This window comes from Triturus cristatus, chromosome 1_1, assembly GCF_964204655.1.
Source record: "Triturus cristatus chromosome 1_1, aTriCri1.1, whole genome shotgun sequence".
In the NCBI taxonomy this organism is placed as follows: Eukaryota; Metazoa; Chordata; class Amphibia; order Caudata; family Salamandridae; genus Triturus; species Triturus cristatus.
The window spans coordinates 73,634,135-73,922,492 of record NC_140579.1 but is presented as its reverse complement, the minus strand read 5'-3'; the positions used below and the strand labels follow the sequence as shown (position 1 = coordinate 73,922,492).

Genomic DNA, 288,358 nt, shown 5'->3' with positions numbered 1-288,358 from the left:
AGACGGTGGTAGTGGCCCTTGTGTTGTCCAGTGTGGCCCTTGTGTTGTCCAGATTGGGCTACTGCAACGCCTTGCTGTTAGGGATAAATAAGACTTTGATGAAGAGGTTGCAGACTCTTCCGAATGCTGCAGCAAGACTTCTGAGAGATCAATCTATCTCTGTGGGAATCAAAACACTACATTGGCTCCCTGTTCAGCAGCGTATAGATTTTAAGGCTATATGCTTATTACATAAGGCTGTGTTTGGGGAGGGAGCCAAGGATGTTCAGAGAAGCTTCTCATTCCTTATTCTCCGGGTCGGGTGCTAAGGTCCACCACTCACAGTCTTATTAAGATAAATCGGATCAGGAAAGCTAGATGGCGCGGTAGAGCTTTCTCTTTCCATGCTGCGGTCTCTGGAACAAGCTTCCTTGTCCATTGAAATCAACAGATAATCATCAAACGTTCAGAAAACTGTTAAAAACATGGCTCTTTGATGAGAACCGATGCTGAGGAGGGTGTCCTCTCTCTCTGCTGACCAGCGCCAAGACGCTTCGGCAATCGTTGCGCTATAGAAATGTTTATCCTATCCTATATAGGTGTGAAATCATTATCACTGAAGATATAGGTGTGAGATTACCATCACTGCAGATGCAGGTGTGAGATCACTATCACTGCATATATAGGTGTTAGATCTTTATCATTATAAATATTGGTGTGAGATCACCATCACTGAAGACATTGGTGTGAGATCTCTATCACTGTAAATATTGGCATGCGATCACCTTCACTGCAGAAATTGGTGTGAGATTACTATCACTGCAGATACAGGTGTGAGATCAATATCACTGGAGATACAGGTGTGAGATCACCATCACTGCAGATATAGGTGTGAGATCACCATCACTGCAGATATTGGTGTGAGATCACTATTACTGCAGATATAGCTGTGAGATCACAATCACTGCAGATATAGGTGTGAGATCACTATCACTGCAGTTATAGGTGTGAGATCACCATCATTGCAGATATTGGTGTGAGATCACTATCACTGCAGATATAGGTGTGAGATGATCATCACTACAGATATAGATGTGAGATTGCAATCACTGCAGATGTAGGTGTGAGATCACCATCACTGCAGATGTAGGTGTGAGATCACCATCACTGCAGATACAGGTGAGATCCCTTTCACTGCAGATATAGGTGTTAGATCACCATCACTGCAAATATTGGTGTGAGATCACTATCACTGCAGATATAGGTGTGAGATCGCTATCACAAAAGAAATAGATGAGATCACCATCACTGCAGATATAGGTGTGAGATCACTATCACTGCATTATAAGTGTGAGATCACCATCACTGCAGATATAGGTGTGAGATCACCATTACTTCAGATATATGTGTGAGATCACTATCACTGTTGATATTGGTGTGAGATCACTATCAATGCATATATAGTTGTGAGATCACTATCACTGCAGATACAGATGTGAGATCACTAGCACTGCAGATAAAGGTGTGAGATAACCATCACTGCAGATATAGGTGTGAGATCACTATCCCTGCAAATATAGGTGTGAGATCACTCACACTGCTGATATAGGTGTGAGATCTCTATCACTGTAAATATTGGCGTGAGATCACCATCACTGAAGAAATTGTTGTGCGATTACTATCACTGCAGATATAGGTGGGAGGTCACTATCACTGCAAATATAGGTGTGAGATCACCATTACTTCAGATATATGTGTGGGATCACTATCACTGTTGATATTGGTGTGAGATCACTATCAATGCATGTATAGTTGTGATATCAATATCACTGCAGATATAGGTGTGAGATCACCATCACTGCAGATACAGATGTGAGATCAGCATCACTGCAGATACAGGTGTGAGATCACTATCACTGCATAAATAGATGTGAGATCTCTATCACTATAAATATTGGTGTGAGATCACTATCATTGCAGATATAGGTGTGAGATCACTATCATTGCAGATATAGGTGTGAGATCACTGTCACTGCAGATATAGGTGTGAAATCATTATCACTGAAGATATAGGTGTGAGATTACCATCACTGCAGATGCAGGTGTGAGATCCCTATCACTGCATATATAGGTGTGAGAGCTCTATCACTATAAATATTGGTGTGAGACCATCACTGAAGATATTGGTGTGAGATCACTATCACTGTAAATATTGGCATGCGATCACCTTCAATGCAGAAATTGGTGTGAGATTACTATCACTGCAGACATAGGTGTGAGATCACTATCACTGCAGATACAGGTGTGAGATCACCATCACTGCAGATATAGGTGTGAGATCACCATCACTGCAGATATAGGTGTGAGATCACCATCACTGCAGATACAGGTGTGAGATCACCATCACTGCAGATATAGGTGTGAGATCACCATCACTGCAGATATTGGTGTGAGATCACTATTACTGCAGATATAGGTGTGAGATCACCATCACTGCAGATACAGGTGTGAGATCAATATCACTGCATATATAGGTGTGAGAACACTATCACTGCAGATTCAGGTGTGAGATCACTATCTCTGCAGATATAGGTGTGAGATCACCATCTCTGCAAATATAGATGTGGGATCACCATCACTGTACATTTGATGTGATATCACCATCAATGCAGATGCAGGTGTGAGATCATTATCACTGCAGATATAGGTATGAGATTACTATCACTGCAGATATAGGTGTGAGATCACCATCACTGTAGATATTGGTGCGAGATCACTATCTCTGCAGATATCGGTGTGAGATCAATATAACTGCAGATATAGGTCTGAGATCCCTATCACTGTATATATTGGTGTGAGATCACTATCAATGCATATATAGGTGTGAGATCACCATCACTACAGATATTGGTGTGAGATCACCATCACCACAGATATTGGTGTGAGATCACTATTACTGCAGATATAGGTGTGAGATCACTATCACTGCAGATACAGGTGTGAGGTCACTATTACTGCACATATATTTGTGAGGTCATTGTAGATGTAGGTGTGAGATCAAAACCACTGCAGATTTAGGTGTGAGATAACAATTACTGTAGATATAGGTGTGAGATCACTGTCACCTCAGATATAGGTTTGAGATCACTATCATTGTAGATATAGGTGTGTGATCACTATCACTGCAGACATAGGTGTGAGATCACTATTACTTCAGATATAGGTGTGAGATGAATATCACTACAGATGTTGGTGTGAGAATCCCATCACGACAGATATAGGTGTGAGATCATTATTACTGCAGATATAGTTGTGAGATCACTATCACTGCATTATAAGTGTGAGATCAACATCACTGCAGCTATAGGTGTGAGATCACCATTACTTCAGATATAGGTGTGAGATCACTATCACTAAAGAAATAGATGAGATCACCATCACTGCAGATATAGGTGTGAGATAACTATCACTGCAGATACAGGTGTGAGATCACTATCGCTGCAGATATAGGTGTGAGATCACTATCACTAAAGAAATAGATGAGATCACCATCACTGCAGATATAGGTGTGAGATAACTATCACTGCAGATATAGGTGTGAGAACACCATCACTGTAGATATTGGCGAGAGATCACCATCCCTGCAGAAATTGGTGTGAGATTACTATCACTGCAGATATAGGTGTGAGGTCACTATCACTGCAGATATAGGAGTGAGATCACCATTACTTCAGATGTAGGTGTGAGACCACTATCACTGCAGATACAGGTGTGAGATCACCACCACTGCAGATACAGGTGTGAGATCATCATCACTGCAGATAGAGGTGTTTGATCACTATTACTGCATATATAGGTGTGAGATCTGTATCACTATAAATGTTGGCATGAGATCACCATCACTGAAGATATTGGTGTTAGATCACTATCATTGCAGATATAGGTGTGGAATCACTATTAATTCAGATATCACTGCAGATATAGGTGTGAGATCACCATCACTGCAGATATTGGTGTGAGATCACTATTACTGCAGATATAGGTGTGAGATTACCATCACTGCAGATACAGGTGTGAGATCAATATCACTGCATATATAGGTGTGAGAACACTATCACTGCAGATTCAGGTGTGAGATCACTATCTCTGCAGATATAGGTGTGAGATCACCATCTCTGCAGATATAGATGTGAGATCACCATCACAGTACATTTGATGTGATATCACCATCAATGCAGATGCAGGTGTGAGATCATTATCACTGCAGATATAGGTATGAGATTACTATCACTGCAGATATAGGTGTGAGATCACCATCACTGTAGATATTGGTGCGAGATCACTATCTCTGCAGATATCGGTGTGAGATCAATATAACTGCAGATATAGGTCTGAGATCCCTATCACTGTATATATTGGTGTGAGATCACTATCAATGCATAAATAGGTGTGAGATCACCATCACTACAGATATTGGTGTGAGATCACCATCACCACAGATATTGGTGTGAGATCACTATTACTGCAGATATAGGTATGAGATCACTATCACTGCAGATACAGGTGTGAGGTCACTATTACTGCACATATATTTGTGAGGTCACTGTAGATGTAGGTGTGAGATCAAAACCACTGTAGATTTAGGTGTGAGATAACAATTACTGTAGATATAGGTGTGAGATCACTGTCACCTCAGATATAGGTTTGAGATCACTATCATTGTAGATATAGATGTGTGATCACTATCACTGCAGACATAGGTGTGAGATCACTATTACTTCAGATACAGGTGTGAGATGAATATCACTACAGATGTTGGTGTGAGAATCCCATCACGACAGATATAGGTGTGAGATCATTATTACTGCAGATATAGTTGTGATATCACTATCACTGCATTATAAGTGTGAGATCAACATCACTGCAGCTATAGGTGTGAGATCACCATTACTTTAGATATAGGTGTGAGATCACTATCACTAAAGAAATAGATGAGATCACCATCACTGCAGATATAGGTGTGAGATAACTATCACTGCAGATACAGGCGTGAGATCACTATCACTGCAGATATAGGTGTGAGATCACTATCACTAAAGAAATAGATGAGATCACCATCACTGCAGATATAGGTGTGAGATAACTATCACTGCAGATATAGGTGTGAGAACACCATCACTGTAGATATTGGCGAGAGATCACCATCCCTGCAGAAATTGGTGTGAGATTACTATCACTGCAGATATAGGTGTGAGGTCACTATCACTGCAGATATAGGAGTGAGATCACCATTACTTCAGATGTAGGTGTGAGACCACTATCACTGCAGATACAGGTGTGAGATCACCACCACTGCAGATACAGGTGTGAGATCATCATCACTGCAGATAGAGGTGTTTGATCACTATTACTGCATATATAGGTGTGAGATCTGTATCACTATAAATGTTGGCATGAGATCACGATCACTGAAGATATTGGTGTTAGATCACTATCATTGCAGATATAGGTGTGGAATCACTATTAATTCAGATATAGGTGTGAGATCACTCACACTGCAGATATAAGTGTGAGAACACCATCACTGCAGATATAGGTGTGAGATCACCATAACTGCAGATATTGGTGTGAAATCACTATCACTGCGGATATAGGTGTGAAATCATTATCACTGCAGATATAGATGTGAGATTACCATCACTGCAGATACAGGTGTGAGATCACTATCACTGCAGATATAGGTGCGAGATCACTATCACTAAAGAAATAGATGAGATCACCATCACTGCAGATATAGTTGTGAGATCACTATCACTAAAGACATAGGTGTGAGATCACTATTGCTTCAGATATAGGTGTGAGATGAATATCACTACAGATATTGGTGTGAGATCCCCATCACGGCAGATATTGGTGTGAGATCACCATGACTGCAGATATAGGTGTGAGATCACCATTACTTCAGATATAAGTGTGAGATCACTATCACTGTTGATATTGGTGTGAGATCACTATCACTGCAAATATAGGTGTGAGATCACTCACACTGCAGATATAAGTGTGAGATCTCTATCACTGTAAATATTGGCATGAGATCACCATCACTGCGGAAATTGGTGTGAGATTACTATCACTGCAGATATAGGTGTGAGGTCACTATCACTGCAGATATAGGTGTGAGATCACCATTACTTCAGATGTAGGTGTGAGATCACTATCACTGCAGATATAGGTGTGAAATCAGCATCACTGCAGATACAGGTGTGAGATCACCATTACTGCAGATAGAGGTGTGAGATCACTATCACTGCATTATAAGTGTGAGATCACCATTACTTCAGATATATGTGTGAGATCACTATCACTGTAGATATTGGTGTGAGATCACTATCAATGCATATATAGTTGTGAGATCACTCTCACTGCAGATACATGTGTGAGATCATTAGCACTGCAGATATAGGTGTGAGATCACTATTACTGCAAATATAGGCGTGAGATCACTCACACTGCAGATATAGGTGTGAGATCTCTATCACTGTAAATATTGGCGTGAGATCACCATCACTGAAGAAATTGTTGTGAGATTACTATCACTGCAGATATAGGTATGAGGTCACCATTACTTCAGATATATGTGTGGGATCACTATCACTGTTGATATTGGTGTGAGATCCCTATCAATGCATATATAGTTGTGAGATCAATATCACTGCAGATACAGGTGTGAGATCACTGCAGATATAGGTGTGAGATCACCATCACTGCAGATACAGGTGTGAGATCAGCATCACTGCAGATACAGTTGTGAGATCACTATCACTGCATAAATAGATTCGAGATGTCTATCACTATAAATTTTGGCGTGAGATCACCATCACTGAAGATATTGGTGTGAGATCACTATCATTGCAGATATAGGTGTGAGATCACTATCACAGCAGATATAGGTGTGAAATCATTATCACTGAAGATATAGGTGTGAGATTACCATCACTGCAGATGCAGGTGTGAGTTCACTATCACTGCTTATATAGGTGTGAGATCTCTATCACTATAAATATTGGTGTGAGATCACCATCACTGAAGATATTGGTGTGAGATCACTATCACTGTAAATATTGGCATGCGATCACCTTCAATGCAGAAATTGGTGTGAGATCACTATCACTGCAGACATAGGTGTGAGATCACTATCACTGCAGATACAGGTGTGAGATCACCATCACTGCAGATGTAGGTGTGAGATCACCATCACTGCAGATATTGGTGTGAGATCACTATTATTGCAGATATAGGTGTGAGATCAATATCACTGCATATATAGGTGTGAGATCACTATCACTGCAGACTCAGATGTGATATCACTATCTGTGCAGATATAGGTGTGAGATCACCATCTCTGCAGATATAGATGTGAGATCACCATCACTGTACATATTGGTGTGATGTCACCATCACTACAGATGCAGGTGTGAGATCATTATCACTGCAGATATAGGTATGAGATTACTATCACTGCAGATATAGGTGTGAGATCACCATCACTGTAGATATTGGTGCGAGATCACTATCATTGCAGATATAGGTGTGAGATAACTATCACTGCATATATAGGTGTGAGATCACCATCACTGTAGATATTGGTGTGAGATCAAGATCACTGTAGAAATTGGTGTGAGATTACTATCACTGCAGATATAGGTGTGAGGTCACTATCACTGCAGATATAGGTGGGAGATCACCATTCCTTCAGATGTAGGTGTGAGATCACTATCACTGCAGATATAGGTGAAGATAACCATCACTGCACATACAGGTGTGAGATCATCATCACTGCAGATAGAGGTGTGAGATCACTATCACTGCACATATAGATGTGAGATCTCTATCACTGTAAATATTGGTCTGAGATCATCATCACTGAAGATATAGGTGTGAGATCACCATTACTTCAGATATAGGTCAGAGATCACTATCACTTCAGATATAGTTGTGAGATTACCATCTCTGCAGATACAGGTGTGAGATCACTATCACTGCAGCTATAGGTGTGAGATAACCATCACTGCAGATACAGGTGTGAGATCACTATCACTGCAGATATAGGTGTGAGATCACTATCACTAAAGAAATAGATGAGATCACCATCACTGCATGTATAGGTGTGAGATCACTATCACTGCAGATACAGGCGTGAGATCACTATCACTTGAGGAAATTCGATTTTCGATCTCGATCATATTGAGCCGCCATTTTGTGTTTCGCAGTCATTTTGTGTTGCCCTCACTCAGGCAGCACGGCGAACGAAGTCTTTTCTGCTTTTTTTGCGGCATCGTGTCAAAATAGCCTTCTGCCTCTGTTTACGAAACTGGTGTCAGGGACTGGCCGAGTCCACTTATCCCCATCTGGTTTGACTAATCCCTGTCTCAACTATCTGTTGGTTCACACTATTCTCTTCTGACTTTATCTTATCTTCTGGCCTTTGCTGTTCTCTGCTCGTATTCTCTCTTTTCACAACTGTCCTTCAAAACACACAAATGTATCCTGCCACCTGCAAGTCAGCTGCTAGCAATAATTGATTAAACCTGTGGGGAGGGGTGACAAACACAGTTGGAGGAGAGGCTTATTTGGGTTACTCGATATCTTCTTTTTAAACTCTTTCTATTGGCTATGTCTTGTTTTCGAACTTTTCTTATTGGCTCTTTATGTATGCATTGGGAGTGTTCTTTGTTAATCTATATGTCATCTATGTACTATAAAAGATTGTGCGCCACGGAGTAAAGTGGCAGTCTCCTGAGAACATACCGTGTGTACTTCTGGGACAAATGTGCTAGCTGCAGCTAATAAATCTGATCTTATACGCCTAACAGAGTGTCCCGTGTCTCTGTTAGATAAAGCAGGTGAACCCAGGAGATTAAGGCGTACCCTGCGCCGCCAGGCCCATAAGGTTCTGGTTGTTCGCACTGCAGATATTGGTGTGAGATAACCATCATTGCAGATATAGGTGTGAGGTCACCATCACTGTAGATATTGGCGTGAGATCACCATCACTGCATATATTGGTGTGAGATCACTATTACTGCAGATATAGATGTGAGATTACAATCACTGCTGATACAGGTGTGAGATCACTATCACTGCAGATGTAGGTGTGAGATCACTATCACTAAAGAAATAGATGAGATACGTTCCCATGGTACCTTTTACAAGGGACTGACATGTGGCCAGAGAGATGCTAATTGGGAGTGCAAGGTACAGTTTAGGGGAAAGAACATAGGCCCTAGAAACCTGATTAGCAGGGACCCATGGCACATCAAGTCAAAGTGCATCAGTAGTATGTAGGGGTGGGCGGAATTTGCGAAATTCACTTTCGCAAATTATCGCGAAAATGTTAAAAATCTCCGCAAACACGCGGAAATATCGCGAAGATGCAAACGTTTTTTTCCCACCTGTTCGCGGTATTTTCAGCATGGTCGCAGCTCGCCAACTTACCCATGCGGTTGCTCGCGGGCGCGGCCATCTTGTTTTCACTTGTCTCGCGGTGCATGATCGCGAGAAGAAAGACGTGATCGCGCGACGAATGACGTTACTGCGGGTGCGAACTGTCGCGAGACAGCGCAAATGGCTACCAACAATACAACATCTCGTGGAGAACGCGACCGGATCGGGAAAACTTGTCGGCGAACGCGGTGATTCAGGTAAGGCGATCGCACGCACGCGAGAATGTATTATTTTACAGCGCGAGCAAGCAAAAAAATTCCAGTAAAATGCGGATTGCGGATATTGACATTTTCGCGCTCTCCGCGGAACGCGAAAATGTCAAATTATCGCACTTTCTGCGAGCGGAATGGATTTTTAGCCCAGGCCTAGTAGTTTGCCAAAAGGTGGGGGGGTTACTGCAACAGAAACACAGCTTCCTACACAAGCCCCCCCAGCCCAAAGGCCAAGAGACTCAGCCAAACCTGGGAGAGACTTTCTAGTCTTTCAGGCGAGGAAGAGTAGAGAAAGTGGTTTGAAAGTTGCAGTGCCTACTCTGCCTTACATCCTTCTGTCCAGGTCAGTCCCTTTGGGGAGTTGGCCTACCTCAATAGTTCCAGGACATAATTCCCAATGCTGCTTTCCTAGCTCTTCAGTGTCTTTACCCCATATTTTTAGTTTGCCTTCAGAGGTGCCTACCTCTGCAATTTCTAACTTAGCTAGGGCAAAGCCCAGCTTACCCGTAGAGGTTACCCACAGCTTGAGTAACCCCACCATGACCAATAGGGTCACAGGGCCTATCTTGCTATTTGGCAGGGGGCTAGGTCACCATGCCAAGGACAGTGGTGCCATGAAGGTTAACACCCAGCAGAGGTTACTGACAGTTGTCAGTGCCCAGAACCACACCTTTAGCTCTTCACTGGTAGGTGAAGTGGCTAACTTACAGGCTTCTTTGGGTTCTGGTGGCCTGTCTGCTGCTTTAGGGTAGGGGGTCACTACACTTGGTAGTGAACACCCTCCTTCCACCCTCTGTTCTGCCAGCTGAGGAGCCACCAACTCAGGCTGGACAGTGGCCCAACTAGTCAGGTCTTTTGGCTGGCTAGGGAGGACTTCACCAGTGCCAATTTTACAGTTCTTCCTTACTGGGATAGAATCTCCCTGGCCCACTGGTACTGTGGCTAACAGTTGTCCACCTTTCCTACACTGTCTCTTCTTTTTCTTTTGGGACTTAGCTGCACTAACTGCAGGTTCAGCCCTCCCCCCATGTTCCTTGGATGAGGTCTGGAACTGGACCAATACCTTTCTTTGGCTCAGACCAACCTCTGGGTAGTCATTCCCAAGGAGACAATCAAGGGGGATGTCTTTATTGACTACCACCTTTCTCCAACTAAGGGACCCATCTATTTCTAGGGACACTATAGCCACAGGCCTAACAGTGACCTTTCCTGGGATAGCCTTTACACTTTTTGTTTCCACTGGGACATACTGGTTTGAGAGTACCAACCTGTCATGCACCACAGTGTGACTGGCACAGGTATCTCTCAGGGCAGTGGCTGGGATTCAATTCACGAGTAGGTGGTGGAAGTGTCTACTCCCCTCTGGAATCTCCAACTCACCTTTTGGGCCCATATTCCAATGGAAGGCTAGGAGGACTTCCTCACTGGCAACCCATGGAGCTACACTAGGGGCTGTAATATCTTTAGGATAGCTAGTTTCCTTGGTGTGATGTCCTGTCTTTTGACAGTTGTGACACCATACCTTGTTGGGATCCCAACTTTTACCTTGGTACCCAGTTTTAGTTTATGAGGCATCTTTGGGCCCACCCTCCTGCACACGTTTTTGGGGGCTACCTGGGACTCCTTACTCTTATCTTTTAGACGCTCACTGTCTTTCCTCTGGGGAGGTTTTGTAACCCTTTCTTTTGGTCACCCCGAGTGGACGTCTTAGTCACCCTTGTCTTGACCCAATAGTCTGCCTTCTTTCCCAATTCCTGGGGTGAAATTTGACCTAGGTCTACCAGATACTGATGCAACTTTTTATCAATGCAATTACTTAATATGTATTCTTTAATGAACAAATTATGAAGACCATCATAATCTTGCACTTTACTTCCAGTCAACCAGCCACCTAGTGTTTTAATTGAGTAGTCTACAGATTCCACCCAGGGCTGACTCTGGGTTTTCTGAGCCTCCCCCCTCCCCCCCCACATCTAATTCTATACTCCTCAGTTGTGAGTCCAAATCCCTCAGAGTTCTCTTCATGAGGTCATAAGACCCAGTATCTGCCCCACTAAGGGTCAGAAGTCTGTCTCTGCACTTACCAGAGAACAGTTCCCAAAGTAGTGCCCCCATCGAGTATCTCCACTTTTCTGGCTTCACAAGCCCTCTCAAAGGCTGTGAACCACTTGGTGATATCATCACCATCCTCAAATGTAGGGACAATCCCTTCGGGGATTTTGGGATCATAGGATCCTTCTTTTTCTACATTTTTCAAATTGCTGCCACCATTGATGTGTCCTCTGCTCTTTCTTTTTCTAGAGCCAGGAGTCTAGTTTCCAGGTCTAATCTTTTGGTCAACCTGGCTAGCAGGATGTCCTCCTCATTGAGGCTGTCCTCAATGTCCTCAGTAGTGCCTGAATCAGCTCTGTGGGCTTCAGCTACTGAGAGGTTTACTCTTGGGGGGGGGGGGGTTGGAAGGTATCCTCATCCCCTTCATCTTCTTCCCCATCTGAGAGGTCTTCACCATTCTCAGAGGGACTGGTCCTTAGCATACCCAGCCAACAGCTCCTGGAGCTTTTGTTTGGTGGGATGGGACCCCATGGTTATCTTTTTAATTTTGCATAGGGACCTTACCTCCTTGAAAGACAAGTGAAAGTAAGGGTGAGGTCAAGAACCTCAACCTGGTCCTCTATGTCATTGTGGTTATCTGCAGATACAGCTGGGTTCTTGGTAAGAGACATAGTTAAAAAAAACTATCCATCCTTGTCCCTAGCTAAAGTGACTTTTTATTTTTCAAAACTTCTAAAGCGCCTTAACCCAGGACCTAACAACTTTGAGTCATTTGGATAAAATGTGTCCATTCAAAAATCTGAATTCTAAAGACAATTTAAGAGTTCTGTCGTGTGATCAGGGGGTAACCAAGCTAGTCCAACAAATGCAAAGTTGTATATCCCACCGCTGATCCACCAATGTAGGAAGCTGGCTCTGTATATACTATACCAAAGTGAGGTAGAGTGTGCATAGAGTCCAGTGGAACCCCAAAGGTAGGCAGAGGTAAAAGTAGATAGCACCTTACTCTCTATTTGTGGATAGTGTGGTCGAGCAGTAAGGCTGTATCAGAGGGTAGTGTTAAGCATTCGTTGTACACACTCAATCAGCAAATTATATCACACACTCAAAGACTGAACTTGGTTTTGTATAAAAAATATTCTTTGTTATTTTATTTTCTAGAACCAAGCAAGCCTGGCACAGGTAAGCAATAAATACATTACAGTAGTAATGCAGTTTGTAAACAGTTTGAATTGCAACTGTATATGCACTTTGGTTTGATTACAGTAGAGCTACTAGTAATGCAATGCTTTTGATATACTGTACATGTACTTTGTATTGGCTTTTTAGTAGAACGTCAAGTAAATTACTTTACAGATTACTTTTCTTACACAGTGCAGTATACCTTGGTACTGCACTGAGACATTTTCTGTAAAAAGGTAAGAAAAAGTGTTTTTGGTATTTAGTTACTGTTTTAAAGGGCTTCTTAGATTTGCCAAATTCACACTTACAAACTTTTCACAGAAAAACAGTCAATGTTATCCTATGGAGGAAAATAGGGTTATCGATTCAAAGGTAAGTATTCAGTTGTGGGAGTTGATATTCTGGGGTTACACTCAGGGATCCCCCAGGGTCAAGGATGCACTCTTGTTACACCCTCAGCGGCACTAGTGCTGTTTTGGTATCGGGCGCCCTGTAGCGTTCAATGGGGAGTCTTTGGTTTGCAAACACACTGCAGGCTCGGGACGAAGGTCTTCTGGGTGCGACCACCACGTGGAGAGATAAGTTGGGATGTTGGGGATTGGTTAGGCACTGTTGGTTGGGCCACACAAGGGCGTGGGGCATTGGGTGCAGGAGTGCCTTTTAGGGTCTGAACTCCTGGTCGTGGTTAGAGGAACCTTCCGGTTTGAGGCTGCAGGCATCAGCTGGATGCTTGAGGCAGGACAGGGGCCACCGGATCTTGGGTCAGGATCGTGGGGAGACCTCCTCGTGGAGTTGGGCAACTCAAACTCGGGCTATGGGCATCAGGTGCAGAGTGGTGCAGACTCACGGACTTTGCCGGACGTGGAGCCTGTTGGTGAACAAATCCGGTGTTCACGGGAGACAGAGTCTTTTCTTTTGAAGGCAAGACAGGTCCTCGAGGTTCTTGAGGCTGCTGACTGCAGGACACACTGGAGTTTCACTTCTGCAGGTTCGAGGTGGGGCCAAGTCAGTGGGCGTCTTCCTCTTCTTAGCTTCGGCACGGCTGTTCGGCCCTTCTTTTTTTCTTCTTGTAGTTTCTTGTCTGAGTTCTTGGTTCAGGGCTGCCCCCTGAATACTTTATTAAGGGGGCATTTTAGGGGTCTCGAGATCAGTAGCCCATGGGCTTCTGACCTTAGGGTGACTACACCCTTAGTGTGCTCTCCCCACATGGGGGAGAGAGCACAATCCCAAATCCTGATTAGGGAGTGCTTACCATCTGCAAGATGGCAGGAACTGAACAGTGGGCTTCACCTTGCCTCTCCCACCTGAGTGAAGGGGTTGGCAGAGGTGAGAACACCTTCTGGGCCGGCTAAATTTTCCCGCCTGTCTGCCCGCCAAAAAGGAGGGGAAACAGGAAGGGGGCCTGCTCCTGATAGCAGGAGAGGCTGGGGGTCACATTACAAAGGCTGCAAGGCCTTTGAAGCTCCCCTGACACAGATGGCTCTTCCTGGCCTGGGGAAGTGTTGAAAACCTCTGCACAGGAAAGGCTTTGTTTCTGGGCTCAGGGAGTGAAGGCTCCTACCTCAGGAGTCCAGAAACATGTCTCGTGGTGGCAGGCTGGTGTGTACCAGTCAGGGAACACACCAGAGGCTGGTCGTTTTTCAGGGGGCATCTCTAAGATGCCCTCTGAGTGCATTTTTCATTAAATCCCACACTGACATCAGTGTGGGTTTAATGTGCTGAAAAGTTTGATACCAAACTTCCCAGTTGTCAGTAAAGCCATTATGGTGCTGTGGAGTTCGTAATGACAACCTCCCTGCACCATATACTCTTAATGACAGACAGACAGACACTGTAGGGGGAAAGGGCTCATGCACCTGTACATTCACCACTGGTATAGTGCACCCAGCTAGAGGGGGGGCTGACCTATGCCAGTGCAGTGGGTTGTAGGCTTGGCACACAGGGATGTGTGCCATGTCGACTCTTCACTTTGTTTTGCACCAAAACACCCAGTCTGCAATGACAGTGTGTGTGAGAATGTGTGTGTGTGTGTAAAGGGCCAGGGCCTTTTACAAAGAACTGACATGTAGCCAGAGAGGTGCCATTTGGGAGTACAAGGTACAGTTTTGGGGAAAGAAAACAGGCCCTGGGAACCTGATTGGCAGGGACCCAAGGCACATCAAGTCAAAGTGCATCAGTAGTCTGGCAAAAAGTCAGGGGGTTACTGCAACAGAAACCCAGCTGGTAGTGGTCAGGCTCCTCCATTTCAAAGATAAGGACACCCTCCTACAAAAAGCTCAGACCGAGGATCCAGATGCTGTGGACAACAGTAGCATCTCTATTTTCCCTGACTACACGTTAGAGGTCCAAAAAAGGGTGCCTCCTTTCTGGTGGTCAAGAAAGCACTGAGGGAAGTGGGTCTCCAGTACTCTCTAATATTTCCTGCCCGATTGCATATACTCCTTAATGGGAAAGCACACTTTTGTGAGGATCCAAAGGCTGCGTGGGAGTGGATAGAATCATACAGCACTGGGGATCCCCAGACAGCACGAGTAAGTATGACATCGCCACAAATCCGGGAGCCCATGAAATGATCCAGGAGGTGCTCCCGACGAGGTGCCCCAAAGAGGCCGACCTCCTCACAAGCCGAAAGAGAGTGAATGGTGGCACTACAGGCAGTACTGACGATTATGCAGGATAGGAAAACCCCTTCAGAGGCCGGGACACTCTTTGTGGGGGGGGAGATAGAATTTAATCATACTCTTCCCGCATCGATAGTGTAACATTACCAGTGGTGACCCTGAAGACGGTAGATGAGATTATTTGATGTTGGGTCGACCTGTGGCCTTTAAGGGCTCCCTGTGGGGAGGAATGCCCTTGTGGACTGTCCGGGACCAGAGCTGGCCTGTCCAGTTTTTGGCCGGTGCGCCATGTGCAGTTTTCTCTTTTTTGGCTACATCTCTGGTTTTGCCATATCCCCTGAGATCCTTGCCTTGCTGGGTTTGGGCCTCATCTAGTGCTCGATGTTTTACAAAAACATTGGGCGACCGGCTGTTGTCGGACTGCCCTAGGTTTGGGGAGCTGTTCAACATGGGGATTAATTTCCTGGTTTATTTAAAAAACTTTGTGGAATAGGGTGGCCATACATGACTTGGGGAGCAGGGATAAGGGGGAGCCCAAGAGAGTGGCTGCCGAGAGACCCACTGCAATTATGGTACACAAGCACAATGCAATAAGGTTTATAACCTGTAACATGGGAGGGATGAGGTCCATGGCTAAGCACCATAACATCTACTCCTACTTAAGACGCTGAGATGTACACATAGCCTTCCTTCAGGAGACCCATTTAACCAAGGATGAAGCCGTAAAATTAAGCAAAAGGTGGAGAGGGCAGGTTTTTGCAATAACCTTCTCAGCCTTTTCCAGGAGAGTGCTGATTTGGATAAGGCCTGGGATTCCCTTTGAGTTTACACATACCTTAATGGACACCGAGGGCTGGTATGTCCTCTTGACAGGGAGGTTGGCGGAACGGGAGATAACATTGGGTAACATCAATGTGCCTAATCAGGACCAAATTGCTTTCCTCACCTCCCTCTCAGCTAAGCTAGCCGACTACATAAGTGGCCAGGTAATACTGGGGGGGGTACTTTAATTGCATCACGGACATTGTGGCTGACCACCGGTCACACCCCCTGCTTCCGGGTGCGCAGTCTCACTGCATGGCAGCAGGGTTCTGGGACTGGATACTCCACTGGGGCCTTGAGTACATTTAGAGGGCACAGCATGAAGGAGATAGGGAATATTCCTTCTTCTCATTGATCCATCAAGTACACACCAGGCTTGACACCTTCCTCTGCACACCGGACTTCAATAGTTCCATCATACACACTGAATACTTAAGGTACACTCTGTCTGATCATAGTCCATTATTGATGACCCAGCAACCTCTGGGGAGGCGGCCTCCGATCCCTTCATGGAAGCTTAACCAGCTGACACTGGAAGACGCTCCCTTTCGGCCATCCTTGAATACGCTTATTGAAACCTTCTTTCCCATAAACGCTCACACTGCATCTTTTGCCCAATTAGAGTGAGAGGTGTTCAACCTAGTAGTGAAAGGTAACTGCATGGGGCAGTCGATTGGGGCGAAGCGAGAGATCCATCAGGAACTCCTGGTTCTGGAGGGGAAAATACCCCAGTTAGACAGTGTTCAGGGAATGGATCCTGTCTCCTTACTAAGATTGCAAGAAACGCGTGCGAGGTAAAATGAAGTACTTGGAAGGTTACGGTGCCACAGTTATAAGGAGTACCTGGACAGGATACAAAGGCAAGAAGGGAGGGCTGGCCGGCTCCTGGCATGGTTAATTAAACCAGAGTCCCGTGGGTCAACGATTACACAGCTGCAGATGGAAACAGGTCACCTAATTTATAAGCAAACAACTAGGAGCTATAGAGGGAAAAAGACACCAAGTCGCCCTCCACTCTTTTGTACCATATACGCCTCTCTTTTTTAATATGAGGTAGTCACCATCAGCTTTTCACCTTCAATTTAAAAAAAAAAAAGAAAACTACAATTTTCTTTTACAAATAACAGTCCCCACTTTTTATCTCCCCTGACCAAAATACAGAAGGATCAATCAGGTCACCTTTTAAAAACAAAATTTTGAAAAAATATGTGAAAAGACGAGATGACATCTCACGTGCGCACCACCGATCGAGCCTGCTGGTTGGTACTCACCAGCTATGCCCACTTTTATCATCATTGGCTGTCATCTCGCTTATAAACATTTTTTATATATAAAGTGTCCAAAAAACAAACAAAATGTGGTGTTAGATAGTGAATCAATCACATCCCACGATGCGACCAACCCTGGCAGAGTGAGGTTTAATCAACAAGAGAAGAATAATGAAGATTTAAGTGCCCTTCTTCGCTCTTTTTTAGGACAAAACCAAAGGGGCAACAGAGGGGGTAGTCAGGGCGGCAGAGGCCGTGGGCGTGACAATCAAAACCAGCAGGCGTGGTGCGTCCATTGGGGCGTAGCCCCCCCGCACCTGCCCGTGCCCGCAGCTCCCTCCCGGCTCCTCGTGAATGTCAGTCAGCATGACGTCGGACCGTGGGCGGTCCGGCGTCATGTTGACTGACATGCATTGTCAGACGCCAGGGAAAGGCAGCACAAGTGCGCATGAGTAGGCATGGAGCTTAATTTTTTAGCCCGTGCCCAGTCATGCGTACTTGTGTTTTTACTGCCTTGCGCATGCCCATTAGGAGCCCCTCGGTCTCCTAATGGGCAGGCGGCGGGCGAGGAGTAGGCTGTGCCCTCAGCCAATCCTGGCGCTGCAGCAGCGCCAGGATTGGCTGAGGGGTTGCCACGCAGTGCTGACGTTGTGCTGTTCCAGCTCGAAGAGGGAAGAGTCCAACGCAGACCAGGAGAAGAGGCGGTCAGGTAAGTGTCTTTTAATTTTAGTTTTAGGGTGGTTTGGCTGGGTTGGGGATGGGAAGGTTTGGCTGGATTTGATTTTGATTTGTTTGGGTTGGTGTTGGGAAGGTTTTCCAGTGGTTTGGCAAAATTCGATTGTGATTTGGCTGATTTTGGGGTGTTTTTGTGGGTTTGCGGGGGCGCGTGTTTGATTCAAAAGTCGTACCCCTTCCACTGGATGGATTTGTGTAATTCTTGGTGAGATTCTTCGTAATCGCTGGAACTACTGTCCCAGTGAGTTTCAAGAGAATCGAAGTAGGGGAAGTGCGAAAAAAACACTTTTTTTTGAAGGCTCGAAATGCAATGTTATCCAATGGGCGTTTTTGAGGTGGTGGAGAAGTGGTTTTTAGGGTGTTATAATTGCTCGAGAGGAACGGGGCTGCTGCGAGTGGTAGGGAGGGGTAATTCATGGGTGTGCAGGAAGTTTGGGAGGAATCCATCAATGGGAAGGGTGTTTTTCGTCAAAGTCGAGGAAGGAAGGAGCTGCCATAGGAGCCCATGTTAAATGTGAGTGTTTACATGTTTTTGGGGTTGGATTGTAGGGTGTTGCAGATGGTTCCGAGTGGATGTACTTAGCTGGGATCAGAGTTGGGAAGGTCTAATTTTGATTGCAAGTGTTTTGAAGAAAATCCATGGAGGGGAAGGGGTGTTTTGGTCCTAGTTTGAGAGTGCGTTTTGACGCGACTTTGTTATGGGGCACTTTTACACCCCGCCATTTTCATATGTCACCAGCCGCCACTGAAAACCAGCAATGGCGAACTCATTCCCCGAGGATAACACGCAGTCGGGGCGGAATCAGGTATGAAGGAAAATAATATAGTGGTAAACCTGTCAGATCACACCCTCACCACGAGTGAGGAGAGGGTTTTGAATAAAGGCCTTGGGTTTGTTCCCACCCCAACCCATGATGCTTTTAAATGCAGAGTCGAATTTCACGAGACAATGCGAAAAATAAAACATAAAAAATGTTTTGCTAATAAACCACAGGATCCACTCCCAATGTTCAACACGACAGTAAAGAAACCTTCGAATTTCTGTCCGCCTACCACGATGGTGGGTCCAGAAGTTGTTGTTTTTTTAAAGTAAGGTGTTACAAGACATCACGACATTTGAACAGAATGGTAAAACTAGAAAATGTAATAATATGAGTCGTGAAGATTGGGATGCAGTTAAAAGTTTTCAGAATAACTCTTCACTTACTATAAAAACTGCTGATAAAGGTGGAGCGGTGGTCGTGATGAATTCTACAGATTATGATACTGAAGTGATGAGATTACTGGGAATGCGTAATAACTATCGCCCACTTCATCACGATCCGCTAAATGAACTACAGGAAACCATTAAGAGTATGGTAGGCATTGCAAAAGAAAACAAATGGATAACAACTAGAGAAGCGGAGTTGCTAGTTAACATCAAGCCCAGGACTCCGGCCTTCTATATTTTACCTAAAAGACATAAGCCACAACGTCCTCCTCCAGGTCGGCCGATTGTGTCAGGGATCCAATCTGTGTTGGAGCCCCTTTCACAGTTCACCGACTTTTTTCTGAGAGAGTCAGTAATTAACCAAAAATCCTTTGTAAAGGATACTACTGAGATCCTGAATATCGTGGAGGATTTGTATTTTGATCCGAGTTGTGAATTGTTGGTCACAATTGACATAGTGTCACTCTATACCTGTATACCCTAGGATGCCACGCTGGTGGCAGCAGCGCAAGCTCTCAGTGGCCAGGAATGGTTTTATGATGCACCACAATCATTTGTGCTGCAATGTATAGAACTTGCCTTGACGTGAAATTACTTCAGTTACAAGAACAACATGTATTTGCAAACTACAGGCACTTCAATGGGCGCTACTATGGCGCCCAGTCTGGCCTGTATTTATGTTGGCCAGTTTGAAGAACACGTCATATACCATCAGTCTAACCCCTTCCAGAGGAATTTGCGCCTCTGGAAGCGGTATATAGACGACGTGTTCTGCATGTGGTCAGGGGGAGAGGACACTCTGCTTGAGTTCTTTAACTGGCTCAACCAGCAAGATGTCAGTTTGAGATTTACATGGACATATAGTAGCCAGACGGCGGTATATTTGGATCTAGATATCCATGTAAAAGAAAATACTTTGTGTACTGGAGTCCACCAAAAACCAACTGATAGGAACTCACTTTTGTCATATCAATCATACCACCCCAGAGCTCTCAAAGATAATTTGCTGGTGAGACAGTTCTTGTGGTATCGGAGGAATTGTTCCTCCACCGCAGCATTTCTTGAACAATCAGAGGGGCTATGTGAGAAACTTGAGATGAGGCAATATCCCCGGAAGATCATCAGACAAGCAAGAAAAAGAGCGATAAACACTCCACGGAGTGTGCTGTTCGAAAAGAATGAAAGGGCAAAAGAAGAATGTGTACCCGTGGTAATGACTTTTGATCCATTAGCAACACGTATTCGAAAATCAATACGAAAACATTGGTCATTATTGTCTACGAAGGAATTCACAATGCCACCCCGAGATTTGCGTTTAAAAGATTTAGCAATTTAAAAGACAAACTTGTGCATACCCGGGCAGAAACATTTCAGAAATCAAAAGAGACAACGGCTCCCCCAGGGCACTATCCATGTGGGTCATGTTCAGTGTGTATTCTGACTAGGAAGACATTGAGGTGCCGATTACGATCCTGTAAAAAAATTCCCCGTACGACTCGTATCCGGTCTTTTTTCTGTACGAATCGTACAAGTGCCGTACAAACTGCCAACTACGATTCGCATGGGAAAAAGTCCATACGAATCGCATTGGGAATAATTCCCCACACGTCCTCGGGTCGGAAAATGTGTCCGACACGTCCCCGGACGATTTACCGTACAAATGTGAAAAGTGAAGTCCGACCGCGCAAGTACGATCCATCCCGTGCATCCGATGTTACAACCGTATGGAAAAAACACCGTCCGCACCGAACTCCCATAGCAACCATGGAGACATGTGCCCGCATACGCGCCCAACACTCCCCCCAGCCCTCCTATGTACGAGTTGAATCCCCACCCGTGTATGTACACCCGTGTATGTACAAGACGTACCCCCACCCGTGAATGTATGGAGCGTACCCCCACCCCAACAGTGTATGTACGACCCGTACCCCCACCCCAACCATGTATGTACGACCCGTACCCTCACCCGCGTATGTATGGAGCGTACCCCCACCCCAACAGTGAATGTACGACCCGTACCCTCACCCGCGTACGTATGGAGCGTACCCCCACCCCAACCCTGTATGTACGGACCGTACCCCCACCCCAACCGTGTATGTACGACAAGTACCCTCACCCGCGTATGCATGGAGCGTACCCCCACCCCAACCGCGTATGTACGACCCGTACCCTCACCCGCGTACGTATGGAGCGCACCCCCACCCCAACTGTGTATGTACGGTCCGTACCCCCACCCCAACCGTGTATGTACGACACGTACCCTCACCCGCGTACGTATGGAGCGTACCCCCACCCCAACAGTGTATGTACGACCCGTACCCCCACCCCAACCGTGTATGTACGACCCGTACCCTCACCCGCGTATGTATGGAGCGTACCCCCACCCCAACAGTGAATGTACAACCCGTACCCTCACCCGTGTACGTATGGAGCGTACCCCCACCCCAACCCTGTATGTACGGACCGTACCCCCACCCCAACCGTGTATGTACGACACGTACCCTCACCTGCGTATGCATGGAGCGTACCCCTACCCCAACCGTGTATGTACGACCCGTACCCTCACCCGCGTACGTATGGAGCGCACCCCCACCCCAACCGTGTATGTACGGACCATACCCCCACCCCAACCATGTATGTACGACACGTACCCTCACCCGCGTACGTATGGAGCGTACCCCCACCTCAACAGTGTATGTACGACCCGTACCCTCACCCGCGTACGTATGGAGCGCACCCCCACCCCAACCATGTATGTACGGACCGTACCCCCACCCCAACCGTGTATGTACGACACGTACCCTCACCCATGTATGCATGGAGCGTACCCCCACCCCAACAGTGTATGTACGACCCATACCCTCACCCGCGTACGTATGGAGCGTACCCCCACCCCAACCGTGTATGTACGACCCGTACCCTCACCCGTGTACGTATGGAGTGTACCCCCACCCCAACCGTGTATGTACGGACCGTACCTCCGCCCCAACCATGTATGTACGACCCGTACCCTCACCCGCGTACGTATGGAGCGTACCCCCACCCCAACCGTGTATGTACGACCCGTACCCCAACCCCAACCGTGTATGTACGACCCGTACCCTCACCCGCGTACGTATGGAGCGTACCCCCACCCCAACCCTGTATGTACGGACCGTACCCCCACCCCAACCATGTATGTACGACACGTACCCTCACCCGTGTACGTATGGAGCGTACCCCCACCCCAACAGTGTATGTACGACCCGTACCCTCACCCACGTACGTATGGAGCGCACCTCCACCCCAACCGTGTATGTACGGACCGTACCCCCACCCCAACCGTGTATGTACGACACGTACCCTCACCCGCGTATGCATGGAGCGTACCCCCACCCCAACAGTGTATGTACGACCCGTACCCTCACCCGCGCACGTATGGAGCGTACCCCCACCCCAACCGTGTATGTACGGACTGTACCCCCACCCCAACCATGTATGTACGGCCCGTACCCTCACCCGCGTACGTATGGAGCGTACCCCCAACCCAACCATGTATGTACGGACCGTACCCCCACCCCAACCGTGTATGTACGACCCGTACCCTCACCCGCGTACGTATGGAGCGTACCCCCACCCCAACCGTGTATGTACGACCCGTACCCTCACCCGCGTACGTATGGAGCGTACCCCCACCCCAACCGTGTATGTACGGACCGTAGCCCCATCCAAACCGTGTATGTACGACCCGTACCCTCACCTGCGTACGTATGGAGCGTACCCCCACCCCAACATTCTAAGTACGGAGCGCACCCCAGGCCCCAACACCAGCACCTCCACACAACATCGCGCATGTACGAGTCGTACCAAGCCAGACACAAGGACAGCACTGTACAACAAAATTCCCGAAGTACACACCGTACACACGCTAAAAACGCACGTACACAACCAGGACAAAGCAAAACAACACAAGAATACACCATTCGAATGGCACAAAGCCACAAAACATGTCCAACAAGCACAAAAACAACACATTCACTGACCTGCAACTGCCAAAATCCCAAACAGAGGCCCAAAACACAACCACTCCTTATAACACACCCACCCAAACTTCAAACACAGCCACACCCACCAATGGACCAATAAAAAGGGCCCACACACACAAACCATGAGCCTTTGCAACAGACTCACTGCTGCCAGACCCCACAGACAACCTACAGTACCATACTTGAACCTTTACTACACCTTACACTTGCACACCTTCACACACACACCTTCACAAACACCCCCTCATCACATTCACACACACACACCTGCACAACCACACCCACACACCCACAACCATCCACACACACCCCCCCCAACCATCCACAGCCACACCCCTCACCATGCCCACTAACAAGAATCCAAAGTTCACTAGCCGAGAGTTGGAGGTCCTTGTCGACGAAATCCTCAGAGTCGAGCCACACCTCTTTGGAACATTGGTCAGACAGACCTGCATGTCCGAAAAAACAGCCATGTGGCTGAGGATTGTCGATGCTGTGAATGCTGTTGTGGCCACCAGAAGGACCAGGCATGAATGCCAAGCCAGGTGGTACGATCTGCGGAGGAGGGTCCGAGCCAAAATGACCGACGACCACAACCAGGCCAACGTCACTGGAGGAGGGCCGCCCCGCAGACCCGTACGCTACCATCCCTGGGAGGAGAGGGTGATGGCCATACTGCCGGTGGTGTCAGTGGACGGATTAGAAGGACTCCGAGACCCGGGTGAGTACACAAAAAACTCACCTCACATGGGGGGAACGTCATCCACAACCAAACTCACAATCAGGCACGCAACCACCCCAAGCTATCGCATGACACAACCACACTCCATGAACACGCACATGCCACTGGCACCACCATGCACCATGCACCCAGCTGGACAATGCAAAGTCACAGGCCACAGAAAACACCAACACAAGACACGGTAAGCCGGATGGCGGGAGTGTGGGCCCCAAAAATCACATAGTGCAACTCAGAAGCAGACAACAATGCCCTCTGCCCATATGGCTTAGGTCACAGCCAGACAAACAGTGTGTCCCCACACAGGAAAGACTTGCCAGCAAATGGCGGACGCCTTGCATTAACACATGGGGGTGACGGCACGTTTTTGCACATGACAGCAGCTAATGAACAGCCAACACTGTGAAAGAGTGGCAGCACACACCACCACAGCAGCAGCGCAGACACAGACACTACACCCAATGGGTGCCTGGAGATCAGAAACAAACTCACATCAACAAGCCAAGGGCCATTCAAAGATCTGCAAAAAGTGTGTGCCTAGGAAGCTGGGCTGAGGTGACAGAGGGTGACACACAGAGGGAGGGAGAGGGGGAGAGAGAGGGAGGGAGACACAGGGAGACGAACAGAGGGAGGAGGCTGACACACAGAGGGAGGGAGAGGGGGTCAGAGAGGGAGTGAGAAAGGGACACACAGGGAGACCAATTCAGCCTTGGGGGGTGTGGGAATGTCTGCTCGTCAGCAGGTGGACTGCGTGCATGTAGACAAGGGTGGCCAGTGCCTGAACCCCCCCTCTTCTCCATGGCAAAACACTGGGCCATGTCTCAACCTGTGCACGAGCACAACGCCAGCTACCTGCATTATATAAGTGTGTGGAACAACTCCATGTGCCCACCTACAGTGCAACACAGAAGGCGCCAATGCATGGCTCGCCACACCTGCTCACTCCACTGCTGACTGCAGTCACAATTGACGCAGCAAGTAAGACTGTGCCACACATAGGTAAGGTCGCAAAAGCTGTGGCCAAGGGACATACCCATGCACAAGTGCACTGTGAGTGGAATGCAAGACATATCCAAATTCCCAGAGGAAATGTGCCAACTTAGAAACGAATGAAACATGGATGTTGCATGGAACAAAATTAACATTGTCTCTCTCACGCACAGGTCAACGTCGTGGATCACCCCCCAACACTGGGGGGGAAGACTCACTGGACCCGGCTCGGCGGGATGACGGACCCACCGGCAGCGACGACTCTCACCACTCTGTGGACGAACCCGACCCCGACCAACCTGGCCCCTCTGGTGTCCAACCACCTGCAGCACCTGCGTCAGGTACAACTGGGCCAACCACCACCCCCACTCCTGCCACATCCCAGGAGACACCCAGGATCCCTGCCCCACCACCACAATGCAGCCAGGCTGGCCAGGAGGGACACGGTGTACCGGGCACCCAGGAGGAGGCAGGCGACAACGCCAATGCCACCCCTCAGGGGTCCCGGAGACCCGATGTGCCCACAAGGGCAGGCCAGGTGCAAGTGGGCAGGGGTGGTGGGAGTGGAGGACGGCGGAGGCGCGAGCCTGACCAGTTGGCTGCGGAACCGGTATATTCCCATGTCAGAAACATCCTGGACACATACCGGCAGGACACCACGGGCATGGCCCAGGTTGTGTCCATCCTCGAGGAGATCAAGACCCAGCAGGCCCAGCAACATGCGGAGCAACATGCCTGTCTACTGCGACACCAAGGGCGGATGGAGGACAGACAGGCTGAGCTCGTGACGGTGTTCACGGGAATTCACAGTACACTCCGTCGGATAGCCGACAACATGGCAACCCTCCCTGTGCCACCAGGCGTAGAACATCACCACCCACAAGGAGGGATCAGGAGGAGGAGGAGGAGACATCCGACGGAGCATCCCAAACATCGTCACGGCCTGCTTCTGAGGGTCCCCGCAGGAGGGCGGGTCGTCCATGGAAAAGACCGTGAGGGTCAGCGCAACAGCACCATCTCCCAGGACACCTGGCCTGGCACCTGGCCCACTGGACCAACAGCAGCACAGCAGCAAAAGACATTCTCTGCCACATGGACTTGCTGGTCACTGTCTGACCAATGTTGACAAAGACTGTGGCATGGACTCTGAGGATTTCCAATGGCAAGGACACCAACTCCCCTAGTGAACTTTGGATTCTACACACTCGGAAAGCCCCTCATGTCATACCCCCCCACCCACGTACCCCAACCAAAATAAATATGCGTACCCATAGTGATAGTCAGCGTACAGGCGTGTGTACGGTCCGTATCACTATGGGTGTGCTCGCGTATGCGTACCCATAGTGATAGTGAGCATACAGGCGTGTGTACGGTCCGTATCACTATGGGTGTGCTCGCGTATGCGTACCCATAGTGATAGTGAGCGTACAGGCGTGTGTACGGTCCGTATCTATCACTATGGGTACACATACGCGAGCACACCCATAGTGATACGGACCGTACACCCGCCTGTACGCTCACTATCACTATGGGTACGCATACGCGAGCACACCCATAGTGATACGGACCGTACACACGCCTGTATGCTCACTATCACCATGGGTACGCATACGCGAGCACACCCATAGTGATACGGACCGTACACACGCCTGTACGCTCACTATCACTATGGGTACGCATACGCGAGCACACCCATAGTGATACGGACCGTACACACGCCTGTACGCTCACTATCACTATGGGTACGCATACGCGAGCACACCCATAGTGATACGGACCGTACACACGCCTGTACGGGCCGTTGCTATGCATTTGGGGTGCCCTAGGGCCCCGGTACGCACCGTACCTGTGTGTGAAACTCCAAATTACATAGGGGACACATGAGGGACAAGTATAAAGGCCTACATGCATGCTGGTTGTCATGGAGACCAAGTTTAAAGTTTGAATTTTTTTCAGCAGGTGCACAGCAGTAGTCAGTTTGAATGAATCTACTTTGTTGCAATGTGGTTCTGGGGTTGACATCATGCTCAAGAAAAAAACACAATAAGAACCCACTGACTGTGCTAGGTTTGAAGGGATTGGAGGAAACATAGGATGCAAATGTGAGTGACCAATCACTCTCTACTCCTGTGCATGAAACAGGCCAGCAAGGCAGATATAAGGCAGCCAGGTCCCATGAGGGAGCACTTGCCTGCACATCTTTGGATTCTACGACCCAGCTGCTGCTACTGATTCCCTGGAACCATGTCAAGGTCTGTGGAGAGGTCACAGCCTTTCACCCTGGAGGAGAACCTGGCTTTGCTGGATGTGATCCTCCCACAGTACCCCCTGATGTATGGGCGACCAGGGTATCAGGTGAGTGCAGAGTCTACTAGCACAGACTGTGTCCCTTGTTTGTGACTGTGACTTCTGGCATTGTGTCCAGGTGTGACACACATGCTATGTACTGTAGGGGAGTCCCAGGGGGGTAAATGCCTGATGTCTCCCAGCCAGAGCATGCTGTGGTGCATGTCTGCCGTCCTCACTTGCATTGTGTTTACTGTGACAATCACTGCATGGTGCATGCCACATTCTGCCTGTCTTGTCCTCCTGGGAATGTAGCCTCTACAGTCCTCATTTGATTATGTGGTCAGCCCAGTGTGACAGGTGACTGTACCCACAGATGTGTGTTAGTTCTGTGTACCTGTGCTGAGAGTGTCCACATGATGTGTTCGTACCCTGGACATCGGTGTGTGTGTAAGTCCCCTGTCATGTGGGTGGGTGCATATGTGGAGTGTGGCACCCGGGCTGCATGAGGGATGGATATACCCTGCCCATGTGATGTGAGCAGGGAGCAGTGCTGTGTGTCTGACGTGCAGAGCCAGCCCCACACCTGTGAGCCCCCCCCCGTCTAGTGGCACATGTGCAGAGTGAGGTTTGTCGCTGCATTTGGCAATGGCAGGTGAATGTCCTGTGCCTGTGTGTGTCTGTGTACTCTGCTGAGGTAGCATCAGTGGCCTGTGGCATGTGACTGCTTAGAGGTGCTGCACATTATCCTGGTGTAGCTTGTGATGCACAGTGTGAACCTGGATCATTGATTGTGTCGTTGCCCTCATTCCACCTGTGTACTTTCAATGGCACGTACTGCTTTTGCCCTTCCCCAGAGGATCATGTCCCTATGACAAAGGTGCAATGCGTTGGATGCATACTATGCCTTGTTGTAAACAGCAAATTTGTTCTAATATGTGTCTCTGTGACATGTGCCAGGTGTATTGATGTAGTGTCACTTGTTCATCCTCACAGGTAGGCGCCTCTGACAAGAAGCAGATCTGGATGAACGCCGTCAGTGCCGTGAGAAGGACGGACGGTCGCAAGTGGCGCCTGGCCCAGGTGAGGAAACGCTGGCAGGATATCCGGTGCTGGACGCGGAGGATCGCACGGGTCCTGCTGGGGGACTCACCTGAGACCCATAAGAACCGCGGGTGCCGCCGTCTGACCCACATCCACAAGCGTGTGCTGGCGGTGGTATTTCCAGACTTGGACAGGCGCTTACAGGAGAAGCAGCAGCAGGAAGGGGGTAGGTACATGTGTGTTTGTTGTGTGTCACCAGCATTTGTAAGTGCACAGTTGCATGGATACACTGCCAGGGTTTAAAGGTGCTGTGCAGATCCTGTTACCCACAGTATAGCGGTGCTCTCCTGCCTCCCTTCCCCTCCTTGCAATGTGTTCCCTGGTCTGTGTGTAGTCACTCCTTCACAAGGTTATGTAGGCTGGCACTTTCTCCACGTGAACTATGCCTGTAGCATCATGTGTGGGGGTGGTGTGTAACAGGTTTTGGGACCTTGCCTGTGCCCTGTCCAGTTCAGTACTTGTGGGTTCCATGTCAGTTGGCACTGATGCTGAGTCCAGACATGGGAGTTAGTCTCTCAAGTGTCATGCCTTACAGCACGCATGTCCTATGTTGTGGCCTGTGACATGATGTGCATGAGTGTGCGATACGCATAGTGCAGGGATGGTGGCGTGTGTTGCAGTCATTCCCATTCAGGACCGTGGAGCTGTGTGGCCACTACTGTCCCCTGGGTCATATTTTCCTAAGTGTCATGTGTGTCATCACAAAATGTGGACACTCTCAGTGTCTACAGCATAGGTTGTGCTCTGTGCCATTGTCCCCTGGCACCATGTATATTGACGTAAAATGTAGTACAAGTGTCCACTGTACAGCCTGACCTGATTTTCCTTGTTCATACTCACGGTGGCCAGTGCCTGTGTGTCTTGTTGCAATCATCTGATGATAACCATTTGTACATGATTATTTGGACAGGCGCACCTTGGGTATTTTGTGTCCAATCTTGCATTTATCCAGCCCATGTGTATTTCACCCAGACTAAGAGATGTAAGTGCTTCCTGTGTCTCAACAAATTGTCTCATGTAGGGGGTGGTTGGTGCGGGCAAAGCCTACATGTCAAAACCTGATATCTCCTTGCTAGGTCTGGCCAGTGTGTGATGTTTGTCTGCACATACACTCAAGGTGCAGTGAGCCAGTCATGGTGGGCATGTTTTCAGTATTACCTCTGCAGCATGTGCCTCAAGTTCATGGATATGGTCCCTGCTCATCCCTATTTTCGGCAACGCTGTGTGGTGCAGATGCAGTGCTGGATTGTCCCCAGGGCCTGGCTCCTCTGTCAAACTCCATTTCATGTCATTTGCTATTGTGTCATGCTCTCCATATTTTTTCAGTGGCATGGTGGGTCAACACACTGTGTGCTGCATGCCCTACATCTGTACCTTGTTTTGTAGATGTTACTGATCTTTCTTTTCAGGCTATGCACTGTAACCTATGTAGATTGGACTCATGTGACATATGTATACAGGTGTATGATTAATTGCTGTCTCTTCACCTTGCCCACAGCATCGTCGTGGGGTCACGGAGGGAGACATGAGCACAGACGGAGCGGAGGGACCGAGCACCAGTGCCAGCGGTGACAACGTGGCTGGCACATCGAGTGGAACTGAGGCGGAGGAGAGTGAGGCCGAGGACCTGTCCACTGGCACGACAGAATATGAAGCTGACTGGTCCGAGGATGATCTCTCCAAGTGGGCGGAGGCTGCACCAGCAGCTGACAGCGGCACAACATCTCTCCCCACCCCCTCCATTGCCATCAGCCGCCTCCCACTTGCTCGTGTCCCTTCCCAGCGTGCCCAGTCACCACATGTCTCCTTCCTGCCAGGCACCGCACCCCCTGCCCCTGTCTCCACTGCTGCCGCCAATGCCGAGTCTGTGGACATCCAGCGGCAGTTGCAGGTTGGTCAGGCTGCGATGCTTAATGTCCTCCATGGCCACAGCCAAGTGCTGAACAACATGGAGGCATACTTGGAGGGCATTTTCTCATCGCAGGCTGACCAACGCAACTTGCTGAGGTCCATTGACTCGACACTGACTGCAGTAGTGGGTCTCCTGCAGCGCTACGTCCAACCCCCTACCCCTGACCCATCCACACTTCCCACTCCCATGCCTGTCCCACGTACACCCAGACGTCAGCATGCACCCACCACAACAGACACAGGCACCACACCAGCAGGGAAGGTGAAACGCACACCTCCTGGCACGCACACACAGGGTGAAGTAGGCACACCCACTGGGTCGGGGGGCAAACGTAAGCCACGCAGCCAGAGTGGGAGTCCGCATTCCACCAAATCCACTCCCTCCAAATCCCCTCCCCTCAGCTCTCCTGGCCACATATCCGGCAAAGACTCCTTCATGGCCGCTCTGTCCCTGAGCCCCACAGTGACACCACCCCGCAAGCGGTCAAGGGAGTCCCCCCCCCCTGTCCACACCCTCCCCCAGTGGCGCTGCGACCCATCCCTCCGCCCCCCCCCCCTCCTTGGGGCCTGTGGTTCCTTCGGGTGCAGGGGAGTCCCTGGAGGACCTTGATAAGGTGTGCAGCGCCATCCTGGCCTCCGTCTTTGGCCCTGCCCCAACCCCTGTGGTGGAGTCCTCCATCCCTGCACCCACGACGCCTACCCTTCGCCCTCATGTCCCTGCGGTGCCTGGTCCTTCCCCCCCACATGATGCCCTCCCCACTCTGGAAGACGAAGGAGTCTGTGGGGGCAAGCTAGGGGACACGCGTCCCACTGTGTCCCCCACCTGGATTTGAACTTTGGATTGCCCTATGGGCATTGTACATTTTGAACTTTCAAGGGACAAACAGATTTTTGGATGCTGAATAAAGCAATTTCTTTTTCCTTAGTACACTACTGTCTGTCTGGTATTGCTGTTGGTCGACCTGCCCCATTATTTTGGGTGGTGATTATGTGTTGGGTGTGTGGGAATTGTAGTCTTGTGCTGGTCATAGGGTGGATCCTGGTATCTGTGTGCCATCACAAGCTGTTGGCTACATAACTTTGTTCATGTGAGCAGTTACTGCATGGTGACATCGTCCCAAGGTGTGTTCCTTCCTCTGTGTAACCTGACATCTTCCTTGCAGGGTCTTTCCAATATGTGGTGCTGAGCTGTGTCTACATTGGCTGGGTGTGTGACGGACTCGTTAGACTTGGGCCATGCATGCTGAGCGATGTCCCCACCTGCATCATTTGTGGCGTCCTTGGTGGTCACTGTACTTGTGTATGTAGACTGTTGCCATGACTTCATGTGTACATGTTTTCTTTTTGGCGCTATGCATGTGTATACTCCCAGCCTCGCACACATGTGGTACATGTACTGCAGGATCTTTGTGCACCTGACTGACATTTGTGGGCATTGGATCTGTGGGTACTCCACCCTTTTCTTTGCAGGGGCACTGCTGTGAGTGTTAGGCACCCACCCCCCTGTGTCTGGGCACTGCTGGGGGGACTCTGCACACACCCCTCCTGTGACTGGGCACTGCTGGGAGGACTCTGCACCCACCCCTCCTGTGTCTGGCCACTGCTGGGAGGACTCTGCACACACCCCTCCTGTGACTGGGCACCGCTGGGAGTGTTAGGCACCCACCCCTCCTGTGTCTGGGCACTGCTGGGAGGACTCTGCACACACCCCTCCTGTGACTGGGCACTGCTGGGAGTGTTAGGCACCCACCCCTCCCGTGTCTGGGCACTGCTGGGAGGACTCTGCACACACCCCTCTTGTGACTGGGCACTGCTGGGAGGACTCTGCACACACCCCTCCTGTGTCTGGGCACTGCTGGGAGGACTCTGCACCCAACCCTCCTATTTCAGGATATGTACGCTTAGAACATACACGGGTGTGGGTTCGCTCCATGCATACGAGGTGGGGGTACGGTCTGTACGTACACTGTTGGCATGGGGGGTACGCTCCATGCATACGCGGGTGAGGGTACGGGTCGTACATACACGGTTGGGGTGGGGGTACGCTCCATGCATACGCGGGTGAGGGTACGGGTCGTACATACACGGTTGGGGTGGGGGTACGCTCCATGCATACGCGGGTGAGGGTACGGGTCGTACTTACACTGTTGGAGTGGGGGGTACGCTCCATACGTACGCAGGTGAGGGTACGGGTCATACTTACACTGTTGGGGTGGGGGGTACGCTCCATACGTACGCGGGTGAGGGTATGGGTCGTACATACACGGTTGGGGTGGGGGAACGGTCCGTACATACACGGTTGGGGTGGGGGTGCGCTCCATACGTACGCGGGTGAGGGTACGGGTCGTACATACACGGTTGGGGTGGGGGTACGGTCCGTACATACATGGTTGGGGTGGGGGTACGCTCCATGCATACGCGGGTGAGGGTACGGGTCGTACTTACACTGTTGGGGTGGGGGGTACGCTCCATACGTACGCGGGTGAGGGTACGGGTCGTACATACACGGTTGGGGTGGGTGTACGGTCCGTACATACACGGTTAGGGTGGGGGTGCGCTCCATACGTACGCGGGTGAGGGTACGGGTCGTACATACACGGTTGGGGTGGGGGTACGGTCCGTACATACACGGTTGGGGTGGGGGTGCGCTCCATACGTACACCGGTGAGGGTACGGGTCGTACATACACGGTTGGGGTGGGGGTACGGTCCGTACATACACGGTTGGGGTGGGGGTACGCTCCATGCATACGCGGGTGAGGGTACGGGTCGTACTTACACTGTTGGGGTGGGGGGTATGCTCCATACATACGCGGGTGAGGGTACGGGTCGTACATACACGGTTGGGGTGGAGGTACGCTCCATGCATACGCGGGTGAGGGTACGGGTCGTACTTACACTGTTGGGGTGGGGGGGTACGCTCCATACATACGCGGGTGAGGGTACGGGTCGTACTTACACTGTTGGGGTGGGGAGTACGCTCCATACGTACGCGGGTGAGGGTACGGGTCGTACTTACACTGTTGGGGTGGGGGGTACACTCCATACGTACGCGGGTGAGGGTACGGGTCGTACTTACACTGTTGGGGTGGGGGGTACGCTCCATGCATACGGGGGTGGCGGTACGGTCCGTACATATCCGTACCCACGCTATGGAATGCTTGTGCGGGCCGTACCCAGGCCTTTGCCACGTGGGTACAGCCGTCCCACCATTGTTGGGGTGACGTAGGTGTGGACATGGTACGACTCGTACCCACGCTCTTAAGGCGTGGGTACGGGACGTACCTGTATTGTTGTGTTGCCGGTTCGCGTCGTCAAGCACTTCCGTTGTGGCGGACGCTGGCTTTGCTGGACACGCCCCCACCCCCTCGTAGTGACCAGGGCCTGGGGGTCAGGTATGTCCAGGGCATGTGTGCTGTGTGACTTAGGTGGGGGTTTTGTGGCCTGCCCCTGCTCCTGCCCCCCCCCCCTTTCCCACCTCCCTTTGTTGTTCTGACCTTCTGCGGCGTCTGCGTCGTAACCTGTAGAGGAGGTCGACTGCTATGAGGGCCGGGATGACACGTAGGTTCGGGTCCATGTCTGTCCGTCGCGTGCAGGTACTCCTTGTTCGCGTCGTCCTGATTTCCCGGCAGTTTTTCGCTTCCGGAAAATATTGTCCGTGAGGGATGACGTCGGTGCGAATCGTACTTCCTGGTTCGTGAATGGCAGGCTGCGTGCGTCCCGACATCACGTCAGCGCTTTCCTGGATCACATTTGTATGTTTATTTTCGTCGGTCGGGGTTTTGTACGATTCATACGGAAATAGTATTTCCGTGCGAATCGTACTTCCATGTTTGTATCTTGTTACGACCGGGTACGCGTCGGACGGAGAATATGCTCCGTCCGACGGTTCGTACCCGGTTTTTACAGGATCGTGATCGGCACCTGAGTGTAGTTTTGAATTCAGGAAAGATATGGTATTTGAGACGCTTCAGTAACTGTAATAACACGAAAGTGGTTTATAGGCTGACTTGTCAATGTGATCTACAGTATATAGGTCTCACCACGAGAAAGATTAAAGTTAGAGTGCAGGAACATCTCAGCACGATTAGAACAGGGAAGTTAACAACAAAACTGGTACAACATTGTCATGAGAATAAACACACATTCACCTGGGTAATACTTGAGAAAATAGTAGGAGACCCACAGAACATTGAGGGCCTTTTGGCTTCTAAAGAGGCACGTTGGATTTTTCAAGAGAGAAGCGACCAAATTGGGTTGAATGACCAAATTGAATGGAACAAGGCAAAACACTGAGTATGGGGTAAGGAGATTAAGGGCACAATGTGAATCCTTTGGTGTCTTTAAGATATAGTATAGGCAATGCCCTCTGATTACATCGAACATTTAACACGCGTGGCATTTACAGTAGCACGCCATCCTCCCAGCTTTGTCATCCATTGTTGTTTGCTACTCTGAAAAGGTTCTAGGCTGGGTTAAGACGCAATGCACTGCCTGCGCTCTGGAACTGCGGGATATTAAGAGAAGATGCCATGCATTAATGACAAGCTGGATGGCATGTGTTTGTACGAATGCAAATAGTATGAAACAGTAATCTGCATCATATTTTTAAACTTGATGAGTTTTGAAGAACAGTTTGGCGTATAAGATAGTGTTTGAGATAACAGAGATGAGTTTTTTGATCAATAAATATAGACAAACTGGATAAAGTTGTATAATTTGAATAGAAAATGAAAATAAAAATAAAAATGATAGTGCGTAATGATCTGTGAATTTGGTATGGATGCAGAGGACAATGAAAAATGCTGGCCTGTATGTACTAAAAAAACGAGTTGGATAGGTTCCGTTTTGTGGAAAAAGGGAGTGCATAAGTATCAAATGAATAGAAACAATCCCGATTTAAGATAGCGACTATCGCCACAGAAGGGCGACGTCACCGGTTGCTTCACGCGAGAGTATAGAAATGTAGGTGTCTGCCCGCGGAAACCAAACGGTGGAGACAAGAAGCTCCGTGAGGCCCCGGGTGGTAAGAATGGATGTTTGTTGTGAATAGAGTTGTTTCAATGTCCAGCGTCTCGTTGTATGTAGCAGAGACGAGCGGATGAAATGATTTTGTTACGAACATGGGTACTTTATGAGAAATGTTAAATAAGGGTATTTGTGAAGAGAGTTTTCTTCCATGTTCAGCGTCTCGTTTTTACGAAGCAGAGAGGTGTAGATGAAATGATCTCGTTACGAACATCGAAATTCTATGAGAGATGTTAAATAATGGTACTTGTGCCCCTGAAATGTTTTTAAGCAGGGCTGTTTTGAATAAGGAAACAATCCGATAGGAAGGTACTAAATACCGAATTTGGAGAGTATTTGGTGAATTATGACAAACATTTAAGGGATGTGTTGAGACCCCGTTTGACCTTGGAGTAGGTTTTTATGGTGGTCTGATATATGAAGGAATATAAGCGTTTTGTGATTAATTATATGCTTTGTTATTCCTAGATTTGCATTACTGCCAAATGCGAATCCAATTGTGAGGACTTAATATGTGACCTATAAAAACGAGCCGGTACGAGGAAGTGTGGCTCAGTAAGGGTAAATTACACATCCTTGTCAGAGAGTTCTTCTCCTTCAATTTTGAAAAGACTACCATTTGTAGAGAATTGGATGTTTTGAATGAAGTTGTGTGTCTGTTTTTACTTTTGGCAGTCCCCGGAAAAAGTTTTTGAAGTGTCCTTAACTGGTGCCAGGCGACCGTGTTTGCCCTGAAGAAATTGCCTAAAATCGTTGCGGCGATGAAACATGTTGGCACAGTATAATGGTATGCATGACAAGTAACCTTTTTAATTTGAATAAGGTGCACAGAGAAGGAATAATAAAGTTGGTCTTGTGAAAAGTGCATCTTTCTTCAATTTTATATTCACTTTGGTCGCATCGTGGGATGTGATTGATTCACTATCTAACACCACATTGTATTTGTTTTTTGGACACTTTATATATAAAAAAAATGTATAAGCGAGATGACAGCCAATGATGATAAAAGGGGGCGTAGCTGGTGAGTACCAACCAGCAGGCTCGATTGGTGGTGCGCACGAGAGGTGTCATCTCGTCTTTTCACATATTTTTTTCCAAAATTTTCAAAATTTTGTTTTTGAAAGGTGGCCTGATTAAATCCTTCTGTATTTTGGTCAGGGGAGATAAAAAGTAGGGACTGTCATTTGTAAAAGAAAATTGTGGTTTTCTTAAAAAAAAACAAAAAACAAATTAAGGTGAAAAGCTGATGGTGACTACCTCATATTAAAAAAGAGAGGCGTATATGGTACAAAAGAAGTATGTATCCACACCGCAGCTTATCTTGATACTTTGTTTTGATACCTTCAAAGAACCAGTCTATTTTTGTATTGACACCTAATTTATAACCCTGACTTAATTAATGCTACATTCCAAGACTGCTACGAGAGATTGTACACCGCTCGGGCAACGGTTCACCCGTCATTCATAAGAGACTTTTTAGATCCCCTGCCACTCCAGACTGTAGACATTCAGATACAGGAAGAACTGGGGGCCCAGTGACCTTGCAAGAAATCAATGCGGCCATTACGGCCATGGCACCTGGTAAAACACCAGGACCCGACGGCATCCCGGCCAAATTCTACAAAAGATTCACTACCAGTCTACCACCGCAACTAGCAACCCTATATACAGAATCATTTGAGCAAGGTGGTTGATTTTATGCCCCTCTCCATGCTTAATTTAGATTTTTAAAATTCTTAGTAAGGTTCTGGCGGGTAGTGTACTCCCCCAATTGAGATCCCGTATCCACCCCGACCAAAATGGTTATATTCCCTCCCGTAGCACCTCCTACAATCTCCGTAGACTCTACTCTATGCTCTACCACACGGAAGCGCCATCCAAGAAGCAGGCGGCAGTGTTGTCAATCGACTTGAAAAAGGCATTTGATACAGTTAAATAGGAGCACCTGTTTGCAATGATGAAAATACTTATTGTACATGCTGAGAAAAAAGCGACATTGCTTTTGGAGGAAATAGACAAATTGGAGAAGGAAATAGGGGCAAGTCCACTTACGGAGGTTGTGAAAAAGAATTATGAGATCCTGGACAAAGTGATGGAAGAATATCAATTATATCAGAGAGATAAAAAGGCTAAGAAAATCAGGAGAGATGAACAAGATTACCGAGAGGGAAGAATATATACATTTGCAAAACGTTTTGATATTATTCAACCGTCGGAAACAGCTAAGAGAAGTAGAGAGGAGACATCTGGATCTGGAACAGCTAGTGAGAGTTCCTTTGTATCTACTGAAAGTATACAATCAGGGAGTGACAACCCTAATGTGATATTGCCACAGGAGAAAAAGAGTTCTTTTTATTAGAAATGGAGAGATTACGCATCAACAGCAAACAGCCCAAAAGAAACATCAGACAAGGCGAGGAGGTAGGAATTGGGCTAAAAAACAAAAAAGAAATTCCAAAACTAGGAGTAGACTTGAGGTCATCGAGGAGGAAGTAGTTGAAGATCATGAAAGTATAACGAATGAGGCCCCCCTAGACACAGTGATGCCAAATACAAGTGGCGTGTCAATTATCAATCTGTCAGATCATAATCTTACATTGGAGGAAAATAGTGTTTTACAAAGAGGTTTAGGTTTCTGCCCGACACAATCTTGTAAAATCATTGATGTCATAGATGATTTATACAAATTTGTACGTACTTTGAAATTAAAACATTTTTTTCATTGCAACCCTGGAATTAAGGAGTCTAATACTGTGAGTAAAGCACCCATTGGGTATACGGTGGGGGATGTGGAAGGTATACATTTAATTATGTCACTTAATGAGGAAAACAACATTACTCTAGAAGATCTAAATAGAGAACTGGGAGTTAAGGCAAAGGATGATATAGACAGCGGTCTGAAAATGAGATCGAAATTTGTACCACACTGCACACACCCTAATATTAAGTCTTTCAAAACACGTATAACGGAAGACTTACATAAACTGTTGAATGAGAGTACTCGTAGAGATAGGGGCCCCTATAACTTAACACAGGGGGAACAGCTAGCTTTGCAGGCACTGAGTAACAATGATGATATAGTAATACGTGAAGCCGATAAGGGTGGAAATGTGGTAATTATGAGAAAGTCAGACTATATGGGAGAAATTACAAGGCAGTTGTCAGACACTTCCTGTTATGAACAAATTCGATCTAACCCCATTACTGATCTCACATTTCTCATAAATGTTAAGTTGGGAGATTGGAAGGAAAGGGGCTTGTTGACAGAATAGGAAACTAGGTACCTTATGGTCTGTAAACCTAATTTTCCATGTATATATGTCCTCCCGAAAATACACAAGGGGGGGCCTTTTCCCCCAGGCCGACCGATTATTGCAGGCATTGACTCACCCACTGAACGATTATCAGAATATGTGGACTCCTTTTTGCAACCGCTGGTAAAAAATCTGCCAGCATCCTCAATAAATTTGAGGATGTTACATGGGCGGAGGGTCTATCTTTTGTCACCTTTGATGTAATCAGCCTATACACATGTATCAAAAAAGAAACAGGCTTACTGTGGTAAATAATTTAATTACCGGGTCTTAATTTGATACAGAAACATAATAAAATAGCTCAGTAAATAAGAGGCAGAATCCGTGGTATTAGAGGTTCGGAATGGGCTTTATTCCAATGGTCGATTATAATCGGTTGCTCCAAGTTCCATCACCACGAAGGTTCAGGAAGTGAAGTACATACATTATTGACAATCAATTACTTTTATACAATACGCATTACAATGAAACAAATGCGGGAGGCGTAACAATTGATAAGGAAGATAATAATTCACATGCGTAACCGAAAATGGGCGTAATGAGGAGTGAAAAGGAACATAATTGGTTATGACGTCATATATAGGTGGATCTATAAGATTATACTTGGCATAGATGCGCGCGCAGCAGCATGACGTGTGATTGACGTGCAACTAGGGGGTGAAGGGGACTTGACATTTAGCTCTACATGTGGCGACAGAAGTCTGGAGGGTCAAGTCAACCTAATCCCAAATCATATCTAACATCCTATGTTTAAAGAACTAAGTTATCCAAAAGAGAGGTCTCTTCGAGTAGAATCTTATTCTATACTGACTATACTGACCATTAGTGCGTGTACAAGCGTCTAAGTGTCTACACTGGATGCGAGGGGGTAGGAATATTCCATGGTAACAGGGCTATGAATTACTTGCATAAAGACAGAGAAGCCGGGCTTTTGCTCGGTAGCTGGAAGAATGTTTACTTAAACTACTAGACAGGAATGCATCGGGCAGGGAACGGAGCAGATAATTTCGAAGGTGAAATACAGTTTTTTGGCAGGCAGCAGGCTGATGTCAGGCTTCGTGGGCCGCGCAGAGAATGAGACAAAGTTCATGGTCACAGATGCAGGCTCAGACTGGAGCTTTCAGAGGCAGAAGGCAAGAAGAGTTCGATGACAGAATCAGGGCCAACTTGCCTGGACTGTAAAATGGCATAAGTGAACCATATAAAACCGGTGGCCTTTCATACTTAGGAATGGAATATCCGGCCTATTCATGGCGGATCTGACAGAGGACATGTTGACGGTGGACGCACATGTGTTTGCGTCTTCATAACTGGAACTGGAGGGAACATACATGTACTTGTGATTCATACATGGAACCGTTGGGGTCCAAGATAGGGGACATAACTGATCAGAAAAATCCATATTTCCACATTCCCTCCTTGTCCCCTACTTGCCCGTTAAGAGATATCAATCTTCATCAATCCATTGATCTGTTCATATAGCATCATTTGTTCTTCTTTCTTCTTCCGTGATGAATGAAATCCTGGTGGTGGAATACACGATGTGGCACACAGACCACAGATCGCTGGTCCACATTGTAGACATAGACAGCAACTGAATAGTATGAGAAGGCCAATACCTAGGAAAGATAGGACCTTCCATCCAAAGGTAGATAATACACTCCAAAACCAACCGGACCAAGTCCAGGTACCTGGATTCTGGTGTATCTGGCTTACAATCTTATGAAGGCGAGTTATGGCTTTATATACGGATGGCGAATTTTCTGGTATGAAAATGCAACAGCTTGATCCGATGACCCTACAAGCTCCGCCCCTATCGGCCAGGATGACGTCAAGGACAAGACGATTTTGAAGCACAACAATCCGCATAGCAGACTGCTCTTCTGTTAAATTGCCTAAGGTGGAAATAGTTTTGTTCACTACTGCTTCAAGGGTTCTAGTTAATCTACGTATCAGCTTACTATTAGTAACGGTACCTATATAGGGAAAGAGACCTTTATTGAAATCTGTGTATTTTTCCCATGCTGTTTCAGTGTAATCGACTATCGGGAGATCTCTCCTTACTCTATTATATACTAAATGAATATTTCTGTGATAATCAGGAGGAGCTAGAAAAACAGGTGGCAAAAGGAATCCAATATAGCAAGTACCATCCCAATCTAGAGGTAAACGTACATATGCCGTCTGACCACATATGAAATAGGAATGGCGGAAAGCTCTAAGTGTAGACTTGCCTTGATCACTAAATTCTACTACAGTGGTGCATCTACTATGGCCCATATGTATGGAACCATTCTTTCTTATACATAATTCCCCTTTTACTGGGAATACGGACATGGCGGGCAAGATTGGAGTAGCTTCGGACTCGACATTTAGGATCATAAGATTAAGTGTAAAATTACCTAATCCATACACTTCATTTTCTAGATCCGTTCCTGTTCTCTGGGGAAGTCCCTCCTTGTTAGGGTAGCAGACCTTAAGCAAAACTACGTTCAAATTTCCCCATACCCAGTTATCTTGATAAACTGCAGAATTCGAATCTAGAGAATTAATTAAACTAAACCATGCTCCACAGGAGCCGTTGTGTGTGAACGGGTATGGAAAGAGAGGTAGAATTCCTTTATAATTCTGATAGGGAGGGAGTCGGCCACATATCCAACAATTTGTAGCATTGCTAACCTGATGGGAATGATGTAACATACTGATAAACGTGTTATTGCGCAGCGCAAATCTATAAGACAACTCAAGCGGAGGTAATTCACTAAAAGAATGTTCAGCAGTAATATTATAAACATGTCTAGAAATAGGATAATATATGTGCAACAATATACTTGCAGTAATTATTAAAAGACTTAAGGAAAACAAAATTAATAACGTCACTATGCAATGACTACGCAGTGATTTACAGTACGCCTGTCGTTTCAACATTTTTCGGGTGCTTTCTCTATTCAGGTCCAAGGGATACATGTCAGAGGCAATTCAACCGCTTCACCTTGGAGAGGACTTAAACAATCAAATTGCTCGACTGATTGGGCCTGAGTTTTAGTTTATAATGTTCGTGATTACTTGGTTCAACAAAAGGAAGTTTTGAGTCAGTGGGTGAAGACACACAAGGTGTGGTATTCACATCTGATTGTAGTCCATGAAATTTCTTGATATGACTTGAATGAATCCAACCTTTTCTGCCCTCGATCTTCACGGCTGTCCTTGTGGTGAGCAACACCAGCTGAGGCGACCTCCACCTAGGTTCCAGCTGAGTCTTTCGATCAAAGTTCCTCACGAGGACCAAGTCTCCCGGAACTACGTCATGGGGTTTCACCTCAGTGTTGTCAGGAAAAGCCGCAGCTACCTGTGAACGACAAGATTGTAGTGCAGACATCAAGGAAGCCAAGTAATCTGTCAGCATATTACAGTCAATATCAGTTATTTTGCGTGGTATAGGCGTCCCCCACATATTTGGTGGTCTGCCGAAGATCACTTCATACGGGGATAGCCCTGTTCGAGAGTGTGCTACCATTCTCATGTAAAAGAGTGCAACGGGTAACGCTACTACCCAGTCGACACCTTTCTCTCTGCATATTTTGGACAATCTGATTTTCAGTATCTGATTATGTCTTTCTACGAGACCTGCTGCCTCGGGGTGTCGGACACAGTGGAACTTCCACTGATAGCCTAACAGAAGTGAAACATGTTTCATTAGTTCAGATGAGAACGGCTGGCCGTTATCTGAGTGAACAACACGTGGTAAACCGTATCGTGGGAAGAATTCTCGAACCAACTGTTTGGCAGTAGTCGGGGCAGTGTAATCTGAAACCGGGTACGCCTCTGTCCAACGGGACAGAGCGCAGACAACTACGAGAACATATTTGAATCCTCGACATCGTTCCATCTGGATGTAATCCATCTGTAGGACTTCAAAAGGGTGATTAGGAGGATGAAATCCACCCTGTTCTACGGGAACACTTTTTCCTGGGTTAAACTGACAACAGATCATACAGGTACGGACCTTTTGTTTGGCTGCTGCTCGTAAATGTTTATTGAACCAAATGTGTTGAATGCTGTCTAGCATAGCTTTTTCTCCTAGATGTGCTGGACTATGTATAGTGTTAATTATAACTTGGACCATTGAATCAGGAAGGAACCACACAGATTTTTCCTTCATCATCCATCCTTGATCCGTTTGGATCCCTCCTAATTCAGTCCATTCCTTTATTTCTTCTGGTGTAGCATGTGTCTGTATGTCAATTACGTCAAGAGTAGGATCTTTAACTGTCATACAATGTGTTGGCGTCGGGACTATTGTCTTTGTCATGTCGGGGGTTTGAGTTTGAGCAGTCTGTTTAGCTGTTCTGTCGGCTAGATCATTGCCTTGGGAAATGACATCAGTAACTTTCGTATGAGCTTTACATTTCATAATCGATATAGCAGTGGGTAGATGTATCGCATCTAATAAGGCATGAATGAGGGGTCCGTGCTGAATGTGGGCACCGTGAGAAGTTAAATAACCTCTCTCTCGCCACAGCACGCCGAAGTCATGTACAACTCCGAATGCATAACGTGAATCAGTGTATATGTTGACTTTTTTATTTGTGGCTTGAATACAGGCTTGTGTCAGAGCGATAAGCTCTGCGGCTTGAGCCGACAAGGTATTTATGCGATTAGTTTCAATGACTTCAGTATCTGTTGTGACTGCATATGCGGCCACTAACTCTCCTGTACTTGTTCTCATACATGAACCATCTACATACAACGTCAGGTCTGGGTCTGACAATGGGACATCGGTTAAGTCTTGTCTAGGTTTCGTCGTTATTGTAATAACTTCAATACAGTCATGTGCTAGTGGGTCTGTTCCAATCACAGGTAAAAGTGTGGCAGGATTCAATGTGTTACAACGTCTGATTTCTATATGTGGCTGAAACAATGTCAGTTCGTACCCAGTGAGCCGTGCTATAGTCAAGTGTTGTGTTTGTGTTCTATTTACAAGAACCTCTACTGCATGTGGTACTTGAACTGTCAATGGATGTCCTAACACTATGGCATCGCTTTGTCGGATTGCTAAAGCTGTCGCTGCCACTGATTTCAGACACGCAGGCAAAGCCTGAGCTACGGGATCTAATGTACTAGAAAAATAAGCACATGGTTTGTGTGCTCCTGCTTGTTCCTGTGTGAGTACTGATAAGGCAGTACCTTCGCGTTCTGTAACAAAGAGTGTAAACTGTTTACTGTAACATGGCGTTGCTAAGACAGGTGCTTGACATAAAGCTTTCTTTAAGCTTTCAAAAGCTTGTGTATGTTCCTGAGTCCAAGGGAGAACAGTCGATGTGGCTGCCTCCTGTGTTGTCAACTGAATGAGTGGTTTTGCTAGAAATGCATACTGAGGGATCCACTGCCTACAATATGAAGTGAGGCCTATGAAAGCCCGCACCTCCTTTTGCGTCTTGGGTATTGGCATGTTAGCTATTAACTGAATGCGGTCGGGTGTAAGCTGCCTTCCCTCCTTGGACAGCGAGTGTCCAAGATAAACAACTCGCTGGACACAGAATTGCAGCTTAGAAGGGGACACCTTGTGCCCCTTTTCGGCTAGGAATTGTAAAACTGTCAGTGATGCTTTCTCACATTCGGGTTCGCTTCTCGCGGTGATCAGCAGATCATCGACATATTGAAGCAGAGCAGTGTTAACTGGCATGTGGATACTGTCGAGTTCTCGTTTCAGTGCTTGGCTATAGATGCTGGGGCTTTCTGTAAATCCTTGAGGTGCGCGTGAGAATTTAAAGCTACGTCCATTTAAACTAAATCCGAACAAATATTGGCTTTCCGGATCTATTGGGACGCTGAAAAAGGCATTCTTAAGATCAATTACAGTAAAGAATGTCGCTTCGGAATCAATAGCTGTCAGTAATGACGAGATATCTGGGACCACAGGGAATTGTGGCACAATGCATTTGTTTAATTCGCGCAGATCAATAACCAATCGATATACTGGTGGGGCCTTCGGATCTGTTCGTTTAAGAATCGGAATTATCGGTGAGTTACATACATTGGAGTCTGTTTCCACAACCACTCCTTGGGCAATAAGCTCGTCAATGATTTGCAGTAAAGCCACTACAGCATCTGGTGGTAACTTATATTGTCGCATTCGTGGTAGTACCACTCCTGCCTTTAGTGTAACTCGATATGGTGTAATATTCATGCAACCAACATCCGTAGGGCCTTGTGCCCATAGATGTGTAGGTAAAGTCTGCAGTCGGGGATCCATGTCTCTAGACACATAGTGACCTTTAAAATCACGTAAAAACAATCTTACTCCTTCCGGAGAACAACATATAATAGCTCCTAGAGCTTTCAGTGTTTTTATTCCTAACAAATTTTCTGGACATGATTTAGTAAGCAATAAATCTGTAGTTCAGGTCAAAGGTCCTATCGTAAGTGGAAGAGGCTGTGACACTTCATTAACAATAGGTTTTCCTGAAAAACCAAGGGAAATATTCTGAGAGCCTGAGAGGGGTGCCCCTGGAACTTCACTACGTTTTATGGTTGTTCGACTTGCCCCTGTATCGAGTAAAATTTTTCTGTCTTGGCCTAATAATTCACTATGTACATAAGGTCCTTCTTGATCTACAGGGATCTCGATAAGGGGTAAGTCAACTTCCCTCTCTAGGCTGGTTCATGCGTATCGCTGGTAATCAGGATAGTCGTACTGTGCGGTCTGGTACAGTTGTCGTGTCGTGGTTTGTGTGGCAGCAACGGGCAGCGCTGGTGCAGCTGGCACAAACTGTATAGACTGTGGTGGAGCTGGCATGGACTGTGCATGCTGCGGGGCTCCTTGTTCATTCTGATCCTGTCTAGGTGGCCGTGGTCTTTCTTTTGTATTACCTATGGCGATATTATGTTTTAAAACTGGACAATCGTGTACGTAATGACCTGGCTTTTTACAATAATTGCATGTCCCTTTTACAGGTCCTGTTGAATCACCGGAATGTGTCATACCCTTTTTATGTCCCTCAGCTGGAACTGTCTGGGAGACTAGCATTTTCATTTTCGTGTCTTTCATGCGTCTATGTTCATGTTCTTGTTCCTCTCTAATTCTATTGTGATGGTATTGTAACATTTGTAACATTTGTGATGGAGTGTTACCTTGCCATGTACTCTCGAATTTTAATACTCTATTCTTCACTTGAGGCAAGGCATTTTCTACTAATTTGGTCACAAACAGATGTGGGTATGATTCGCTACTTGCTTTTATGCCACTATTTATACCAAAACATTTTTCAAATCGGGCATAGTAATCACTAGTGTCTTCATCTTGCTTTTGTTTACAGGCTGAAATTGTACCCCAATCTTCCTTTTTCGTAGTTAATAAACGTGGCAGTACCTGTACTAGTAAACCTGGTAGTGCTTTAGTTTTATCCCCAAGCCCTGCTCCTGCAGTTCGGGCCTTTTCTTCTGCTTCTAATGCTGACCATTCTATCTTTTGGTCGCCTACCTCCCACTCTTTTTCCCTGAGTTTTTCGTAAATGCCAGCAGGCATTAATACCTTTAATATTGTCATAATGTCGGGATAGGTATACTCTCCCATGAGTAACATGTCTTTAATTTCTCGGTGAAAACCCGCTGGGTCTTTGTCATGACTGGGTACCACTTTCTTCATTTCTAACAATTCTATTTTCGATATGGGCGTATATACAAATACGCGTTTAAACTCATTGTCCTCGCCTTTTATTGGGTGCACTTCTCGTAAGGGATTCTGTCTGTCCATGTAATACGTGGTTCTTTCCTTGATGGGCAATGAGACATGTTCTGAACATACAAAAAGAATATACTGCTTTCTTGATTCTAGAATTTCTTTAATTAATTTAGTACCTGAACCTCTCCATCTATTCATGAGCAATTCAGTCAATATGTCAGGTAAGGGACCAGGGTCCGAATGCTGACTCTGATATAGTATAAGGAGTTGTTGAATCATATAAATCCCAGCTAAACGCTGTTCATCTGGGGTGAGATTCAAAAATGTGCGTGCTACTGTATCATCACTGTACTTTCCGGGACTGTCAATCCAATGGACAGCTGACCTGGCTAATTCTTGCTCATCCATAGAATCGGGAAAATGATAACCCCTTCGTTCTCGGAGTAATTTGTCAGCGGCTTGAAACGAATGCTCGTTAGACCTTATATGAACTATAGGTGTTTGGAAATTCCTGTTATTATCTGGACATATCGGACGTATCGGGTCAATAAGACATCTATTACTATTACAGGATCTTCCTCTACCTACATAGGCTATGGTGTCTGACTGTCCTATGGACAGTCCTGATCCTTCTTCCTCGTTTTGTTCGAACTGGTCTACCGTTAATCTTTCTTCGCGTAGGCGTTCTATTTCTTTACGGATCTTTCGGCACATGGCTATTATACAATTTTGCTTATCATGTCTCCCTTCTGATATATTCTGGCTCCATCTGGTAAGAATTTGCATTGCTTCCGGGTCTACCCCCGGTCGGTCTTGATTTCTGATCACACAATTTATGAGGAAACGTAACAGTTCCCCCTGTATCTCCACTTTCTGGTATTCCATAGCTCTGTTAATACATTCAGAATCTCGCCCTGTTTGAACAAAATGGTATATATTATCTAGATGCGCAGTCATTCCTGGTAACTTCCCTAAATACACCGCGGCTCGTCTGATACGTAATGATGCCATGATCATTTCGTCCTCTTTGCCGGGCACAGGGTCATATCTACAATCTACAAGAAGTTCCTTAAGCGTACGGGCATTTATGAGTTTGGGGGTACGTGAATGTGCTGACTCTTGAAAAGTAAGTTTATTTATTCTAGGTGGCGTAGAAAAAATGTTGCTAGCACCTCCCGTAGCCCCATCTGGGGTATCGGGCGTGAAAGGATTCGTTGAACGTGATACAGCAACTATAGGTGTGGACACAGCTATAGAAGTATCTGCAGGAACAGATGCAGAAACAGATGTGCTTGCCGGAACTTGTGTCAGAACTTGTTGCTGTAGGGATACGGGTACTGGATCTTGGCGTTGAACCTCCCTGGCAGGCGGTCTATGTGGGGCGGGATTAGCATACTCGGGAGCTGCGTCATCTAAATATGAGGAAAGAAAAACATCTTCTGCGGTTCTAGGATGCCCCTTAGGATGTACTTTTATTGGGAATAATGGGGTTGGCAAGTCTTTTGGTATCTCTGAAGTAGCCTTAGGTAATCCTTCGGCCAGAAGGGGATACATACCATTCATAAGGGCATTTCTTTGTCTGTCTACTTGTTCTGATTTCACTCGTGTACCTTCTTCAATCAATATATTCTCTCGAACTTTATTTGAATTCTCTCTATTTCTCTCTTCCTGTCGGAGGGCTTTTTCTGTACGTCTATGAGATTCTTTACGCCACAACTCAACGGCGTCTTTCTGTGACTGTCTGACTTTCCTTTTCCATAACTCTTCCTCTACTTTCATGATGCACTCTGCATCCCAGGTCCCCGTTGTGGGCCACCTCTGACTTTCTGGTAATTCCTTGGTGTAGTCTACCCATAAATCAAGAAATAATATAGCGTCTAAGCCATGTTTATGATACATGAAGTACCCTGGAGTGTCCCTAGGAGGAATAGGAACGGCTTCTTCGAGTACCCCTTTTCTTGTTGTGATCTGTCTTAATTTTGAAAAGAGCGGCATATTGAAAACTGATCTGATACTTGATTTTGAACAAACTTAATACAGTAAACACGATAATGAACAGTCATTCATACCACAATATGCAGAACGTACTTAAAACATTTAACATTTAACATTTACCTGAACAATCAATAATGATGACGATCTAAGGAAAACTTAATCACTAAACATAATACTCGACATTAACTGAATCATTCTGAATTATATACTTGATATACTAGATATACTGCTAAACAGTACAGATACACTGCTGAAACAGTGCAGACCGGATTTGTGTACCCAAACCCGTCTTGACCGGCACAACCTATGTGCACGTCAGAATGCCTCCCCAGTAATGGTACTCACCGGGTAGCTCGGAAACGGAAGGCCTCGGAAACTGAACTGAACTTGAACCGGACTGGACTCGACTCGAACACTTCGGACACTGGACTTGACTTGGGACTTCGGAAACTGGTGGGCCTCTGTATACCTCGGATCTTGCTCTCTCAGCTAGGCTCTGGTCGGGATACTTCGCACTTCTCACCGCCTCGTCTGGGTGTTGATCGCAGCCTCAGTCGCCCCCGCTTGACCGGAGGGAGATACAGGAAATCCTGCTGGTACGCGTTATTGTCCGTCCAGCTGTGGCAGGAGACCGGGCCTGCAACGCACCGCCGGCGCGTGAGATGAGAAAGTGTCCCTATTCGGGCGCCATTCATGTGGTAAATAATTTAATTACCGGGTCTTAATTTGATACAGAAACATAATAAAATAGCTCAGTAAATAAGAGGCAGAATCCGTGGTATTAGAGGTTCGGAATGGGCTTTATTCCAATGGTCGATTATAATCGGTTGCTCCAAGTTCCATCACCACGAAGGTTCAGGAAGTGAAGTACATACATTATTGACAATCAATTACTTTTATACAATAGGCATTACAATGAAACAAATGCGGGAGGCGTAACAATTGATAAGGAAGATAATAATTCACATGCGTAACCGAAAATGGGCGTAATGAGGAGTGAAAAGGAACATAATTGGTTATGACGTCATATATAGGTGGATCTATAAGATTATACTTGGCATAGATGCGCGCGCAGCAGCATGACGTGTGATTGACGTGCAACTAGGGGGTGAAGGGGACTTGACATTTAGCTCTACATGTGGCGACAGAAGTCTGGAGGGTCAAGTCAACCTAATCCCAAATCATATCTAACATCCTATGTTTAAAGAACTAAGTTATCCAAAAGAGAGGTCTCTTCGAGTAGAATCTTATTCTATACTGACTATACTGACCATTAGTGCGTGTACAAGCGTCTAAGTGTCTACACTGGATGCGAGGGGGTAGGAATATTCCATGGTAACAGGGCTATGAATTACTTGCATAAAGACAGAGAAGCCGGGCTTTTGCTCGGTAGCTGGAAGAATGTTTACTTAAACTACTAGACAGGAATGCATCGGGCAGGGAACGGAGCAGATAATTTCGAAGGTGAAATACAGTTTTTTGGCAGGCAGCAGGCTGATGTCAGGCTTCGTGGGCCGCGCAGAGAATGAGACAAAGTTCATGGTCACAGATGCAGGCTCAGACTGGAGCTTTCAGAGGCAGAAGGCAAGAAGAGTTCGATGACAGAATCAGGGCCTACTTGCCTGGACTGTAAAATGGCATAAGTGAACCATATAAAACCGGTGGCCTTTCATACTTAGGAATGGAATATCCGGCCTATTCATGGCGGATCTGACAGAGGACATGTTGACGGTGGACGCACATGTGTTTGCGTCTTCATAACTGGAACTGGAGGGAACATACATGTACTTGTGATTCATACATGGAACCGTTGGGGTCCAAGATAGGGGACATAACTGATCAGAAAAATCCATATTTCCACATTACGGGCAATAAAATATTTTCTCAACACGAGATCAGCTGAATGGTATGAACACAATGACATGCTACTTGAGATGACGGAATTGATACTCTCAAAAAACTTTTTCTTACATGATAAGCAGTGGTTTAATCAGCTACAAGGTACCGCGATGGGAGCCAAATTTGCTCCTTCGTACGCGGGACTTTTTATGGGACTTTGGGAACAGGAACATGCCTGGGGCAGATATGCCTCCCCCTGGATGGAAAATATCCTATTCTGGGGGAGGTATATCGATGATATCATTGTGATTTGGAAGGGCACCAAGGTTGAGCTTGATGGTTATTTCATGTTCTTAAATGATAATTCATGCAATGTGACCTTAACTATGTCATACTCTATTGACAGGATTGATTTCTTGGATATAACATTTGTGGCTTGCGACAACAAGATTCAAAGTACTTTGTATCGCAAACCGACTCATAGTAACAGCACCTTGCATGCCACCAGTGCACATCCTAAGGCTACTATTAATAGTATCCCATGTGGGGAAATGATTAGGATACGCAGAAATTGTAGTGACAGGACATCTTTCTTGGAGAATCTAAAAGACACCAAACTTAGGTTCAAACAAAGGGATATAAACAAGCAACTCTGGATAATGCAGAAAAACGTACCCTAGCAAAATCACGGGAGAGTACGTTATTGTGTACTAATCATACTGACCCCATTAGAAACAAGAACAAGAATCGATCAGCCCCTATCAGTTTTGTGACTAGGTTTAATAAGCAGAGTCAGGATGTATATAGAATTTTCTGTAGACATTGGTCCCTGCTCCATGAAATACCTGGGGTTAAGGAGGTGATCTTCCCAAAACCAAAAATCATATATAGACGTGGTAGAACTTTGAGGGAAATTATTTGTCCCAGTTATGTATCCTATAAGGAAAATACAGGAGCAACTTGGCTACCTGAACCATTGAATGGTTTTTTCACTTGTACTAATTGCAATGTCTGTCAATTCGGAAAGAACAAACTAAAGGAGTTTAGTTATAACACACAACGGACCTTTACCATTAGACATACTATTACTTGTAGAACAACATATGTGACATATGTAATGGGTTGCAGTTGTGATATGATTTATGTGGGGAGCACTATTAGACCCCTTAAAAGTAGAATTCAGGAACATGTACGGGCCATTCGCAATAGGGACACAAGATACCCTATGACATCACATATGAATGAACAACATGGAGGGAGACCTGAAATCTGGTTTCATGGTATAGATCATGTCCCAATGAGACCACGGGGGGGTGACAGAGAGACTGCACTAAGACGCAATGAAGCGGGTTGGATTTGTAGATTGCGGAGCACCGACAAGGGACACAATAGTGATGATGAATTACACTATTTCTTATGAAAGCAATTTGGGACCCTATTGAAATAATAAGCAGGATGATATTGTGGTAATATGTTATTCTGTAGTGTGGGAGTCCTCCGTATGTTTGGAGTTTCCTTGCAAGATTAGGAACTATACTATTTCTTATGAAAACAATCGGGGACTCCATGGGAATAACAAGTTGGAAGATAATGTGGTAATAAGGTATTTGAGGTGGGAGTCCCCCTCAAGTGTGGAATTTTCCCGCAAGACCAGGAACATCAGATACAAAACCTGGATATAATTATTATGATATCTAGATATTGTGAATATAACAGTATTTGATCATTGGCTGCTGGCTAGTCGTATCTCACAAACACCAGGAGGCAAGTGTTTTAGGGGCTTGTGTGTGGGGCCTCTAGAATTTATTACAAAGGGTTTCTACATTTATATTGTTTATAAAGAATTGTCATTCAAAATGCGTTAGGCGCGTGGATTTCGGCACCTGGCATTTGTGAGATTGTCCCTAGTAAACTGTTAATATACATGAGGGCATGTGATTCACGTGGCTTAATGAATATTAAACTAAAAAGATGCCCACGAGACTTTGGGATGCACTTTTGCAACCTTACAGGATAGGTGAAATATGGCATTTTGGATGTGAGTGTGGCATAATAATGTATGTTAAAATAGCGGTATTCTTCTCGAGCATGGCTTTTACTGAACGTTTCTTTTAGTATCCGTTATTTAGAGATTGCCCCTAGCAAATTGCTAACACACGTAAGGTCATGTGACTTACGTGGTTCTAAACATAAAAAACGGAAAGATGTTCGCGCGTCTTTGTTGGAGACCCGACAGGAACATCTAGTCGAGCGGCAGCGTACATGGCTCTTGAGGTGAGAGAGGTTCAACAAATGCATCTCAAAACAACGTCATATGCTTAAATTTGAGCTTCTGTTGTGTAGGGACGGTGTAATTTTTAGTTATAAAGCATGAAGATTTCGTTGCTTTGTACTTCTATCGTGCGTAATTTTCAATAGTTGGCGTTTAGATACTGGCCCTAGCTAATTGCAAACAAACGTAAGGTTATGAGACATACGTGGCTTTCCGAATACAATAAACGGAAAGTCCATCGCGCGTTTGTGTGTGAAATATAGTTGAATTGTTGGCTGATCGGCAAGTCCGTTATATTGTATTGGAGGAGAGAGAGGCTTTACAAACGCTTTTAAATGTGGTGATGCATTGTTTAAAATAGAGTCTTTCTTATATAGGGACGTTGCACGTTCTAGTTATAAAATGTGGAGGGCTTGTTAAATTGAGGTTTTGTCATCTGACATGCACAGCAAGGTAATATTCAGTGTTCGGTAAAATATTGGATGACACAACATTGGTTATTATCTATATGGTGTTATTCCATTACAGGCACACTAGCCCTTAAACAATCGATGGGAATTAGACTTGTGACTCATAACGCCTGATTCTAGATGAATGCAATATTGAAGGATTATAATACCCAACATTATGGAATGTCCAGAAAAACAAATCGCTGTGCTTCGCCCAGTGTATAATTAACGCTGTTCAAAAGTCAAGAAAACATTGGTAGGTGCATCTAATCTTTTTTGAACTGCATATTTGAATCGAGCACAACTATTGATTAGACCAAACCAATGTTCTATAAATGACATCGGATGTATACATTTAGTAGGAGCCATGTTGAGCTAATGGAGGATATACCTTTAATGAGTGCATTTTCAATGATGTATTGACATCATATATTATAGTGTTTTCCACATGACTTGCCCTATCAGGATTTTAGATATGAAATACAATTTGTTTATTAATTCAATATTTATATAAACTGTTAGGTATAATTATTGGACATGTGAAGTTTTCAGTATGGTGCTAATCGTAACTTCTGTCGAATGGTCTTTGTGATTCACATATAATATAATGTATCAAGATAGCTGTACAATTTGTATCACTTTTGTATTACATATGTATTTTAAATGTTTTTACAGCCCTGACGAAGTTCTTTTTCAAAGAACGAAACGCGTTGGCTGCTTATGAACTATCAAACTGTAAAGAAGAATAAAGAGGAAGCTTTGAAAATATATACATCACTGGATGGACACTTTTGTTTGGACTTATTAGAGTGGTGCCACCTGCAGTGGGCCTAAAGGCCTTGGGAACAGCTGGGTGAGGTGGGTATGGCTCCTCTACGCATCACCCATGGTGAGGGTTAAGACAGGCAAAACAATCTCCAACCAATATAAGATTTCCCGGGCAACTCGACAGGGGTGCCCTCTCTCGCCCCTCCTATTCGCCTATGCAATTGAGCCGCTTGCTGAGAGGGTCCGATTGGGGAGCGAGGGGATTGGTCTCAGTTTAGGAGAGCGGGTGCATACCATTTTCCTATATGCGGTGGAGCTGTTGATCTATCTCGAGGAGGGGGTGAAGGGCACCGCCTCGGCTATACAGCTCCTGAAGAGCTTGGAACAGTTATTCGGCCTCTAGGTTAACAAAACCAGGATATACTTATTTCCTGTGGTGAGACCGCTACCCAGGCCTGCGGCATTGACAGCTGACATTCTTTGGACTCCCCATTCCTTTAAATACCTGGGTATTCATATCTTCTATTACCTGGATGGATCTGAGGAAACAAAACCTGAACAGGGCTCTACGAACTCTTAGATCCTGTGTCCTCCTCTGGCGTATCCTGCAGTTGCCAATTATGGCTAGGACTTCATTATCTAAAATGGTTATGTTTCCCCGGATATTGTAGTTTTTTGTTAATCTTCCGGTCTTGATGCCTCCAAGTTGGTTCTGCTCTCTGAATTCCCTGTTGTGAGACCTGGTGTACGGTGACGGGCGACTGAGGGTGTCATTGAAAACTTTGCAACCTCCCATGTCTGAAGAAGGGTTGGGGGTATCAAATTTCTAGCTTTATATGTTGGCCGCCCAACTGCAGTGGCTGGCACAATGGATGGAGGGTGTGAATGAGGTAAGCACCTGTCTGACAGAACCTGATACTCGCCTTAGCCTATTACTGGCAAAATTGTTAGACCCGACAATTCCCACGCCGTACCGCTCGTTACTGCAATGCACTGCTTTGCAGTCTTGGAAAAGATGCTTGACCAAGCTGCAGAGGACCCAGAGACACACTCCTATGCTGCCTCTCTGGGGCTTGCCCCATGGAGACCCTAAGACAACATTTACAGCTGAATGGTTGGCACCCTGGACAGGGGCAGGGCTGGAGAGTGTTGGGGATTGCTACCTGAGAAAAACCCTGATCCCATTTGAATAGTTGGTGGACAGTCACTGGCTTTCCCTTGGGCAGTTTTGAAGTATGAGGCCTTGGCTTGCACCTTCGGGCAATTATAAGATGGGGGAGGGAGGAGCCCGAGACACACTCAGTGTTACATTCATTGATTACTTTGGGCTTGGCGGGGCACCAAGTGAAGTGGTTCTATGCTACTCTGATTACTGCGTCCCTTAACCCCTTATGTGAACTGCAGGGGACGTGGGAGAGGATTGTGGATGGAGAACTCACAGATGGGGTAAGATCTTGCAGCCCCCCAAGAAGGTCTCCCGTAATACGCACCTAAAATATATACAATTCAATTTCTTACACATGACTTACATGACGCCCCATCACCTTAACATCACTTTCACTTATGGGGAGGGGAGTACGGAAGTGCCCAAGATGTGCCCAATTTGATGCAGATTATATACATACGACTTTGGAATGTCAGTGCATACCCCTCTTCTGGGAAGCAGTCCTGGCCAAGAATAAGGACACCTTGGGGCAGGAATTTGCCCCCACGGTGCAGGTGTGCCTGCTGGGTCTCTTCCCCCAGCCACATAAACAAAAGGTTGGGAACAGGTTGATAGACTTAGTCTTAGGACTTGCCAAACGAAGAATAGCATTAGAATGGAAGTCAGTGACTGGACCCCAAGTTGAAAGTTGGAACCGAGATGTGATTGGCTGGGCAGGGGCAGAGAGTAGAGCGCTGAGCTGGGAAGAGGTTAGGGGGATGTGGAAGTGCCCCATAGCTGACCAATGGAAAGAGTTGATGGTGTTCTGGGAAAGGCCGACACAAAGATGTAGTGAGGAGGAGGAATGAGCGATTAAGTGAAGAGGTGCTGAACCACAACAATTTTTATCTAATAACGTGGGCATGAAGCTGAACTTGACAATGTACCCTATGATCGTTTATTGCTGAGGGAAGAATATGTGGGTGTGAGGGGAATTGCCGCTCTGGGGGTGTCCCTTTCAGTCCTCCTATGAGCCCCTTGCGTTATAACCCCACCCGCCCCCCCCGAATATAAACTGTAGGATGATCGTATATAGCACCCTTCTGCACAAGTTTTAAGTTTATAGTTTGAAGTTAAAGTAGACTCATTAAACACATATGGTATTGATGTACCCTAGAGAGTAGCTGAAGGCCGCCCACCTGAAAGTTACGAATAAAATATGAAGCGAGTGTTAGAATGGATACTTGTATACTAGAGACAAGGTTACTCCACTAGCTTATTTCCCAGCTCACAGCAAGTCTTAACACAAGTGTCAATAAATATGCGGTGAGCTCGGAGTGACATAGAATGATGTATCTTAGTGTTGTACCAGATGATGACATGAAGGTTACGCCTACTATTTGTAAACTGTAATGTTATATACAAAATGCAAATAAAATATGTTTTAAAAACAAATTGTGAACTTAATGAAACTTTCATGTTTGTCTTCACTTCTTGTTAAATGGATTGCATCTGCAATTCTCTTACAATCCCCTCTACAGATCCTTTTTCTTAAGATGTGCATTGATTGATTTAACTTCCTAAAACATTAGCACATCAACCGCATTTTATAACTAACAACACTGGCTTTTGTTATGCCCTGCTCTCACTTCTACTGCAAAGCATGTTGATCTCTTTAAGGCCAGTTCATTGAAATTCATGCTTTTAAACCAGATTTGGCTGCAGTTGTTAGGCGTTTTAGCACTGAGGAGCAGAGTCTGGAAGAAGGGTGAGTGAACGAGTGGACACCCGAAGTGTACCTTGCAGGGGCACCCTTACCGCAGTGTACCTTGCAGGTGCACCCTTACCGCAGTGTACCTTGCAGGGGCACCCTTACCGCAGTGTACCTTGCAGGAGCACCCTAACCGCAGTGTACCTTGCAGGGGCACCCTAACCCCAGTGTACCTTGCAGGGGCACCCTAACCCCAGTGTACCTTGCATGGGTACCCTAACCCCAGTGTACCTTGCAGGGGCACCCTAACCCCAGTGTACCTTGCAGGGGCACCCTAACCCCAGTGTACCTTGCAGGGGCACCATTAGAAAGGGTAAATGTTAGAAAGGGTAGACGGACCGGGAGGGTCGGCCGGGGTCAGGAGGAGAGGTCTCCGGGGAGAGCCGTCTCCAGCGATCGTACAGACAAGTAACTTCCCCCCCACAGACAGATACCACACACGGATAAGGTTCAGTGTTCTTTATAAGCACTTCTTAAGGTACGGTTGAATGGTACAAGGAGGTCTGGACTCAGGGGTCCCCTCGATTCAAGTCTCTCAAAGCAGGGTAAGGGGTAGCGGGACAGTCTGTCTACCAGTCAGGTAGGTCGGATGAGATGATGACTAGCTCACAATCCTCGAGCTTGGTGGTTTAGTGGGTACGGGCCGCGGCAGCGCCAGCAGGTCCCGGTTGAGATGGTCGGTACACGGTCCGCGGCAGCGCCAGCAGGTCCCGGAAAGATGGTCGATGTACGGTCCGCGGCAGCGCCAGCAGGTCCCGGTGAGGATGGTCGATACAACGGGCCGCGGCAGCGCCAGCAGGTCCCAACGAGGATGGTCGATACAACGGGCCGCGGCAGCGCCAGCAGGTCCCGACGAAGATGGTCGTTACAACGGGCCGCGGCAGCGCCAGCAGGTCCCGACTAGGATGGATGTTGCAGAAGGCCGCGGCAGCGCCAGCAGGCAGGACGATGGTTCACAAGAACGGGCTACGGCAGCGCCAGTAGTCCGTCAAGGCTGAGTTCTCTCGGTGTCTCTCGACTCCAGGATACAACTGCCTTCCTGCTCCGGAGCTGCCCCAGTTATAGGGCAGGCGCCCTTTGATGTCCGGACCCTCGCACTTGGAGGTCGGAGGGTCCGGGATGAAGGTGTCCAGACACCCAGCAGGGGGTGGAGCCAGCGCCTGGGGGAGCTGGAGGCGATCGGCACCCGGCGGGGGAAGAGCTCTTGACACTTCGTTCTCCCATTGCCCTGCCAAGTGGTCCGCTCACCTCCTGGGTGGAGGGTGGTGCCGGGATGTCGGGGCCGGCCAGGCCCGGGGTTAGGGTCGGGCCGAGGCCACGCGGCCTCGTGGTGCAGGGCCCAAGATGGCGGCTTGAGCCGGCCGGGGGAGCCGGTGGGGCTGGGCCCCGTGATGAGTAGAGGTCCGAGGGCAGAAGATCCGTCGGGAGACGGGGCACAGGTGCTTTTCGTGGGTTATGCCTGGTGGGCCGGAGCTCGGGCCCTGTCGTGCGGGGAGGGAGCAAGCCCTTCGTGTGGCCTGTCCAACATGCGTCCCCCCCAGCTGAAGGCGGGGAGAGTCACCCATCTCCTTGGGGACTCTCTTCGTCGAGGCGGAAAAAGCGGGACAGGCCATCCGCGTTGGCGTGGTCTTGGCCTGGTCGGTGCTCCACAGTGAAGTCCATTCCCTGCAGGGAAATGGACCAGCGCAGGAGTTTTGGGTTCTCCCCCCGCATCTGCATCAGCCACTGCAGGGGTCGATGGTCGGTTTGTACCCGGAAGTGGGTACCGAAGAGATAGGGCTGGAGCTTTTTGAGGGCCCACACCACTGCGAAGGCCTCCCTCTCGATGGTGCTCCAGCGCTGTTCTCGGGCCAGGAGACGTCGACTGATGAAGGCCACCGGCTGGTCATGACCCTCGGGGTTTAGCTGAGAAAGGACGGCTCCGATGCCGTGGTCGGAGGCGTCGGTCTGTACCACAAATTCCCGACTGTAATCGGGGGCCTGGAGCACAGGGGCGGTGCACAGGGCGGCCTTCAGCTTCTCGAAGGCCGCTTGACAATCGGGGGTCCAGTTAATCCGCCTCGGCTGGTTCTTGGACGTGAGACCCGTGAGGGGCCCCACGATGCTGCCGTAGTCTTTCACGAACCGCCGGTAGTAGCCGGTGAGCCCCAAGAAGGCTCGGACCTCGGTCTGGGTGGCGGGGGGCTGCCAGGACTGGATGGCAGCAATCTTAAGTTGTAGCGGGGCCACCAGCCCGCTTCCCACTTGGTGCCCAAGGTAGGTCACAGACCCTTGGCCAATTTGGCACTTGCCGGCCTTAATTGTGAGGCCGGCCCGCTGGAGGGCCTGTAGGACCTCTTGGAGGTGACGGAGGTGGTCGGGCCAGTGGCGGCTGCATACAGCGATATCGTCCAGGTAGGCAGCGCTGAACTCTTCGAGCCCCGCCAAGACCTGGTTCACGAGGCGTTGAAACGTGGCGGGGGCATTCTTCATGCCGAAGGGCATGACCTTGAATTGGTAGTGGCCATCGGGGGTAGAGAAGGCTGACCGTTCCTGAGCCCTGGGTGTGAGGCCGATCTGCCAGTAGCCCGCTGTTAGGTCGAAGATACTAAGGTAGCGGGTGGCCCCCAGCCGGTCGATCAGCTCGTCTGCTCGGGGAATCGGATGAGCGTCGGTCCGGGTGACAGCGTTCAAGCCCCGGTAGTCGACGCAGAATCTCAGTTCAGGTGCGGTGCCGGGGGCAGCGGCTTTGGGAACCAATACAACCGGACTGGCCCAGGGACTGTCCGAGGGCTCGATGACCCCGATTGTGAGCATCTTGGCCACTTCCTCCTGTATGCAGGCCCGTACCCGATCTGGTACGCGGTAGGCCCGGTGTCGGACAGGGGGACTGTCCCCGGTGTCCACGTCGTGCAAACACCAAGGGGTGACCCCGGGGGTGAGGGAGAACAGGGTAGCGAACTGCAGCAGGAGGTTCCGGCAGCCCTGGCGTTGCTCCGGAGTGAGGGCGTCAGAGAGCCGGACCCCGTCCACGGAACCGTCATTCTCCTGAGTCTTCAGAAGATCCGGGAGGGGTTCGGAGTCTTCCTCTGCCCCACTGTCCGTAGCCATCAGGAGGCTGAGTTCTGAGCGCACAAAGTGTGGTTTGAGTCGGTTGGTGTGGAGGACCCGGAGGGGGTTCCGGGAGGTCCCCAAGTCGATGAGATAAGTGACGGGGCTTTTGCGCTCGACCACTTTGAAGGGCCCCGTCCACTTATCTTGCAAGGCACAGGGTTCGGTGGGGGACATCACCCATACTTGTTGTCCGGGCTCGAACTCAACGGAGGAGGCATTGTGATCATACCACCTCTTCATGTCCTCCTGGCTGGCCTCGAGGTTCGCCTTGGCCATCTCTCTGAAGCGCCGGGTCTGGTTGCGTAGGGCCAGGATGTATTTGAAGACGTCTGGAGGGGTCTTTAGGGGGGCCATCTCCCAACCTTCTTTTACGAGGCTGAGGGGTCCTCGCACAGGGTGCCCGTACAGGAGTTCGAAAGGGCTAAAACCGAGGGACTTCTGGGGAACTTCTCGGTAGGCGAAGAGGAGGCACGGGAGTAGTACATCCCACTGGCGACGGAGGGGCTCTTCCAATCCCCCAATCATCCCCTTGAGAGTGCGGTTAAAACGCTCCACTAGTCCGTTCCCTTGGGGGTGATAGGGGGTCGTGAATCTGTAGGTGACCCCGCATTGTTGCCAGAGGGACTTCATGTACTTGGAGATAAAGTTCGTGCCTCGGTCGCTGACGACTTCTCGGGGGAAGCCTACCCGGGAGAAGATCCCCATTAGGGCCCGGCCAACCACCGGAGCTGTCACGGTCCGTAGGGGCACCGCCTCGGGGTAGCGGGTGGCATGGTCCACCAGTACTAAGATGAACCTGTGTCCTTGTGCCGTGCGGGGGTCCAGAGGCCCCACAATGTCTATCCCTACCCGCTCGAACGGGGTGGTGACCACAGGGAAGGGTTGCAGAGGGGCTTTCAGCTTCCGGCCACTCTTCCCGCTGGCTTGGCATGTGGGGCAAGATCGGCAGTGGTTCAGGACGTCGTTCCTCATTTTCGGCCAAAAAAAGTGGGTCACTAGGCGGCTGTACGTTTTGTCCTGGCCCAGGTGTCCAGCCAGGGGGACATCGTGGGCCAGGTTGAGCAGAAAGTCTCTGAAGCGCAGAGGTACCACCAGTACTCGACCGGCCCCCAGCTCGGCGATTCTTTGCTCGCTGTATAGCAGGTCGTTATCCCAGTAGACCCAGTGAGTTCCGGTGGAGTCCCCTGCGCTCTGGGCGCTGGCTTGTTGGCGGAGTCCCTCGAGGGAGGGACAGGTCTTTTGTTCCTGGCGGAACTGTTCTTGGGTGGGCCCCCCTTCTTGACGCCACTGAGCCAGGTCAGGGAGGTCCTGGGGTTGCGCGTCCCCTTCGGTCGTCGGGTCTGGGAGGCTGGCCTCGTCGTTGTCTTCTACTGGGGCGACTGGGGGCGGAGGTGCTGGCCATTCCGGTTCTTCTGATCGAGGGACGGCACGGGCGGCCATGGACCGGGTGGTTATGCAGGCCCAGTCCGGGAGGCCCAGCATCCCCAGGTGCTCTCTTCTCTCAACGGTGGCCCACGGGGAACTCTCGAGGTCATTCCCCAGGAGGCAGTCCACGGGGGCATCGTCCCGGACCGTCACCTTCAACAGGCCGGAGACCCCTCCCCATTCGAATGGGACGCAGGCCATTTGACACATACTTTCAGAGTTGTCTGCCGAGCGGACGGGGCAGAGAATGTTCGGCAGGATCTGCTCGGGCTTCACCAGGTGACAGCGGACGGCCGTCACACTGGCACCTGTGTCACGCAAGGCCTCGGCTCGCTGTCCATTAATGGTCACCCACTGACCGTATTTCCTGGTGTTAGCGGGTAGGGGAGCCCGCGGGACCATGTCTCTTCCCCCTAAGCACGCCAGGACCATGGCGGCCGGTTCCCACTCTTGCTGGGCCGGCTCATACTCTTCTGGTTCCTCCGATGATCGCTCTTCCCCCAGGGCGGCGGCAGCTACCTGGCGGGGCTTGGGTGTTTGGTTCTGCGGGCAGCTCGGGTCATTGGCGTAGTGGCCGACTCGCTGGCATCGGTGGCACGTGACGATGGCTCGGACCCCAGGACGCCACGGGGGGTTGCCCCGGCCGGCCGGAGGCGGGGTGCTGGTCACGGGTGTTGCTGGCAAGGCGTCTCTCCCTCGCCCCTGGCCCCCTCCTCCTCCCCGAGGACGGTGCTGGCCTTGGTTGCTTCTGTTCTGTTCGTGTGGCCCCCTCCGGCCCACTCGGGTGCTTTCCCATCGGTCAGCTTCGGCGGCGAGCTGCCGGGGGTCAGTCAGCTTACTGTCGAGGAGGTGCTGCCTGAGCTCGACGAAACAGTTGTTCGACAGGTGCTCCCATACCATAAGGTTAAAGAGTTGTTCGTAGGTGGTGACATGGCTCCCCTTTATCCAACCCTCGAAGGCACGGCTGAAATAGTTGACGTATTCTACCCAAGTTGTACCTGGGATCCGGGTGCAATCTCTGAACCTCTGGCGGTACATCTCGGGTGTGAGGCCGTAGCGGGTGAGGAGGGCAGCCTTCATGTGGTCGTAGGACGACATTTGGTGATCTGGGAGCTGCAGCAGGGCATCGCGACCCTCGTTGATAAACCTCCCCCAAAGTCCGGCTCCCCAATCACTCTGGTCGATCCGGTGGGAGGTCATGGCGATCTTGTAGGCTTTAAACCACTGTTGTATGTCGTCTTCTCGGACATACTCGCGGACAACATCCTTGGGGATGTGGACTTTTTTCTCGATTGGCCCCGGGGTGTGTGGTCGCTCAGGCACCCCCAGTTCTTTATTCTGTTTCCGAAGTTCTATCTCCGCTAGTTGGCGCTCGTGCTCGAGCGTTATTTTTTTCTCCTCCAGCTCTCTCTGTCTCTGCTTCTCTTCTCGTTCATCTCGGAGCCGCATATGCTCGAGGTTGAGTTTCTGTTCAGCTAACTTGAGTTCCCCATCCATCTTGAGTCGTGCCATTTCCAACTCGTGCAATCTGGTTCTTTCTCTTTCTCGGATCTCCTCCTGCGAGAGGCCCGTTCCCCGCTCCTCGGGAGCCGTGGCGTTCCCCTCTGGTGTGATGCTGCTTTGGTCGGAGGGTCCGGCGACCCCAGTCTCTGTCCACGACTCTAGGGCGTGCTTTAGATCATCCTTGGTACTCAGGCCGGTGGTAGCAATGCCAAGTTCTATGCAGAATTGTCTCAGTTCGCGGTGGTTGTATTCTTCTAATTTATCCATTTGGAATTTCTCGGTGGAGCTGCTATCTTTGGCTGACATCGTGTTTTTGTCGTGGGGTGAGCTACTCTCTGTACGATTATGCGTTGATTCGGATCGCGCCGCTGGCCACCAATGTTAGAAAGGGTAGACGGACCGGGAGGGTCGGCCGGGGTCAGGAGGAGAGGTCTCCGGGGAGAGCCGTCTCCAGCGATCGTACAGACAAGTAACTTCCCCCCCACAGACAGATACCACACACGGATAAGGTTCAGTGTTCTTTATAAGCACTTCTTAAGGTACGGTTGAATGGTACAAGGAGGTCTGGACTCAGGGGTCCCCTCGATTCAAGTCTCTCAAAGCAGGGTAAGGGGTAGCGGGACAGTCTGTCTACCAGTCAGGTAGGTCGGATGAGATGATGACTAGCTCACAATCCTCGAGCTTGGTGGTTTAGTGGGTACGGGCCGCGGCAGCGCCAGCAGGTCCCGGTTGAGATGGTCGGTACACGGTCCGCGGCAGCGCCAGCAGGTCCCGGAAAGATGGTCGATGTACGGTCCGCGGCAGCGCCAGCAGGTCCCGGTGAGGATGGTCGATACAACGGGCCGCGGCAGCGCCAGCAGGTCCCGACGAGGATGGTCGATACAACGGGCCGCGGCAGCGCCAGCAGGTCCCGACGAAGATGGTCGTTACAACGGGCCGCGGCAGCGCCAGCAGGTCCCGACTAGGATGGATGTTGCAGAAGGCCGCGGCAGCGCCAGCAGGCAGGACGATGGTTCACAAGAACGGGCTACGGCAGCGCCAGTAGTCCGTCAAGGCTGAGTTCTCTCGGTGTCTCTCGACTCCAGGATACAACTGCCTTCCTGCTCCGGAGCTGCCCCAGTTATAGGGCAGGCGCCCTTTGATGTCCGGACCCTCGCACTTGGAGGTCGGAGGGTCCGGGATGAAGGTGTCCAGACACCCAGCAGGGGGTGGAGCCAGCGCCTGGGGGAGCTGGAGGCGATCGGCACCTGGCGAGGGAAGAGCTCTTGACACTTCGTTCTCCCATTGCCCTGCCAAGTGGTCCGCTCACCTCCTGGGTGGAGGGTGGTGCCGGGATGTCGGGGCCGGCAAGGCCCGGGGTTAGGGTCGGGCCGAGGCCACGCGGCCTCGTGGTGCAGGGCCCAAGATGGCGGCTTGAGCCGGCCGGGGGAGCCGGTGGGGCTGGGCCCCGTGATGAGTAGAGGTCCGAGGGCAGAAGATCCGTCGGGAGACGGGGCACAGGTGCTTTTCGTGGGTTATGCCTGGTGGGCCGGAGCTCGGGCCCTGTCGTGCGGGGAGGGAGCAAGCCCTTCGTGTGGCCTGTCCAACAGGCACCCTAACCCCAGTGTACATTGCAGGGGCACCCTAACCCCAGTGTACCTTGCATGGGCACCCTAACCCCAGTGTACCTTGCAGGGGCACCCTAACCCCAGTGTACCTTGCAGGGGCACCCTAACACCAGTGTACCTTACAGGGGCACCCTAACCGCAGTGTACCTGGCAGGGGCACCCTAACCGCAGTGTACCTTGCAGGGGCACCCTAACCCCAGTGTACCTTGCAGGGGCGCCCTAACCCCAGTGTACCTTGCATGGGCACCCTAACCCCAGTGTACCTGGCAGGGGCACCCTAACCGCAGTGTACCTTGCAGGGGCACCCTAACCCCAGTGTACCTTGCAGGGGCGCCCTAACCCCAGTGTACCTTGCATGGGCACCCTAACCCCAGTGTACCTTGCAGGGGCACCCTAACCCCAGTGTACCTTGCAGGGGCACCCTAACACCAGTGTACCTTACAGGGGCACCCTAACCGCAGTGTACCTGGCAGGGGCACCCTAACCGCAGTGTACCTTGCAGGGGCACCCTAACCCCAGTGTACCTTGCAGGGGCACCCTAACCCCAGTGTACCTTGCAGGGGCACCCTAACCCCAGTGTACCTTGCAGGGGCACCCTAACCCCAGTGTACCTTGCATGGGCACCCTAACCCCAGTGTACCTTGCAGGGGCACCCTAACCCCAGTGTACCTTGCAGGGGCACCCTAACCGCAGTGTACCTTGCAGGGGCACCCTAACCCCAGTGTACCTTGCATGGGCACCCTAACCCCAGTGTACCTTGCAGGTGCACCCTAACCACAGTGTACCTTGCAGAGGCACCCTAACCGCAGTGTACCTTGCAGGGGCACCCTAACCCCAGTGTGCCTTGCAGGGGCACCCTAACCCCAGTGTACCTTGCAGGGGCACCCTAACCACAGTGTACCTTGCAAGGGCACCCTAAACGCAGTGCACCTTGCAGGGGCAACCTAACCGCAGTGTACCTTGCAGGGGCACCCTAACCCCAGTGTACCTTGCAGGTGCACCCTAACCCCAGTGTACCTTGCAGGGGCACCCTAACCCCAGTGTACCTTGCAGGGGCAACCTAACCGCATTGTACCTTGCAGGGGCACCCTAACCCCAGTGTACCTTGCAGGGGCACCCTAACCCCAGTGTACCTTGCAGGTGCACCCTAACCCCAGTGTACCTTGCAGGGGCACCCTAACCGCAGTGTACCTGGCAGGGGCACCCTAACCCCAGTGTACCTTGCAGGGGCACCCTAACCCCAGTGTACCTTGCAGGGGCACCCTAACCCCAGTGTACCTTGCAGGGGCAACCTAACCGCAGTGTACCTTACAGGGGCACCCTAACCGCAGTGTACCTTGCAGGTGCACCCTAACCGCAGTGTACCTTGCAGGGGCACCCTAACCCCAGTGTACCTTGCAGGGGCACCCTAACCGCAGTGTACCTTGCAGGGGCACCCTAACCGCAGTGTACCTTGCAGGGGCACCCTACCCCAGTGTACCTTGCAGGGGCACCCTAACCCCAATTTACCTTGTAGGGGCACCCTAACCGCAGTGTACCTGGCAGGGGCACCCTAACCGCAGTGTACCTGGCAGGGGCACCCTAACCGCAGTGTACCTTGCAGGGGCACCCTAACCCCAGTGTACCTTGCAGGTGCACCGTAACCCCAGTGTACCTTGCAGGGGCAACCTAACCGCAGTGTACCTGGCAGGGGCACCCTAACCGCAGTGTACCTTGCAGGGGCACCCTAACCCCAGTGTACCTTGCAGGTGCACCCTAACCCCAGTGTACCTTGCAGGGGCAACCTAACCGCAGTGTACCTTGCAGGGGCAACCTAACCGCAGTGTACCTTGCAGAGGCACCCTAATCGCAGTGTACCTTGCAGGGGCACTGTAGGAGAGTAGGGTCTGCTTTCTATGTTCACCCCCACTTTTTGCTTTTGCTTTACTGGTTTACGACTTAGATGTGGCTGTGGGCCTGCTAACCAGACCCACAGCCCTGCTGTTCTCTCTCTAAATTAATACTATGTGCTTTAGGTGCATAACCCATTTGGATAGGATCACCTTATTGGCCCCTGTACAGTGTACCCTAGGTACCCAGGGCATAGGTGTACCCTAGGTCTACCAGGGGCTGCAGCATGTATTGTGCCACCCCTGGCCTGGCCTTCCATTTTGACACAACTGGCTGATCACTCAGCTGGGGCAAGGTCGTGTAATCACCCCTTGCTTAGGTGTAGTATTCCTATACCTAACTTACATATAGACACATGTGTACCTATCAGTCACTCCTATGGCAGGCCTTGACAATCCTGGAGGCAGAGTGCTTGGTAACATGTGAGATGGTGCTCTAGCATGAGCTGAGCCTGTCTGCAGCTTTCGGAACCATGTCCTTATAGCTGTTCTATGATATAGCCTACCATATACTCTTAAAGTACCTTATAATCTTAGACGGTTATGGTAACTATGGTTTGGCTTTATCAAAACATGTCGTGTAAGGTGTCTAACACTCGGGAATAATACCCCCATGCCATTTCTGGACATGAGAATATTATTCCCCCCTTCTAGAGGGAAAGACATGTTAAAATCCTACTTCAACTGTTAGCCTCTGATCAAAGCCTCAGCATCACAAAATGGATGCTGCTGCCACGACACAAGTCTGACCTCCTGCTGCTGGGAGTGATCCCAGCCAGGGAGGCCTGGACAATAGGTTTCCTGCTTGGGGAGGTGCTAGCACCTCCCCAGACAGCCTTTAGTGTATTGGGGCAGGGTGGGCTGAAAGGAATGAGACATGCCTGGGGCACACAAGGTGTTCCTTGCATAGTCCAGTTCAAACCGGCGCTGGGGCACTCCAGCCCCAGCTCTGGCGCGAAACTGGACAAAGGGAAGTGGGTGTAACCACCCCCTCCCAGGTCCCACCCATAAGGCGTGACCTAGCAGGTATCCCAGCCCCCCAGATTAGTATAAGAGTGGGAGTTGGGCCTCAAGACTTTAGATTATCCTGAACCTGCAAAACTGAACAGAAACTCTGGACCTTCGACATTCGACGAAAGAAGAAGACTGAAGAATCTCCCTTGTAGCCAAGGAGTGGCTACCCTGTGCAAACAGGCACCATCAAGCGACTACCCTTTGCTTTGTGAAACGTTCGACGAGGAACCGACTGCAGAGCCCGACCAGAGCCTTGATTTCCAGACTTCTCCGACCCTCATCCACATCTGCAGCAGAGCTGAGATCCGTGGAGGCGACGAGCGACGTGGGACCGGCTACCTGGGAAAAGTGGCTAGTAACTTACAGCGCAGCTTCTGAGGTACCCTCGAAGTTGTGCACCGGGGATTGAGAAGCCCCAACCCCAAGCACCATCTGCACCGAAGACCAGCCCCCCACACTCCACGAGTCCTGCGTGGGGCCCTTCAGCATTTTCCTGCTTGCCGCGTCTGTCCGGTTGCTTGCCCGCTGGCTAGTGGCCTCTGTGACGACGCTCCCTGAAATCTTCTGCGCTGGTTTGGCTCCTCCAGACTGGCTCCCGCTTCTCTGCAAAGAAGAAGCACCCCAGACCTTCCTGGTCTGCACCAGAAGCAAGTCCCTTGTTCTTCGTGGGTTCCGCTTGCCAAGGCTTGGTGAGTCCTAGTCCAACTTCGACGCCGCCGACAGCAAGAGCCTTCGTGGGACAGCTCGCCTCCTGGTCCTGGACGTCCTCGACGCTTCCTGGTCCTCCTGGCTGCAGCGACAAGCTTCACCTTCACCTGCAACTCTTCACGACATCGCCTGGTTCCTTCCTGGTTCCACGTGGTCACTGGCTAGTGACCTTGACTCTGTCCCTTCTGCTTGCAGGTTTCTTCTCTTCTTGATCCCGGGCTTGGGATCCACCGGACACTCTCCCCTGACTGCCTGTCAGCATCTTTCTTCAGGCATCCATAGGAGTCGACGACGAAAACGACGCATCTTCACCCCTATGCACCCGCAGCCTGTGGGCTAGGTAACTTGGGTACTCCGGTGCTCATCAGGATAGTGACTATCCTAGTGTCTAGTTTTCAAGTCTCAACTTCCTAGCTACTCCGGAAGTGTCCTAAAACTATCTATTTCTAAACTGTAACATTGCTATTGACTTTTACGCATTACGCATGAGTGTTTCCACTCTGCACACGAATCCCGTGGGCCTCCCACTCCCTAACTAACGCTAGTGTAGTGTAGCCCCAGCGATTCCCTAGGCCTAGGCCTATTCTATTTCCGTGACAGTGGTTCTTATACCACTTACTTAGTATATGGTTTGCGTGGCCCCTAGGGCCTAACTGTATTACTTACCTGTGTGACTTACTGTATGCATTAATAAGACTGTGTTGTACTTACCTCTAATCTCATAAAGAGTGCTGAGGGTTTGCTTAGAATAAATACACTTTATTTTATATATATATCTGTTGTGGTGTCCTTTCATTTGGTATTCAAGGGATTATATATGGTATCACAGCTGGCTTCACATGCCATTCAGAGTTTAGCCTAAGACTGCTCTTGTCCATGCTACCACTAGGATAGCTGGTCTATAAGGTTGACTTTACAACCAATCACCATAAGGGTATTTGGACTGATATAAGGTGTACACTATAACTAGTGACATCATACATCAGGCCAACTTCTCACATTGGTGAGCAGCGGTTGGGATCTGAGCTTGCTGTTGTAATACCATTGTAATCTTGAGATACTAAATTGAAAGATCACACAGATATTGTCTAGGTACATATGACATAGATTATTATACTTAAGTCCTACTGGACTTTGTAGTTGTAGGTTGAAGGGAATAACACACCCTGACTACAACTACTAGAAAGGTTTAGTAGATACAACTAGTGTAGGTAGGTGCACACACCCTCACTAGATCATGCCTCTGGGAGGAGATCAAGTAGATGCTCTCTCAGGAGGGGCAGGTCTGCAGAAGACCCCCTCTAGGTATGATACCTTAACATTCCAGGAGATGAGACAATTGTGTACCTCCAGAGGAATAAAACAGGGTGCAAACCCTACCCTCCTTCAGTTAAGACAACTCCTAGAGGAGTATGATGCTCAGAGGGCATCTCAGGAAGGTGCCCTAGGCACAGAGGAGGGTCTACCCACCACAGAGGAGTCAGATGGGGCTTCAGATGGGGAGGTAGACAGCCAGAGCCAAGTAAGGAGACTTAGCCAGGCTAACTTAAGTTTACATGGGAGTTTGCATGGGGTCCCCCCATACAGACCCACAAGTAGACATTCACAGAGAAACAGGAAGGACAGATCCCCTTCAGGGGAATCCATCCACTCCCATGTCTCTAACATCTCTAATGCTTCCTCTCACAGGGGAATGACTTCACCTGAGAGAAAGGAGCATGCAGCCAGAATGAGGGAGGCTAATCTGAGGATTCAGAGGGAAGAACTTGCCCTTGCCAAAGAGAAGCTTGCTCTGGCTAGAGAACAAAAGTTAAGTGGGTTAGAACCCACTGGTGGCAGCAACACTCCTAGAGATAGAGACAGGCACTATGATAATAGAAACCTGAGCAAGATTGTCCCTCCCTACAAGTGTGGGGATGACATCCACAAATGGATAACTGCTTTGGAGAGAGCTTGCAAAGTACAGCAGGTACCCCAAAGTCAGTGGGCAGCTATCTTGTGGCTCTCCTTCTCTGAGAAAGGAAGAGACAAGCTCCTCACAGTTAGTGATGAGGATGCAGATAATTACACTGTCCTGAAGAGTGCTCTGATTGATGGGTTTGGCCTAACCACTGAACAATACAGGTTGTTGTTCAGGGATACCCAGAAGACACAGACTCAGGACTGGACTGACTTTGTAGATTGTGCCACTAAGGCTCTGGAAGGCTGGCTATTGGGAAGTAAGGTTAAGGACTATACAGGATTGTATAATTTGATCATGAGAGAACAAATACTTAACAACTGTCAAAACCAGCTATTGCATCAACACCTGATTGATTCTGATCTGACTTCTCCCCAAGAATTGGGAAAGAAGGCAGATAGATGGGTCAGGACTAGAGTTAAGCAGAAAAACCAGAACCAGGGCGGTGATCAGAAAAAGGCAGACCAGAAGGGTAATGAGCAGAAACAAAAAGACCAGAAATCTTCACCAGGCCCCCAAAAGGCTCAGGGGGAGGGTGGTTCCAAAAAGGATAAGAAGAAAGAAGGCCAAAAGAAACCATGGTGCAACTATTGTAAGTCTACCTCACATTGGTTTAGTGAGTGCACCAAAAAGGATAAGCCCCCAACCACCATTGCCCCTAAGGCAACTGTACCCCCTAGTTCAGCTGTAAGTGGTGGTTCCCAGCAAAAGGGTGTAGTAGGGTTAACCCTGGGAACTGAGGAGGATTCTGGCCTAGTCAGAGTACCTACTCAGGCTGTCCTGATCTGTGATGGGGACTTAGCTTTGTCCTCTACTGTAGGCCCCAGTAACCTGGGCAAGTACAGACAGACACCTTTTATCAACCAAAGAATGGCTCAGGCCTACAGGGACACTGGGGCTAGTGTCACAATGGTGACACCTGCTTTTGTGGACCCTGGACAGATCATACTAGGTGAGAATTACCTAGTGACCAACGCTAGCAATGCCACTACCTCCCATAGTGTGGCTATTGTTAACTTCTCCTGGGGAGGGGTAACTGGCCTCAAGAAAGTTGTTGTTAGTTCAGACCTTCCTGTAGAGTGTTTACTGGGCAATGATCTTGAAACTTCAGTTTGGTCTGAAGTGGAGTATAGGACCCATGCAGAAATGCTGGGGATAGATGCACATGTCCTTGCTGTGACCAGGTCACAGGCCAAAAAGTGCAACACTGAACAAGTGCTGGATCCTGAAACTATGGACCAGTCACAATCCAAGAGAAAGAGCAGTAGGGTTAAGGCTGTGCCTTCCCCCCTGCCTCAGGTGGTGGATCAGCCCTCCCAGGAGGATGATTCTGAGAGCCCTGAAGGAACTGTCCTAGAAGAACTTGAACCTGATCAGGTTGAGTTTCTTGGGACAGGGGGACCTTCCAGGGCAGATCTGAGGCAGGCTCAATTAGACTGCCCCTCTCTTGAACCCCTCAGACAGCTGGCTGCTGCTGAGGCTGCAGGGAATGCTCAAGTTACCCATAGAGTGTATTGGGATGAAGGGCTACTGTACTCAGAGGCTAGAGACCCCAAGCCTGGTGCATCCAGGAGGTTGGTCATACCACTGAAGTTCAGGGGCTTCCTTCTAACCTTGGCCCATGATATTCCCCTTGCAGGACATTTAGGCCAGAACAAGACTTGGGACAGGCTTGTCCCTCACTTTCACTGGCCCCATATGTCAGAAGATACTAAGGAGTTTTGTCGCTCCTGTGTCACCTGCCAAGCCAGTGGCAAATCAGGTGGCACCACAAAGGCCCCCCTCATACCACTACCTGTGGTGGGGGTCCCCTTTGAAAGAGTGGGCATAGATATTGTAGGACCAATGGACCCACAAACAGCATCTGGGCACAGATTCATACTGGTGATAGTGGACCATGCCACCAGGTACCCAGAAGCAATTCCCCTGAGGACCACAACAGCTCCTGTTGTGGCAAGGGCCCTGCTTGGAGTATTCTCCAGAGTGGGCTTTCCAAAGGAGGTCATTTCTGACAGAGGTGCCAACTTTATGTCAGGATACTTGACTGCAATGTGGAAGGAGTGTGGTGTTAACTATAAGTTCACCACACCCTATCACCCACAGTGCAATGGGCTTGTTGAGAGATTCAACAAGACCCTAAAGGGAATGATAAAAGGATTACCAGACAAGCTTAGGCGAAGATGGGACATCCTTTTACCCTGCCTTCTGTTTGCTTACAGAGAGGTCCCACAAAAGGGGGTTGGCTACAGCCCTTTTGAGCTTTTGTTTGGGCATCCTGTAAGAGGACCCCTGTGTTTGGTGAAGGAAGGATGGGAGAGACCTCTCAGACAACCCAAACTAGACATAGTGGATTATGTACTTGGTCTCCGCTCCAGGATGGCAGAGTATATGAAGAAGGCTTCTAAAAACCTTGAGGCAAGCCAAGAACTCCAAAAAGCTTGGCATGACCAAAAGGCTGTACTGACTGTTTACCAGCCAGGGCAGAAAGTGTGGGTGTTGGAGCCAGTGGCCCCAGCAGCACTCCAAGACAAATGGTCTGGACCCCACACTATTGTTGAGAAAAAGGGAGAAGTCACCTACTTGGTGGACCTTGGGACTCCCAGAAGCCCCCACAGGGTGCTTCATGTCAACAGATTGAAGGCATATGTTGACAGGGCAGACATGGGGCTACTCATGGCTACAGATGAGGGGCAGGAGGAAGAGAGTGACCCTCTCCCAGACCTGTTGACTCAGAACCCTGATGATGGCTCAGTTGATGGTGTGGTCTTTTCTGACAGCCTCACTGTCCATCAGCAACAGGACTGCAGACAAGTTCTGCAGGCCTACAGACATATGTTCTCTCTGACCCCAAGTCAGACAAACTGGTGCACCCATGAGGTGGACACTGGTGACAGTCTGCCTGTGAAGAGTAAAATCTACAGGCAACCTGATCATGTCAGGGACTGCATAAAAGTTGAGGTACAAAAGATGTTGGAGCTGGGAGTCATTGAACCTTCAGAGAGCCCTTGGGCTAGTCCTGTAGTCCTTGTGCCAAAACCTCACACCCAAGATGGTAAGAGAGAGATGAGGTTTTGCGTGGATTACAGAGGTCTCAATGCTGTCACTAGGACAGATGCCCACCCAATACCTAGGGCAGATGAGCTCATTGACAGACTGGCAGCTGCTAAGTTTTTGAGCACATTTGACCTAACAGCAGGCTACTGGCAAATCAGACTAGCTGAGAGTGCAAAGGCCAAAACTGCTTTCTCGACCCCAGGAGGACATTATCAATTTGTGGTAATGCCCTTTGGTTTGAAGAATGCACCTGCCACTTTCCAAAGGCTGGTGAATCAAGTCCTTACTGGGTTGGATGATTATTGTGCAGCTTATCTTGATGATATTGCTGTCTTTAGCTCCACCTGGGAGGATCACCTGGTCCACCTGAGGAATGTTTTAGAGGCCCTGCAAAAGGCAGGCCTCACTATCAAGGCCACTAAGTGCCAGATAGGGCAGAGCAAGGTTGTATACCTGGGCCACCTAGTCGGTGGGGGTCAGGTTCAACCACTGGAGAGCAAGATCCAGACCATAAAGGACTGGGCTCCTCCAACTACCCAGACTCAGGTCAGAGCTTTCTTGGGCCTGACTGGGTACTACAGAAAGTTTGTTAAGAACTATGGGTCCATAGTGACACCACTTAATGACTTGACCTCCAAGAAGATGCCAAAGAAAGTTCAGTGGACAGTAAGCTGTCAAAAAGCATTTGATGACCTGAAGCAGGCCATGTGCAGTGCACCTATTCTGAAAAGTCCAGACTACTCCAAAGAGTTCATTGTCCAGACAGATGCTTCTGAGTTAGGTGTGGGAGCTGTTCTTTCACAACTGAATGTAGATGGTCAAGACCAGCCCATTGCTTTTATAAGTAGAAGGCTGACCCCTAGAGAGAAACGTTGGTCAGCTATTGAGAGGGAGGCCTTTGCTGTGGTTTGGGCCCTGAAGAAGCTGAGGCCATACTTGTTTGGCACTCACTTCAAGATTCAGACAGACCATAAGCCCCTCTTGTGGCTAAATCAGATGAAGGGTGAAAATCCCAAACTTCTTAGGTGGTCCATTTCCCTACAGGGGATGGACTTCACAGTGGAACATAGACCTGGGACTGACCATGCCAATGCAGATGGACTCTCCAGATATTTCCACTTAGAACATGAAGACTCAACTGGTCAAGGTTAGTTTAATGTCCCTAAGTTTGGGGGGGGGGTTGTGTAGGAGAGTAGGGTCTGCTTTCTATGTTCACCCCCACTTTTTGCTTTTGCTTTACTGGTTTACGACTTAGATGTGGCTGTGGGCCTGCTAACCAGACCCACAGCCCTGCTGTTCTCTCTCTAAATTAATACTATGTGCTTTAGGTGCATAACCCATTTGGATAGGATCACCTTATTGGCCCCTGTACAGTGTACCCTAGGTACCCAGGGCATAGGTGTACCCTAGGTCTACCAGGGGCTGCAGCATGTATTGTGCCACCCCTGGCCTGGCCTTCCATTTTGACACAACTGGCTGATCACTCAGCTGGGGCAAGGTCGTGTAATCACCCCTTGCTTAGGTGTAGTATTCCTATACCTAACTTACATATAGACACATGTGTACCTATCAGTCACTCCTATGGCAGGCCTTGACAATCCTGGAGGCAGAGTGCTTGGTAACATGTGAGATGGTGCTCTAGCATGAGCTGAGCCTGTCTGCAGCTTTCGGAACCATGTCCTTATAGCTGTTCTATGATATAGCCTACCATATACTCTTAAAGTACCTTATAATCTTAGACGGTTATGGTAACTATGGTTTGGCTTTATCAAAACATGTCGTGTAAGGTGTCTAACACTCGGGAATAATACCCCCATGCCATTTCTGGACATGAGAATATTATTCCCCCCTTCTAGAGGGAAAGACATGTTAAAATCCTACTTCAACTGTTAGCCTCTGACCAAAGCCTCAGCATCACAAAATGGATGCTGCTGCCACGACACAAGTCTGACCTCCTGCTGCTGGGAGTGATCCCAGCCAGGGAGGCCTGGACAATAGGTTTCCTGCTTGGGGAGGTGCTAGCACCTCCCCAGACAGCCTTTAGTGTATTGGGGCAGGGTGGGCTGAAAGGAATGAGACATGCCTGGGGCACACAAGGTGTTCCTTGCATAGTCCAGTTCAAACCGGCGCTGGGGCACTCCAGCCCCAGCTCTGGCGCGAAACTGGACAAAGGGAAGTGGGTGTAACCACCCCCTCCCAGGTCCCACCCATAAGGCGTGACCTAGCAGGTATCCCAGCCCCCCAGATTAGTATAAGAGTGGGAGTTGGGCCTCAAGACTTTAGATTATCCTGAACCTGCAAAACTGAACAGAAACTCTGGACCTTCGACATTCGACGAAAGAAGAAGACTGAAGAATCTCCCTTGTAGCCAAGGAGTGGCTACCCTGTGCAAACAGGCACCATCAAGCGACTACCCTTTGCTTTGTGAAACGTTCGACGAGGAACCGACTGCAGAGCCCGACCAGAGCCTTGATTTCCAGACTTCTCCGACCCTCATCCACATCTGCAGCAGAGCTGAGATCCGTGGAGGCGACGAGCGACGTGGGACCGGCTACCTGGGAAAAGTGGCTAGTAACTTACAGCGCAGCTTCTGAGGTACCCTCGAAGTTGTGCACCGGGGATTGAGAAGCCCCAACCCCAAGCACCATCTGCACCGAAGACCAGCCCCCTACACTCCACGAGTCCTGTGTGGGGCCCTTCAGCATTTTCCTGCTTGCCGCGTCTGTCCGGTTGCTTGCCCGCTGGCTAGTGGCCTCTGTGACGACGCTCCCTGAAATCTTCTGCGCTGGTTTGGCTCCTCCAGACTGGCTCCCGCTTCTCTGCAAAGAAGAAGCACCCCAGACCTTCCTGGTCTGCACCAGAAGCAAGTCCCTTGTTCTTCGTGGGTTCCGCTTGCCAAGGCTTGGTGAGTCCTAGTCCAACTTCGACGCCGCCGACAGCAAGAGCCTTCGTGGGACAGCTCGCCTCCTGGTCCTGGACGTCCTCGACGCTTCCTGGTCCTCCTGGCTGCAGCGACAAGCTTCACCTTCACCTGCAACTCTTCACGACATCGCCTGGTTCCTTCCTGGTTCCACGTGGTCACTGGCTAGTGACCTTGACTCTGTCCCTTCTGCTTGCAGGTTTCTTCTCTTCTTGATCCCGGGCTTGGGATCCACCGGACACTCTCCCCTGACTGCCTGTCAGCATCTTTCTTCAGGCATCCATAGGAGTCGACGACGAAAACGACGCATCTTCACCCCTATGCACCCGCAGCCTGTGGGCTAGGTAACTTGGGTACTCCGGTGCTCATCAGGATAGTGACTATCCTAGTGTCTAGTTTTCAAGTCTCAACTTCCTAGCTATTCCGGAAGTGTCCTAAAACTATCTATTTCTAAACTGTAACATTGCTATTGACTTTTACGCATTACGCGTGAGTGTTTCCACTCTGCACACGAATCCCGTGGGCCTCCCACTCCCTAACTAACGCTAGTGTAGTGTAGCCCCAGCGATTCCCTAGGCCTAGGCCTATTCTATTTCCGTGACAGTGGTTCTTATACCACTTACTTAGTATATGGTTTGCGTGGCCCCTAGGGCCTAACTGTATTACTTACCTGTGTGACTTACTGTATGCATTAATAAGACTGTGTTGTACTTACCTCTAATCTCATAAAGAGTGCTGAGGGTTTGCTTAGAATAAATACACTTTATTTTATATATATATCTGTTGTGGTGTCCTTTCATTTGGTATTCAAGGGATTATATATGGTATCACAGCTGGCTTCACATGCCATTCAGAGTTTAGCCTAAGACTGCTCTTGTCCATGCTACCACTAGGATAGCTGGTCTATAAGGTTGACTTTACAACCAATCACCATAAGGGTATTTGGACTGATATAAGGTGTACACTATAACTAGTGACATCATACATCAGGCCAACTTCTCACAGGCACCCTAACCCCAGTGTACCTTGCAGGTGCACCCTAACCCCAGTGTACCTTGCAGGGGCAACCTAACCGCAGTGTACCTTGCAGGGGCAACCTAACCGCAGTGTACCTTGCAGAGGCACCCTAACCCCAGTGTACCTTGCAGGTGCACCCTAACCCCAGTGTACCTTGCAGGGGCACCCTAACCCCAGTGTACCTTGCAGGGGCACCCTAACCGCAGTGTACCTTGCAGGGGCACCCTAACCCCAGTGTACCTTGCAGGTGCACCCTAACCCCAGTGTACCTTGCAGGTGCACCCTAACCACAGTGTACCTTGCAGGGGCACCCTAACCCCAGTGTACCTTACAGGGGCACCCTAACCGCAGTGTACCTTACAGGGGCACCCTAACCCCAGTGTACCTTGCAGGGGCCCCCTAACCCCAGTGTACCTTGCAGGGGCACCCTAAGGTTTCATAACACCATTCAAGATTGCATTTTACTTTTCCCAGTAGGATAGATCACCCACTGCTAAAAAAAAATTAAAATGAAAGTGTTTACTTTTGCTTTCAACAGTCAGGTGGTGTGGCTCAGAGGACTATTTCCTTAATAAATAATCCAGTTACTTTGATTAATGTTGAGAGTAACTGACGCTTCACATTTTACTTTTTTTCTCTAGCAAGTGTATTTTAAAATAAAAAAAATAAAAAATCTTCATACATTTTGTGAGTCAGAGACACAGCAGTCAAACTTTGCAGTGAGTTATTTGTGCGCGGTCTCTGCTGCTCGCGCATCTGTAAAGCACAGGAACAGATGTTCTGCTGAAGACTCCTGCTGCCAAACGGAAGAAGAGAAAACTCCATGTGTGTGATGTCATTGCGTCTGAAAGCACGGAAGGCCGTCTTGGACGGCTGCGTGGCTTCCACACTGTCTTCTAAGGAGAGCGTTCACTTCTGTTTACAAGAAGGATATTTCCTCACCGCTTCCTTGCACAGGAACCGCCACAGGAATCTAGGTTGGCCTTAAAGCCAAGCCTGGCCATTTTTGGTGACGCGTTCCAGCTCTCTGTTGGACGAACTCTTCAAAGAGCTGGAATATACACAAAGTGAGGTCATCTTATGCACCGTTTCCTTCACAGTAAGGACAGTGATGAAAGAAGGGCACGCGCAGACACCCTTCCATTATAGCTCTGTCAAATCAAATGTGTTCTGCCAAACAAGTAGAAATATACCTTGCTAAAAATGCTTCCTGGATGTGACAGGGAGAGGGGTTCAATCGCAAAGATCGTGCGGCGCGTGAAACCTTTCAGCAGCTGTCTTCTTGGCTCTGTGGTGCCTGCCAGCTCATATACAAGACGTCGCATTGTCAATTTTCGGGATTATTTGTCATTTGTGTTTATTCGAGGCTCTGTGGGAAGTTAACAGAAGAACATTGCATGCAAACGTCTTCTTGAACTGTGTTGTATTACAGAAAGGGTTACGATTGATCACACATGTACCCTGTAGTTAAGTTGAGCTTCCTGTTAATGAAACTGATCAAATTCTCCTTCATACAAACCCATACGTGCTTAAGAGACGGGTAGAGGGGCTATGAGCACTATGTGCTATTTACAATATATATTGCACGGCAGGTTTGTGGACAAATACTCAGCAAGATTTGGTGTGGAGCCAGTGCGTTTGCATAAGTGGTCATTCAATGCAAACTGGACTCACTAAATAAAATACAGAATGCGATTATCATCGCATAAGACAAATTAGATAATTTCTCCATCCTCCTCAAGAGCAGAGGAGGGCTGGCACAAAATGGCTGTGGAGTGTGAGGACACTCCTGGGACGTGAAATGGCTTTACTAGTGGGCCAGTTTACTTGACTTTTAAGGAACACCTCTCACACCATCATTCAACAAGCATTGGCAAAGCCAATAAGTCTCACCAATGCAAGAGCTGTTGGCGATGCCAAAATGTTTTAGCTATGTTGTACACCAGTATGGCTGCTGTTCAGCATAGCTAAAAGTTAGTGCCGTATAGGAAGTGGAGTGTTGTAGAGTGGAGTGTTATGGAGTGTCGATAGAGTCCTGGAGTGCCGTGGAGTGGTGTACAGCTGGGTTGAGTGGCATGGAGTGTCATGGATTGGCGCAGAATGGAGTGGCGTAGAGTGTTGTGGAAGAAGTAGAGTGTCATAGTGGAATGGCGTGGAGTGGCGTAGAGTGCAGTAGAGTGGAGTGCAGTGGCAAAGAGTGGAGTAGAGAATCAGAGTGGAGTAGAGTTTAATGGAGTAGAGCATCTTAGATGGAGCATTGTGGAGGGGAGTGTTGAGTGTCGTAGAGGGGCCTAGGGTGAAATGGCATAAAGTACAGTGGTGGAGAGTAAATTGTCGTAGAGTACATTGGTTTTGAGTAAGTGGTGTAGAGTGCATTAGCATATAGTATAGTGATGTAGAGTAGAGTGGCTTAGCATGTAGTGGCATAGAGTAGAGTGGCATAGAGTGGAGTGGTAAAGCATAGATTTCAGTGGTCTACAGTGCAGTGGCGTAGAGTGCAGTGGCGTAGAGTGGAGTGGTGCAGAATAGAGTGCAGTGGTGCAGAGTAGAGTGTTGGAGAGTGTAGTGCTGTAGAGTTGAGTGGTGTAGAATGCATTGGCATGCAGTGGAGTAGAGTAGAGTGATGCAGAGTAGAGTGGCATAGAGAGAAGTGGTGTAGAGTACAGTAGGGCAGACTAGAATAGAGTGGCATCCAGTTCAGTGACAGAGTGCAGTGGTGTAGAGTAGAGTGTTGCAGTGTAGGGGATAGTGGCATACAGGTCAGGGGTGCACAGTAGATTGGCATAGAGTGCAGTGGAGTAGAGAGTAGTGGCGTAGAGTGGAGTGGCGTAGAGTGGAATGTTGCAGTGGATTATAGAGGTGTAGACCAGTGGCATAGAGTAGATTGTTTCAGAGTACAGTGCAGTGTCGTAGAGTGCAGTAGCATAGAATAGAGTGGTGTGGAGTGGTGTTGAGTAGATTGTGACTGCGTAGAGAAGAGCACCATAAAGTGGAATGGTGCAGAGTGGAAAAGAGTGGCGTATAGCGCAGTGGTGTAGATTAGATAGCTTCAGAGTAGAATAGAGTTGCATAGAGTAGAGTGGCACAGAGAGGGGCGGAATGGAGTAGAGTGGCATGGAGTAAAGTGGTGTAGAGTAGAGTGGCATGCAGTGCAGTAGTGCAGAGTAAATTAAAATGTCTTAGAGTGGACTGGCATAGAGTTAAGGGATGCAGAGTGGCCTAGAGTGTAGTGGCATACAGTACATTGGCATAGAGTTGAGAGGTGCAGAATAGAGTGTAGTGGTGCAGAGTAGAGTGGGATAGAGTTCAGTGGCAGAGAGTGCAGTACAGAGCAGAGTGGCGTAGAGTGAACTGGCATAGAGTGGAGTTGTGCAGACTAGAGTAGAGAGGTGCAGGGTAGAGTGGAGTGATGCAGAGTGGAGTGGCATAGAGTGGAGTGGCATAAAGGGCATTGGCATAGAGTGCAGTAGAGCGCCATAGAGTACAGTGCAGTGGTGTAGAGTGCAGCGGCATAGAGTAGAGTGGTGTAGAGTTCAGTGGCAAAGACAGCAGTGTTACAGAGTAGACTGTCAAGTTGAGTGTAGTGCAGTGGTGTATAGTGGAGTGGCATAGAGAGCAGTGGAGTAGAGTACAGCCTTGCAGAGTAAAATGCAGTGGTGTAGAGTGCGTTGACGTAGGGTCCAACAGTGTATAATAGAGTAGCATAGAGTAGAATGTTGCAGAGTACAGTGTAGTGGCTTACAGTGCAATGGTCTCAGGGTACACTGCTGCAGAGTGGGTTAGTTTGGTGTAAAGGGGTGTAGAATGCAGTGGTGAGAGTATAGTAATGTGGCATAGAGTGGTACAGAGAAGAGTGGGTTAGTACAGCGTAGAATGAAGTGGAGTGGGGCAGATGGGAGTGGTGCAGAATAAATTGTTTGAGAGTAGAGTGCAGTTTTGCAGAGTAGAGTAGTATTGAATGGAGTGACCTAGAGTGGAGTGGTGTAGAATGCAGTGGCGAAGAATGCAGCTGTGCTTAGTACAGTAGAGTGTATTGGCATACAGTAGAGTGGTACAGAGTAAAGTAGTGTGGCACAAAGTGAAGAGGGCTAGGGTGGAGTGGTGAAGAGTGGAGTACAGTGACACTTTGTGGCATGGCATAGAGTGGAGTGGCGTCGTGTGGAGTAGAGTAGAGCGTAGTGGTGTGGAGTGGTGCAGAATAGAGTAAGTAATTTGGAGTATACATGGTGTGGTAGCGCACTGCCATTACAGACAATGCATCTTCAATTAAAATGAGCATTACATATGCACAGACATACAGTTTTACTGATAAAAGTATACAACACACGAACGATAATGTGAGGAAATGCCATCTTCTGGTGTATTGATCTTATTAAAATATTTGTTTCTATATTCTGAAATATCTGCACAGTTCATTTACAGACATTTACATTTTGTTGTGTGCCAGTAGCCAGCATGATTGTCACATACATCCTCTTACTTTGAGGTCAGAGAAAGTGAATGTGAATACCATGCTCCTTCAGAAGCCAGAGCCTGACCTTTGACCTCTGTCTTTGAAGGCACAGCAAATGTGGCAAGATAGGAACAAGATTTAAAGGCCTGTTTACAGAAAGCAGTATTGGGGAAAGAATACAGAATATAGGGTATGGGCCCCAGAAGTGACGAACTCAAGCTGCACTGCCTAAAACTAATAAAGCCAGCCAATAGAAAGCAAGCAAATGTGAGTGACAAACCACAAGGCCAATAGTAAGCAGTGGGCGGAATGCATTCCCAAGGAACATTCTGAATGTCCCCAAGATGTTGTTAGCAAACCAGACGGCTGTGCGTACTGGTAGGCTTTGTTCTAAACGCCAGCCATCCTTCTTGAAAACACATAACCTTCACTGAATGGCCTTTTTATTGATGTCCAGACTCCAAATTATCCTCTGCTGTACCCTAAAGATCAGAGAAAAGTTTTTTAAAAATAGTTCCTGTCAGAATTTTGCATCATCAGTATTTCAAAATGCCTCGTTTAGAATGTCTCAGGCATAAGACATATTGTTATATCCAATGCCAACTTTAGGACGGTGCGGCAGACGTGTGCTGCATTTTCCAATATCTTATGGGTTTAAAAGCCCCTGCTGCAGAGTTTCTTGCAGTGCCCAGTAATATTCATGCAATAATAAAAATGTCAAGATAACTGGTGATTAATGTACCTGGAGAGATATGACTCGTCTCGTTACAATTTTGGTTCATAAAGTAGTGCCGAGCGTTAATGTGACTGATGCAAAGCAAGTGTAACATGCAGATCACGGAATTCTATATAGCTCAGTGTCTACCTTTTTGCCACAGCAATTTGTTTGTTGTTTGCAGTTCATATGTTACAATCCACCTAATATTGCACAGTAACCTATGAACTGTCATCAAAGAGCTGCATGCAAACTGCAAGGCACAGACTTAAAACCTTATGTTTTTCTCAAGTCTTTAGTTATTCTAATATATTTTTAAGGCTTTCTTCGAGGAGGAATAGATTCTTATTAGTAAAGCCAACCACGTCCACTGTGTTAAGTTTTAAATCTTTAGTGTGTAATCCTCCAAACCAAGTACTCTTAAAATGTCCTGCCTACCAGCATGGATGAAATGTAACTCCTGCACCATGTAATCCTCACCATTTTATGTAACATTTTCTATACTTTGATTTACACACTTGTATGATTCATTGTCTCTGTATAATGTCTGTGTGATATAAAGTACTTGGACTCCCTGCATTATTATGGAGTAGCACTGTAACACCCCTCATCAGCCATGCTAGCTTGAATACAGTGGCAAAGTGAGCAAGGGACCCACGTCTGGGCATACCCTGCCAACTTGGGGCGAACAAATCAAACACAAGGAGATGATGGACAGAGCACTGAAACTTTTCAGACACTCACACACAGTCACAGATCTGGGTTAAATTCATCATCATTCTTTAGCTCACTTCGCCACCCCAGTTCAGACCCAGCCATATGCATATGATGAGTGGTGTATCCCCAGGACCGGTCCGAGGATGCTTATTTCTGGTCCAGGGAAGACCTGGCTTGGCAGTTCGGGCTGGACTGCTCCCATGAGGAACAGGGTCAAGACTGATATGCATATGGCTGGGTCTGAACTGGGGTGGCAAAGTGAGCTAAAGAACAATGATGGATGGATGGAGGGGAGTGTCTGAAAAGTTTCAGCGCTCCGTCCATCATCTCCTTATGTTTGAATCATTATCTGTGCCCTTATGAGCTTAGTATAGAAGGAGGGACAATAAAACCGGTCGTGGTCTATCCACCACAAATGTCTCCCTGGCAAATTGCATAATTGGCAGCCCATCAAGACCTTTAGATTCTATCATTGGATATATGGAGTTCATATTGCAGGTTCCAGGTCAGCCATGTGACGCAAACCTATGCAAAGAACTCCATGCAGCACGGTGCAAAAGGCAAAATCAAAACTCAGACTCTAGGCTCGCCCTCCGGCAGCCAAGGCATAGTCACATTCTCTGATAGCATGCATCACATCCCGCACTGATACCGCATATCAATTTGGTATAATAACTAACATGTGAGAGGAAAGAGCACTGAGATGAGGACAGTGAAACCCCCCTTGCCTTCCTCACCCCGGGGATGCCAAGTGCCTAGCAAGACCCTTCGCCATCCACCTTCCCACTGAAATACCAGCCATGTTTCATGTGCAGGCTGACACTATGGGACGGCTGCCCAAACCCTGCAGGCTCTGTAGGGCTCTTGCTTCTAGATACTTGCTCAACTCCATCCCCATGTACAGAGACCTACTCCTACCATGACTCAATATTAATGTGACGCACTGCACTGCCCTCAACGTTAAGATGTCATTACGCTCTTAGAGACGTTTTCCTTTGTTCCCAAAATGCCTAAAGTCGGTTTACTTTGGGCGCATGGCAGAGTACACATGTACGGAAGTGCCACGTCTGTAGATTCCTTCCAATTACCATGTACCCAGTGGAGAAGTGTAGCTCACTGGTTAGAGGAGGCATACCCTGAAGCAGGAGTCAGACCCGGAACCAGGGTTCGATTCCCGACGCGGCAGGGTCTGGAGCCCAATTGTCCACGGACTCGATAATTCTCGCTTCGGTGCCTACTCTAAGCACGAGTTCACACTATGCAGCTCTGGGCAACAAGCTTGCTTAATCTCCACAACGGCCCTCCGCGGCGGGATGCCTGGCTTTCACCTTGGGGATGCCCAGTACGGGTTATCTCACAGGGAAAAAACCAGGACGGGTTCCCAATGCAAGCGCCGAGATGCCCAAGGGTAATTTGAGTGCTATATAAGACCGCACATACATACATACATACCCGTTCCTAGCAAATGTGCAGCTTCAAACTGGGCTCTTAATACAACTCTACACCTACACAGCGTCTTCGCTTTGTGCTTTTACAAGAAGAGAGAAACCATTGCACAAACCTACTAACGTCCATGACTGCAGAACTACGACTACCAGAGGGGCTCATTAAACGGGATATGAAGTGTTAGCGAATAGCCTATCATTCATTGGGGGCTCCTTCCTGGTCATATCACGGTCTGTCCAGACACTATTGATGGACCTATGTGAGCACCCTCTCTTTAATCCAATCTTTGGGAAATATGTGCAAGTCAGATCAAAGCAACCTGAGACATCACAGGAAAAAGATGAAAACCACCCTCACGCCTCTGCTGATTCTACTGCCAGCCATAGTCTCTTACAACTCACAAGAGAAAGATATCCCTTTTACCAACATGTCCCATGCAGTGCAGGGAAGAACTATGCAGTTCATGTATCTTGCCAATCAATTACATTCCTTCTTGTAGAGGTAGGTGCTCACACCAGTGCTGCCTGGTAGAGTCCATGGGACACCCGCAGTTGCCCTGACTAGAGTCTGCTTACCTGGAAAGGTGTCAGCCCAATGGAAGAAATTAACTTATTTTCCAATGATCTCAAAGTCCATTGTTTGGGTGATTTTTAGGAGTTTGCAGCAAGCACTCGGTTCCGAAGATATTTGGTTGAAAACAAAAAAGAAGTAAGAATTATTTGCAGAATACCACAGATATTTTTTTGGGTAGTCTCTGCCTCTGTGGCAGTCAGTAATGACGTCCACATTCACTGACAGAGAGAAGGGTCCTGTTTCACTAATCATGACCTTCCTGGCAAAGAGACGAAAAAACAAAAATAGAACCCCAATTCTGTATACATCTAGTGTGGCCGGTAAGAATCCTTAAATATAGGAAGACTTCTAGAAATACACTGACCTCTTTCCCTGTGAGGAGGCCGAGCTCCTGGTCAGTGCAGCAGACACTCTCTCCTGAGTTCTGATGGCATCTTGTCCAGTGATTAGGTAGTGTAAAGGTAATATCTACTCAATCTAAATCTATGGACTTGCCACTTGAGAATGACAGGTGTACATTGATGAAGTATCTCCCTCATTTAAAATGAGGTTACACAGAATGTGATTTGCACACAAAAAATGCTGCACCTTGCACATGTGGGCTAGCAGAAATGTGCAAAAGAGTTTCATAATCTTTTCAGCACAACTATGTCTATCCGCTACAACATGTCACACTGTTAAAACCTCTAGATTCCTTTGTGAAGCCCCTCACACTCTCGGGCTTTTCATGAAGTCAACAGGACTTACTACTACTCCTGCGATACTGTTCAGGGAGGGACAATATCCCTGCAGGTGAGTCAGTCACAGCATCCCTTCATGGGTGACCTAGGTAACTAATAAAGCAAGGATAAAGACACCAGTGTCAACCCAGCTACATGAGCCCCATGCCACATCACTACTAGGGAAGATTCAGAAACCATCGGCCATGCTTGCCGAAAAAGGGGGAATTCTGAACTCTTAAACGCCTTTAGTAAGAAAATGACTGATGGAAGTGAGTGCACCGCAGTGGGTCTGAATCTTAGTTGTAATGTGGGCAGATGATGTTGTTCAATCTGATTACTGATTAATCGACCTATAGGCATTCACTTTCGATGGGATGTGTGATATTTAAGCATGGATATGCAGTGGCGTAGCGAGAGCTCCTGGCGCCCGCGGCTATCCCTCAGATTGCGCCCATGGCAGGTAGGGGGGGCTGGGGAAAAAGGACCGTGAGCAGCGGGGTTGGATTGGCAGGGTTTAAGTTACTATTTACTGTTTATGAATTGGAAGTAACAAAAGGATCTGTGTTCAAAGCAGTAACCCACTCTTACCTAGTTACATTACAAAACAAAATTCTGTCATCTCATTATTACATGGTGTGCTTTGCAGGCACATTAACCTTCTATGCTACTTTGAGTCAGATCTGGGACTACACAAAACAGAAATCTCTCCAAGAAATACTTAAACCTCCAGGGTTCACACCAATTATTATTCCCTGATATTTACGGGGCACCTCTGCTGCAGATGTCTTAACCCTATAAAAATATTAGAAAACGCAGACTTTGTAACCAATTAAGTACAAAAGATCTACTAACATGCCTCTGCTTGTTACCAATTTCTTTTTGGTAGGGTTTTAAAAAAAAATGTAAAATTAGTTGAGGCCCAGATTTTCCATCGGGATTACACCACTTTTTAGCACAACCCCAAAGCACAATCTAATTTGTTAAATCTCATAATGTGCTTAAATGCACTCATGGTATACCTAATAAAAACAAATGTGTGAGATCATAATAGCTGATGTTCCTTCTTGTGATGTCAATTACTGTGATGCCACGTGTGATGTCATGCCTTGTGATATCACAGACTGTGATGGCACACACCATGATGTCACTTGCATACTGACTAACTACGTTAGTCCCTCCCAGGTGCTGGAGCAGCAAGAAAGTCCATAGCTTCGAGGCTTCCCATATTAGGAAGGATTAATGTTACCCAAAAACAAAACCTGCTTTGCCAATTTTTTTCCAAAAACTAACACCCATAACTTTCAAGAGTTAAAAAATACAATTTACATATTTTTCCCTCTGTGCAGGCAGTTTCAACCTTTCTCATCCACATGCATTCCAAAGGCCTGCGCTCCTGGCAAAAGAATTGTATAATTTCTGGTGTTGTTTAAGTAACAGAGGTCAGTGACTAAACAGTAAAAAGTGAGAGAACTACTCGCTTCTTACCTCCCCGGACACTAGTAAATGTAAATTACCCTACATAGTAAGATACAAAACCAATTACAGTGTCAACAGACTTCACATGTTCCCCAGAACGGTAAATGTCGCCCAGATTACAAAATTGGTGCAGAACTCTAGGACCTAGTAAACGCCACATAAAATGTACATAATGTTGCAGAATATAACATTTATTTTTGCATCTGTCTTTTTATAAGCTTTTGAACCCACAACCGATATTAAAGGAATTAGGATCAGGGCGTCTCACACATAATATTTATTCACAAGAAGTCCACTGCCCGGCTACCCCTTGAAGGTGGGAGGGATGCCAGAGTGGCCCAGGTGCTCTGCATCGAGAAAGCTGGTATTGCAACTTTCCCATACTAAACGCTTTTTCCAAGCCCATGTGTAAGCTGGAAAGGCAAACGTGCTTAAGAAACAGCCACTCCCCATGGCTTTGTGGGCACATACAATGACCAGTGACAGACAGACAGACAAAACCACTTTATTCGATTAATTAAAATCATAAAAGTACAGTGCATGAGTACAGAGATGTAGAAAAAATGCATTAACCTAAGTACAAATAGGCAATAAAAAAATAAAAATATCATAAATAATCCAATCTACAACATGAAATCGAGTCCTGGTTAAAGAACAATACCAATTAAAATTCATTCAATATTAGCCAAGGGCGATATTCTTTTTCTGCGGCGAACAGCAACAACAAGGAAACTGGCAACACAGAAAATGTTCCTAACATCATCTAACAATTGGCGATGTAATAAGGCTGGTCTAACCTGAAGGAAGCCCTTTTCCCTCAAAAGAGGGACTAAAAACCTCCTCCGTAAGTCATTATAAAAGTCACAAAACATGATAAAGTGCAATGTGTCCTGCGGTGAAAAGTTATCACACTGGCACGGGCCCATCTCCTCAATTTTACACCAACCAGAAAAGTTGCCCAACAGGAAGTGAATTAAATTAAAACAAAATCTAGTCAGGAGCCAACGATGATATGGTTTGGTCACAATTCTTAGGTAGGGCTCAATCAATGGAGAAGAAATAGTTAAATAGTGAGCCCTGACCGTAGGTTTCTGTAACTCCAGTTGCTCTGGTTCCTGCGTTGATAAATTTATAAAGTGTATTTTCACCCAGGTTATTTCTTCTTTTTTAATCCCTGCTAGGGTATTGTAGATTTCGGGACACCTCAACTTGTCAAGCATGCACTTAACATAGGACAGCCACGGGATACTACTGGCCTTATCCAGAGCAACACAGTCCCGTAAGATCTCATGGTTCAGGGTCAGCTCCAGGTTAAGCCATGTTTCAATCCAGCATACTAAGGGGGCCAGTCTCAGTGAGTCAGTCACATACCCCATACCTAATTCCTGATGGATAGAGAAGGTTGGGGATGATTGGGGCACAGACAAAAGGGTGCGCAAAAAGTTATTTTCCGCCAACTGCACCCCTGACACTGGTTTGTAGCCCCAGATGCCAGCACCATATGTGGCAATGGCCAGACATTTAGATCGATATATAGTAAGAATTGCTTCAAAGGGTCTGGCACCTAACCGCTTTGAAAAGCCCAATAATGCTAACGTCGATCTAACTACTGCATTTTTCTTAGCTTTAAGTTGGGGGACCCAAGAGCATCTATCATCGAACAAGACCCCCAGATACAATTGTTAAATGGTAGCGGCAGTTTCAGTCGATAACCTTTCAAGTATTGCCCGGCGGTAATCGCCTCTCATACCACTCGATAATTTACCAATGAAAGAGGCAGGCGCCGGAGACTGGAAGGCAGGAAACAAGGTTTTTATTCCGTCGGAGCAGAACACATCAGATCAGACAGCAAGGTATCGTCACGAGGTGCTCTAACTGCATCTCTGAGACCTGGTCTCTTATACACACGTTTATGACTTTATTGCAGGGTTAGTGTACATGGCACATTCTTGAGATTACTTTGATGTATAAAAGAACGTCTTCGGAATCCCCACTTCGAACTCGTTCCCACACATATCTACAGTGGAAGTCCCCACCCCATCTACAGTAGGAGATGGCTATCACGCAGCTGGACATTCCGCCAATTCCCGGGGTGTGTGCAACCGGCCGGGTCTCAGGGGGCAGGGGCTTTGATCCACTGTAATCCCTTTGATGTGGGGTGTTTCCCTTACAGTAGGGGCAATAAACTGCATCCGCAGGGCTAGGTGATGGCCTGGGATCGGTTCGGACAATGGGGCGCAGAGGAAGGGGGTTATCAAAGAGAGGCATGACCATGTATGGGATGTCGGTCAGGCGTGGGATGTGGTTCCATGGCAGGGTCGCGCAGAATGAGAGGGTTTATGGCCCGTGTATGAGAGAGCGGGGGTGGCCGGCGCGCGGGGGATGCTTGCAGCGCCAGGGGAGCGCGCTGGCGATCGACAATGAGCGGGGAGAGAGTGGGGTGCCTAAAATGGCGTGCATTCGCTGTGCGTGGCGCTGGGGAGAGGCAAGATGGCGCAGATAATGTTCAGTTACAAGCTAAATTTCCACAGTCCTCCCTTTTAACATATCTCGCCAGCTTGTCTAGTTCGGATCTATCCCCATGATACTACGAATTTCCACCTCATACAGAGCTTTCATTCGCTCTGTTTCAAAGTTCAAAGTCTTAGGGCAGATGCAGTTCATAAAAAGCGAACATAAAGGTGGCAGACACTGAATCCCCAAGCAACATCCACATAGTATCACAATCGGTATTAGGATAAATGAAAACAGCCTCCATCCCCAACTTTTAATAGTGTCCCAAAACCAACTCCCCAGTGACCATTCTTCTTGCTCTTGATGGACCTCTGCGGATAGTCTGTGGAGGTGTTCAATTGCTTTGTAGACTGAGGGTGAGTTATCCGGTACGTAGGTACAACAGCTGGACCCAATGATGCGGCATGCTCCTCCACGATCAGCCAGAACCACATCTAGAACGAGGCGGTTCTGGAGAGCCACTAGGCGGACGGCCTGGAGTTCGGCGGTGTTGTTGGCGAGGATGCCGGCCGTAATGTTCATCGCCGTTTCGACTGCCTGGGTTAAGTGGCGGATGGCACGGCTGTTTGCCATTGGACCCCAGAGTGGAACAAGACCTTTAACTGCGTCCATGAACTGCGCTCCGGCGGAGTCGGCTTGCACAATGTCTTTGGCACGTTTTTGTCGGTGATGGTTTGCTGGAGCCACATATGTCGGAGGAAGGACAAAGGCGATGTAGCAGGTGCCTCCCCAACCTTTCGGAAGCCAGGTGTAGGCCTTAGTACCACAGACGAAGTACATATTCGGGGAGGCAACAAAGGAAGGTGGATCAACTGAGTCCAATGTTCGGGTGATGAGGCAGGAGCTGTGGCCCACCAGCTGCGCCCCCAGGCCTTCGAGGCACACAAATCCAGTGATGTTGACGACAGATAGGGCCACTGTCAGGGTGGCGGCCGTTCGTTTCCGGAGGTACGAGAAGGTGGGTCTGGCTGGGTTGTTGAACACTTGCATTTCAACTCGTTCTTTGGCAGGGATGTCCATGTGAAAGGAAGTGTTTGATCTCAGAGGACAGAAGGGGGCAGAAGTTCTTCCAGTTTTGTTCAGCCAGAACCCATGGTAAAAGTGTGACATGGTTCTGCCGGAAGTGGCATTGTCCTTGTAGCTTTCCTGCAGGAGGATTAACCAGGCGAGGCAGGAGCCATGGACAGAAAAAGGTGAAGGGATGAAAGGGATAGAGTGTCCAGTGGCATGTGGTAGCAATCCACAGATCCAGCAATTAGTGGCGTTGGCGGCAAGATTGTGTTGGTGGAGCAACTGCACAAAAGAGTTATTCCAGAACTCCTTACGCCTTTCTCGGAGTTGGGGTGAAAGTGAGATCAGATGGTGTTCTTTCATGGTGGTAGGTTGAACGGTGGTCAGCAATGTCTTATGAGCGGGTGTGCTCTCCTCCATGATCCAGAAGGTGACCACGAGGAGAAGGCAAAAGAGAAGGGTAATGAAAAGTGCAATAGTCTTTGAGCTGTGCATTCGGTCAGTCTTTGGGTTTTTGTAGTGGATCTTCGGACGTCCGGTTGCTTCCATCATCTTCATGTCGGGCGCTTCCATCACCTTCAAGAGACTCGGTAGCGGGCAGAACCACAGACTATGTTTAGTTTCTCTCCTGGTGGCCTTTGAGGTGACTAGGCTACCGCTCTGAGATTTCCACTTAGCCTGTGGTCTGTTTAGCCGAAGTTCTCTCCTTTCGTCGCAAGTTATACCCCTCCTTGGATGGCACGGTGGGATCGGGATATTTTACTAACTCAAGTGTCTCTGTATCTGGGCAGCGGCTCAGGGATGGTCGGTCTTTGTCCAGAAGTTCTTCTTGGGCGGTGATGTTGTCCGTGGTTGTCAGGGTCGGTGATACCTTCTTGCAGTGGTGTGCATGCAGCCAATTGCGTTTCCCCTCCACTCGAAGAGCTGTTCGGGTGGTGATCAGGACTTGCAGGGGGCCCGTCCACCGGGGCTCCAGACTCTTGGTGCGCTGGAAGTTACGCACTAAGACGAAGTCACCGGGTTGGATGTCGTGTCCGGGGCCCCTGGAAACATCGGGAATGGCGTGCAGCACCTGCTGATGGATAACAGACAACGTTTTAGTTAGGTTATACAAATAGTCAGACATGAGGACGTCCGGGACGTCGTGGATGGATGTTGGCTTTGGAGCAGCCCAAAGGTTCATGGGCCGCCCGAAAACGACCTCGTAGGGGGTTAAGTGGTGTTTAGTGGGGGTGGAACGCATTGATAGCAATGCTAGCGGGAGAGCGTCTGGCCATCTCAGTCCTGTGGTGGCGACTATTTTTGCTATCTTAAGCTTCAATGTGGCATTGTGTCGCTCAACCAAGCCTGCAGACTGGGGATGGAAGACCGCATGGAATTTCTGTTTTACACCCAACCCTTTTAAGATGAGTTGGATAACTTCGGCTACGAAGTGGGGGCCGTTGTCGCTCCACAAAATTCGACAAAGGCCGTATCGGGGGAAGAATTCCTTCAGTAGTACTTTTGCGGTAGTCATAGCGGTGTTGTCATGGGTTGGGTAGGCTTCCACCCATTTGCTGAAGACACATACAACGACAAGTACATACTTCAAACCTTGGCACCTTTCTAACTGGACATAGTCCATTTGTAGGACTTCTGTGGTAAATAAAATATTACGCTCTCATAATTTCATAATATCAATAAGATCATGCATAAAGCAAGAGGCTGAGTCTGTGGTATCAGGTTCATAAAGGGCTTTATTCCAATAACTCGAGTCAAAGGGAGAATATTACCATCACCACAAAGGATCTGGAAGGGACCCAAAAGTATTCTCAATATTCTCAAAACATTATTCACAGAGTACAGTATATATACATTTCTCAATTGTACGTAAGCAAAAGAGCAAGAGAGAATGAGATAAGAGCATGTGGGCGTGTAAGTAGGCGTGAAGGTGGGCGTCCATGTGGGCGTCCACTTGATGATAATGGGTAATTTGTCATGTGTGGGTGGATACCTGGAGGGGGTTGCGTGATCTGCTGGAATTGTACTGGAACTTTGCCTTACTTGTGCTCAACTCGAGCATGACGTGTAACTGACGTGGGGAGGGTTGCTATGCAACCGGACAAGTCTGGAAGTGAGGCCTTCAGTGAGTGAGGCCTTCAGTGTCAGAACGACCAGCACATCTTGTATTATCTGATATCCGATGTCTGGAGCAGGGACTGATTTGTGACATAGGTTGCTCATCACCAAGAGCCGATGTGGCATCTATTTCTTCATTTGCTTCATTTACTGCAGAGGCCTTACATGGGGGCTATGGGCTTTTCACTGACGTGAGCTTTGTAATCACACGAAAAGAGACAGAAAGGCTAGGCTTTCTCCTTTGCAGATGGGTCATGTTTAAATTCCTCCTTCTCCAGGCAGGAATGTATTTCTCGAGGAGCGGAGCAGATAACTTGAAGGCTGAATACAGTTTTGGCAGGCAACAAGCCGGGCCAGGCACCGTTAGCCGCGCAGGAAGTAAGACAAAGTTCATGGATACAGATACAGGTCCAGGCTGGTGCATTCAGAGGCAGAAGCAGGAAAAGCTCGATGGCAGAATTCAGGGCCTACCTTGCCAGAGCTGGAAAACGTGAAAAGTACACCATATAAAGACGGTGGCAAGGCATACTTAGGAACGGAATATTCGACCCATTCAGGGCGGATCTGAAAGAGGACATGTTGACGTTGGACACAATTGTATTTGCGTCTTCATAGCTTGAAGTGGAGGGAACATACATGTACTTGTAGCATGTACATGGAGCCGTTGGGGTCTAAGATAGGGGACACAATTGATCATAAAAATTCATATTTCCTCATCAAAGGGGTGATTGGGGACCCCAAACCCTCCCCGGGGTACAGCAGTTCCTTTCCCAGGGTTGTGTTGGAGGCATACTAGGCATTGTTGGACCAGACGTTTGGCTGAGTCTGGGATTTTGTCTTTGTGCCAGACTTTGGAGATGAGTTCGATCATGGGGGCAGACCCTATGTGTGCGGGGGAGTGTGCCATGGTCAGCATGGGGATCAAGTATGAGTCTGGTAGCAACCATTTGTTCAAGTCTTTAGTTCGCCAGCAACCGTCATCGTCCTTCAATCCCACCCGGGCCCATTCAGTTAATTCGTGTGGTGTGCTGGCTAGTTGGATATCCCTAATCGTTTCCCTAGCATCCTTCCATTTCTCAGTTTGTGACCTGGTCACGTACATACGGGTCGTGGACCTATTCTCGGCTGTGGTTCGGGCAGTAATGTCAGCTAATGCATTTCCCTGTCCTATAATGTCTGTCACCTTCTTGTGTGCCTGGCATTTGATCACAGCTAACCGTGTGGGGAGGAGGACTGCTTCGGTCAGGGCAGAGACTAGATCTCCATGCAGAATGGGTGTGCCATGAGAAGTCAAGAATCCCCTCTCTTTCCATAAGAGCCCAAAGTGGTGAACTACCCCGAAGGCGTGCTGACTGTCTGTGTAAATGTTTGCGGTTGTCCCTGCTGCCAGGATGCAGGCTCGTGTGAGAGCAATTAGTTCCGCCGCCTGTGCGGATCGCTGTGTGATGCGGGCTGTCTCAACAACTGTTCGGGCTGTGGTGACTGCATAGGCAGCTGAGGTGGTGCCATCGGGGAGCTTGATGCATGAGCCATCCACCCACAGTTCTCCGTCAGGGTCCGGGAAGGCAGTATCCCGGAGGTCAACCCTACTCTTGGTTTGTTCGTCGGTGAGGGTCACGCAGTCATGTATAGGGGACGCACTGGGGTCAGCGTCAGGGAGAGGCAGTAGAGTAGCTGGATTCAGAGTGGTGCATCGTTTCAATGTGATGTGGGGTGCAAGCAGAGTCAGTTCGTAACCAGTCAGTCGTGCGCTAGTCAGGTGTTGAGTCTTGGTTTGGTTCAGGAGGGTGTCAACCGCATGGGGTACCAATACTGTGAGGGGGTTTGAGAGCACGATCCCCTCGCTTTGCCGGATAGAGACAGCAGCGGCCGCTACTGCTCGAAGGCAGGCGGGCAAAGCTCTGGCTACAGGGTCAAGAGTGGCAGAGAAGTAGGCACAAGGGCGTTGTTTAGGGCCTATGGACTGGGTTAGGACAGACAACGCACATCCCTCCCTTTCGTGGGTGTAGAGGGAGAAAGGTTTAGTGTAGTCTGGGGTTCCTAGGACTGGGGCCGAGCAGAGGGCGTCTCGTAATTCTTTGAAGGAGGATTGACATTCGGGTGTCCAGGGGAGGGGGAAGGGGACATCTTTAGCCAGCAGGGAAAGCAGAGGTTTTATGATAAGACTGAAATTTGGCAACCATTGTCGACAAAAGGAGGTGAGGCCTACTAGGGACCGTACTTGCTTCTGAGTCTTGGGAACAGGGGTTTCTAGGATGGTCTGAATTCGGTCAGGGGTAAGTTTTCTCCCGTCTTTGGATAGTAGGTGGCCTAGATATGTTACTTGTGGTTGGCAGAATTGCAATTTCTTCCTGGAGACCTTGTGACCGTTCTCCGCGAGGAAGCGGAGGAGGTGAATGGTGGCTGTGACGGCAAGTGGAGTGGTGTCGGCCGCCAAAAGAATGTCATCGACGTACTGTATCAACACCACTCCATCGGGTAGTTGGACTGCATCTAGTTGCCTCTTGAGGGCTTGGCTATAAATACTGGGGCTCTCAGTGTAGCCTTGGGGTGCCCTGCAGAATCTGTACGAACGGGCTTTTAAAGTGAAGCCGAACAGGTAGCGGCTGTCTGGGTGGATGGGGATGGAAAAGAATGCGTTCTTGAGATCAATAACAGTAAAGGTGGTGGCAGTGGATGGAATCAGGGTGAGGATGGTGGTGATGTCTGAGACCACGGGGTACTGAGGTATGACTACTTTGTTAACCTCTCGCAAGTCAACAATGAAACGGTAGGGTTTCTCATCTCCCTCGCCTTGCTTCTTTACAATGGGTAGGATAGGGCTGTTGCAAATATTACTGACTACTTCTTCTACCACTCCTGCCTCGACTAGGGACTCGATGATTTCCACCAATGCCTTCTCGCCTTCGGGCGATATCCGATACTGTGGATGCTTTGGGAGCACTGCGTCCGGTCGGACGGTTATGTGTACCGGGTCGATCACCATGCGCCCTACATCTGAGTCGGTTTTAGCCCATAGATGTGAAGGTAATGTGTTGAGTAGGGACATGTCAGCATCGGTTATAGAGAGCATACGCCGTGTGTGACAGGGTCTGGACAGATCTGGGTTATCGTGCAGGATGACTCGAACTCCGTCTGGGGAGCATCTGATGGTAGCTCGAAAATGTTTTAGCAAATCAAGTCCCATAATAGCATCGGGGGTATTGGAGGAGAGCAGAAAGGTCGTGTCAGTGGTGTTATCTTCTAAGTCGAAGGAGATTGGTGCTGATAAGGGGTTAGTGGAGGGCGTTCCATCGAAGCCTATGGAGGTTACATGTGAGCCAGACAAGGGTGCCCTAGGAATCAGTCGTTTGGATAACGCGCTACGTGTCGCCCCAGTGTCTACCAGGAATGGAGATTTTGTGCCCAAGACCTTAGCAGTGACGTAAGGACCTTGCTGGTCAACACGGAGTTCGACTGGATCCCTCCCTTGCCCCTGGCGGTCCTATGCGAAGTCATGGGTGCTTTCATAGTCTGACTGTTGACACTGGTTTTGTCGGGGGCGGTCAAAGGTGTTTGGTCTGCCTGGCCTGTCGTTGATGGCGTCGTTCGTGTATCCTTGTCCCTGTCCTCTATTTCTGGGGTCATATGCTGTGTCTCTGGGGTCCCTATTTTTGTTCAATTCCAGAAGGACCGGGCACTGGGATTTCCAGTGTCCGAACCCTCTACAGAACGCACATTGATTCCCATCTAAGTCTCTCCGTCCGTTGTAGGGTGCAGGTGTATGGTCTCTAGGGGGTAGCTTTCTAGGGGCGGTTGGTTGGTAATTCCCTTTCGGGGTTTCTCTTCCTATGGTCACCCCTTGCAACTGTGCTATCATTACCCTCTCCTTTAGTTCCTTTTTCTTCCTTTCTGACGCCCTATCGTTCTCATTCTTTTGGTTTTCGTAGTATTGGGCCATCTGGAGGATTGCTGCGGGCTTGGAGGCTGCCCAACTACTCTCGCTGGTCTGTAGCTTCTGGGAAACTTCTTGTGACAGACCATTCACATAATTCTGGACAAAGAGGTGATGTCCGGTTGCGGTGGTCATGTCTTGGCCACTGTAATCGGAAAACACAGTCTCGAACCGAGAGAAGTATTCAGACACATCCTCCTGGGGTTTCTGGCGACAAGCCGTCACTATCGACCAATCTACCTTTCTTTCTGGGATTAGAGTCTTCAACTTCTGTACAATCTTGTCTGGGAGCTCCAATATGGCTTTCGGGGGTTTCTGTCCTGGTTCTCGCTGTTTATCTATGGTATCGAGTTGTACCCAGGTATATCCGAACGGCTCAGCGTGGTCAACTTTCCGGATTTGTTTCCACACATCAGCCGGCAGACATAATCCGAAGAACAAGTCGATATCTGCTAAAGTCATTATTGTTGAGCCTAAGGCTGTACCTAGTTCGGTGTAGAAGGCAGTCGGGTTCTTTCTTAAGTCGGGTAGAGTTTTTCTAAAGGTCAAAATATCTTGTCGGTCCCATGGCTGGTAGAACCAATTATATACAACCCTCCCCTTCGCATCTTGGTGGTTGATGTCGTCATGTGTTCCCTGACCTCGTGGGGGGACCCAGTAGGGGGCGGCCTCTTTGATGGGCATCATGGTATCAGTCCTTCCTTCCTGGGGCTTAGTCGCTATGGGGGTTTCTGTTTTGGTTGTCTGCCTGTGTTCTCTAAGGTGTCGATAGACCTCGAGTGTACGAGTGAAGAGGTTCGTCACATCGCCCTCTCCTTCTTCCCCAATGTCTACCTTCCTATATAGGGCCGCTAAGCCTTCGGGACCTTTATCGCGGTACCTATCCTCATATGCATTCAGGGCGTGATAACAAAGTCGTGTGACAAAGTGTCGTCTGCGGCTGTCGGCATATGAGTTATACACATCTGTTATATACTCCTCACTTTCCTTTCGCTCCACCAGTGTCCCTACTATCTTGTCGATTCCTGCTCGTTCATCCTTTGTTAGTCGATTCATTCTGGTGGGATCTTTCTTTCTTATCTCAGGGTCATCCAACGTCATTGCCGACGTTGTGTTCAGTACAAGAGGCTCGGCCGTCGCGGAGGCCGTGAGGACCGAGGCCCCTGTACTGCTTTCGCTCGTGTTTGGGGGTTGTGGGTGTTGCACTACCGATTGGGAGGGTGCGTATGGAGGGGGTATGTAAATGATTGGGGGACCTAATAGTAATTCGTCATTCGTTCGTTGCTTAGAGGACAACTCAGGGTAGAGCATAGAGGGGGTCCTAACAGCGTACTGGCCTGAGGTTTCGGGCTCCTGTCTTAGTTTAGTTTCCCTTCTCTCCTTTATTTCTTCTTCTAACTTTCTAGCGGCAAGGTGAGCTGCCTTTCGTAATTCCTTTTCTGCTTTTACTTCTTCCCTCTTTTTCCGTTGCGTTGCTTCTTTGCGCCACATGCCGATACTGTCAAGCATAGTAGGCGTCGTCTTATTGCTACGCAGAGCCATTTCTAGCACTTCTATCTTATGGTCGTCGAAGGATCCCATCAGTGGCCACTGACTCTCGGGGTCCTTCCTTGTATATTTATGCCATAGCTTGCTATAAGCTACGGCGACTAGTCCATATTTAGTGAACATGTCCTTATTAGGGGTGCCTTCCAGTGGAGCCGGATGGTCCACCTCTAATAAGCGGTCCGGGCAGAACCAACTACCAATCAGTGGGGAGAAGATAGGCATGACGGGTTTCAACGGGGACAAAAGTCAGCACTACCTATCTTTTCACTGCTTGCAAAGACTAGACAGAATATCTCTATTCCTCGTTATTTGTAAGCAGAGAATACCTCCAAAGAACCAATATCGAACAACTAGTGTTCGGACAATCAATCAATCAATCAATGGGGAGATAAAGATAGGCACGACGGGTTACAACGGGGACAAAAGTCTGCGTTACCTACCCTTCACTATTTGCAAAGACTAGACAGAATATTTCTATTCTACGTTATTTGCAAACAGAGAATATCTCAAAGAGCACTATTCTTCAAAACAATCAATGTTCGGACAATCAATCAGTGGGGAGATAAAGATAGGCACGACGGGTTTCAACGGGGACAAAAGTCTGCGTTACCTACCCTTCACTATCTGCAAAGGGAGAGAGAGAGTTTCTACTCCTCCCCGTTTGTAGACAGCGAATATCTCAAAGAGAACAATCAATGAGCAATACTAGTATTTAAAAACAATCAATCAATTATTTCGCAATTTGTCGTGTTTCACGACCTTACCCGGACCGCGTGGACAGTTTCTCGTCTTCCGCCTCCAGCGCCCGATCGTCCTCTACTCTCCGTATTTGCCGCGGCACTCCTGATGGTTCCCAGTCAGGACCGTAGATCACTCGAGAGAGGTCTGCTCGGAACCAGTGAAGTTCGGATGATCGGCTGCCAGACGAGGGTCTATCGGGCAGGAGCTCTCCCGATCGTTGCAGTCGTTCACTCTGTCGTCAGGACCTCTCCCACTGGATCCACGTGTCGCTGATGGGCCCCACGTTGGGCGCCAATTGTTAAATGGTAGCGGCAGTTTCAGTCGATAACCTTTCAAGTATTGCCCGGCGGTAATCGCCTCTCATACCACTCGATAATTTACCAATGAAAGAGGCAGGCGCCGGAGACTGGAAGGCAGGAAACAAGGTTTTTATTCCGTCGGAGCAGAACACATCAGATCAGACAGCAAGGTATCGTCACGAGGTGCTCTAACTGCATCTCTGAGACCTGGTCTCTTATACACACGTTTATGATTTTATTGCAGGGTTAGTGTACATGGCACATTCTTGAGATTACTTTGATGTATAAAAGAACGTCTTCGGAATCCCCACTTCGAACTCGTTCCCACACATATCTACAGTGGAAGTCCCCACCCCATCTACAGTAGGAGATGGCTATCACGCAGCTGGACATTCCGCCAATTCCCGGGGGTGTGTGCAACCGGCCGGGTCTCAGGGGGCAGGGGCTTTGATCCACTGTAATCCCTTTGATGTGGGGTGTTTCCCTTACAGTAGGGGCAATAAACTGCATCCGCAGGGCTAGGTGATGGCCTGGGATCGGTTCGGACAATGGGGCGCAGAGGAAGGGGGTTATCAAAGAGAGGCATGACCATGTATGGGATGTCGGTCAGGCGTGGGATGTGGTTCCATGGCAGGGTCGCGCAGAATGAGAGGGTTTATGGCCCGTGTATGAGAGAGCGGGGGTGGCCGGCGAGCAGGGATGCTCGCAGCGCCAGGGGAGCGCGCTGGCGATCGACAATGAGCGGGGAGAGAGTGGGGTGCCTAAAATGGCGATCGTGCATTCGCTGTGCGTGGCGCTGGGGAGAGGCAAGATGGCGCAGATAATGTTCAGTTACAAGCTAAATTTCCACACAATGACCAGTGCTCATACCAAACTCTGTATGGAGTCATAAAGTTTTGTGATGTCTCTACCCTTCTTGTCTTAATGCCTTTTAATGTCTGTTTCTTTGCGCCTTTATTCGTACATTTCTTAAACCCTTATGTGTTGATCCTAGCAAAAAAATCAAATAAATGAAGACATTTGAGGATGGGAAAATCCCAGGGAGTTTAACATCTATCAAAGTGCTGACATCTGGGCATTTCACAGCCCTTGGGGATTCCTGGGGTGAAATAAAATGTATTTAAATGGCAGTTTGCAGGGAAGTTGATGGGAGCACTGGGGCACAGCGGGTGGGTCAAACACTTTCCCAAAAACACAACGTGTGACTAGAGTATCTCTTTGGTCCACAACCTGGAGTTTACCTGACAGTACATCATCTGTTTAGATGAAGTGTTTTGTCACCACCACCTATACAGACTTATACCCTGTGGTAATATATTGTGAATTGTGACTGCTACAGTGAGTTGATTGTCACTCATAACATAAAAGATACATCTGCAACCATGTCAAGCATTTGAATACAGACTGTCATCTCTGCAGCACTCCTGTCCGAACTCACTCCATGCCTGGTTTAACTGCACACCCTTCCTTACACGTTACCACGGCTGCTTATGATACAGCACCTTTCACGTCCCTGATACAATAGAATAATAGTTAATAATTTAATGACCGGCGTTCACTGCGGTACTGTGACAGCGAATCAAAGGCCCCGTGGCTGCAACACTGTTCCAAAATATTGGTGCCATTTTAGAAACCGTAAAAGGTTTTAATTGATTTTTATAAAGGTTTCATATATGTGATTTTCTCTTTTTTGAACTTTAAATAAAGTATAACATAAATAAATAAAATGATTTGAAATGCAGGCCTTCACTAACTATAATGGGAAATGTGAACATTATAGCGCTACAATGTTCTTTGCATACAAACAACTGAAAACGAAAATTGAGTTTTCTCCATTTCTTTTGTTGGTTGATTTCCCTCGACTACTGAGTGCATATGACAGGTGTTTGTGTTATCTGTCAAGTCCCTGCCCCATCATCAGCCCTTCCTCTTCAGAAGACATTCCACTTGGATTAAAACACCGGTGTGAACATATCTCTGAATCATGGCTTTGGATAAAGAGGTTGCAGGGTTCCCAAAAATGCTAAACTATGCAAATGATGAAATGGCGGTCAGCAGGGCCGCCACCATCTTGAAGTTTTTAACGAGGAACCTTTGTAGGTGGAAGGTTCTTACAGTCTATGCCAGGAAGGGCTCAGCAGCTGTATAAAGATCACAGCAGCCCTGCAAAGAGGCGTATTGTGGCAAGGCGACAATGAAGGCCTTTACTCCTAGCGCGTACATCCTCTCCTGGGTGTAGCCGTGGCATGCCTGTGACTGGCACTTTTCTCTGTGCATGGAGCGGAGCGCCCTCTCCTGGGAGCAATTGTTACTGAAGAGGGGCTTAGTAGAATCCCCACCTTCCATGGGCTTGAATCCCAATGTCTTTAATTAAATACCCCGTGTATGGCATCCGTTTAGCTCTTATCTCTCCTGTATGGACTCCACAGTGGCACCTGTAAACACGACCCGTTCTTTGTTGGGGTTGGGGGAGGGGTAGAGGGTTCTGAAGCAAATCGCCCAGCACTCCCGAGACTCCACTCAAGAAAGTGCGTGTTGGTGGCGTGCATCACTGCTGCATTTTAACGGCACAGCACCGGGGCTGGCCAAAAATGATGCCCAGGGCCGTCATTGGTAGCGCTTTCACGCGCTACAAGATTGACAGCCCTGGGACCCACATACCCGCCCGGTACGTCGCGCGCTGCACCAACACTATGCTAGGTAGTGCGTGCAGCATTTGAAAGCAGGTGCGCTTGCACATCATACATGTGTACAGTGCTGCCACGGGCCACCAGTGCCGTGCAGCCGCTGCCACCCCAAAATAGTGCCGCCTGGGGCGGACCGCCCCTACCGTCCCCCTCTAGCTACGCCACTGTGAATATGGAAGATACGTTCATGCAGGGAACATTTGAGACCCATCCAGGTCGGCTGAGAGCTTGTGGTGACATCATATAATGTTAGACTGATTTGCATGAAAGCAGGTTTTGTGTGGCTGAGAAAGAGCTGTTCCCTCTGTCTCCCGAAAAGCCTACTTGCATGTAAGACGTTGCCTAGTTCCCTCTATAAAGCACAGCTACCATGGTTAATAGGATCCTGGATTCATTGCCCAATCTGACTGAACCAACCCTATGTCAGTGTGGTGCTGAGGTGAGCGCTGGTACATATAGGTGTAGGACTACAGTTGAACCATTAGGTTGTTGTTTAAGGGGCAGTCATAGCAAGGTATCCAGGGACTGACAAACACAGCTGACAGTATTGTATTCCTCTGATGCAGGTTGCTAGGTACCATTCGAAATCAGAATGGCATTTATAATGGCAAGAACCAATCATCTCCTGCCTGCTTGAGTGTGCCATTTGAGGGTAATTTATAACCTTCAAAGATAAAAGATTCAATCCCAATATCATTATGCCACACATCCTTAAAATCACACACATTTTGACAAGCAGGGTGTTGTAGTTTCTTTAAATAGTTTATTGACTACCATACATATCTTTGGCCTCTGCCCTCTTCTTGTGCTGTGATGGGACACATGGTGGCACTAGTGTTAGAGTAGAAGACATTGAAAGCTGTGCAGAAAGTGCCTGTCCCGGATGAGTCAAGCCGGGTGAGGGTGCGAGGTACATTGAGACAATCGCCTTTGCTACACACCAGGTTATGGCCCAGTTCCAGATAGTGTCTCACACGTGTTCTCTAGACAGGATGTGGCCAGACTTTACCAATGAGATATACAAAGAAAGGAAGAGATAAGACGAATCACCTTTTTGAAATGTTTGTATCAGAACATGGCCACTTCCTTCAGTAACTGAATCTGGGTGCAGCTTGTGTGCTTCGCTATCATTCGCCAGTCTTGCATGTGGCTTACCACATAATTTGCAACTACATTTGAATGAGGAACACCACAAGAAGCAGGATAAAAGAGGATGATAAACAGCCTCGCGCTGACCCTATGGTCCTTGAAACGGCAAGGCAAGTTGTGTTTTCAGTTGCTGCTCACTTTTTATATGAGTTACAGCCCTCTGTTTGATATCAGAGTCAGAACATGAGCGCACACACACGATTTAGCAATCTGGTATTAGGACCAGGGTGCTTTTGTGAGAGTAAAAAGGCAACTTGAGAAAAAGGTTTCAGTTAAAAAGTAAGAGTCTTTTCATGAGGTTGGGAGAGTTGTCCCTTTGGTATTAAACATGACAAAGGGGTTCATTTTGACAACTCTGTCTTCTAGCCAGAACCATCACTCTTTGAATTAAGGCTGAAAAAGTAGGTATTGCTAGGTTTATATAGAAAGTGAAGCAATTGGGGGAGGGGAGCAAAAGTTCTTTAAATCCCAGCCAACCAGCTACAATCTATTCCGCTGGTAATTCAGGGTCTGGTTTGAAGACTCGGCTTACTAGAGATGGATGGTAGTCACAGTGAAGGACCATAGGATGAACCGTGGGGCGAAGCTGCTGAAAGTTACCATAGCTTTCATATTTAAGATATCACTAGAGAACTAAGCCTCCCACTGCTGGGGCTACATAGGAAATCTACCAGTGTCTACAAAATCCCAGGTGAAAGTGTGAGCAAGTTATAAAAAACATTTTGAACATCACAAATCATATAATTAACATGAAAATAATGAGTTTGGAATGGCATGAAAAATAGCGGTGAAAGTATTCAGCTCCATTCTTGGTGGTGGGCGGGGGTGGGGGCTGAGGCACCTCCTTCACCTTACTTAGTATGTGCAAGTGCCCCAGCTCCTTGTCCAAATCCAAAACCCTTCGGTCCAAAGTTCTTGGCATAGCATGCTGTACGGGGGAAATAAAGCAGAAATAATATTTAAGCTATAATAGCCCTAGATGAATAGTGGGAAAAGAAAACGCACTGTCTTATGAATGTCCACGCCAGCATTTGGTCTATTACATTATATAAAAGGTAGTCCAGTGACTTGAATTAGGACTCATAAAATAGTTTTTATATTCTCTGGCACATAGCAAATTACAATTCGGAATATAAACCACTGACTGATCAATCTACAAAATAGTGCAGTCGTTATACCCATTTTGATTTATGAATGGATAATTTTTCATTTTCACGAACTGAACTTTGTATCTTCAAAACTGAATTGATATTTTTCAAGAATTCATTTGTTTCCATCACAAATTGTTTTTTTTGTATATATTACTTGTTTTTGAAATGTCTTGTATAATTTATTTTGGCAGGAAACAATGCCATAGGTAATTTGCTACAAATTAAATTTGGGTTTAAATTCTTCTCTAAAATTCACCCAGCTATATAACTTACGTTAAGAGATCATTTGGAATAAGAGTCTTGATTGTCTCTAAAAGATTATAAAAACTGATTTCAGAAGCTCTACATCCACTACACCCATGGATTCTGAAACTCCTCAAACCATGGACTTACCAACACAATACAATGACTCACTAACACAGCATTTCAATATAAGTGGCACTAGGACATCTAACTCTTGCCATACATGGCGAGTATGAGGGATGATGACAGGGTTTGTCCTTGAATGTGTCCACTCCACCTGCACTGCTTGAGTTGTCTTGCCCCGCCCCTTTTTATTCATATGCTCTGGGCTCTTGAACTAACCTTTGCAGTAGATTTCTCCATCCTTGTCTGCCAGGGTGGTGGATTCTAAGCTTTTTCCGCATTTTGCGCACCGGAAGCAGGCTTTATGCCATGACTGAAAAAGACAAGATGGTGAAGGAGTGAGAGAGAAAAACATGTGAAAGAACATCAGAAGATGATGGTAAGACCAAGGGAGAACTGAAATAGAGGACAGACTTAGAAGGGTTCATCATTACAAGGAAAATCTCTTGAGGCCTCTTCTTTCAAAGTGGCAAAGGTTTACAATTTAAGCTTGACAAAACTGCATGAACCACTAGGCACCTTTAATCAGCATAATACGTCTTCTATAAAAAGGTATCAGTATTTTTAGTTTGAGACATAAAATTATTTTGGTTGCACATTCACTTCACATGGTGCACGGCTTGTCCAGGAGTTCATCTTTATGTTTTGTGTGGACTGTGTGTAACACAAAATGTAATTGCTTCTTGGTACTAAATCGGAGGCAGCAGCAGGCACATAAATGTCGCATTGATCCACCTGGTAGTGGCTGTGCATTGATCACTCTGAATCGGCATAATGAGCTAAGCATCGGTTGCTAGTGTACCATATGCAATAATATAAAACTCGCCACTACAAATTAGGATATGCAGAGAATTAACACAGGGAAAACATGTAAAGGATGCTTATCAAAATAGGTTTGTAAAACAAGGGCGGTAGATTGCATGTCTGGAAGATATCTGACAGGACCACCAGAACAGGAGAAACGTGTCAGTGTTTGGACGGAATTAAAGGATGATGCTGCGTTGGGAATGTCCAGGAGCAGTTTGGTCTAGAGTAAGCAAGCAACATTTGCTCTAGGCTGTGGGTTCCATCATGCACTATTCAGTCTGAATGTGGACATCTCTAAACAATGTAATCTTGGACCAGGATGATATAAGTGAACTGGTGTGCTATAACAGCAGGCTCATCAACATGCTTACAAGTGCACCGAGAACAAAGTAAGGCATGCCTTTGTGGCGAAGGAAGTGTGAAGTCCAATGTAAAACACACATGTATAGTGGAGTGCATACTTCTCATTTTGTAATAGGTCTATGGCGTGGACAGAATGCTGCATGAAACAAATTGGGCGGCACCATGCAACATTTAACGATGGAACAGTGCTGAGACCACCACCTTAATTTTACCACTTAGACAACTATTATTGCAAACCCTGTGACGTTAGAGGCAGGAGGCTGGTAATATAGTGCTTAATGTTCAGTCTTCGGCCTCTCCCTCCCAGCTAGTTCTTAGTTCCATTTGAGATAGATGCCTTTTTGTTCACTAAAACAAATCAAGTTTAGTGTCTCGGGTAAAAGCCATCCAATAATCATAACAAGCAATAGTACAATTTGGGAACACATTTACTAAAAGAAATCAATAATCCTTTGTAAAAAGTTTAAATGATCTATCTATTTCAAAGAGCACAGTGTGCGCATGTCAGCTGCTCGTTTGTCACACAGCCCTGTGTTTTATTTGCAGTCTGGCTCTTATACTCTTGCATTTGTTTTGAAGTAAAAAAACAACAAATAAAAGCTACAAGATCCAGGATTGGAGCAGATGAGGGGAACACCTTTGACTTCACCAAAGCAAGAATGGCCCGCCCACCTGCTGGGTCATTCTCCTCCCAGTCCATGTGCTACCCATAGAAGGCGGAACCTGTGGAGCGATGGGCGGCATACCTGTGGTGGAGGGTCCTCCACACAAGAACCTTACTGGAGAGGGAGAGAGGCCAAGTTAGCACTTAGCAAAGAGGCTTGAAAAGGTTTAAAGAAACTATGCAAAATGGAGGGTTTCACCAATTTGCAACTTTTCATATGCCTGACCAGAAGAGAAAAAACAACAAGGAAAACTAGAACCCATCTATGTGAATGTATTGACCTAAAACATGCACTCCAACAATGACGAACAAACCAAGCAGGAAAATCTGCCTGAAAAAATATCAACAGGAAAAAACATGGTCAAAATCACACTTATTGTAGGGTTGTACGGAGTCATTATTGCAACTTCAGTACTATCATAACAAAGTTGGATTCATAGTAATATTTTTGAATTGCAATACTTTTCGTTTACTATTTTGTGACATTTTGAATGGAATTATTTATTAGTTACGCGGTACTATGTTTTGTTTGTATCACTTTACCATAAAGCAACACTTTTTTTTAATCTCGGGAGCTAGGGCTACATTCATGGAAACACCCAGTGTAATGTCTAAGTACGAAAGGAGCTTTTAGAAAATAACATCACAGTGAGGGTGACCCAAACTTCCTTCACTGGAGCCACACTGCAATGGCAGCCAATGATACTATGAAAACGAATATAAAATTGCAAATGACTAAGGAAATCAAATGCAATGTAGGAGGTCAGTCTAAATACTTCTAAGATACAGGAAATGAGTACAATACAGACCTTAAATAATAAAGTCAGTATACATACAGAATTGAAAAATAACACTAAACGGTAGAGTCTTTCTGGTAAAGAGTTAAATGAGCGGAAACCACCCCAGAAAAATCTCCGCAATTTCACAGTGAGCAGGGGTTCAGTACAGCGATTTAGGAAAAAAATAATGGTACTAAAAGCAGACAAGGGCATTCTGGGGATTCATATTTGTCAGTTATTGATTAGAGATTGAAAAAAAGCCACTTTGATATGAATTTAGAGACCATGTTACCCAACCATCTATCCTCCTGGTGAAAGTACGGAGGGGAAAGGTCACAACGGTTTGAAATTTACAATTTACATTTATGTTTATCACACGCCCTCGGCATCCACAATTGGCCACAAGAGCAACTGCTCTACACCTGCTCACCACACTTTAGGAAAAGGCCTGCAGCTCGGTATTTGGATGCGATATGAACAAACGCACCGAGGGAGAAGTGAGGGTACATTGTGCAATGAGAGACAAGCTGGCCGCATCACCGAGACAGGGGCATGTCTCTGGACCAACCATGAGCCGGACAGCAGGTGTGAGGTGGGCTGTCCAGGTTATATAGGCAGATGTGCAGGACGGGCCAGTAGAAGGAAATGGAGCCTGGGGTCAGAGAGTGAATAAACTAGTGTTCCACAAAAAATGCCAGTGTTTTTTGAGTTTGAAATGGTATTTTTAACAGGCATTGTCACACCAGGTAGGTTCGATTCCTATGTGACTTTATTGTTTGCACCACAGGACAGACTCACTTGAGATTTTTATGTGCAACTACGAAGACCAGAAGGCCTGAGAAGTGGCCACGCCCACTGGGGCGGTCTAAGTGAATATAATGCAGCTGCACTTGACCGGTCCTGTGGTACAGAATTTGTCGTTGCCATTGAAGAAGGGTCAAGAGACTTGAAACGCGTCTGGCAGTGAATGGCAGTAATATTTTGATGACGTCTTTTCACATCTGTGTGCAGCCTTCATGAACAAATAAAGAAGGAATCAAACCTACCTGGTGTGGCTCTTCCATAAGGGGTAACTCTTGTTTGTTTGGATTGAAGCGGCCAGCTCCGGTCGCGGAAGAAGCCCCGCTGCGAGCGCAGCGTTCCCGAGGTGAGGCCAACCTGACGTCACCGTAAAGGGAAGTAGTCTTCTTCACGAAGGGGCGAAACTGCAGCATGATTGTTTTTAAAGATTCAACATCACCCCACTGTGGTTCCAATGTGACTTTATTGTTTGCACCACAGGACAGACTCACTTCAGTTTTTTATATGCAACTACGAAGACCAGAAGGCCTGAGAAGTGGCCACGCCCACTGGGGCGGTCTAAGTGAATATAATGCAGCTGCACTTGACCGGTCCTGTGGTACAGAATTTGCAGTTGCCATTGAAGAAGGGTCAAGAGACTTGAAACGCGTCTGGCAGTGAATGGCAGTAATATTTTGATGACGTCTTTTCACATCTGTGTGCAGCCTTCGTGAACAAATAAAGAAGGAATCGAACCTACCTGGTGTGGCTCTTCCATAAGGGGTAACTCTTGTTTGTTTGGATATATATATATGTATATATATCCCAAAACTCCAAGTTACCTTGCATAGAGACGCCAACTCAGTTGGAAATGTAGCCATCGTTTATTGCAGGTAATAAGCACAGTGCGTTAAAACCCACAAGCAGAACGCCAAACATGTTTCGGGCTCCATGCCCTTGTTCACTGGCTGCATGCGCAAAGTCCCAGCAGCTGTGTGGACTCGTACCTTAATCCCGCCCTGATGGGACCTCCTAGCACAGTGGCATTATGGGGTAAGTAGTCCGTGTCTGAATCAAATTGATTGCTGCCAGGGCTCAGTGCATTGTAAAAATATAATCCCAAATGGGTGCTGTGATGAAAAACTGCCACAGTGCTTATCAATGTCATTCCTGGCAATACCGGCATTTCCAGCTCCTCACGGTGCACACAATCTTCAAGCACCGAAGGTGCCGCTTAGTGCGCGGCGGGGCATCTCTGCGACGAGTTGGCGTCTCTATGCAAGGTAACTTGGAGTTTTGGGATGTTGAAAGCGGCGTGCCTCGTCGCAGAGATGCCCCGCCGCGCACTAAGCGGCACCTTCGGTGCTTGAAGATTGTGTGCACCGTGAGGAGCTGGAAATGCTGGTATTGCCAGGAATGACATTGATAAGCACTGTGGCAGTTTTTCATCACAGCACCCATTTGGGATTATATTTTTACAATGCACTGAGCCCTGGCAGCAATCAATTTGATTCAGACACGGACTACTTACCCCATAATGCCACTGTGCTAGGAGGTCCCATCAGGGCGGGATTAAGGTACGATTCCACACAGCTGCTGGGACTTTGCGCATGCAGCCAGTGAACAAGGGCATGGAGCCCGAAACATGTTTGGCGTTCTGCTTGTGGGTTTTAAACGCACTGTGCTTATTACCTGCAATAAACGATGGCTACATTTCCAACTGAGTTGGCGTCTCTATGCAAGGTAACTTGGAGTTTTGGGATGTTGAAAGCGGCGTGCCTCGTCGCAGAGATGCCCCGCCGCGCACTAAGCGGCACCTTCGGTGCTTGAAGATTGTGTGCACCGTGAGGAGCTGGAAATGCCGGTATTGCCAGGAATGACATTGATAAGCACTGTGGCAGTTTTTCATCACAGCACCCATTTGGGATTATATTTTTACAATGCACTGAGCCCTGGCAGCAATCAATTTGATTCAGACACGGACTACTTACCCCATAATGCCACTGTGCTAGGAGGTCCAATCAGGGCGGGATTAAGGTACGAGTCCACACAGCTGCTGGGACTTTGCGCATGCAGCCAGTGAACAAGGGCATGGAGCCCGAAACATGTTTGGCGTTCTGCTTGTGGGTTTTAAACGCACTGTGCTTATTACCTGCAATAAACGATGGCTACATTTCCACCTGAGTTGGCGTCTCTATGCAAGGTAACTTGGAGTTTTGGGATATGTATATATATATTCACTGAAAAAACCATAGGTTTCACACATGTTATAGTTAGCTGGACATTTTACTGATAAAAAACCAATGAAATTCCCCCGTTATAGTTACTGTAGGCAACTATAACTCACGCGACCGTAATCCTCTGCTGATGCTAATACTGTATTTAGACACTTATTTGCCCATGTCTTCTTCCATTAAATTTTAGCTATACATATATTACAAATATTTTTTTTTCATAAAGACACATATGTCATCAGCAGAGGATTACGGTCGCGTGAGTTATAGTTGCCTACAGTAACTATAACGGGGGAATTTCATTGGTTTTTTATCAGTAAAATGTCCAGCTAACTATAACATGTGTGAAACCTATGGTTTTTTCAGTGAATTTGTACGGTTTTTTAAATGCTAAGTTACTTTACGCCATTTGTGGCGTGCGCGCCCACTTAACGCAGTTCGTTCCATGCGCGCACGGTGCGCTTCGCGCACCGTGCGCGCACAGTGAGCACGCGGTGCGCTTCGCGCACCCACATTACGCTAGATGGGCCATGAACGCACGATGGACCGTGCGCACATGGAGGACATATGATGAGCATCGTTGTGAGATGTAAAATATATGTTTTGTTTAGCTTTATTAAGCCATGCACAAAAGGTGCCCAACGGGCACCTTTTGCACACGGGGTGGGGAGAATGTGGATATTTTTTTTTTTTTTTTATAATTTCGTACCGTACGCATACGGTAAGCGTAATCGGCGAAATTTTCGAAAAAATAAAAATTGCCTTTTTTCACTTGGGGGGTCGTTGGGGACTCCCTCGACATGGCAAGGTGCTTGGGAGCTGTGTAAACAGCCCCCTTACGTGTTTTTGGACTTGGTTGATCAAACCCCCTGTCAGAGTGCGAGAGAGAAAATGGCGGCCGCCGCTTCCTGGTTTCGACCGATTCGAATGTTTACTAAGATCTAAGGGCCAATCAGAATCGCGCTCGCGCACGCCACCGTACGCGTACGGTAAGCGCACCGTAAGCGCACCGTAAGCTGGCTCAGATATATATATTGATTTAAAGGCTATTTTCTCAGAATCTACTGAACAGATTTACACCAAACCTACAAAAGGCACTTCCTTGACCTGGGGACTACCTCTCTGCCAAATTTCATTAAATTCTGTTCAGCCGTTCGGGCTGTAGCCCTGTCTAAAGGTCCTATGGAAAAATGCATGGGAAAAACGCGTTTTGGGACCCCCCTTTTATCTCAGCCCCCGCTTGACGAATCTCCCCGAGACTTTCAGGGTAGGAGCGGAGCGTAGCGCCCCACCTATTTTGAAAAATTCGCGAGGATTCTTCGACCGGCGCCAAAGTTATTCAAAATAGAATGTTGCGGATTTCCTATGGAAACGTGGTCCTAACTATAACTACCTACTGGCGACCGCCAGTAGGTCATATATATATATATATATATATATATATATATATATATATATGTATGTATATGTATGCAGAAAGAGAGGGAACAAGAGAGGTACAATGTACAGATAAACACTGTGGAGAGAGATAAACTGTCGAGACTGACACTGATATTTGAAGAGACAGTCCAAGAGAAAGAGGTTCAGCGACCAAGATAGATAGCTAAAGAGTGAGAGAGGCAAAAGCATAAACTGCACAGACTCAAATAGGGATATGGGTATCAATCCAAAGACCAACAGAACCAGACCAGAACTAGAAACATTTACGTAAGATAGAGTGGGTGAACGAGGGAACGAGAGAGACAGAAACAGGGAGGGATGAAGTTTGCGAAACAAGGAGATCTGATTGAGAGGGAGACGTTCATTTATAGATTGATATGAACCAGAAGATAAATTCAGGTGAAAAGACAGAGGAGGGGGTGTGGGTGTTTTGGCTAACACAGACATTAACCACACAAAAATCTGGAGCACATGCCTCAAATGAAGAAATCTGCTCAAGCTAAGAGTCTGGTGTCTTAAGCCACAGACCAACATGAGCCACACTATTTGTATGAGAGAGAGGTTAAGACAGGCAGGAGACATGGGTGTTCACCCACAGACTGGATTGCTAGAAACAAATAGAATCTAATCACGCAAGTCATGTAGGGACAGGTCTATCGTGGTCATGGAGAACTTGTCTCGCAAGATTGGGGGGGGGGGGGTGTCTTCCTCCCGATTCGAACATGTTCCATCTAATGCTTCTGAGTGTCTTGGGCTGCATGTATTGTGTCACAAGTCTACATATGATATGGCACTTTCGTTCAACTGCATACAATCAAGAACATACATATGATGCAAAAGAACAAATGTCCTGGTGACAGAGAAAATGTTCGTTGTTTCATGGTGTTTAACTCAATGTACTTTCAATGGGAGAGTGCCAAACATGTTGACATGATGCCTGCCTTGATACCAAAAGAACAGATCCCTCCCATCAGGTAACCACTGCCTCTTTCAGCCCAGAAAGACAAAAATAGCAACATTTGGTGAAACTGCATTTTCGATTGCTCTTACTAAGTACTAGAGTCTCACCCTGTAACTTACTGTAGTTCATCGAGAAGAACCTCTCTTTCCACATTGTCAGCATAATCCCTCATTTTGGTACAACATTTTAGTTCTATGTTATGGAGCCAAAGAGCCACTAATGGCTCCATCCTATATATCCAGCAAATATAACTTCTAAGGGGGCCTGAGCATGTACCATGGTTTTGCCTTCAATCATTTGCAGCATTGATCGAGAGTTATTGAGTGCAATAGAAAATATGTACTGGAAATGCAACACAGCTTGTCAATACTCACGTTTCCAGCTCCGATCACTTTCTCTGCGGCATAAACTGCACGTCCACATCGAGGGCAACCATCGGTCCCTGCAACCTTCTGGGCAAACTTGGACGCATTGGGGTTGTTGGTAGGTTGATGGCTTGGGGTCCTGCAGGAGTCCATGACATAAACATCTTATACTTTCATATGGTCAATTGAGAGTACACAGACAGCTCAACTGAATGCAAATATCACCTAACAGTGTGTTTCTCCCGGGATGACAATAATAGTAGCATTTTGCTCCCGAGAATTAGTTCAAAGCATGGCGACAGCACCACATTAATGCTCCACTGGCAGGGAGAACGCATCTAAGATTATTAAACATTGATAGCACAGATTGGGCCCAAAAATAAACAATATTGTTCACCATTTCAATCACCATCACTTACAGGGTTAAGCCCTGTTCCTTCGCTGGCTTCTCATTGCTTAAAATGACAGATTTTTGCCACCATATTTTGATTCAAAGATCTATTACGGCATCACAAGCAAATTTCAAATACATTTCTAAGTTCAGTCAATGGTAAGAGTTTGAATACGTTTTAAAAGTTTTATTCTCATTAAGAGATTATTTTTTATTTGTATTAGTCAGTAAATATTTAGTATATTTACAGAAATCTCATGAAAAGGTTTGGTAGAATCAAATAGACAAATAATGCATCAAGCACATTCCATAAAGGAATAAACCCCTTTTCTAAAACCACAGATCTGAATATCAGAGTTGGTAGAACCCACGAAAAGTTCAAGTTTCAAGGAAAAGAGTGGGCTTAAAGGAGCATAAAGCTCAAAGCCAAAGTAAAGCAGCAGAACTTCCCTTAAAGAGTAGTTTATGAAACTCAGCAGCGTCTCAGTAGATGTCTTAATACATCTGTTATCACCGTGAATGAAGGAATACCATGTGTCCTGGTGTATATGGCAGCAAAGACTGTACCCCAAGAGGTGTAATCCTCTAATTGTGGTGTTTCCATGGGAAAGCAGATTGTTAGCATTCTGTGTTTTTCAAACGTGGTAGTATTTGTGAATACTGCCTCGAGCTGAGTTATTTTCTGAGCTACCCAGAATGGTATTTGTTCACGTTTTGTGGGCATTTTGCCCATTACCGTGTGTAATGTTTGTGGAGTTATTTTAGTTGCTGTACCCTGTGATTGAGATCCATTTGTTGCAACTGTTGTTGGTTGGACTGTGAAAGTCTGCATGATGAATTGTGTCAGGTTTCTGTAGATTCGAATTAAATCTTTGTATGAGTAAGTCTGCTTGTGGCAATGTATCAGTCAGGATGTGGTGTGTATGCCGCTAATATTGGCCATGTTGCGTCATCTCCTCCGAGCGGGCCTAATCTTACTCTGTGTCTTATATGGGGTAGGGCGTCTTTAAACCAGTATAGGTGTTCCTGGTACGCGAGCTGAACTTCTATGTCCTCACATGGACCATATTCCGCTGCTGCATCTCCTTCTGTGTAAGAGTGAAATGTGTGTGTTCTAGCATCTGCTTCTGGGAATGGAACCCACGAATAGAATACCTATGTTTTGTTTGATTTGTGTGCCTCAATCACAAAAGCTACTAAGCCACCCCAAGCTGGTAAACCATGTTCAAGTAGTTTCAGGGTGATAGTATGTCTGAATTTAGGTGGAATGAGAATTCCATCCACCTCTTCATCTTCTGCTGAGAGGTGTCGCTCCAATATTGCGTTATTTTTGCTCTCAGTCATTTTGTCACAGAGAAGGAGTTTGTTCAAGGGAACTAAGATAAGGTGTTATGCACAATTTAGGAACACTATGTCCTGTCAAGCTTGATTAGCCAGTAGCTAATAAATAGGATATTTCACCTACTCAGCTGTGGCAGAATTTGTGCACACCCACTCCAGACATCTCTGGTGTTTTGTGAGTAGGGGTCTCTGAGAAATAGCACGACTGAACTACTCAGATTCTACTGTTAAATAAGTACCCAACCAACGTTGGTGGCACTGTCGTGTAGTTCCTACGGTACCCCTGCAGGACCTGTGCGTTTGGATAACATTGACTGTGGGATTGGTGGCAGACTGTCTCCGTGCACCCCCACCGAGAAATGTTAGCCTGTTTGCGTTAGCTAGCTCACAGTGCCACTAGTGTCTCCTCTTATCGGGGAGAGAATAGTTTCTGGCAACTTTAGAACATGACAAACTGATCCCTCAAGATCGTGGAAACAATGTACTACTTTTTGCTCAGTCACTCATGCTCACTTAGTTTATCTCAGAGATACACAGAATAAACAGTCTGGGCGTTTCAATAAGGATTTATTGAACAGTTGTTATTCTCGTGTAAAATATATGAGCTGCAACAACCATTAGACAGTAGCAGAGATATATGATTAGCAGTACAGTGAATAGAAAAGGATAGTACCATTCTACCATCTTGCAATAAGCATGAATAAATATATGGATAGAAAATGCAGGATAGAAGTGCGCACATACTCCTACAATGCCTATCTAGATGGACCTAAGTGTACCTAGCATGTGAGTGGGTGTGAAGCCAAGAATCTCTAGGATTTAGTCTAACCCCATTACCTGAAGTATGAGAATGTAGGAGCCCTTCTTGGTCTCGAGTTGGACACCCCGCGAGGGATATTCAGACCACTGTCAGCTGGAGCGTCTGCATGCAGGAGCCTCAGGGTCTCTGGTCAGTGCGTTGGCCGGGAAGTCTCGGTTCCCGCTATCTAAAACTAGCAAGATGGGCTGTATTTATACAGAATAGTATCTAGGGTTCCTTTGTCCCTTGTTTCTTGTATTAGCCATTGTTAGATTTGAGGATGACGGATGGGATGAACCGTGTACGTAGATATGGGGAGGAAGGTGGTGTAGCCACAGCCTGGTTTCCAAGAACCCTTATGAGTATTCATTCATACTGTGTCAGTCTAAAGATGAAGTCATAGAACACCATTGTTAAGGGAAACACTCCTTCTGCACCCAGGACTGGAACTAGGTAGAGGTTCAATCCTAAAAAGGCTTGTTACTGTGTAGTGTAGGGGAGGCGATGTAGATGAAAGGGTATGACATTACCCGGGTGTTGGACTTGGCCCGTCTGGCAGGTTCACCCCTAAAACTTTTTGCTTTTTATTGTGACCTGGTGTTAGTGATTTTTGGCTTCTGCGCACTTTACCACTGTGTCCCAGGGTAAAGTGCGTGCATGTATTAAGGTTGGCCTGCCCTCCCATAGGAATGCATGGGGGAATGTATGTGTCCCTGGTAGTTCCTGATGCGTGAGGAGTGCAGGTGCGAGTTTGGTATGTGCGGACTCGTGTGATGAAATGTATGCGGCGTCAATGTACCTAGTGTGGAAGTGCCACTTCTAGAAGTTGGCATATCTGTGTGCAGTGTGAGATGAGTGCCTTGTCTGGCGATTGGCTGGCTGAGGTCATGTGACGGGCTAGGGAATCCCCAGAGTCAGGATGGGTCTGCCCCAGTGGTGGGTGGAGAGATCTACATCCAGATGGGTGGGAGGAGTACACCTGGGACCTGAATAGGGCTGGGCTTTCCCCACACAATGCTGGCTCCGCCCCCTGTGGTGCGACTGATGACCCTGTCCTGTTCTATGAATAGGGAGAGGGGCTGAGCAAAACAAAGTGCTCAAGAACCAGTTGCATCTGGTTCGCCCCTCCCCTGCACCTTGAAACAAAGGTAACATGTGTATAAAAAGGGGCTGTGACCCCTTACAAAATGTTCTCTCCTCTGACCCTAACTTGAGGGGGGCCTGCTGCTGCTGGGCGCCAGGAGAGACCGCCACTAGGGACTGCCTCCCTGCCAGAGGGCCCTGTGAGCTGGCCCCTGGGCCCAGTCTTTGCCCCCCTGCATCTGAAGACTTTTCCTTTACCTGCCTTCAAGCGCCTGGGAAGCGCTTCATCTTTACCTGCCTTCAAGCGCCTGGGAAGCGCTATACCTATTTGCTGAAGAGCGCCTTCGTTGTGGCCAGCAGCACTGCGCTACGATAATTCACGAGGGAACCCCAACGTAGGGATTCCCCCGCTTTTGCCGTGTTTACCAGCGGGTGCCCACCCCGCATTGTGGCGCTCGTTGGCGGGTGCCCACTCCGCTTATTTCACTTTTATTGTGCCTTGAAAACAAAAGTGGGTGCCAACCCCACTTGCCGCCGAAGAAGAATCACCGCTGCGGGCCGGTCCGTAACCGGAAGACAGGCAGCCTCGGAAGGGACGGGGGCGTGGCCCAGCACAGGAAGCGGACGGGAGCCTATCCCGCGCTCCTGCAATGAAGAGAGTGGCAGGAAGCAGTCCGGCAGCCTCGCCGGATCCAGGACGAAGTCCTGGCCCCGAGATGAGGGACCGGGTGAAGCCAGGCGGAGAAGAGAGCCCCGCGCACCCACCGGAGGAGGCGTCCCCCGCAGCGAGGAGGCCCCGCGTCAGTCCGGTGAGGGGGGGCTCTTGCCTGCAGGGTGAACGGGACCGCATTGTTGGTTCCTAGAGCCCCGAGAAGGCTCCAACGACGGGGCCAGCCTTGGTTGTGTCAGAGCGCTAGTGCGCCTCAACGGGACCGCAATGAAGGCTTAAGAGCCTAGAAGGCTCCAGCAGTTGGGGCAGTGTTTGTTTTAGAGCGCTAGTGCGCTCCAGCTATGGGGTCATTTTCCTTGTTGTAATAGGAGCGGCCCCGGAAGGCAGCGGGCCGCTCCAACGTTGTCCCAGGGCCTATTTGTTAAAAGGCCCACGAGGCTCCACGTGACTGGGGCACCTTTCTTTTCGTGTCTTCTGCCGACCTAGAGCCCACGAGGCTCCCACGTTGTTTTGGGGCGTTCCAGAGCCCAGAGAGGGCTCCAAAGGCACAGCGGTGCCCAAACTCATTTTCCACAGCTGCCCAGCACTTAGTGGGCAGCTGCAACGTTTAGGTTGTGGCCCTTTGCGCTTTGGCTTGCGCAGCCTGCGCAGCCCAGCCCTGACTCCATGGACAAAGGGCGTTTGAGCCCCTGAGAGACCAAGTTGGCCTAGGGACAGTTTCCTTGTGTTGTGCCCTCACCTAGGGTACATGGTTATGGTTACCTGTGTACTTTTGCGCAATGTGCCTTTCCTTGATGCCATGTGTATTTCTAGCTGTGCCTATGCGTTGGAGAGGGTTTTTCCTAGTATAGGTGAGGCTGATGTGTTCATGATTACCTGCGTAATATTTTCCTAAGGTGGTTAGGGTTGCGGAGGTGGTACTTACCTGTTACTAGTGGTTACTGGTTGTGCGCTACCTTTTTTTTTTTAATTGGTGCTGCAGTGATTGTATGTGCTATGTCCTAAAGTGTTATTCCTACAAAGTGCTAATTCTACAACGTGCTAGTTCCAAAAGTGCTTATGCCTGACAGTGGTCCATGAGGCCCTGTCCCATGTAAATAATTCCCCTGTAAATTCTGCCCGTGCCAGTGGCACATTGTAAAGTGTGTATTTATAATCTAATGTGTTTGGTATAATACAAAGGCTATTTTTATATAATACCTTGTGTGGAGTTTCTTTTGTGGTGGGCCTTGGGTGTTGTTGCTGGGTGCGCGCGCAAACGCTTTACACATTGCCTCCGGGATAAGCCTGACTGCTCGTGCCAAGCTACCAAGGGGGTGAGCAGGGGTTATCTTTGGCGTGTAACTCCCCAGCCCTGACTAGAGTGGTGGTTTCTGCTGGCTTTGGTGCAAGCCCTAGCCAACCAGAAATCCCATTTCTAACACCGGGCCTATATTAGGGTACCTATATGAAGCATAATACAATAAGTGATCATACAGTTGCAGTAGCGATCTAAAAAAAGAAAGCCTCAAAATTAAGTAAGGATGAACCGAAGCAGCAGGAGCTACAACCGTCGGTCCAAGACAAGAAGGCAGGTTGCAAGCATCGGGGGAAAAGAGCATTTAAACTAACTAGGATCACACACGAACATGAAAGACACGAATACATGTTGCAGACAATGCAGCGGGCTTCTTCCTCTCTGGGCCAATCCTAGGGCAGCTCTCCTCTGTGAGCAGGTTCAACACTTCCTTTCCCATGAACATACATGTGGGTTGCAAAGCTGTATCAAAGGTTAGCTACAGACATTCCTACGTAGTTAAGTTCTGAAAAAAGAGGCCTCAGGTGCCATGGGCATTGCATGCAGGTTGGCTTTCTAAATATTAAATGCTTCAATGTACACAATGAACTATGCTAAAGAAGAGAAACATTAACTTGCACAATACTGTTAGTAATGCAATTAATTAATATGAACAAAAAATATTGTTTTAAATGTGCAACTATTCTATTCATGCATTATGTGAAACAGGGTGAGAATTGGAGGTTAAGAATTACAAATAATATGTTGCTTGGTAAAATAATTCATTGATTAAAACCTGAACGTTCTGAAGTTATGACAAACAATTCTAAGCATGTCACGATAAGGTCAGATTTCTAAATTATATTTCTGCACAGTTCAGCAATATTAGGTTAACTTCTAGTTAAAGGAAGCTTGCTTCTTAGAATTTCTAAAGCCTTAACACATAGCTATAACCGCAATGGTTTTCACATTCTAAATGCATGTCATATCAGCTTTGAATTTTACATTCATCAATGCACATTTGTATGAGCTAATCTAAATAATTTTCATTTTAATTAGTGGACCTTATCAACATCTTTTAGACATGAGTCTCTGGCAAACACATGACAATATTCTGAACTTCTGCCTGGATTCTGAAGTTAACCCCTTGATACCTGGACTGAGAAGGGCAGCACACTGGGGACTTTTTCTTCCATACAAGTCTGAAGGTGAGAATGGTTTATCTCTGATATCAAGGACTGGGGCAGGATTGGTGTGCTAACATTCAGAGAGATGATGAGAAATTGGGAGGACATTAACCCTTCATTATCAATTATGAAACAGCCTCATGGAGTGTCTGTCTAGCAGCTGATTGATGAGTAATGCTAGTGGACTCAGTCAGGGCGTGGGGTACAATTCTCGCTCATGTTTAATGACATTTTCATTAGACAAAAATCTTTAGCGTCACAGGATTGAGAGGAAACGTAAAAAAAGAAAGCGGATGTAAAATTTGAATAAAAAGATGAGCTACATCTTGAAAATCATTCTGACTCCTCCTGGAGGTTTTCCACAAATTGGAGGAAAATGCTCACTCATTAGGTAACGTGACATGAGAAGGAAGGGCCTACCACGTGGGTGACAATTACAACTGGTGACATTTATGGACTTGCGAGGCCAAATAATTAGATGTAACTGATATATTTGGGTGGATGTTTACATTTGGGGGGCCTGTTTTGAGGGGCTGCATTTAACGTACAATATAGAATAAAATAAAAGATATTTACCTACAAGAAATTGGTGACACAAAAGCAAAACGAGGGCAAGGATTTGAAGTAGGGCACAGCTCTTAAAAATAACAAGAAGTGGGGCGTGGGGGGTAGATCCTTTCATCACGAAGGGCGGTGGATTCGGCACACACTAGTTTCCCTCTGTGGTGAAAGAGGACACAGGGTGTGCTTTATTGACAATCTCTTTTGTCAATAACGGGAGAGGAGGTTTTTATTGAGGTCAGTCACGTTCCACTCAATTGAACATGACAGGATCCAGTGATTCCTAGAGGCCAGGATCTACAGGAGCAGGTGTGCACGTGCCCTGATTGCCATTGCACGTGATTGGTTAGTCCAATGGCTCCTTCTGCTGATTGAGGTTGGTACGGTCAATGCGAGGGGCTTCCTGTTTTTATGAGTTCTGCCTGGTTGGCTTCTCATTTCTGGTTTCCACTTCACAACCGAGGATGAAAATTCACTGCATATATTGGTGCATATGTTCTGTGACTGGCCTCAGTGTCTCCCAGGCCCCGCCCATGACCTTCTCAACAGCCGGACCTTTGTTGATTGACAGTTATTGGAACAGTTCATCTCCCGGAAGAGAGGAACCCCGGCCCAATCAAAAGCAGGACATGAAAAACGTCAAGATCGAAAAATCGCATCAACATATTTTACGCATGAGACAACAAAATGACCTTTCCCCGCTTACTGAAAAGGGATTCAGCTTACAACTAATAAAGACAATATTGAGTGATACTAAAACACGTCATAGGAATGCTTTTTTTTGGCGGGTGAGCTCCCGCCTGTGCAGCACCCTCACTCACACTTCACCTACTAGCGCTCTTTTGACAGGTGCAGCTGTGGGAGTCGACTAAAGAAGTCACATCATTTCCTCCAGTGGGGACCTATCCCGCACAATTGTAGGATTTGATGTCTATATTCCTAATGTGCAGAACTGAATGCTTTTTTTAGATCCAGTGCGATACATGCTGCCTGTGGCTATAGATCAGTCGATTCTTTCTTAAAATGCCAGATTGTTGGAGGTTATAACCTGGAATAAATACTGCTTGGTCCTTGCGGATAGATTCCGGTAGCTCACGTCACAGCCTACACGCTAGAAGCTTGGTTAGGATTTTAAAATCTGTGTTCAGTATAGAAATCAGACAATAGGATGTACATCAGAAGGTTCTTTGTGGGGTTTTAACAACGTGGAAATAAGGGCTTTGTTGAGCTAGCTTGGGTGGCAGTGTTTGGGCCAATAGAGTACACAATTCCACCAGGAAACTGTCAGTTTTGTTGGTGAAAACCTCTCAAGTGGTAGCGATCTCCTGTTGGGATCTGGGGGCATCCGAAGAGAGCCGTACCTCTGGGGAGGTCCAGCGTGTCTGTATCGGGCCAACAAAGTTAGTTCTGGCTGGTTCTGGGGATGGACATGGGCTTCTGTATCGCTCTCAATAATAGCAATGGAAAGCATCATTAATGGGCAATTGTGTGTTGGCAACTGCCCCGGTCGGTAATAGGACTGATGGGGGGTGGGGGGTGGGTGTACACTATCAGGAGAGGAGATAGCACATGGCTGCGTTTATATCTTTACGTTTAGAAGGTTGAATAGACATGAAGTCTAAGTACTCCATGGAATCAAAATATGTTGCCCTAGCTGTGCGCAAGTTGTGTGCCTAATTTAGCGAGGTCAGTATCACGCCCCCAGCGCAGAGAGAGATATTTTTGCCTTTAAGTCTGTCAATAAGGTCTTCCAAACCCATACTGTTTTAATGCATAGGACTCTCGTCACAACCTGATATGCCTCCCACTCCACTTTAGGGGAGGAAGCAGACTGTGTTTTCACAAAAGAACATATGCAGGTGGTTGAAAGTGAAACCGGTCGGTCATTCCGGCTGGATTCCGACGGGCTCAGTCAGAGGCCTCACCGTAATCCCCAAGGATTACATTTCTGCCGTTGGGATTACGATGTTGGTTTCCGACAGCCTTTCCAGGTCAAGAGTTCCAATATGGAAAGCACGTCAGAAAGCAACTTTGGGGGGCCCTAGAAGGGCTCCCATTCCTCCACACTGCCAGTTGGGGACCGAGGGGGCACCTATGGTGCCCCCCTGTTAATCCCTGCTCCACATGGTATGCACCTTGAGGTGCCTGCCACGCGGTGCAGGGATTAACAGAAATTCCTATTTCTCTATGGGAGCTTGTGCTGCGGCCATAGAGAAATGGGAGTATGTGACTGCACCATGTGTGGTCACATTGTAATAGCGGTGTCGGGAATGCCGACCAGAGGTCGGTCGGTCCCGAGACCGCAATTGTGTCGGGCAGACATGAGACCGCCCGACATCGTAATCAGGCCCTCAGTCTGAAAGTGCCTGAGACACTGAAGTTACATTATTACTTTGACAGAGTTGAAATCACAGTTATTAGGTCTGGGTGTAAAAGGAGGTGATAAAAGCATATATAACAATTTGGCCAGTTTATTTAGGACTGAAATACAATCGTAGATGTTGCTATAATATTAGAGAGGCACAATTAGAATATATGTTAAAAGCCAAATCGCTGATAAATTTGGCCAGTTTATTTAGGAATGAAATACAATTGTAGATGTTGCTATAATAGTAGAGAGGCACAATTAGAATATATGTTAAAAGCCAAATCACTGATAAAAATTATGTGCCAATAGTTATAAATTATATTATGTCCAATATTAGGATCACATAATTATTTATGTAAACACAATAGTTAATATAGGACGTTGGTGTGCGCGACAATTTTGGTTCCATAAAGTTTATTCAGTGATCATTCGACTATACATTAATTTAAACTACCAAAATGGCTGCACATACCGTCAACACGCACGATAACGCACGAACAGAGCATTTAAACGCGAGCAACACGGCGGTGCCGTCTTTGCTTAATAAATTAGAATCCCGGTAGAAGAGACACCGCGCGTCGAATACGGTAAGGAGACTTAACAGCTCCCCAGTAGTTAACTTAGATGCAACAACGGGGGCTCGATTGCTGAAGTAATGCTTTATAGGCGGTAAGTAATATGCGCATAGACCTTTGGGTCGTTCTCTATATATATACCTCTTGTTATTTTGGTTCAAATGAAAGGCTGATGGCTATTACTTCTTGTAAGTCAATCCGCAATACAACTTTGTTTTGTGGGCATTAATATGATGAAATTAACTCGTAACAAGAGATAACGCTGCGACAATTACTGATTCAGTGGGATTTTCGAAACAAAGGAAAATAATGTCTGTTACCACATTAAACAAATAAGGGGCAATTGAAAAATAAACCGCATTACGATGGCTTAGTGCATTTTGAAAATGTAAATTATGTGAGAAATAAGTTACTTCAGCCTATCTGTCAATGCCAGTATGTAAACTTTTGACTGGCACACACGATAAATTGAATGTCGAGTGCGTTTGAATCTTTTTAAAACACCTATAAAGCATGGTCTAATCAGGTCTTCAATACCGGCTTTTAACTACAAAATGGCTACGATTTAGAAAACTTAGTGAAAATATTGGCCTCTCACGGGTGAGTGACAATGTAAATCTTGCACTAAGAAATAGGTCTAGATGCAAATTGATTATATTAATTGAAATTATATATATCCTTTGATTAAATATGGTGAAGGAGATCTATACCCCCATTATTCTTTTAAAAGTATTAGAATATGAAGCCATACATTTTATGTAAGTATAGTAAAATAATTTATGAGTTTAATGTACACTTTTTGTACTGGAGCTTGATTTATTAAAACCATAAATTTCCCTAGATTCTATGGTCAGACGAAGATATACACAGCGGGATTTATAAAAATAGTGCTACAGTGCTGCAACGTACTCCTCACCGAATCCCCAATGAGGGTAAGCTATTGGGGTCACAATATGAGTTAGAAACCGCTTCAGAATATAATACCCTTGTTGACAGAATTAATGTATTTGTCAAAGAGGGTCAAGCAATATATGCAATGTAATGTATATTGTAGAATCATGTTTTAGACATGTATTGACATAATTGCACTTTAGCGTTGAGCATGGATGCTTTTGTGTAACTGTACGCTATAATATTACGATGAAGAATTACATTTAACCAAAGAAAATGTAATTCTGAGCACACGTTCGGCATCTAATTGTATGTATCTTTTATTTTTAGATTTATTGGTTTGATATAAAGAGCACTTTGTGTTTTTATGTTGTGGGTCCGGAAGAAGGTGTTTTTAACTACAAGATAAACCGAAACGCGTCGACAAGAGGACACAGTTAATCTGTTTTAATAAAAATCATATTTTTAATATTATGATATGTACTGAGTAGTATGTAAAATGTATTTGATTAATGCCAACAATTGTTAAAAGAATTACTGTAAAAGATACCATTTTAAAATGTTTGTTTTTATGAAAATGCGTACAATGATATGTAATGAAAAGTGTTTTTAAATGGATACAATACTGCTTAAATTTTTATAAAGGTGCAAATAATAAAATAATAAGAATATAAATCTAGATTACGTGCTGCTATATTTGAAATTTATATATATTTCTTCCCTAGGAAAGGCTTCCATGCTCTCCCACAGCAAACGTACACTAATAAAATGTTAACAGTACTACAAATAATGGAAATCGGACATACTCTTCCGGCCGGATCCCAAGAGATTCTCCGGTGTCCATGCTCAGCGTTCCTGCTCCGCCCCCGTAGCCGTACCCTTTTGGTCCATACTTTTTCTGGTAGCAGGATTTACAGTAGATCTCCTCCCCATGCACAGCCACTGTAGTACTGTCGAGATTCTTTTTACATACCACTGGGGGAAAAGAGACAGAGATTAGAGTCCCAGAGACACACATAAGCACATTGGTGAGAACTGTATGACATCACAGTTAGTCCGACCACTGCCTGTGACAGGGTACAGCGTCTGCATCAATCCCTGTATTCAGGAAAATAAGTCAAAATGATCCTGTGAAGCAATAAGGACAAGCAGGTGAGGTTGGACTGGCTGCAATCGCAGTCTGTTAGACCAACAAAGAAATGAGAGCTCAGGTTCCAAAGTACCCCCCAGTTTCTCTACGGTTGCTCAATTCCAAGGTGTGGTGTACCCACACAGAAATACAACAAGCATTTGCAATGCAATAGGTCTCGCATTTACGAGAGTTTAAGCTATTGGCATTGTAAATGATAATGTCTTTTATTTAGGTTTTAAAAACCAAAACATAAATTAAAGGCATTTTCACTTACAATGACAAAAGCTCAAACTCGCGTAAATGCGAGACCTATTGCATTGCAAATGCTTGTTCTTAAATCATAGAGCTTGGAAAGAACAATTTGAAAGCCATGTGGGGCTTTAGCCTCGCTATTAAGTGCACTGAAGTACATGTTTCAGAGGGACAGATAGCCATCTACTGGGAAATGTAATTACCCTGTACAGGACTCTGCAGCCCGTTAGCTTGGTTTGAGCTATGCAGGAGGTGGGCGTAAGTGAGCCCAGTGTTAAATGGTAGCGGCAATTTCAGTCGATAACCCTTCAAGTATTGCCCGGCGGTAATCGCCTCTCATACCACTCGATAATTTACCAATGAAAGAGGCAGGCGCCGGAGACTGGAAGGCAGGAAACAAAGTTTTATTCCGTCGGAGCAGAACACATCAGATCAGACAGCAAGGTATCGTCACGAGGTGCTCTAACTGCATCTCTGAGGCCTGGCCTCTTATACACAGGTTTATGATTTTATTGCAGGTTTATTGTACATGGCACATTCTTGAGATTACTTTGATGTAGAAAAGAATGTTTTCGGAATCCCCACTTCAAACTCGTTCCCACACATATCTACAGTAGGAGATGGCTATCACGCAGCTGGACATTCCGCCAATTCCCGGGGATGTGTGCAACCGGCCGGGTCTCAGGGGGTAGGGGCTTTGATCCACTGTAATCCCTTTGATGTGGGGTGTTTCCCTTACAGTAGGGGCAATAAACTGCATCCGCAGGGCTAGGTGACGGCCTGTGATCAGTTCGGACAATGGGGCGCAGAGGAAGGGGGTTATCAAAGAGAGGCATGACCATGTATGGGATGTCGGTCAGGCGTGGGATGTGGTTCCATGGCAGGGTCGCGCAGAAGGAGAAGGTTTATGGCCCATGTATGAGAGAGCGGGGGTGGCCGGTGCGCGGTGGATGCTTGCAGCGCCAGGGGAACGTGCTGGTGATTGACAATGAGCGGGGGAGAGAGTGGGGTGCCTAAAATGGCTGTCGTGTACTCGCTGTGTGTGGCGCTGAGGAGAGGCAAGATGGCGCAGATAATGTTCAGTTTGCAAGCTAAATTTCCACAGTCCTCCCTTTTAACATATCTCGCCAGCTTGCCTGGCCGACATTTACCTTCGTTAACCTTCAGCTATAATATCGTTAATGTCTTTCGTACATTCCTTAAAGATACAGAGTTTTTAGGGCAGGCAGGAGTAATCTGACACATTTGCTCATAGTTACATACAGGTGATAAAGTAGGCGAGGAGGTAGTACATACAAAGTTACATCAGCTGTGCCGCATGTCAGGCCCAGGGACAGGAGGAGGGGAGTTTGTTTGAGCACAAATAGGATACTGTAAAGCAAACAGGATGTTTCTGGCAAAACAAGGGATATTTCGTACATTACTTAAGGCCCAGACTTCGTGTGGATCGAAAATAGTCAGTATAGTCGTGTACATGGCTGGTGTTGTATGAATGTCACTATACAAAGTTACATTTTCTTAACTTCTCAGTGTACAGTCGGAAGTGATTGATGCAACATCATGAAAACTTGATAGGAAGATAGTTAATATAAAAAGGTGGTTGGGAGAGGATTTTCAACTTGACATGGGTTCTTCTTTCCAGTGTCCTTTTTTTTTTTTTTTTTATAAAGAGCCATCACTGGTAAGCTCTTATTGTTGTTCTTCTTTCGTTGGCACTGTTGAGCACCGGCGGTGGAGCTAAGGTCCAGCTCAAATCCAATTTCTCACGTGGCAGGGTGTGACCATTCACTGTTCTCCGATCACAGCCCTGTTCCTTAACACAGTTTACCATAGGTACTTTGAGACAGGGTACCTGCTTTTTGTTCTTCTGTAGGTAAGTCAGATTCATAATCCATATAAAAGAGGGAGAGAGAGTGAAGGGTGTGACGTGCTTCGGGATGCCGAGGGAGGAGGGGGTGGAGTGGGATCGGATCAAAAATGCGGACCAAGGGGAGCAGAATCTTCCAGCACTGGGCCCATCAATCGGGCCCGACGGGTTGAGACTTCAGGTACGCTGGTCAGTGAGCAGGGGGCCTCGATGTAGCCCTTATCATCCTGATAATGGTGTCTCGTCTCACGCCCTTTTTGCTTCGTAGCTTCCCCCTTGGTCGATGTCATAGATGTTCCATGGTCTGCAGCCAGGCTGTGCGTCACGTCCGACCCCTCCCTTCCGATGGCAGCACGTTATCTTTAAATGAGTACAAGAAACAAAATCTTAGAGAGTTGGCAGGGAAGACATTTACATACTTCATCCTCTCTCCCAACCACCGAGTAGTTGCGGACATGCTTTTATCGGTTGCTGTATGATTGATGTCTGTTAACTCTGATGTTAGTGTGTGTGTTACTAATCTATTAATCATTGCTGTGGTGCAAGTTTCTGTGGGGTGTCCCTGTCCATCGTCTGGCCTTCTAGGTGCTGATTCCTGTGCCCGATACTTGTTGCAGGAAGCCTGACATCCGTCAACCTTCTAGTCTATTAAAAATTCAAACCGGCTTCTCCGGTAGAGACTCGTTCATCTCAACACAAGTTTTGGTAATACACATCTTCCTCCGAGGACTACTAAGTTTATGAAAAAGTAAGTGCGAGGTGTTACTGTCATGCGTTCACGAGTATCCTTTTTCGGAGAGGAACATAAGCTAAGCATTATTTTTGCTGGGGACAACAGGTAACCCTTTATCAGTTTAGGCGATGTATTATTAGAAAATAGGGTCATCAGCTGTTTCGTTCAAAGTACTCTGAGACGGCTAGTATGGGGCTGGGGTTATCTTTGGGAGAACAGGGTGCTTTTGACATTCTATTTCGGGGTAATTGGTCAGGGGTAATTCTGGGTGGTGGAGATGGTGTCTTCTAAAAAAAATAAAAACCACTGACATATAGTCCCCGTGCTGAGGGCCAGATTGGGAGACATCAGTCGTCTTACCTGTCCTTTCTTTCTCAGCCGATTAAGCTCAACATTTGCAAAAAGGAGAGGTAGTAACGTGGTAAAGTATGGTCGTTTTTGTTTCTGTCAATTTGTTCGAACACTACCGTGTTTCAGGCCAATTATACACTTACCGAAGAGGTATGTGTCGTTAATTTATTCAAGAAAAAAGAGGGCAAGAAAGAGCCTTTTGTGAGGGAGGGGGAAGAGAGAGAGAGAGAGAGAGAGAGAGAGAGAGAGAGAGAGAGAGAGAGAGAGAGAGAGAGAGAGAGAGAGAGAGAGAGAGAGGTGTGCATCAAGTAGGCTATTTGGCATACATACGACACAAAACGAGAGAGACATGGGTAAGATAATAGGCCACTTGGTGCACACACAACATGGAGTAGCATGGGTCTGTTCCATGTAAGAAAACACAAGCGGGGAAAAGACATAAATTCGGTGATCACGTACACACAAATGCCGGATAGGGTGTGACAGTACATGCATCAAGCGCAGAAACTTAAGACGGAGACTCAGGGCTACGTTGAGTATGGGGACCTCTCCTTTCCTGTCCTCTTTTCCTATGCATGCTGCGTACTTTCAGTATTTTGTAGTTTATCCTAGGGGGTGTCGGGCCCTTTATTCTCCTCCCTTTGATCGGTGGGCGAGCACTTCAATCATACAGTGACGCTCTCCTCAAGTGACCCAAGCATGAAATGCATACACATTCATGTCGTATAATCGTAGCACGCACGCACAGTCATATCACACAGTTTTTCATGTTCCCAATGGTGGTCTGTACTTTACGCACTATCTCACAATCGTTTGTCTATGTTTTCCCTGATATTGAACTTGGTGCGGTCATTGTCCACTCCACTCTTCAGTCGGAACTTCGTCGTGACCTATAGAGGGGAAAAAAGAGGGGAGGGGATGTGCAGTATTCAAAAGTACCCTAGCGCGCGCAGACACGAAAAAGTTCTACTTACCACGTACCAGGCTAGTCGCAGGAATGGATAATACCACAGACCTATTATTCTTTTTGTCCGAGACAAAGATGCTCTAATTTATTCATTTCCTAAATTCGGGTTCCCTTGTCATACATGCATTTCTCAATCGGTCGTGTATTAAGATGCAAGATACCATACCTTGCGTTCGGCATATACCCTGAGCTATGGTTGACCATTGTTTAACAACTTTTGGAAAAAGATAGGTGTGATGGGTACAAATTCCGTTAATCGAAAAAGATTCAGGCAAATGGGGACTGCATTATCTGTTTTCTATTGCTTGGGAGCAACAATCATTTATTCAAAAGAAGGAATCTTTATCAACCTATGTGATTAGTCATGACACTGATTCCGTAATTCTTTCAAGAGGCCCTTTATTTAAAACAATGTCAGTATACAAGATACGGGCCTACAACCGTTCAGGCCGGCCACGGCGTGAGAGGCGTCGAGTGTCATGAGCAACACTACTACGGCATAGAATCGGTTCCCTCCCCGCCCCTCCCCGACCATCATGTGTGGAAGCATCGCATATATATATATATATATATATATATATATATATATATATATATATATATATATATATATATATATATCTCTTTTTAACACAAATGTCACGTGACTGGAACGCCACAAGGGTTTGTAGGCCTCTCCTACATCGGCGCCATCTTGGGGCGAGGTCGGGCCAGAGTACAGTCTAAGTCTTTCCATGAATTAGCTGTTGGACCAGAATTCCTTTCGGTAGTTCGAGAACTTTCGTTAGCGTCAACTTTGCGTCAGCATGGCGTCACTGCGACCCCGTAGAAATGCCATGGTTCGTTCTTGGGGCGGGGCAGCAGGCGGGTTCTTCCGCCGACGCTTCGAACCAGTCTTTCTCACTGCACCAAGCGGAGGCAAGGTGGCTGCCGTCCGGGGCAAAGAGCAATGGCGGCGGTTTGTCCTTACCGGAAGTCCGTGGGAGTCGAGTGTCAAATGACTCCAGCCGATTCTGCAAAGCTGAGGGGAGCATTTTGTCTAGGGTGGGGCCCACGCCCAAGCAGACAAGCTTTCGAGTCCAGAATTGTCTCACGGTGGGCTCAGGCCTGGATCCGGAGGAGCCGACCGCCGGAGTCAAAAGGCAGCAGCAGTAGCAGCTCTTGGGTCCAGTAGCAGCGACAGCAGAAGTTTGGATGGTATCGCCACCGGGGTGGGTCCCCGATTACTTGGCTGCGGGGGCCCACTCCTCGCGTCGGGCGCTAGTGGCGATCCTGGTGAACCCGTGCTTGGGCGGTTGTCCGGTGGTCGCGTGCAGCGGCAGGGTGCAGCTCAGCTGGCCGGTGAGTCAAAGACGGTTGGGTGCAGCTTAGCTGGCCGGTGAGTCAAAGACGGTTGGGTGCAGCTTAGCTGGCCGGCGAGTCAAAGACGGTTGGGGTGCCCTCATCTGCTGGCGAGCCTCCACCTGGGGAGGTGGGGGAGGCCTGTCCGCGGCGCTTCCCCGGCCAGGGCACCCCTCCGTTATTGAAGAAAGAAGAAAAGAATGGGAAGATCCGCGCAGCGTGTCAGGGTGCAACTCAGCAGACCGATGAAAAAGACGGTTGGGGTGCCCTCATCTGCTGGTGAGCCTCCACCTGGGGAGGCGGGGGAGGCCCGTCCGCGTCGCCTCCCCCCCCACCAGGGCACCCGCCGTTATTGAAGAAAGAAGAAGAAAATGGGAAGGTCCGCACAGCGTGGCAGACTCCGCCTTGGCGCTGCGAGAACTTCGGCGCTTCGTATAGCCTCCGGCCTATTCGCACAGTCGTCCGCCACTGATGTCAATGGATTTTTGCATGGCTTTTATAGCCCAAAGTCGACTAAAAGGACCGCCCAAAACAGGCCAATGTTGCAATTTCGAGGAAGGAGAGGCGAGGGCGGTGTCACGTGGACGTTAAGGCTTTGGGATGAAGGTTGCAGCAGACTGTCATGTAAATAGTTGTTTAAAAACGTGTTTTAACCTGTTTACCCTGTTGGTGTGTTTGTTATATCTATAAGTTATTAAAATGTTATAACTATACTACTTCGTTGGAGCGTTTGTACATATTTGCAATCTGGCGACGAGCACAAGGATGTTACTGCGTAATCGGAAAAATAACATAGCCCAATTGTGCGCGATCTAGCCCTAGTTTGGTGACGTCGATGGTGGGTGTCAGCAGGCTTCCGTTTGTGCAGGATTTTGTCATGCTTATTGGGCGGGGTGGGCAGTGAGGCAGACATGTTTAGGTAGCGAGAGTAATGGAGTCGGGCTACCTCGTGGCCGTCTCGACCGTGAGCTTGGCTCCTTCCCTTGGTTTCATATTTCCCACAAAGGGCCATCTCCTAGCGTTACTTTAGTTTTTGTAAGGTCAAAAAGGATCCCACCAGTGCCTTTACTATTTTGTCGATTCCTGTTCGTTCATCCTTCGTTAGTCGATTCATTCTGGTGGACTCTTTCTTTCTCATCTCAGGGTCATCCAACGTCATTGCCGACGTTGTGTTCAGTACAAGAGGCTCGGCCGGCGCGGAGGCCGTGAGGGCCGAGGCCCCTGTACTGCTTTCGCTCGTGTTTGGGGGTTGTGGGTGTTGCACTACTGATTGGGAGGGTGCGTATGGAGGGGGGGGCATGTAAATGATTGGGGGACCCAATATTAATTTGTCATTCGTTCGTTGCTTAGAGGACAACTCAGGGTAGGGCAAAGAAGGGGTCCTAACAGCGTACTGGCCTGATGTTTCGGGCTCCTGTCTTAGTTTAGTTTCCCTTCTCTCCTTTATTTCTTCTTCTAACTTTCTAGCGGCAAGGTGAGCTGCCTTTCGCAATTCCTTTTCTGCTTTTACTTCTTCCCTCTTTTTCCGTTGCGTTGCTTCTTTGCACCACATGCCGATACTGTCAAGCATAGTAGGCGTCGTCTTATTGCTACGCAGAGCTATTTCTAGCACTTCTATCTTATGGTCGTCGAAGGATCCCATCAGTGGCCACTGACTCTCGGGGTCCTTCTTGGTATATTTATGCCACAGCTTGCTATAAGCTACGGCGACTAGTCCATATTTAGTGAACATGTCCTTATTAGGGGTGCCCTCCAGTGGAGCCGGATGGTTCACCTCTAATAAGCGGTCCGGGCAGAACCAACTACCAATCAGTGGGGAGAAGATAGGCATGACGGGTTTCAACGGGGACAAAAGTCAGCACTACCTATCTTTTCACTGCTTGCAAAGACTAGACAGAATATCTCTATTCCTCGTTATTTGTAAGCAGAGAATACCTCCAAAGAACCAATATCGAACAACTAGTGTTCGGACAATCAATCAATCAATCAATGGGGAGATAAAGATAGGCACGACGGGTTACAACGGGGACAAAAGTCTGCGTTACCTACCCTTCACTATTTGCAAAGACTAGACAGAATATTTCTATTCTACGTTATTTGCAAACAGAGAATATCTCAAAGAGCACTATTCTTCAAAACAATCAATGTTCGGACAATCAATCAGTGGGGAGATAAAGATAGGCACGACGGGTTACAACGGGGACAAAAGTCTGCGTTACCTACCCTTCACTATCTGCAAAGGGAGAGAGAGAGAGTATTTCTACTCCTCCCCGTTTGTAGACAGCGAATATCTCAAAGAGAACAATCAATGAGCAATACTAGTATTTCAAAACTTCAAACAATCAATCAATTATTTCGCAATTTGTCGTGTATCACGACCTTACCCGGACCGCGTGGACAGTTTCTCGTCTTCCGCCTCCAGCGCCCGATCGTCCTCTACTCTCCGTATTTGCCGCGGCACTCCTGATGGTTCCCAGTCAGGACCGTAGATCACTCGAGAGAGGTCTGCTCGGAATCAGTGAAGTTCGGATGATCGGCTGCCAGACGAAGGTCTATTGGGCAGGAGCTCTCCTGATCGTTGCAGTCGTTCACTCTGTCGTCGGGACCTCTCCCACTGGATCCACGTGTCGCTGATGGGCCCCACGCTTGGGACGCCAATTGTTAAATGGTAGCGGCAATTTCAGTCGATAACCCTTCAAGTATTGCCCGGCGGTAATCGCCTCTCATACCACTCGATAATTTACCAATGAAAGAGGCAGGCGCCGGAGACTGGAAGGCAGGAAACAAAGTTTTATTCCGTCGGAGCAGAACACATCAGATCAGACAGCAAGGTATCGTCACGAGGTGCTCTAACTGCATCTCTGAGGCCTGGCCTCTTATACACAGGTTTATGATTTTATTGCAGGTTTATTGTACATGGCACATTCTTGAGATTACTTTGATGTAGAAAAGAATGTTTTCGGAATCCCCACTTCGAACTCGTTCCCACACATATCTACAGTAGGAGATGGCTATCACGCAGCTGGACATTCCGCCAATTCCCGGGGATGTGTGCAACCGGCCGGGTCTCAGGGGGTAGGGGCTTTGATCCACTGTAATCCCTTTGATGTGGGGTGTTTCCCTTACAGTAGGGGCAATAAACTGCATCTGCAGGGCTAGGTGATGGCCTGTGATCAGTTCGGACAATGGGGCGCAGAGGAAGGGGGTTATCAAAGAGAGGCATGACCATGTATGGGATGTCGGTCAGGCGTGGGATGTGGTTCCATGGCAGGGTCGCGCAGAAGGAGAAGGTTTATGGCCCATGTATGAGAGAGCGGGGGTGGCCGGTGCGCGGGGGATGCTTGCAGCGCCAGGGGAACGTGCTGGCGATTGACAATGAGCGGGGGAGAGAGTGGGGTGCCTAAAATGGCTGTCGTGTACTCGCTGTGTGTGGCGCTGAGGAGAGGCAAGATGGCGCAGATAATGTTCAGTTTGCAAGCTAAATTTCCACACCCAGGAGAACTGGGGGTGGGGGTGGGGAAGTGGCTGTCCTGTTAGCTCCGTGCACAGGAACACGATTCTGGGATTGGCTACGCTGCAAAGGGCTTCTCTCCCTAACCTGGATCTTCCTGATGAGGCTCCACCACCCACCCACTCTAGGGGTCTCCAGTCATCCCAATAGTTACGATTCCGGTAACAGAATTGTTTAAAACCAGCCGAAAACTGTGAAAATGTAAGTGGTCTGTGTTGTGATTCAGAGAATATTGTGCCATAAAGCATAAAGACGTATTAGGACCGTCACAAGTGTAGTTCCCCCCACATTACACCAGACTGAAAGGTTGTGCATCGCAAGACAGGACAAGGCCGCACACCGAGAAAGGCAATATGGACTTTAAAGGGACACGGGTGCAAGCAGGATTCGAATCGCCCACTGCAAGCATTAGCTCGAGACGCGCAACTATCATGAGGAAGAATGGACGCTCCCAAGAACATGTGGGCGTTAGGAAGAGCTGCGGCATTAGGTGAAGACTGCTCGCTGAGGCGTCAGGCTTCACTCCAACAAAATATATGCTAGTTTGGGCTGAAAACCTGGCACACATTATGAAACTGTCTATCCTGTGTAATAAAATGGTACTTTCCACAGAACAAGCATGTTTTCATTGTGAAACGGCTATTTACGAATGATCACTTTAAAAGTGTAACTGTGAAAGGGCACCAGCCCAAGACATACCCGCAGAAAGACGACCTTAAGACTCCCCTAAGTCGGTGCATCAATGCACGCTTCAGATAAAGGGGCGGGGGCAAGCACTCTTAAAGAGCCCACGGTTACGTGCCAAAACGTCGACCTGCAAATTCCAGTAAACATTAAAAGTAGCAGACAGCCAACAAATGTTTAGAAAGCTTTTAAAATACCATGAGACTTGTGTGTTTGCAGTTAGCCAGCCTCAGACTGACTTCGAGGGCCGTAAGCCCAAAATGTCTAAAGCAGGAGTATTTCAAAATCACGACCTTTTGTGATTTACTCCAAAAGTGAAAGCGGCTCGCGCGGCAAAATAATTAAACAAGCTTTGGCAACGCGTCCGCGAAAGTGACACGGCCGCGAAAGTGATCGCAATGTGGGCCCCGGGGGAAGTGAAGGACGCAGACCAGTCTTCCCCCGGGGTATTCGCGCAACGACCGGAAGGACATGGTGGGGGTGGGATCATAGGAAGGAGAGGGGCGGGAGTTGGGAGGGTATATAGGTGTCAGGAGAGGAGTATCCGGCCTCTTCCTGACACCTGAGCACCACCGGGGAGGGAAAAAGTTTGTGGTCGGGGTTTTAGCGTTATCATCTCGGTTTGCGTTGCCCCTGGGGGGAAATACGGCGTGGCGGATGGCTTGGGCGTGTCCAGCAGGCCTGGAGTGCCGCGCTGAGGGTGGCACACGTGCGCGGAACGGAGCGGCTGCGGCTACCACCGGAACGTTGAAGGTGGCAGGTAGGGGGGGGCGTCCTGAGCGGGGGAGAGGGAGCGGGATCCGGAGTCCTGCCGTGTGTCCGCCGGCTGGGGTTGTGTCATGCTGCCTTCGCCCGCAGGGGGGGGGGAGGGGGTACTGGACTGGTGCGCGCGCTGCTGTGGGCCCCGTAGGGGCGGTGGGCGGGTTGCGGCCGGGTCGGCGAGATCGGCTGCGTCGCCGCATCAGGGGCGGGGGATGCGGGGTTCGAGTTTCTAGGCCGCGCCCCCCCCTCTTATGATTCTGGGCTAATCTCCTTCCTCGGTGCGGGAATGTGTGACGTCCGTACGGAGCGTTGAGAGGCGCTCCGGTGCCTTCGAGCCGCTTTCGCATCCGCAGCCTGTTAGTCCGGGCGAATGATTTATCCCCCGTGCCTGAATGGGTGAGGTACGCACGGAGCTCAGTACAGCGGGACCATACCTTCGGGTCGAGTTCGCACTATGAAAACTATGCCAAAATCCATGAATACAAACCTATATGTCTCTATCTATATATCCCTATACAGCGTTGTGGCGGTGTCCCGCGTTCGGTGGCAATCCATTCCGGGCACATGGGCAGAGCAGGCATCGGGCGACTTTGGGTGGGCCAGGGTGGCTGGGTAATCTTTGTTGTCGAGGTGCTGGGCCGGCGGGAGAGCCCACATGCGGCTATCCACTACCAGCGGCGAGGTTTAGGGATGGGCCCATCAATTCTTGGACCTTCACCATTTATGGTGTTTTGGTGCCCTGGGGGCCACCCAGAGGTTTTCGGCTTAGGAGGGTTGGGGGGAGGGGGTAGGTGACGGGTCGTTGTCTGGGTCGGTCGGGCTGCGTAGGATGTCTAGGACAGGGGTGAGGGGCTGCTAGCGTGGCACGAGGCCCGGTGGTGCTTGGGCCCACCTGGTTGCGGCGACCCGGTGGGGGGGGATCCATGACCGGCGCATAAGGCCGGCAGATGAGGGGTGTTGCCAGCGGGGCGCACAACGGCTCTGAGACGCTGGCCAGAAGCAGTAGGGGGGTCCGCGGCGGCCTGCCCTCCTTCGAGGGATTCGCGCATTGAGCAACGCTACCTTGTGAATACTACCGAGTTCCGAGTATCTGTGGTGTGCTGGGGGGTATGACTGGGGTTGGGGGTGCAGATGGAAGCTTGTGAGGGGGTGCGACGGAAGAGGTGTTGGTGTGCCGGATGCAGTGCGATGGGCAGGATGTCCGATGGAGTGGCTTTATATTATGAGGTTAGGTGTTCACGCCCTGGTTGGCACCGGGTGCTAATGTTTAGGTCAGTGCAAGGAGCGACTGGCGTCTCCAATGGGGCTTTGGAGAGGGGGATTGCCAGGGGCGGGGTGGGGGGGAGTGCAGGTAACCGGTCCATTGTGTTATTTGTTTCAGGCGAGTGCGGCCTCAGACGGCGCAGGGACAAGGAGCTCCGGTCTGGAAGAGAAGGTCCTGGACGGACGCTCAGGTACATGACTGAGAGGGGGGTTTGTAAGTCTTGGTGTCGTGCTTTGCCGATACCGGTCCATGCCCTGGTTGTCACCGGGTAATAAATTTCTGAGTTATGCAATGGTATTTCCTTCATTGAGATTGGGATAATACTGATACCTGCGAGGTTTGGTACGTCGCCCATGGGGCCTTGGAGTGGGGGATTGCCCGGGAGGGAGGGGGGAGCAAGGTAACCAGTCCATTTGTTATTTGTTTCAGGCGTGTGCGGCCTTTCGACGGCGCAGGGGCAAGGAGCTCCGGTCTGGAAGGGGAGGTCCTGGACGGACGCTCAGGTAAATGACTGGGGGGGGTTTAAGTCTTGGTGTCATGCTTGGCTGATACCGTGTCTACGCCCTGGTTGTCACCGGGTGCTCCATTTCTCAGTTTATGCAATGGTATTTCCTCCAATGAGGTTGGGACAATGCTGGAGGCCGGGGGAACCCAGGGCCCATGTGATGCACAGCTGGTCAGCGGGGGAGTTCGGAGGTGATGCATACAAGGATTGGTACGGCGCCAATGGGGCCTGGGAGCGGGGGATTGCCCTGGAGGGGGGGGGGGGTGTGCAGGTAACCAGTCCACTCTGTTGTTTGTTTCAGGCGACTGCGGCCCCGGACGGGGCAGGGGCAAGGAGCCCCGGGCTGGAGGTGGAGGTCCTGGACAGATGCTCAGGTAAATGACTGGGGGGGGTTTAAGTCTTGGTCGTACGTGGCCGATACCGTGTTCACGCCCTGGTTGTCACCGGGTGCTCAGTTCTGAGTGTAGGCAAGGGTATTTCCTTCCATAAGGTTGGGGCAATGCTGGAGGCCTGGGGAACCCGGGCCCACGTGACGCATAGCTGGTCTGCAGGGGTGTTCGGGGGTGATACATTCGAGGGTTGGTATGTCGCCAATGGACCTTGGAGTGGGGGATTTCCCTGGCAGGGGGGGGGGGGGGGGCAGGTAACCAGTCCATTTGTTGTTTGTTTCAGGAGAGTGCGGCCGCAGTTGGAGCGGGGGGCAAGGAGATCCAAGAGCGGCTCCGGTTTGGCAGAGGAGGTCCTGGACGGATGCTCAGGTACATGAATGGGGAGGTTGAAGGTCTCGGAGTTGTACTTGGAAGCTTAGGTGTCTCGCCCTGGTCGGCACCGGGTTGCTCGTTCCTCAGGGTCTGCAATGGTAGTCCTTTGGTAAGGTGGGGACGATGCTGGGGGCCTGGTGAACTCGGGGCCCGACTGACGCGCAGCGGAGGCGGCAGGGGAGTTCGGTGGTGATATATGCGGGGTAGGCAGGGGCCTGGGGGGCCCTCAGTATCTGGCGCGCGAGGGTCGAGAGGCGTGATGGTGGAGGCTTGAATGGGGACTGGTGGAGGTAGTTGGTGGGCCACTTGATAAGGTATTCACCTCTCGGTAGGTGTCGCAGTAAAGGGCTGCGGGGGTGCGCCGGAGGGTTAGCGGAGGAGACGGGGAAGGCTGAGGCCGCTGAGTGAGGTAACCGGACGGGGTCGGGGGTTTTTCGGGCACTGCACGATGCGTTTGGGGATCGTCACCGGGGTTGTAGCTGGCAAGAAGTTGGAAACAGGGATTCGGACTTGAGGGCGCAGTTGTACGTAAGGGGGCCAAGACCTGTGTCTCAATGGTAAGTCTAGTGCCTACAAGTGTGAAGGATCTTGCAGGACAGGGGTTCGCGTTCTGCACACGCTGTCGTTGTTGTAAAGTGGTAACTGTCACACTCTTCCTTACACATCGGGGGATGTGTTACGTGTCGGGGGCAGGGAGCCAACACACGGTGGTCGTGTCGTAAACACCACTGACAATATGGCGATTTCATCGGGGGGCATCTGGGAGTATAGTAGTGCAGGGCACAGGAGACGAGATGACGTGGTACCGGTGGGGCAGCGGACATGGGCGCAGTGGCTGTAGTGAGGGGGAATGAGGCACCAGTGATTGGTGGTAAGCGAAGGGAGGCCTATGGCGGGGGATCTGGGGTTGCCAAAGGGGAAGGTAGTTTAACGGCGCTCCAGGCTGTTTCGGTTTCGTTCGAGGACTGGGGCCGACGGGAAGGGGCTCCTTTACGAAGTGGCGCGAATCTTACGCCAAGAGCGGGCACAGAGGTGTCAGCAGGAGGGCTGTTCGGGGGGGGGCGGGGGGAAGTCGGAGATGGCGGCTTAGGAGGGTGTGTGGTGCCGTTGTAGGGAATAGAAGGGTTGGGGCGAGGGTCTTGGAGAGTTTGAGGATGGAAAGGACAGGAACATAATACTTGTGTGACTAATTATTCTTTTTCTACTGCAGGTAGGGGGAGTGGCCTGGGATCCAGTGTGGTCGCATGGACAGGTGGACATTCTCCCGAACGTTGGGCTGCAACAGAGGCGACATAGCGGGGGTACGGATGTCATCTGGCAGGGGGAACGCAGTCATTTGGGATGTATGTTGATTGTGGGGGAATTGACTCGGGGTGAACGTGGCGGCCAGTGGGTGACTGTGCCATACAATATGGGGACTGGTTCCACTACAAGCAAAAGCATTGGGGAGACGGTTCTTCGGAACAGGGCAGGTCTGGTTTATTCCAAGAGACGTGGCATGGGATATGGTTCAATGACGAGGAACTTGGGAAGCGGGTTAGGACGCAGCACTGCGCAGTGCAATGAAGGGTCTCTGGGGGACGTATGACATACTTACAAGGAGTCAGGCTGCAGTGGATGAGGCTGTCTGGGTGACACTGGTGGCCTGGTTGGGGAGGGGGGCCCTTTCCTGGATGGGGAGGCTCCTGGACATGTTTCTTGTTTTACAAGGGACACTGGAGTAAGGGTGGATGGGCATCCACCGATGGTGCATTGCAGAGGAGCAACTTTGGTGGGGGCGGCTTCAACATGCTTTACGGCTACTAGCCCACAGGTCAGGGGGACTGTGAGGGGACGGTTGGTTTTGAAGCATTTTTTATGGCTGGATTGCCCTGGAAATGTGCCTTGTCGGAAAGGTGCGCGGGCTGTATGGGTGCATGGTGGGCCACTGAGGGTGCCCGGCAGAGGATGGATTTTGAGGGCTGTCGGAAATGCTTACGGGGGTACAGAACGCAGGTAATGGGCACTATTGGACGAGGCACAGGCGGTCTTGTTGGGGCTGGGACGCTCTTCAGGGTTGGGGGGATTGGCTGGAAGGTTACTGGATTACAACGGATCTTGGCTGTACGGGTGGATGGTCATCCACCGACGGGGCCTTGCCAAGAAGGGAGTTTGGGGGCGATGGGCCAGGATTACAGGGGGACTGTCCGCGGTTAAGGAGCCGGAGGGACGCCTGACAGGTGGTTGTTTGCGTTGGTGCAATTTTGTCACGGGCGGGGTTCGTGGGGGAAAAAAGCTGCTGGTTGCCGCAGGACATAGTTTCAGGGGTGGATGGTCATCCACCTGGTGTCTGGAGCATTTGGTTGGGCAACCTGGGGGACCGGTGGTCCTACTTCGACTAGGTGCGCCTTTCGCAGTCTGGGGTGTCCTGGCGAGAGAGAATGTTGTACGGGATGTAGGTTTTAGGGGATGTGGGATCATCCACAGGGTACAGCAAGGTAGACTGGATGGAGGCGAAAGGCGCACTAGGGGTGGGGCAGGGAACCGCCCTCCGGGGGTTTCCCTGGTTGGCGGTACTTTGGAGGGGTGGGTAGTCACATACGGGCGGATCCACCCCTCGGGAGGGGAGAACGGTACACAGGTGACTGATAGCGGGCGCGGGAAGCAATGACCAATGAAGGAAATTACACTGAGGATGCTTGGAGGGCAAGTGATGGGGAGAGGAAGGAGGTCACCGAGTGAATGGGGGAAGAGTCTAACAGGTGAGATGGTTTTGAGAATGGATGAAAGGAGAATGAGTCGGTATGGGTTGGGGAAAGTATATTTATTGCATTTATGTACTGTCGAATAAAGTCTAAATGATTGCAACCATGTCCTAATAAAATGGCCTTTTACGCTTCAAGTAACAGTGTGGAGTGTGGTTCTTGCGCGATGCGGGCCCCGGGGGAAGTGAAGGTCGCAGACCAGTCTTCCCCCGGGGTATTCGCGCAACGACCGGAAGGACATGGTGGGGGTGGGATCATAGGAAGGAGAGGGGCGGGAGTTGGGAGGGTATATAGGTGTCAGGAGAGGAGTATCCGGCCTCTTCCTGACACCTGAGCACCACCGGGGAGGGAAAAAGTTTGTCCGCCCACCCACCCTACAGACATTAGGCGAAGGGTGGGGATAGATTTTGGGCTGAGCGTGCCAGTTTAGGGCAGGGTTGCAGAGTAGAGGCGTCACGGTACTTTGGAGGGGTGGGTAGTCACATACGGGCGGATCCACCCCACGGGAGGGGAGAACGGTACACAGGTGACTGATAGCGGGCGCGGGAAGCAATGACCAATGAAGGAAATTACACTGAGGATGCTTGGAGGGCAAGTGATGGGGAGAGGAAGGAGGTCACCGAGTGAATGGGGGAAGAGTCTAACAGGTGAGATGGTTTTGAGAATGGATGAAAGGAGAATGAGTCGGTATTGGTTGGGGAAAGTATATTTATTGCATTTATGTACTGTCGAATAAAGTCTAAATGATTGCAACCATGTCCTAATAAAATGGCCTTTTACGCTTCAAGTAACAGCGTGGAGTGTGGTTCTTGCGCGATCGCGATTACGATCGCGTGCAACGGAGGGCGCGCGTGCACGTAAACGTGCACTGTAGCTTTAGGCCACGGCAGCACTTCGAAAAAGCCTGTTTACAAAATGAAAGGGATGCAATTTGTTATTTAATTCAAGGGTCATCTCAAGATGGGCGATGGCGATTTCTTAAATTCTCCCATACTGTGCCATCCCTCTATCCCACCATAAAGAGAGGCAAACGTGTGATTCATACAAGTGCATGTTTCTACGACACTGAGTTTCGATCCGAGCTGTGAAACCACATAGGATTTATCATCCAGCAGCAACTTATTAAAGATCAGCACAGGTCATTTATTGGACCAATTCAGTATTTCTCAAAGTCTGTGTCACATTCTAGCACAATCAGCCACTAAGTAAACTGTTGGGGTGGGTAACAACTTCGAGTAGGGGATGAACAGATCCTAACATTTAATATAGTAAAACAGAAAAACAGCAAATTCCCAGGGTTTAAACAAACCTGTGTGAGTAAACAATTTTGACAGTGGTTGCTGTGAGTGCCTACAGGATTGGCACAGTATTGGCTCAGAAGGAAAAGACAGGGAAAGAGTTCATAGTACGTGTGTCCCATGCCCCTATAGAGCTAGAAATGTAATACTTTGCAATCAAGTGAGAAACTCTTGTGTGTGTGTGTGTGTGGGCCACATCTTATTTTAGCACTTTTCTGTGGGGGAGGTGGCAGATGGGAAGTGCCTACTTATAGGGCTGAAACTGAGAGCCATAGATACCGTAGCCTACAATGTCTCGCTTCTCATGTTCAAAAGCGCAAATTGGCCATGCAATAGAAAGATACATTAGCAATTTCCTTATCATGACTGCCAGAGTGCTGGACAATTCACCCAATGATGGCGATATCAGCCCTGAATTCCAAGCTATTGGAGCAAACATAGAAACCTAAAAGGAGGCTCATCCAGTATGTTGCCTGAATAATGGAAGGACAAACTTCAAGTGGACAATATGATGAGTCTGGTCATGTCTAAAACTCAGAATAAAGGGAAACTGGGAAGATCAGATCACTGAAAGCCCACTAAGACCCTCCTGGAAAATAAAACAGGAACTATCGGAACAGATGGATATCTTATTTAAAGGAGAAAAAAGTTAATAGTACCAACACCTTCCCAAAGCAAACTGCTGACAATGGACCACCAAAGACATCTTGTAAAGCTGTTACCTAAGAGACAGCTTAAATAAGAATACTGAAGGAATGGACTGTGACATGGCACATGCACTGAAAAACAAGCCAAAGTAAACAAAGTTAGAAGAGGGTCTTCACATGGCCAGTTCCCAGGACTACAGTAACCTCTCAGCGAAGGCACGAGCAGTTAAGGTTAGACTTTAGTGGTCCCATGTGTGGCTTAATTTGAATATGCCAGAATACTTGCTGATCTCAGGAGCAGGTGGATTGATTGTACATCTATGTCAGACATTAGAAGTATGGTACTGGCGATGGAGAGATTAATAAAACACCATACAGTTGTCTGCCAATCTCTGTATTGATACTGAGAAAACTATAAATAGAACCATAAGTGACACTACCAGTACTGCACCATTTGGGCTAATGAGAGATCGTAAGTCACATCACAATTTATTGTCATGGTGGACAAATTTGGAAGCTGTGTGTATTGCAAAACTAGAGACCAAACAGGAACTGAAGGTTTGCAGGGGGGATAAAAACGTTTGAAAAAACTTAGTAAGGAAGAAAAAAAAGAGTGAAGCATTCACAAATTAAGGCAGATGGTTGGGTGCAGATAAAATTACAGTGTGCTTAACATCTGGTATGGAATAAATATGGTCGACCCACAGAAGCCCGAAAAAATGATGGTTCATGGCTGAAGCTAGTAAATGGTAAAAGATGAACTGCTTCAAAAGCAGTTTTGTACAAAAAGAAGCAAAGTAGGGTTAACAAAAAGGAGGAGACAGATACGTTAAATTTTAAGTGAGCAGATGATGTTGCTTTGAGAGTGATGGAAGATTTGGGGCAGACAAACTCAGATAACTAAAAAACTAGCCTTCAGGACCACCCACAAAATTCAGAAACATTTTGATACTTTTACAAATTTCACATGTATGCATGTGTGTTTAAGGTCTCGCCTAGCATTGCACCGCAAAGCGCTGCTCGCTCGGCGAGAGATTTTGTGGATGAGGGGTTTTCACAAAGGGACTCGAAGCCCCGCCCCTCATTTCCATTGGCTTGCTTCACCGTGTATGCTAACGGTGGCCTGCCATTGGAAATGGGGTATTTTGGTTGCCACCCTTTCGCTTTTTGGTCCGGCCCATCCGGATTGGCTGGTTTGCTTTGCGTCTGTCGCAAAGCACTTTCTTATCTTTATGGGGCCATGTGTTTCTAATTAGCGTGGAGGCGCACACTGCCCCCGACCTCTCAAAGGAAAGAATTCTTGGTTTAATCAAGATTTTTTTCCTTTGAGAGGTCAGGAGCAGTGCGTGCCTCCACGCTTATTAGAAACACATGGCCCCATAAAGATAACAGATCGAAGACTTGCTGCTTACACGAGCAGCAAAAGTAATTTGCTCTATTTCACTCACTCCACTATACCTTTTTATCTTTCTATTTTTCCCGCCCCTCTCCATTAACGCGCCAGTCCCATCCCCCAATCCCTGTCTCCACGTTCTCTCTCCTCTCAAGCAAATCTTTCTTTCTCTTTCCATAGTTTCACTTCCCCTCTTCATTTCTGACTCCATCACCTCTCGATCCCTCTCTCCAAATCTGCCCTCCGAAGCTCTCATTCTTTCTGTCCACCCTCTTCTCCTCCACTCCTCAATGTCCTTCTCTCAATCTTCATCCATCGGACTGTCTTTCAATTCCAGTCTCTCTTCCTCCATCTTCGCTGACTCCGTTTCGACTCTGAACGCTCCGTCTCCACCCTTCGCTCGCTGTCTCTCCCCACACGCCTCTCGCTCCTGCCTTACTGCTATTATGTTTCTCACCCCGACTCTTCTGTCTTCCTTCTTTCCGTATTCACCTCACTCTGTCTACCGCACTCTCTCCCGCCTTCTTCTCCTGTCGTCATCTCTCTCTGGCTCTCTCCATCTCTCTCTTTCTTCCGTCTTCATTTGCTTTTCTCTCTCGCTTTCTTTCGCTGCAGAGGAAAGGCTTCCACTATCTATAGCGCCTTGACGCACAATCTAATAACGTGTGTTCCTCTGCTTTGCTGACAACGTTGCACCAGTAAGTGGCCATGTTTTGCTACCCATTGGTGCGGGGTCACTGGGCAATGCTTACAGCCTCTACACCCGACTCACACCCAGACTAAATAAAGGGAGCGGGTATATTTCATTTTGGGGGTGAGATGATAATACGTTTTAGGGATTGCTGCATGTACCAGTGAAGTATATATCCAATACACATATGTGTGTGCGTCTTTGTAGGCACAGTTTCACAATTACTGAAAATCTGTGACGCCTGTGGTTAGATAATCAGTCATGTTTGTTAGAACTAAAAGAGATTTGCGTTTCTCTGTTGGTCATTCCCACCCTCCTTCCAGCGCCTAGACTGGCTGAGCCCATCAGATGGCTCGGAGTGTCGTGATCCCCTGTTATTTGCCTGTCTTCTAAGTTCACTGGAAGTGCAGAGTAGGGGCAAGGGCCAGGCTTGCTCAAGGAAGGGTGTCTTCAACGAGTGACGAAGATATGATATGGGGCCGGTCTGTTAATAACTGACAGCTACTGTTAATAACCATGCAATTATGAGCTCCTATTGAAGGCAAACTAACACGGGGAGTGGGTAGGTGGTAACTTAACAAGTGTAGATGCCTCCCAAGCACACTAAAGAGAAAGATCAACTAGCCACTGTTAATGCCCAAAGGCATCATGAAGGGACGATTAGCACCTTCACCAGAGAGGGCAGTAACGCTTATGCATGGCATTCATTTCCACTCATTTGTGACTCACTAACCCTGCAAAACCCGAGCTGCACTCATTTATAATCACCTGAAATGTTTGAATCAACGCCCCCCTTCTCACCCCCACTTAAGAGACCAACTTTTGCAACCAGGAGCTGCTTCCATGAGAGTTCTGACTGTGTTTGGATGGCTCCTCTATGCTTTCTGCAGGGAGGGCAGTGACCCACTCACATGCATGTTTAGCCCCTAAGACATTTCGGATGCATGCACAGCGCAGGAGGTGCGAGGCTGCTCCGCTGGGGAAAGCTCAGGCTCCGGTCAGAGGAGCAGTGTGTCTAGATTTCCTGTGAAATATCGTGAGGCGGGCTAGAGATCCCCGTGCAGTGTGCGCCTGCATTCAAGAGGAGGGTGAGAAGAACGGGGAGGATGTAGCCTCACGGCTAGAGCTGCTGACTTTAGAGGGCGTCAGCTCAACCTCCTGTGATTCTCTGCAATCACTTAATCTCCCTGTGCATGCCAAAAATGAATGTGTCCTTGTGTAAAGTAACTGGTGCTCATGTAAAGCGCTGCAATACCTTCGGGTTGAGTTGGCGCTATATAAAATCTGCCAAAAATAAAACAAGCATTTGCAATGCAATAGGTCTCGCATTTACGTGAGTTTGAGCCACTGGCATTGTAAATGACAACACCTTATATTTATGTTTTAAAAACTAAAGCATAAATGAAAGGCATTGTTCAAACTCGTGTAAATGCAAGACCTATTGCATTGCAAATGCTTGTTTTAAATATTAATTTCCACCATGATTTCGGGTTGGGGCCTAACATCAATTTAGCAGTTGTTCACAGTTTTTTCTTCGTCTTTTCTTCTATTACCCTTTAGTTTTTAAAAATTTGTTTTAACTTCTTTGTTCGTTTGTTGAAAGGGGAAGGTGTGTAGCTAGGGTTTCTTCAATGTTTTATAATGCCCAGGCGCACAATGACTCTATTCTCATGGGTCTCCATACCCTCGTGTGGCACAGCTGACACGTGCACCATGAAGTACTAATGGCTTACTCATATCACTGGCACATTTTTTTTAAAATAAACTTTTATGGACAGCAGATCGCTGTGTTTCATCTTCCCTACAATTCTCTCCTATACATGTATGAGGAGGGGGACAGTAGAAATGATGTAGTAGTGAGACAAACACAGACGAGAAGTTTGCCTTTTAACGATGGGATCCAGGAAAGTAGGTCGGATTAGAGACTCTTAAGGATAGTTCTGTGTTTAAGTGGACTCGTAAGCACCTTGTGATCTTAAGCACATTTCCTTCTTGACAGAAAAAGGTCCTTCGTTTGCCTCAGTCGGTGCTCTCAGGAATTCCCCCACGTCTCGCCCCGACACCCCGCGCCAGTCCGTTCCATCCCCATCCCTCCAGAACTGCTGGCCATGCATGAAGCCCAACCCGCGCCTAAAGTCAGCGGCAGGACATCGCTGACGTTCCTGTGCTTGAGCGGGTCCCGAGAATCGGCTGTCGGGGTGAACTCCTCCAGAGGAGGAAACGCACCATTAGGCCTCATGTTTGCTCTACACGGACTCGGATAACCCCGTCCCTCCCCTCCCCGCGAAGGAGCGCTTCTAACACAGCACTGTGGCTCAAAAGCCACGAGACCTAATGTACATGTGGAGCGTTTCTGTCACTGTATGCAGCAGGTGCATTGGTGCTGAGGAGCAAACTGAAACCTGATTATTATGGTAATACAAAAACACGAGCTGGGGGGGGCAATTTCCTTCCTTGCAATAGGGCCCATGGCGCACTGGCTACGCCGCAGCCGATGCACAGGGATTCTGTGCCCTTTAGTGCCAGTGCGTCACGAACAGGACGTATGCGCTATAATGGAGCGTCAACCCTTTCAGTTCTGTCAGTCAATACTCTATTCGGCTCCACCATCAAACATTCGGATCACAGTTCTAGTTTCTCGAGGTTTTACATTTTCTCACAAAACCCTGCAGTTTTCAATCATGGAGAGCTAGAGGGGTACAACAGTATGGCCAGGATACAGAGCTCTCAAGTTTCACAGTTCCATCTATGAGTAGCCCATTCAGTCCAGGTATTATTTTAATTCTGGGATGTATATTCCTGGGTTTATGATAGATTGAACAGGACTGCAAATCCCAGCATGCAGCAAAAAATATGCATTAGATAAGCTACTCGCGTATTGAACTGAAAAACTTGGGGCCTCTGCAGACACTTTCCACTTGAATTGCCATAGCATAGTCTACAAACTTGAGGTCCGATGTACTAAGAAACAGGTCGCAAAAAGTGGCTGCAAATTGTGCACTGACTTTTTGCAAACTGTCTCCTATTTTTGAGGTGTGCCTTATGTACTAATAGGTTGCATCACAAAGTCTTCAGTCATGGGGAGCGGGCGCAGAATAACCTGCAGCCTATTGAATATTAGCTAGACATGTAGTTAACCTCCAATTACCGGCTACACACACAGGGATGGTGGCCTGCGAGGAACAACAGACCAACACTTGGCCTTATGTTTGCATTCCCAAATAGGAAACATGTTTTTAAAGAAGCCCATGTTCCTGAAAGACCTGGCCCTGCATGTTTATTGTTTAAAAAAAAGCTTTCTGCTCGGAAATATATTGGAAAGCGCAGGTGACGGTCATCTGTCCCTTTGTCAACCTCACCCCCCCCCCCCCAATAAGGTCTCCCAACAGAATTCACAAAGTGAAAAGTGCACAAAATGGACACCATTCCCTTTGCAAATCAGTGTCCCCTCCTTTCAGGTGTTGGGAGCTGATCAATGTTTTGTAACCCACGCACCATTGCGACTCGCAACTAGAAGGGGATGCCCCTTTCAGAACCTCTCCTACTAGCAATTTGGGATAGGGCACAAGATCAGTTTGGGAACTCCAAGAGTTCTAAAACGTCCTCTTTCATGCCAGCCATTTTGGCCCTCCATACAGCGCAGTAGTGGCTACCACTTATAGGCCACCATTCAGAAGCACATGCTGTTTCATTCCTACTACAAAAAGTCAGATAATCAGACCACTTAATCCATCATTATAAGTGCATGGCTATCACGCACATCACATATGGATCTGTTGCAGAATTAAATTAAGTACATTTCTCCTTGGCAGATAATGCTTGCATCTTACTATGACAATTAGTTATTCGGAGAATAGCAGGGTTTCAAGCATCATCTTGCAGTAAAAGGTAATCAGAATCAATTTAGCTTGTGTCTGTATTGAGTAGTAAAGCTCTCAGGTTGCACCGTTATACAGTGCAAGCCTGCGGCCATTTGAAGTGGTAGGAAGACGGAAAGTATGGAGTCCTACAGAGGGACAGAGACTCTCCTTGCCTACAGGAGACCTGCCACCACCATATACATGGCATCTGGTATTATTTACAAATACCAATGTTTGCATTAGACACGTGTAGTGAAACTGTCAGGAGATGGTCCAGAAATGCCTTGGTAAATTTTCTTCCACATTAAGATTTGCTGCCAGGGCTTAATTTGTAACAGAATAAGTGCAGGGCCCACATTTTTCTAAGGCAAGTGACAGAGGCAGCTGCTATTCTAAGTCATTGGCTAGCAGCGTGATGGGACCACAGAATGACTCAAGCCATGTAATATGGTACAAGACTCTGAGGTGTGATAGTTAATGTCTCAAGGTTCCATCAAGAAAAAAGCGCCACTGCACAATGATGTCACATATGCCAAATAGACAATAACTAGATCATAAGTTACATACTTGACTGTAAACATATTGTGGAAGACACTGGGCATAAAGTTGTGTTGCTACAGTTTCCAGGGTGCATCAACAATATTTGGAATGTGCCAGTTTCTATTTGAAAATGTGGATTAAAGCTGGATCGGGGCAAATTGTGGGTGATGCGTTCGCAAAGTCTGAAAGTGTAACCCATTTGAAGAGCCATGAAATACAGGACTGGTAGTGGGACAATAGCTGTCAGCTTTTACAGCCTATCTAAGGGGATCAAGGGGGGGCTGAGTATACATTAGACCACCAGGAAAGATAGGCCAGTATTGCGAAAAGTTTATATGAAGCCCACGGACTAAAGAATGCACAAAAAAATAGAAGTTATTGGTGGAATGCTTACATTGATATCATCCTTCGGTTACTACTTAGGGCTGAAGAAATTCGATTTTCGATATCGATCGAATTGACCCGCCATTTTGTGTTCCGCCGCCATTTTGTGTTGCCCTCACTCAGGCAGCACAGCGAACGAAGTCTTTTCTGCTTTTCCTGCAGCATCGTCTCAAAATAACCTTCTGCCTCTGTTTACGAAACTGGTGTCAGGGACTGGCCGAGTACACTAATCCCCGTCTGGTTTTCCTAATCCCTGTCTCAACTATCTGTTGGTTCACACTATTCTTTTCTGATTTTATCTTATCCTCTGGCCTTCGCTATTCTCTGCTCGTATTCTCTCATTTCACAACTGTCCTCCAAAACACACAAATGTGTCCTGCCACCTGCAAGTCAGTTACAGACACGTTAATGAATTAACCTATGGGGAGGGGTGACAAACAGTTGCAGGAGAGGCATCTTCGGGTTACTCGATATCTTTGTTTTCCAACTCTTACTATTGGCTATGTCTTGTTTTCGAACTTTTCTTATTGGTTCTTTATGTATGTATTGGGTGTGTTCTTCGTTAATGTATATGTCATCTATGTACTATAAAAGATTGTGCGCACGGAGTGAAGTGGCAGTCTCCTGAGAACATACCGTGTGTACTTCTGGGACAACTGTAGTAGCTGCAGCTAAATAAATCTGATCTTTTACGCCTGACAGAGTGTCCCGTGTCTCTGTTAGATAAAGCAGGAGAACCCAGGAGATTAAGGCGTACCGTGCGCCGCCAGGCCCATAAGGTTCTGGTTCTTCAACTGGCGCCCAACGTGTGGCGGCTTCAGTGGTAGTGGTTCTGCCTGAACGTCGTAAGGAAGCCCGCAAGAAAATTCTGGAGGAATCGCGAACCACGTCAAGCGACCCCTGTATGTCGAAGTGGTCCGAAGGTCTTTTGCAGCGTGGTTACTCCTTCCTGACGGCTACTGAGGACTGCTGCCCTGACTGCCGCCCTACCTTGGCCCACTTTTGGTGATGTATGGTAAGGCGAGACGATAGACGGGCCTCTGTTGGCGTAAGAAGACATCCTTAGTTAAGTATTTGGTGGGTAGCTCCCACAAATTTTGTTTGGTTCTTCGGTTCTTTGGGTCTTAGATTCGACTATTGCAAAAGCCGAAGCCGAGGGGTGAGTACATTTGTGCCGCGTTAAAAGATTTAACCCCCTTGATCTTTGTGAACAGTCCAGTGAAATAACGATGCCTGGTCTGACTAAGTTTGGAAAACTTTGTTGCTTTGGTTGTAATAGGGATTCCCGGCTGGAGGACTCTTGTCCGATTCCTTCGGTTTGAACTCCCACCTATGAGCTCTATTCTAAACATGGTGTTGGCCCCATTACCTTTAACGAGGCATGGATCCGATACATGAAGAACGATGGTGTTTTAAAATGGCCAGAGAATGGTAGTTTTGAGCCTGATATATTAGATAATTTGGAAGCAATTTTATTTAAAAGAAAAGCCCGGCCGGCAATGTTTGACTCTTTCCGCCTTTGGCGTAAGGAAGCCAAACAGAGAGAAATTAAGCAAGCAAAACGAGATAGGAAAGCACAGGGTATGACGATTGTACAGGCTGCTCAACAATTTAAAGATGATGAAGTTAATAATGCGATGGAAATTTCAGAAAGACAGCATCGTATGCTGATAGATAAATGCTATCTGGTGTTGCCTGCTTCCCCTCCTGATAAAAGAAAGGACTTAGAGGAAGATCCCTTGATGTCTTACTTATTGAGATTGCCTCCGCCCTATGCACAAGGTGCTAATGCACCCCCATTGTTACAGCCTGTTCAGCCGCCAGTTGTACCTCCGCCTGCTCCGGCTCTTCCACATTTGCCTCTTCCCGTATTGCCCCTGCCAGCTTTGCCTTCCACTTCTTTGCCCTCATCTCCTGAACTTCGATCTCCTTTGCCTTCTGCTCCTCCGGTAATTACTGGTTCCCCTTCTGTTAGTTCGCCTAATACCTTGTCCCCTATCCTTATGTCCAATTCTCCATCTGTGCGTAAGCGACTCACAGATACTGTCTCTGGTCTTTTATCTCCTTTCTTTGAGGCTTTAAATGTGTCTCCAGCTTTTTCTCGAAGACAGTCTCGAAGTCAGTTCCCAGCTTCTGAAGAACGAGAAAGGTTGGGCTCTCTCGCTCGCAAATGGATCGAGAGGGGTCCCCAATATAGTGTGCCCGATATTATGTCTACCTTTTCACAATGGAATGCGCCTACACAGAGATATGTTTTTAATGTCATGTGTGACACTCTCGTTAAAGAATGGGAAGACATGGACTTGGGTTCGGTTCCTCAGGGTCTGTTAGATGTTCAGGCTGACTTCGACAAAGGACTCATTGTGGGTTCTAAGGTTGAGGACGCTGTAAGAACACTTGTTACCTTTAGATCCTTATTTGCCTCGCAGACTTTTCTTGACTCTGATCCTTCGGTTAGGCTAACACTGAAAAATTATCCAATGAGAGAGGTTCCTCCAGTGTGGAAGGAAGCGGTTGCAGCCCAGGGTGCTAACCCAGCTGTTCCTGCTCACTTCCAGCGTATATGGGTACATGTCCCCTGGAAAAGATCTGAAGTTTTGGCTCTTAAACAGTCTCTACCAGATCCTCGTAAGAATCCTGCGGGTTATTATAAAGAATTGTCAGACTGTTGATGCCTGTATCATGAATCTAGCCGATATTGATATGTTGATGGGAAATGTAGTCCCACAAGTGTTATGGGCTAGGATTCGTAGAGAGGATCACGCTCAAGAATTGGGTGGTACTTGGGCCGCTATTAGTGCTGCGGATACAGCTCAAGTGGGTGGTGCTAAGCCTGATGCTTTGATTTCAGAACTCCCTGGTAGGATTATTACTTTAATGAAAACGATGATGCCTGCCTTGAGAGTTAATTGGGATGAACTAGCTGCGTGTAAGCAGAAGAAAGGAGAGTGTCTCCGATTTCTTCACTCGTTTCGAGGAGACATTTATCGATCACAGTGGTCAAGATATGACTACAGAGGGTGGACAGCAATTATTTGTAGATAAATTCGTATTTAATTTGCTTCCCGAGCTGTCACACAAGTTGAAAGATTCTGAGAGTTCATGGGCTGTTTCTTCTTCTGCCCAGATATTGGCTACTGCTCAATATTACGAGAACAGGGATAAAGAGGAGAAAGAAAAGCAAGAGAAAAAGACTAAAGAATTGAAAACTAAGGTTCTTTTGCAACAAGCTTGTCCTCCTCGTTATGCTCAGCCCCAGTTTCAACAGCCTCCGCAGTTTCAAAGGGTGTATCAAAAACCTGAGCCGTATATTCCGCGACCTTTGTTAGGTCCTAATCAATGTGCCTATTGTAGAGAGGAAGGTCATTTTAAGAATAGTTGTCCGGTTTTATTGCAGCGCAATGGAGCACTATCTGCTCCACGAGGTCGTGGTGGCCTCCAGTCAGCAAACAGAGGTAGAGGTCGAGGTATGTTGACTTAAGAACAGTGTTCCCTTCCTCCTCCAAATTCCGTGAACTACTTTGATCAGCAAAACGCTAGGTCTACACAGTATTATAATGATGATCATTATGTTGAAGGCGAGAATGAAAGTCTTCATGCTAACTAGGACAGCCATGGACAAAGTAAGGGAGTTGTGTCGATTCCAGTAGATCAGAATGGACCTTATGTTAATGTCACTACAATGGGTGTTTCAGAGCCATTTCTTCTAGATACTGGTGCAATGAGAAGTTCTATCATTCATTCTAAACTCCCTGGGGCACCTTTGTCTGGCTTAATGAATGTATCTGTAGGATTTTCTGGCGCCCCAGTTCGTAATCCAGTTTCTTGCCCTTTGCCTATTTCAATTGGCCCTTATGATTTGAAAGCTCCGCTTCTCTTGACGAATGGTTGCGGTGAGAATCTGTTGGGCTTGGATTTATTGAAAAGAATGCTTGCTACGATATATTGTTCTCCTTCTGGTGTACATCTTACTTTAGGACAGAAATTGACTTCTCCAATGTATTTGTCCAAAGATCAATTTCCACCTGAATTGCTTTCTCTTCCTGCAACGCTTTGGGTTACGGGTCCAAATGATGTTGGATGTCTTGAGATCCCACCTTATGTTTTTACTCTTAAGCCCAATGCTGAATTACCACGCATTCCTCAATACAGAATTTCCACTGAAGGTGAAAGAGCGCTTTTGGAAATCATTCATGATTTGATTCAGAAGGGTGTGGTTGAGGAAACGAGAGGAAACATATGTAACAGTCCTATTCTTCCTGTTCTTAAACGTACTGATCCTTCTCAGCCTCCTGTTTATCGTTTTGTAATTGATCTTCGGGAGGTAAACAAAATTGTTGTACCACAATTTCCTGTTGTCCCAGATATCACTGCTCTGTTGACAATGATACCTTCCACAGCGACTTGGTTTTCTGTTATCGATCTGAAAAATGCTTTCTTTAGTATTCCCATTGCCGAAGAAAGTAGAGATATTTTTGGCTTCTCTCTTGGAGGCCGAAGCTTCCGGTTAAAGCGCGCACCCCAAGGCTATTGTGAGAGCCCCTCTATTTACAGTCAAGCTCTGAAATGTCACCTTGATGCTTTTCCTTTGCCGTCTGGTGCTACTCTTATTCAGTACATGGACGACTTGTTAATCGCTCCTGATTCAGAGGATATCTGCAAGAATGTGACTGTTGCATTGCTGTGACACTTGTTTGATTTGAATCATAAGGTTTCACCTTCTAAGTTACACTATGTTCGTCGAGAGGTTACCTACTTGGGTCATCTCTTGTCAAAGGAGGGAAGACGATTAACCCCAGAACGTATTCAAGCGATTGCACGAATGTCTGTGCCATCCACACAAAGAGAGGTGCGTGCCTTTCTATGCATTACTTCTTATTGTAGGCAGTGGATTCCGAACTTTCCTTTGTTGGCCAAACCTCTGTTGGCACTCACTTTGAAAGATACACCTCAGCCTCTTCCGTGGACTGACGAGTGTCAGAAGAGTTTTACTGACTTACGTACTGCTCTATGCTCTGCTCCTGTGTTGGGTACTCCTGATTACAGTAAGCCCTTCACGCTCTATGTCCATGAGAGAGAAGGTTGTGCGTTGTCGGTATTAACGCAACGATTTGGAGACAAACAGCGGCCATGTGCCTATTTTTCGGCTACGTTAGATCCAGTAGCTAAGGCATTGTCTCGTTGTCTTAAAGCAGCAGCTGCCATTTCTATTCGACAGTCGGCTGGAGTGGTGCTAGATAATACTCTTGTTGTTATGGTGCCACATGCATTGGATACCTTGTTAAATAGGACGAAAACGCAGCATCTTACTAGTGCTTGTTTGTCTGGATATGAGCTGACGCTTTTGGCTAGTCACGTGCACATCAAACGATGTAACACTTTAAATCCAGCTACTTTGTTGCCTCTTCCAGAAGAGAAAGGTGTTCAAGAACAACATGATTGTTTCCTCCGTACTGAGGAAGAGACAAAAGGTAGAATTGACTTAACAGATACGCCATTAGTAAATCCGGATGGAATCCTATGGGTGGATGGTTCTTGTTTTAAGCTTCCTAGTGGAGAGACAACTTCAGCCTATGCTGTTACTACCTTGCATACGATTGTGGAAACAGCACGCATCAGACATAATTCAGCTCAAGCAGTTGAATTGATAGCTTTGACCAGAGCGTGTGTGTTATCTAAAGGAAAAAGAGTGAACGTGTATACTGACAGCCAGTACGCGTTTGGTGTGGCGTTCAATTTTGGGCGTCTGTGGAAAGAAAGGGGATTCCTTACCTCCCATGGCACTAAGATACAGCATGGTCAGTTGGTGACTGACCTTCTTGAGTCACTTGCTTTGCCTACCCATATAGCAATTGTGAAGTGTAGTGTGCATAAGAAGATTATGGATGATGTTGGTCGCGGGAATGCATTTGCGGATGAGGTAGCGAAAAGGACAGCCAGAGATGCTACAAGTCGCATGTATGTTGCGGGCCCTGCGAATTGGGTCAGAGAAAGAGGAATGTATGAGGACACAGTAGAACGTGTAAAATGGATTCAAGAAGAGGCTACAGAGAAAGAATTGAGTAAGTGGAAAGAAAGTACAGGAATGTTAGATGAGGTGGGATGTTGGGTAGAACTATCAGAGCACCAGCATTGGCTGTTACCAGACGCCTATGTACTACCTGTAGTTACTATGGCGCATGGTCCAGCCCACCTTAGTGCGAAAGGAATATGCAAGCTTCTGGCTCCAGTGTGGCAGAACGAAGGAATCCCGAAGTGTGCAGAAAATGTAGTGAAACATTGTATTATTTGCTTGATGTACAATCCGGGAAAGGGAACCCCAACTCCGGCAGGTCATTTTGCTCCCCCGACCTATCCATTTGAGGTGTTGCAAATCGATTACATTCATATGGAACGATGCAACAATCTCAAATATGTTCTGGTGGTAGTATGTGCCTTTTCTAGATGGATAGAGGCTTACCCCCTGAAAGACAACACAGCTTTATCTACTGCCAAAGTTCTTCTAAAAGAGTTTTTCCCTAGATTTGGTTTGCCGCGCATTGTCTGGAGTGACAATGGGAGTGAATTTGTGGGCCAAGTCATGCAAAAAGTTTGTGCAGGTCTTGGTATCAAACAGAGGTTCCATGCGGCAAACCATCCACAGTCAGCGGGTCTAGTGGAATGCTATAATGGTACTCTAAAACTTAAGCTTGCTAAGGTACAAGCTAGTACAGGTCTTAATTGGCCCGATGCTTTACCTTTGGCTCTCCTATCCACCAGAACAGCAGTACACTCTCGTTTGGGACTTAGCCCATATGAGGTGGTTTTCGGACGCTCAGCTAATATATGGGGAGTCCCTCGCCCAAAAAAGTATTCTGACTTACCATACCCAATGTTGATTGATTATTTGCACGACCTTACAACTAAATTGCGTGTTCTCCATCAACAGGTTCAGAGTGCTTTGCCAGAGGCCTCCACAGACCCAGGTCATTCCATCCAACCAGGCGACTGGGTCTGTGTGAAGAATTTCCAAAGGACGAAGAATTTGGAGCCCCGTTGGAAAGAGCCTCGACAAGTCCTATTGACGACGCGGACAGCAGTGAAGGTCGAAGGAAAGAAAAACTGGATTCACAGCGTGCATTGCAAGAAAGTGTCTTTACCTTTGCCCTTTGATCAGTGGGTCCGTAAGGGTATAAGTGACTCTGAAAGCGAAAAGATCCCTCGATTCGTACCTTTTAGTGATGCGCGCCTGAATGGGACATTGTCGGAAAAAGAAGATGACGACATTCTAAAACAATCTGTACCACCACATCTTCGCTTAGATACTAAAAATCCACGAACATTGTTTCAGGACCAGACTATTTCTGATAAGGACAATTACAATTTGAGACCTAGACTAAAGAAGAAAACTTGAAATTCTCTCTTCCATGTAGTTTCTATCCCTGTTGCAGGGTCACGGTAGGAGTCTTGGTTGTGACCCGAGTAGTGGCAATAGGCGTGCAGGACTTGCAGTGTCATAGGACGGCAGATAATCGTAACCAAGTGATTGAGGAAGATTGCCGTGAGCATCGATTTAGAAGATGGAGACTACATTAGGCGAAAGAGAGAAAAAGGACAAAATGAAAGACAAGTATTGTATATTAATGTACAGTCGTTGTGGTGTAACGTTATGTGTTTTTATATTATTGTGTATTTTATTGGCGTGTATAGGTTGGATTGTTCATGCTATGCAGCAGAAAGTTGTCCCTACTTCTATCTCTTTGCCTTCTTACTCTACTATCTCTCCACATCTATTTCATACACTTCCTCAACATGAACTCATCAGAAGAACCGAATATTACAATAATTCATTTGTCCAGTTATTGCACCAGCACCAATTAGTAGTCAATACGACCGACTGTTGGGTGTGTGGACTTATGCCTCACACCACAGATAAAGGGAAGCCATATTTAGTCCTTCTGTTCTCCTATGAAGGTTCTGCTTGGGCTTATTTTGTAATATTCTCTAACTCCTATCAAAGCCTATTTAAACGACCCGTCAGTTCATATAATGGTGGACCAGATTTTAGTCATAGTTCGTTGATAAAGATAAATCTATGGCTAAAATCATGGAAAATAGTAAGGTTCCAGTTGATGAAAGAAGAGCATATACTAATTGGAACGTCACACACTACGTCACTAGCCTTATTGATAAGGTTAAACAGGGAAATCTCCACCAATATGGACTGTACCTCATCAAGGCAATTTCTGTTTGCAAATAAATGGCCAGACTGCTGATACCGAACAAAGAAAAAGCTTTTGTTCCTATACCTACATCTACACATCTCAGAATTCGCCGCCGCTAGTACCATCTCAGGGCACATATTTTATCTGCCACGATAGAGCTTACACGTGGTTGCTGACTGGTTTTTCTGGAACTTGCTATATAGTTTTCCTTCTTCCCCCTACATACACTGCTTCTGCAAATCATCATAGAAACAGATATGGCAGAGGAATTATTGATTCCAAAGACACAGCAGGACAAGAGGGCGGAGATTTCCTCAAAGGATTTCTTCCTTTTTGGGGTCCTATGGCCAACAGCAGAAATCTGAGACAACTGGTTCGTGTTGTAGAGACTACTATAGACATCACTGTAGGAGCTTTGAGTAATATCACAGCAGATCTACAGGCGGATCTTCTTATGACTTTACAGAACCGAGTTGCCTTAAATGTAGTTCTTGCGGACCGTGGTGGAGTCTGTAAATTGATCGGATCGAGTTGCTGTATTTTCATACCTGATGACGCTCCGACAGTATACCAAGCCCTTTCTAAATTACATGTAATCTCCGAGTTGATTCATCAGGACGAAGGAGATTGGTCATTATTGGAATGGTTTTGGGGACTACTGTCCAAATGGGGATGGAAGGTATTGACGTTCCTTGGAATGGTTTTAGCCATCATTTTCTCTTGTTGTCTCTGTATGCACTGTGGCCCCGCCATCTGCGGCCTTTGTGCTACTGTATGCATCTCAAAACCTAAGTCACAGAGAACATTAAAATGATGTTATAGCAACAATTTGATGACCTTATGGCTATCGACATCGACTCAGATTAACGTGAGTCTGTGTATTTTGCCTGAGTTCTGGCAAAAGGAGGGTCTGAGGAAATTCGATTTTCGATCTCGATCAAATTGACCCGCCATTTTGTGTTCCGCCGCCATTTTGTGTTGCCCTCACTCAGGCAGCACGGCGAACCAAGTCTTTTCTGCTTTTCCTGCAGCATCGTGTCAAAATAGCCTTCTGCCTCTGTTTACGAAACTGATGTCAGGGACTGGCCGAGTACACTAATCCCCATCTGGTTTTCCTAATCCCTGTCTCAACTATCTGTTGGTTCACACTATTCTTTTCTGATTTTATCTTATCCTCTGGCCTTCGCTATTCTCTGCTCATATTCTCTCATTTCACAACTGTCCTCCAAAACACACAAATGTGTCCTGCCACCTGCAAGTCAGTTACAGACACGTTAATGAATTAACCTATGGGGAGGGGTGACAAACACAGTTGGAGGAGAGGCTTCTTCGGGTTACTCGATATCTTTGTTTTCCAACTCTTACTATTGGCTATGTCTTGTTTTCGAACTTTTCTTATTGGTTCTTTATGTATGTATTGGGTGTGTTCTTCGTTAATGTATATGTCATCTATGTACTATAAAACATTGTGCACCACAGAGTGAAGTGGCAGTCTCCTGAGAACATACCGTGTGTACTTCTGGGACAACTGTACTAGCTGCAGCTAAATAAATCTGATCTTTTATGCCTGACAGAGTGTCCTGTGTCTTTGTTAGATAAAGCAGGAGAACCCAGGAGATTAAGGCGTACCCTGCGCCGCCAGGCCCATAAGGTTCTGGTTCTTCAGGGCCAGTCTGCAGTTCACTGCTTGTTGCGCACCATAGCGCTGTAGATGAGGAGCAGCCGTGTCCTCATCGGCGTGGTCTGGCTCCACCAGGAATAGGCCACCCCAAACTGTAAGGCACAACACAAGCAACTGCAGGCCTGACTTAAATTGTTGTGCCTTATTAGTAAAGTGAAAATTGTGTCCTATGGTACAGTGAGCTTGCGATACACATCTCACCATACCTGTTGCACACAGAGCGTGCTGCGGTATCTACAGCAGCGGCGGCCAATGCAGGTAAGAGTGATGTGTCGTTGGAGCCGGGTGGGGTGGGATTAAAACAGACGACAACGGGGGGAGGAGCCAAGATGGCGACCGGAGCAGACGCTTGAGCGCCCGGCTCCGTCGGTCCGTGGCCTCGGACTACTATCCTGATGCCCATCCTCGCCGATTCTCGAGGTGCACCGTGTGCGAAGACGCGCTGACCGCGCTGCTGCTTTCCCGGAGTCTTAACCCGCCCGGATGCCCGAGTTCTGGGTGCTTTTGTCCTCGGCACTGAAACCCTGCGCCCTTACGGCCTTTGCCTGCCTCCTGGAAGCTCCGCAGTTACCGGACCAGCTAGCGCTAACCTGAGCCCCGCGGTCCCGATCTCGCCTCGCACCATGGATCGTTGCCTGATGAGCCCGGGGAGAGACGGCCGGACACCTTCTGCACCCTGTGCCTGACGGGCTGGAGCTGTGGGGTGGGCCCCGGTGCGGTGAGTCTCCTGCCCCGCTCTGAGGACCGAGCTGTGGGGGGCTGCTGCCCCCTTTGCCTATTGCCTAGCCAGCGGCGAGGGGGACCGGCGAGAAGATAAGCGACTGTCGGCCTTTCCTGTTGCGGCGTAGACCTGAGGGGAATTGACCCCTTGCCACGACCCCCCCCCCTGGCCATTGCACCGTATAGCGGCAAAACATGGCGTTGAGTGCCTGCTCGCGGCTGGGGGGTGACACTCCGGTCTCGCCCGCTGCTCACTTCGCCCTCCCTCTTCCGGACACCAGCTCCACAGTGCCGTCCCGGATTGCTGCCGATGTTGGGGCCCGGCTTCCGCTGACATGCGGCTCCGTTCTGGCTGTCCTGCGGGACTTTCAACTACAGATGTGCGCTGGCCTGCAGGCGCTGAGTGAGAGGTTTGACCCCATACTGTCGGCTGCGGGCCGTGGGCGCACTGTTTGTCATCCACAGGGCGTGGGTCCTTCGGTGCTCTTGTCCGCTTGCGGGGAAGCAGCGGCGGTGTATGACTGTGCTACACTGGTGCCTTCATCTAGCGCTCCCGGCGCCCAGGGTCCACCGCTCTCCACCTCAACCGCGGATATTTTGTCCCCCTGGTCATGGCTGCCTGCTTTATTGTTCCCTGCCTCACCGCGTCCGCGAGGCTATCCTGCTGAGCGATACCTAACGGCCTCGAGGGACCGTCCGCGGTGGCCCACTGCTGCCTTTTTGTGGAACTCCTGTACCTTACTTGCCAGGTTTGGATTTTATGTGGTGCAACGAGGGACCTCAATCGATGGTCGGCGGCCATTTCGTGATCCTACTTCACCATCCTCTCACAAGCGGCCATCTTGTCTTTGTCTGCTCGGGACACGGGGCCTTCACGCAGGAGCTGGTTTAATCCCAAGCCCGCGATCGGGCCAGGGCTAGACTGACTTCTATCGCTATGGTTTATGGACGGGCTGGCCTGGGACTGGGACTGTATGTAGGTTTTGCGCGCACTCGTCGCGACTTGTATCCCTTGCTTAAACTGTGGTGCCATGGTATCTTTGCATGCCGTTTTTTGGCGTAGAGGGCTCTCAGTGTGTGGGGGCCATAACTGGCTGATGGTTCGGGGCGCTCTGGTGTCCAGTGGGCTCCTCCCCACCTTCTTTTTTGTTTTCTTCCCTTCTTTACTCTGTTCCTACTTTCTCTCTTCTCTATATTTCGGGTTCCTTGGGCGACAGGCACTATGCTGGGGGGGGGGTAGGCCGTAGCCTCCGCATTGGTGTAGGGTGGGGGGGTAATACTCTGTTCTCAATTAGTTCTATGGGCCTTTTTTCTTTTATGTCTCTGTGCTCTACTTTCTTCGATTCGGGGTCCGGGTGTGGGGTGGATCGAGTGGGGGCGGCTCTGGAGGGGTGCGTACTTGCTCATGTGACTATCCTGATATATCTCTGCACCGCCTCACTGATTGAGATTTTACTCCCATTGTTGTTCTTACTGATGTTGCTGCTCGCCCGTGTGGTGAAGCTATCTTGCGGACTCGAATCTACTTTGCTCTTATCCTTCATTGACTTTTTTTTCTCTGAGAAAATTATCAAAAAACTTAAAATTAACCTTCACCTCTCCTTCCCCGGGTTTCAAAGATATCTCCAGTATGTGACTCATAACCGGTTGTTAATCCTGACCGTTGATGCACGGGGGCTGTAATGTGGGTATCAGTGCTTTACTGTATCGTGGCCGGCCTGACGGTTGTAGGCCCGTATTTGTTCTTTTAAGATGCACGAATAAAGGTTTTTAAAAAAAAAAAAAAAAAAAAAAAAAAAAAAAAACAGACGACAACGAGGAAAAATGCATTACTTATTTAATTTTCCCTCGTGGTCATCTGTTGAATCCCCAACCTGGCCCCACCTCTCTTACCTGCACGGACCGCGGCTGATCTACAGAGTAGCTGTTGGCTCTAATGGCACAGATTACTGGACCCTGACTTGGTAGGAAGAGGAGAAGCAAACACATGAGAGCAGAGCAGGATTTAGGCAAGCAACAGATTGATAATCCTCACCTAGTACGTAGCAAAGGTGTACTTGATGCCCATATTTAGGTAGTTGGATCTGTTTATTCAGAAGAGCTCCTTCTGGGCCCCGGGAGTAATGGCATGGCTGCAGTACAGTACTCACAGTGTGACTACAAATGCTTTTGCCTGTTTAAAAGATCCCCACGCACCGTCATCCTGACACTCAAAAATTCAGGTGAACATTGAACAGGAGCCTCTTCAAAACGCGTTCAGCGCTGTCCAAAGGTCTGTGTATGTTGTACATTTGCCAAGTTTCACTTACGCTCCATGACGTTTGTTAACCTCACGTGCAGTACTTGAGGGGGTAGATGGGATTTAATGTCAATGTTTAGGATAGGAAAAAAAATCTGAACAGCATTAGAGCACACCCGCAGCAGGAGCTGCAGTAGAGACCCCGAGGGCCTGATTTAGATCTTGGCGGACAGGTTACTCCTTCACAGCGGTGATTGATATCCCGTCCGCTGAAAGATAAACCCATTATATCCTATAGGATTTATATTAAATCCCATTATATCCTATGGGATTTATATTTTGGAGGAGCGAATGTCCGTCACCGTTGTGACAGAGTAGCCGTACTGCAAAGATCCACTGCTGTATCGTTTTCCCACTATTCATGGAGCACACAGAGTCGATACCGTAGGGCGCTAGGGCTGGCCGTCACCAGTGTGAAGTCAGACCTCTCAGAGTGACCATAAAACACGTGCTCATACTCACAGCACAGGAAGCAGGACTTGTGAAAGCTGTTCCCCTCACACTGCACTTCCTCTGCAAAGTACACCGTCTTCTGGCAGACGCCGCACTTCTTTCCTCCGCCCCAGTTCGACATTCTGTGTAAAGAAAGATGTCTCCATTATGACGAGTGAATAAAACAGGAAAACACCGTGGATTATTAGCCCAGCACCCTCCCCTTCAACATCCGCGCAGAAAGGGGTGTGATGAACTGTCAGTAGGAAGGTTTGTTTTCAACTTTGTAAAACAAAGGGTTAGCGAGATTAAGAACAATAGAGAAGTGAGGCAGGGGAAGGGAAACAGAGTGACACTGATATAGGACAGCAGTGAGACATGGAGAAGAGCCTGATAAGGTGAGGAAAGAGAGATTTACAGGGGAGTGTTAGAGGGGAGAGGAGATAGAGGAGTGACTGATAGTGATAAAGGAGGGGGAACGAAGACGTAAACAGTAAAACATAACGGAAAGGAAAAGTAGCGTAATGCCAGAGAAAAAGAGGAGCTGAAGTCAGGAGGGGCTAGGGAAAGTGAGCCAGAAGTGGGCGAGACACTGAAAGCATGAGCCGGGGTCAAGCCTGTAGCCTTAGTGCCAATATCGGCAACACTCACCATCCCCCATACAGCAATCTCTCAGCGAAATACCAGACAAGACACCTTCTTTGTGGAGAAAACTGCTGCAGGTTTATTAGCATTACACAATGCCAAGATTGGTGGGTTAGCTTACGGGCGATCCCAAGGCAGGCAGCCCCTCCCGCCTGCCGCACCGGTGGACCGCCAGTCCACTCCCTTGCTCACGCCCCAGAGGAGGGCGGAGCCTTCCAGGCAACCCCCGGTTGCTCAGGTCCACAACCGCCCGTAGGACTAACGGGGCGCCGTAGCTCCTCCAGGGTCCAACGTGAGGACCTCCCTGTGGATATTTGGCTTTAGCACCCTTACTGTGCTCGTGCGGAGAGTACCCTTCTGTACCTTACAGCCTCTGGATCGCCCTGTAACTCCGCCTGCAACACAAAAGAATACTTTAGATAAAACCCACCCCCCACACCCTGCCTGAACGCCGGGTATGCGGTAGGGCGGGAAACGGCATCAGGGTAGAGGGCAAAGAGGGCGTCCCGTGGGCAGGAAGAGGTATATGTACCTCACTCCCCCACCCCCTCTACCCAGAAGTGACGCAGCACGCCAGACCCATGAGGGTCCTAACCACTGGGAGGCTGCCTCCTGTGCCTCTTGTGGCACTAAGGCGGCTGCCCTCTTAGCGGGTCTCCTTCGTAGACGCCGGGCAGCCAGCATAGTGCCAATATCAGCAACACTCACCATCCCCCCATACAGCAATCTCTCAGCGAAATAACTGAGACAAGACACCTTCTTTGTGGAGAAAATTGCTGCAGGTTTATTTGCATTACACAATGCCAAGATTGGTGGGTTAGCTTACGGGCGATCCCAAGGCAGGCAGCCCCTCGCCGCCTGCCACCTGATGAGCCAAATTACACGTGGCAATCCAATTGGTGTCAGTCAGATTTGGGGGAGGGGCGACCCCTCCCACCGGTGGACCGCCAGTCCACTCCCTTGCTCATGCCCCAGAGGGGGGCGGAGCCTTCCAGGCAACCCGCGGTTGCTCAGGTCCACAACCGCCCGTAGGACTAACGGGGTGCCGTCGCTCCTCCAGGGTCCAACGCGAGGACCTCCCTGTGGATATTTGGCTTTAGCACCCTTACTGTGCTCGTGCAGAGGGTACCCTTCTGTACCTTACAGCCTCTGGATCGCCCTGTAACTCTGCCACAGCTCTGGGTGTGGCCACCGTCACCCCAGAGCCCCCCACCAAGATAGGCTTACTTACTTACCCCCAGCTGTCTGAGGCCTCCCCCAGAACAAGTCAGAACAGGTCCATACCCACTCTGGACAGGTGTACCCCATCTACATCAAAAAACCTTGTGGCCTTAGTGTGCAGTAACCCATGACGGATGAAGGCAAACCCTCTTAGCCCAGAGAATTTCCTCAAGGCGCTGTTGCATTCCTGCCAGAGACCTCCGGGCTTCCCTTGATTGTGCGCCCTGCCACACTCGCCGGGGCGTTCTCAGACTATCATCTCTCACAAGTCCCCAGCTGGTTGCTGCTTACACATGGAGACCGTCAATGCTTGAAGCAGTGCCCTTCTCCCCAGAGATGACAGATTATTCCCTACCGCACATTAGGAGGAGGAATCCACCCCCCCCACATTTCTTACGCATGGAGGACTTCATGTCTTACAGCAGTGCCTTCCTACCCAGGAAAGACAACTCATTGCTTCTTAAGTGTATGTCCCATTGTTAGGGAGGGAGACACTCCCCCCGGTCTGTGACACAGCTATCTACAGCAAGCTGTTCCAGCGCTAGCCTATGCCCCCAAACCGAATTAACTCAGTGGTGGAAACACCTGTCTCCGGTTCCTGCCTTCCGCCCCTCGTGCCACCCTGAAGACGCACGAAAGGCCATATACCAACCATTGATCCTGGCCAAATAAAGAAATGCTGGTTTGCTAACACTCTAATTGAGCACTGCACACCTTTCTATCCACTCCAGTTTGCACCTAAGCCTTTTTACTTACATCCTGCTTGCTCGAGCCCCTCTCCAGGTCCAGCAAATCTGTACATCCCCCTCTGGTGAAGGGTAGGCATCTTTACCTACATCCAGCTGATACCCGGGCCTCTCCCCGGTCCAGCAAACAAGTCCAAGGCCACTTTAGCAGTTGAAAACCCCCATCTTCTTCAAAACCCCGTGGACTAGGCAAGCAAAAGCCTAACGCACATGCCCCCAATTGTTGCCTAACTTACACCTGGAGGACTTATCTCTTGCAACAGATCCCTCTTCCCCAAGAGAGACAAGTGTGTACACAGGGCCAGTGTTCTTGGCTAGTGGGGCCCTGTGGTAAGTCATACGCATCTTGCCTGTCCTTTCGTTTCCTATTGCCTGCACGTCCATCACCGTCTGCAAGCGATCAAAGATGCTGAGTCACCCTGCTTTGTTCCCACTCTGGCGTGAGTGACCCCCTGCCGAACTACTGCTATCGTAACCTGGAAGCATACAAGTGGATATTGAGAACAAGTAGATAGACAACGAAACACTCTTATGAAAGAGAAAATGTAGACCAGCTTGGAAGGATGCCATTGAGTTTTTGGCGCAAGGAGTCACATAGGAGGTCAGAGTAAGTGTTTCACGAAGCAGAGAGAAGTGGAGCAGGTAAAATGAGCGCAGGCTGACAGAGAAAGAAATACTGACGTTGCTGGTATTTATCCCGTCCTTTCAGAGGACCTAGCAAGAGTGGCCCCAGTAGAAAGACCAGTTAGAGTGCCACCGCAAGTACCACGATACATATAATAATGATATAGTAGCCCAAAGGTTCTTGAGCCTCCCACCAAACGAACAGCGCATAGCTGGTGTTTACATGGTCCAACATTTGACTACGTTGTCAATAGGAAATTGAGAGGGGTGTAGCTAGAGAAGGAGCAACACCTGTGATTTGATGACACCCCTAATGTACAAAGTGCTAACGAAAAAGTAATTTTTGAAAAGTTTAGCTTGAAAAAAGAATTGTGGGTATTTCGAATTTGCAAATTATTCAAGAATACAGGTTTGTGTTCTTGGTGGTCCAGTGAGCCAATGTGCTGGGTCAAGACGGTAAGATTATGACCCACTGAGAGCAAATTGTATGTAAAAATAATTTTTCAATTGAGCGAATTATTGCAGTTTTTATGGAATTGAGTAGTCTTTTTGTCTTTGACAGCTTCAGAGTGAGGAGAAGGTGGGGGCTGTGTAGAGCAGTATGTGATACAGAAATCGGAGACAGATTCTGACCTTGTAGCCAGTGTAGGTGGAGGCCGGTGAGAGGAGCAGAACAGAGGCACTGCTTAGAAAGCTTCTCTGACATCGCATCTGTGTAATGCCTGCAGCCGGAACAACGAAAAAAAGTTGGCTGGCAGCCCAGGCTCAGGCCGCGCTGAGGGGCTATTTTTAACTTCTCTGATAAGACAGGGCAGCTGAGAAATGTAAGTCGAGAAAGATTCCCTTGTTCTATTCTTTGCAAAACGAGTGCCCCGAGGAAATGTCTATGGAGAAGATTTGTTTTATTTTTTAGCAAATGCTATATTGCTTCTGGTCAGAAAGTAAAATGTTGCTCTTGCTTGGAATTTTAAGGGCTATGTGCCTATATAAAAACGATTTTCAAATTCAGACATTTTTGAATTGTGGCCACAAGCTGCCACCAGTTGCATTGGATAAATGATCCAGTGGTTAAAAGTCTGTGAGGAGAGATGAGAGGTGCGTCTTCGTCTGGGACATTAGGGTACATTGTGTTGACGAAGATGCATAGCTCATTTTTATAAAAGAAAACAAACAGGTTCGTGTGTTCTTCGTTTTTGATTATTATTGCTGATTCTGTGTGTCAGACTTGACACGGTGATTTCAGATGGGGGTGTGTAGGGCAGGTAAATGAATTATTGATTATAAGCCTGACAAATTAAGCAGGCCAGAATGTTCGCCTCTGAGCTGTAGGTACTGTAATTGCGCATCGCTGCTCATTTATATATGTTAGTGCAATTGTCTATGCTTTCTGTGCTTGGTATACTGATGGCTTGGCATATGTATTTTATATATGTTTTGTTTTTGTGTTGTATTGACCAGTCTGTTTAGCGTTTAATACCAAGTTCTCCTGTGCAAGTACAGAGATAGTCGTGACGACGGCGATCTTTGCACAGCGCTTGGCTGGAACTTGTTCACAATTACTAAATTTCACAGACGTGATATTACCTTTATCATGCTGTCAAAATAGCAGACAACACGTTATCAGTGTATGTCTAATTGGTGTTGGAGATGAATGAAATAAAAGGAAAAATTATGCAAGACTAAAATATTTTTCACATGACTGCCTTTCTCTTATAGACAGGCAGCCTCGGTCATATGTTTCCAGATTGGACATTAAGGAACAATTATGATCTGTGCACTCGCATCTTAACTCTTGAAGTTGAAGTTGAATAAGGACTGCCACCACAGAGTGACAAATGAGGCTCGGTATTTAGGGTAATGAGAAAATATCTGACAGGATTTCCTTTTTAATGTTTGCTTTAGTAAGCTCATTCTTGTAAGTGGTGGCCCCAAAAGTTGACTTGTTTTTAAATTAGGCTATTTATTGTATAGGTGGAAATTATTGCAAAATGACTGATTTCTTTAGCAGATAAATTATTAATTATCAACATTAACAACTGTTCTTAAACTTGGTTTTCCGAATATTTAGGTAATTTAGCATTCCTATTAGGGCCTACTAGCATTAATATTGACTTCAGGTTGGTGTAGGTTCATGTCATAGGGACATTTGCATATGAGATGTCATTTGGCCAGCTTATGAGCTAACACAATGAGGTTTGTACATTAATTTGAAGGATTTCTCGCCGTTTCAAATACGCTGTGTATCTCCTATAATTTTGCTTACGCCCAGTAGCTACACACAGGGATTAATAGTGTTGACAAGACACAGGGTTTGATAGTGTTTGACAGCAGTGAAATCTGTTTCAGATTTCCTCCTGTCAAAAAGGGGGGGAAGGAGGAGAATATTGGCTTTCTGCTGGCCCCTGAGGAGGTTCGCTTCCCGCTAGCCCCTTAAGAAATTAAGCCCCTTAGAAATTAGCCCCCTTAGAAATTAAGCCAAGGAAATAGGTATGGTGTTTTCCCCTTTTTCTCATGTTTTATTGTGATCTTTCAGGGGAATTAGTCCAAGCCCCTAATACAGCTTCTACTAAAGTCCTCCCTTGGACACAAGAACACACTGTGGCATTTGAAGAATTAAAGAGAGCTTTATGTCAAGCACCAGTTTTAGCAAACCCTGATTACAACAAATCGTTTATGCTTTTTGTGACAGAGCGGGATGGAACAGCACTATCTGTCCTAACACAAGATCATGCAGGAAAACACGAGCCCTGTGCTTATTTTTCTAGTACATTAGACCCAGTAGCACAGGCTTTGCCTGCGTGCCTAAAATCAGTTGCAGCAACGGCCTTAGCCATAAGACAAAGTGACTTGATAGTGCTGGGCCACCCTCTGACAGTACAAGTACCACACACAGTAGAGGTTCTCTTGAACCGGACACAAACACAACACCTGACTGTAGCTAGACTGACAGGCTATGAGCCAACGTTATTTCAACCACACATAGAGATCAGACGATGCAACATACTGAATCCTGCTACCCTTTTGCCCTCCAGTACAGAAAGCGTTTCACCACACGACTGTGTTGAAGTAATACATACCGTGACTAAACCAAGACAAGACTTGACAGACGTTGCACTCCCAGACCCCGACCTAACACTATAAGTTGACGGCTCATGCATGAGGACAGGGGCGGGAGAATTAGTGGCAGCATATGCAGTGACTACTGATACTGTAATAATAGAGACTAAAAGAATAGACATATTGTCAGCACAAGCAGCAGAGCTCATCGCCCTGACACAAGCGTGCATAAGAGCTAAGCACCTGAGAGTAAACATTTACACCGATTCTCTGGCGAGAAAGAGGTTTCTTGACCTCTCATGGGGCCAAGATACAGCATGGCCCCCATATTCAAGCCCTACTGGAAGCAATACATTTACCAACAGCCATAGCTATCCTAAAATGTAAAGCACATACTAGAGCCACAGATACCATTTCCCAAGGCAATGATCTGGCAGACCGAACTACTAAACAGACAGCTCAGACCCCACTAGACATGACAAAGTTACAGGTTCAATAAGTGTCCAAAGCCATGACAGTTAGGGATCCTTCCAAGGATGTACAAGACATACAGACACATGCTACGATGGACGAATTAAAGAAATGGTCGGAACAAGGAGGGGTACTGACTGATCAGGGTTGGATGACAAGGGCAAATCCACATGGCTTCTTCCTGATTCGATGGTACAAGTGATTATAAATACCGCACATAGTCCTGCACACTTAGGAGAGAAAGCAATGATAGATAGCTTACAGAATATATGGTTCAACAAGCACCTGCGTGCAGCAGCGAAACAAAAGGTCAGAACATGTATGATCTGTTGCCAATTCAATGCAGGTAAAGGCATTCCGATGGAACAAGGTGGATTCCATCCACCTGACCACCCTTTTGAAGTGCTCCAAATGGATTATATCCAAATAAACAGATGTAGAGGTTACAAATATGTCCTGGTACTAATGAAGCAGGTGTCCCTTCTGTTAGGGTATACCTGGAAATTCCATTGTGTGCGACATCCTGAAGCAGCAGGCCTTGTAGAAAGACATAATCAGACATTAAAAATTTGCGCAGACAAAGGTGTAGATTGGATGGTAGCCTTGCCGGTTGCCCTCTTTTACATGCGAATGGTAGCTCATTCTAGAACAGGCTTATCTCCCTATGAAGTGGTCTTTGGTAGACCACCAAATATGTGGGGCACTCCAATGCCTAAAAGATAATAACATGCTGACAGATTACCTGGCTTCCTTGATGTCTGCACTACTCTCTTGTTGTTCGCAGGTTGCTGCCGCCTTCCCTGACAACACCCAGGTCAAAGAATACTCCATCGCTCCTGGATGGAAGGCGCCAAAGTCAGTGCTCTGGACCACGGGGACGGCCGTTAAAGTCAAAGTGCACCTTCACCACTCTTTTACAAAGGAAAAAGACTTTAAACTTGGATTTTGGATTTTGAACACCATTTTCTAGAGGAGACTCCCCAGCAGTTTCCACAAAGCTAAACTTAGATCTAAAAAGTCAGAACCCGTTTGATCAATTAAGTCCACTAGGTGGTGAAGCGGTTGAACATGTATTCTGGCTTGCATAAGATCTTGGACAATAATATTGATAAGAAAAAGCAAGATGTGCATCACAATAATATGTATCAGCTTAATACTACATGCTATTTTTCCTCCTATTGCCTCACTCTTATACTCCTCCACTAATGATACCATAAAGCACACATTTAGTGATCTGCCATCCTATGAGCTATCATATCGACTTGCCTTACGCAACAATACCTTTATTCAGATGCTGCACCATTCACATCAGACTAGCAATGCTACAGACTGCTGGGTCTGTGGCCGACTCCCCCCCTATCAGAACTATAAGGGAGTTTTGCCCCTCTTTCTCTATCCGTTCACACACAATGGCTCCTGTGGAGCATGGTTTAGTTTGATTAATTCCCTAGATTCGAATTCCGCAGTTTATCAAGACAACTGGGTATGGGGAAACCTGAACTTAGTTTTGCTTAAAGTCTGCTACCCTAACAAGGAGGGACTTCCCAAAAGAACAGGAACTGATCTAAGAAATGAAGTATATGGATTAGGTAATTTTACACTTAACCTCATGATCCTGAACGTTGAATCTGAAGCTACACCAATCTTGCCCGCCATGTCCGTATTCCCAGTAAAAGGGGAATTATGTATAAGAAAGAATGGCTCCATACACATGGGCCATAGTAAATGCACCACTGTAATAAAATTCAGTGATCAAGGCAAGTCTACATTTAGAGCTTCTCGTCATTCCTACTTTATATGTGGCCAGACCGCATATATACGCCTACCTCTAGATTGGGATGGTACCTGTTACATAGCATTCCTCCTACCACCTGTTTTCCTAGCTCCTCCTGATTATCATAGAAATACTCATTTAGTACACAATAGACAGCAGAGAGATCTCCCAATTGTCGATTACACTGAAACAGCATGGGAAAAATACACAGATTTCAAGAAAGGTTTCTTTCCCTATATAGGTACAGTTACCAATAGTAAGCTGATACGTAGATTAACCAGAACCCTTGAAGCAGTAGTGAACGAAACTATTTCCGCCTTAGGCAATTTAACAGAAGAGCAGTCTGCTATGCGGATTGTTGTGCTTCAAAATAGTCTTGTCCTTGACGTTATCCTGGCCGATAGGGGCGGAGCTTGTAGGGTCATCAAATCAAGCTGTTGCATTTTTCATACCAGAAAATTCGCCATCTGTATATAAAGCCATAACTCGCCTTCATAAGATTGTAAGCCAGATACACCAGAATCCAGGCACCTGGACTTGGTCCGGTTGGTTTTGGAGTGTATTATCTACCTTTGGATGGAGGGTCCTATCCTTCCTAGGTATTGGCTTTCTCATACTATTCAGTTGCTGCTTATGCCTACAATGTGGACCAGCGATTTGTGGTCTGTGTGCCACATCGTGTATTCCACCACCAAGATTTCGTTCGTCCCAGAAGAAAAAAGAAGAACAAATGATGCTATATGAACAGATCAATGGATTGATGAAGATTGATATCTCTTGACGGGCAAGTAGGGGACAAGGAGGGAATGTGGAAATATGGATTTTTATGATCAGTTATGTCCCCTATCTTGGACCCCAACGGTTTCATGTATAAATCACAAGTACATGTATGTTCCCTCCAGTTCCAGTTATGAAGACGCAAATACATGTGCGTCCACCGTTAACATGTCCTCTTTCAGATCCGCCATGAATGGGCCGGATATTCCATTCCTAAGTACGAAAGGCCACCGGCTTTATATGGTTCACTTATGCTATTTTTCAGTCCAGGCGAGTAGGCCCTGATTCTGCCATCAAGCTTTTCCTGCCTTCTGCCTCTGAAAGCTCCAGTCTGAGCCTGCATCTGTGACCATGAACTTTGTCTCACTCCCTGCGCGGCTAACGATGCCTGATCCAGCCCGTCGCCTGCCAAGAACTGTATTTCACCTTCAAGATTATCTCCTCCGTCCCTATCCAATGCATTCCTGTCTAGTAGTTTAAGTAAACATTCTTCCAGCTACCGAGCAAAGGGCCCGGCTTCTCTGTCTTTATGCAAGTAATTCATAGCCCTGTTACCATGGAATATTCCTACCCCCTCGCATTTAGTGTAGACACTTAGACGCTTGTACACGCACTCACAGTCAATATAGTCAGTATAGAATAAGGTTCTACTCCGAGAGACCTTTCTTTTGGATAACATAGTTCTTTAAACATAGGATGTTAGATATGATTTGGGATTAGGTTGACATAACCCCAGACTTTTGTCTCCACATGTAGAGCTAAATGTCAAGTCCCTTTCTCCCTCTAGCCCAACGTCAGTTACACGTCATGCTCGAGCTGAGCACAAGTAAGGCAAAGTTCCAGTACAATTCCAGCAGATCACGCAACCCCCTCCAGGTATCCACCCACACATGACAAATTACCCATTATCATCAAGTGGACGCCCACATGGACGCCCACCTTCACGCCTACTTACACGCCCACATGCTCTTATCTCATTCTCTCTTGCTCTTTTGCTTACGTACAATTGAGAAATGTATATATACTGTACTCTGTGAATAATGTTTTGAGAATATTGAGAATACTTTTGAGCCCCTTTCCAGATCCAATTTTGGTGATGGAAATATTCTCCCTTTGACTCGAGTTATTGGAATAAATCCCTTTTAGAACCTGATACCACAGACTCAGCCTCTTGCTTTATGCATGATCTTATTTATATTTTAAAAGTCTGAGAGCGTAATATTTTATTTACCACAGGAGGTGTGGAATACCCAGCCCCAGATTGGGATGTTGCTGGGAGCAGGAAAGGACATGAAGGGGGCTCTAATCCACTTTAAGTTATGCCGGAGTACAACCACAGCCCCAACTGAACGTATGGGTGCTGGCCCAGTCCAGCGTTAAGCGCCGCCTGGCCTCTACTGCGCCTGCCCCCAAGACAGGCTATTGACCTTTACTACCTGTATGTTAATAGGGGACTATTATATGACAGGTCAACGCCTTTGCTACTGACACATGTGGTACTTTTTCCATACACCCTGCAAAATCAATTAGTTGATACCCCCAAATGGCCAGTATCCTCTGGCACCGCATCCATAACACTTTCCCCAAACAGGTGCTAATTCTGTAAAGCGGGGATCCAAACTTGACAACAGTGCCCCTACCAATGTTCATTATTAGTGAACTGCCTACGTCCCCTTGATAGCTAGAAGGAGCTAGGATGTAGAGCAGAGGTCTTCAAACTTTTGGGTGCCGAGACCCCCCTGTCAACATTTTCAGTCGTAAGGACCCCCCCTGATAAACATTTCTAAACCTGTAGGCAGGGCTTCTGGAATTACGAGACAGGTGAGGACCAAATTACACGACAGGCTTGACTAAATTGTGTGGGAAGAAAATTTAAATAATGTTATGTGATGCAGCGTTATTTTAGGATAGAATTGCTTCATTATGTTTAATTTTTTTGCACACAGTAACACTGAGGAAAGATTTCACCCCATCAATACCAGTTTATAACCAAAATACAGCAATTAACATCAGAAACATGTCTAGTCAACCTTTGAGATGGGCCTTCCACTCCGCAGGAATACGTGCTGCCATATTATAAGCTCACCTGGCCCTGGCCGGGAGCAGCAGGGGTCCCTTAAAACCCTGGCGGTCTTGTGCAGAGTTAAGCAATTTACCCATGCCACTTTCCTCTCACCCCTCCCTTCCATCACTCTCTCCTCTCCTCTCCTGGATCCCTCTCTCACTTTGCAGGCCATTTTATTTCACCCCTTCTTACAACTTCTAAACTCTCCCCATTCAACTTCTCACTTCACCCTTAATCACCTCTTGCCATTCTGCCTTTTCACTGCCCTCATCTCTAACAGTTTCTCGCATTTATCTCATGGCCTCTCTGGCCCTGTCACCTCCCGTGTCCATCTGCACTTCTCATTCATCTCAAGTCTCTCCGTTCAAATTGTTGTCTATTTGTATCTTACACCTCTCCAGTCCCCCATTCATCTTTCACATCTATCCTTTGTTTTTTCACACCTTCTTGAGCCAATGTCCCTCTCCCCTGTTACCTCAGCACCAGTGCTTAATTTGAGAAGGTGGTTTCCGTTGCTCCTCACTGGCACCTAATTGTGCACACTGGCAATATGACCGTCTGCCACATGCCACTTGATGGCTCTGTCTGTGTAATTTAGAGATGAGCAGAACAGCTGTTTATTAATTCAATATACATTAAAACCGATAAACTCCTGACATCCATGCCATTCTTATAGCTTTTTGGGCTTGAAATAGTCACACTTGCACAGTGTTATAGTTGGTAGTTGCATAGGTATTGTCATTGGCCGCACATGCAAGGCAATGGGTGGGTGGTTAAAGTTGCAGTGGCCTACTGGTGAGGTTCCTGGCACATGTTTAATTACAAATTAATCGCTGCTCAGCACCCACCCCAGTACTCCTTCTCTTCCCCTATCGCTGCTGTCCCTCACCAATGTTGCATCAAATTACTTTTTAGGTCACAGATCATCTCTCAGCTATCTTCTCTCACAGTTTGACAGTAGCCCTCCTCTGTGCCCGCAACTTATCCTCACACTCACTTCTTGCGTGTCTGCACTTCCCTTCGGCACTTCACATTTCTCCTCATCCCTGACCTCTTCAATCGAATTCTCTCACTCCCTTGCTGTACTTTCTCATCCTCTCATCTCTCCTCACCGAGCACACGGGTCGGACCCGTATGCTCCTCTTGGCCTGTGCCACTCTGCTTATTGTTCCCTAATTCAGGAAGGCACGAATTGTCTGTCTTGCTGTTTTGGTGCAGGCCACACAGTTATGGAACGTGCACCCTCCTTTGCTTCGCTCCACCAAGACTCTATTATCCTTTAGGAAGATATAAAACCTGGCTTTATGCTCTGTAGGTCACCCCTTTTGGCTGGTTCTCCTTCCCCTTCTGTATGTTTCTCATTTGCCTTCAGGCAGCAGATGGCTATTAGCCCCAGGACACCTTTTGGTAATAGCAGCACACTACAAATGTAAATAATAATAGTAGTAGGCAGAAGCATGGGAGCGACTAGACCCAAACTTCGCGAGGGGGCCTACACTCCCAGACAGGGCTGGCCATAGCACTGGCCACACATGGCGCAACAGTCTTTTTTGGTGCCCCATCCCCGTTTCCTCCTTCTCCATAAATTCCCTCACTACCACTCACCAACAAAGCACCTCATCTCTCTGTAGCACCTTTCTGACAAACATTTTTTTTTATAGTGCTACTCAGTTTACTCACAGTTCTGTGATCTGCATAGTACATGTTCTTTGTAGCAGGCACATTAACCCTCTGCACTCTGTGGATGAGAAGTGTGCCCATGTGAGTGCACCGTGAGTGATGCAACAGTGTGAGAGTAGGGAAAGAGGAGTGACTGCAGGGTGAGTGAGGTGACCATGAATTTGGGTGCGGATGTAAGTGCAGAGCGGGACGAATGAATGCATGGTTAATGATGGGCTTGTTTGAGCAAGTTGCAAATTGAGCAGTGAGGGGACAGGTGAATGAGGTGTCACATGAGTGCATATGAGTGGTGTGACTGCAGGCTGAGGTACAGGGTGAACAACGCAAGTGCATTGTGATTGCAGAGTGATCACTGTGAGGGCAGTGTGAGAGGGTGAATGATGTGAGTGCATGGTGATCAGTGTGAGTGCATTGCGATCGCTGTGAGTGCAGGGTGAGCGTGAAAGTGAAGTGTGAGAATGAGAAGTGAGTTGTCTGAATGCAGGGTGCATTCCCAAACACTTGAAGTAACTCAGCATATTATTGACGGCAGTGTAGGGTTTAAGATATAAGTTAAACTATTGCTATTCTGGCATTAATCAGGGATCGAGGGTGGAGGAAATAAATAATATGCTGATCCTGCAACACACTTCCAGTCCTATGGTTAGGGTTGCCTGCTCATTATTTTGATGTCCCAGACAGTACAAAAATAAGCAGTCACCTAAAGCTGTATATTTCAGCACTCATCTGTGCGTACTTGGAACAGCAAATATAAATAAAAGCACTTTTAATTGTGTTCTAGGACTGCCTCAATGATCCATGACTGATAATTAAAGGGAACAAAGACAGAAAAGTCACATTACGAATGAATGCATATGATTTTATGTACAATCCCATTTAGTGTCAAGGGGAGGCCTTTGCAGGCTCTTTAAACATCAAATGGCTGGTATTTCTCTTCTTGCAACCATACTTTATATTTATTTTCATGAAATGCATTCTCACACTACTGCAGTAACTGTAAAATACAAATGTAAGGAAAAGGCAGAGTTGGGGCCCAGGGGGTACTGGAACTAGAAAAAATCAGTAAGCACTTTACAAAAGGTATGTAAATCTGCAAATGGTCCTTAACGACCTGTGAAAAACTCAGGAGATAAGACTGCAGACAGCCCAGCGGAGCCCACAGCAGCTCGAGCTGAGACACACTACGGGGGAGGAGGGGGGCCGAATCCCTTGTTGTGCCTCGCAGAAGTGTGACCGGGAATGCGCGACCCCCTTTCCATCACTTCACGGCCCCCCTGGGGGTCACGCCCCACACTTTGAAGACCCCTGATGTAGAGGGATCCCCCATCCACGTGTAGGAAATATTGTACAGCCCTGTCATTCCCCAGGGTGAAAATAGTACCAATGAGTGGACCAGATGACAACAGTGTCACGTTTAAGACTCTCAGTATCCAGCCAGGACCCCACTTGCCTTACTTCTTGGACCTAGCTACTCCAGACCTATTGTCTAACATGTATAGTAATCTGTGAATAAAAGCATGAGTCACAATCCTCCCACTGTTGGAACATAGCTGCAGTTCCCTGATATTACGCAAATAATATCTGACACCCACCAATTCTTCATCATTGCTGGCTTTACTGTGAAGTGTGCCCAGTTCATGCACTGCTATTCCTTTACACTTCTTTTCTTTCTATAACTGCAAAATGCAAGGACATTGTAGGCACCCGCCCCTAGCTGAAACAATAAAATGCGAGCATAACTTTGTCCAGAGACATTCCCTCAGTCTTTCAAGCGCAGCAATGTGGCAAGTCCAATACAAGGTTAGTACGCCCCTCTATTTACCCTGAACCTAGATGCCCCGGTCTGCTGGTCCTGTTACCTGGGACAGTGTGGTGTTTCCCCCGCTGGTAACGTGTCGGTGCCCGCCGACACCTGCATTGTATAACAAGTGAGGCCCAAGCTGTTTAGCAGTTCACTCCTAGTTTGCCAGCTATGCTTCTAATCCAATAGTCATTCTCATTAGAGCGGCTGACAAACCTAATCATTCCCCACGTGAGCTCACATTTATTGTGAAATTGTGTATCCCTTGCACTATAATACCCGCTACCTAGCTTCGCTTGAATAATGGCCCTGCCGCCGTTTCCTCAACATTGTAGCCATCAGTGCTATAAACACCTTGATCCCCCTCGTTGTGGGACAGCAGCCCCCCTGCTAGAAGTCAGCTTCCTCTCCCACGTAACTATGGTTGTCCGGGCAGGGAATGTTGTCTAATTGAAGCATCCTGTAACATGGCGAACTCATGACTGGAGACAATCTGGATCGAGGGGAGGTTCGTAATGTGCCCACTACTGTAGTCACTGCACCCCCTGTGGAGTGACCCATACACAGCCCCTCCTGCTTCCTTGCTATAGTCCTAGCCCAGGTAACCCTTCCATGCTGACCAACATTGACCCTTGGTGCTGAACCAACCATGCCCTGGTTCGCTTTATATCCCCCGGAATTGCTAGCCCTCCACAAGAAGTGTGAGATATGGGAGACCCTTATCTTGGAGGTACTGGAGGATGTATGTAATATGCAGTTCTTGTGGTATACCATGCCCTTACCTAAACATGCATTAGATGTGCGCGCTGATTACAGCAAGGAGCATGCCCAAGTAACTACCCCTTGTTTTGTAAGCAAAAATGATTGAGTCCCTTCCCCTGCAGTATACAAAACCAATTGACAATTCCAAGCCTCAAAGGCTAAAAGCAAGGCATGGGCAGCGCGCACTAGTAATTTCAATATGGTCCGCCCTGCCCAAAGACTGGTGCAATTAGGAGCATGGGGCCTAGCAATGGGTTTCTTTTAGAACAGAAAACTGGCCACGCAAAGAACCATGGTTAGACCCTAGATGTCGCTGTGGTGGGGAGTTGTGGTACACCAAACGGGCCATATGTAAGAGTAGTTAACATGACAACTCCTAACCCAAACAATTGTGTACGTGTGAATATTCAGACTATTCCAGGCCCCCAGTGCTAGAAGGATGTCGTGGGCAGCAGGCAATAGATTTAATGTATATTGAATTAATAAATGTCCGGTGCTGTGGTCATTTCTACAACAGAGAGACAGCGACCTGAGGGCGGGCTGTCACCATCGCTGATAATTAAGTGACGGTGCTGAGGACCGTAAACCACCCGGCCAATAACTGTGGGAAGAGGAGGTCACCCGCTGCAACACCTGCATTGCACGGCATTGCCTGGATCCATGGACCTGGCTGAGGAGCTGCCTTACCACTGATGTTGACGCCTGGAGTGCGAGGATGGACCGCCTCCCCCATTACAGCTAACCACCACCAAGGGCAGACCCTTCATGATTACATAAACAACAAAAGCTAACAGGGAAATATCCTCAAAACCCCACAAGTCGCCATAAGTTGTTTTGCCTACAGTGTATCCGATACATTGCCCACATGCACCTTAGGGAACATTTGGCATTTGACATGCCAATACCTTACCACGAAGGATGGCCGACAGTTGCCAACTTTCTTAATACCAATGAAGCACTTGCGCTTGGTCACTACACTTTCCAAGGACTAATATCACTGTAGAACCAGCATTCTTGCCCTAATTCATTCTAACCTGGCAGTTCCCTAGAGTGCCACAGAGTACTGTACAACGTGTGCCACTTCAGAATAAAATCCATTCACGTGTGTCACTGTCTTCTGACCACCCTGAGGCTCGCACGCTGTTTCTATCTAACGGGCATGCTTGACTCCGTTCTAACCGCATGTTTCCTCACTAAGCTGTCATCCAGTATGTAGCGCTAATATCCCAGCCCCCGGTTTTTTTTTTAAGGCCGCCCACTGGCGGAAGGAAAGCAAGGAGTGCAGCAGTTTACACAGTGCTAGGGCCACGTGCTGCTAACCAAGCGCACCGCCAATGAATACCTGACAACAACTGAGGCAGCCAATCCCATACCTCCTTTTCGCAATATTTGCGCCCACGTCATTGGCTGTGAGGTTTTCGTGAAACTGCTAGCTGCCACAGTGACCGTAAAAGGAACATAGAGGACATCAAATTGGAAACTCGTACACGGGTCTGTTTGTGGAAGAAAGAACCCGGGCGCTTACCACCCGCAGGGCATTATGGCACTCCATCTAATAAGTGAAAACGCGAGCAGTATTTCACTAGCAAGGCTAAACTGGCCACGGCATCACTCAGTAAGCCCCCTGTCTGGCTGGAGCACGGACATATACAGTAGATTACTGTAGCAGTCACAGTTGTAGTTCTTTGTCACAGCCTCGCCCAATAAACCTGCCAGCACGTGTTTTAGTAACATCAAAGGGACCCCTGCATTGAAATAACCCCCTACCGGTCTTAGGGCAGCTTAGAGGCACCCTTTGGCTAGCACAGGGAAAGGGGGGTGCCGTCCGGATACTGGCTGAACACAACTGCACAGCGCAAGAGTTTACGACCGCCCACTCATTCTGCCGGACTGGAACTTGGAATGCCAGCCGCCAGGCACTGCGAAGAGAACTCAGCTGTAATGTATTACTGTTGAGTGGCTTACGTCATTCCTGTATTACCAGCAGGACACATCGGATGTCTACTGTAATAAGAACATTCCTCTCTCTACCCAGGATGTGCCCTTAGGGCCACAGCTGACGACTTTGGAACTGGAGAATCGGGTTCCAGTCTCAGCGTCACCTCAACACCCTGTGATTCTGGCCAAAGACTTCATCTCCCCATGCCTATAAACAATGAATGGGGCCTTGCATAATGCAACTCTTGCTCATGTAAAGTGCACCATGATTGCGCAATATAAAAACTGCAGAAAGGTGAAACAAAGCTTTAACATTGGGAAAAGCAAACAGACACCAATTTACTCGTTGACTGGTACAAAGTGAAACCAACAAAACTGGATAATTTGGAGCTTTCCTCCTTAAATTGTGTGATCTTAGGCAAATATTTTATTAACACTTACATCATTGTTGAATATGAAAGCACGTTCAAATATGTCAGTTTAGAATAAAAGATGTACAAAAACCTATTGTGTTTGATTTAATAGACTACAATGAGGGCCACTGGAATTATATGGCAAGAGAGGGCCAAATTATGCACCAGGGTTGACTAAATTATGCAGCAAGAAAAGGCAAATTATGTGGCATCATGCAACTCATTTTTTGATAGTATTACTTCATTTTTTTGTCATTTCTACCTTTAGTAACACTGCCTGGGTTACACCTCATTAGTAGTAGTTTAACACCCAAACACAGTAATAAGCAACAGAAAGGCGCAGAGTCAACCTTTGCAAATGGCATTCTACTGCACAGGAACACGTGTTGCTGTGATTTTAGTATCTTTTGAACCATTTGAGATAAAAATAATTTTTGGGGGTTAGAATCTGCAAATTATGCAACAGATGATGGATTATGTTGTAGAACTGTCCCCCGAAGACTTCCCACTAGCTACAGTGAGGTACAGGCCAGCGGCGCGGGCACGCCTAAATCTACGTTTCACCTTTCCAGGAAAAGACAAAGTAGACACGGGACTCCAGGCTCGAAACGGGAACACCAGCTTTATTTTGCTAACCCGGGTTAGGGCAGTGTCCTGAAATAAAACACAGAACTGGTCTGCTAAGACTGCCACTTCATTCCGTGGCGTACAATCTCTTATACCCATAGCTCCACCCCTCCCGCCTTTGATGTCCGGACACAAGAGTCTTAAAGCTGGATGGAGGGAAACAGAGGGTTTGATGTTGGTTGTATTTCCCAGGTCGTAAAGGGTCAGATTCTGCTGTTCACAGGGAGGGGGTGTTAAGTCCGCACAGGAAGAGTGTTTGATGGTCCTGTTCACAGCTTTTAGCTGTTTGTCGACAGCAGGTGTGTGTACCCCGGAGCAGGTTGTGGGAAGCAGTTCAGGGCCATCTTCCCGAGTTGGCTTGGTGGCAGATGGCGTGTAGGGAGGGTTCTTGTGTGCACAGCTGTGCCTGTGGTGGGGAGGGCACGGGATTGGCAGGGTTTTGGCATTCAAGGGCAACGTTCGTGCAAACCTTTCTAAATGGCGGCACGATAGCCATGTTAGCGTGTTTCCACAGTCCTTCAATGTGGCAAATGTGGCAGATCCATAATTATGCGAAAAAACGCAGCGGCTGCACAATCGCATAATTCCAGTGGCCCTGACAATAATAATGTTGCTCAATAATAATGTGGGTCACGCACAGGATTTACGTCAATTACCTTGTCTCTTGGTTCACTAATGCTTCGTGTTTAAAAACTATCACTTTTAATAAATACTTCTCAGTGCAGTGCTATAATGCGAAATATTAATGCCATACCTTCCACATATTACAGAAATTTATATTTTTTTATTTTGAAGAGACTTTATCATATTTTACGTGATGTTTGTTGTATGATTTACATAGCATACATTTTCAGGGCTGGGCTCATGCAGGGGCTCTAAGATGCGAGCCAGACCCTTGTCTCTGCGCTGGCTCGGCTCTCCCTACTTATTTGTTGGCTCGCCACATCTACAGAGAACTGAGATAGAGGAGAGAAAGATTGATATGGAAAGAAGAGTAGGAGAGGGTGTGAATAACAGGAAGAGAGGAAGGAGCGTGACTTAAGACTGATTGGGAAGAAAGAGCTACAAGAGGGACACGTTGATAGAGAGGAAAGAGACAGAGGGCGGGAAGATTGATAACAACAGAGGAGGAGAGATGAAAGACAGAGGAAAAAGAGAGACTGCTACAGTGAATGAAGAGATACACTGAAACGAGATGTTGACAGATAAGAGATATCGAAGAGAGAAATATAAGGTAAATATTGTGTCAATTCAAATATTTGAATCCTGGGAGGCAATAAGATAGGCAAGAAAAGCAAAGTTATGACATGCGCTTTGCTATGGTAGGGGCTCTTCAGAGAAGCTCAGATCAGGCAGAAGACACCAAATATATGGGAGACTATCCTGTCAAAACTGCTCACCAGACAAACTGTGATTTTAGGGCAATTCTTTCTCTCCTGCAGAGCTCAACTATCAAGTTGTACTTTTCAAAAGATGTGAAACCCTGCGTTATTGTAATGATTCCCATTTTGTAGCCAGTAGTTCCTGTTTCAAAATTTCCAGCATTCAAGAGGAAGAAGACCCACATATCAGAGCAGTTATGCCAAGCTCTTTTTGAGAACATGAAGATGTAGGGCCATCTACCAAAATGAAAGGGCTGGAAGCACGCCGAACTCAGCGCCCTCCTGAAGAAACTATCGGCAGACCCCACGGACCTCAAGAACTACCGCCCCATCTCGCTGCTCCCGTTTCCTGCCAAAGTCATCAAGAAGACCGTCAACAGACAGCTGGCTGCCTTCCTCGAGACGAACGGATCCCTCGACCACTCGCAGTCCGGCTTCCGAGCCAATCACAGCACCGAGACTGCCCTCATCGCAGCCACGGACGACATCCGAACCCTGCTCGACAACGGGGAAACAGCGGCCCTCATCCTCCTGGACCTCTCCGCAGCGTTCGATACTGTCTGCCACCGCACCCTGGTTCAACGCCTCAGCAACGTCGGAATCCAAGAGAATGCACTGGAGTGGATCATCTCGTTCCTCGCCGGAAGAACCCAGAGAGTCCGCCTCCCCCCGTTCAGATCGGAGGCAACCGAAGTCATCTGCGGCATACCACAAGGTTCATCACTCAGCCCCACCCTCTTCAACATGTACATGAGCCCCCTCGCAGCCATCGCACGCCAACACAGCCTCAACATCATCTCCTACGCCGACGACACCCAGCTGATCCTCTCCCTCACCAACGACCCCGCCACCGCCAGAACTAACCTTCACGAAGGGATGAAAGAAGTAGCCGAGTGGATGAAGAACAGCTGCCTGAAACTGAACTCAGACAAGACGGAAGTCCTCATCCTTGGATCAACACCATCAGCCTGGGACGACTCCTGGTGGCCCCCGGCCCTAGGCAGCGCACCCAAACCAACGGACCACGCGCGCAACCTGGGCTTCATCCTTCTACACACCCACCCTCCAACTACGATCGACCAACTACGCCCTCGCCGCCGTTCCACGCATCCGAAGAGCCACCATGGGAGGAAGATCCTTCTCCTACCTGGCAGCCAAAACCTGGAATTCCCTCCCCATCCACCTCCGACTCACCCAAGACCACCTCTCCTTCAGGAAGCAACTCAAGACCTGGCTGTTCGCGCCTTGAGACCCTCCGGGTGAGTAGCGCGCTATACAAATTTCTTGATTGATTGATTGAAAGGTAATGCTTAACAAAGGTCCCTATCGACCAGGGTGCTGAATACATTGTCTGAGATGGAATGTTGGGAATTCAAATCCTCCTGGACTCTGCTGGGTAGCATGGTGAAGCACTCAAGACATAGTGCATGAAAGCTGGTGTGCCATTTGGTTGAGCTAGATACAGTATAATGCAGATTATCATAACACAATGTCACACACACATCACTGTGGGGACCAGCAAATGATTTCCATTAAGGACTAATTTTGGATTAACAAAAAAAGTATACAAAGTAAAGCCTGCCTTGAAGCTTTCACAGAAAACAGACTGTCAAATAGGGGAACACGGCATAATCAATCATAGATGCTAACCAAGTGAACGAAAAAAAAGTTTCAATACAACCTTATTTCAATTTGGTGGCCACAAAATACGCAAACATGCCAGCTCTTTGTTCCTCTATGTATCTATTGAAGCCAAGGCTGGGTTATCAGTTGGAAAAGAAATATAATTAAACAAGCATAGGCATAGCCAAAAGGCCTTGCATTTGGAACCTTATAAGTATTTAGTTATGCAGCACAATATCCTTGGTGCAACAACATCAACCGTTGCATGGCTAAACACTTATAAGGTCCCCAAGGCGAGACCTATTGGCTATGCCAACGCTTGTTTCTTTTGTAACGGAATGTCGAGCCATGGCACTGGGGCAGAACAGGAAGCTTAATTTACAGTGGCAGAAAGCGTAGGCTGAGTATTCCTCCTGTGGCCAATAGGTATGTATTGCCTGGATCCTGCGGTACTCTCGCAGGATCCAGTGTGGTCCCTGTACTCCCATGAGACTCTCGCAAGTGCAGGGAACTCCTCCTGGCTTTCGCAAAAGTCCGGCGGGACCACGTCAAACCAAAATTAAATTGCCCCTTTGGATGGGGGGGGAGAGGAGAGTTCCTCTGGGACCCCCTCAAGATACCTACCCAGCCCAATTAAAAAAAAATTAAAAAGCAGGACACAGAGACAGAGTCCCCATGTCATGAAAAGGCGGCCACAACATTTCTCCTTGTCGCCAGCCAATCAGACCTCGAAATCCTGTGGGAGCAAGACGGGGACAAGAAAAGAGGTTTTCTCAGCGAATCAGATGTTCTAGGCATTTAAATTTGCATGCTTGCAAGACTCCCATGGGAGAACCACGAATAAAACCATCCAGATATACATCCAGATATACATAAAGGTTGACGTTTGTTGTCTCAAAAACTACTGAATGCATTTACAAGAAATCACAAAAAACATGCTTTCTGGGAAAAGAGCTTTCTGCCAAACTTGGTGTAATTCAGTTCAGCAATCTGGGCTGTAGCAGTGTTGAAAAATCCCTATGAAAACTATAGATTCACAGAAAATATCAAAAGGTGTAAAGTGACATTATAGGAACAATTTGAAATAAGGTAAAAACTAACGTTTAAAAACAAAACAAAAAAAAACTGAAATTCACCAGTTTTAGTTTAATGAGCAAACTATAACTTGCTCCCCACCATGCATTGCCATAAACCAGACCCTGCAGCCAACTGTCATTGTGCAGGTCAGAGGACATGCACAGTGAGAGTTGGCAACCCACTGCTGCGCATTGGGTGAAGGCTGTGAGCAGGTCATTGGGTGCCGCTGGGTGATTGGCACCTGTGGGAGGTTTAACACAGAGCCAGACTGGAGGCCAGACCCGGTGGCCAAACCCGAGAATCACGGGACCAGTACATGGCACCTGGTACAACGCAACCCACTAAGGTACTGAGGTACTAGTATGGACACCACCCAAAAAAACATTTAAAATCATTTAAGAATGGTCTGGTCATAGACCTGACCCTGCACCCAACTGACCTCGTACAGGCTGTGGTCCCTACTCAGTGGGCGTCGGCTGCCTGCAGAGGATTAGGTACCAGGCCAAATCAATGCTGCGCACGGCTGAAGGCTATGTGCAGCCTTGCCCGGTCGTGTGCAGCGGGGGGGCGGGGGGGTGCACAGGTTGCCCAAGGGAGTTGGGCATATGGTCATCTTTGAACATGATAAAAAAACAAAGAAATTGACTAAAGTCATGCTATAGTTAGTTGTGGTGATAAAATCTTAGTTAATGTTAAATAACCAGAGGTTCACTGAAGAAACCATAGGGTTGAACTAAATTTACAGAAAGGTGTTGAAATCAGATAGGAGCTAATGTTTAAAAGCTGAACAACCTCTGAGCTTCGTGAGTTATAGTCCAGTGACTTGCATCCCCATCATACACTCCTGAGTGAGGTCCATGAGAAGGCGGCTAAATAGCTCCTCGGATTGGATGCCACCAGTCATGACAAACAGCAACCTTTATCAAGGCAAGTATGAACAAGCATTTACAATGCAATGGTCTCGGCATTGGTAAAGTTAGAGCTATTGGCATTGCTCATGACATTATTTTTGTTTATGTTTTTGTTTTTAAAACATGTAAAGAAACGGCATTGTCATGAGCAATGCCAATAGCTCTAACTTTACCAATGCCGAGACCATTGCATTGTAAATGCTTGTTATGTCTCGCGAGCGAGAGGCGGTGACGGAGAGCTCCTCATTGGGAGCAGAGCATGGGCCCCCCTCCATGTACTTCGCTTGGGGCCCCCTCACGGTTCGTGACTCCACAGACTGCGCGGGGCCTCCTTGTGCCTGGCTCAGAGATGCGCTGGACGGCGCAGACGAGGCCTGGCCCCTCGCCTTCGTGGCACGCTTCTGTACCTCCTCGGTGCACACAACACTCGTATGTAATAACATTTCGCAGGTGCAGCAGCGAGGCCCAATGTTTGCCCATAGGATTGTTTAATGTCACGGCGCGCAGCTGGCGCGCCGTGCGCTCTGCGCATCCCCTAGGAATACCTGTGGTCTTTAATTAAGCGCAGTCCCGGGGGCCGAGAGATCTTTCCGCTACCTGGGGCCAGTATCCGGCCGACGTTATTGCATCGGGGTCCGGTGGGAGCGATGCAGCGGCCGGAAGCCCCCGGCAAGACGCTAGTTGTCTTTAAGATGTGTGTAAAAACCGCGGTCTATTGTCCTCTGGCTGTAAAATAAACCCTGAGAGCAGGTGCGCCCGTGGCCACCCCGGGGACAGAGCAGATACCTTACCCAAGTCACCCAAAGGCCAGCTCGGCGCTGAGAGCATAGCGCCGCAGAGTAAGGTGGGCATAGCGCCGAAGCCCCCGACCGTGCAAGGGATTCCAGAGCTGCAGACAAAGATTGGATTCATGGGTGTTTGTGGAGGAGGGGGAGGGGCTGTGAGGGCACGGTCCGGAGAAGGCCCTGGCATCCAGGCCCCAGGAAATGAACTCAATAAAACACGTGCGTTCTTTAGTGGAGAGAAATAAAATTCACATGAGACACAGCGAGGTAAATGAGATGTTACATATATGTTTAAAATATTAGTTTTAAACGAGCGCAACTTTTTAAAATAAAAGACATGCATATTTACAAATCTTACTGTGCACTATTGTTAAAGAAGGGCTGGTGAATACAAGAGCTGTGGGATTTCAATAAGAACAAGGAGATCAGGTGAGGGAGCAACGCCGGGACACCACCGCCTTTCTCCGAGGCAGCGAAAAGCTGCCTCGGAGAAACGCAGCCTCCTTTTCGGATTGGGGGGCGTGTTTTGCTGTTGTCTCCTCCCTGAGACTTCTCGCAAAAAACACGCCCCCCGATCCGAAAAGGACGGGGCAGGATTAGAGTGACGGGACCTCTTCTCCAATGGCTGGCCAGCATTTACTAGGCCAGCCAATGGAGAACAGGGAAGAAGAGGGGCGGGTTCAAGCCCCTCTTCACCCAAGTCATTATGTCTCGCGAGCGAGACTGCGCAAGCGCAGCCATCGCTAGCCGAGACCTAAAAACGCCAGACATAAGCGGTACCTCCAAAGATCACAAAGTGCTTAATTTGTCAAAGAAAAAATGTGCCAGGGCCCTCTTCAAGAAGCCACTGCAGCTTGCACCCCCGCCAGCTCTACCACTGGCAGTACCAACACAACAACCAACCATCACACTCTTACAAGTGTGACAATTCAGACTATTCCAGGCACTTAAAACTATAAGAATGACTTGAGTGGCAGGTTTTTAATATTTTTTTTTGTAATCAATATTGAATTAATAAACAACTGTTGCTGTGTTAAATTCGAAAAACAGCGCCACCAAGTGTCAGAAAATCATATGTGCCGGTGTTGACAATTAAGTGCCAGTGCCCACCCCCTGAAAACACCGGCACAAATTAAGTACTGAACCTAGCAGCATTATCAATGAACCCCAAAGGTTATTACCATATAGACACAACGCATCAACAACAGAGACAACCACCACACATCAAAGCCAATAACCACTAAAAGCCAGCCGCACACACCAACACCACATACACTACACAACACTGAAAGTCACAGTTACTGCAAAAATCAAAAGAACATCTAGTCGTTCGATCCAATGCGACTGATATATAAATTGTCCTCTCTCTCATCGCCACGCATCTTACATGTACATAGCTGCTAGGTTTAGCAGGTCCTTGAGTGACATGTCAGGCCAGGCCAGGTTTTCCTTGCAATTCTGTGACTTGCAGTCTCATTTAACCACGTATAAACCCAAGACTAAATGGCCAAGATTTTTTTTTAGTGTTATAAAGCGCCTAGCTAGACCCGAAGATATTGGAGCGCTTTACAGTTCTAAGCAAAATAACTGACCTGGCAGAACTAGTCGCGCATGGACCTGGGAAAACTGTACAGGAATTATAATTTTAGGCACAGCTCTGAAATTAGGCCAGTTCAGTCGCGAACAGCTGGTCCAGCCCTCGTTTTATTTGATTCTCCGCATTCACGTTATCGTTGTACTGTTTTCATGCTAAACTACAAGTCCCAGAGTGCTGAGCGGTTTGGTGTGCAAAGCATGCTTCTCGAGCTACGAATCATACTCTCTAAATGTTCTAATGCTTATGAGTGTTAAATATGTTTTTTCGGGCAGTACTTTGACCCGGTGTTGCACTTTCTGTTTTTAGATTGGTGGCCGCGGGGCGGGTCACAGGCAAAGCACACGGTAGCACAACTGCACTGCCCGTGAAAGCCAGAACTATCACCAATATTGGGAACAAAACTGGAGAAGATGAGGCATTGCGATAGAGCTATTGAGTGTAGAACTGTGCAACCAGGCTTGAGTCTCGGCGCCGGCTCTACAGCCTGTGATTCTGGGCACATCATTTAATATCCCCGTTACCTTTAAAACAAACACTGGCCTTGTGTAGGCACAGGTATAGAGCGCTAGAATACCGTGGAGTTCGCGCTATATAAAACTGAAAAAAGACAAATAAATGGAGAACTAGTCTAGGAGGAGGGTTTTCTGGCTCCCGTGAGTGTGTACAAGTGCCACCTCGGGGGCGGGAAGGGGTCAGGAGCCAGCTGAGAGGCCCTGGAGGCGGGGGTGCAGGAGGGAGGGGCGGGGGAGTGAAGTTTGACAAGCCGTAGCTCCAGCTGAGGTGCGTACACTTCAGGGGGTGGGGGGGGCCGGTGGGGAGGGGCCCCACAGACGCCCACCACCAGCACCGCTGCAATTCTCGGTCACTCACACTGCTGCACAGCGGTGGGAAGAGCAGCCCTGCTCAGGGTAATGTGAGCCACAGGGAAACCAATCCGGAGGCGAGGGGGAGGGGCTGCGTGTGATCTTCGGCAGCCCACAGCCTGATCTACACTCTCACATCCACTGCAGCCTCCAAGCTCGTATTTACACACACCGAGCAGGCAGGAGCCGATGTCCGGGGTCACACAGAGAGCAGGCAGCACCGCCGGCTGGGAGCTCTCAGCCAGCAGGCGGCAGCGGATCTAAAAGAGCACAGGCAGGAACTTTCCTCGGTGACCACAAAGAGAGCAGGCAGCAACTTCATCTTGGGGCACACAGAGAAAACAGGCAGAAACTCGAGCCTGGGGTCACGGGGAGAGAAGGCAGGCAGCTGTTCCAGCCTGGGACCACACACGCTGCAACCTGTTGCTCTGGAGCAGGCAGCTGCCGGGATCCACCCATGCAAAGGAGGCAGATCCCGTAGCCTTGGGGACTCGGAAAGCAGGCAGGAATTCCAGACTGGGGTCACAATTAGTTGCACACTGGACAAGGCAGCAAATACCGCCTCTGAGGGCACAGAGAAGAGGCAGCGACTCTACCCGGGGTAACACGTGCGTTCTTTAGTGGAGAGAAATAAAATTCACATGAGACACAGCGAGGTAAATGAGATGTTACATATATGTTTAAAATATTAGTTTTAAACGAGCGCAACTTTTTAAAATAAAAGACATGCATATTTACAAATCTTACTCTGCACTATTGTTAAAGAAGGGCTGGTGAATACAAGAGCTGTGGGATTTCAATAAGAACAAGGAGATCAGGTGAGGGAGCAACGCCGGGACACCACCGCCTTTCTCCGAGGCAGCGAAAAGCTGCCTCGGAGAAACGCAGCCTCCTTTTCGGATTGCGGGCGTGTTTTGCTGTTGTCTCCTCCCTGAGACTTCTCGCAAAAAACACGCCCCCCGATCCGAAAAGGACGGGGCAGGATTAGAGTGACGGGACCTCTTCTCCAATGGCTGGCCAGCATTTACTAGGCCAGCCAATGGAGAACAGGGAAGAAGAGGGGCGGGTTCAAGCCCCTCTTCACCCAAGTCATTATGTCTCGCGAGCGAGACTGCGCAAGCGCAGCCATCGCTAGCCGAGACCTAAAAAGAGGACGTGGAGTTTGGAACAGCTGCTACTGACATATGTAGACTTCCCTGGCTACAAAGCCGAAATCAGGTGTTCCATCACATGTATTTTTATTTAAGATTGGCAAAAATATTTTTAAAAATTAGCAAACAGAAGATTCCAGGATGGGATGAAGAATTGCTAATGTTTCTAGGCTAGGCTGATCCGGTGCTTTGCCATGAATGCCTTACGTGATGCTCTGGGATCCTTTGTGGCCCCTGTGGAGTATTCATGGTGTAGAGACCAACGGAGAAATGATGCAGAAATGATGCAGATAAGAGATGTCCATGACAAGTGGATACACCAACAAAGTGACATCAAAAAGCATGGAATCAGAGCATGTTTGTCTGCTCGATATGATAATTTCTAGGAATTATGAATAAGCACCGAAATCCTGGAGTAGGAAAATGTCAATTCATTTCCAGGAACAGAATGACATTTGAACAAAACGTGCTATGCACTGAATACCTTTGCAGCCACCCTGAGCAGTTAATATCATACATCACAACCAATTCATAATTTATACAATGTCATGGATCACAAAACACTGCGGAACTGACAACCTCCTTTATTTGAAGTGGAGCTGAAGGCCGTGCAATATTTCAGGTTCGTACAGTCAAACTAGATGCCCGCAGCAGGGCATCCTATGAACTATCTGCACTAGGCAGGTCATGGAATGTCTCGCACATCTACAAATGTGCCTACAATCAAACAGTCTCTGTTGAGGGTTTCAAATACAAATATTGGTACTGGTATCATTTAATGGACTGAGCCGAGATCCTCCCCTCTTCACTGTTACTGGTATCATTTAATGGACTCAGCCGAGATCCTCCCCTCTTCACTGTTACTGGTATCATTTAATGGACTCAGCCGAGATCCTCCTCCCTTCACTGTTACTGGTATCATTTAATGGACTCAGCCAAGATCCTCCCCCCTTCACTGTTACTGGTATCATTTAATGGACTCAGCCGAGATCCTGCTCCCTTCACTGTTACTGGTATCAGTTAATGGACTCAGCCGAGATCCTCCCCTCTTCACTGTTACTGGTATCATTTAATGGACTCAGCCGAGATCCTCCTCCCTTCACTGTTACTGGTATCATTTAATGGACTCAGCCGAGATCCTCCCCCCTTCACTGTTACTGGTATCATTTAATGGACTCAGCCGAGATCCTCCCCCCTTCACTGTTACTGGTATCATTTAATGGACTCAGCCAAGATCCTCCCCCCTTCACTGTTACTGGTATCATTTAATGGACTCAGCCGAGATCCTCCTCCCTTCACTGTTACTGGTATCAGTTAATGGACTCAGCCGAGATCCTCCTCCCTTCACTGTTACTGGTATCAGTTAATGGACTCAGCCGAGATCCTCCCCCCTTCACTGTTACTGGTATCATTTAATGGACTCTACCGAGATCCTCCTCCCTTCACTGTTACTGGTATCAGTTAATGGACTCAGCCGAGATCCTCCTCCCTTCACTGTGACTGGTATCATTTAATGGACTCTACCGAGATCCTCCTCCCTTCACTGTTACTGGTATCAGTTAATGGACTCAGCCGAGATCCTCCTCCCTTCACTGTTACTGGTATCAGTTAATGGACTCAGCCGAGATCCTCCTCCCTTCACTGTTACTGGTATCAGTTAATGGACTCAGCCGAGATCCTCCCCCCTTCACTGTTACTGGTATCATTTAATGGACTCAACCGAGATCCTCCTCCCTTCACTGTTACTGGTATCATTTAATGGACTCAGCCGAGATCCTCCCCCCTTCACTGTTACTGGTATCATTTAATGGACTCTACCAAATTCTCCTCAAAATGTCTGTAACTAGAGCACCATCTTCCACATGAATCTGCGAGATGATCAGCCTTCGACATCCAGATAGGCTATTAAACCCTGCGGCATCACCATCAATGGATGATCCACTCTGAACAGTGAAAGTATATGATCAGGATTAATCCTTCCAAGGAGTACAAATCCAGGTGGCCCACTCATATTTTGTATACGGTGAACAGCGCATTACATCTCAATGCTTTGCTGTCTCTCAATTGGTTGATGGTACTGTTAGAACCGGCGGTCTCTAGTTGGCAGAGGTATACACTTCTGACAAATAGGGACCCACCAACTCTAGTCAGGGCAAGGGGATTACACACTCAGATAACTCCTGCTACCCACTTGGTAGCTTGGCAGAGCAGACAGGCTTATCCCAGAGGCAGTGTGTTAAGCATTTATGACCACATACAGTAATAAAGTGAATACACTACAGATGGACACGACACAGAAGTTATTATAAAAATAGGATTTTTATATAAGGCTTAGCACAAGACCAAATAACGACAAAAATATACCACAGTCTTAATAAATACTCTTTGGAAGGAAAAATAATAGTTCAGGTAAGGTTTCTTCTTGGCAAATAGTTCTTTAGCAACAAAATTAAGTATTCTCCTGAAACACAGTTCTTTGGCAACAATGTGACCCCCACAGGAGTCACATGACGTCGAGTCTACAGGATTCCCAAGGTTCGGCGTCGACCGCAAGGAGCGCTACGTCGAGCCTGGTGTTGCAACAGACCCCACAAGTACAGTACCTGGAGAAATGAAGAAAAACGATGATCCACGGCGTCGAGATGTCGGCGTCGAGGTCGGCGTCGATCGTGCCTCGGATTCGGGTCGATCCGCAGCGGCGTCGAGGGATGTCGGGCCGGAGCAGCGCTCACGGCGTCGAGAAGGGCGTTGAGTCGATGCGATCAGCAGCGGCGTCGGGACGGGGTCGCTTGGAGGTGGAGCCGATACTCACTCCTCACTGGCGTCGATACCGGCGTCGAGACGGGGTCACCTGGAACTAGGGCCGATACCCACTGCTCACTGGCGTTGCTGCTGGCGTCGATCGGGCCCTGCGGCCGGCGTCGAAGGCTCGGGACACTGGAGCCGTTACTCACGATGTCGAGCTGGATTCGGCGGCGTCGGCGGCGTCGAGACTGCAGATTTTCCCTTGTGTACTGGAAACAACACTTTCCAGCAATTCAGCAATTCAGTAGATGGTGAAAGTCCTTTGGCCCTGTGACTTCAACAGGAGACTGGCACTCTTCCAGCCCTTGGAGATTTCCTAGCAAGCGTTTAGAGAGTACACACCAAGTTCCTCTCTCCTTGTTCCTTGGCAAAAATAAAGAAGCAGCTTTCAGGTTCCTCCACAGCAAAACAGCACTCTGGCAGAAAGGGGAGGCAAGTCCTTAGATCAGCAGGCTTCTTGTCCTTGGTACAGGTTTCCTTGTCAGAAGTGATCTGAGTTCTTGGTTCAGGGGTCCTTCTCTTATACCCCTTTTCTCCTTTGTTCCCTTTGTCCAAGCAGGGAAATTCCCCCCATCTCAGGCTCGTTGTGGGTGTTGCCAGGCAGAGGCACCTGGCCTATTCACTGAGCAGGGCAGAGTCCTCAGCCGCCCAGCAGGAGGCGGAGCCAGTATTGTCACTGGCAGGAGCAGGGCTATCAGTCGCCCAGCAGGAGGTGGAGCCAGAATTGTGTCAGGCAGGGCAGGCTACTCTTCCCTCACTCTATGTGTAAATGCCCCATTCACCCCACACTGACTCATTCAGACCTCTGGAGCCACCCAGCCCCTGACACACACACCAAACCAGCAGAGACCGGTGGATAGTTGAACAAGAAAATAGCCACTTTCTAAAAGGGCTATTTTCAAACATAGAATTTAAAAACCACCCATCCTAAAGGGTGTGTTAATAAATTCTGAGTTCAGGGATACTAAACTCGACCTGCTACCATGCTCCCTGATTCAGATAGATTATAATGGAGTTAATAATCAGTCTGCCCAGTCTGGCCTATTGGAGGCAGGTAGCCCTTCAATAATGAAAAACGCAAATGGCTGTAATTCACTATTAGGTCATGCCACACACATCAGGGCATGACCTACCTTTTACCAACAATGCACCCTGCCCTAGGGCCTACCATAGAGGTGTCTGAAATGTGGCAAAGTGAGGGTTTAGAGACTGGCAACTAGGTTTCCTTGCCAAGTCGACATGGCAGTCAGGGACTGCACGCAGGCGCTGCAGTGGCAGGCCTGAGACACATTTTTACAAGCTGCTTCTGTGGGTGGCACAATCAGTGCTGCAAGCCTACCAGCAGCAGTTAACTTACATGCCCTTGGCACACGCAGTGCACTAGACTAGGGTCTGAACAGTAAGTCAACCAAGCCAATCATGGTAACTCCAATCAATGTAACAATTTTAACATAGGGAGCACTTGCACTGTGGCACTGATAAGCAGTAGCACAGTGCCCAAAGCAATAATCCAGAAAAAACATCGTAAACAGAGGAGGCAAATAGGAAAAAAATGGAGGAGAGACTCATGCCAATGATGCCAGGTCTAACACGTGTCCCCTCCAGCTGAAATGTGGGGAGAACTATCCTTCACCCAGGGAGTCCTCATCACTAAGGCGGAAAAATCTGGACAGACCATCAGCATTGGCGTGATCTGTACCAGGGCGGTGTTCCACCGTAAAGTCCATCCCCTGTAGGGAAATGGACCACCTCAACAGCTTTGGGTTCTCACCCCTCATCTGCATTAACCATTTGAGGGGCCTGTAGTCTGTCTGAACCCGGAAGTGAGTCCCAAACAGGTAGGGTCTTAGCTTCTTCAGCGCCCAGACCACAGCAAATGCCTCACGCTCTATCGCACTCCACCTTTGTTCCCTGGGAAGTAACCTCCGGCTGATGAAGGCTACAGGTAAGTCTCGGCCCTCCTCATTCATGTGCTAGAACAGCCCCCACACCATGCTCTGAAGCGTCTGTCTGGACAATGAATTCTTTTGAAAAGTCGGGTGCCTGGAGGACCGGTGCTGTACACATTGCAGTTTTCAGGGTGTCAAAGGCGTTCTGACAGGCGTCAGTCCAGATCACAAGTCTCGGCTGCTTCCTGGAAGTCAGCGAGGTCAAGGGGTGCACAATGTTGCCATACCCCTTGACAAACCTCCTGTAGTAACCCGTGAGACCCAAGAAGGCTCTCACCTGAGTCTGGGTTTTGGGCGGTTCCCAAGCCAGGATGGTATCTATCTTGGGTTGCAGGGGGGCCACCTTGCCGCTCCCTACTTGGTGCCCCAAGTACACCACTGAACCCTGCCCAATCTGGCACTTACTGGCCTTGATTGTGAGGCCTGCTCTGCGCAGGGCCAACAACACTTCCTGGAGGTGGCGCAAGTGTTCCTCCCAGCTGGCGCTGAACACTGCTATATCGTCCAGGTAGGCGGCGCTGAAATCTTCCAGCCCGGCCAATACCTGGTTAACCAACCTCTGGAATGTGGCAGGGGCATTCTTCATCCCAAAGGGCATCACACGGAACTGGTAGTGCCCATCTGGTGTGGAGAATGCAGACCTCTCTTTTGCCCCATCAGTCAAGGCGATCTGCCAGTACCCAGACGTTAGATCAAATGTACTAAGGTACCGGGCAGCCCCCAACCGATCGATGAGCTCATCAGCTCTGGGGATGGGGTGCGCGTCAGTCTTGGTGACCAAATTGAGTCCTCGGTAATCCACACAGAACCGAAGTTCTGGTGAAGCACCAGGCGCTGCAGCCTTTGGGACCAAGACCACTGGGCTGGCCCAAGGACTGCTACAGGACTCAACCACCCCTAAGGCAAACATCTTGGAGACCTCCTCCTTGATATATGCTCTGACCTTTTCAGTCACCCTGTAGGCCTTGTGCCTCACAGGAGTGCTGTCCCCAGTGTCCACATCATGGACACACCACTGAGTGACACCAGGGATTAAGGAGAACAGATCAGGGAATTGTACCAACAGATGGCGACAATCTTGCTGCTGCTCAGGGGTCAGTGTGTCAGAGAGGACAACACCATCCACTGACCCATCTTTTTCTTTTGCACACAGGAGGTCAGGAAGAGGCTCACTCTCCTCCTCCATCCCAGCATCTGTGGCAAGGAGCATGCCCACTTCGGACCTTTCTAAGTGGGGCTTTAACCGGTTGACATGCAGGACCCTTAAGGGGTTCCTGGGAGACTTCAAGTCCACCAAGTAGGTGACATCGCTCTTTTTCTCCACAACCTCAAATGGTCCAGTCCACCTGTCCTTGAGCGCACAAGGTTCCACAGGGGCCATGACCCAAACTTTCTGACCAGGTTGAAGCTCAACCAGAGTGGCATTCTGATCGTACCACCGCTTCATCTCTTCCTGGCTGGCCTCCAGATTTGCCTGAGCAAGATCTCTGAAGAGCCGAGTCTGGTTCCTAAAGGCCAGCATGTAACTATATACATCCTGTGGAGGTTTCCTGGGAGATTGCTCCCAGCCTTCTTTAACCAGACTCAAAGGTCCTCTTACCGGGTGACCATACAAAAGTTCAAATGGGCTGAACCCTAGAGACTTCTGTGGCACCTCACGGTAAGCAAACAGCAGGCATGGCAAGAGGACGTCCTATTTACGCCTCATTGGTTCTTCAAGACCCATGATCATGCCTTTTAGGGTCCGGTTGAATCTCTCAACCAGCCCATTACCTTGAGGGTGGTAAGGAGTGGTAAACTTGTAGGTTACCCCACACTCCTTCCACAGAGACTTCATATAATTCGAAATGAAGTTGGTGCCCCGGTCTGACACCACCTCTCTGGGGAACCCCATGCGGGAGAAAACACCCATCAGTGCCCGTCCCACCACGGGGGCCGTCACTGTGCGGAGAGGGATGGCTTCCGGGTACCGGGTGGCATGGTCCACCAAGACCAGGATAAACCTGTTGCCCATGGCTGTCTTGGGGTCCAGTGGCCCCACAATGTCAATTCCCACTCGCTCAAAGGGGGTACTGACGACGGGAAAAGGTTGGAGGGGAGCCTTCTGCTTCCGCCCACTTTTCCCACTTGCCTGGCAAGTTTGACAGGTCCTACAATGGATATCTGAATCCCTTCTCATCTGGGGCCAATAAAAATGGGTGACAAGCCTGTCATAGGTCTTGTCCTGCCCCAGATGTCCAGCTAACGGAACGTCATGAGCCAACCCCAGTAGGAAGGCTCTGAAGCGCTGGGGTACCACCAGCACACGGGCTGACCCAGGCTCAGCAGCCTTAGGCTCGCTATACAGGAGGTCGTTCTCCCAGTAGACCCAATGTGATCCTGACTGATCACCTGTCGTTTGGGCTGAGGCCTGCTGCCTCATACCCACAAGAGAAGGGCACACTTTCTGTTCAGCACAAAATTCCTCCCTGGAGGGACCACCATCCTGCTGCCAATGGGTCAGCTCGGGCAGGTCTCCCAGTTCGGCCACTTGTTCTCCTGTCGGTTCCAGGGCATCCCCCTCAGGGTCTGCTCCCTCCTGGACCGCGGGAACGATGGGGGACGGTTTCCCGCGCCCCCTGCCTCTTCTCTTCACGGTTGGGACCTGGGCCATACTTTCAGGCTCCGGGCCCCCATCAACACCCTTACTAGCTGACATGGACCGGGTGGTCGCACACACCCATTCAGGCAGACCCAACATTTCCAGATGCGATTTTCTCTCCACCTTAGCCCAAGGGGAGTCCTCCAAATCATTGCCCAGGAGACAATCAACAGGCATGGCGGGCCTCACAGCAACCTGAAGAGTACCTGAGACCCCCCCCCCACTCAAAAGGAACTTGAGCTACCTCACACTGACTCTGTGAGTTGTCAGCAGCTACAACGGGGTAGAATGCATGAGGGACCACCTGCTCTCTGGACACCAAGTGACACTTGACAGCTGTCACACTCGCTCCGGTGTCTCTGAGAGCTTCCACCCTATGGCCATTAATGGTCACCCACTGCCTATATTTTTTAGTGTTATTAGGCAGAGGGGTTGGAGGGACCATTTCCACGTCTCCTAAAGAGACCAGGGACATTTCTGCGGGACCCCACCCACCGGGGGCACCCATCTCATTCCCTTCCAGGGCTACATTCGTCACCTGACGAGGGGGTGCACGTGGTGGTGCATTGGAATCCTTCATGGGACACTGGGGATCATAATAACGGTGTCCCACCTGCTTACAAGCGTAGCAGGTCATGGGGCCCCTTGGAACAGGTTTTCCTGTCGGGGCCTCTGGCTTCTTCACAGGGGGAGGCTGGGAACCCTTCCCTTGGTTCCCTTGGGGACTACTTTGGGGCCCTTTCTGAAACTCCCTCTGTTTACCCCTGTCCCCCCCACTCTTCTGCTGGGGACCCTGCCCACCTTTGGCTGAGTCTCCCACTGGACCCTTGTGGACCCTGGTACTGACCCAGCGGTTCGCCTCCTCAGCAAGTTTTCTAGGGTTAGATATCTTGCTATCAACAAGGTGCTGGCGTAGCTCTGGAAAACAGTTATTAGACAAGTGCTCCCAAGCAAACAAATCATAAAGAGCATCATAACTATCAACCTTGCTACCCTTTATCCAACCATCCATGGCTCTGCAAAAAAAAGACACATATTCAACCCACGTAGTACCAGGCAACTTCTTACATTCTCTAAAGGTTTGTCTGTACTTTTCTGGGGTTAAGCCATATCTCAGCATTAAAGCATTTTTCATATGAGTATAAGACGCCCTTTCCTCTTCAGGCATGCTCAACAAGGTATCTCTCCCTTCATTTGTAAAGCGGCTCCACAACCCCGTTCCCCAATCCTTCTCAGGGACCCGGTGGGCCAACAATGCTAACTCATACGCTTTAAACCATTGGCTAATATCTTCATTCTTACTGTAATCTTTAATCACATCCTTAGGAAAATAAAACCTACTTTCTGCAGGCACGGATGGAGTGCTGCCACCAGAGGGATTCAACTCTAAACTCTTAGTTTTAAGCTCCATCTCCCTCAACATCTTCTCATGTTCAAATGCTAACTTCTCTCTTTCAAAATCTAATATTTTGCTCTCCATTTCAGCTTCTCTCAGGCTCTTGGCTTTTTCCAATTCCAACTGCCCTCCTAATTTAAGTTTTACCATTTCTAACTTGTACCCCCTCTCCTTCTCCCTGTCTTCTAATTCTTCGGGGGAAAGGCTCCTAGAGGACGCACTACTGCCTGGAGATGACACTGGCCCACCTGTGGGCTCTTCCTCTTCCTCTTCTTCTTCCTCTTCCGGTACCACCACCGGATCAGAGGGATTTCTGGCCTCTAACCAGGCCTTCAGCGCTTTGAGGAAGCCGTCTTTCTTTGTGACACCTGTGGTAGGAACTTTAAACTGCTTGCAAAATCCTTTTAGATCTTTTATCATGTAGGAATCTATCTTCTCCTTATCAAATTCCCCCACAACAATCTCCACAGGTGTAGCAGCTCCGGCATTCTCCATGGTCAAAACTGGCAGTGTTTAAGAAAATAAGCTCCAGGAAGCGGAGAACAAAAATAGAATATCCTACCAAAACAGACTGTGGCTGTGTTATGGTCTGCTTTCACTATGTAGCGTACACTAATCACTGCACATGAGTCATAAATGCAAAGTTCAATCCTCACCGCTGACCACCAATGTTAGAACCGGCGGTCTCTAGTTGGCAGAGGTATACACTTCTGACAAATAGGGACCCTCCAACTATAGTCAGGGCAAGGGGATTACACACTCAGATAACCCCTGCTACCCCCTTGGTAGCTTGGCAGAGCAGACAGGCTTATCCCAGAGGCAGTGTGTTAAGCATTTATGACCACATACAGTAATAAAGTGAATACACTACAGATGGACACGACACAGAAGTTATTATAAAAATAGGATTTTTATATAAGGCTTAGCACAAGACCAAATAACGACAAAAATATACCACAGTCTTAATAAATACTCTTTGGAAGGAAAAATAATAGTTCAGGTAAGGTTTCTTCTTGGCAAATAGTTCTTTAGCAACAAAATTAAGTATTCTCCTGAAACACAGTTCTTTGGCAACAATGTGACCCCCACAGGAGTCACACGACGTCGAGTCTACAGGATTCCCAAGGTTCGGCGTCAACCGCGAGGAGCGCTACGTCGAGCCTGGAGTTGCAACAGACCCCACAAGTACAGTACCTTGAGAAATGAAGAAAAACGATGATCCACGGCGTCGAGATGTCGGCGTCGAGGTCGGCGTCGATCGTGCCTCGGATTCGGGTCGATCTGCAGCGGCGTCGAGGGATGTCGGGCTGGAGCAGCGCTCACGGCGTGGAGAAGGGCGTCGAGTCGATGCGATCAGCAGCGGCGTCGGGACGGGGTCGCTTGGAGGTGGAGCCGATACTCACTCCTCACTGACGCCGATACCGGCGTCGAGACGGGGTCACCTGGAACTGGGGCCGATACCCACTGCTCACTGGCGTTGCTGCTGGCGTCGATCGGGCCCTGTGGCTGGCGTCGAAGGCTCGGGACACTGGAGCCGTTACTCACGATGTCGAGCTGGATTCGGCGGCGGCGGCGAGTCTGCAGATTTTCCCTTGTGTGCTGGAAACAACACTTTCCAGCAATTCAGTAGATGGTGAAGTCCTTTGGCCCTGTGACTTCAACAGGAGACTGGCACTCTTCCAGCCCTTGGAGATTTCCTACCAAGCGTTTAGAGAGTACACACCAAGTTCCTCTCTCCTTGTTCCTTGGCAAAAATAAAGAAGCAGCTTTCAGGTTCCTCCACAGCAAAACAGCACTCTGGCAGAAAGGGGAGGCAAGTCCTTAGATCAGCAGGCTTCTTGTCCTTGGTACAGGTTTCCTTGTCAGAAGTGGTCTGAGTTCTTGGTTCAGGGGTCCTTCTCTTATACCCCTTTTCTCCTTTGTTCCCTTTGTCCAAGCAGGGAAATTCCCCCCATCTCAGGTTTGTTGTGGATCCGTTCCAGCGATAGATGGAGAGGGGGTAGGTTACCACGTCCCGGGCGAAGGAGCACGATTTCTCCTTAGTGCCAGCTCCACTACGCTGATGGGGCCCTTATCCCTACAACTTTAGGGTTGGGTTGAGGTTTCCAGAAAAGACAGGTAAACCTCTCAGCGCAAAGACGCTGGACTAACCTTACTATTGAGGTTCAACAGGTCTACAGTATCACACCTCACTGAAACCTGTTATTCTATTTCACTCACAAACACTTTCACTCACTATTTAATTATTTTTTTAGGTCCTGACGAAGCGCATCTGGGATCCCTTAAGGACCCATTCGTAAGCGCGAAACATGTTGACCATTCACCAGTAGGCTCCCCACTCACATTCCTGAGAGCAGCAGTTACTTTCCAGGATCTGCCCTCTTTTAATATTTTTTTCATTAAGAGTAGCTCCAGGATAACCATTTTTAATCATTTGCCAGGTAGGGCAGTGAATAAAGGTCTGAAACTCTACCCAGCAATTTTTAAACCGCACCACCCACTTGTTTTCCATTAGGCCCACACACACCCATGCACAACTGCGGCGTCTCCAATCAAAAGATCTCCGCCAAAGAGCCCTCTTGCGGGGCCCGTGGGGGACTGCAGCGCCACCCCCACGAGGAGCAACGCCCTATGATGAAGCAAGACACCCGAAAGGGTGTGTGAGGGCACTATATGCAAAAGGAGAAATTCCCCACACCACTTTGAGAGAACAAACACAACCATAATTCCTCAGGAACAGTTACCCTCTCGTAATATACTTGTTGTGGGTGTTGCCAGGCAGAGGCACCTGGCCTATTCACTGAGCAGGGCAGAGTCCTCAGCCGCCCAGCAGGAGGCGGAAGCCAGTATTGTCACTGGCAGAAGCAGGGCTATCAGTCGCCCAGCAGGAGGTGGAGCCAGAATTGTGTCAGGCAGGGCAGGCTATCAGGGACTACTCTTCCCCCACTCTAAGTGTAGATGCCTCATTCACCCCACACTGACTCATTCAGACCTCTGGAGCCACCCAGCCCCTGACACACACACCAAACCAGCAGAGACCGGTGGATAGTTGAACAAGAAAATAGCCACTTTCTAAAAGGGCTATTTTCAAACATAGAATTTAAAAACCACCCATCCTAAAGGGTGTGTTATTAAATTCTGAGTTCAGGGATACTAAACTCGACCTGCTACCATGCTCCCTGAGTCAGATAGATTATAATGGAGTTAATAATCAGTCTGCCCAGTCTGGCCTATTGGAGGCAGGTAGCCCTTCAATAGTGAAAAACGAAAATGGCTGTAATTCACTATTAGGTCATGCCACACACATCAGGGCATGACCTACCTTTTACCAACAATGCACCCTGCCCTAGGGCCTACCATAGAGGTGTCTGAAATGTGGCAAAGTGATGGTTTAGAGACTGGCAAGTAGGTTTCCTTGCCAAGTTGACATGGCAGTCAGCGACTGGACACAGGCTCTGCGATGGCAGGCCTGGGACACATTTTACAAGCTGCTTCTGTGGGTGGCACAACCAGTGCTGCAAGCCCACCAGCAGCAGTTAACTTACATGCCCTTGGCACACGCAGTGCACTAGACTAGGGTCTGAACAGTAAGTCAACCAAGCCAATCATGGTAACACCAATCAATGTATCAATTTAACATAGGGAGCACTTGCACTGTGGCACTGATCAGCAGTGGCACAGTGCCCAAAGCAATATTCCAGCAAAACATCGTAAACAGAGGAGGCAAACAGGAAAAAAATGGAGGAGAGACTCATGCCAATGATGCCAGGTCTAACAGGTACTATTCAAACTCTGGTTGAATTTGAATTTAATTTGAATTTAAAATTTCTTATAGAGCGCTCATATACCTGCGGTTTCTTGGCGCTATTACTGACAGGATCCTAGTTAAAAAGCTGGGGGAACAAGAGAGTTGTTATTCGAAAGATTTCGTGAATAGGTAGGTCTTAAGTTGTTTACGGAATTGTGGGTAAAGAGAGATGGTGCGGAGTTCAAGGGGAAGAGAGTTCCAGAGGGTAGGGGCGAGGGTGGCAAATTTAGAGCCTCCCCACTTCTTTCTCCGATAGCGTGGGATGGTGAGGAGGGACTGGGAGGACGAACGAAGTTCCCTGGTGGGGACATAGGAGACAATCTCGGAGGAGATGAATTCAGGTGCGAGTCCGTGTCGGGCCCGGAAGGTGATGGAAGCAAGCTTGAATTCAATTCTGGCTCGCACAGGGAGCCAGTGAAGTGATTTCAGGAGCGGGGTAGAGTGGTGGAATTTGGGGAGTTTAAAAACCAGGCGGGCCGCCTGGTTTTGGATCTGTTGCAGGCGACGCAGACTGTAGGCGGGGAAGCCGGCATACAGGGCGTTGCCGTAGTCCAGGCGGGATACCACCATGGCCAGGATGACGAGCTTTAGAGCAGAAAAAGTGAAGAAACGGGACACCCTACGTATAGTGCGCAGTGAAAGAAAGGAAGAAGATACCACAGAGCTAACCTGGGAGTGAAGGGTGAGTTGAGAATTAAGTTTTATGCCAAGTGTTTTAACTGAGGAAGCGGGGGTAGGAGGAGGGCCAAGAGAAGGGGGCCAGAAAAGAGGGGACCAGGGGCTGGATGAACCACCCGTCAACACCAACTCGGTTTTGTCAGGGTTGAGTTTAAGGTGGTTGTGGTTCATCCAGTCCCTGATGTGAAGCATAACAGATTGAAAGTTTAGAATAGAGGAAGGAGAAGACAGATTGAAGACAAGCTGGAGGTCGTCCGCATAGTTAAATACGCCGACCTCCATCTGTTGAAGAGAGAAGATTAGGGGAGCAATGTACAGGTTAAACAGGAGGGGAGAAAGGGAGGAACCTTGGGGAACCCCGCACTGAACTTTCCGGACGTCCGCCGTGAAGTCACCCAGTCGAACAGCCTGGGTGCGGTCGCTCAGGAAGGAGGACAACCAGACCAGGGCGGTCCCCCCGATCCCCGCCGCTCCGATACGGGAGAGGAGGATGGTATGATCCACCGTATCGAAGGCGGCTGAGAGATCGAGGAGCACAAGGGCCTGGCGCTGATTGGTGTCCATGCCCTCCCTGAGGGTGTCCAGGACCGACAGGACAACGGACTCCGTAGAGTGTGCGGGGCGGAAACCGGCTTGACGGGGGGCAAGAGCACCATGATTCTCCACAAAGGAGCTCAGAGCGCAGGTGACGTGGCGCTCGAGCACCTTGGCCAAGAATGGTAGGAGGGAGATAGGACGGAAATTGGCGGGGACAGAGGGATCTGCCCCGGGTTTTTTTAAAATAGGCACAATTACCGCAGATTTCAAGGGTTTAGGGACGATGCCTTGGGCGAGAGAGCTGTTAAGAAGATGAAGGGGAGGGTCAGGACAGGAAACAAAAATATGGCGGAGAATGTGAGCGGGACAAGGGTCAAGAGGAGAGCCGGATTTGACCAGGGGAACCAAGGTGATCAGGCTCTCCCGAGTGATAGGGGGAAGTGAGGAAAGCTCGCCCTTAGGGGGGGGGCATTGGGGGTCGACAAAAGAGGAGGAGGGTGGCGGGATGTTAGCCTTGATGGTGATGATTTTGTGAATGAAATAGTTGTTGAGGGAAGAACAGAGTGCTTTGGAGGGGGCCGGCTTAAGAGTAGTTCTGTCCGAGAACGCTAGGTTGTGGACGATGGTGAATATCTCCTTGGACTGATTTTCCGCGGCTAAGATTTTGGAGGAGAAGTAAGATGTTTTTGCCTCCAAGATGTCTTTTTTATACTGGCTCAGGATGTTAGTATAGACCAGTTTCAGGGTGGGGCAGTAATTCCTTCTCCATGCCCGCTCCGCGCGGCGAACTGTTAATTTGGTGGTCTTAAGTTCTTCGGTGAACCACCGATTGGCGTCCTTGGCGCGTTTGGAGGTAATGCGCTTGAGCGGGGCAAAAGCGTTGCGTCCATTGGAGAGCCACTGATCTATGGCGTCGACCTGGGAAAGAGTGGGAAGACCCTGTAAGGGGGGGAGGGACGAGGTGAGGAGGGAGGAGAGATTCTCCAGGTTAACACGACCCCATGAACGGACCCAGGTGTTTTTAGGCCGGGGGGGCTTAGCTGGAGGGTGGATAGGAAGAAGGAATGAGATTAGGTGGTGGTCCGACCAGGAGCAAGGGGTAATAGAGAGTGAATCCACAGGGCAGTTCAGGGACCAGATCTGATCGAGTATATGACCTTTGATGTGAGTGGGGGAGGAGACGTGGGGAATGAAGTTGAGGGAGTGAAGGGTTTCGGAGAATTCCTTGGAGGATGGGCACTCCGCGAAATCGGAGGGCCAGAAATTAAAATCGCCAAGGAGCAGAATGGAAGAGTTGTTGATTGTGATGGTGGCCAAGACCTCCAAAAAATCTGGAAGAAACTGTGAGGGGGACAGAGGGGGACGGTAGGTGAGGAAGCAGGTCAGGGGGGGAGAGGTGGAAACTGTGCGGATCACCAGGAATTCAGTTGTCGCGATGTTGGGTAAAGATAACATTTGAAAGGGAAGATTGGTGCGTGCGATGACCGCCACGCCACCCCCGGCCCTGCCGGAAGGGCGATCCGCCCTGAGGGCATAGTAGGTGGCCGGTAGGGTGGATAGTAGGGCAGGGAGGGAGTCATCGCAGAACCATGTCTCAGTCAAAAAGAGAAGGTCGGGAGCATGGAGATCCAGTAAAACTGAGAGTTCATGTGCATGGGCAACATCAGACCGGGTGTTGAGGTAAAAGGCTGTGAAGGCTTTGGGGGTTGATGGGGGGGCGGTGCTACAAGACCCGGAAGGGGTGTCAACTGTAGGGGAAGGACAGAGAAAGGAAGAAGCAGAGGAAAGACCGAGGGAGGAGATGCGAGAGCAGATAGAGTCTGAAATGGACCAGGGGCCCTGATAGCAGCGAAGTTGGTCGGGGGAATAGATGATACGCGGGGCAGAGTGACGAGCCCCTAGCCCCGGCCGGTCGCGGACGAGCGCAGACGAGCTTGCCTTAAGCGCGCCTTCGGCGCGCAATCGTCGCGCCCGCTGCGCTCGTCCGCTGCGCTTCCTGCCAAGGCACATGATTTATGGAGAAGAATCAGGGAATCGGAGGGGGCGTGGCCAACCGAGGGGGCGTGTCTGGAGGCGCGCCTCGCCCTCGTGAATGGCGGCAAGAAGAAGGGGTCGTTGCAGCGTGGAGCGCTGTTTAGAGGATGTCAGCACGGGTAGGTAGAGAGCAAAGTTGTAAAAACACAGTATAACATTCAAATAATTAAAATGATAGCAGAATCTAGCTCCCGGCTTTTCGCCTCAGGAGTCCGTTGTCAGTGCAGCGCCCAGCGTTTGGCGCGCACTATTTATAACGTGGCGGCGGGGCGTGGCCAACCGAGGGGGCGTGTCTGGAGGCGCGCCTCGCCCTCGTGACTGGCGGCAAGAAGAAGGGGTCGTTGCAGCGTGGAGCGCTGTTTAGAGGATGTCAGCACGGGTAGGTAGAGAGCAAAGTTGTAAAAACACAGTATAACATTCAAATAATTAAAATGATAGCAGAATCTAGCTCCCGGCTTTTCGCCTCAGGAGTCCGTTGTCAGTGCAGCGCCCAGCGTTTGGCGCGCACTATTTATAACGTGGCGAGGGGCGTGGCCAACCGAGGGGGCGTGTCTGGAGGCGCGCCTCGCCCTTGTGAATGGCGGCAAGAAGAAGGGGTCGTTGCAGCGTGGAGCGCTGTTTAGAGGATGTCAGCACGGGTAGGTAGAGAGCAAAGTTGTAAAAACACAGTATAACATTCAAATAATTAAAATGATAGCAGAATCTAGCTCCCGGCTTTTCGCCTCAGGAGTCCGTTGTCAGTCGACAAAACCCTCGATTTCGGGCACCAGCTATTTAATCAAATCGCTTCACCCCTACTAGTCAGCCAAACGCAAGAGGTCAGCAACTTAGAATAAGAGTTCCGTCTCACAACAAGAGACCAGTCATTTGGAGAGATAGGAAAAGACTTCCTATATGCATGTGAACTATACATTATCTCAATGCTTCTAATACACCTACGACCCTGGAATCAGTGGACTGAATCCCTTGCTTCTCTTTCACTCGTCTCCCTTCCTTCCCCAGAGAAGCCCTCAGAAGCATCACCGAGCTGGATTTACGGCTAAATACAAATAATAAATGAAAGAAAATAAATAGAATACAAAATGGGACTAAGCGGTGTTGCAAAGACATATAGTAAGTGACGCGTTTAACTCACAGATCAAAAAACTTATCAATAGTGTCACTAAAACGACGTTTTAGGATTTCCAACTATGCATAAGGAGATTCCTATTTTACTTTCAAGAAAATATCTGGGTACTTCTAAGAAAATTCTGAAAGATTTTCTATCAAGTGGTAAATTAATTTGCTTCAATTTAAAACCACACTGTAATCAGTGTGTGATTTCAAATGACTGGATTGAATCCGGTGTGGGCCCTGCATTGTAAGCCTTAAAATCGACATGTCATTCGGCTCCCCCATTACATGATTAAAGATCCCAGAGGCTGCTTTGCATGATGGGCCCAGGGACTGCATTACATAAAGCACTTCGGGTGCAAGGGGCACGTGCCTCCGATTTCTCTGCCCTAGAGCAGTGTGTTCTTTGAGAAGGTGCCACAGATGCTTGCGGGGCCTGTTCTGTAATACAGTTCACACAGCCCACATATAGCGCTGGCGCTATGCGGATAGGGTGTGCTCTCATTTACATGAGGGAGTGACCCCATGCAAAAGTGGGAACACTTTCCTCTGCGAGCACGGCATATTAAAGATGCTCTTGTAGAGGCAAAGGAGCTATCAAGAGGTATCTTCTGTGCATCACAAGGAGGCGGTGCACTGTCCGCGCATTCCCGGAGGGATTGCAAGGAGGTGACGAGGGTCCATGCACCCCCAGACATCTCTCTTTGTATACTGTGAAAGAAAGAGCAGCTGCTTTAAACAGCGGGTTCTCCTTTCACTAATACAGTCTACAAGGCATGCACACATGTGTGACTTCCCTGGGGGCAGCAAGCAAGCGGCCCACATAGTTAAAACTGATACAGTGCACCCTATGTATAATAAATCACTTGTCGGGTCAAGAGACACAGTGAGGCACAAGAGAGGCAAAGATGGAAGAGATGGCACACGGCACAATATAAATTACGCCATTTGAAACGTAAAACGACATGTCCTAAAGTCAGATTTGCAGCGCAAGCCACCAGCGTACCGGCTCAATCACAAACACTTCCAGGTCAAAAGTATCAGATAGAGAATTTAGGCCTCACTGACACTGACCTCCATTCAGGGCCGGCTTTAGCACTGGTGGCGCCCTGTGCGACAATGTTTGTTGGCGCCCCCCACAGACTCCCTCACTACCACCCTTTAACAGTGCCTCCTCAAGTCTCCATAACCACTCTCTCTAGCAAATGTGTTTGATTAGTTATATAGATCCACCTATACCAGTTTGGGATGTCGGAGCACTTTACATCACACACACATTAATCAATCATATGTGTGTAAATCAGTGTATAGGAAATGTTACATAAGCCAGAAGACTACAAGGTGAGTCACATATCATCCATACTGGTAGACAGTATAGTTTAAGAGTGCTTGGTCTGGAGAAGCACAGTCTCAGAATTTAAAACATAACTTCATGGGTGGGGGTTACATTAAATAATAAGGATTTTTTGTAACCGAAATGAACCCTTTTTGAAACATTAGACTAATGAAAGACGCAGGAAAAAAATCATAATGCTCTAATCTACACCTTTCAGTTTGCAGGCAGCTTTGAGGACCATTATTAGTTCACGGTTCCACGTTAGGATTTTAACATCTACACTGCCGGTAACAAAAGGATCTCTCTGACAAAAGCACTGATCTATTTAAACTATATGCACTGTGTGATCTGCGTGATTTCTTTGCTGCAAGGATATTAACCCTCTGTGCTATCATAAAACGAGTTGAAATTTCCGCTAGACAAAACTTCTTCTCTCTCCAGGAAGAACATTAATCACCGCCGTTATCTTAACGTTTTTATTGTTGTATGAAAATTGCCGGAGCCCAGCAATGCAGCAGCAGGTGCTTTTGAAACCATAAAATACTTTCAAATGCGGCGCCCTTTCGAATAGTCCGCACCCGGTGCGGTGGCACCGGTCGCACCGCCCTAGAGCCGGCCCTGCCTCCATTGTCTGGAAACAGCAGCTGTTGTGACACCTCGATTCTCGCATTAGTTCTTTCAGCTTTCTCAGTGTTCCCCTGTTCGGTTCCCTCCGTCCCTCTCCTGTTGTGCGCTGGCATGCTCCCTCGGACCCTTCTCATCCCGCCTCCCTCTTTCCCGGCGCTGCAGAGGTCTTCGTCTTTAGCTCCAGTCTGGGTCTCGTGATACTCTGTGAGCTAGCTATAGCATATCATCTGCTGCACCGAGTATGTCCCAGTGTATGGTGTTCGTTTCTTTTGCTTCTCTTCTGTGATTTGTGTTCTCTGACCCACAGGCGGATACCTCCCCTGGATGAGTCTGACTGGAGACTGTGCCCAGGAACCTCGTCTGAATCTTCCAAGTACCAACCTGCAGTGTCTTAAGTCTATTTCTCTCTCTTCTCTCTCCATTCTCTTTTCCGCTTAGTATGGGTCTTCATTGCCATCCAAGGGGGTGAGTAGACATCTAAGTGTGAGGGGGGGGGGTGGGGTTGGCTTAGACACCATCACTCTCGTAATACCAAGTCTGTGACACCAGTGCAGAGCCGAGAGCCCGTTCTTGTTTTCATCGGAGGTATCTAAAGTTTGCACATATCATTTGGAATTTCTCTGAGTTCATGGAAAAACATGTAATCAGAACAAGTCAGAAACAGTGAGCAGAGATTGTCCAAGTCTGACTTGTTCTTCTGTCTCAAGGGCACACGTCTCTCTGTCATCACGCATTCCTGAAGCCTCTCAGAACTTAAACTCGCATTTCTTACACGTTGGTTTCTCTGTTCTTTTTCTGCTGCTGCTTTCTTGTTATTGCTGGCATCAGGACACCGGCTTGGGTTCAAGAGAGTTTAAACTCAGCCATTCATTGAGTGACAGGAGGGGACACGGGTGTCACCGCTAAAGCAGAGGGGTGTCTGTTTAGGAGGAAGAGACGCTTGACATCGGTGTCTATGTGTATTTGTGTGCGGCTGAAGGGCTTCGAATAGTTTTCTCTGGCAAAGTACCAATGACACAGGGGATTGTCCATTTTTGTCTGCCTGCAATAAAGCATCTTTTTATCAACTGTATCCTTCACTACTCCCTGCTGTTCGTCCCCACTCAGTTTCGATAACTCACTTATGGGGCTCTGAGGCGCCGTGGGAAATGACAGAGATAACACCAAACACGCCAGTGTCACGTGACTGTGATGGTTGGCAGAGCCGTTCATTTTTAGGATCTCTTAAGGGCATTCCTCAAATATGTATGCGGACAGTGAACACAGAGCTCCGAATACTGCGCGAGTCACATTTGACGGTTATGACACGCAAGGCCATCGGCACCACAGCGGCATTCACTGAGGGTTTTGTTATATAAATTGCATAACACGCTTCCAGTGTTTGAGTTGCAGCCCAGCTAAGACACTGTGCAACATACAATTCTAAAAGTCCTCTTCAAAATCTTTTTGTCCCTGCCCACACACCGGAAGAAATACCCCCAAGGGTGTAGTGTTTGGGGGGGGACACTGGTACAGGGGAGGCCTAGGGGCATGGGGAGATGATAACATAAAGCAGGACACAACAGCCAGGGTCACTGTGGTCTCGCGCCCGTTTATTTATACCTTCGGGCGTGCCCGCCCTCCGGGTGCGTGGGTGCGTGACCAGCGTGCTGGAACGGGCCGGGTGGCTCCGTTACCACATCCCTCCAATCTTTCAGATACAGAGATCATTTATCACGGAACAGTTCGGTTCTTGCGCACACCACGCAAAGTCTCTGAGTCTCTTACTTGGGGCCGGGTTTGGCCGAAGTCCATACGGCTGACTCCGTGGAACATCTCCTCGGCCTGTTCCTCCTGCCCCTCGGCCACTGGGCGCCTCGGCCTCTGCAGAGGGCCCGTCTTCTCGATCGCCCGCCCCGGGCTGTGGGGGTGCGCTCCGCGATGGGCTCGCCTGCACTCCTGGTGAGCCGCACCCTTCCGGGGCCTCAAACTCTTCCTCCTCCTGGTCAGTCTCAGGGAAGACGGATGTTATTCGTTTGAACCAAGATGCATTTCGCGTTACCGTCCGTGTCCCTCTCCTGGCGGACACCATGGTGCCCTGCACCCCGGTCACTTCCCACACTTCCGGTTCAAACGGGGTACGATATTTCCAATTCGGGTACCGGTCTTTCAGGATGTTATGTTATGTTATTTTTCATTTATATGGCGCACAGATGCCACAGCCAAGCGGCGTCCTGGCGCTACAAAGGACGAGCAACATAACCAACAGATGAACATGCTAACCAAGATCGCTAGACCAAAGGAAACAAGAATGTTTTCACCGCTTTCCTAAAAGGAAGCAAGTCCGGAATGGACCGAACACTGAACGGCAATGTGTTCCAAAGGCTGGCCGCCAAGACACCAAAAGAGCGTCCGCCCATTCTGGCTTTTTTAAAGCGAGGGATTGTGGCCAAAAATTGACCGGTTGAACGAAGTGTTCTAGCCGGTGTGTAGTAGGAGATAGTCTGAGACAAAATAGGAGGGGAAGCCAGTTTCAGAATTTTAAAAACCAGGCACAGTACTTTAAATTTTATCCTCTGCCTAACGGGCAACCAGTGAAGATCAGAAATGGCGCTCCTAACTGAGCAAAATTTAGGCAGACCTATCAGCATACGAGCAGCCGCGTTTTGTACGCGCTGAAGGCGTGTAAGCTCTGCTTGATTGGTGCCCAATAAGAGTGCACTGGCATAATCCAATCTGGAAAGAATCATGGCCTGCACTATAAGTTGCCTGGTAGAAGCGTCGAAGAATTTAAGAATAGGCCTGAGACTCTGAAGAACGCCGAAACAGGTGCCCGCAACTTTCTTTGTGTGGGGGATGAATGATAGATTGGCGTCAAGCAGAATCCCAAGATTCTTCACCTGGGGGACTGGTATGGGAGTTGGGCCGAGCTCTAAAGGCCACCAGTCGTCTCCCCAAAGATGGATTTCCTTGCCCAGCACTAAGACTTCTGTTTTTGTGGCATTAAGTTGGAGACGATTGTCGGTCATCCAGCTTGCCACCTCTCTAAGAGCTTGTTGGAAATTAGAGGAATTCAGCGTGGTAGACCCATTAAGAGCCACAGCTAGAGGAGGAGCCTAGCGCGCATCCAAGATGGTCGCGTGAGCACAGGGCTCCCCGGACCCTTTCTGCTCCTCGGAATAAATCCTGAGACTATCCTGATTTGGTGTATGGAATCTGGGAGATGAAGACCAGCTGATCATATATCTCTTTTCAAAACTCTAATCGGACCTGGGAATCCTGAGTTATCGTCGCCGGAACTTTTGGGACCCACCCGACGGAGGTGGCCGGGGTGAAGGTGACCCGTGGGGCCGGGCTGCAATTGAACAACAGCGGCCTCAGCGCGGTGCCAGTTACCGATTCAGCACTTTCGGTTTCGGTTTTGGCCTTCAGGAGATCAGCTGGCGTGCGTGCTCAAGGTGGCGAGGTGCCTCCTGGGCCTCTGCCCGAGGTTTGCTTCCATCTGCTACTGGCGGGTCTGACGCCTCCGACCCCTACACCGACAGTTTGTGGTCCTTTCGCTGGCACCCGCGCACCCCTTGATCGGAGGTCCCATTGAGTGACTGCGCTCACATGGCGGGCAAAGGGGGTCCGGAGGGGCGCAAGACCAAGGCTTCACTACGCGGGGGAGCGGTCCAGAGCAACAACATGGACCGCTATACCCAGGGCAGGGGGTCCCCTGGCGCTGCTGGCCTCTCCCCGGATGCTGCGGGGGGAGGCACGACCGTCGCTGCGGAACCTTCCCTACAGGACATTATGGGCGCCATCGAGGGCATCAGGGAAACTATCGCGACGCAATATGAGGCCCTGGCCCGTAAGATCGACACTGTCGCGATCGACGTCACCCTGATTCGGGCCGACCTCTCTAAAACCAACGAGAAGGTCCAGGCCCTTGATACACGGACCTCCACCCTGGGTGCGGAGGTGTCGGATCTGCGGGCCGCGCTTGGGGACATTAGAGTGGTCAACGACCATATGGCCCGGCGGCTTGAGGACTTCGAGGGACGGGCCCGACGCAACAATATCCGCATCATTGGGGTACCGGAGTCCTCCGACAGCCGCCCGGTGGACCTCGTGGTCGAGGAACTTATCCTGCAGCAGCTGTCCCCGGTTGGCCTAAGCAAATTCTTCGCTGTGGAGCGGGCCCATCGAGTTCCTGGCGGCCGGCCGCGGCCGGGGGCCCCCCCGAGGCCTATCGTGGCTAAACTGTTCCACTACAGGGACCGCGATGCTATTCTGCAGGCTTCACGGACCCGTGGCCCGGTCCGCTACGAGAACTCGACCATCAACTTTTACCCGGACTTCACGCAACTGGTCCAGAAACAGCGGATGGGATTCCAGGGGGTGAAGCGCCGTCTCCGCGAGCTAGGCCTGAAGTATTCGATGCTCTACCCGGCGAAACTTCGAGTGGAGCATGGAGAGCGGACAGTCTTTTTTGACACTCCTGTGGCCGCAAGTGACTGGCTGGACTCGCTGCCGGACGGGGGTGGCCGGCCCGGGCCCTCTGGGGGCACCGTAGGTGACGGGTCCCCTTAGACTGACCTTTGGTCCTTGCTTTTGCGGTTTTGCACTGTACAGTTGGGTCTTACTTCTTTTGCATACTGTGTTTTACCAGGACCCGTGAGGGGTGCGGGCGGGTTCGGGTCCCTTTCCTCCTCCGGGGTCTTTTTGTAGAATGGGGTTAGTGGGGCGACAGGCACACTGCAAGTTGGGGGGGGTCTTTGGCCCGCAGGGGTGCAGGGTGGGGGGCGTTGGACTTGGGGTGGGGTTGGGGGGGAAGAGGGGTTGTTTAGTTGTGTGTTTTTTGTTTACAGGGCGAGGTATTGATTTTTATCCATATTTGGGAGCGGTGCTGCGGGCTGGGGGCCTCTTGATCTATTGGAGGGGATGGGGGGAGACGGGTTGAGGCTTATGTCGTGGAACGTCAATGGGTTGGGGGACCGTATTAAGCGGGGTGTTGTACTGCAATATTTGCGTCGTTTGACTCCTGATGTGGTGTTTCTCCAGGAGACGCATTTGGTCGGCAATGTCTGCCATGCGATGAACAGGGGGGGATACCGCCTCGTAGCCCATTCTGGTTTCACAACTGGCTCCAGGGGGGTGGGCATTCTCCTGCGAACCTCCCTTCCGGTGGAGATCACGAGGATAGTCTCGGATGACAGAGGGCGCTATGTGTGTCTGATTGGGAGGTGGGAGGGGCAGCCCCTTACCCTGGTTTCAGTCTACGTCCCCCCGGGCCTCCAGAACTCCACCTTTACTGATTTGGGTCGAATGCTGCTTGACCTCCCGGACGGCCTCCTGCTCATGGGCGGGGACTTTAATTCTGTGGTTTCGGGTGAACTGGATCGTCACCCACCGAGGACCCTCCCCGCTGCCCAGTCATGGCTGGGTGGGATGTTGGAGACCTTCGGCTTGGTGGATAGTTGGAGACTAATGCATCCGACCCAGTGCCAGTTCACCTTTCATTCGGGGGCGCATGGGAGTCTCTCCAGGTTAGACTACTTCCTTATGCCCGCGGCGCAGACTGGTCGGATTCGAGAGGTCAGACACCTGGCGCGTGGTATCTCCGACCATTCTCCGCTGTGGCTTCTCTTTGACACCGGGTCGCGGTCCGCAGGGCGGATAGCTCCCATTAACCCCTGGTACCTGCGGGACCCTGTGACTCGGGACAGCCTGGTTAAGGCCATGGACCAATACTTCAGTGAAAACGAGGGGTCGGTGTCGTCTGCGTTGTCCCTTTGGGAAGCCTTTAAAACTGTTATACGCGGACACGCCCTCGCCCAGATAGTGGTGGCCAAGAAGGTTAGGAGCGAGGCGGTGGTGAAGCTGGAGACTGACGTCTCGGGGCTGGAGTCGGCCTTGGAGGCGAATGTTACTCCGGACGGGCTACATGCCCTTAGCCTGAAACAGTTCGAATATAGGTCCCTGGTCACTGACGCGGCCAAAACTATGTATAGGGAGCAGCAGGGCCGATTGTATGACGCGGGGGACAAGGCGGGAAAGTTGATTGCGTGGCTGGACAAAAAGGAGAGAGTGAATCGTGTGGTCCCCGAGTTGCGTGCTGCGGATGGTGTGTGTGTGACTGAGCCGGATGAGATTGTGGAATGCTTCGCTGACCACCTCCGGGCGGTGTACTCCCCGGTGACTGACAGGGACGAGGATGACTCTCGCCTCCTACTGAGAGATATTGCTCTGCCCGGCCTGTCCGTTGAGGACCGGGAGCGGCTGGACGCCCCCTTATCGTCGGATGAAATAGCGACCGCGATTCGTTCCCTTCGCTCGGGCAAGGCTATGGGTCCTAACGGTCTGCCCATTGAACTATACAAATTGCGTCCTGATAAGCTTGCGCCCTTCCTCAGCCGCATGTTCCGCGACTCTCTTGCGGCGGGTTCCCTTCCGGCCGACCAGCGCTTGGCCACTATAGTCGTTCTCCCCAAGGAGGGCAAGCCGCGTGACCGCTGTACCTCTTACCGGCCTATTTCACTGCTCAATGCGGAGCCTAAAATCCTGGCGAAAGTCCTGGCCAATCGATTGTTGAGTGTCGTGTGCGACCTTATTCATCCGGACCAATGCGGCTTTATCCCGCACCGCAACACCGCTCTTAACTTGCGGCGTCTGCACGGGGTCCTCGCCAGGGCGGAGCTCCTCACCGAACCGGCCGTGCTGGTTTCTTTGGATGCCACGATGGCATTTGACACTATTGAGTGGCCATTCCTCTGGGCCGTCTTGGATAAATTCGGCTTTGGAGAGGGATTTATTGGCTGGGTGAGGCTCCTTTACACGGGACCCATGGCTCAAGTGGTGGTGAATGGGCGGGTCTCTCGGCCCTTTGCCCTCGGCAGGGGCACGAGGCAGGGGTGCCCGTTGTCCCCGTTGCTTTTTGCTCTCGCCCTGGAGCCACTCGCTGCCTGGCTCCGTTGGGAGCCCTCGCTTAGAGGGATCCGGTGGGGCCCGGGCTTTGAAGATCGGGTCTCGCTGTATGCGGACGACATTCTCCTGTATCTCACCTCACCGCGGCAGTCACTCAACGTCCTCTTTGACGTTCTGACCTCCTTTGGGAACAATTCGGGTCTCACGATCAATTGGTCTAAATCCTGCGTTTATCCCATCGCTGGTGGTCCTCCTCTCTTGCCGCCTCGGCTCCCGATTCAAATATCTCTGAGCGGCTTTAAGTACCTGGGGATATACGTTTCGCTGGACCCGGTGGCTCGCTACGAGCAGAATCTTCTGCGTCCACTTCGGCGACTGCGTGAGGACACGGCCCGGTGGTGCAGGCTGCCCCTGTCCCCGCTGGGTCGGTCCGCGCTGTTTAAAATGATGTCCCTTCCCAGGTTCCTCTATGCACTCCAGAACTCCTTCGACGTTATCCCAGTGGCCTACTTTCGGGAGGTGGAGAGCCTGCAGAGGAGACTGGTGTGGAACGGCCGGGCGCGTATTGCTCTTGCCAAGCTCACTCTCCCCTGGTATGACGGGGGCATCGCGCTTCCTGACATTCGCAGGTACTATTGGGCCTCGCAGCTATCTGCCATTAACCACGCCACGTATGCGCCCGGCTTGAATCCGGCGTATGAGATGGACAAGTTCCTGCTTCCCGGCGGGAACTACAACAGGGCACTTTATTCCCGCCTGGCTGACCGGACCCTTACGGGTCCTACTAAGATTGCTGTGCGGACCTGGAGGGCTGCCACTGCGGCCATGGGCTGGAGTGAGCGAATGACATGTGCTACTCCCTTGTTTGCCTCCGACCGCCTGGGCAGCTTGTGGACCACCAAGGGGTTTGACCAGTGGGACACGATTGGTATCAGCAAAGTGGGAGACCTGTGGCACAAGGGCACGGTCAAGACTTTCGCGGTGCTCCAGGCCGAATACGAGCTGACCGACAGGGAGTTCTTCCGCTACGCCCAGGTTCGACACGCCCTGCTCTCGGTCTTCGGGGAGGGGACCAAGATCCCTGTTTCCTCGCCCCTCGAGGACCGCGTACTTGACGGACATGTCCCTGATAGTACTATTTCTTTAATTTATAAAAAATTGATTAATCACCGGGCGGATCTCCTGGTGCGCCTTCGGGAGGCTTGGACTGGGGATGGGGTCGAATTGGATGACGAAGACTGGCAGTCTGCACTGTCGTCCCCCAAGGAGGTTGCCATTCCGGCTCGTCTCCGGTTGGTACAGCTCAAGATTCTCCACCGGGTGTATGTTACGGGTCCGCGCTTGGTCGCGATGGGATTTTCCGACTACGGGCTCTGTAAACGAGGCTGCGGGCTCAGCGCCACCTTTCTTCATATCCTTTGGGAGTGTCGCGAGGTGGCGGACTACTGGCGCCGGGTCCACACGGTTATGGGACAGGTCACCGGGGTTGTGCTGCTGCCGGAGGTGCGTCGCTGTGTCCTGAATGTGTGGGAGCCCAATGACTACAACGCGGCTCAGACTCGGTGGGCGGCCCTAGGGAACATGATTGCCAAGAGGGATATAGCGCAACTTTGGGGCGCTCAACGGCCGCCCACCGTGTCAGTATGGAAGGAGAATATGGACTGGTGTATGTTTCGGGAGAAGACAGTGTATGTGGCCCGTGGCAAGCCGGGGGCATGGGGTAGAATTTGGGGTCAATGGAATGCGTATCGCGGAGGCATCTGTACGCCCCCCCTGGTAGACACTGATATCGCCATGTCCCCCTGACCCTTGACGGCTCCTGGCGCTTTTTGTAACAACTCCATATGGACGTTCATCTCCCTTGACCCCCTTCCCCCCCCCCTCCGTCCCCGGCCTCCCGGTACTCCTCTCTTTAGCGGATTGCTCAAATGTTCTGACTGGAGTTTCCCGGGGGGAGCCTGAACCGCACTGGTATCCCTCGTAACTCGCCTTTTGTTTTTATTGTTTTTCCTTTTGTTTCTGTTACTGTTGGACTGACGCTTGCTGTTCTTCGAGAACTATCCTGAGCCACTGCGGGGCAGTGCCCTGGGAACGGACTGCAGCCTTGATATGTGTATATTTCCTTATGTACCTAGCGGCCGGCCCGGGTGGTTGTAGGCCCATACTTGTAACCGAATTATAGTTCAATAAAAACTTTTTCAAAAAAAAAAAAAAAAAGAGCCACAGCTAATTGGGTATCATCGGCGTACGATACCATAGTGAGACCCCATTTATTGGCAACTTCCGTCAACGGTCTCACGTACAAATTGAACAGGGTCGGACTAAGTGCCGAACCCTGCGGAACTCCTTGGGAAATAGGGCGGGGAGAAGACTCGTAAGGGGGAGTACAAACCTTAAAGGTACGTTCGGCCAGAAAAGAGCGAAACCAACCCAAAGCAGTGCCGTTAACTCCCGCTTCTCTCAGCCTCTGGAGCAGGATCGGGTGGGAAACCGTGTCAAAGGCGGCACTGAGATCCAGCAGGATCAGTGCCGCCGTCTGACCAGAGTCTAACATAGTACGAAGATGCTCAACCATAGCCACCAGGGCTGTCTCCGTACTATGGCCTGCTCTAAAGCCATTCTGGGAGGGGTGAAGGATACCTGTATTTAAAAGGTGGCCAGATAGGATGTTATTGACATGAGCCTCAGCGATCTTGGAGACCCATGGAAGCAAAGAGATGGGCCGGTAGTGCTCTGGCTTTGCAGGATCTAATGTAGCCTTTTTCAGTACCGGCATAACCATGGCTTGCTTCCATTTTACAGGTACCGACCCAGTACTGAGAGATAGCTTAATAAGACTGAGAAGAAACGGAAGACACAGCTCTGACAGGTCCCTGAATTGTGCGGGTCTCAGAGGGTCCATTGGAGAGCCCGATTTGACCCTCACCACCAGGGAGTCAAATTCTTCCTGAGAAGGCGCAGGAAGCACCAGTAATGGACTAGAAAAGTCATTCATAGACGTTACAGGATTAAGAGAGGAAGCAGGGGGGGGGAAGATCTATAGATCGCATCCACTTTTTCAACAAAAAATGACGCTAGTCCATCACAGTGAGCCTGGGAGCCATTCCCCAACGTAACGGCTTTCCTGCTAGTTAAATCTTTAAGAACCTTAAAGATTAACTTAGTTGGATTTGCACTGTTCCTGAATTGTAAGGAATAGAAGGAGGCACGTGCTTTGCAGATGGCTCGATGGTATGCCTTAATACTGGCTCGATAAACCTGCTTGAGAGTAACGTCATATGCCTTACGCCAGGCTCTTTCTGCCCTTTTACAGGCAACCTTAAGGAGCCTGAGAGATTCGTCATACCATGGGCTAGAGTGGCCCGGTCTAGTCTTACTCCAGCCCGCTGGAATTAAGGTGTCAAGAGCCCGGAAAAACCAATTGCAAAAATGGTCATATCCAGAGGTGACATCAATGGGAGGTTCTGGTATGTGTTGTGACAACAGCAGCTGAAAAGCCTCCAGGTTCAACTTCCTCCAAGGACGTTTAAAAATGACAGATGTAGTATTTCTAGGAGGAGAAGCAGCCAAAGTGATCCGAATGTCAATAAGATAATGGTCTGTCCAGATAATTGGTTTCGGTGGCAGTGCTTCCACACAATCCAAATTCGTCAGAAAGGGGTCCAAGGTGTGACCCCCAACATGAGTGGGCCCATGGATCAGCTGATGTAGTCTAAGTGCCTCAAGATCTGTGAGGAAACTACCCACCACCGAGGATAGAGGAGCATCCATATGAATATTAAGATCTCCGATTACACTGAAATTAGCTGATCTAAGGGCTAAGGCAGAGACTACCTCTGGAAGGGCTGACCGAAAGGCGTCGTCGGGACCAGGGGGTCTGTAAATAACCAAGCCCGAAAAAGTAAACTGGGGAGTCAACGAGATAGCGAAGTGGGCACTTTCACAACCCGCAATGCTCGCAGCGTTCCATAGACAAGGATAGCACGTTCTTAAGACCGCTGCGATCCCACCACCTCTCGAGTTACGGTGTAAGGTGTGCATAGTGTAATCTGCAGGCAAGGCAAGGTTAATTGCCGCCCTGGCATTATCGTGCAGCCAGGTCTCTGTTAAAAACATTATATCCGGCTTTTCATCCGTGAGCACAGTAAAGACATCTAAATGATGACAGACTAGGGATCTTACGTTTAGGTGAAGTATTTTGAAAGTGGATGAGCGAGGGGGGACGAGAGGGCGAGTAGCAGAGTTACTAACATTGGAAGGGGGCTCTAATGCCCTAACGGGCATGGGCAAAGGAAGTTCAAAACTGCACCCAGGGCATTGGTAAGGGCCTGAAAGGGGGTCCAGTGGTCCATGCATACAATCACTCACCCTGTTTCTGAAGCTGCGCAAATTATCAGCCGTAAACATGGTCATCCCCCTGCGCAGCCTGCCGAGCCCTGCCGAGGCGCGGACGAGCGCAGACGGGCAGGACTCTGGCACGACTCCGGCGCAGGGAGGGCGCCCACCACTGCGCGTCGCCGCTGCGCGTGTGAATGGCTGGTTTAAATGCGCCGGCCTTGCCTAGATAGCCCGCCTACTCCTCCAATATGGCGCCCAAGAATGCCCTAGCAGTTCCCAAACTAAAATTGCGTCTGCAGGTCATCCACACTTCCCCAAAGACGAGGACCCGCAAAACAGCGGTGAAGGTAAACTTTTAAAGTGCAAGTATGAGGAACATGATGTGGTAAGATCAGGGAGAACAAAATAAAGAGCAAAGCAAATACAAAAACGGGAATTTTAAAATCGATTTGCAAATAGCTTTAGCGTTGTTAGCAGGTAGAGGTACGGTCACCTAGTCCAGCTGACGCGAGCGAGTGCCCGGTTTAAATGCGCCGGCCTTGCCTAGAGAGCCCGCCTACTCCTCCAATATGGCGCCCAAGAATGCCCTAGCAGTTCCCAAACCAAAATGGCGTCTGCAGGTCATCCACACTTCCCCAAAGACGAGGACCCGCAAAACAGCGGTGAAGGTAAACTTTTAAAGTGCAAGTATGAGGAACATGATGTGGTAAGATCAGGGAGAACAAAATAAAGAGCAAAGCAAATACAAAAACGGGAATTTTAAAATCGATTTGCAAATAGCGCTAGCGTTGTTAGCAGGTAGAGGTACGGTCACCTAGTCCACGTCAGGTGGGATGACCCCGTCTCCCACCTGGAGACTCCTCGCCCGGGCTCTTCTCTTCAGACTGGCCTTCTCGTTGGAGGTCCGCCTTCTCCCTTGCGCCGCCTCTTGGTCTAGCGGCCTAGGCTGCCACACATGACTCGCCGGGATATTGTCCCTGGGGGCCTTCTTGAACAGAAGGTGCGCTGGCGCACACCGGGTCGTACAGTGGGGTGTCCGGCGGTAAGCACTTAGGAACTGCGAGAGGCATTGATCCGCGTCTTCTCCTTGCTCGACTCCGATCCTCAGCGCCCGGTTCATCGTGCGCATAAATCGCTCCACCTCACCATTCGCCTGGGGCCACTGCGGGGTGATCTTCCTGTGCCTGACCCCTCGAGCCGCTAGGTAGTCCTGGAACTCTCGCCCTTGGAACGGTGGCCCGTTGTCCGACCGGACTTCCTCAGGTAGGCCCATCATGGCAAATATGCGGTCCAGCGCCGCTCGCACCTGGTTGAATGCCGTGGATGACACCACTTCCACCACCGGGAACTTGGAGTGTGAATCCACCACCACTAAGGTGTGTCGCCCATCCGGGAACGAACCAAAGTCTACACTCAACTTGGACCAGGGTTCCAGACATGGGTCCTCCGTGATCACTGGGTGAGGTGTCGGCTCCCCCCCGGTGATGTTGCACGAGTGGCAGTTGCGGATGGCTTCCTCAACCAACGCGTCCATCCGAGGGAACCACACCTTGCTCCGCAGCCTTGCCTTGGTCTTGGAGACGCCTTGATGCCCTTGATGCGCCAACCTAACCACCTCTCCTTGGAGACTCCTCGGAATGACGAGTGTTGCTCCTCGCAGGACCACGCCATGCGGCCCCTCGCTGAGTTCACTCCGCGCGTTCCACACCTGCTGTCGATACACTCTCTCCTCTTCAGTGAGGGCTTGCACTCCATCCAGGAAGTTCCGCCAGTGGTGGGTCGCCAGCGTGCGCTTCACTTTCACGAGGCAATCGTCCAGCTCCGTGGCCTTGCCGATGTCTTCCAACGTGAGTGCCACCGGGCATGCAGCTTGCGACACCAGGCGGACGAACTCCTCCGTTCCCGCCTCATCCGACTGATCAGGGTGCACCGGCTCCGGGTGTCGGGACAGGAAGTCCGCTGGGTTGCTGGCCCCGGGTCGGAACACGACCTCAAATCGGTACGCTTGTAACTGGACCGCCCATCTCTCGATCCTCGGGGGCCCTAGCCTCGCCGTGCCGGCGAAGAGCGGAACAAGGGGCTTGTGGTCGATGACCACCCGGAAGTCGTGACCATAAAGGTAGAGATGAAAATGTTGACAGGCCCACTTGATGGCCAGCGCCTCCCGCTCGATCTGCGCGTACCTCATCTCCGTGGCCGTCAGAGCCCTGCTGGCATACGCGGTCGGGACCCATTCTTTCGCCTCCGTCTCCTGCATCAGGACCGCGCCCAGCCCCACGGGGCTCGCGTCCACCACCACCTCTGTCCGCCGGTGGGGTCTGAAGTACGCCATCACCTTGTCGTCGATCAGCGCGTCCTTGACCGCTTGGAACGCCAGATCTTCCTTAGCCGCCCAGGTCCAAGGTTGACCACTCTTCGTGAGAAGCCGGAGCGGCTCCGACAGGGACGCCAGATTGGGAATAAACCTCCCACAGTAGGTTGCCATCCCTAGGAAGCTCCTGACCTCGGTGGCGGATGTGGGCCTCGGGGCAGCGCGGATCGCCACCGCTTTCTTCGGATCCACTCTCAGGCCTTCCCTCGAGAAGATGTAGCCGAAGAACTCGACCGACTCCTGGTAGAAGGAGCACTTGGCCTCGTGCAGGGTGAGGCCGCTATCCGCTAGCCGCTGTAGCGTGTCTCGCAGATGCCGATGGTGTTCTTCCAGAGTTCGTGAGAACACCAGAATGTCGTCACTTAAATTGATGACTCCCTGGAGACCCGAGAGAGTCTCCCTTATGGCATTTTGGAACACTTCGGCCGCTGACGAGATTCCGAAGCTCAACCGCTTATATCTCCGCAGGCCAACGTGGGTGGAGAAGGTGGTTATGTTGCGGCTATCGGGGTGGAGTTCAAGCTGGTGGTACCCCGCGTTGAGATCCAGTTTCGTGAACCACTGCGCGCCGTTGAGGTCGGCCACAATATCGTCCATGGTGGGCGTGAGGTGCCTTTCGCGCTTGACTGCCTTGTTTGGGAGGCGCCTGTCCACACACAACCGGATGGCGCCGGGCTGCTTGGGTTTGGGCGCCACGACCAGGGGGGACACCCACGGGGTCGGACCCGATACCTTCTCAATCACCCCCAAGTCTTCCAATTTTTGCAACTCCTCCTCTACCCGTGGTCGCAGGAGGAATGGTATTCTCCGGTGACGCAGCGCCATGGGCCGGACCGTCGGGTCCACGTGTAGTTTGAACTGCTTCCCGCGTAGGCATCCTAGACCTTGAAACAACATCGGAAAGTCCTTCAGTATCTCCCTTGCGTGCAGGTCGTGCACCTGATTCGCGAAGAATACCAGCGCCAGATCTTCGGCGGTGTGGCAGCTCAGCAGGGTGCCCCTCTTGCCTTCCGCCACGTGGAATGTCGTGGCCAGCTTCCTGCCATCGCTGACGACTTCAACGTCAATCACCCCTCGCAGGGACAGTGGCCGGTCACTGTCATACGTGAAGATTTGGGCTTTGGAGGGTCTCAGGGGTGGTCGTGGCGACAACCTCTCATACTGGCAGCTGTCCATGACGTTCACCGACGCCCCCGTGTCGATGAGAGCACTCACCGGGGACCCGGCCACCATGATGTCACACATGGGCGGCGGTCTTCTCCTCGTGCCTTCCCGGCCCACGAACGAAACGAAGAATACTTCCTCTTCTTCCCCCTCTTCATCGAACTCTGGCTTGGAGTTTTCGCGCAGGGCGGCAGATTCCTCCACTGTCAGTTGGTGCACGCGCGCCGCAGCCCCACGCGGGCCGGAAGCACCTCCGCGCCCCCTTCGGCCACCTCTGCAGACCTTCGCAAAATGGTTCGCCCGACCGCACTTCAGACATGTTTGTCCCAATGCGACGCACCGGCCGCCAGGTGGGTGACCTAGGGCGCAGTTGCCACATGTGCTGCCCTGTGGAGCCCTCGCGGCTCCTCGCTGCTGGTTCGGTCGCTTCTGCAGCGCGTCCACTCTCTCTTCCTTGATTGCTGGCGTTTTCGGGGCAGTCGCTGGCCGATTGAGGGCCGCCTCCATCGCATCCGCCCGAGCATTGGATAGCTCGTGAGACCGGCCTAGGACCAGGATGTTATCTAGGGAGATGCCTGGCTCCCGTAGGATGAGACGCAGCAACGGGACCGACCTGCACCCTTGTATGAGCTGAGCCCGAATCTCTGCCCTCTGGTCTGGCAGCTCACAGGACAGCGAGAGTTTCCGCAGGCGTGCATAGAAGACGTCGATGCTTTCTGTTTCTTCTGGCGAAGCTTAAACCACTCAAAATCGGGGTTGGTTTGGGGGTCAAAATGGCGGTTCAGGGCCCTTATGGCGCCCGCATAGTCGTCGTCGTTCCCCCTGTCCGGTAGAGTTTCGAAGAGGTCGTACAGTTCTTCACCACCGTAGCACATGAGGAGAGACCTCTTGACCGTGTTGTCCGTCTCCCGCACTCCGACAAAGTAGTGCTCCAGCCGTCCGATCCATGAGCGCCACCGCACGGCCGCCGTGGAGGGGTCCGACAATTCGCTGAACGGTGGCAGCGGGGCCACCGCGCTGTGCCCAGGCGCGGCGGCCGCGGGCTGTGCGGCAGCTACCGGCTGAGGCTGCTGCGCCGTGCCACTTCCGCTGGAGGCAGGGGTGGTCATACTCGTCACTCCTCACTGCTCCCCTCCCAGACCGTGGCTGCTTGGCTGGTGTCCAGGCGAGACCACCGTTGCACTTCCTCCCTTGATCGGGCCGATGCAGGCCACCTGCCTGTCGCTGCGCGCAGGCGAGACCTTTTCTTCTGCTGGTGCTGCGCGTGGGCGAGACCTTTTCTTCTGCTGGTGCTGCGCGTGGGCGAGACCTGCTCTTCTTCCTTTTTTTTTTTGTGATGCTTTATTGTTCACTCTCCCCCGCAGGCACCGCTGAGGACGCCCTCTGCCACAAACTGCCTCGGGGCCTTCACCGGCAGAGCCAAAGCCAGCTTTGTCTTTTCAGACGCTCACGCAGCTCACGAGGGCCGACTCCCCCCTCCGAACAGAGCTCACCTGCAGAGCGCCCGCCTCGGGATCCACAGCGCGAGGACGCGCTCGGCGAGGTCCGCTTCGTTCCGCCTCCGCGGAGAGCGCCGGGCACCACCAGGCAAGTTCGTAGTGCGCCGGAGGGGCAAGGCGCGGGTAGGCTCCACCCTCGTCGCCAATGTAGTGTTTGGGGGGGGACACTGGTACAGGGGAGGCCTAGGGGCATGGGGAGATGATAACATAAAGCAGGACACAACAGCCAGGGTCACTGTGGTGGGCCAAATACCACGAGCGGTCTCACGCCTGTTTATTTATACCTTCGGGCGTGCCCGCCCTCCGGGTGCGTGGGTGCGTGACCAGCGTGCTGGAACGGGCCGGGTGGCTCCGTTACCACAAAGGGAAGGCCGACAAATGTAACGCAAATATGAATTATAACAGAGCACTCCGGGTGCCAGGCATGACTTGGCTGTGTTGTATCTACAAAAGACGCCTTTCCTTCTTGTCGGCTCCGCGAGAGCTCGTTTTCCCCTTCTCGTTCTGTTTTCTGACTCTTTTCCAGGACACTCCCTGTTTGGTAACTTTTTCCAAGCTCAGCTCTCTTTTACCTTAAAAGGAGGGCTGGTCACAGCAGCTGTGACATCAGCGAAAGCCTGGCGATGCCAGCGCCTGGGAGCCTTCCTTCCGCCTGCCAGAGCCAGACTTTTTAGCTACCCAATAGGGAGCTTTAAAAAAAAGCACTGGCAAAGCCAATAGGTCTCACATTTATTGTATGCATTGGTGTAGTTGTTATTGCAATACAGTGTAATGTGTTTTAATATGTGTAGCGAGGGTGTGTGAAAAACAGACAGGTTTTCTCTTTACTGTGCTCTTTTACTGTAGCTAGAAACAGTTTGATGTAGATCTACAGCTCACTGAGCAATACAATAGGCGTGAGAAGGAAAACCAACCCTGGCGGCGTCAGGATGCCTTGTTTTGTGGTGGGTGGGAGTGGACAAGACGGACAATGGGAGGGAGGGGTGGTGGGCATGTGAAGGAGGGTGAGAACGGGAGAGTAAAACATGTTCTATGGCATGGCCAGGGCTAGCTATGTCATAACTCTTCTTTTGTTATGTTAGGTGGGGGGAGGGGAGGGGGCAACACAAACAAAAGGGGTTGGGGCTTGAAGGAGAAGAAGAAACGAGGAAGTAGTTACAGGAGACGGTGTTGGAAGGGGAAGAAGCAACAGGAACACAAGCCAGGAGGGGAAGATGCAACAGGAGCACAGGAGTGGGAGGGGAAGCAGCACTGGGGGTGGGAGGGGAGGCAGCACTGGGGGTGGGAGGGGAGGCAGCACTGGGAGTGGGAGGGGAAGCAGCACTGGGGGTGGGAGGGGAGGCAGCACTGGGGGTGGGAGGGGAAGCAGCACTGGGGGTGGGAGGGGAGGAAGCACTGGGGGTGGGAGGGGAAGCAGCACTGGGGGTGGGAGGGGAAGCAGCACTGGGGGTGGGAGGGGAAGCAGCACTGGGGGTGGGAGGGGAGGAAGCACTGGGGGTGGGAGGGGAGGCAGCACTGGGGGTGGGAGGGGAAGCAGCACTGGGGGTGGGAGGGGAGGAAGCACTGGGGGTGGGAGGGGAAGCAGCACTGGGGGTGGGAGGGGAAGCAGCACTGGGGGTGGGAGGGGAAGCAGCACTGGGGGTGGGAGGGGAAGCAGCACTGGGGGTGGGAGGGGAAGCAGCACTGGGGGTGGGAGGGGAAGCAGCACTGGGGGTGGGAGGGGAGGAAGCACTGGGGGTGGGAGGGGAAGCAGCACTGGGGGTGGGAGGGGAAGCAGCACTGGGGGTGGGAGGGGAAGCAGCACTGGGGGTGGGAGGGGAAGCAGCACTGGGGGTGGGAGGGGAGGAAGCACTGGGGGTGGGAGCACTGGGGGTGGGAGGGGAGGAAGCACTGGGGGTGGGAGGGGAGGCAGCACTGGTGGTGGGAGGGGAAGCAGCACTGGGGGTGGGAGGGGAAGCAGCACTGGGGGTGGGAGGGGAAGCAGCACTGGGGGTGGGAGGGGAGGCAGCACTGGGGGTGGGAGGGGAAGCAGCACTGGGGGTGGGAGGGGAGGAAGCAACAGGAACACAAGCCAGGAGGGGAAGATGCAACAGGAGCACAGGAGTGGGAGGGGAAGCAGCACTGGGGGTGGGAGGGGAGGAAGCAACAGGAACACAAGCCAGGAGGGGAAGATGCAACAGGAACACAGGAGTGGGGGGGGGGAGCAGCACTGGGGGTGGGAGGGGAGGAAGCACAGGGGGTGGGAGGGGAGGAAGCAACAGGAACACAAGCCAGGAGGGGAAGATGCAACAGGAGCACAGGAGCGGGAGGGGAAGCAGCACTGGGGGTGGGAGGGGAAGTAGCAACAAGAACACAAGCCAGGAGGGGAAGATGCAACAGGAGCACAGGAGTGGGAGGGGAGGCAGCACTGGGGGTGGGAGGGGAAGCAGCACTGGGGGTGGGAGGGGAGGAAGCACTGGGAGTGGGAGGGGAAGCAGCACTGGGGGTGGGAGGGGAGGAAGCAATCGCAGCACAGGGACATACGTGGGATGGGCAAAAAGCAACAGTAGCCAGGGGCAGGAGGGGAAGAAAAATCAAACCACCGGGGGAGAGGGGAAAATCAAATAAAGAAAATTGTGTCTGAATCACAGCACAAACAATGAATAGACAGTGAAAGGACATTGATCCAGCTTAATCAATCAGATGTTGGGCCACGCTTCACAAGAAAGAAGAGAAAGTGAAGCCAGCGTGTGCTGGTCAACTAGGAAGCAGAAAACAAGAGTGACAATGACCGATTTGGAGAAGAAAAGCCAAGGACTGGAGCCTTGTGACCTCAGTGGCCTCACACAATCTCACAAGCTTACTTCTTTCAACACGCCCATGAATGCCAACAAAAACCTGGCCTGAGGGAGCTACAGCAGGCCATAGGGAACCCGAGAACTCGGAGATATCCTCAAGCTTGCACTGCAGGTTGTTTTATTAACCTGCTAAAACTCTTGATTTTTTCTAACCAGAGCATCTCTACTCTTGGCTGACACTGCATGTGAGTTAGAGGAACAATTGCTAATCTGGTTTTTACGAGCCGGACATTTGAGGACAAAAAGAAATGCCATTTGCAAAGTCAATAAATCTGGCTTGAAATATGAGTCCTTACTAAAATAGTTTTTTGAAAGGCCTGGTACTGTGTAAAAACACAAACGAAAATATGCTCTCTGTATTCAGTCTATCTATGAGGTAAATGATTTCATTTGCCATGATCCATTGTACTATTTAGATATAGAATATTGCCTTGCAATACAAACACTCCATAGGAGGTGGAATACCTCAAACAGCCAATAGCATGGGATAACTAAAAAATTCTCCTTTGGGCATAGCCACAGCCTTCTCCATTTGTATTTCAGAGAAATGGTACCAAAAGGTAAGCAGCGGGCTATACTGTCAAGCCACATGGAAAAAAAAGTTTTGGCAACGCTGATAAGGTCTGGCTTCGGCTATGAGCCCTTTGGCTTTTTCAATGCTTGGTATGTTCTATTGCAGCATTTTATGAAACTTCATTGTCGGGGGAGGCAGAGGGCACATGCCCTCATAAAAAAAATTGAATTGGCTGAACTGAAAAATGTTTTTTAGTCTCAAAAAGCACACATTGCAAGAGTAGCCCCTGGCACTAATTGCAAAGAGAAGAATGCGGTCACTTACAGCAAAGTTAGCCAATGTTTTAAGTGGGTTGAGCCACTGCGGCATGTAGCGGACCAAACAAAAATGTGAACGACGCTATAGCAGAGCAATGGATGAAGAAAGCGGGTTGGAAACCCCTATAAATTAAATATTGCATTAGTAAAATCAAAAGGTCTTGGCTAATGCGAGACCTAAAATGGGTCGCAAAAAGTAAATACAAAAGCCAGGGCACATGGAGAGGGGGGACTTTCAGAGGGGAATTGAATGTTATGGGAAGGCGGGAGGACTGTGAATGCCGACTGTGGTTTTTGGTGGTCATTTAAAAGTCACCAGGCACAGTGGCCTGCTCCCTCCTCCCCCATGTTTTAATGAAAAGGCAGATGATCAATGCTAACCGCCTGATAATGTTAGTAACAACAACAAAATCAATTGTACAGCAGAGTATTTTCATCGAGCCAAAAACAAACTTAACTGTGCTTTAATAGTAGCTGCGGTTACTCAGTGAAAGGAACAACATATGATGTTGGAGACTCCTGCTTTGATTGTAACATTCCATGACGCAGTATCTGTTCCCCACTCCCAATGGGAAGAATATCAATGACAGGGACTATCCCTATAAAAACATCACAATCACATTCAATCTGCATGACATGGAAGACAATGTGTTAAAGCTATGACTGCCGAACTTGGGGACTACATAGAAACAGTGTAAACTCCACCGTTGAAACATAACTGCACAACTAACTCTCCCCCTCCCCCACCACCACACCCACATGATGCGGAGATTGACTAAACGTCTGGAACAGACTGTAGTTTTACTTTCCCATTAGTGTTGTCCTCTGACCAGCCAGAGCGAGATGATTTTAACTGCAACGACACAGGAGCATATGACGACAGTGTACCAACAGTAACTGGACATCTGTGTGAAAAGTTCGGCAGGGCTGGCTTTGGGTTTCATCCTTCAAAGCTTAACATGTATAATTCGGGTAAATCTAGAGTGCTCGTTTCGTACTCAGCTGCAAAACAGAAAGCACCGTGTACAAGCATTTGCAATGCAATAGGTCTTGCATTATTAAAGTTTGAGCTATTGGTGTTGCATTATTTAGCAATGCCAATAGCTCAAAGTTTAATAATGCGAGACCTATTGCATTGCAAATGCTTGTTAATGTTTTTCTCTTCATCTGTTTCCTTCCCTCTGCACCTTAGCCCACCGCCCTCTTTTACGCTATTCTTCGGTGTAAATTAATTTCAGGCCAGAGCGCCCCTAGGAACAACCTAGCCTTGTGCTTTTTATTCGCCATTTGAAGGGCGCGGGGGTTTGGTAGGTTTGAAATGTGGACTTAGGGTGTCAAACATAGGTGCCCAGTGCCACCTAATGCCATGCACAGGTGCCGTTTTGACAACAAAATATGAATGTTTCCGCCCAGAATACCTCGCCCTGTGAGGCAAACTGGCTTCTGTGCCCGGTTTACCCCTTCCCAGGGCACAAGGAACCCCGTCTGTTTCATTACACTCTCTTGTAACTTTGATGTCACAAGACACGCGAATTGACGTCACTTCCGGCAGCCGCTCTAACCATCTCTAAAGGTCCCTGTGATCGAGCTTACAGTTTGTTTTACTCCTACATAAAGGCAGACTTACTTTATTTACGTATGTGTTGTCTTATGAAGCGCTAACCACGCCTGAGCAGGTATCAGAGCGCTGTACTGAGGGACGTTGTGAGAACAGGCAAAGTGAAGCATGCATTGAGTGGCAACATCATAAAACAGAGGGCTGGGCTGCCAGGTGTGACAGGGGCCTGTAGTGCACGAGTGACCAGGGGTGTGCGAGTGTGCTGTGGGAGACATGCATGCACACATGGCAGCACAGCGGGCAAACAGCAGCCAGTCAGCAACAGAAGGAAGAGAGGGCCGAATATTATAGGATTAAGTGACTGGCGTGAAAGGATTTCAGCAGAGGCAGCGGGGCTGGGGCGAAGACAGCAGAACAGCAGCTGAGACTCCGCAGTCAGTCAGCAACAGAAGGAAGAGAGGGCCGGATATTAGGATTTAGTGACTGGCGTGAAAGGATTTCAGCAGATGCAGCGGGGCTGGGGCGTAGACAGCAGAACAGCAGCTGAGACTCCGCAGTCAGTCAGCAACAGAAGGAAGAGAGGGCCGGATATTAGGATTTAGTGACTGGCGTGAAAGGATTTCAGCAGATGCAGCGGGGCTGGGGCGTAGACAGCAGAACAGCAGCTGAGACTCCGCAGTCAGTCAGCAATAGAAGGAAGAGAGGGCCGGATATCAGGATTAAGTGACTGGCGTGAAAGGATTTCAGCAGAGGCAGCGGGGTTGGGGCGTAGACAGCAGAACAGCAGCTGAGACTCCGCAGTCAGTCAGCAATAGAAGGAAGAGAGGGCCGGATATTAGGATTAAGTGACTGGCGTGAAAGGATTTCAGCAGCGGGGCTGGGGCGTAGACAGCAGAACAGCAGCTGAGACTCCGCAGTCAGTCAGCAACAGAAGGAAGAGAGGGCCGGATATTAGGATTAAGTGACTGGCGTGAAAGGATTTCAGCAGCGGGTCTGGGGCGTAGACAGCAGAACAGCAGCTGAGACTCCGCAGTCAGTCAGCAACAGAAGGAAGAGAGGGCCGAATATTAGGATTAAGTGACTGGCGTGAAAGGATTTCAGCAGAGACAGCGGGGCTGGGGCGTAGACAGCAGAACAGCAGCTGAGACTCCGCAGTCAGTCAGCAATAGAAGGAAGAGAGGGCCGGATATTAGGATTAAGTGACTGGCGTGAAAGGATTTCAGCAGAGACAGCGGGGTTGGGGCGTAGACAGCAGAACAGCAGCTGAGACTCCGCAGTCAGTCAGCAACAGAAGGAAGAGAGGGCCGGATATTAGGATTAAGTGACTGGCGTGAAAGGATTTCAGCAGCGGGGCTGGGGCAGGGACAGCAGAACAGCAGCTGAGACTCCGCAGTCAGTCAGCAACAGAAGGAAGAGAGGGCCGGATATTAGGATTAAGTGCCTGGCGTGAAAGGATTTCAGCAGCGGGGCTGGGGCGTAGACAGCAGAACAGCAGCTGAGACTCCGCAGTCAGTCAGCAACAGAAGGAAGAGAGGGCCGGATATTAGGATTAAGTGACTGGCGTGAAAGGATTTCAGTAGCGGGGCTGGGGCGTAGACAGCAGAACAGCAGCTGAGACTCCGCAGTCAGTCAGCAACAGAAGGAAGAGAGGGCCGGATATTAGGATTAAGTGACTGGCGTGAAAGGATTTCAGCAGAGGCAGCGGGGCTGGGGCGTAGACAGCAGAACAGCAGCTGAGACTCCGCAGTCAGTCAGCAACAGAAGCAAGAGAGGGCCGAATATTATAGGATTAAGTGACTGGCGTGAAAGGATTTCAGCAGAGGCAGCGGGGCTGGGGCGTAGAAAGCAGAACAGCAGCTGAGACTCCGCAGTCAGTCAGCAACAGAAGGAAGAGAGGGCCGGATATTAGGATTTAGTGACTGGCGTGAAAGGATTTCAGCAGAGGCAGCGGGGCTGGGGCGTAGACAGCAGAACAGCAGCTGAGACTCCGCAGTCAGTCAGCAATAGAAGGAAGAGAGGGCCGAATATTAGGATTAAGTGACTGGCGTGAAAGGATTTCAGTAGAGGCAGCGGGGCTGGGGCGTAGACAGCAGAACAGCAGCTGAGACTCCGCAGTCAGTCAGCAATAGAAGGAAGAGAGAGCCGAATATTATAGGATTAAGTGACTGGCGTGAAAGGATTTCAGCAGAGGCAGCGGGGCTGGGGCGTAGACAGCAGAACAGCAGCTGAGACTCCGCAGTCAGTCAGCAACAGAAGGAAGAGAGGGCCGGATATTAGGATTTAGTGACTGGCGTGAAAGGATTTCAGCAGAGGCAGCGGGGCTGGGGCGTAGACAGCAGAACAGCAGCTGAGACTCCGCAGTCAGTCAGCAATAGAAGGAAGAGAGGGCCGAATATTAGGATTAAGTGACTGGCGTGAAAGGATTTCAGTAGAGGCAGCGGGGCTGGGGCGTAGACAGCAGAACAGCAGCTGAGACTCCGCAGTCAGTCAGCAATAGAAGGAAGAGAGAGCCGAATATTATAGGATTAAGTGACTGGCGTGAAAGGATTTCAGCAGAGGCAGCGGGGCTGGGGCGTAGACAGCAGAACAGCAGCTGAGACTCCGCAGTCAGTCAGCAACAGAAGGAAGAGAGGGCCGGATATTAGGATTAAGTGACTGGCGTGAAAGGATTTCAGCAGAGGCAGCGGGGCTGGGGCGTAGACAGCAGAACAGCAGCTGAGACTCCGCAGTCAGTCAGCAATAGAAGGAAGAGAGGGCCGGATATTAGGATTAAGTGGCTGTAGGGAAGAACGCTTTTAGCAGGAGTAGCGGGGCTGGGGCAGGGACAGCAGAATAGCAGCTCATACAAGCTGTAGCCAGTCAGCAACAGATGGAAGAGAGATTGGATATTGAGGTTAAGTCACTAGAGTGGAGGAGGCTTTCAGCAGAGACAGTGGGGCTGGGGCGCAGAAAGCAGAAAGGCATGAGGGACTGAACTAGGGACAGCGTGGAAAATATGCCAAGTCGTATGTTAGATTTATTTTACGTTCGAAAGAGCACCTGCAACCCGTTCACCCCTGACAAAGAACAAATGCAATGTATGGCAAAAAAACAAGCCCTGGTACCTGGGCTACTGCTGCGGAGAGTCGGACGTCTAGATAAGTCGGGCTCAGTTGGAAGGGTCGCCGCTGAGGGGAGTCGGTGCAGCTTCACAGGTCGGGCTAATGTGATAGTCACAGCTTCAGGAGTCCGGTCCGAAGTACCGGCGTCGCAGAGGAAGGAAGTAAAGCGCGTGCAGTTTCTAAAGCCAGCCACAGCATATCGGGGCCATGGGGATGAGCGAACCATTAACTTCCGAGGCTGACCGGGAGGTGAGCCGTGGCGCGATCCGGACTAGGAAGCTCTTTAAACAAGACTACAAGTCCCAGAAATTAAAGAAAAAAACTGTTCTGGAGCAGAACTTCGTACACGAACCTGGGAAACTCTAAAGTGCCAATAGTAGCATAAGTGAACAACCTGAAATGGTTTCCAGCAATACTGTGAACCTGTTACTTTTCAAAAGTACTTCCGTCATCCGTTGAGATTTCCAGGAATGTTTAAATCTAAAGATCCAAACATATTTGTATACTTACTGATATAAATTATTTCATGAGATTCGGGCTCAGTTCGTTTTGGGACGTTTCCAACTTTTACAAACTATTTTCTGTTGTAAATAAACTAAGCCTGCTACATAGAAACCCAAAGGAATCTAAAGTGGTCTTGTCCAGAAACAGGCACCTAGCGTCGGCACATTCGGACGCATGGTGTCTTGTAAGTTAGCATTCAATCAAGTTCAATAATGGAACTCCGTGACGTAGCTATTCACTGCTGCTGCCATCTTTGTAGTCGAGATGTCAGTGAGACTTTAGGGAAAGCAAACTGCATGGTTATGCCATTTATTGGTCCATTCAATACAAGAGGTTCTTTATTTTCAAGGACTGTTAATTTAGTTAAAGTTAAATACTAAGGCAGTTTCTAAAAAAGTTGCTGCGCATGGTACTTTCATGTGGACGTTAAACACATTTTTCATCTGACGCAACAATGTCGCCGTCCCGTAAATGAAAATATTTTCTTTGGAGGCTTTGCCTAAGGATGTGCATTTTAGAGGGCACCGGTTTCGGTGGAGAGGAAGCTGTAAGCACTTTTGAGACGCGTCACTGGAATTCACTATGCTACTCATAATCATGTGCCACAAATCTGAAACTACAAATACGCTCTTGTCTGGAAGGGAGAAGTAAATAGCGCGTAGGATTGATTTGCTTACGTTCGCAGCTGCTCAGACCGTGGCGGGGACTAAATGTGAACGTTCCTATAGCTCTCTAGGCGCTTTTGGTATTACTGAACCACCACAGTCCCTATGGTGCGCCGCTGATAAACGATGTTCCACATACGAAGAAGCAGCAGGAAGCGCTTTGGTTACTGGGAGTTTGCGCTACTGCTCGCCAGTGCTGCTGGCCCTGTGCTGGTGGTGCGAGCTGCTGCAGGGCAGGCTTCACCCCCTGCTCCCGAAGTGCACAACCAAGCACGCTGATGCCAACCAAGCACGGTACACCCAAGAGGAGTAAGAAGAGTACCTCGTCATGGCAGCAGAGGAGGAGGGCTGGTACCAGGCTGGCAAGAAGCGCAGCATGTAAATAAAATTATACCCGACAGCCAAGCCACGACAGGCAAGGGCAATAGGAGGTATGTTGTAATATGCTAATTTGTGTTATGTCACTTCTGACATCTCTGCGAGGTGTTGGGGTTCTAGAGTGTCAACTCATCATGAGCTGGCTTGAGGAATGTTGGTGGGAGAATCTTGGGATGAACCTGCTGGCAGTTGGATGGCTGAGCTGTATAACCTGCATCTTCAATTAAACAACCCTATTCATCTACAAATTGATTCTGGATCTTCATTCAACCCTCAAAGGTGTACTTTTTAACACTGGCGTCGACTGGGAAACAACAGCTCAACTCCAGACAACAGCATGAACTTTTAAGGATCTGGAAACTGATTTCATCCACATACATTGCAGAGATTTTAACTTTCAAGTAAGATCTTTCCTTTTAATCAAAGCGCTTGTTGATTGGTGACTGGCACATTTTGTCTGGCGATTTTTTTACAGTCCACATGAGATATTCTTGTACCCCGTCATAATGTCTACGTTTTGGCCATTATCTGTTTCCAGCGCTATCTGTGTTTTATGCAAATACATGTAAGCGTTTCTACGAGTGACTGTATCTCTTTCAAGAACGTTTTCGTGGTGTGGCAACAGCTGACTATCTCATTAACTTATGGTGGATTGAAGATCTCAATACTTGCCAGTTATGTTAATATTATTTGAATTAGACTTGCCTATTTTTTTTCTCACTCGCGCTCTCTCTCGAGCGTAGTTCGGGTGTTCGTGCAACATTCCTTTGACGTGTTCTTCATTCGGATAAATCACCATTGTTAACAGCAGCGTCACTCACGGAACCTGTTCGCTCTCCCAGCAGCGGCGGAAATCTTAAAGCGCATCTCACGTTGCATCATACGTCGGAGCGTAAGCAGCGTCACTCACGGAACCTGTTCGCTCTCCTAGCAACGGCAAACTTGAAGCGCATCTCAAGTTGACACGCAACGGCACGCGCGGAGCCATTGCACAACGCCTCTCAGCCTAGAGCACAACGTCACCCAACGTCACCCAGTTAGCTTCCCTAGCAACGACAAATCTAAAGCGCACGACGAGTGGGAACACAATGCCACGCAAAGAGTTATTTTAAATCGTCCTTTGCCTAACAGCATCGAGACGCATAGACCACTGCACATCTACACCGTGGGAGTGTACTTTCCGGTTTCAGTCAAGACCCGATGTTTGACAATCGCAATACAACGTGGATACGCACAGCTTTAGTAGTAAGTACTGTACTTGTTCTGCGTGTCTTTTGCCAAGTTACGCTGACACGCACAGCTTCTATGTTTGCTGAACTTTACCACCGGTGCAAGTTTCACTAGTTCAGCGTGTTCATTATACAGCGCTGACACGCACAGCCTGCAACATTAGACCTTTATCACCGCTACTATCAGTTACTCAAAGTCATTCTGTGTGTTTGGTGTCACGCAACGCTGACACGCGCAGTCATTAGTACACAAAGTGTCTTATCTTTAATTCTCGCTTATGCCGTGTGTCCTTTAATTAAACATCGCTGACACACACAGTTTGACACAAAGTTTTTTTTTTTTTTTTTAAAGGAAAAAGGAAAGTTTGTTTTTATTAATAACGATGTCTTTACAGCTTGTTTCTTTGTTCATATTAGGACTTGCATAATTGGTATGTATGGTTTTAGTATTTGGTGAAGATTGAGTTGTTATTTTGTCGAAAAGAAAAGAAAGTCATAACAATCTTTATCTCAAATTTTCTGAGTCATGCAAAATGTTACGGCTGCACCGTTTTTCTTACAATCTCCTGGTGATCCACCTATTAAATGGTCTAAATGGAAGAAGGTTTTTGAGCGATATGCTCGGGTATGCGGTACCTCTCTCAGTGTTGAGAGGAAAAAGGCTCTGCTAATGCACTGTCTTGGATCCGAGGGTCAAGATGTCTTCGATCATCTTCCTGATGTTCCAAGCAGTGCTGCAGCGGGTTTGAATGAATTTGAACAATGTATGTATAAGCTTGATGCGCATTACCTGCCTAAAGTTAGTACTATCTTGTAACGCTATAATTTTGGAAGGCGGATGCAGAAAGAGGGTGAAAGTATAGAAAGTTATGTAACTGATCTCAGACATTTAGCTTCCACTTGCACATTTGATATCCTGATTGAAGAAAGGATAAGAGATCAATTTATGCTTGGTTGCATCTCTGAAAAGGTAAGAGATGAACTTTGGCTAAAAGACGAACCATTACTTGATGAGGTCTTAGTGATAGCTAAAAGGATAGAACACTCACTAGCGTGTGTGAAGGAAATTAAAAAAAGATCTTGACAAAGTGGTTTCTGATGTTACAGTAGTTAATACTAACGTGTCTCACAAACCTACAGATTCCATAATGAAATCCCAGACTAAGGACAAGTTAAATACTAAGTCTCGAGCTCAGTTCAAAAAGTGTTATAGATGTAACAGCACAACTCACTGGGTGAATGATAAATCTTGTCCTGCCCTAAATACTATATGCTCTTTTGTAAAAAGAAGGGACATATTGTGAATGCTTGTAGAATCAAGGCTTCTAGAAGTGTGGTAAATGAAGTTTCTCAGGAAAATACAACAGAAGTGATGGACCTTTAGATTTCATATTAGTAGAAGGTCATAGAACAAAAGTGTTATTTGATTCGGGAGCTAAGATTACCATTGTTTCTAATAAATTCTTTAGTGACAATTTGAGCTCCAAAATAAAGCTGTTAAAACCTGACATTCGCCCTACTGCCTATGGTGGTGATCCCATTGAATTGAGAGGATACTTTGTGGGATTAATTGAGTTTGAGGATCGTTTCACCTCCGGGAAGATCTATGTTTCTAAAAAAGGGGATAGTATTATTAGCTAGTGGCACCAAAAAGACTTGGGTGTCATGTTAGATCCTAATAGTATACCTCCCATCATTATCAAAGAGAGGAATGCCATCAAGTCAATAGATAAGGCTTCCTTACAGTCTCAACTTATGGCCGAATTTCCCTTGGTGTTTGGAGAAAAGTTGGGCTGCCTTAAGGGCTACTGCCATAAAATAAAGTTGGCCCTGGGATCTATTCCTGTATCTAGTAAGGTGGGGAATGTTCCTTTTACAATCAAAGAAGATATGCTTAAAGAGATTGACAAACTGAAATCTCAGGGCATCATTGAAGAAGTTGAAGGGACATCTTGGTTGGCTCCGGTGGTAGCTGCTAGAAAACCTGATGGGTCCCTGAGGTTGTGTGTGGACCTTAAACAGCTTAACAAGTGCGTACTGGTAGACAAATATCCCCTTCCAAACATATCTGAGTTGTTGAGCATGGTGGCAGGGGCGAAAATCTTTAGTACAATTGATCTGCCGTCCGCATACCATCAAATACTACTTGACCAGTCTTCTAGGGATTTGACTGCTTTTGTTACGCCTTTTGGGACGTTCAGGTTTATAAGGCTTCCGTTTGGCCTGGTTTCTGCGTTTCAACGGGTCATGGAGAAGGTATTGGTCAATATACCTGGTATCTGTGTATATCAGGACGATACATAGAGTCTGAAAGATCCAAGCCTGCAAAGCATTCCAGGTAAGAAGCCATTAGAGCACACAACTGTTAAGTAGTACAGCTGCAAAATAGTATACGAACAAGATGCCCCCCCCCCCCCCAGTATATTTTCTGATAAAAAAAAACTTTTGTTCTAAAGGCAGCTTCTTAAGTTTTCTCACAAAATGGAGAGGTGGGGGAGAGGGGTGGCGATGAACTCCTTTATGAACTTTAATATATGTTATTGAAATACGCCTCCTGTTCCCTTGGGACAAACATGCGTTTTGAGTGTGGAATTCTGTGCATGTTTGTTTTAAGCCAAAACCCAGTATCAATGTGCTGACCTCACTGTTTGGGTCAAAGGAATCCTAAGTGTGCCCTGCCAAAAACGCTCCTCTGGCCATTATTCTGCAAAGGAATGTGAGGGTGGAAGGCGCTCTTTACCTGCCGGGAGGCTTCTTGCTGGAGATCACAGTCTGCCCTGTTTGGAGGGAGACTTCACAGCCACGAGCCACCCATCTTGTGCGGCCAAGCCTTCCACAACAACGGCCATTGTTTCTAGACTCTTTAATAATGCTAATTACGGTAAGAATTCCAAGAACTGCCGCACTGGCTTTCCTTCGATTGTGGCTTTTTTCATAACATTTTTAATGCAATCACCATTAAGATTGCAGAGGTCAAGTATTTAGTGGTCACAAAATCCACTCACTGTGCAGACCTGAGAAGCTCTAATACACAAGAGCGGCCAGTGTGCAGTGATGGCTGGTATTTGTAGGCAGTGAGGCGGGGCGGTTTGCGGGGCGGGAATAAATTAAAAATAAAAATAAGGGTCACGGAGGCGGGCGGAATGGATTAAAAATTAAAATACTAACTTACCGGTCTGCCATCCGCTGTTGCCGCCACCTCCTCTGTGTCCTCTTCTTCCCGCTTCCAGGGCAGGAAGCACCCGGCTCCCAGCCTCCCGATAGCCAATCACAACTCTGCAATGCAGTGTTGTGATTGGTCTGAGCGCTGTGCATCAGCGCTCAGCCAGAGAATGGGAGGCTGGGCATGTTCTCCATCAAGCTGTAATGCAGAATGCATGGAGAATATGTAAAGTGCGCATGGCGGTTTGACCTGCCCGAGATGGCCGGTCGAAGTGTCCTGCATACTTGGAGTGGGAAAACCACTCCTCTCCTGGCCTGTGAGCAGAGCAGACCCACCCCTACCCAGCTGAGCAGGGGGAAAAGTAAAATTATAATAAAAATGAGTCATTATCATTTTATTTTTTCCTTTTAAAGCTGCTCAGTGGGGCGATGATCCTCTGCCTTAGCGTAGAAGCCGCCACTGCCAGTGTGACAACCTCATGCTGCAATGGCAGACTCCAGTGCCTGGTGCCCTCAGCTGACAACTTTCATCATTACAAATAAAGCCTGTATCCCAACGCACCTAGAGAATGGTTTGCAGGGGTGTAGCTTGGCCAATAAGACTGGAGGGGGGATTTCAGCATCAGATTTTCCAACAATCACGCTGTCATATAATGTTAAAATACATTATACGAAAAGCAGGGCGCATGAGAAGGGCTAAAGAGCAATTGACAAGGAGACGAATGCGGATTGGTAGGGATACTAAGTGAGAGAAAACCCATTATTTTGTAAAATAACCAACATTGTTGAAGACATTTTAAGCAGAGAGGGAAAAGTATGTTTGCGTTTTTGTCTGGGTGTAGTTAAAATTCCTGTTGAAATCCGTACACACAGGGCTTTAAGTGGGCCGGATCTCACCGGGGCTGAGCACTGGCAGTTTTTTTAAGGAGGCCTCGAAACGGGTCTCTATCGGGCTCTGTTTTGGGCCCTGGCACAGGCGGTCTGTTTTTTTCCAGACTGCAGTGACAGCAGGCACATCGATGTGCTCGTGCTCACACCGCTCACTTCTTACTAGTGGAGACGTTACGGCATGACCTCATGGTAGGTGAGCGTTGTAGGAGAAAGGAAATACTTTAAAGAGAGTCATTTTCTCTCTGGATTTCCCTTCTCTTTTTGAAACTCAGGAGCAGCAACATTGTCATGGTGTCACCAGGGCTTTAAAGTGGAAGCTTTTTCAATATTATATACAAGCCATAGTTGCTGCTTATTTATCTTATGCAAATAACAACCATCGACAAAGCCAATAGTCCCAACTTTGTGTATCCTACATCTGGATGGAATGACAGAAACAGCAAAATATGCTACGCCCCGATTTTAGTTTATGTGTTTTAAGCCCCGCCCTTAATTACACTGGCCACGCCCTTTTGAGAGCCCCCCCCAGTTTCTTCATCACACTTAAAGCCCTGCATACACCTCACTGTACCCGACTGAAAGCACCTGTAACCAACTATTTAGGAGAAAATACATTTTTTATTAGGGGGTGTAACACCTCACCCCCTGCAGCTACGCCCCCGATGGGTTGTATGGAAGGTTTAATACCTGGGTTATCTAGATTCTAAGCACTCGCTCTTTCCGAACAGATCAGACGGAGGCGCAGGGAGACATTGGATCTGTCCTAGAACACACATGTCGCTTAACTATGCAACACAGCAGTGAAATAAATGATTTGAACAGGCGGTCATTTAGCCACTACAACAACTGCCCCTTTCGTAACCTTGCCTGACTGGGCTCATTGTTGCACAGCCTCCGCTATCGCCGTGAGGGGACTGACTTGATTTCTTTTTTCCCGGCCGTGAGGGGAACGGCCCAACGAGACCACATTGTCCAGAGACTCTTGCACTGCTGCAATTGCGTCACCGCGCAGGAGGGCGCGATAAAATCACAGCGTCCCTCCCGCAGTGCGGGACGCGCGCAGGCGGGCCCGTCTGCGCCCATCCGAGACAGGCAGAGGTCAGGCTGGGTTATTTCTCTTGGTCGTGTTTCTCGAGCTGTGGGCCAACCTGCTTGCTGAAACCCGGATAGCCAGCCACCAAGATCTTGTACATGTGGAAGGAGGTAAGCTTGCACCTACATCTACCATACAGATACTGTACGGGCACATATTATAAGCATTGGTATTTGAAGCCCTTGATAGGGAGGAAGCCTCTCTGGACTAGTACTGGACATATATCACGAGCAAGAGGTATCCCCTTGTTTCGACTGTACTTGTATATACAATGCTTACATTTATTCCATTTATTTTATTCATTTTTATTTATTGTTGTATGTACCGGTACCACTAAAGCCATTTAAAGTTATGGGGAGGCGAAAGGCTCAGACGGAGTCTGTCGGAGCTAAATCAGTGGTTAGTTCCTCTTCCATTGCTATCACAATGGACTCCTTTCTGCAGAGAGCAGCTGCCGTCATCGACAAAGAGATAGAATTAGTGAACAGGCGTCTTTCCAGATCACCTTCTAATTGTTTGCACCCACCTTTACTTAAATCTAGTGTGCCTCTGGTTGAATCTTCATCTGCCTGCCCCGACAGCTGCCAGGGGCCGCCTGTAGTTTCCCCCATTACCGAAGGGTTACCACTTGTATATGAAGCTCCCTCTCCGGCCCCTTTCCCGATCCCACATAGATCCCTCTCCCCAGTTATAATAATTGAAAGAAGAGAAAGTATCGCTCCTCTACAAGGTAAGGATAGTATTAACACACAGAATCTTATGACCACCCATTCACTCTTCCAGACTAGTCAACCTACCGCCAACGGGGGGGTCCAACATCTGGGGGAGTACAAAACGGAAACTCCAAATCACAGGGGGTAAAGAAAAAAGATCAAAACTTACCCCGGCCATCAAGCCTTCCACCAAGTCTTCGGCGCCCAAGTCGGAAATTACAAACCTAGACATGATGGTTACCAAGGCCTTTAAAGATATGATGACTACTCTGTTGGATACCAAACTGAGTCCTATTCTGGAGAGGTTGACAGCAATTGAGAAAAGTCTTGCAGAGGGGGCCCAAAACGACGCCTCCGTAAACTGCGGGGGTACAAGTGAGATCCTAGAATCAGTCGCCAAATCTGACCCGGGTTTACCTAAAAATTCTACTAAATCTCATGGAGACCAGCAGCCTGTACAGTGTCATGCGGCGCATTTAGCTCAAGGGCAGGTAGACCGTTTAAGGGGTGGTCAGACTCTTAGCAGACCACTGGCAGTTTCCCTGCACAGGCGGGACCACCAATCTTCTGCAGGTCAGCTGGATGGCCCGCGGCGCTGCCAAGGGAGGTTTGCCAGCGCCCTCCTATTATTCATCTTCCCCGAGAATCCACACTTTACGTAGTGGTCTTGGGGAATGTCCCGCCTCTTCCCCCAGGTATAAATGAGGATTATAATAAGTTAAAGAATAAGGTACGCCACTGGTTAACAACCAATACCCCAGTGGGTCCCGGTGTGGAACATAGCATTACTATGGTACGCCGAGTGAATTGGATAGGCAGTTCTAGAAAGCCGGGAGGGGTGACTGCGTTATTGTAAACTTTAACAGGGCTTTTATAGCCGAAAGAATCTTGTCAGGGGATATTCATGTCGGTACATCACATTATGGGTCCATAATACAGGCACTTCCACTGGGTTTCTTTTATAGTGCGGATTCTCAAGCGCATATAACAGGGAATAATGATAGGGATTTTTATCGAGCCAGATGGTCCAATAAAAACTCTGAAGGCAGGAACCAAGGGTTTCCACAATCATCTCATAGTACAAGTCACTCATGGGGGCCTCATTTTGCTCCTGTCATGCCTCCTACCCTAGCGTTAGCTAATAGATTCTCTATGCTATCGGGGGTGGAGGAATGTGATTGACTGGATATCCCTACTGAGATCGTAGCAGAGCCAACGTACCAACAGAGGGTTTACTCAACCCCGGCGACTGTGATAGAGACATTGCAGATGGTTCACCTTCCATCAACACAAAGAGAGGTGACACCCCAGGTTTTGGATAGTAATGTTCTATCATGGAACATAGCAGGCCTGGCAGATACGTTCAAGGATCCTATATGGCAACAGTTTGCTAGGCAATTCTGAGTAGTCTGCCTCCAAGAAACCTGGTTGGTGGACTGCAATCTGTTTCTGGAGGGTTTTAAAGCTTATTTTGTTCCTGCCTCCTCGTCAACTAGTGGTAGAGCCAAAGGAGGTTTGGTTATTTATATCTCCCTGACAGTGGACTGTCAGGTACGAACCCATACGTTTTTTCAGTCAGGGCCTTCAGGCCATCACACTTAAGAAGGGGAACAATATAATGAGCCTGATCAATGTCTATAATTCACTGATAGCAAAACGGGGGAAGGTAACATCCTTCAGCTGAGTCACTATTTAAGGAAGTTCTGTGATCTTAGCTCACACCCCTTGATGGTGCTGGGAGATTTTAATACCCACCCTTGTGGCGACCCAAAGATCGCAAAGATGTCTGACTTGGGAAGCCACAGAATGAGGGGGTTTCATTTTGAGCATTCAACACAGGGCGATGAACTAAATAATCTAGTCAATGAATTTGATCTACTGACACTAATGTCCCTCTTTGTCCCTAACTGTAAAGCCCCGATTCCCACCTTCAAAGGGAGAGGTACCGGGTCTTTTATAGACCATATTCTAATTTCGTCTTCCTCCCAGTCCCTTTTTTAAAGGTTTACCATCAAGGACAGCACTTATAGTGATCGCAATCCCCTCTGTGTATACTTTTGTGGTGCATTTCTATCCAGCAAACCTAGGGGAAGGGCACCAGGAATATCAAGACCTATAGACGGTGGGCAGCGCCTTAAATGGTCCCAGATTGACCCGGATGCTCTCCACAGGGAGGTGAGAGACTCATGTGCAGCGGAGAGTCTATCGAGGGATGTCCTTAGTGCTTTTAGCGTAATTTCCCACAAAGCAGGGGAACTTTTGAGGGCTCCGGTTCGGAAGGTATCCTGCTCAAACCCAAGATGGTTTGATTCTTCGTGCTCTCAGGCAGCACGTAAGTTAAAGGGGGCCTTGAAAGTTGTTCCGAGAAACACCTATATATACGCGTATGTCGTACAGAACATAAACAGGCCCTAGCTACCCGTAAGGGAGCTCTCATGGAGGAGGCATGGAGGGAGCTGCTAGAGTCTAGTACTCTAAGGATTGGCATACGGTTTTGGGGTATTGTTAACAGACCATTGTTTGCTGAAGATTCAGGCAATGATCTAGGCTCCCACATCACGGAAGACGAATGGGTGGCCCATTTTCAATCCATGTTTAAGGGCTTTATGGGATATTACGACCAGCCACCCCGGGTAACAAACACTGACTGCCTGGTTTTTGAGCTAACAGAGGTAGAGGAGGGAATTGCTGGCCTAACATGCAACAAGGCTCCTGGACCGGATGGAATTCCGCCGGACCTCTATAAATTGGATCCATCCTTTTGGGCCCCGATCCTGGTGGCCGTACTAAATGCAGTGGCCAGGGACGGTAGCCCCGAATCCTGGGCAATTTCTACTATCGTGCCAGTGTTTAAAAAAGGGGGATCAAAACAGTCCGCACTGCTACCGACCTATTTCTCTCATCGATTCAGTAGTAAAGGTGGTGGGAGGAGTACTATTGCAAAGACTATCTTCATGGGCAGAGGAGCATAACATCATTGCTGACACCCAATATGGGTTTCGTGCAGGGAGGTCGACGGTGGCCCAATGTTTAAACCTCTACCTGATCCTTGGCAAGTATACGATGGCCCGCCCAGATACGATCTACATGGCCTGTAGGGACCTTTCTTCCGCGTTTGACTGTGTCAACCGGGTCAAACTGTGGCAGTCCATGAGGGCCATGGGGGTGGAGGCCTCCATCATGGACTTTCTAATGGATCTGAATAGGGATACTAAGGCGAACATCAGATATGCACAGGATCTTCGGGTTTCCAGGGAATTCAATATTGAAAGAGGGGTAAGGCAGGGCTGTATTCTGGCCCCTTCCCGTTTAACCTTTACATTAATGATCTTGAAGGAGCTCTGGTAGCTACGGGGGCCGACTTTCCGCATGTGGGGCGCCGGGGTCTCCCCGTTCTCCTATATGCGGATGACGCCGTCCTCATAGCGAGAACTGCTAGAGGACTCCAATCCCTATTAGACGCATTCCTGAATTTTATGGGGTCCCGTGACTTAGCCATCAATAATGCAAAATCCTATGTCTGGTAGGTAGGGGCCCGTCCTACGAAAAAGTATCCTTTTTCTGTAGGTTCTGTGAAGGTCCCCACAACGTCAGTGTTTTCATACCTGGGGGTCCTGCTGGATGATCGCCTGAAGTGGGGGACACTTATCCAGAAGAAAAAGGGGGAGCTCACCCGAATAACTGCCGCTATATTCAACTTTGCTGCTAAGATGGGCAAGCGCCCAATTGCAGCCATGTTGAAAATTTATCAGGCCAAAGGTGTATCAACTGCATGTTATGGTAGTGAAGTCTGGGGGTATACCACAGCAGACGCGCTGCAGGTGGCAGAGATTAACTTTTTAAAGCACCTGCTGGGAATGCCAACCGGTTTATCGAACCTGGTAGCTCATGAAGAATTGGGGGCCCCATTTTTATGCAATACTCTTGCTCTGCGCCCTCTAGTGTTTTGGCTTAAGTGCTGGCCAAAACAAGGAGCTAGAGCTTACCAAGCAGATCATACGGGACTGTATGAACCTTGAACATATGTCTAGAATACCATGGTTAAAGTATGTTAGAGGTCGCTATACAGAGTTGGGTCGTCCGGAACTCTTTTTAAAACCCTCTATTATAACAAAAAAGGATGTGGAATCGGTTAATTATGCAAACCGAGCGTCCGCAAATATCTGACCCTAAAAACTCATCCACTGACTGAGCCATACCTTTTGGGAACATTGACCACCCATGAGCGGGTCTTACTGTCTAGGTTTCGCCTTGATTTTTTCCATTTGTTGATTGCCGTTGCAAAAGGGTGCAGCAGAGGACAGGTGTTAGTACCCTGTGCTGCGACAATGTGTCTCCACAGGATCTGCTACACTTTATGTTCCTCTGCAAATTCTATGAAGTACCACGGAGACATTTTTTACTCCCTCTTTTAAAGAGGCTTCACTTTAACCAGGTTCGCCCAGCACTTTTGTATCTGCAGTTGTTGAAACCAGACTGAATATTTTTTATTGTAGGTTATTTAAAATCTCAGGTGAGAACCAGGGCTTGCCTGGAATATTAGCTATTTTAGGGGGAGATGGTACTCACAGTTCTAAGGTATGACTCATGCGTGTTCTCCTTTTTAAGTACAGAAATGTATATGTTATTTATTTATTGTACTTGTTATTATTATCCGTAACCTTTGGCGGGAACATGGGCTCGTTTTTAACCTCTCAGTGGGAAATGTTACTTCTTCTTTTATTACAAACTTACGGCCCATGTGTCTCTGCCCCCTGTAAATTATATATATTTTCTGTTTTTATGGTTATGAATCGTACATTATTAACGTACTTCTCCTTTGAGATGTGCATATATTGCAACTTTTATGGTTTTAACATTGTAAACCGAATAAAGTTTATGAAAAAAATGAAATACTGCCCCTTTCATAACTTACACTACACATTGTTCAGCTTTACAACAGGAGGACTTTTCATCGGGGTGGGTGTAGATGGCCAGAGATGCTCGTCATGGCTCCTGCATCTGACACTGCATCAGCAGTTCTCGTCAGAATCAGTCGTCCTTGCATTTAGTGGGATGCCACAAAGAGCTTGGAAAGTTTTACAATATTAGTCACCTTTCGCCGTGTATATCAAACAAGCCTTGGCCACCCTCTGAAGAAGCAGGAACCGCTGTGGGATTTAGCGATCTTGTATTACCCGAAACAAAAACAAAACATGTCCAGGTTTCCATGCCATGGTCTGACGGATGTAAACAAAAGAACAGTTGTGGAACATCTTATTCTTACGATTGAAACACACGTGCGTTCCTTTATTATCGTTCAATGCAAGAATACTTCTATTAATGTTACTGACATGGGAGGATGAAAGGCTGTGCCAGAATTTAGGACACAACTCCGTGACACGTCGTGACCTATACACATGACTGCGGCGGGAGTTGAATGTACAGACCTATCCCGCCAGCCCAAACGTCACATATGGTGGTAGCTGGAGCCAGCAAGCTTCACTCGGAAGCTTCCTGACTTACTCTTCCGCTCAGGCCCAGCGGGGGCTCAGGTAGCCCGAGGCTTACAGTCACACGCGTCCACACGCACTCACGTGCTTACCTGCTGGGCTGCCGTGTGCGTCTCCGGTGAAGGGCGGGTCACCTTCTTGTCTCTTTCTCCCTGCAGACTGGCGATAGCTAGCGCGCGGGGCTGGGTTTTGTGTGTATGCAGACGGGGAGGGGCCCCAGTGAATACCAGAAGCAGACCGGATTTTGCACACTCCCCAGCGGCAGGCTGACACCGCCCCCACCGCTTAACCCCACACAGAAGGATGCATTTTCCTTATAAAGGCGTCAGTGCAGGGCAGCCAGGCAGGTTTCTGTGCACACGCCAATCCTTATTTAGGAGGGAAAGCGTTTATAGGCCCCAGCTTGTATCAATCGGAGAAGTGTGGCTCAATGATTAGAGCGGCAGACCCTGATGCAGAGGTCTATCCCGGGACCAGGGTTCAATTCCCCGCCTCGGCGGGTCTTGGACTCAAAAATTCCACGGACCTGATAATTCTCGCCTTGGGGCCAGTCCCACTCTGCAACTCTGGGCAATAGCTTGCTTAATCTCCACAACGGCCCCCCACAACCCTAAGGATGCCTGGCCTCCACCTTGGGGGTGCCCAGGAGTGGACACCTTACAGTGAAAACACATCACAATTTTACTGTATATAACTAGTACGTGTGCTAAGGATTGCTTGCATGCCTCACAGGGAAAGCCAGGATGGGTTCCACAGCGGTATTCGTACAAGCGCCTTGAGACCCTTGCAGGTGAGTAGTGCGCTATACAAGTATCAATTTACAATTCAAAGGAAAGGACTGACAGCAACAGCAACTGCATAGCTTGTGAACACGCGAGCCACTGGGAATGGGTGTTATATTATTAGATCAATACCCTTGCCATAGTAAATATGCGTGATATTATGCCGCATTTATTCCACCGGGGACTATGGGTAGATGGGGGTGGTGAGGGGGAGAGCGGATTCATTGGAGGTCGGTTTTAAAAGCCCAGGGCTGCTACTAGTGCCCCTTTCGCTTTCACAAACACATCAAAAAGGCCACCAGTAAAAAAGAGAAACAAACATTAGAAATGTAATAGGTCTCTCAATTTTTGGATTTAGAGCTATTGCTGTTGTAAATGGCAATGTCTTTTACCCTTGTGTTATGCAGTGGATGTATGTGGTTTGAGTGGAATTATGTGGGTTGAATTTGAATTATTAGTTGTGGAATTGTGCGGTGTGGAATTGTGTGGAGTGGATTTGTGTAGTGTAAATGTCTGGCACAGTGTACAGTGGAATTATGTGGAATTATGTGATGTAGAGTAAAGTTGTGTAGAGTAAAGTGGCATAGAGTCGCGCTGCTTATATTGCAGTGGAACAGAGTGCAGTGAAGTAGAGTAGATATTGTAAAAGAGTGGCTTAGAGTGGTGTAGTAAAGAGTGTTGTGGCGTACCGTAGATTGTTTTATAGTAGAATGAAGTGGTATAGAGTGGAGTGGTAAACAGTAGCTTGGATCGGCGTAGAATGCAGTGCTATAGAGTGCAGTGATGTAGAGTGGATATTGTAAAAGAGTGGCTTAGAGTGGTGTAGTAAAGAGTGTTGTGGCGTACAGTAGATTGTTTTATAGTAGAATGAAGTGGTATAGAGTGGAGTGGTAAGCAGTAGCTTGGATTGGCGTAGAATGCAGTGCTATAGAGTGCAGTGAAGTAGAGTGGATATTGTAAAAGAGTGGCTTATAGTGGTGTAGTAAAGAGTGTTGTGGCGTACCGTAGATTGTTTTATAGTAGAATGAAGTGGTATAGAGTGGAGTAGGAAACAGTAGCTTGGATTGGCGTAGAATGCAGTGCTATAGAGTGCAGTGAAGTAGAGTGGATATTGTAAAAGAGTGGCTTAGAGTGGTGTAGTAAAGAGTGGTGTGGCGTACAGTAGATTGTTTTATAGTAGAATGAAGTGGTATAGAGTGGAGTGGTAAACAGTAGCTTGGATTGGCGTAGAGTGCAGTGCTATAGAGTGCAGTGAAGTAGAGTGGATATTGTAAAAGAGTGGCTTAGAGTGGTGTAGTAAAGAGTGTTGTGGCGTACAGTAGATTGTTTTATAGTAGAATGAAGTGGTATAGAGTGGAGTAGGAAACAGTAGCTTGGATTGGCGTAGAATGCAGTGCTATAGAGTGCAGTGAAGTAGAGTGGATATTGTAAAAGAGTGGCTTAGAGTGGTGTAGTAAAGAGTGTTGTGGCGTACAGTAGATTGTTTTATAGTAGAATGAAGTGCTATAGAGTGGAGTGGTAAACAGTAGCTTGGATTGGCGTAGAGTGCAGCGCTATAGAGTGCAGTGAAGTAGAGTGGATATTGTAAAAGAGTGGCTTAGAGTGGTGTAGTAAAGAGTGTTGTGGCGTACAGTAGATTGTTTTATAGTAGAATGAAGTGGTATAGAGTGGAGTGGTAAACAGTAGCTTGGATTGGCGTAGAATGCAGTGCTATAGAGTGCAGTGAAGTAGAGTGGATATTGTAAAAGAGTGGCTTAGAGTGGTGTAGTAAAGAGTGTTGTGGCGTACAGTAGATTGTTTTATAGTAGAATGAAGTGGTATAGAGTGGAGTGGTAAACAGTAGCTTGGATTGGCGTAGAATGCAGTGCTATAGAGTGCAGTGAAGTAGAGTGGATATTGTAAAAGAGTGGCTTAGAGTGGTGTAGTAAAGAGTGTTGTGGCGTACAGTAGATTGTTTTATAGTAGAATGAAGTGGTATAGAGTGGAGTGGTAAACAGTAGCTTGGATTGGCGTAGAGTGCAGTGCTATAGAGTGCAGTGAAGTAGAGTGGATATTGTAAAAGAGTGGCTTAGAGTGGTGTGGTAAAGAGTGTTGTGGCGTACAGTAGATTGTTTTATAGTAGAATGAAGTGGTATAGAGTGGAGTGGTAAACAGTAGCTTGGATTGGCGTAGAATGCAGTGCTATAGATTGCAGTGAAGTAGAGTGGATATTGTAAAAGAGTGGCTTAGAGTGGTGTAGTAAAGAGTGTTGTGGCGTACAGTAGATTGTTTTATAGTAGAATGAAGTGGTATAGAGTGGAGTGGTAAACAGTAGCTTGGATTGGCGTAGAGTGCAGTGCCATAGAGTGCAGTGAAGTAGAGTGGATATTGTAAAAGAGTGGCTTAGAGTGGTGTAGTAAAGAGTGTTGTGGCGTACAGTAGATTGTTTTATAGTAGAATGAAGTGGTATAGAGTGGAGTGGTAAACAGTAGCTTGAATTGGCGTAGAGTGCAGCGCTATAGAGTGCAGAGTGCAGAGTAGAATCATAGCTGCCAATGTTTCAGATTGCTATGTGTAGCATTTTCATAATTTCAGTGTGATTATGAGTCACATTTCAATGACTATATCTCTGTCATCTCTGACCAGAGTCTGTCTCAGTTTTCAGTTTCAAAAGCTTTGTTCGGTTTGTAAAATACAACCATATAAACAAGACAAAACAATTAAAAGATTGTTTGAAAATAAAACAGTAACATTTGATCACAAAGAGGTTTAGATTATCTAACAGAAAGGTGCCGTATAAAGTAAGCAGAATGCATTACAATGTAAAGGTTCAACCACTTTCAGTACCGATGAAATATTCCATTAGTATTCATTGACAATATGCAATTTCCACAAAAGGTGACGGATTTATAGTAACTGTGCAAATAAGCAAAGTGCAAAGAAGGCATTATTAAAGTGCAATAAATATCCATAATCTCCACAGAATTAAGAGTACAAAAAAAATTGCTAACAGTACCTGGTAATGTGCAAAATACGCAATTAAATAGAGAAAACTTCACAGTGTAAATTATTAACCTCCTTATGGTTACGCTTAGCTCATACAATGCAATAGAAAGACAATTATCTGTGCTTCCTAAAATTTATATTAACCTCTTCTATGCCCATGACGAGATAGTCTCGTCATGGAGCACGGTTGCGCTGTGCCCATGACGAGACTATCTCGTCATGGACCCCGCCCGCTAATGAAAGGCCCGGCACAGCAGGGGAAAAGGGCGGGGTATTGAAGGGGTTAACATTATTTGACAATGTACAGTTTCCGTATTTAATAACATTTATATAATAGCAGTGCAAAAAGTGCAAGGTGCAATAAAGACATTTTTAGAATGTAATATCCAACCATACATAGTAGTCTCCTTAAAATTAGAAGTACGGAAAAGTTGATATCAGTACATAGTAATGTGCAAATATGCAGATGAATAAAAATTACACAGTGCTAATTATTGACTTCCTAATGGATATACATTTTAACACATAAGATGCAGTAAAAAAGCAGATATCTGGACTTCCTAAAGATGATATTAACTTCATTGCTGTTTTGGTGGACCGAATATTGTATTTAACAAAAATAGGTTTAAGATAAAATTTCCTAAAATAGAGATAAAACTTGCAAAACAGTAGAAAATGACAGCAGCTTTGTTTTGAGATATTGTCACAGGGGCATTTAGAATTAGATCTAATTCTCATGTGCGGGAATGACACTAAGTGGTGGACAATCCCCAACCTTAAGCGGGTTAAAACAAATCGGTGTGAATTGCGCGTTACTGCAGTGAGATATGTCTGAAAACCTTTATTTAAGTTTAAATCATAATAGGATACTGCAGCTGGGAACTTTCTTGACTGCTTCTCTCTGGCCGCACTCTTATATGACAAAAACCTCAGTTTTAAATCTTTCTTTGATATCAACGCTGCAGCTTTTTCTCTCAAATAGATATTACAATTATATAAAAGATTAAACCAATAATAAATGTAGCTCAGCCAAGGTATACGTAATGACTGGTCAAGCATCAGACAGTCTTTGATAATTGTTTGCGTAAATAATGTTTCAGGTTTAGACCAGATAGAACGCCAGAGTAATAAAGGGCGTAATGCAGCTAAATCCATGACATATTCTATTCCAACTTCCTCGTGAATTAACACAGTTGATGCTGAGGGGGGGGGGCACATAATATTTTTTTTAAAAACTTATTTTCATCACTCTGTAAAGAGTTCACACAATAGTGGCCCCACACGCCCGCCCCATACAGTGCTGATGAGACACACCTGGCATTATAGATAGCCATCATTTCTTTTATTCTTCTTTGCCCCAACTTGGCGGAAAATCTGAATATACTATTAATGTTTCTGCTCATCTTCATTCTCACATTCTCGTCCTCATTTGCCCATTTCCCATCTCCAGAGAATGTTATTCCTAGGTAGCAGAACCTACTGACCGTTTGCATTTTGGCTTTATCAATATAGAAAGTACTAGCCGACTTTACTTTCTTGCCACAAATCATCGCGAAAGTCTTGGATTTATTGACTATCAGTTTTCTATTTTCAATGAATAACACAAACTTATCAATAAGGCGTTGTAATCCAACCTGTGTTCACGATAAAAGGGAAGCATCTTCCGCATATAATAAGATCGGGATAGAACTCCCCTCTATAGTAGGGGCATCCGAGGGTAGCTGACTTAAAATGGAATCAATCTGATTAATAAATAGTGAAAATAAAAAGGCGCTAAAACACAACCCTGTCGGATTCCTCTGGCAACTTTAAAAAACGAAGTACATTCCCCTGTTGGTCCATAACGGACGTTACATGACAATCTAGAGTAGAGCCGTGCTAAAAAGTATACACATTCTTTTGGGGCACCTAATTCTAATAGGATTTCCCATAGGATTTTATGATCTACAAGATCAAAAGCACTGCTCAGGTCTGCGAAACAGAGGAACAGGTTGCCCTCCTTAGCAATTGTATATTTATTAATAAGGAGGTCCAAATTTACACACTGTTCCAGTGTCCCCAAACCTTTTCTAAAACCATATTGTGCTTTTGATAAAATTGTGTTATCCATGGCCCACGTTTCTAATCTCCTTAGCATAATTCTACTCATTATTTTAATTGAGGAGTCCAAAAGAGAGATGGGGCGATAGTTACTTGCCTCAGATTTGGAACCTTTTTTGAAGAGGGGAATAATTAGGGATTGGCCCCATGAAATAGGTATCTGTCCATCCGCAGTTGCGTTAAAAACCCTAGTCAAAATAGGGGCCCACAGGTGTAACTCAGTTTTATATAAGTCCAACGGGACCCCATCAGGTCCAGGGGCTTTACCTCCTTTACTATTGGTTAGGCCCTCATATACCTCATCTAGACTTATATCTAGGGGTAACATTGGCCAAGTACAATCACTATACATTAAAGGATCTAAAATTATCCTACCAGGGTTAAAAATATTTAAAAAATGTTCGGTCCATGAATTACAGTCTACAAGTGAGGTTATTTCAGGCACTCAGTCGTTCTTTAAAAAGGAGCTATTTGTAGTCTCCCAATAGAGTTTACTGTTGTTTGTGTTTGCCGCTAGGTTAAGGTTGTTCCAGGCCTCTTCTTGAAGCTCTCTTTTCCTATTAGCAAGGGTTGTTTTATAGATACTGCGAAAGTTTTTAATACTAGTGGAATTACGCAGTTTAGTACTCAGAGCTTGTTTTAAATCATGTAGAGCGCGAGTGCAGCTTTTATCGAACCACCCTAAGTTAATTTCTTTTTTCCCATTATTTTTCTTAGTGAGCAGGCTTACTATTGTTTCGTTAATCCTCAGAAAGCTAGTAAGTATAATGTTGGGATTAACTTCCTCACCAAGACAGTAGTCTATCTCCTTGCTGCATTTTCTGATCACCTCCTCATGTATTTTATGTGGGACGATCCTCGTCCATCTAATCCTTGTCCCATTTGGTCTCACGGCTTCAACGTTATTAATACAATTATTTCCCTTGGTTTGTTTATTACCCCAGCATTGTAATACTATGGATATACTATTGTGGTCGCTTAATGCTTGCTCGTTGACCCATAGGCTAGAATAAGCAGTGTTGTTGGAGAGCAGACTATGGTCAATGTAAGTATTATCATTTCTCCCTGAAAAAGTTGGACAGTCAAAATGTTCCCTGTTTTTCGTGCAACTTAACATTTCCAGATCAAACTTTGCTATCATATTATTTAACACTGAACCATAAGTACAATGTGGAAAGTGCAAATAATCAGCATCTTCCACATTTCCACTTTCCCTTCTAAACCCACACAGGTCACTCATTGCAAATGGGCATGGACTAATATTAAAATCTCCAGCCCATAAAATAATGGGCTGGTTGCATGATAACGCCAAAGTCCTCTCAATTTCGTTTTCCAACGGGACTAGGATTTTACCTCTATCAGTACTAAAACGTTATTATAAAAATTAATCAGTATTAAATCTTTTCCTTTATTAAATTCTAGCCATAACACCTGGGAGTGTATATCCACTGAGGTGTAACTGCTAGTTTTGCAAATGTTAAGTTTAGTTGGTATAAGGATTAATAGACCGCCTTTAGCCCTACCAGCGACTGAGCTAACTGCATTCAAGCAATATGAGGTATAACCCTCGATGAAGATAGGCTCCTTGCGCCAAGTTTCTTGGAGACATATTATATCATAACCAGTTGTTATGAAATCCTTCCAAAATGGAGCATCCAGTTTTCTATTTATACCTGCTATATTCCAGGTGACAACACTATAGCCCGAATCCAGATCTAAGTTAACAGCTGCACATCCGTTATTTACTACTACATAAATTTCTGTAGGTAGGGTGGTATCGTTCGTAAGTAACTTTCCTGGTATGCTGGTAGGTTCCAGTCCCTCTATTGTGTTAGCAGCTTCAACTATATTAAGTTTAAGTGCAGTAGGTATTTGTGTAACTATTACTACACTAAGTGTGTGGCAGGTATCCTGACTGCAGTAACTCTTTACTTCCTTACATTCTACGGGTGTTACAATTGGTACGGGACTTATATGATAACTATCCTGTTCTATACCTTTTGAAGGATGAAGTCAATCAATATCCTCCAAGGATTCTAGGGCCTTGAATCTATTATATATTGGGATAGAGAAATTAGAACAGTGTCTCGGGTGATTTACAAAATTGGTGTTGGATGAATGGCTGGGTTCCAATAGGTGCCTATAAAAATAGCCTAATGGTAGTAAAGTAGTATTGAATTCCCACGCCAAAGGTAGTGGAGCATTTTTAAGGGTACTTTTAGCCCATTAACAGGATTTAAAATTAATTATAACACAATCCCCCTCAAAGTTTTTCCTCAGCGGGCCTACCCAACCCACCCTTTGTGTTAGTATGATCTGGCTAGCCCCCTCCATAGGGAAATTACAATTATTGGCCTACCAGTGGAGGGTTTTGTTTTTTAGTATATCATGATTCTCTACTTGCCCATTTCTTAGCTTAGGTACATTTGCGAGCACTGCCACATAAGCACTGCATTCCGGGGGCAAATTGATACGAGGTGGGGGCTGTCTGGTAGTTGTTGCTGTCACATGGGCTTCCTTGTCCCTACATATTTGGTCTATGGGTGTGGTATTTGCATTAAGTTGTGCTCCCTGATTTATACTCGCTATTAAATTTCCTCCCACAGGTAATTGGGGACTTATAGCTGGACCTCCGCAAGGCTGATGTGTAACATGTTGTACACTAACAGGAATACTGCTAGTATTTGTGGTAGGAACCATAGAGGGTTTATTCTTAGTCATATTTGATTTACTAGTGCTTCCCACAATAGTGCCCTCTGGTATAGTGGTTGCTTCTACACCAGCTCTTTGTAGTTCATGCAACCTGTCTCTATCAATAGAACCTCTTAATTTGTGAACCTCCCTCGCCAAATTATCTACTTTTTCGTTTAAGGGCCTAATCAGTTCAACCAATTTATCAAAGATTACTTCCATATTACATATGCTCACAGAATTTTGCTTAGCCCTTGTGCGTGTGGTGACCATGCTCTCCGTAGTAGTTAATTATTTTCCCCTTTTCCTCATTATATTGCCCTGTCCTATGATTTTTTTCCGAGCACCTTTTGGGTTAACCAATGGGGATAATAAAGGAGCGGGACTATCATCTGTATCGAACAAACTAGGAGTATTCGAAATTTTAGGTCGAATACTATCATTAATAACAACTCCATCTGAGGTAGTCGTACCTATGGCCGCTTCACTGGTGTATGTAGTTGCTCTACTAAGATTTCCTTGATCTATTGGTTGTGGTATACTTGATCCCATTGATAGTCGCGTTTCTGTTCGGTCTATTTCTTGAGTAAGGGCACTAACTGCTTTTACCAAGTATGTATCGATAGTGTTGCATGCTGTGTCGGCTAGCGCTTTGGCTCGACGCCTTGCCATATCCAGAAGTTTATATATAAGGCTCCCCCTACCTTTAGTTCTGGAGTATCACAGCGACTCATATGCACAGTCAACAGGAAATATGAACGATTATGCCTCTCACGTGTCCCAAATATTAGAGGGGTGGCCCAGCCCAGTCTCCTTCGGCCTCTGACGGCCTTAGACAACCCGCCCTTTGCCCGGTCTTCACCCGGCGCGACCCGCGCGCGTTCACGCGACGCGGATCCTTTCGTATTTTACAGCGCCTTCGGACGCGTGACCAGCGATGCGGAAAGCAGGGCAGGCTGGGAGGTGTAGTCCCCCTCCTCTCTGCGGCCGCTAGGTGTCCAGCTGCGGCGGCGGGAGGGAAGACACTGATGGCGGCAGCACGCAGGTATTAGTTTCCCCAACAGGAGAACAATGGGCAGTCCGGGCGACGCAAGCCTCACAGGGGTCTATGCCCAATGCTTACGCATGTGGTCTGAACCCAGGGGCATCCCGGAATGATAGTCCTGGCTGAGAGCTACTCCGAGCCCACTTAGAGGTATTTCGAGCCCACTTAAAGGTGACCCAGATGAGTGAGCAGAGCTCAGGCTTCACCGGGTAGTGCACTCCACGTTCACTCACAGGTATTCCGAGTTGAGATGTACTCCAATGTTACAAGTGCACCGAGCTCACTGTGAGGCACTCCGTGGTCACTGAGCGCCACTCCCCATAGGTCAGGTAGCCCGGGCTTGACGATCGGTTCGCTGCAGTTTATGTGGCAGACTCCAGGGCACAGCCACGGGATCAGACACCTCTCTGCCCGGGTTACACTCCCACTGAGAGCGCTCAGCCGTACGCTCTCTCTGAGACTCGACGCGCCCCCACGAATACGAGGTCAGTTCGTCGTCCTGCCCGGTTGGAATTCGGACTGGGGACCAGTGACCTGTGGCTGGGAGCCGCAAGAAGCCGAGAAACGCCGGAGAGACGAGGTTCGTGTGGAGTGAGTCTCGCCGGCGTTTCGGCGTGTGACGTCAGTGCGAGTTCCATCACCCGACCCTTACCAGCGCGGCCCATTCCATTGCAGCCAAGTTTTCAGTACACACATGAGTGACATTTCTATGTTTTCAAGTCACCTATGAGTGATATTCACGTCTCATGTGTGACACCTTCACAGGCACTTTATAAATGGCAGTGGATCAAGAAAATGTACGGTACAAAACGAAAATCTTGTTTTACTAAATGCAGTATAGTACCTTGATTGAATAAACCACTCACACCTGACGCGGGGTACTTTGTGATTTGCGAAGTTGCCCTGCTCTCTTTCCTACTGTACCACACCTTCATGTAATATTTTTTTGTAGCATTAAATAAAATGCGACTGGTAATCTATACCAAATAACTGTCTTATCTCAATGTTGGCCTGCATATACGCTTTGATCTGTAAGTTAGAAATTCATTTTGTAGTAAAAAAATGCTACACTAGTTTGGTATTACAGTGTTGCAATTGATACACATTACACAAATTAATGACTGCAGTTTTCCGATATCTGAAGAACTTACTTAGCTGTCACCAGCCAGTGCCCTGCACATTTATCACCGCTCGCGGCCAAATTGTTACTGCTGGCTGGCCGCATCCTTTTTCTGGGCTGGGCCTTCTTGCAGCCAGCCTTCTTCTTTCTGGGATAGGGGATAGCAGAAGCCTCAACTGGAGTTGCTGACAGTCTGGGCTGGTAGAGGTCATGCTTAAACTCTTGTGCGGTCTGCCTACTGAAAAAGGCCCGGGATAAGGAGAATGGACAGTCACTGTGGCCCCGTTCCCGAAAAAATATGTGATCAGAGGACAAGAGCTGCATTGCTGTCTTTTTTACACCAATCTGTGGCAATATGTGGCCAGACTGGTGTGGGGGCTTAGGGCATGGGTCCAGCAGGCCGCAAAGCAGCACACTGCATCATGACCATCCCTACAACACTGTAAGGGGTCGTACGGCACAGAAAGCACCACTTACTTGTCTGATGATGGCGGGTGCTGCAAAGAAAAACTAAGCTGCCGCCCGCCATTTTGTGTACCTGGGGCCAGTCTGTGAAGTGTGTGGTGCTGCTAGCAACCAAAGGGGTGGTGCGTTTGCTGGAAAATTGCAGACAAGTGGATCACCCACGCCAAGAGTAGACTCGGATGCAGGGTAGGTGGGGCATGGCTGATTGATCTGTAAAGTTCTGGCCTCCCTGTGTTTCAATTATGCTAAAGGCTTAGTACGGTTCATGATTATTTCAGGTCTGAAATTGCATGAGTTATCTGAAAAATAAAATACGTTTACTTAGCTCAGTCACTCAGCATTACCGTTGAGGAGCAGGCTCACAACGGCGAGTGAGTCATCTGGCACCACCGTTGGGGGTCGGCTGACCCTCAGACGGTGTGGCCCGCCCATGGGATCATTACACCCACCGCCGCAACTATAGTGCTCAGCTGCACTGCCAAAATCTCGCGCACACTGCAGCTGAGCAGCATAGCCATTTTAAATTTGAAATCCCGCCCTCGCGCCAGCCCGCCCTATTAAAGAGTCTCAACTCAGTGAGAGACTCACGTTGTCTGAACATTGCCATTGGGCACTGACAATGACTCCTCTCCTGACGCCAGGCCGTATGGTGTTACATTGTACCACCAGCCCATGAGCCTGCCGGAGTAGCGCGCAGCGCCCTACCACTACAGCTTTCAGTGTTGGGGAATTATATGCACTCGGGCTCGACAGCTGAGAGGCGCTATAATGCGTGTCAATGCATTTCAGTGCGGCGATGCCGACCACCACGCTAAAATGCATTAGCCTAACGCCTAAAGAAGTGGCATAGAGTGGAGTGGTGCAAAGTACAGTGGAGTGGCATATTCTGGAGCTGGGTAGAGTGCAGAGTAAAGAGTGCAGTTGTGCATAGTAGAGTAGGGCAAAATCCATTAGCATAGAGTAGAGTGGGGCATAGTAGAGAGGAGTGGAGTGGTGTATGTTGGAGTGCAGTGGTGCAGAATAGAATGGCACAGAGTGCAGTGGTGCACAGTTGATTAGAGTACCATTGAGTGTATTGACCTGGAGTGTAGTGGTCTAGTGCAGTGGTGTAGAGTGTAGTGGCATAGAGTGGAGTGGTGCAGAGTAGAGTGCAGTGTTATAGCATGTAGTGGTGCAGAGTACAGTGGCATAGAGTTCAGTGGTGTCGAGTATAGTGGCTTAGATTGCAGTGACAGCAGTGCTGTCTGGTAGACCTTTACATAAAAAAGGGAGGAGGTACAGATGTGTATTAAAAAAAAGGGAGATGGGGTCCGGGGGGACACAAACAGGCAAGGGGGTGCCAACACGAACAAGGGCTGAAACATAGGCATCAAAGCACTCAGTTCAGGCAACAAGGCGCAAAGTAGAGCCAACAAGGCAGTTGCAAATTGCAGTCATTGGGATGAGGAAAATTGAACACGAAAAGAACATAGCTTTGATAATAAAATAACGAGGGATACATGAACGAAGAGGGATACATGAATGATAGGGGGACTAGCAACAGGCTTACATGCAAATAAGCAATAGGGAGACATGCAAATAAGCAACAGTGGGACATGCAAATAAGCAACAACTGGACATGCACATAATCAACAGAGGGGCACACTAACAAGCAACATGACCACTAACTTCTGACCGAGGGCAGCAAATGGCCAAATGGTAGTAACAAATGAGAGTTCTGTGAGGGCCAAAAGTAGTGTGTAAGTGTGTGTTTGAAGATTAAAAATGTCTGTGGTTTTGAGTTACAGAGGGGGTGGTGGATGTATTATGCAGCAGAAATGGATGTGTTGCTAATGAGGTGAATGCAAGTGTCAGGGCACACAGAGCATGAGCGCACTGACAGCGGACGCGGAGCTGCAACGGGACGAGAAACTACAATTCCCGTCATCCCCCTGCGCTGTCAACGCATGCACTGATGTTTCACCCTGTCAGACGTGCCATCAGCAGAAATGGTTATCAAGCGATGGCGCCTTCACGAGGACGCCGATTATCCTGTGAAGCCTGGAGTACCTGGACGTACGGTTGGGTAAGGGTGCGTTCTCGCACCGGCTTTGTTCCTTTTGACATAGCGTGCTACGGAGGCTTCTGAAGCACGTTTCCTCTGTTCTTGCAGTTGGAGAGACGCGTTAGTTCATACGGTCTCATGTGGGAGGAAGTGCTGTTGCTGTTCTTGTGAGCCACGTAGAATGGGAGCTCTTGACACTCTCGCTTTGAAGCAAAAGCGGGAGCACTTTAATATTTCGTATTTCTGCATTGCGTAGCAAAATTGCTTTTGTTGGCAGCAGCTTAAGACTGTCCTCCATAAGCTGATGTACGCTGGTGTCTGCCTAAAAGCTGGAGCCTGTTGTTTCTGCATCGAGGGTTGATGAAGGAGAACTGCACGTTACCTTTCGAAGTTGCTGTATGACAAGCAAGGAACGCAGTGCTTATTCTTGTATGCTGTTAACATAGGTGTCTGTGTGATTCTGCTATTTATAGGGGAGTTCAGTTGGGGGTGTCCAGGACTGAACTGTCATAGTCTGGTGAGGACAAGTAAATTCCTTACTACGGTATGGGCCTCCCAATAGGCTTATCTTTACCAAGGTTATAACAAAGGGTGTGGTTGTTCGTCCACAGTGTTATATGGTGTTAACTGAACCTGTCCTTTATTTAGTATAGGAACATGCTGGTACCCTGTGTTCACCCTCACATCTCGCCCGGTATAAGGCCATCCTTGTTTTCTTTATAGGTAGTGTGAAATTCCCTCTTGTATGGCCTTGAGTTACAGAGTAGCAGAGTTAGACCATTGAACTTGCATTAAAACTGTTTTCTCTCTTTGTCTGTTCTTAGGTCTCCCTCCCCGCTGTTCCTACCCTTTCCTTCCCTCGCTTGACCATCCCACTAGTCTGAGAGGATTTATTCTCTCCGGACTTGGGGCTGTCGAGAGGTGGACCCCTTTAAACTCCAACCCGATTCTGAGGATAACCTGGTGACCGTGTCAGAATAATTGGCCGACGTTGCTTTATCCTCCCGATCGGGTGGAACTCGAGATGGCGACTCTTGAAGACGTCCTAGCCGCACTAGTGTTGGTGCAGTCAGAGCTGGCGACCTCACATAATGAGACCAGCGCTTTACAGGCGAGGGTAGAGTGCATGCAGAGGAATCCTTTCGATACAAGCGGCTCTTCCCTTCCTCAAGCTAGTGCAGTGGTAGTGGAAGTGCCCTCTCAGATCCCGTTGGTCCCTCCTGAAAGGTATTATGGAGATATGCATAAAGTGCAGGTGTTCCTGACCCAAGTAATGCTTCATTTCCATTGCAAACCCAAGATGTTTTCAACTAACCAAGCACGAGTCGCCTTCCTGATCCCATACCTAGCAGGGGATGCGGCACAATGGGCAGTCCCTATAGTCAGACGAGACGACCCCCTCCTCCATGACTGGGACTTCTTCAAGGAGGAGTTCGAAAAGACATCTGACCGCAGGGCTGAGACTTTTTCGGCAGATAAGGAGTTACTTGAATTGAAGCAAGGCAGCAAGGATCTGTTGGTATACCTGAACTCCTTCCGAAGATTAGTGGCAGAGACAGATTGGCTGGAGTCAAAAGAAGCAGCAATATTCTATCAAGGGCTTCGGGATGATCTGAAAGATGTTATAGCGCAAGTGGATCCTCAACCCAAAACCCCTCCCGCGCTGATTGAACTAACTTTGCGTCTGGATCATCGCTTGAAGGAATGCAAAGGAGACCACAGAAGAAGAGAATGAGTATCTCAGCGCTTTGAGCAGCCGAAGACCTCCGAGCACGGATTGACTCCTTCCGAACCCATGGAGATAGGGGCGATCCGGGCCTCTTTCACACCCAATGAGCAGGAATACCGGCAGAAACAGGGATTATGCTTATACTGCATGAGGAAAGGGCATTACCTCCGAGAGTGACCTGTTAAACCTAGAACCAGTCGTCCCAAGTTTGGACAACTGGCCGCAGTGACAGCAGACAAGTTGTCGGAAAACTGAATTGCTTGAGGTGTAAGGAAGGGGAATCCTTGAGCATTAGTGAAATCCCTTCAGTGAAGAACGATACCATTGCTTGCCCAGAACACTTCTTCATCAACATAGATATTATTGTGGATCAAGAAGAGAAACATATCCAAGTTATGGAGGATTCTGGGGCTACTGGCTGCTTCATGGATGAAAAGGAAGCCCTCAGACTAGGCGTGGAATTGATTACGAAGAGGACCCCGGAAAGTGTGCTTGCGGTGGATGGCAAACTCTTGGAATCCGGTCCCATTCGGTTTAACACAAGGGAGTATGCGGTATGGTACAAGGATGACCACTGTGAGTTAATTACATTCAACGTCATTCAAGCTCCCAAATATGGGGTGATTTTAGGGTTACCCTGGCTCCAGAAGAATGATCCAACAGTCGATTGGTCTAATGTGACACTGAAGATGGACTCCGGGTACTGCAGTACCCACTGCATATATCCTCCTACGGTGCCGTCCAAAGCTTTAGCGCTGCGGCACCATATCGCCACGGCCGCGGAGAAAGAAGTGAAACTGCCCGAATGCTATCAGAAGTATGCTAACGTGTTTTGTGACAGCATGGCAGAGGAATTACCCCCACACAGGATGTAAGACTGCCAGATTAATCTTATACCGGGTGCAGTGGTTCCTTGCAGCAGGATATATGCATTAACTGAACCTGAAAACTACATCTAAGGCAATACATCTATAAATACTTTTCTTTGGTATTTATTTGTCACTCTAAGTCACCTGCCGCTTCCCCCCTTTTTTTTTATACCAAAGGCAAATGGAGAGCTCTGAACTTGCATAGACTTCAGAGCATTGAATGCTATTACTGTGAAGAACCAGTACCCTCTCCCCCTTGTATCAGTGTTATTGGAACAAGTGAAGGGGGCTGCAATCTACACGAAGCTTGACCTCCGAGGAGCATACCATTCGGTCCGGATGCAAGAGGGGGATGAGTGGAAGACCGCACTAGACGTCGTTACGGGCTCTATGAATATCTCGTTATGCCTTTTGGCCTTTGTAACGCCCCTGCTGCCTTCCAGTTTTTCCTTAACAATGTTCTCCAGGAGTATCTGGATCGATTTGTGGTTGTCTACATAGACGACATCCTTGTCTTTTCTGCAAACACAGAAGAGCATAAGGAACAAGTCAGTATCGTATTACGGACCTTGCAAAGGAACCACCTTTTTTGTAAGATCAGTAAATGCGAATTCCATGTTACTACCGTGGAGTTCTTGGGGGTCATGCTCCCCCCTGCAGGCCAAATCATGGCTGAGAGGAAGGTGACAGCCATTACTGAGTGGCCTAGTCCAAAAAAAGTACGTGACATACAATGCTTTTTGGGCTTCGCCAATTTTTATAGGTGTTTTATTCATCACTTTTCTACCTTGGTGGCCCCGGTTACATGTTTGTTAAGGAAGAACGTTTCCTTCCAGTGGACTGAAGAAACTCAATCCACCTTTAAAGCACTTAAGGCGGCCTTTTCCTCTGCTCCTATCTTGGCCCACGCTGATCCCGAACTACCATTCGTTGTGGAAGCCGCCGCCGCCGATGTAGCTGTAGGAGCCATCCTATCACAAAGACATCCATCTTCAGGGCAGTTACATCCTGTTGCCTTCATGTCTCGTAAGCTGAACAGTGCGGAGAGAAATTACACCATCGCCGAAAAGGAGTTATTGGCCATCAAGGACGCCTTTCTGGAGTGGAGGCACTGGATAAAAGGAGCGAAAAATAAGGTAACTGTTTACACAGATCACCGCAATCTGCAGTTCATGAAATCCACCAGACAGCTCACTCCTCGTCAGCTAAGATGGATGATGTTCTTTGCTGAATACCACTTCGTCATCACATTTAGGCCCGGCAGAGACAACAAGAAAGCTGATGCCCTGACCAGACAAACAACTCAAACGGACTGTACAACGATCCCCGAAAGAGCAATCATCGCACCTGATAAAGTAATCTGTGTAACTCATACAAACGACTTCCTACAGAAGGTAAAGAGAGGAGTGCAGACCGCCACTTGGAGAGACTGGCTCAGACATCATCCCGAATCGAGAATACAACAAGGCATTCCAATGAAAGGAAAGCAAGTCCTATTACCCACTAAGGAAGTGAGACAACAAGCCTTTCACTGGTGCCATGTCCTCCCGTGTGCAGGGCATTGTGGTGGTCTAAAAACTATTGAACATACACTACGACAATTCTGATGGCCCTCTCTCTGCAGGGACATCATACTTTGTGTCAAGGGCTGTGATGTCTGTGCTCAAATGAAGACAGAAAACACAAATCACAAGGCCTGCTGCAACCCTTGCATACTCCGGAAAACCCATGGGAGCAATGGTCGGTAGACTTTATAGTTCGGTAACCTCGGGATCAAGGGCATACAGTCATCTTGGTGGTTGTGGACTACTTGGCCAAGATGGGACACTTTATTGGCTGCAAACAGCTCCCTACTGCAGGTTAGTTAGCTACCCTTCTACTAGTTCATGTGGTCAGGTTACATGGCCTTCCGCGTACTATAGTGTCAGACAGGGGCATGCAATTTACAGCACAGTTCTGGATGGTTTGGTGTTCTAGGTTGAACATTTCTTCCGCTCTGTCCACCAGTTTTTATCCGTAAACTGATGGTCAGACGGAACGGTTGAACCAGACACTTAAACAACTCCTACGATGCTATGTAGACACTAATACGGAAGCGTGGGTGGACTGGTTGTGGATATCCGAGGTCGCTTATAATAACGCTTTTCACAGCTCTACACACCACTCACCTTTTTACAGTTTGTACGGTTTCCACCCTTGTTTTATTCCTTTTGTAGCACCCATTCACGCACTTAAACTCCCTGAAGTACAACAGAGGTTAGTGCACATCAGACAAACACTGCTTGATACCACACAACATCTCCAGCGCGCTAAAGAACTGTACAAACGGCAGGCAGATAGGCATCGGAGGCCCGCTCCTGAGTACAAGAAGGGGGACTTGGTATGGCTCTCTACGACAAACATACGATTCAAGAGAAACAGTTTCCTAAATACCAAGTACATTGGTCCCTAAAGGATCCTCAAACGGGTGGGGCCAGTGGCGGTGAAGTTGCATTTGTTAGCACACTTTCTTATACATCCAGTGTTTCATGTCTCCCTCCTGAAGCCTTCCTTTTGCCCGGTTAAGATGCGGCCTGTTCCGTTGTGGGTGGATCAAGACCAAGAGTATGAGGCCAAGGGTATTGTGAACTTTAAAATCACCCGGAACCGACTGTGGTACTTGGTATCCTGGAAAGGATATGGTTCCGAGCAGGACTCCTGGGAACCGGCCTCCTCTGTACATGCTCCCCGGATGGTGGTGGCTTTTCATAGAAGGTTCCGAGATAGACCCTTCTCCTGTCAGTGCTCTCCGAAGGGAGGATGTACTGTCAGGGCACACAGAGCGTGAGCACACTGACAGCGAATGCGGAGTTGCAACGGGACGAGAAACTACAATTCCCATCATCAGCCTGCGCTGTCAACACACGCGCTGACGTTGCATGCTGTCAGACGTGCCGTCAGCAGAAATGGTTATCAGGCGATGGTGCCTTCACAAAGACGCCGATTATCCTGTGAAGCCCGGAGTACCTGGACGTACGGTCGGGTAAGGGTGCGTTCTCGCACTGGCTTTGTTCCTTTTGCCATAGCGAGGCTTCTGAAGCACGTTTCCTCTGTTACTCCTGTTGGAGAGACGCGTTATTTCATACGGTCTCATGCGGGAGGAATTGCTGTTGCTGTTCTTGTGAGCCACGTAGAACGGGAGCTCTTGACACTCTCGCTTTGAAGCAAAAGCGGGAGCACTTTAATATTTCATATTTCTGCATTGCGTAGCAAAATTGCTTTTGTTGGCAGCAGCTTAAGACTGTCCTCCATAAGCTGGTGTACGCTGGTGGCTGCCTAAATGCTGGAGCCTGTCGTTTCTTCATCAAGGGTTGATGAAGGAGAACTGTAAGTTACCATTTGAAGTTGCTGTATGACAAGCAAGGAACGCAGTGCTTATTCTTGTATGCTGTTAACATAGGCTTCTGTGTTATTCTTTCATTCATAGGGGAGATCAGTTGGGGGTGTCCAGGGCTCACCTGTCATAGTCTGGTGGGGACAAGTACGTTCTTTACTAAGGTATGGGCCTCCCAATAGGATTATCTTTACCAAGGTTATAACAAAGGGTGTGGTTGGTGGTCCACAATGTTATATGGTGTTAACTGAACCTGTTCTTTATTTAGGATAGGAACGTGCTGGTACCCTGTGTTCACCCTCACAACTCGCCCGGTATAAGGCCATCCTTGTTTTCTTTACAGGTAGTGTGAATTCCCTCTTGTATGGCCTTGAGTTACAGAGTAGCAGAGTTAGACCATTGAACTTGCATTAAAACTGTTTTCTCTCTTTGTCTGTTCTCAGGCCTCCCCGCTTGTTGGACCCGGCCTCGTGGCGTGGTCCTTAACCCCCCTGGACTGTGGCCGTTCCCCGCCCCGGCCTTCACGGGCCACCCGTCTGAACTGCTCCAAGGCCCTTCACCCGGAACTGCACGTGGTCGCATGCTCCTCATGGCTCCGCCATCTTGTTGGCATCCACGTCACCCCGTGCACCAGCCGGCGCGACCCCGCTCAACCCGGCCTCGACCCCAGCGGAGCCCCGACCTCGAGGCACCACGGACTGGCCAGGGGGTGCCGCAGGAACCATTCATCGCCCCCGGCGGAGGACGGTATCGATGGGACCCCCAACTGTCCTCCCCTCCCGAGGTGTGATCGCCCTGCAAACTCCCATGGGCCTGGCGCCTCTCCTGCTGGGCGTCTGGCCACCTCCACCCGGCCACTCCGCCCCCTCGGGCGCAAAGGTCCGGACATCAAAGGGCTCCAGACCTATATCTGGGGCGACCCCACCACAGCTCGGCAGTTGTATCCCGGAGTCGAGAGCCCTGCTGATCGAATCGCGGCTGACCCTACGGAGAAGAACTCTTGTCGGAACCATCACGAGCCCTGCTGACTGCGTCGCGGCTCCCTCTTGTGAACCCTTTCTGAACCACCTGGAACATCGGAGCCCTGCAGACGCTGTCGCGGCCCCACCTCGCTGAGACCTTCCTCGGAGCCCTGCTGACGATGTCGCGGCTCGAGCTGAGCAGAAACCATCTTGAGAGCCCTGCTGATTGAATCGCGGCTCTCCACGAACTGTACGCCAGAGCCCTGCTGACGCCGTCGCGGCTCGACCCCTCCGAGATTGGAGGTCCTCCAGCTAGAGGATAAGAACTGGGCCCCAGGTACCCTCGTACCACATTCCTGCCAAAGACTGTCCCGCTACCCCTACCCTTCCAAAGAGACATTGAGACTTCTGGTGGATCCCTCGATCCCTTCGTGTAAATATTGAATTCGTAACCTTTTATTGATGATAAAGAATTGCTTGTCTTGAGACAACCTCCTTGAGTCCGGTGTGGTGGTGTTACTGTGCTAGTACGTGATTGGAGAAGGATCTCTCAGGAGACTTCTCGCCAGCGCTCGGCTACTTCGTGCAGTGCGAGGGCCCCCCTTGGTAGTCCCACCGACTCCTCGGGGTCCGCCTTCCAACATTTGGTGGCCAGCGACGGGATCCGAGCCGAACGCAGTACGTACCAGCCAGTACCCACTAGCTACCCATCCAAACGAATAGCATCATGAGCAGCCAGGAAAACAACGCGACAATGGAGTTCCAGCCCGAACGGCTGGAAGAATATACGCACAAAGAATTAAAACAGTTCTGCAGAGACAAAGGCATTGCAACCACCAGCCTCGGTACCAAGGAAGAGATGCAGAAAGCTCTGAGGGCATGGGTGGAGGCCGGGGCAGGCCCCTCCCAGGAAGAAGGGCCCTTGCCCCTGACGGAGACCACAGCAACCGCACTGACCCCGGCAACCGGAGGAAGAAAGAGCCTAGAAACCGGCATCTCCGAAGAAGAAATACGAGAGCGGGAAAAGGTCCGGAGCCACGAGCTAGAGCGCGCCCGACTGCGACTGGACGGCGAACTCCAGCTGGCAGAAAAGAAACTGGCCCTCGAGCAGCTACGCCTTCAAGAAGAGATAGAAGAGAAGAGACGACACCGGGAGTTGGAGGAAAAGAAACTAACTCTTGAGCACGAGCGCAGTCTCAAGGAGCTCGAGATCAAGGCCAAGAACGGAGGGACCAACACCCCCAGTACTAGAGACACTCTACCGCCTTCCGAGGCCAAGGTACATATCCCGAAGGAGGTCGTCAAGGAGTATTACAAGAATGACGATATCCAACAATGGTTCAAGGCCTACGAGGTGGCCATGACCTCCCATCTGTGGTAAATAAAATATCACGCTCTCAGACTTTTAAATATTAACAATAGGATCATGCATAAAGCAAGAGGCTGAGTCTGTGGTATCAGATTCATAAAGGGCTTTATTCCAATAACTCGAGTCAAAGGGAGAATATCTCCATCACCAAAAAGGATCTGGACGGGGCTGAAAAGTATTCTCAATATTCTCAAAACATTATTCACAGAGTACAGTATATATACATTTCTCAATTGTACGTAAGCAAGAGAGCAAGAGAGAATGAGATAAGAGCATGTGGGCGTGTAAGTAGGCGTGAAGGTGGGCGTCCATGTGGGCGTCCACTTGATGATAAGGGGTAAATTGTCATGTGTGGGTGGATACCTGGAGATGATTTCGCAATGTCAGCAGAAATACTTGGCAGAGATGCGCGCTCAGCAGCATGACGTGTAATTGACGTGCAACTAGGGGGTGAAGGGGACTTGACATTTAGCTCTACATGTGGAGACAAAAGTCTGGGGTTATGTCAACCTAATCCCAAATCATATCTAATATCCTATGTTTAAAGAACTATGTTATCCACAAGGGAAGGGCTCTCGGACAGAATCTATTCTATACTGACTGTGTGTGTGTGTACAAGCGTCTAAGTGTCTACACTGAATGCGAGGGGATGGGAATATTCCATGATGACAGGGCTATGAATTACTTGCATGAGGGCAGAGAAACCGGGCCTTTTGCTTGGTAACTGGAGGAATGTTTACTTAAGCTACTAGGCAGGAATGCATCGGCTGAGGGGGAAGCAGATAATTCGAAGGTGAAATACAGCTCTTGGCAGAGAATAGGCTGATGTCAGGCTTCGTGGGCCGCACAGAGAATGAGACAAAGTTCATGGTCACAGATGCAGGCTCAAGCTGAAGCTGTCAGAGGCAGAGAGCAGGGAAAGGCTTTGAGGACAGAATCGGGCCTACTTGCCTGAACTGTAAAAATGGAGTAACTTAGCCATATAAAGTCGGTGGCCTTTCATACTTAGGAATCGAATATCCAGCCCATTCATGGCGGATCTGACAGAGGACATGTTAACGGTGGACGCACATGTGTTTGCGTCTTCGAAACTGGAACTGAAGGGAACATACATGTATTTGTAACATGCACATAGAACCGTTGGGGTCCAAGATAGGGGACATAACTGATCAGGGAAATCCACATTTCCACATTCCCTCCTTGTCCCCTACTTGCCCGTCAAGAAACATCAATCTTCATTAATCCATCGATTTGCTCATGGAGCATCATTTCTTCTTCTTTCTTCTTCCGGGATCTTGAGCGAAAACCTTGATGTGGAATACACGATGTGGCACACAGACCACAAATCGCTGGTCCACATTGCAGGCATAGACAGCAACTGAATAGTATGAGAAGGCCAATACCTAGGAAGGATAGGACCCTCCATCCAAAGGTAGATAATACACTCCAAAACCAACCGGACCAAGTCCAGGTGCCTGGATTCTGGTGTATCTGGCTTACAATCTTATGAAGGCGAGTTATGGCTTTATATACAGATGGCGAATTTTCTGGTATGAAAAATGCAATAGCTTGATCCGATGACCCTACAAGCTCCGCCCCTATCGGCCAGGATAACGTCAAGGACAAGAATATTTTGAAGCACAACAATCCGCATAGCAGACTGCTCTTCTGTTAAATTGCCTAAGGCGGAAATAGTTTCGTTCACTACTGCTTCAAGGGTTCTGGTTAATCTACGTATCAGCTTACTATTGGTAACTGTACCTATATAGGGAAAGAAACCTTTATTGAAATCTGTGTATTTTTCCCATGCTGTTTCAGTGTAATTGACAATTGGGAGATCTCTCTGCTGTCTATTGTGTACTAAATGAGTATTTCTATGAGAATCAGGAGGAGCTAGGAAAACAGGTGGTAGGAGGAATGCTATGTAACAGGTACCGTCCCAATCTAGAGGTAAGCGTATATATGCGGTCTGGCCACATATAAAGTAGGAATGACGAGAAGCTCTAAATGTAGACTTGCCTTGATCACTGAATTTTATTACAGTGGTGCATTTACTATGGCCCATGTGTATGGAGCCATTCTTTCTTATACATAATTCCTCTTTTACTGGGAATACGGACATGGCGGGCAAGATTGGTGTAGCTTCAGATTCAACGTTCAGGATCATGAGGTTAAGTGTAAAATTACCTAATCCATATACTTCATTTCTTAGATCAGTTCCTGTTCTTTTGGAAAGTCCCTCCTTGTTAGGGTAGCAGACTTTAAGCAAAAACTAAATTCAGGTTTCCCCATACCCAGTTGTCTTGATAAACTGCGGAATTCGAATCTAGGGAATTAATCAAACTAAACCATGCTCCACAGGAGCCATTGTGTGTGAACGGATAGAGAATAAAGGGGCAAAACTCCCTTATAGTTCTGATAGGGGGGGAGTCGGCCACAGACCCAGCAGTCTGTAGCATTGCTAGTCTGATGTGAATGGTGCAGCATCTGAATAAAGGTATTGTTGCGTAAGGCAAGTCGATATGATAGCTCATAGGATGGCAGATCACTAAATGTGTGCTTTATGGTGTGCTTTATGGTATCATTAGTGGAGGAGTATAAGAGTGAGGCAATAGGAGGAAAAATAGCATGTAGTATTAAGCTGATACATATTATCGTGATGCTCTTAAGATATTGAAAAATTACAGTCACTATACATCTATTTGCTTCTTATCTAACTCTCTTATTTTTGCTTTATGTTATTGTCCAAGATCTTATGCGAGCCAGAATACATGTTCAACCGCTTCACCACCTAGTGGACTTAATTGATCAAACGGGTTCTGACTTTTTGAATCAAGGTTTAGCTTTGTGGAAACTTCTGGGCATTCTCCTCTAGAAAATGTTGTTCAAAATCCAAGTTCAAAGTTTTTTTTCCTTTGTAAAAGAGTGGTGAAGGTGCACTTTGACTTTAACGGCCGTCCCCGTGGTCCAGAGCACTGACTTCGGCGCCTGTCATCCAGGAGCGATGGAGTATTCTTTGACCTGGGTGTTGTCAGGGAAGGCGGCAGCAACCTGCGAACAACAAGAGAGTAGTGCAGACATCAAGGAAGCCAGGTAATCTGTCAGCATGTTACTGTCAACATAAGTAATCTTTTAGGCATTGTAGTGCCCACATATTTTGGTGGTCTACCAAAGACCACTTCATAGGGAGATAAGCCTGTTCTAGAATGAGCTACAATTCGCATGTAAAAGAGGGCAACCGGCAGGGCTACCATCCAGTCTATACCTTTGTCTGCGCAAAATTTTAATGTCTGATTATGTCTTTCTACAAGGCCTGCTGCTTCAGGATGTCGCACACAATGGAATTTCCAGGTATACCCTAACAGAAGGGACACCTGCTTCATTAGTACCAGGACATATTTGTAACCTCTACATCTGTTTATTTGGATATAATCCATTTGGAGCACTTCAAAAGGGTGGTCAGGTGGATGGAATCCACCTTGTTCCATCGGAATGCCTTTACCTGCATTGAATTGGCAACAGATCATACATGTTCTGACCTTTTGTTTCGCTGCTGCACGCAGGTGCTTGTTGAACCATATATTCTGTAAGCTATCTATCATTGCTTTCTCTCCTAAGTGTGCAGGACTATGTGCGGTATTTATAATCACTTGTACCATGGTATCAGGAAGAAACCATGTGGATTTGCCCTTTGTCATCCAACCTTGATCAGTCAGTACCCCTCCTTGTTCCGATCATTTCTTTAATTCGTCTACAGTAGCATGTGTCTGAATGTCTTGTACATCCCTGGAAGGATCCCTAACTGTCATGGCTTTGGACAGTGATAGTATCTGTGATTTTGTCATGTCTAGTGGGGTCTGAGCTGTCTGTTTAGCAGTTCGGTCTGCCAGATCATTGCCTTGGGAAATGGTATCTGTGGCTCTAGTATGTGCTTTACATTTTAGGATAGCTATGGCTGTTGGTAAATGTATTGCTTCCAGTAGGGCTTGAATAAGGGGGCCATGCTGTATCTTGGCCCCATGAGAGGTCAAGAAACCTCTTTCTCGCCAGAAAATCGGTGTAAATGTTTACTCTCAGGTGCTTAGCTCTTATGCACGCTTGTGTCAGGGCGATGAGCTCTGCTGCTTGTGCTGACAATATGTCTATTCTTTTAGTCTCTATTATTACAGTATCAGCAGTCACTGCATATGCTGCCACTAATTCTCCCGCCCCTGTCCTCATGCATGAGCCGTCAACATATAGTGTTAGGTCGGGGTCTGGGAGTGCAACATCTGTCAAGTCTTGTCTTGGTTTAGTCACGGTATGTATTACTTCAACACAGTTGTGTGGTGAAACGCTTTCTGTACTGGAGGGCAAAAGGGTAGCGGGATTCAGTATGTTGCATCGTCTGATCTCTATGTGTGGTTGAAATAACGTCAGCTCATAATCCGTCAGTCTAGCTACAGTCAGGTGTTGTGTTTGTGTCCGGTTCAAGAGAACCTCTACTGCGTGTGGTACTTGTACTGTCAGAGGGTGGCCCAGCACTATCGAGTCACTTTGTCTTATGGCTAAGGCCGTTACTGCAACTGATTTAGGCACGCAGGCAAAGCCTGTGCTACTGGGTCTAATGTACTAGAAAGATAAGCACAGGGCTCGTGTTTTCCTGCATGATCTTGTGTTAGGACAGATAGTGCTGTTCCATCCCGCTCTGTCACAAAAACATAAACGATTTGTTGTAATCAGGGTTTGCTAAAACTGGTGCTTGACATAAAGCTCTCTTTAATTCTTCAAATGCCACAGTGTGTTCTTGTGTCCAAGGGAGGACTTTAGTAGAAGCTGTATTAGGGGCTTGGACTAATTCCCCTGAAAGATCACAATAAAACATGAGAAAAAGGGGAAAACACCATACCTATTTCCTTGGCTTAATTTCTAAGGGGGCTAATTTCTAAGGGGCTTAATTTCTTAAGGGGCTAGCGGGAAGCGAACCTCCTCAGGGGCCACCCTGTGTCTTGACAATACTATTAATCCCTGTGTGTAGCTACTGGGCGTAAGCAAAATTATAGGAGATACACAGCGTATGTGAAACGGCGAGAAATCCTTCAAATTAATGTACAAACCTCATTGTGTTAGCTCATAAGCTAGCCAAATGACATCTCATATGCAAATGTCCCTATTACATGAACCTACACCAACCTGAAGTCAATATTAATGCTAGGAGGCCCTAATAGGAATGCTAAATTACCTAAATATTCGGAAAACCAAGTTTAAGAACAGTTGTTAATGTTGATAATTAATAATTTATCTGCTAAAGAAATCAGTCAATGTGCAATAATTTCCACCTATACAATAAATAGCCTAATTCAAAAACAAGTCAACTTTTGGGGCCACCACTCACAAGAATGAGCTTACTAAAGCAAACTTTAAAAAGGAAATCCTGTCAGATATTTTCTCATTACCCTAAATACCGGGCCTCATATGTCCCTCTGTGGTGGCAGTCCCTATTTAAAACAGGCCTTTCAAGAGTTAAAATGCGAATGCACAGATCATAATTGTTCCTTAATGTCCAATCTGGAAACATATGACCGAGGCTGCCTGTCTATAAGAGAAAGGCAGTTATGTGAAAAATATTTTAGTCTTGCATAGCCTTTTTCTTTTGTTTCATTCATCTCCAACACCAATTAGACATACACTGATAACGTGTTGTCTGCTATTTTGACAGCATGATAATGGTAATATCATGTCTGTGAGATTTAGTAATTGTGCCAAGCCATCAGTATACCGGGCACAGAAAGCATAGATAATTACACTAACATATATAAATGAGCAGCGATGCGTAATTACAGTACCTACAGCTCAGATGCGAACATTCTGGCCTGCTTAATTTGTCAGGCTTATAATCAATAACTTATTTACCTGCCCTATACAACCCCATCTGGCAGTGGGTCATCCCAATGATGACCGCGTCAAGTCTGACACACAGGATCAGCAACAATAATCAAAAAATGACGAACACACGAACCTGTCTCTTTTTTTTTTTTTTTTTTTTTTTTTTTTTTTTTTTTATAAAAATGTGCTATGCTTCTTTGTACACAATGTACCCTCATGTCCTAGTCGAAGATGCATCTCACATCTTTCCTCACAGACCCGTAACCACTGGATCATTTATCCAATGCAACTGGTGGCAGCTTGTGGCCACAATTCAAAAATGTCTGAATTTGAAAATCGTTTTTATATAGGCACATAGCCCTTAAAATTCCAAACAAGAGCAACATTTTACTTTCCGGCCAGAAGCAATATAACAATTGCTAAAAAATAAAACAAATCTTCTCCATAGACATTTCCTCGGGGCACTTGTTTTGCACAGAATAGAACAAGGGAATCTTTCTCGACTTACATTTCTCAGCTGCCCTGTCTTATCAGAGAAGTTAAAAATAGCCCCTCAGCGCGGCCTGAGCCTGGGCTGCCAGCCATCTTTTGTTTGTTTTTCCTACTCCTGGCCCCAAGGCTCTCCAGCTGCAGGCATTACACAGATGCGATGTCAGAGAAGCCTTCTAAGCAGTGCCCTGTTCTGCTCCTCTCATCGGCCCCCACCTACACTGGCTACAAGGTCAGAATCTGTCTCCGATTTCTGTATCACATTCTGCTCTACACGGCCCCCACCTTCTCCTCACTCTGAAGCTGTCAAAGACAAAAAGACTACTCAATTCCATAAAAACTGCAATAATTCGCTCAATTGAAAAATTATTTTTACATACAATTTGCACTCAGGGGGTCATAATCTTACCGACTTGACCCAGCACATTGGCTCACTGGACCATCAAGAACACAAACCTGTATTCATGAAAAATTTGCAAATTCGAAATACCCACAATTCTTTTTCCAAGCTAAACTTGTCACTAATTATTTTTCGTTAACACTTTGTACATTAGGGGTGTCATCAAATCACAGGAGTTGCTCCTTCTCTAGCTGCACCCCTCTCAATTTCCTATTGACAATGTAGTCAAATGTTGGACCATGTAAACACCAGCTATGCGCTGTTCATTTGGTGGGGGGCTCAAGAACCTTTGGGCTACTATGTAATTAATATATGTATTATAACTGGTCTTTTTACTGGGGCCACTCTTGCTAGGTCCTCTGAAAGGACGGGATAAATACCAGCAATGTCAGTATTTCTTTTTCTGTCAGCCTGCGCTCATTTTACCAGCTCAAATTCCTCCTGTAACATCTCATCCTTGGCTTTTCCAGACACCAGTCCACTTCTCTCTGCTTCGTGAAACACTTACTCTGTCCTTCTATGTCACTCCTTGCGCCAAAAACTCAATGGCATCCTTCCAAGCTGGTCTACATTTTCTCTTTCATAAGAGTGTTTCGTTGTCCATCTTTTACTCGTATACCTTCCTCAACTAACACGTTTTCTCGGGCTTTGTCTGAATCCTCCATACTTTTCTCTTCTTTTCTGAGCGCTTACTCTGTGCGTCTATGCTATTCTTTACGCCATAATTCAACAGCGTCTTTCTGTGACTGTCTAGCTTTCCTCTTCCACAACTCTTCTTCGACTTTCATGATACATTCGGCATCCCAGGTCCCAGCTACGGGCCATCTCTGACTTTCTGGTAACTCTTTGGTGTAGTCCACCCATAGATCAAGGAATAATATGGCGTCTAAGCCATGCTTGTGAAAAATAAAATGTCCTGTAGTGTCCCTAGGAGGAATAGGAACTGCTTCTTCAAGCACCCCTTTTCTGGTAGTAATCTGTCTTAACTTCGAGAAGAGCGGCATATTGACAACTGATCTGATACTTACTCTTGAACTCACTTAATACGAAAAAAACACAATAATGAACAGTGAACAATGAACAATCATTCATACCACAATATTTGAACACTTTAAACATTAAACATTAAACATTTTAACAACGACCGACAATGATGACAGTCTGCCTAACTAATCACCACGCTGAATTCTTGACAATAACTGAATACTTCGGAATACTTGATATACTGCTAAACAGTACATATACACTGCTAAACAGTGCAGACCGGATTTGTGTACCCAAATCCGTCTTGACCGGCACAACCTATGTGCGCGTCAACACGCCTCCCCGGCGATGGTACTCACCGAGTAGCTCCTTGAAACGGAAGGCCTCAGAGAATGGACTGGACTCGACGACTGCGGACATCGGACCCTCTGGACATCGGGACTTTGAAAACCTGGTGGGCCTCTGTATACCTCAGACGCAGCTCTCTCGCAGGTGGGCTCTGGGTAGACAATCTGCGTTCCTCACCGCCTCGTATGGATGCCTTGTCGCAGTCTGTCCCCTTCGGTGGCCTGAGGGAGTTGGCGGGAAAAACCCGCGACGTGCACGCTTGAAGTCCATCACGGCTATGGAAGGGGGCAAAACAGGACCTTCATCTCCGGCGTGTGGGGAAAGAGATTAAACTATTCGGGCGCCATTCTGTGGTAAATAAAATATCACGCTCTCAGACTTTTAAATATTAACAATAGGATCATGCATAAAGCAAGAGGCTGAGTCTGTGGTATCAGATTCATAAAGGGCTTTATTCCAATAACTCGAGTCAAAGGGAGAATATCTCCATCACCAAAAAGGATCTGGACGGGGCTGAAAAGTATTCTCAATATTCTCAAAACATTATTCACAGAGTACAGTATATATACATTTCTCAATTGTACGTAAGCAAGAGAGCAAGAGAGAATGAGATAAGAGCATGTGGGCGTGTAAGTAGGCGTGAAGGTGGGCGTCCATGTGGGCGTCCACTTGATGATAAGGGGTAAATTGTCATGTGTGGGTGGATACCTGGAGATGATTTCGCAATGTCAGCAGAAATACTTGGCAGAGATGCGCGCTCAGCAGCATGACGTGTAATTGACGTGCAACTAGGGGGTGAAGGGGACTTGACATTTAGCTCTACATGTGGAGACAAAAGTCTGGGGTTATGTCAACCTAATCCCAAATCATATCTAATATCCTATGTTTAAAGAACTATGTTATCCACAAGGGAAGGGCTCTCGGACAGAATCTATTCTATACTGACTGTGTGTGTGTGTACAAGCGTCTAAGTGTCTACACTGAATGCGAGGGGATGGGAATATTCCATGATGACAGGGCTATGAATTACTTGCATGAGGGCAGAGAAACCGGGCCTTTTGCTTGGTAACTGGAGGAATGTTTACTTAAGCTACTAGGCAGGAATGCATCGGCTGAGGGGGAAGCAGATAATTCGAAGGTGAAATACAGCTCTTGGCAGAGAATAGGCTGATGTCAGGCTTCGTGGGCCGCACAGAGAATGAGACAAAGTTCATGGTCACAGATGCAGGCTCAAGCTGAAGCTGTCAGAGGCAGAGAGCAGGGAAAGGCTTTGAGGACAGAATCGGGCCTACTTGCCTGAACTGTAAAAATGGAGTAACTTAGCCATATAAAGTCGGTGGCCTTTCATACTTAGGAATCGAATATCCAGCCCATTCATGGCGGATCTGACAGAGGACATGTTAACGGTGGACGCACATGTGTTTGCGTCTTCGAAACTGGAACTGAAGGGAACATACATGTATTTGTAACATGCACATAGAACCGTTGGGGTCCAAGATAGGGGACATAACTGATCAGGGAAATCCACATTTCCACACATCGAGTGCCCCGAAAGGACTGGGGCGCAGGCCTGTGGGGGCGATTCCTGAGTGAAGGGCGGGACACGCTGCTCCAGCTACCGGAGGAGGTGATGACCTCCTACGATCACATGAAGGAGGCCCTGCTCACCCGCTACGGGCTAACAGCGGAGATGTACCGCCAGCGGTTCCGAGACTGCAAGAAAATCCCGGGTACCACCTGGGTGGAATATGTGGACTTTTTCAGTCGGGCACTAGAAGGGTGGATCAAAGGCAGCAAAGTAACCACCTACGGGCAGCTGGTCGACCTCATCGTGTGGGAACATCTTTCCTACAATTGCTTCGTGGAACTGAGACAGCACCTCCGCGACAGCAAAATGACCGACCCGCGAAAACTTGCCGTCGAGGCCGATCGATGGGTCAACTCCCGGGTCCCCCGGAGCTCAATGGGGGAGTACCAGAGGAACCCCAACGGACCCCCACGCCAGCGCGGTGGGGGGGGAGGGCCGAACAGGAACCGAGACCCTCCCGCTGGGGCCCCTAGGAGCCCCCCTCGAGGGCCACCGCAGCCACATCTCTCCCCGAGCCAAGCGCGAAGGGTGGGCCCGGCCCGACCCGGACCACGGCCACCAGTGACCTGCTATGGCTGCCAACAAACCGGACACTTTGCCAGCGACCCGGCCTGCCCTCTGAACCGAAGAAACGGGGCCAGCGGGCCCCCGCCCCGGCAGCTGACAGCCGCCGCCTTGGGGGGAGGAGAAGAGGAAGAAGAGGCCCTCGACCGAGAAAACACTGAGTGGGAGCCGACAGCCATGTCCCTGGTCTGCCTGGGTAGCCGGGAGATGGTACCCTGCACCCCCATCCCAACCAACACCCAGAAGTACCGGCAGCAGGTCACGGTCAACGGACAACGGGCCGAAGCCCTTCGCGACACCGGCGCCAGTATCACCGCTGTCCGCTGCCACCTGGTGACCCCTGAACAGATTCTACCGAATGTGCTGTGCCCTGTACGGACGGCCGACAACAGTGAAAGCCTATGCCAGATGGCCCTGGTCCCGTTCGAGTGGGGAGGGGTGACGGGCCTGCTGAAGGTGACAGTGCGCGACGACGCCCCGGTCGACTGCCTCCTGGGGAACGACTTGGAGAGTTCCCCCTGGGCTCAAGTAGAACGACGAGAGCACCTCCGAATGTTGGGACTGGCTGATTGGGCCTGCGCCATCACCCGGTCCATGACCGCCCAGGCCCCCCGCTCATCCTCGACCTCCGGGACCGCCCGACCCGAGGGGCTCACATCCCCTCCCGCCAGCAGCGAGGAGGAGGCGGACACCGACCCGGGGTCCAGCGAATCCTCCCCCGAAGAGATGGCTTCTCCAAGCGCCCTACCAGAGCTGACGCAATGGCAACACGAAGGGGGCCCCACCCGAGAGCAGTTCCAGCAAGAGCAACAGTCCTGTCCCTCTCTCGAAGGGGTCCGACAACAGGCGACCGCGCAAGCCAACGGTGACCAGACCGGCACCCACTGGATCTACTGGGCCGAGGGCCTGTTGTACAGTGAACAGAAAGTAGCAGAACTCGGGGCCAGCCGCGTGTTGGTGGTCCCCCTCCGCTTCCGGGAGTTTCTTCTCAACCTGGCCCATGATGTGCCCCTCGCCGGAAACTTGGGGCAAGACAAAACGTACAGTCGTCTGGTGACCCACTTCTACTGGCCCCGGATGCGGAGAGATGTGGACAACCACTGCCGGTCCTGCCAGACCTGCCAAGCCAGCGGAAAGACGGGGGGTCGGGTCAAGGCCCCCCTCCAGCCCTTTCCCGCCGTCAGCACCCCGTTTGAACGGGTCGGAATCGACATTGTGGGACCCCTGGACCCCCAAACCGCCCTGGGCCACCGCTTCATCCTGGTCCTCGTGGACCACGCCACCAGGTACCCGGAGGCGGTCCCGCTCAGAACTATAACGGCCCCTGTGGTAGGCCGGGCCTTGATGGGGATCTTCTCCCGAGTGGGATTCCCCAGCGAAGTGGTGAGCGACCGCGGCACGAACTTTATCTCCAGGTACATGCGGTCCCTGTGGCAACAGTGTGGGGTCACATACAAGTTCACGACCCCATATCACCCTCAGGGGAACGGACTGGTTGAGCGATTCAACCGAACATTGAAAGGGATGATCCAGGGCTTGGAAGAACCACTCAGGCGGAAATGGGATGTCCTGCTGCCCTGCCTCCTGTTTGCCTATCGGGAGGTCCCGCAGAAGTCCCTGGGGTTCAGCCCGTTTGAACTATTGTATGGACACCCGGTCCGCGGACCGCTCAGTCTGGTCAAGGAGGGCTGGGAGATGAAGCCCCGAGGCGCCCCTCCTGACGTCTACCGATACCTCCTGACCCTCCGAAACCAGACCCGCAAGTTCCGAGCCATCGCCGAAGCCAACCTCGAGGCCAGCCAGGAGGACATGAAGCGGTGGTACGATCGCAACACTTCTACTGTAGAATTCGAGCCAGGTCAGAAAGTATGGGTCATGGCCCCGGTCGAACCCGGCGCCCTCCAGGACAAGTGGACCGGGCCCTTCAAGGTGGTGGAGAAGAAAAGTCCCGTCACCTACTTGGTCGATCTGGAGTCCCCCCGGAACCCCCTCCGGGTCCTACATGCTAACAGGCTAAAACCCCACTTCGCCCGGACCGAACTGAGCCTGCTGCTGGCGACCGACGAGGGGGGCGAGGACGACTCCGAGCCCTTGCCCGACCTCTTGCAATCCGACATTCACGATGGATCGATCGAAGGGGTCCAACTCGCCTCGTCCCTGACCCCGGAACAGCGCAACGACTGCCAGCGATTACTGCGGGACTACGCAGCCCTCTTCTCTCTCACCCCGGGGGTGACCCACTGGTGCGTCCACGACGTCGACACCGGGGAGAACCCCCCCATACGACACAGAGCCTACCGGGTGCCTGACCGAGTGCGGGCCTGCATCCAGGCCGAAGTAGCGAAGATGCTGGCCCTGGGGGTCATCGAGCCTTCCGACAGCCCGTGGGCCAGCCCTGTCGTCCTGGTGCCCAAGGCCGCAGCTCCCGGCCACCCCCCGGAGTTGCGATTCTGCGTGGACTACCGAGCCCTGAATGTAGTAACCAAGACGGACGCACACCCGATACCCCGGGCCGACGAACTCATCGACCGCCTAGGGGCCGCCCGCTACCTGAGCACGCTGGACCTCACCGCCGGGTACTGGCAAATCCAGCTCACCCCCGGCGCCCAAGAAAGATCCGCCTTTTCGACTCCGGATGGGCATTACCACTTTCGGGTGATGCCCTTCGGAATGAAGAACGCCCCGGCCACCTTCCAAAGACTGGTGAACAAGGTTTTGGCCGGGCTTGAGGCCTTCAGCGCGGCCTACTTAGATGACATTGCCGTGTACAGCAACCACTGGGCCGAGCACCTCCTCCACCTAAAGGCCGTCCTGGCCGCCCTCCAGCGGGCCGGGCTCACAATCAAGGCCAGCAAATGCCAAATCGGCCACGGATCCGTGACCTACCTGGGCCATCAAGTGGGGAGCGGGCAGGTGGCCCCCCTCCAAGCAAAGGTAGATGCCATCCAGACCTGGGAGCCCCCCACTACCCAGACCGCTGTCCGGGCCTTCCTGGGCCTCACCGGATACTACCGGCGGTTTATCCGGGACTATGGGAGCATTGTTGGCCCCCTCACAGAGTTAACGTCCAAAAAGCAGCCCAAGAAGGTACACTGGACACCCCGCTGCCAAACAGCCTTCGACACCCTCAAGACGGCCATGTGTACTGCTCCGGTGCTGCGGGGAACAACCTTTACAACGCAACTTTTACAACGCACTACCTTTACAACGCATTTTTTACAACGAATAATCCATTACAACGCATGACATTACAACGCATACCATTACAACGCATTTTTAAAAACTACCTTTACAACGCATTCCATTACAACGCATACTACCATTACAACGCATACCATTACAACGCATAATATTACACTACACTATCCAACACTTACCCTACTGTTGCACCCCCTGGAGTTAGAATAGTAATTTTTACCCCTATACTATCCAACACTTACCCTACTGATGCACCCCCTGGAGTTAGAATAGTAATTTTTACCCCTATACTATCCAACACTTACCCTACTGATGCACCCCCTGGAGTTAGAATAGTAATTTTTACCCCTATACTATCCAACACTTACCCTACTGATGCACCCCCTGGAGTTAGAATAGTAATTTTTACCCCTATACTATCCAACACTTACCCTACTGATGCACCCCCTGGAGTTAGGATAGTAATTTTTACCCCTATACTATCCAACACTTACCCTACTGTTGCACCCCCTGGAGTTAGAATAGTAATTTTTACCCCTATACTATCCAACACTTACCCTACTGATGCACCCCCTGGAGTTAGAATAGTAATTTTTACCCCTATACTATCCAACACTTACCCTACTGATGCACCCCCTGGAGTTAGAATAGTAATTTTTACCCCTATACTATCCAACACTTACCCTACTGATGCACCCCCTGGAGTTAGAATAGTAATTTTTACCCCTATACTATCCAACACTTACCCTACTGATGCACCCCCTGGAGTTAGAATAGTAATTTATACCCCTATACTATCCAACACTTACCCTACTGATGCACCCCCTGGAGTTAGAATAGTAATTTTTACCCCTATACTATCCAACACTTACCCTACTGATGCACCCCCTGGAGTTAGAATAGTAATTTTTACCCCTATACTATCCAACACTTACCCTACTGTTGCACCCCCTGGAGTTAGAATAGTAATTTTTACCCCTACACTATCCAACACTTACCCTACTGTTGCACCCCCTGGAGTTAGAATAGTAATTTTTACCCCTATACTATCCAACACTTACCCTACTGATGCACCCCCTGGAGTTAGAATAGTAATTTTTACCCCTATACTATCTAATACTTACCTTAAATGTAATTTAATATTATGCATTGTAATGGTATGCGTTGTAAAGGTAGTATGCGTTGTAATGGTAATGCGTTGTAAAGGTATTTTTTTAAAATGCGTTGTAGTGTCCTGCGTTGTAATGTCATGCGTTGTAATGGATTATGCGTTGTAAAAAATGCGTTGTAAGTGCATGCGTTGTAAAAGTGTGCGTTGTAACGTCATACATCCGGTGCTGCAGGCCCCGGACTACCAGAAGGAGTTCGTGGTACAGACGGACGCCTCCGAGTATGGGATCGGGGCCGTCCTCTCCCAAACTGACGAAAAGGGGCTCGACCGACCAGTGGCCTTCATCAACCGGCGACTACTGCCCCGGGAGCAACGCTGGAGCACTATTGAGCGCGAGGCCTTCGCTGTGGTGTGGGCCCTCAAGAAGCTCCGGCCCTACCTCTTTGGCGCCCACTTCTGGGTCCAGACCGACCACCGGCCCTTGCAATGGTTAATGCGAATGCGGGGCGAGAACCCCAAGCTGCTGCGATGGTCCATCTCGCTACAAGGGATGGACTTTGACGTCGAACACCGGCCCGGCAATGACCACGCCAACGCCGACGGCCTGTCCCGTTTCTTCCGCCTTGACGAGGAGAATCCCCAAGGAGATGGGTGACTCTCCATGCCTTCGGCTGGGGGGGACGCCTGTTGGACCCGGCCTCGTGGCGTGGTCCTTAACCCCCCTGGACTGTGGCCGTTCCCCGCCCCGGCCTTTACGGGCCACCTGTCTGAACTGCTCCAAGGCCCTTCACCCGGAACTGCACGTGGTCGCATGCTCCTCATGGCTCCGCCATCTTGTTGGCATCCACGTCACCCCGTGCACCAGCCGGCGCGACCCCGCTCAACCCGGCCTCGACCCCAGCGAAGCCCCGACCTCGAGGCACCACGGACTGGCCAGGGGGTGCCGCAGGAACCATTCATCGCCCCCGGTGGAGGACGGTATCGATGGGACCCCCAACTGTCCTCCCCTCCCGAGGTGTGATCGCCCTGCAAACTCCCATGGGCCTGGCGCCTCTCCTGCTGGGCGTCTGGCCACCTCCACCCGGCCACTCCGCCCCCTCGGGCGCAAAGGTCCGGACATCAAAGGGCTCCAGACCTATATCTGGGGCGACCCCACCACAGCTCGGCAGTTGTATCCCGGAGTCGAGAGCCCTGCTGATCGAATCGCGGCTGACCCTACGGAGAAGAACTCTTGTCGGAACCATCACGAGCCCTGCTGACTGCGTCGCGGCTCCCTCTTGTGAACCCTTTCTGAACCACCTGGAACATCGGAGCCCTGCAGACGCTGTCGTGGCCCCACCTCGCTGAGACCTTCCTCGGAGCCCTGCTGACGACGTCGCGGCTCGAGCTGAGCAGAAACCATCTTGAGAGCCCTGCTGATTGAATCGCGGCTCTCCACGAACTGTACGCCAGAGCCCTGCTGACGCCGTCGCGGCTCGACCCCTCCGAGATCGGAGGTCCTCCAGCTAGAGGATAAGAACTGGGCCCCAGGTACCCTCGTACCACATTCCTGCCAAAGACTGTCCCGCTACCCCTACCCTTCCAAAGAGACATTGAGACTTCTGGTGGATCCCTCGATCCCTTCGTGTAAATATTGAACTCGTAACCTTTTATTGATGATAAAGAATTGCTTGTCTTGAGACAACCTCCTTGAGTCCGGTGTGGTGGTGTTACTGTGCTAGTACGTGATAGGAGAAGGATCTCTCAGGAGACTTCTCGGCAGCGCTCGGCTACTTCGTGCAGTGCGAGGGCCCCCCTTGGTAGTCTCACCGACTCCTCGGGGTCCGCCTTCCAACACCGCTGTTCCTACCCTTCCCTTCTCTTCCCTCGCTTGACCATACCACTAGTCCGAGAGGATTTATTCTATCTGGACTTGGGGCTGTCCAGAGGTGGACCCCTTTAAGCTCCAACTCAATCCTGAGGATTACCTAGTGACCATGACAGCAAGACAGTGAATCAGAGTTACGTCTAGAGGTCACTACTAGAAGTTAAGTAAGAGGGGATAGTATATAGTAAGATCTCATTTGACAATACATGCATTTTGAACTAGACGCAAAAGTCGGTAAGTGCACAGCACAGTGAGCTCTAGAGCTGCAAAAAACAAGGGGGTGGGCAGGCCATGTGTTGCTGCTTCTTGTTCTATACTTTGTATATTTGGATGTCTCTGCTCCCAAAGTTGTTGCTGTGAACAAAGGCCTCATGGAGCCCGAGGGGATTTCAATCCCCTCGGACTCGTGAGGCCTTTGTTTTATCTGTTAGAACATTCTGCCTTCTAGTGGCGGAATGTTCTAATAGCCTTATAGCCCAACGTAACTGGGGTATACCGGCAATAATAGCCCACTCCCTTGTTAAAGGCCCAAGTTGAAGACGCAGGTGCTGGTCTTTAATGGCCAATATAGCCCGCTTCGGTGTGCTATATTTGAACATTACAATGTTGGGAACACAGTTGGAGACAATGAAGTGTCTACGGGCTTTTAATAGATGGTATAAGCCTTCTGCTCCAGCACTCCATTGCTTTTCTTTCTGCTTCTCCCTTTTTAATTTAGAACATTCTACCCTCAGACTCGGGCCCATAACTATGTTCAGGGCCTTTAACAACCATTATATCCTTTGGCAGTGGGCTTTAAGGCTACATTAGAATATTGCAATTTTGAGAGATCCATTGAAGATAAGGGGGAGACTCATGGCCAGTAATGGTTGATATAGACCTGCTACCAGGGTGCTCAAACTCATCTGAATGGGACTTGCTCCTGTAAGTGCCCTGACAATAATCTGATTAAAATTGTCCAGTCTCTTAAGGCCGAGGTTGAATCCCTAAAAAATGTGATTGTAGGACTTACCTCCCTAGTTAGGTCTCTTCCTCCAGTCTGCCTCCCAAACCAGCATCCCATCACCCTACAGTGTCCCCCCATTACAATACCGAGTATCAGTAAAGGGAGAGAAGGGCCAGGAATGGTACAGGTCACCGTGCCCCACTGTGTGTATGACAATAAATATAACGTTCACAATATACCTCAAGTTCCCTGTACTAATAATTCTTTTGAGAATCATTCTCCAGTTAAAAAATATTCAGGAGTACCATCTTACCATCTGATTCTCAATCCCAGACTTATTTAAAACCGTGGGTCCCAACGTCCTCTCTACCTCCCCCTAATCATAGGGACCAAATGAAAGCAATGCACACTGTCTTCATGGTGAATGTCCCTAAACTTAATTCCACTTGTTGTTTTGAGAGTAGTGAATCGCTAGTGAATAAGTCTATTCACTGGCTACGGCATATTAGAGGACATATTAAGAGCAAGTAGGTGCCCATCTGCAAATTGGATGTTTGACAATATC

At 48.4% G+C, this 288,358-nt stretch overlaps 1 protein-coding gene across 1 annotated transcript; it reads right to left on the bottom strand.

Moving 5' to 3' along the window:
* Positions 1-102,790: 102,790 nt before the first annotated feature.
* LOC146869473 (cysteine and glycine-rich protein 1) lies at positions 102,791-249,193 on the bottom strand. Its single transcript, XM_085599863.1, has 6 exons — positions 248,992-249,193; positions 163,302-163,414; positions 125,055-125,223; positions 113,116-113,245; positions 104,933-105,026; positions 102,791-104,124 (listed from the first exon to the last, which is right to left on the bottom strand). The coding sequence occupies exons 2-6, from the start codon at positions 163,411-163,413 to the stop codon at positions 104,048-104,050; spliced, it is 582 nt and encodes a 193-aa protein (XP_085455989.1). The 5' UTR covers position 163,414; positions 248,992-249,193; the 3' UTR covers positions 102,791-104,047.
* Positions 249,194-288,358: the final 39,165 nt, after the last annotated feature.

Excerpts from the sequence above, each read along its gene's own strand:
- LOC146869473 (XM_085599863.1), bottom strand. The coding sequence starts at position 163,413 with ATGTCGAACTGGGGCGGAGGAAAGAAGTGCGGCGTCTGCCAGAAGACG. Across the intron at positions 125,224-163,301 it reads CAAGTCCTGCTTCCTGTGCT|TGGTATGTAAAAAGAATCTC; the intron begins GTGAGTATGAGC and ends CTTTTCCCCCAG. Across the intron at positions 105,027-113,115 it reads AAGTGATCGGAGCTGGAAAC|TCATGGCATAAAGCCTGCTT; the intron begins GTGAGTATTGAC and ends TGTCTTTTTCAG.